At 38.0% G+C, this 288,358-nt stretch overlaps 5 protein-coding genes across 16 annotated transcripts in view; 2 read left to right on the top strand and 3 right to left on the bottom strand.

Moving 5' to 3' along the window:
* The window catches only part of FNIP2 (folliculin interacting protein 2), a 130,871-nt gene extending 42,221 nt beyond the window's left edge, over nt 1-88,650 (bottom strand). Inside the window, exons 1-9 of one of the 8 annotated variants that reach the window (XM_032863378.1) lie at nt 88,433-88,650; nt 22,877-23,003; nt 19,578-19,715; nt 17,209-17,309; nt 17,031-17,102; nt 15,295-15,395; nt 15,008-15,097; nt 13,411-13,482; nt 857-986 (exon numbers count right to left, since the gene is read on the bottom strand). In XM_032863378.1, the coding sequence (XP_032719269.1) occupies nt 857-986; nt 13,411-13,482; nt 15,008-15,097; nt 15,295-15,395; nt 17,031-17,102; nt 17,209-17,309; nt 19,578-19,715; nt 22,877-23,003; nt 88,433-88,545 (944 nt within the window). In that variant the 5' untranslated portion in view covers nt 88,546-88,650. Of the gene's footprint in view, nt 1-856; nt 987-13,410; nt 13,483-15,007; nt 15,098-15,294; nt 15,396-17,030; nt 17,103-17,208; nt 17,310-19,577; nt 19,716-22,876; nt 23,004-47,293; nt 47,447-47,945; nt 48,498-51,484; nt 51,532-88,432 lie in introns of those variants that run through there. The other 7 variants (XM_032863430.1, XM_032863369.1, XM_032863404.1 and 4 more) reach the window with 7 other exon arrangements.
* A 34,590-nt stretch (nt 88,651-123,240) lies between these two features.
* On the top strand, nt 123,241-135,241 carry PPID (peptidylprolyl isomerase D). Of its 2 annotated transcripts, XM_032863196.1 has the most exons (10): nt 123,241-123,435; nt 124,668-124,808; nt 126,493-126,599; nt 128,488-128,676; nt 129,572-129,694; nt 129,838-129,944; nt 131,793-131,934; nt 134,152-134,238; nt 134,331-134,373; nt 135,138-135,241. In XM_032863196.1, the coding sequence occupies exons 1-10, from the start codon at nt 123,351-123,353 to the stop codon at nt 135,224-135,226; spliced, it is 1,113 nt and encodes a 370-aa protein (XP_032719087.1). In that variant the 5' UTR covers nt 123,241-123,350; the 3' UTR covers nt 135,227-135,241. The 2 variants fall into 2 exon arrangements, with proteins under 2 accessions (XP_032719087.1, XP_032719079.1); XM_032863188.1 differs by lacking the exon at nt 135,138-135,241 and having other exon boundaries at nt 134,331-135,131.
* An 832-nt stretch (nt 135,242-136,073) lies between these two features.
* On the bottom strand, nt 136,074-166,087 carry ETFDH (electron transfer flavoprotein dehydrogenase). The gene is made up of 13 exons (XM_032863177.1): nt 165,913-166,087; nt 159,531-159,671; nt 158,892-159,121; nt 157,552-157,633; nt 157,071-157,189; nt 154,398-154,475; nt 146,974-147,120; nt 145,181-145,321; nt 143,806-143,949; nt 140,375-140,543; nt 137,896-138,078; nt 137,271-137,492; nt 136,074-136,248 (listed from the first exon to the last, which is right to left on the bottom strand). Exons 1-13 carry the CDS (start codon nt 165,944-165,946, stop codon nt 136,085-136,087), a joined length of 1,854 nt encoding a protein of 617 aa, XP_032719068.1. The 5' UTR covers nt 165,947-166,087; the 3' UTR covers nt 136,074-136,084.
* A 481-nt stretch (nt 166,088-166,568) lies between these two features.
* Nucleotides 166,569-169,275, top strand: CUNH4orf46 (chromosome unknown C4orf46 homolog). Its single transcript, XM_032863165.1, has 2 exons — nt 166,569-166,843; nt 168,471-169,275. The coding sequence occupies exons 1-2, from the start codon at nt 166,658-166,660 to the stop codon at nt 168,624-168,626; spliced, it is 342 nt and encodes a 113-aa protein (XP_032719056.1). The 5' UTR covers nt 166,569-166,657; the 3' UTR covers nt 168,627-169,275.
* A 7,532-nt stretch (nt 169,276-176,807) lies between these two features.
* On the bottom strand, nt 176,808-280,065 carry RXFP1 (relaxin family peptide receptor 1). 4 transcript variants are annotated; one of them, XM_032863124.1, is made up of 18 exons: nt 279,790-280,065; nt 248,303-248,440; nt 218,973-219,071; nt 215,030-215,135; nt 209,966-210,037; nt 206,522-206,593; nt 202,350-202,421; nt 202,192-202,263; nt 201,527-201,601; nt 194,063-194,134; nt 191,629-191,700; nt 190,477-190,548; nt 186,998-187,069; nt 186,008-186,079; nt 183,966-184,195; nt 181,444-181,854; nt 180,029-180,247; nt 176,808-178,114 (listed from the first exon to the last, which is right to left on the bottom strand). In XM_032863124.1, the coding sequence occupies exons 1-18, from the start codon at nt 279,836-279,838 to the stop codon at nt 177,813-177,815; spliced, it is 2,277 nt and encodes a 758-aa protein (XP_032719015.1). In that variant the 5' UTR covers nt 279,839-280,065; the 3' UTR covers nt 176,808-177,812. The 4 variants fall into 4 exon arrangements, with proteins under 4 accessions (XP_032719015.1, XP_032719023.1, XP_032719033.1 ...); XM_032863132.1 differs by having other exon boundaries at nt 186,008-186,076; XM_032863142.1 differs by lacking the exon at nt 202,192-202,263.
* Between the last annotated feature and the right edge of the window lie 8,293 nt (nt 280,066-288,358).

Here is a 288,358-nt window from a genome sequence, read left to right as displayed (position 1 = left end):
CAAATCAAACAAATGACATGTGAATCTTTATAGGTACAACCTATGTTAATTCTCTTTTTAAGTTTTGGGTTATAGGGAGAAGGAGGTGGAAGCTACTGATGTAATATCATAATAAGCCAAACTGTGTATTTTGCAAAACAACCAAACTTTAGATCTAAAATTCAGCTGCAATGAAGGCAGAATATACCTCGATGCTGTCTTTATAATCAGATTCATGACCATTTCGTTTAAGAATTTAAGTTTTATGAGAAGAGTATGCATGTTACAATCCTTGTGTTCATATGTTTTCAAAGACCATATTGGTGTCACAGTAAGCTGAGGAAGAGATTTATTTCAACCTTCTAACTCATGAGAGCTACATCTGGAAGGGAGCCAATTCAAAGAGAGAGGAAACTCTTTTTTTTTTTTTTAAGATTTTATTTATTTATTTGACAGAGAGATCATAAGTAGGCAGAGAGGCAGGCAGAGAGAGGAGGAAGCAGGCTCCCTGACGAGCAGAAAGCCCGATGCGGGGCTCGATCCCAGGACCCTGAGATCCTGACCTGAGCCGAAGGCAGAGGCTTTAACCCACTGAGCCACCCAGGTGCCCCGAGGAAACTCCTTTTAAATTAACACCAAATCTAGCTCGGACATGGCACAAAGACCCAGATGGTTTCCAGCGTCTTCCAAACCAGACTGGTTTTCAACTTTTATATTTATTGATTTATAAAACTTCTAATTTACCCATTTTCAGCCTAAGCGGAAGCTAATCCAGCAGTCTGGGTTTTTTCCCCACTGAAAACAGGGGAGTCCTGCCAGTTTGTTTAAGCGGTCTACAACCAGCACCTTTCTGAGCAAGAGCAAACTTGTAACTCACCTCCTTGGAATGATGCCATTTTCCAAACTTGTTGTCTGACTTCGAAGCCAGCGGCGCTGGTAACTGCTGGAAGAGGATGTAGAGGAGCTTGGAGATGGAAAAGGTGTAATCAAAAGGCTGCTTAATGAGGCTGTGAGGAAGAAAAGTAGAAAGTTGAAAGTTGAGGTAAATGAAACCTCACGTAGCCACACAAAAACATGCGTGCCAAGTGACCTAAATTTTCCGGTTCTACCAGCCATGTCCAGCAGGGGGAGACTACAACTCCTCTCTTACTACGACTTTTGGACTGCAAAGAAAACATCCTTTAAAAAAGGAAAATAAATTTAAAAAATAGGGATTACGGACATATCAAATGCATCAATTATCAGGCCCTACATTACAAAGGCAGCATAATTATTACTCATCTAACCAGAATGCAGATTTCTGATAAAAATGGTCCACATAGCATAACCGTTTATATTGTTACCTGATAACCAATGTCATACACAGTGTTTATTTACACTATTTTCTCCTCTTAACTACTTCTTCACTCCTATTTTGAAGTGAAATCTAGGCAAGTAAGTAGTTCCTCCACAGAATATCCTCCCTCCTATCCCCTATCTCTAAATACACAATACTGACCTTCCTTCCCTCCAGCAACCAGCTTCCCCACTAACCCATCACCACTCCCTTGGCTGTGAAAAAGCATCCTCTAGCCTTAAATATATTTTCTGCTTGGATTACTTATTTGCCTCAGGGCCTCTCTCTGCTTCTCTCTGCTAAATAGTATTAGATGCCTATGCTTGGGCTCTCAGTGTGAGCTGACCTGCCAGCCCAGACTTCTCTAACAGGCAGGGAGGGATTGGTCCCTTTCATGGTAGGCAAAGGGATTCTTACAAATCAGAGCTGCTTGATTGATGTCTACTAGTTTGGAAGAATAAAAGAAGGTGACAGACGTTTTTCCTTTTACTTTCCTCAGGCTAAGGAATTAGACATTGAAATGTCACTGAGTCCAGTGGAAAAGGAAATGGGGTCCAACTGAATGCTGGTCAACGTTTTCAGAAGCAAACCACAGGACAAAGGAAATTGATTTGAGCACATATAGTATACTATGCTTATGGATATCACTTGATAAGGCATTTCCCCATATGAAGTGTTACATTTTAATTTACACTTTTATAGGCAGATGTAAATAACCTGACTCCCTGACCTGATTTCGTAAATATGATAAGAGTTACTTGGCTGTTACTCAATTCTCAGTAAGCAAATGCTGGAGTGTGTACAATGTGCCAGGTGTTGTGCCAGGCCACTGGGATGCAGTAGTGGACAAGATAGACACACATTTGCCTGCACGGAGCTTCAAGTCTCTGTGAATAGCAGTGAACTTGCCAGGCTACAAAATTAGATGCAAAATGGCTCAAGGTTCTTTCCACACCAGAGGTATATTGAGACACTTTTCTTCTAATCTAGTCAACATCCATAACAAATTTGTTTGGAAGATCTAAATCATCTATGTACTCCTTGTATCCAGGACAGCTCCCTGGATAACTTAATAAAGCAATTAATGAATACTCAGTGAATGTATGGCACTTCTTCACTGAAGTATTGCCCAGATGTGGCTGACCCCAACAGGCTGCCTTTGTTCTGATCTGGTTTCACCCTTTGAAGCTGACTTAAATCTCCAAAAATCAAATCCATATTTGAAATATCGGTGGTGGGTAATTTCACTGAGAATTGTGAAGGGAGACAAAAGAGAGTTTTTCCTCAAAACCACACAAAATTACTTAATAAAAAATGTCAACTAGACATTTGTGCCCCACCTTCAAATTCTAAAAGTCCCCCATGAGGTACACAAGCTCTTCATTCCCTATGCCTAAATCTTCAGGGTCCCCTGTCTCTCTTCCTATCTTACGCTGGTCAAATCAACTTCTTGGCAGGTGGAGGACAGGGCTGAGGGGTAGTAGTACTTGTATGATAAACATCTTTTCTCCTGTCACAGAAGCAAGATGGAAATGACTCTGAGGGCCAAATTTATTCTGGAAATTGTATGTATTGCTGTATAATTCACAGTTTAGTAAACTGAGTAAGAACCCAGGCTCCCGATTCAAATCCTGGCTCTGCCACCCACCAGCTATAATACCTGGGCAGTTTACTTAACCTGTCAGTCTTCTCATCTGTAAAATGAGGACAGTAAAAGCATCACACCTCAGGATTTTCATGAGAACTGCAATCAGCTAGTGGGTTATGAATTATTTAGTGAACCAACACCAACATTTAAAAGAAAAGAAAACAAGAGTATACTGCAATGCTAATATTAATTGATGAAATTTTTGTTATATATAAAGATGTTTGTTACTGGATCATAATATAAAATGCATTAGCATGAATTGCAGTCAAAAGAAAAGTCTGAGAAGCACTGACCTATTTCATAAAGTTCCTGTGAGGATTAAACAAATCAATACACTTAGCCCTGTGCCCTACACAATAAATGTTGGCTTTTGACTCCCTCTGATAATTCTTGGAACAGGAAAACTGAGTAAGACATTTCAGAGTACTAAAACATTATTAGTTCTGATTAGTTAATTATGAAAACAACCTCGGACTTGTAATAGACACATGAAAGGGAAAGGGAAAAAAATTAATAAAAAAAAACAGAGATATTCCTTTTTTCATTGTAAAATCCTGAATAAAAATTTGTAAGGTATATACAAATGAAATACTTAGCTAAAGTGCTGGTTTAGGGCTACCCAGCACTTCCTTATCAAAAGTATTTTAGTATTATTTAATATGATTTTTACATTAACATACTGTGGTATTATCATTGTCAGTCACATACTCTAGGAAGCAAAACAGTCGGTAACTCTCAAGTGGAAGAACAACTCTCAAGCTTAATTTTGGCCTCTAACTCATTGTCACTTTCATGAGAAAGGGGTGGATTCAAGTATCTGTTCCACTAACATTTAGTGCATTTGATGGTTGGCTAGACTCTTCTGTATCTTCTGCAGCTTTGACAGACACCAGTCTATGTGTATTTGGAAACAATCCCATCACAACAAAAAAACATACTAATGTGATGAGGCCCCTTATTTCCTCTCCAAGCTCATCATACACCACTCTTCCTTTACTATATTCCAGCCTTCTCTCTATTCCTTATACACAAAGCTCCGAAACCTGTTTCCACTCTGGGTCTTTGCACTAGCTGTTCCCATGCCTAAAATGCTCTCTGCTCTGATCTTCATGGAGCCTGTTACCACCAGCAATCCAGTCAGCTGAATATTTCTCCTTCTTGAAGAGGCCTTCCATGATCATCTCATATCTTTTATTTTCCTCAGTGATAAGTGCTTACCTACATTTTACTGTATATGATTTGTGTTTCCTTTATTGAATATAAACTCCATGAGATCAGGGATCATGTCCATTTGATCACTGATCTATCCCCATATCCTACAAAAATGCCCAGTACATAAGATGTTCTAGAAATATTGCTGCATGAAGAGTGAGCAACGATTATGTGAAGGACAATGACATCTGTCTCGATCGATAATTATGACAGAAACAAAGCATTAGAAAAACAAATTTCTAGGAATTGCAAGTCTGAATTTGAGGAAAGATTCCAGTGGTCAAAGCTATATACACAGCATTTGGATTTTCTTTTTCCTCTTACCTTCATTTTAAAAAATTCTTTTTTTGTTTTGTTTTATGGTGGTGGTGGACAGCAGTGGTTTAGCTCTGAACCTGAACACTTTCTCTGCATGAAAGAGGGTACTACATCCAAAAGACAGGAATGATCTTTTTTACTGTAATACTGACAGTACTTCCCTTAGAGTTTTTGCTTATTTAAACACTTGAGAAGTATAAGGTTCCTTAAAGTTTAACAGCTATATTCCTCAACAAAAGAATAGAAGCATTTAAAAAGGTCAATTAATAGAGCTGTGATTATTGTCTGATAGGCGAATGCCATTTTTTTTGAGAATGCCATTTTTAACAAACCGAATACATTACTAGGCAAATAAAAGTTAATACATTGTAGTTAGAAATCACAGAGTAATTTTAAGACTATAAAGGGTCCTTAAAAGCATCTCAGGAACTTCAACTTTTAATAAAATTCAAACAAACTCCCCTTAATGAAAAGACAAAGAAAATACCCTCACCGTGATGATTTCCAAACACCTTAATTTTTTTAAAATAGACTTTATTTTTTAGAGTAGTTTTAGGTTGAAAAAAAAAAATGATTGGAAGGTCTGGAGATTTCCCTCTATAGAGCTGCTACTCCCCTGTGATCAGCCTCATTCACCAGAGTGGTATACTTGTTACAACTGATGAATCTACACGGAAACATAATTATCACCCAGAGACCATACCTCACCTTAGGGTTCACTCTTAGTGTTGTACTCTCTATGAGTCTGGACAAATATATAATGATATGCACCCACTACTACAGTATCAATCAAAATAGTTTCAGTTCCCTAAAAATCCTCTGTGTTCCAACTATTCATCCCTCCCTGCCCTGTCCCCAGGGAGACAGGGACCCCTGATTTTTTTACTGTTTCCACAGCGTTACCTTTTCTAGAATGTTGTACAGATGAAATCATGAAGGACTGTAGCCTTCTCAGATTGGCTTCTTTCACTTAGTGATGTGCTTTTAAGTTTCCTCCAAATCTTTTCATGGTTTGGTAATTCATTACTTTTCAGCACTGATTTTATACTTATTGAAAACATCTTACATTTTAATTCCTTAGCTAGACACAAACCCTAGCCCAGCCTTTGTGATAAGCTCACTCTTTACATCTATTTGCCAAATTATTTGATCTTTCTAAGTCTTTTAATCCATAATTTGCAATCTAAGACTGAAGTGTCTGCAAAGACTTTTGGGAAGTCTAAAAAAATGCTCTTGGTTCTTTGCCCTTCCATATAAATAAGAGTTATTTTGTCTGGCTTCATGGGGGGTTTTGGTTGAAATTACACTGAATTTATATTTATTTGTCAAACTTCACCTCTTTCTCTATTCATATTTATTTTCTTTGAGATATAGTTTCTTTACTTTATTGTTTTAAATATTTTCTTAAATTTAACTTCAATTAATTAATTTATAATATATTATTGGTTTCAGGGGTACAGGCCTGTGACTCATCAGTCTTATATAATACTTATATACTTATATAATACTCAGTGCTCATTACATCACATGCCCTCCTTAACGTCCATCACCCATCCCCCACCCTTCTCCCCTCCAGCAATCCTCAGTTTGTTTCCTATGATTAAGAGTCTCTTATGGTTTATCTCCCTCTCTGGTTTCGTCTGTTTTTTTGTTTTTTTTTCTCCTCTATTACTATGATCCTCTGTTTTGTTTCTTAAATTCCACATATGAGTAAAAGCATATGATAATTGTCTTTCTCTGATTGACTTACTTTATCTTTTTTTAATCAATTTTTTATATCTCTCCATAACTGTATCATATATATGTATGTGTGTGTGTATATATATATATTTATATGTATATACATATATATATATTTAGAATTATTCTTAGATCCCTTTACAGTTTGAGTTGTTATTTGCATTACTTTTTTATTCTAATTTTTCTTAAACAGGTAATAAGAATGCAAATGTAGAAAAGAAAAAGCTAAAGCAGAAGTTAGCAAATTTCTGAAACTGAAGAAGATACATATCCATTCCAGGAGAATATCAAAGGTCTGAGTTGAAATATGAGAATTATAATGAAATGAAAAAACTGAGTTCTGTCCAAGCTACATTACAGACTGCCAACTCCATATACAGAAGGCAAGGCAAAGCTCAAAGTAAAGATTTGACAGTAGTGACAGAACAAGACATTTTTAAATTGAAACAGTTTCTTACACAGACTGTGGAAAGAAGAATAAAGCAAAAGTGCTAGTCCCTAGTGATCCTTGCCCCACACACCACAAAGGACAATACTGACACAAAAGGGATCAGATGCCTGCCCCACAATCTTTAGGAGACCCTGGTGCTGGGGAGCCGTTGGAGACTAGACCTTGAGTCTCAGGTGGGCTGGGCAGAAAGCTCCAAATCTTATCTGAACCCTGGAGGTGATGAGAAACGTTTCATGACAACTTCCCAGGGGAGAGAGAGAAGTGAGTGGGGGGTGACCTCCCAGCAGCTCCTTGGAGGCCTCCCATTCTCTTGTGTTCCCTGAGGAGTACAAGTTGTACTGCCAAGACTCAGATAAGCCAAGTTCAAGCCTTCGCCTGTATGTGCACGTGCAAGGTCAAGGATGCCATGGCCCAAGAGCAAACAGAGCAAAACCCTCCTGGACGCTTGCCCCTCTTTACAAAGCACTGCAGCAGTTAAGTCAATAAAGAATTCAGATACAAATGGGATGTCAGTTTGCATCATTCAATGGTGACCTGTGTTGCAATCAACAGTTTGACTCCATTTTTTCACATTTGACTGCTGATACCTTTTCAGGATCTCCCCCTAAGCCCCTTCCCTTTCTGCCTCAAATCTGGGCAAGGTGATGAGAAAGCCCGGGGGCCCTCTCCTTTGGAACCAGTGGGCAGTTCTGCCATGTGTGGAAGCCCTTACCCTGGCCCTACCCCCTAACCACCATTAAAAAACCCCAAGACCATCTCCTTTCCCTGTCTCTCAAGTCATTTGCTGACCAGCTTGGGAAGCCCACCCTGCTTTCACCAGAAAGCATCATTATGTGAATAATAAATATTTTCATATCATCTTGGCATGTGTGTGGTATAATCAGTTTTGATATGGAAACCGTATTTTGGGTGGGGTCCATTCTGTACCTGTATAGTGGCTAAAACATATGTCCTATTTGAATATTATGATTACACTGAAGGTTCATTTTAAAACACCTGAATAAAGGGGCACCTGGGTGGCTCAGTCAGTTAAGCATCTGACTTAGACACAGGTTATGATCCAGAGTCCTGGAATTGAGTTCCACAGTCAGGCTCCCTGCTCAGTGGGGAGTCTGCTTCTCCCTCTCCCTTTGCCCCTCCCCACTGTTTGCATGAGCTCCTGCTCTCTCTTTCAAATAAATAATAACTTAAAATATATTTAAAATTTTTGAAAAAAAAAGTATTTGAAAGTACATTATTATCAAAGTTTTTCTCATATTGACCTTCTGTTTATTCTACTTTTAAGAACAGAGGAAATGCAATTGTTCAGTGAATGAGGAAATTATTTTTCTTGTCAGTTATTTGAACATTCTGATGAAGAAGAGAATTGAAGCCTGAATTAAGGTCATAGATTAACAAGGCTCAGTGGCTCTGGTCTCAATCCTGGCCCTCCAACCCTTACTCTACTCATGTACTCAGACTTTCACATTCTAGCTTCTGCTCCAATCCATCTCTGTAGAGCCAGTTTCCTAGTTCTAAAATACAGATTTCTACTTTCTATTTCTACTCACACACCTAAATTTCTACTCACACACCTAAAGAACTCAGACACTTCTAACTAAAGAATTATCTGCATATCTACCTCCCTGGACTGGCCTCCTGCTTTCCCTGTACTAGTTAATGCCATTATCCTCTGCTTATTTACCTGAGTTAGAAACTGAAGAGTCACCCTTGTTTCCTCCTGCCTCCTCCACATCGTGTGCCCCTTAGTCACCGAGCCTTGCCAATCCCACCTCCTAGCATGGCTGAAACCCACCCTTCCTTTCTCCCAAGACCTTATTCAAAAATTTTTAATGGTAACCACTAAAAGAACAACCTCTCAAAAAATAATCTTCTAGATTAACATATGTGCAAAGCACACATTAAAAAATATCCAAAAGAGGGGCGCCTGGGTGGCTCAGTGGGTTAAAGCCTCTGCCTTCGGCTCAGGTCATGATTCCAGGGTCCTGGGATCGAGCCCCCCGCATCGGGCTCTCTGCTCAGCAGGGAGCCTGCTTCCTCCTCTCTCTCTCTCTGCTTCTCTGCCTACTTGTGATCTCTGTCTGTCAAAATAAATAAATAAAATCTTAAAAAAAATATATCCAAAAGAGAATACAATGAAAATGCATTTTCCCTTCTTATCTGTCCAGGCTTGTATCCCTTCCATAGACAGTCTATGACTTGATCTCACGACCCATGAGATCATGACCTGAGCTGAAATCATGAGTCAGATACCTAACTGACTGAGGCACGTGGGTGCCCCCCCCCCTTTTTTTTTAAAGTTAGATATTCTTGTTATTGCTTTATTTCTTATTCTCTGTGTTATAAGCTTGTAAAAAGGCACTGGAGTACTTAAAATGAAGAGTAACTTAGAAAGAAAAGTTGTATATTTTTCAAAGATGCTATTCCAAAAAAGGGAAGAGGAAAAAAAAAATGGACAGTTTTTCAAAATTTTATGCTAAATCAGATAATCATTTTATACTAGCTACACACACACACACACACACACACACACACACACACACACACACAGTGGTAGGAAGCCCCAGTGTTTGAGAAAACTATATTGAAAAAAAGTTAATGGGAACAAAACCCTAAGCCCCTTCATGCCCTGCTAAATTAGAAAGCATCACCATTCATGTATTTTAGCAATAGATACACTGGTCCAGGTTTTTCTGGAGCACAGTTTTGACGTACCACCTTGACCTCAAAAATAGAGTCAATTATGTTACATCCCTTAGCTGTCCCTGCTTATAAGATTAAATCCAAACTCTTTATCACGGGACTGGTGCCATTCAAAATTAGCCTTTTATAACCAGCCTTACCTGCTAACATTCCCAACCCCACGTTCTTGTCCTGCCATTGTTCAAACATACTAACAGTATACTCTCAAGGATCTACACCCTTGCACAAACTATTTTCAGAAATGCTCTTTTCCTAAACTCTGGTGCAGCTCTTTTCTACCTTCAAGGTGTCACTCAAGTATTACCTCTTATATGAGGCCATCACCCTGAATTCCCAGGCAAAGTGACTTACTGTTCCTCTTTGTTCCCACAATATCTTACGAGGTGGTACTTATCACACTGGATTTTAACTCTTGGTCTACACAAACTCTTCCTGAGGTGACGTGCTATACTCTACTCTTCTTCAAAAACATCCAAATTCTGGTAAAGTCTGACAACAGGGAACTAAAAATTGCTATTCAATAAATAAACAAATATAGCTTAATAACTGGCTAGTTAGGAATCAGTGCTATCCTTTTAACTCTTTCCCTTAATTTCAACTGTATCAAATTGGTCTTACTATGAAAACCAACAAAATAATTGTTTTCTAACAACAGAGTAAACTCCTTTGGGAATTCAAACCCCTATGGCTCTTTGTATTCCCAGAGCATACTCTGCATCGAACAAGTATGCTGCTGAATGTGAAATAAGCTCCTATATCCATTCCCTCCTTTCAGGTTTGCCTGCAGGAGGGGATGCATAAGGAAGGCACTAGTGGAATAGGACAAAGACCCCCAGGTTTCTTTTCGATGGGTAAGTGTAAACTCTCTTTTAAAGTTCCTTTTTATTCTGGAACAAGTTTCTCTGTATAGACAATGATTTAAAAACAAACAAACAAAAAAGCTTTTCTCAAGTTACTTCTCTACAGGACTACTGGGGGAGGGGAAAAAAAGAACCTTAAATTATTCTTCAGACCTGAATTGCAATAATCGGACTTCTGGGCAGAATTCATGAAACCTTTATATGGTGAAATGGTGTGAATGCTAATTTCAGAGATTCTATTGGACTGGCACATATAGCTACAAAAACTCCCCCATCTCAAGAGGTGCTGACCTCAGGGCGCCTGGGTGGCACATTCAGTTAAGCATCTGACTCCTGATTTCAGCTCAGGTCATGATCTCAGGGTGGTGAAATCAATCCCCGCATCAGGCTCCGTGATCAGCCCAGAGTCTGCTTAAGACTCTCTCTCCCTTTCCCTCTGCCCCTCCGCTCCATGCTCTCTCTCGCTAAAATAAATAAATAAATCTTCCCAAAAAAGCTGACCTAAGTAACTTTGGAAATGAATAGACACCTTTAAGACTAAAGGTAAAAGAAACTGAATAAAAGCACTGTATTCTAGTTAATAAAGTTGTTTCCTTCCCAGGTACAGGTTAACAATTCGGACACCACTACACACGTATGCTGAAATGTACACAATTAAGTAAGTGGATGGCAGACAGTGAGACCCAGGTGTCTCACTGCTGGAGTATGGAGTTTCACATAACCAAGGGGAGGAATGATCCATGAATGAATTCCATCATCCATGGAATGACCCATGTGGTAATGGCTTACAGATAATGGAGATATCAGTATAAACTCATGTTTTAACCTAACATACACAAACATAATATTACACCCAGCAATATTATTATTTATGTATAAAGTTAGCATGAACTCTTTATTTTTTGCTTGTCAGCTGACAGGACCTATAAAAAATGACATTCCAGTAGCAACGAGCGTATCTAATGTCTAGATCTTAGAATCTAATATCATTCTCCAATGAAAGAACAGGGTTCCATTCAGCAATGGCTGATTCTATGACTGGTAGGAGATATAAAAGACAATATACAAGTCTGGAGTATCTTATAGTGTCAGAAAGTAAGAAGTATTAAAAACACATATACCCATACCATGCCGAAAGCGGCATATTAGAGAAACACAGAAGCGAGCAAAACGAGCTCCAGGGCTTCCATGACCAAAGCTGGAACAGCTTCAGCACTACTGACTGACTGAATCAAAAAATGAACAGATGAGGGGAAAGAGATGAATCTCTCACACAGAAGAATTCCAAATACTTTATGTAGATACAGATACCATGCTCCAAGGAAGGTAAACAGAACTCTCCACTCCTTAGGTGTGGACTACAGCTAGTGAATTCCTTCCTAAGTTACAGTAATGGGGAAATAAAGAGTAACTTCACGGCGGAGAAACCTGACAAACATATGTACCCTGGTATGATGTGATGGAAACAGCACTTTATCTCTGGGATCTTTCTTCGGAAAACCATAACCCTAGTAATCATGTGAAAAACATCAAACAAATTTGAATAGGGAGCATTCTATAAAATACCTGGACACTATCCCTCAAAACTGTCAAGGTTTTCAAAAATAAAGTCTGAAAAAATTGAGAGGAGCCCTAAGGAGACATGATAACTAGATATAATATCGTCCTCGAATAGAAAAAAGACATTACATAAAAACTAAGGAAATAAATAAGACTATGGACTTTAGGTAATAATAATACATCAATATTGATTTGTGAACTATAACAAATTCACCATACTAATGTAAGATGCTATTAATAGGGCAAAGTGTGTGCAGGTTATATGGGAATTCTCTGTACTCATCCCGGTTTTTCTGTAAATCTAAATCTGTTCTGAAAAATAAAATCGATTTAAAAAAATTTCCCCAACTCTCAACTCTTCAGACACGAAGTTAAAAATTATAGAAAAAAGGAATAAGCATGTTTTTAATTTCTCTACATCTTCTGCTAAGGCAGTTCAAACACATGGAGTCCCTATTCTGTTTCAAGATGAGGACCTTGGTTCCAGCAATGTAAGGAGGGTATAAGAGATCTAAGAGAATTAACTACAGTAAGAACATAAAGAGGATTTTATCAACAAACTGCGGAACACCACCGGGGGTATAAAGCTCACACTGGTCTTTCCTTCCCACATCTGGTCAGTCCCTAGTTCCTCTCATAGGAAAACATTCAGATCTGGCTGCTCACATGAATGGAAGGCCAGGAAGAAAGGCATCTGAGGCCTGGATCCAGTCTGCCACATGTAAGCACTGACCAGCTGGCTTATTTGGTGATGGAGCCACGTATCACGGGTAAAACCAGCAGGGTACCTTGGTCTTTAGTGGAAGGCAGAAGTGGCATGTATGACATGTTCATCAGGCAAAACCCAAACACCTCCAAGTCCTCTGCTTCCAGATCACTGGTTCACTACCCTTCTTCTACAGCACAAAATCTACCTCCGATCTAAACCACAAATCAAAAATCAAAGCAGAATTGTGTACAAAAACAGAAACTAAGAGATCTTAAAAGCAATATTAGAAAAGCTGAAGGGTTGAAGGAATGAGAGCAAGGGGTATCCAAAATAAAATCTAGATCATCGGCCTGACTCTAGGACAGGACAGAGGGTGACTGGCCCCAGTCATGGATAGACTGTCTTTCACAGACACCCTTCATCCTCTGATTTTACATTCAATATCAGCAGGCAAACTCCCAGTAACACTAGCGCAAGGAAGCTTCCCTTTAAAAAGAAATTTCTACATTGGGGAAGGTATGTGCTATGGTGAGTGCTGTGAAGTGTGTAAACCTGCTGATTCACAGACCTGTACCCCTGGGGCTAATAATACATATGTTAATAAAAAAATAAAAAAATTAAAATTAAAAAAAGAAGAAATCTCTCAAAGTACAAGAGTCTCCTATGAGACTCTTAGAAAAAAATGAGTTTAGAAAAAAACAAGTCCATTTTGCACAATCACTCTTAGATGCTGTATATCAAAGTTCTAGATCTTCAGACACGTGAGAGAACCTTAGAATGTGGAGAGGGGAAAAAACCTGGAAGATGAGGCCTGTCTTCTGTTTTCCACCTACCTCCCCATCATGGACAAGAGTTCACCCTACCAGCTAAACCAATGAAAGGAAGTACAAGTACCTGATCTGGCAATGCCACTGTCCCGGTCTTCATTCTGTCCTCTGCTCGGCATGTCAACTGGAGTGCTATGTGCTGAGATAAAGGCAAAAGGTAAACATGTTACTGAAATGCCCAAAGAACGAGTTGTTCAAAAGCGACTGTAGTCCTTTTTACATTTCAAGGTAGGCTACTGCTACTGATGACTGGCCTATGTTTATAGAAAGATTAACCACAAAGCAAAATTAAATATGTAGAAAACAAGTGAAAAGAAGATAGAGTCAAGTAACTACCTGCTTTTATCCTGTTGTTAATACAAACACTTTTTGGAGTGGTGCTTATTTCTAAAACAAACTGCCATAATAAACTATTCGTGCAGTTGACACAATGAATAAACATTCTCAGGCAGATATTTTCAGCCCCTTTCCTCATTATCAGTAATACTTAAATAGCACTGTATTTTCAAAATGCTTTATAGTCAGTTTCATTAGTGCCTGTAGGCAACTTGAGGGAACAGAATTTCTTGAATACCATTTTGTAAATTTAAAAAATGTTTGTCTATAACCCACTCTCCTGGCAGATAAAAAAAAAAAAAACCCCATATATCCATTTTCAAATACTTCTTCCTCCACTTCTTTTCCATATATTCCCAGCATTACTGTAGTTACTGAGAAAAACTCATATCCTGGCATGAATTTTAGAAAACACACTAAAGTACTACAGACTTCAGATTCACCTAAACTGTACACTCACTGAGCTGCGGGGTAGATGGCATGTTGCTATAGCAAGCTTTACAATGTACAAGAAGCCCAGTGCCCTGCCTGATTATTAGACTTGCCAGCTATTTTTGAAGCATGTTTATTTTCACAGTTTTAAAAAGAGTATATAAACATCTTATCCTCACTCTAAGTAGGTGGGACGGTGTCAGTTTCATGGTGCTTAGCATATTTCCCGCTACGAAGAAGAACAGAATGAAGAACACCATTTGCCATAAATGTAACCTTTCATGTTAGTAGTGAAGATTCCCCACACTTGTTAATCATGCCAGACTACAGCAGACATTCCACAGCCTTAGCTAGCAAGGTCAGTTAAATCTCAGAATTTACCTACTCAGAGAGACCGAGATGATTATACCTGTAAAGAACCTAGAAACTGTGTTTAAACTGCTTAAATGCTAGAGAGAGAGAGAGAGAGAGATGAGGAAGAAAAGAGAAAGAGAGGTCTTCCATGCTCTTATTAGGGTGACTTTTGAAGAAACTCTGTGCAGGTAAGGATGCAGGTGAACAAATGGACAAAGGTATACCATGAGAAAGGGAAACAGTTCAGAGCAGCAGAAGAGGCCCAGGAAATCAGAAAATATAATCCTCTTAGAAACACTAAGGGCTCATTTCAGATCAAAATCAGCTTACACCGGGGTATTAGCAAAGACATTTACAAAAGAGGTTTTTTGGTGGAATTTTCAAAACACCATGAACTTGGCTGCATTTGAAACTAATATCTCAAGAGCCCCTTGGATTTCTAGAGAGGCACCAAATAGGATTTTTTTTTTTTCTAAGAACCTGCACAGTATTTATTATTAATGTGTGTGTGGGTCACACTGTACTCAGCATTCCACACAAACCTGCAAAGAAAGAAGCACTCCGGGTGAGCCGGAGCGGTCCTCCTTCAGCTACGCCCTGCAGCAGTTTGCTGCTGCATACCTGCAGCAGACCTGGAGACAGAAACACACACAAGAGGGCAAACAGAGTACACACACAAAAATAAACACAGATTAAAGATAATGCAAAAAAAAAAAAACCCAAAAAACAAAAAACAAAAACCAGCACAACAAACTCAATATAAAGCAAAACACACACCCACAATACTGGTATTCAGAAAGAGAGAGCCCAGTTACGTGGCAGATTTTACCTAGGTTACTCCCAGTACGACAAGGACCCAAATTATTCTGATTTGTGTTCAGTTTTCCCAAATTAGGATCTTGGTGGATATATTCAAAGCTGTCTTGCAAGCTAAATCCGGAGAGGGGAAGGAAGGGAGGGAGAGAGAAAAAAAAAAAATCAAGAGACAAATAAAGCTGTTTTCTAACAAACTTTCAGATATAGACAACTTACCAGCTGCCCAGACTTTTCTTTACAAATGAATAAAGTCTCACATCTAACAAAGGAAACCAAACTTTAGGGGAATTTGCTGGAGGAAAAGACAAGAAAAGCTTTCTGGAGGCAGTCCAAACTATAAAACTAAACAATGCTTTCCTAACTGTTTCACGTGATGTAATGGCGCATGGAACTCTACAAATTTTGCTCTGGTGACTGATAGCTAGGATACTGCTCTTTGCCTCTGAATTGTGCTTTAGTAACTGATACCTAAGATGCTGCCATTCATTTCAAGGATAATTTCACATAAACCTTCAAAATAAAATTCATCTTAACTCTTAGTTCTTGTTAACATTTTGTTAACATTCTTGTTAACATCTACAAGCAATTAGGCAACTTTTTTCAGGAGGACGATAGAACAGAAATTAGGATTCCTTAGGAATTTGACTTCACAACATCTAAAAAGTTAGTTACTCATAAACAGAAATGTAAGAGAAGCAGATTTTAATAATTTACTTATTTATTAACCAGTAAAATAAACATCAAGACTTTGAGGAAAATACAGCATAGTGAGGCCAAAATCATTTTTACTTAAATTTGAGCTCAGTATTCTATTATAGGGAATTAGTGTCGTAACTGAAAGAGTCTAAAGAAGAATATCTCACAAGAAAAAAAAAATCAATTCCCATAACTGGCTTAAGTCATGCCAGTCCAATGTTAAATGCTCAAACAAGTTAAATTCAGGGGCGCCTGGGTGGCTCAGTGGGTTAAGCATCTGCCATCGGCTCAGGTCATGATCCCAAGGTCCTGGGATCGAGTCCAGCATCAGGCTCCTTGCTCAGTGAGAAGCCTGCTTCTTCTTCTGCCTGCTGCTAACCCTGCTTGTGCTCTCTCTCTCTGGCAAATGAATACATAAAAGCTTTAAAAAGAAAACCCTACCCAAGTATAACAAATGTTTTGCTTTATTCAAAAATGAAGCGTATGAACTATTTCTGCTTGAAAATTTTGAAATATATGAACAAATGTACCAGCATGAGAGTTAAGTTAGACACATCAGTATTCTTAGTCTACTCAGAAGTGTAAAATTAGAGGAGGAAAAACTCAGAGGAGTGAAGATCAGAACAGAACATGGCCCAAATAACCACGAATCCCAGAGGCTACACTGATGGCTAAAGAGACGGCGAGCACGTAAGACCCATCCTGTCATACACATGCCTAGGGGCCTGGAAAAACTGATTACGTACTTCATTCCTTTAGAAATAAGTTAACAAACTAAGTAACCAACAAGTTTTTTTTTTTTTTTCCAAGATAAAATAATGTTGGAAAATAAACAGTCATTTGTCTTTAAGACCATCTGATAAAGTCAAAGGCCTTTTCATACTCATTATGTCCAGGAAAAGGGCCACTTTTAAAATCCCTTTGTTAATGTGGACTCTCCCCACTTATCATTTCTAAAGAATTTATGGCCCTGGAAGAAGTACTTTATCCAGAAATAGCCACTTAAAAAAGTGGAGGCAAGGGTGAAAGATAGGTACAAAATCCCACACTTACTTATTTGTACTCCCACAGAAGCTGCCCATTCTAGCAGAGAAAACCTTACTAATCATCAGTTGTGGAGGAGAACTGGAAGAAAACAAAAAAAAGGGGGGAGGGAATGCATTTTTTAATTAAAAAGCCAGTAACACCATTCCATTTCTCACAATTAGTAGAAAAAGACACTTGAACTCACCGGATATAGTGTATCTTTAAAGTGGAGCCTTTGTAACTCATGGCGACTGAGCCAAACATCATTTCCCCCAGCATGTTGACATCAGAAGCTGGTCTGGTGTACTGTCACACATGACAGAGACCAAAATCAAAGTTAGTACGTGGCACAATGTGATGTGTAATGCAACAGAAAATAACGTTTATTGATCTATAGGTCAATCTTTAGTGTAGCAGTAACTAAAACTGTTTCTCAAAGCAGAAACTGACCATTTTAATCCATAATGGCGATTGACTATTTTTCCCCAAATTACTACTTATGTTCATGATTTCATCTTTATGCACAATATCTCCATACAGGATCCCGGTGTCTCAGCAGGGGTCATTTTTAGCCTTGTTATGAAAAACAAAGATTTTGCATTATCTCCATTTATAAAGTATAGAGAGAAAGATTAAGTTCTGGGGAAAAAAAAAAAGAAAAAGAAAACAGGGTAACTCTTATCTTGGTACCAAAATATATCCTGAAAAGAAACACCATTCAATACTCTTCACCTAAATAATTAACAGTGTTGAATGAAAATGCCAGTTGGCACAGGGAGGGTTTTGTGAGGGTCCAAAAGGTAATGGACAGTCTGATACCTTGAAAGTTTTACCAAAAAATATTTCAAAAATATTTGACCCCTCTAGCTTCTGATGAGTCTTTCTTGTCATCCAAAAGGGTGGCCTGAGCTACCTCTAAATTTCCCTCATCTACTCAAATTGTCCTAGGATGGCCTCTGCCTTCCCGTCAAATCCAGTGCATTTTCCAGTTTGCTTTCTTAAACATCTCTCACAGTAGCTGATGATTTTAACTACCCCACATTTTTGAATCTCTTCTTTCTTAGGTCATCCCTTGAGCAGGGTTTTTTCTCAGAGGGCACTCCTACTCACCGTCTGCACTCTCAACCACTCTTGGAATTTTGGTTATTCTTTACATAGAAATACCTCCCACATCTTTATCTGTAGGCCCAGACCTTTCCCTTAACTCTAGAATCCTATATCCAAATGCATTCGTTCACATATCATAACAATACATTATTACATACCATATATAATAAGTCATATGTAACATGTATATTATCATACACATATAATGATAATGTATAACTACGATAAGCCGCAGGCACCCCAGCACAGCCTGACCAAGACAAAACAAGCATCTCTCTCTGACCCAGCCCACACAGCCCTGGATTCTCTGCTAGTACGCTTTCCACCTAAGCAGAAACATAAGAATTGTTCTTAACATTCCCTTCTCAATCTCTTTTTTAAACTACAAATCCACACACACACATATAAACACACAAGTACATGCACACACAAATGCACATATGCACACCTACTTAGACATGTTTGCAGAGAAGGAAAGAAAAACATACATCTATCAGCCTCATTTAACTAGGCTCCTCTCTGTTTGGTTATGGCTCACGCCAACCTCTTCTCACTCCATCCAGACAGAAACCAACTGTCTTTCACATTTTTTATTAATAACTTCCACCCACCACCTCCATTTTATAATCTGCTTTTTCCTGGGGTACAAGGTCTACATGACAATTGTAATTCTCAACGAACTGAAAATTTCACTGTATACTTTTTAAAACACAAACTGCCTTGAGACCCAGGAGCACTGTGAAATAAGGGCAAATGCATGGCCCAAATCCTGAACATGAAATTAACCAAATTCTATAGACCAGTGGCTGCTGGCAATTTACCTGGCTTAGCTTTTCCAGCAACATGGAAAATTCCACGAGTCAAAACCAAATTTGATACATCCTCCATCAGTTTACACCCTCTCGCTCTTCAGTATTCACGAAACATTTATTCCCTTATGTCTAGTACGCCAGTATTTTTCAATAACCCTAATCCCTATCCTCTACTTCCTTACACACACACAACCACACACACACGCGTGCGCGCTACCAGCCCTGTATCTCTCACACTCAAGTTATATCCAAAAACGGTTCTCTTCCTCCTACTGGCAAGTGCTATTTTCTTAGGATGCCCATATACATTCCCAGAATCCTTGAAACTGTCATAACAAAACCGGAAAATCTGTGCTTCTTAATCAGGTTCTAGCAACAAAGGAAGCAAAACAAAAGGGTTTACCTCATTAGCAATATTTCATCCTCACTCGGTATGTATTATACTGGGTCACCTCCACTAAATTATAGTTTTTATCAAGAGACCAAAACCAAAGTGTGAAAACAGCATGGACATGAAACCTCTAAGGGCACGTTTTTGAACACTTATGCTCATGTTCCCGGAGAAGCAACCTCAAGCAGGTATTCTTCCCCGTGGAGAAGTAATAGTAAGTGGCCTCAGCCCCAGGGCTATCAGGCACGGCAGGGACAGTTTTACCTGGTACTTTGGGAGCTGCTCCTTGGCGTGCTGTAGCGATCCCCCGGAAGAACTGTGGAATGAGATGTTGCTACCGCCACTGCTGCCGCTGCCCTGACAGCACTTGGCTGACAGTTTAATAGGGACATCCTCTGTTTTCTGGGGTGACAGACAGGCAAGATAAGGTACTGCTAAGTGTATCGGGCTCCCACAGCCTGCGCTTCACTGGGAATTTCTTTGCTAAATCACTCTGTTATGTTGTGCCTAAGTTGCAATGAAAACCAGAGGCTTTTTTCCCCTTGCTTGCGGAGGACAAAAATGTGGTTCCTGAGAGTCTGTAATGTCTCTGGGAATTTCATTGCTAAATCACTCTGTTATGTCGTGCCTAAGTTGCACTGAAAACCAGAGGCTTTTTTCCCCTTGCTTGTGGAGGACAAAAATGTGGTTCCTGAGAGTCTGTAATGTCTGGGAGGGAGGCATGATGAAGAGAGGAAACTGGACAGAAGACGAGGCTGGTGTACTGTGTAGTGTGACTAGTCTCAAGTAATTCAACTGTTATTTGTTTCAATTCATATCTTGAACCAGTTGTCTCTGTTCGGGATAGTGAGGATCTGTTAGTACTGTGGAGAGTAATAATCTATAAAATTGACGTGAAGAAAGAAAGTGCTTCAAATTTAAAACGTTACCAGGCAAACAGAACTAAGTAAGAAAGCAAAATTGCTAATTTGGAAAGTCTGAGTTTGTATTTTTAATGACACACCTTCTCTAGCACTGCTTTAAAGGTAACAGGAGAGAAAATCATGAGGTCGAATTTGTGAAAGATGAACCAAAACTCTGAAACAGGAGCTTCTGTGAATTATACATCATGTGATGGAAAAGTGGCCTCTAAAGGTAGGGGTAACAGAAGATTATCTACTATATAGTCCCTAAATAGAGTTCACTGCTAATTTTACGACAGTGACATAAGGTATAAAGATACACCTTTATTAATTTCACCCTTCCTCCTACACCAAAATATATTACTCCCTACAGAAGCGTCCTGTGCCATCTATGATAAGTTGTTTCTATTCTGTTGGAGTCTTACTTGCTTTTTTGTGTGCAGCTTTTGCTTGGAAAAACATGAATGCAACTGCAGCTTATCTAATCTCCAATGTGACAGTCACACTGGTGGTCTAATGCAAATGCCTGCAGTCATGTGCTTGATACAAACTCATGATGTTTTGTGCTTGCCAAGGGAGTGGGGGGCTGAAAATGGGAAAAGACTATAAGGAAAACACAAACTGTGCGGGTCCATAATAGCCACTCTAGCAGTGATGGCACTCAAAATCATACTTAGTTATGCTCAGGTATCGGGCACTCCTTCAACACCCTCTTCAGCTCTAGCTGTTACTTAATACCACTTATACCAGAAACACAGCCCCTCAGAGAGCCTAAAGTGACACTAAGTCCACACCTGCCTCACACACTGTTTGACCCCCCTGGCTGGGGTACAACATACTAAGCATCTATAATTGGAGATAATAACTGGTACAGTGAATAGAGCACTTTTCTTTTCTTTCTTTTTTTTTTTTTTGACTCTGTAGCCTTGGGCAAGTTACAAAACCTCTCTGGACCTACATGCCTTTTTGATTAAATGAGTATGTCCAGGCTCCAGTGTTATCACTGCTCCGATATACCAAAATTCCCATTCATTTTGAAAACCCATGAGAACTTTTTCTTTCTATCTGTTACCACCATTAGATGCCCTAGTGATGGCGTGCAGGTGTTCCAACTAAACTACCTGTGCAGGGGCGCCTGGGTGGCTCAGTGGGTTAAAGCCTCTGCCTTTGGCTCAGGTCATGATCCCAGGGTCCTGGAATCGAGCCCCACATCGGGCTCTCTGCTCAGTGGGGAGCCTGCTTCCTCCTCACTCTTTCTCTGCCTACTTGTGATCTCTGCCTGTCAAATAAATAAATAAAATCTTAAAATATATATATATTTTTAAAAATATAAATAAATATAAAATATTTTAAAATATATATTTAAAAAATATATACATAAATGTCTGTGTGTGTGTGTGTGTGTGTGTGTGTGTGTATATATATATATATATATATATATATATATATTTTTTATTTTTTTTTTATTTTTTTAAACAAACTACCTGTGCAGGGCTTCAGGGAAACAGGAAACGATGTGGAAAATCAAGGGGAGACCATGGCCTGTCCACCAAAGGGTCAAGGGCTGGCTCACTATAACTTTGATACAAATCTACCATTAAAGCCTACAGGTGAATCACCTGAGAGATCCCTGCCCCTCCCACACCCCCAACCTAACAAACCCAACAACTACTGTAATGATTAGCTACCTGGCAGACTTCCACTTTAGAGCACTATGGAATCTACCCAGCTTAACTGCCTTTAACCAAATACGTCCTTCCTGCAGAAATGATCTTTATCAAAAACAGGAAAAGAGCCCCTGGGCCCTGATGAAACAAAGACCGTGAAATAAACTATTCATTTACTTAGCTACACATTCTATGAACTGCCAGAATTTGGTCAGTATGGATAGCAAGGTATTGAACATGAAAAGAATGAAAAGTCTAAAGGCAACAACTTAGAGGTACCCTGGGCTGATGTCCAGAAGACTCAGGAGGTCTGGACTCCATGCCTCACCTGGACACATGACCTTACCTTTCCTGTTCTGGCTACAAGGGATCAAGGGCTCTTACGTCCTCACTTTACCCATCCCAGATCTCCCCACACCCCATCCCAGAACACCATCACCCCCACCCTGCTCACCACTAAAAACAGGAAATAAATAAAGCTTCCTTGGTCAGGTGGGTTTGAGAAGCCCTCCCTTTTGAAGATAAAAGTGTATGTTAGCATACTGAAGAGCCCTATGGTAAGGAAAGCTATTTAATTTTGTTTAACCTCATGCAATGTAATACCTCTTATTATCTATGAGAAATACTAGACAGAATGATCTATTAACTTCTCTTAAGGCTAACACTTTATGAATTTCAGAGTTCTCAGTTTTCCTATTACACAGCACATGTTTGGTATCCAAATCCTACTGCATTGCAACTTTACCTCTAGTAACATTTATAGTACACTACTGAGCATCTGTCATGATTCCTTGCTAACAGTCTCACCTGTGTATATTAATAAGAATACAAATGCAGCAGGGTGAGGTGGTGGAGAGCCTTTGTTTATGTTTCTTCTGAACCATTACTGGTACTATACAATACAGCCCAAAGAGAAGATAGTGAATTAATAAATGACTGCTCAGAGAGGTGGTTAACAGCACAAAAAAGATGAAAGCAAATCTGCATTTCATACCTGAGTTGCCACCTCTTCAATCTTGTGAACGGCTTTAGAATCAAACAAGACTTGTCTGCCCCTCCTTTCACAGTCCTGGTAAACTATCAGGCGGATCTCATTCAGGTCAAACTCCGAACATGACCAGCTGTGGATTCAAAAGGGAGAAAGGAGTTATGTAACGTACAACACTTGCAATGATCACGGAGAGTAAGTTTCCCAGTCAATGTGTCTAAGGGCATCAGAGGGCCACAAGGGTGCAGAGATTATAACCCCTTCGCACCTAGGGGGCAGACAGCCTCGCCTGTGGCCTCAAAGGGGCCCTACAAATATTGCCAAATGGACATGACAAAGGTTGGGGAGACTGCTGTAAATAATAAATCACTGGAGAGAAAGCATCTCCTTCCAAAAAATCACAAGGATATGGAGAGAAAGCTAAATTTGGATGCCTGCATTCTGCGGATGGCATACCTGATGTATAGGAGTGTTCAAGCTTCTGTGTTACTAGCCAGGCAGCCATTTGGAGTGAGTGGGGCCTTTTCCCTTCCTCTCCCACACACCCAGGCTCAGGTAAAATTGAGTGGAATTACATATCCTAAAATTTAGGATTTTCCTCTATTATAGCTGGCTCTGATACAGAAGTTTTGATAACCAGGTGCAGGGGCACCTGGGTGGTTCAGTCAATTAAGCATTTGCCTTCAGCTCAGGTCATGATCCTAGGATCGAGTCTGGGATAAAGTCCCATATCAGGCTCCCTGATAACTGGGGAGTCTGCTTCTCTGTCCACCCCTCCCCTGCTTATGTTCTCTCTCTCTCTCAAATAAATAAAATCTTAAAAAAAAAAAAATCAAGTACATCACTGTAGGGAATTTGAATTGCTAACAATAATAATCAGCAATAAAGGAAGCATTTCTTATTCCTCTTAAAAAGAAACCTACAGACCAAAAATGGTGTCATTTAAGCCAAGTCACTAAACCAGGACTTAACACCTAACTTAACTACAGTTTCAACCTCCCCTAGAGGTTAACCTGTCATCACTAAGCCTTTTCCAGGCCTAAAAGAAGATGAGGTTATGTGCCTGATAAGACCCTTGTTCTTCCTCCTCAGGGAAAATGACCTAGCCTGAAACAATCCTTTCTTTTCTTTTGCGGTTAACTCCTTGCTCCATCCTCTTCCTTGTAAAAACCGTCCATTCTGTACAACTCCTCAGAGCACCCCTCTACTTGCTGGAGGGGATGCTGCCCCACTCAGGAACTGCTTAATAGAGCCAATGAGAACTTCAAATTTACTTGGTTTAATTTTGTCCTTTAACATTCCTAAGCAAACCAAAAGTTGCTGGGATAAAACTGCTCTAAACATAAGTCTGTTCTTGAGTAATGAATGAATGAGAATGTGAGACTATAAAAAGGGTAATCATTTAAAATGCACTGCTTTGGGGCTCCTGGCTGGCTCAGGTGGTAGAGTCTGCAACTCCTGATCTCCAGGTTGTGAGTGCAGGCCCCATGCTAGGCACAGAGCTTACTTTTAAAAAATTTAAAAAATGAATAAATACAAAATGCACTGCTTTGGATTATTTTCAGTTATTAGTCTGTTAATCCACTTAACACATACTTGAGTGCCTACTATGATTCAGGCACTGTGGTCCTGATGCTAGATATTCAGCAGTTAACTAAACAGATCTGGTCCCTGCTCTCACATAGAACATGGTTTAGCGGGGAATACCGAGCTAGTAATATATGAATGTGTAATTACAGATTGTCCTAAGTGCATAAAGGGGAAGGAGTCTCATATTTTCAGATCTGAGGAACAGGGAAATCCCTAAGTATTTAAGGAAGTGAAGCAGGGTTCTGGCTGGCTCATTTGGTAGAACATGTGACTCTTGAACTTGGGGTCTTGAGTTTAAGCCACATGTTGGGTGTAGAGCCTAATAAGAAAGCAAAAAAACAAAAAACAAAAAAACAAATCAGACAGAGGATTTAAGGGACTAACATTTAAACAGGGCTTGAAGGAGTAAGAGTTAAAGAAATAAAGCGTGAAGGGCATCTAGGTGGCTCAGTCGGTTAAGCATCTGCTTTTGGCTCAGGTCATGATCCCAGGGTCCTGGGATCGAGCCCCGAGTTGGGCTCCCTGCTCAGCGGGAAGTCTACCTCTCCTTCTGCCCCTCCCTTTGCTTGTGCTCTCTCTTTCTCAAATAAATCAATAAAATCTTTAAAAAAAAAAAAAAAGAAAGAAAGTGTGATAATGAAGAACAGGGTAGGAAGAGGGAAGGACATGGTAAAATATAACACAGATATAGAAGAGACAGGAAAAAAAAAAAAAGCAGAGAAGTAGAGCTCAAGAGGTAGGCTGAGAAGACAGGCAGGAGCCAAGATCATACCCTAAGCGCAATGAGAGGCCAAGATGAACAAACAAAGGCTGATAAGTTTGGGTCTATACTTAAAAAAAAAAAAAAAAAAAAATTCAACCTAGCTCTTCTAAGGAAAACAGAGGTGGGGGAGATCAAGACTGGAAGCAAGAAGACCAGACAGAATTTCTTATGAGATCCCTTGTCAGGAAGGTGAGGACGGCAACTGAGGTGGAGGAAGCAAACACATGCATGGTAAGTGCTCCAAAATGTTACTAATTACTTAAGAGAATTGTTAATGGTACAATTAAAAAAAAAAAAACTGATACTGTGTCTGGTAGCCAACCACAAATTGTACATTATTGGCTCTTTCCTTTTTCAGTGATAGTTAATATTGAGTATATTCTTTCAAGGTAGCAGATTAGTTTTCTTAAATTCCGGCATCAAAAAATATGAAGTTCTTATAACGACCTATGTTCTAAACTACCATGTCCAGCATCCCTTCCTCCTGATTTTGATAACATGGCCAAGTGTATTTTGGAAATCATTTTCTTCTCAGTCCACAAGTTGTCTGTGATCCAGGTCTGGCCAATCAGACCCCCAGCTAGGCTGTGAAAGCCAGTCCCCACACTTCGTTGCTTGGCTGGCGGATGATACCCTAGAGTTGATGGTGCCTGCTTTTTGTTGTTATGTGAGAACCTATCTCTGAAAATGAAGTCAATGTGGAGGAAAGAGAGGTGAGCAATGGGGAGAGACAGATTCTCGTTGGCAATCGAAGCTAGCTGCTTCCGAGTGAGCACTCTTCCTGAAGTTAGTTTTCTATCACTTAAAACCCAAACAGTCCTGGTGACTGTGCCCCAAACCACTAAATTTTAAAATTACACAAAGTCATTAATAATGCCTCTGTGGGGAGCCTGGCTGGCTCAGTCAGTACAGCATGCAACTCTTGATCTTGGTGTTGTAAGTTCAAGCCTTATGCTGAATGTAGGGACTACTTAAAAAAAATTCTTAAAAAAATAGCCTCCAATAGTACACAGGCTAAAGTTATTAAAAGTGGGAAAGCAAGGAGGGTTTAATTGTCTTTTTTCTTGTTCGACCTGTTTTGCCCCAGCAATTACACTTCACCAAAACAGCTTTCTAATTTAAGAAGTTGTTCAATCTTTTTTTTTTTTTTTGAGAGGTAGCCATGACTCAAATATCCAGTAATGATCATAACACCTTATTAAATGTTTCATGCTATTTTTCAAATTTTAAAAGGATGGAAATAAATATATGGAAAGGGGAAAGTAAATATGTTGGATTGTTTAATTTTTTGACCCAAATAACTTAAAAAAGTATGTTTTATAAACTGTAAAGCAAACTACACTCTCCTTCCATATGAATATTTTATTTAATACCTAATTAAATTCTTGTCAGCTGTCATTACTAATATCAGTGGAGACAATTACAGTTGAGAAATTTGACAGAGAAAATACAGGCAGGACAAAGGAGATATACTGAATGCTTCAAAGTAAGACGGGCCTAGGATCAAATCTCAGCTCTGCCTCCCACTGGTGTGACAGCCTTGGGCAAGTCCCCCCAGGCAGCACTAGTGGGGCCTGGTGTAAAGATTAAAGGAGATAATCTATGGAAATCTCCCAGCGCACTGTCAGCTCTTTCCCCTACCATCCTCCATATACAGAGGCTTGGGTTAGTCACCATCACATGCCACATCTATCTTCTGTGTGTCCACATTCCCTTTAATACTCCACCAAAAGTTTTTTGTGGGGCTTCTGTGAGTACCAACCATGGTTTCTAATGTTTCACTGAGGGCAACCCTGCATGACTCCAAGAAGTATGAAAAAATATGCCTTGGGCTTTTGCCTTAAGATATCTATTTGAAAGATGTTTATTCTAATCAGAACTAACTCATTTGTTTGCTTTGGTTGAAAGCAAGGAGAGAACACTGGTCCCTGGTATAATTTGTCTACTCTATGATTGCAGCTGTTGGACTGTAGGCACAACAAAATAAGATGGTTTATCTACCTTTTCTTACTGTAAAACTTAAACAAAAGGACTTAGATGGACCCTTTTCAGTTTTAAGATTCCATGATGCTAAGATCTGCCAGGGAATGAAACCAGATCTTATTTCTGGAACTACTCAAGAGCAGGAAGAAAGTGACCAAAGTCCAAATTACTTAACCTGAAAGGTGACAAGCAACAGTTCAAAGGAGTTAAGTACAGAAAACAGAATTCTCTTCAAAATATACATAAACCCCCCAAATAAATAAATAAAATAAAAAATATATATAACCCATCTGAAACTAATGATGTACTATACGTTGGCTAATTGAATTTAAATTTAAAAAGTAAAAATAAAATGCAATAAAATACATATAACCATGTGTTGTGGGTTGAATCTTGTCCCCTCAATTCCTCATTCTCACAACTGGGACTATGACCTTGTTTGGAAACAGGGTCTTTGAAGATGTAATCAGGTTAAGATGAAATCAAACTAGATTAGGATGGGCTTTAATCCAACAACTGGTGTCCTCATAAGAGGAGGGAAATCTGGACACAGACACGGAGGGAAGGTGACAGATGACAGACACAGAGGGAAGGTGATGGATGACAGACAGATTGTGGAGTTACACTGCTACAATCCAAGGAAAGCCAAAGAAGGCTGGCACTCAGAGGGGATACAGTAAGTAAGAACTGGATAAGTCCTTATTCTCAATGAATTTAAAATCCAGAAGACACAATTATATAGGAAACTACATGAAAATAAAAAGACAAGGCAGAATATAGAAAGCAAGAAGGAAAAAAAAAAAACAGGAAAAAGTTCCCAGAAGCAGCAATATTTGAACCAATGAAGTTAGGAAGGATGGAAAGGATTCCACATAAACAAGGGAGTCAGTCATTGCAGAAAAAGGGCATGGCATAAACACAAAAAATCAAATGATACAAAGTCTTCGTTGGCTGGATTATGTCTTTGGCAGAAGAATCACACAGAAAAAGAGGCTAGAAAGTTTAGGACTACTTGTAGAGAGCCCTGTATATTTCAAGAAAAAATTATGTAAAATGGGTGGCAGTAACAAATATGGAATTCTTTTTTTTTTTTTTTTTTGGTCTGGGTTAGTACTCTCAGGGAAAGAGCAAATAGGAAAAGTAATTTGCAAATTAGTTGACATTCTTATTTTATACTGAAAAAAATCTTTCTGCACAACTTGCCAAATTTAGCTTCAGAGACACTCATAAAAATTTACCATTGAATTGCTGTTCTGTGGTCAAGTATATAATTTAAAAAATACTTAAAGATTCCATTCTTATTAGAAGCTTTAATACTTCAAGCTAGCCTAATTACCCAAGTACCATGGAAGATACTAGGAACAGAAATTAATTGGATGCAGTTCCTCCCTCAGAAGGCTTACAACCTGATATGGGAAGGCCAATATACAAACACTTACTTACAGTGTCATGGATACTGAGATTAATGTCCATATGGCTTATAGAACTTAAGGGATGAAGACGTCAAGTCCACACTGTAGGGGTAAAGGATGGATGAATGTCACAGAGGATGTGATCCTTGGGACATGAATTGGTATTCACCAGGATAAACAACTTTTAACTCTAGCTCTACCACTTTCGACCCAGGTGACTTTAGGAAAGCACTTATCCAGGGGTCACCTTTCCCAAAGTGTATTTATCTGCCTTATCTCTCTCACAAGGTTGTTGAGAAAAACAGATACTAAGTATGAAAGTGCTCTTAGGCCTGCAAAGCGTAAATCAGAGATAAGTTCCGACACACAATCCTTTCACTGAGATCTTTGGGGCCAGGTGTCTAAGTATTCAGAATTTTTTATATTTTAGAAAGAATCTCATACTACATGTTATGTGATACCTCCTCCCAGGTTCCAGGTATAACCAAATCCCAAAATAAAACAAATTAATATTACATCAGGCCAAGTTATGAGTATTTATGCTGAGTGGATTAGACAGAAACTATGCATAACCTCACAATAGTTCAGGTTAATTCCAAAATCTTTTCAGAGATTTTAGGACTTCAGAATTGTAGGATAAGAGGTTGTTGACCAATGTAATGCTTATTTTGTCTTAGGGAAGGTCAACAGGCTGGAAGAAGTAACATTAAGTTCACCAACTTTATCCCAAATATAACCAATCCCTAACAAAGACGACCATCAAAGTTTATGTGCAAGTAAGTTGTAACTCAGGACTCGCTTCTCCCTCTCACTGGAACAGTACTATAAATGGTTGCAAGGGTCACAAGCTAAAACCATATAAGTCTTTATGTGTTCACACAGCAATAACAAAACATTATGAGTTACAAAATAGCCTGAGGTTTGGGTAGGATGTACCATGAACTATGAAGTACAGAGCAGGAAAAGACAGGATTCTTCCTTTTTTTTTTCCCCCCTTAGTTCAGTGGTCATATCAAGTAAAACTGCGAAACAGGTAAAGCTCATGCATGGCCTCATGGCACCATCATACCCACCTCCCAACTGTCCTAGAGCCCCCGTGGCATTGACTAAACACAGAGCACTGTACTGGGTGTCAGAATGCCCGAGTTCTAGGCAGGAGCAACAGCCTATTCCCTTCATCTCGTAATCCAGAGTTCCTTCCTCTAAAAAATGATGGGTTGGGGAAAAATCATCCCTCAAGGTCTTATCCTTCCAAATCTAACACACAAGAATTCCAAATCATCTATAAAACATACACAGTGTGATTTAGAACGGATGACCCCAGCAAGGTAATAAGAGGAAAGCAATCATAATGTTGATCCACTTTACTACACGACAGCCCTCACCTCTTTGAACTGTACTCTATACTTTAACAAACATGCTTCTTAATATAAATACATCTTTAATCGATAGAACTTTCAAAAGATGCTAACAAAATCTGCAGAGGAAAAGTACAAGTTCTTTTGAGGCAAGAGGGACTCTGAGGGGCCAGGTGACTATGCCACTATACCAACTAGGATACCACCCCTGGCCAGATTCTGCTGTTATTATTAATAGGTTTTCCCTTTCTCCCCCTTAAAAATTCACAGAATCTCTAAATATGGTCCATATTTTCCAAAATAGTTCCTGTAATTCATGAAAGAGTACTATGTGTTCTTTTCCGGTATCTTTAAATTAGAAGTTACCTTTACTTAAAAAAAAAAAAAAAAAAAAAGTTAGGGGGTGGGCGTGCCTGGCTGGTTCCGCCACGCCAGAAGAGCAAGTGACTTTTTTTTTTTTTAAAGATTTTATTTATTTATTTGACAGACAGAGATTACAAATAGGCAGAGAGGCAGGCAGAGAGAGAGAGAGGGGAAAGCAGGCTCCCTGCTGAGCAGAGAGCCCGATGTGGGGCTCAATCCCAGAACCCTGAGATCATGACCTGAGCCAAAGGCAGAGGCTTTAACCCACTGAGCCACCCAGGTGCCCCGCAAGTGACTTTTGATCTCAGAATCACGAGTTTGAGTCCCACATTGGGTACAGAGATTAGTTTAAAAAAAAAAATATATATATATATATATATACACACACACACATATATCTTTATCTTTGCTGTTCATCTCCATGCACGCTTTAAGTCAATATCCACTGAGCTAATTCTTTCATACTCTTGTCAGCATAACCAAAACACTCTCAATATTCATTCCTATATTTCAGGATTACTGAAATGCACAAGGGCCCTGATGAAAGCTAACTTGCAAAAACATGATTTCATATCTTTTCCTGAAAGTAAGGTTTCCCCAACTCCCTTACCCACCCACCCAGGGAAATCATATACTAATAACAGATAAATATTTAAGACACTAGTTTGTATATTAATTCCAGACCCATTTAAATTATACACAGATAAGGTAATTCTAATCTCCTAGAGGTTTCCAAAGGTCAAAAGCATGCTTCTCTCCATAAGGCTTTTTGTTTGCAAAATGAGAAAGCCAAAATCAACAGAAACTGTACCTATCTTTGGTTATAAAATACCAGTTCTAAAAGAAACGGGTACAGGAGAGCACATGGAGAGTGGTGAGAGCACAGCACTGTAGGGTCGGGCCATGAGGCAGAGGCAAGAATGAAAATAAGGGGGAAAAAAAGAAAGACATGGGTACAAACACACAAATTTACATATCCTTTGACCCAGCAATTTCATTTGTAGGAATTAATCCTATAGATCAATTTGCATGAGTTCAAAATGATTATGTACAAAAAGGTATTCAGTGCAGCACTGTTAGGAATGGCAAAGGACTTGAAAATGTCAACACAAGATTGTTAAATCATGGTCCATCCATACAGTAGAGTACTATACAGATACAACAACAAAGGAGAATGAAACTTATGTAATTATATCATAAGCCAAGACATCATTCAGGAAGAAGTACAAGATACTGCTCATAGAATGTTACTATATGGGGGCGCCACTATAGGTGGCGCAGTGGGTTAAGCCTCTGCCTCGGGCTCAGGTCATGATCTCAGGGTCCTGGGATTGGGTCCCACATCGGGCTCCCTCCTCGGCGGAGAGCCTGCTTCCCCCTCTCTATCTGTCTGCCTCTCTGCCTACTTGTGATTTCTGTCAAATAAATAAATAAAATCTTAAAAAAAAAAAAAAAAGAATATTACCATATGTATTTTTAAAAAGAAAAATAAAAAATTCTGGATTTTATTATATATGCACAGGCTATCTCTAGAAAGATGAATAACGGATTATAAGACTGGTTGTGTCTAGAACTATTTTTTTTTAAGATTTATTCATTTATTTTTAGAGAGAAAGAGCAACTGCACACACTAGCAGGGGGAGAGGGAGAGGGACAGAGACTCTCCAACAGACTCCCCACTGGGCACAGAGCCCAACGCAGGACTTGATCCCACAACTCTGGGATCATGACCTGAGCTGAAACCAAGAGTCAGACATTCAACCCCCTTAGCCACCCAGGCACCCCCAGGACTATTTAATACACAGCTGTCAAAACAGCATAGAGTGTAGACTTTGAAAGCAGGCAGCCTGAGTTCAAGTCCTCACTCTGCCTGTTTCTAGTTATGTGACTTCAGGAAGTTACCTAACCTCGCTGTTCCTCAGCTGTTCCTCATTGCAAAATGGGGACGGTAATGCCTACTCCGTAAGTGTTTGAGGATTAATGCAGGCCAGCACACAAAAAGTGTGCTGTAAGTACTAAGATGTTGTATCTTTTGAATATTTAACCATATAACTGTATTATCTCTTGAAAAATTAAAAATAAATTACAAAACTGAGGGGTACAATAAGAACATTCTATTTTTTTTAACCCATCAGATAGTCTATTATTGCCTTAAGACAAACAACCTTAATTACTGTTTGCTTTAAAAAGCTTCTTGGTAGCTGAAGCATGAGGCTGTGGGTGAACTCCTACAGGGAAACCACCTTAATGAATTCAAGGCATTTAGAATCAGTTTCAAATATGTAGTTTGGCCTTAGACAATGACATTTATTGAGCTTTCTTGTCAGCATTCATATACCACATTTTCCTGCCCTTCTTCATCCCCTGCCTCTCCTAAGGATAGGATAAGTTTCTCTCTAAAAAGTAACCCCTCTTTCCATTTATTAAACCTATTTATGGCCTTTGAGTTTATTACTGTTCTAGTACTGCATTACATTGTTTCCTACTATATTCAACAACTGCCCTTTTTTTACTGCATAATCTCACAGAGCCTAAAGATACTACTTCAAGAAAGTCTGATGTTGGCTATAGGTGGGGGAGGACCGGTGATCAGAGTTACACAGCACACACACAAATAATTGCCTAACATTTGAGAGGTTGCCAAATACTTTGCAGAATTCACCTGAGCTAACCTTCACAAATGCCCTGTAAAAGCCTGTATTTCATATTTTATACAGAAATCAGGAGACCATTAAAAAGGTATAACCAGTAAGTGGCAAAGACAGGACTCAAACCAACGTTTGCTGAATCCAAATTCTGTGCTCTTCCAACTCTGAGATACCATCATCTTCCTATCAGTAGCAAACAAGTATCAGGGTCACAGCCTCTATGTTCAGGGAAATCCCTCTGCATTTCCTTCTGAGGTATAAAAATCCCATTACACTTGAAAAATAAGAATACTGGAGATATAATCTTAAGACTGAAAAGTAGAGCCCAGAAGTACTGTGAATGACCCCAACTATGTTAAAACAAAAAACAAACAAAAAGAAAACCTGTTATCAAAGCTGTCTTAAAAGCTCACCAAAAATTAGTAGCTCATATCACAGACAAAAGATGAATCTCCCTAATATATAAAGGACCAGAAATCAATGAAGAATAATAATCACAAACCAATGGAAAACAGGGCAATGGATACAGGTAGTTCACAGAAAAAAATATATTAAGATGGTTTTTAAATAGGAAAAGATGTTAAATCTCACTCTTAGAGAAAAGCAAATTAAAGTCATACACTTATCAGATTGGCAAAATTCGAAAAATTAAGACATCTACTCGATTAACACAAGCAGAGGCACAAAATGGTGTGACTACATTGGGGGAGCAATTCATCATAGCTAGAAGAATTACAAGTATTTGTAACCTTGGACCCACCAATCCTTCTTCTGGAACTAAGCAAATATAAACATGTGATTGTGGCATGTTTGCTAAGAGTGGAAGGCTGGAAACAACTGGAGAAGACACTGGTAGGGGCAAGTGGTATCATTTATTTTAAATTTACACAACAAAATACCAAGGAGCTGTGATAGAGAGCGTGCAAGGATGACAGAAAACCTGTTAGATCTCCAGAGGATACTGAAAGTCCAAACAGCAAAGAGTAGATTTGTATGTACAGCATGCTACCTTTTGTGTAAGAGGGAGGAATACATATTTGTATTTGCTTATTTTTATACAAAAGAAATATTAAAAAATTAGTTTATATAAATTGAATTTTTAAAAGTAGAAAAGGAGAGAAAAGTTCTGACTTCTGAAAGCAAAATTCACAAGAATATTCTGTTCTCCCAGGTAAAGAGCTAGATTAGTTTATCAGACGTCACTGTTCCTTCCATTAGTTCTAAAATAAATTTCTAGATCTTATAGTCTACTCCTGACCATGAAGAGGCATGCGGATAAAACAGATAAAATAAGGCCAGGAGCTTGCCCAGCACTTCCTAAGATTGGTTTTTAAATTTATGGCCCAGATAGTTGATAAATTTGCCTGAAAATGCTCTCCCTCGTTGGGTGGAGAAGACAAGCCTTTCAAAAGACAACTGGACTGCTGTCCTAGAGAGAGACACTGGCAGTCTGGGAGTCCATAGTTGAGGTGCTGTTAGAGGCCAGAACATTTGTTAAAGGCAAGTGGGTGGCCACAGGCCCTTATAGGGAGGGGCTGTAGCCAAGGCTAGGAAGTATACTTGCTGTCACACCTTCTACATGATGGTGAGGACTGTGGGGAAGTTCTGAGCAATGGCAGCCAAGAGGGCTAGAGAAAAGACTCCTGCTGCTTCCTTACCCACCTGCACCAGGTAGACACCTGTGACCTCTGCCTATTGCTCCTGGCATCCAAAAAACCGTCCACATAAAAACATGTACAGGAATGTTTATGCAGTATTATTCATTATAGCCAAAAGGTTGGGGGGGGGGAGTCACATGTCCATCACTGGATAAATAAAACACGGCACATCTATACAATAGAGTATTACTTGGTCATAAAAAGGCAATAAAGTATTAACACATGCTAGAACATGGGTAAACCCTGAATGCATGGTAAGTGAAAGAAGTCAGTCACAAAGAATTGTATGTTGTATGAGTCCATTTACAGAAAATGTCCAGAATAGGCAAATGTGCACAAAACAGATAGCAAATTACAGTTAAATCTTGTGTGGGTTATCTTCTGGGGGTAATGAAAATATTCTGAAGTGAACAGCGGTGATGACTGCACCAATCTGTGAATACACATAAATCCACCCAAGCATATACACACTTTAGATGGGTGGATTGCGTGGTATGTGAATTACATCTCGGCAAGCTGTTTCAAAAGAAAACAAGATACATTTTCTGTACACCTCCCCCACCCCACCCAAGGATGATGAGCAGTGGGAACACTCATGCACCACTGTTGGGAAAGGATCTGAGGCAACTTCTTTGGGGGAATATCTAGTAAAGCCCAATATGCAGATATTCTAAAACTTAAACATTCCTCCTAACAATTCCACTCCACCCAGTGGAGTGGAGATATGCAGAAAAAGACAAGTGTAATACTATTCACTGCAACATTGTTTATAATAGTAAAAATCTGTTAAAAAAAAGTTCATCAATAGACTAATGGATAAATTGTAGCATGCTATACTGAATTTAGAAGTACTGAACTACAACTAAATGAATTAATACAAATAAATCTCAAAAACATAGATATAAACACACATATAAGCTTCTGTATGTACAGTATGTACAGTTCTGTATGTACGGTATGTACAGTACAAAATTTGTTCTGTAATGTTAAATATGTGTGACCAAGTATTTTTTTCCAATACATCTGGGCCAGTAAACTAAAAATACGCAGAGGTAAATATTCAGAATGTAGTTACTTCTGGGAGGTAGAGAGGGAAAAGACTGGGCCCAGCAAGGGTTATGTAGGAAGCAACATCTGTTCCTCTAGTGTTTTAAATTTTCTTGTTTTTAATTATATATATGAAGCAAAAGTGACAAAATGTTAAGATTTAAGAAAACTGGGTTGTGGGTACACATATGATTATTGTAACATGTTCTGCATCTTCTGTAGGTTGAAATAGTTCATAAGAAAATGAAAATGCAATCCCTTTGATGTTCTTCAGAAAACTAAAAATAGAACTACCTTATGATCCAGGAATCGCACTACTGGGTATTTACCCCAAAATTACAAAAAAAAAAAAAATGTTAAGGGATACATGCATCCCTATGTTTATTGCAGCATTATTTACAATAGCCAAACTACAGAAGCAGCCAGTGTCCACTGATAGATGAATGAAGATGTGGTATGTACATATTCAACTGAATATTACTTAGCCATAAAAAAGAATGAAATCTTGCCATTTGCAACAACATAGCTAGGGAGTATAAATGCTGACTGAAATAAGTCAGAGAAAGACAAATACCATATGATCTCAGTCATATGTGGAATTTAAGAAATGAAACAAATTAGCAAGGATAAAAAAAGGAGACAGACAAACCAAGAAACAGCCTCTGAACTCTAGAGAACAGACTGATGGTTACCAGAGGGGAAGAGGGAGATGGGAGAAATAGGGGATGGACATTAAAGGGTACGTTTATCATGATGAAAAAATAAAATAAAAGAAACGGTTAAATTGAGGGAAAGAAGAAGAAGAAGAGGAGGAGGAGGAGAGATGATGTTGGCACAGACTAGGCTGTAATAGTGGAGGTGGTAAGAAGTAGCCAGATTCTGGGTAGCATTTGCAGGTAGAGCCATTTGGAGATGCTACGGATTGGATACAGTAGGTAAGGAAGGGGGTGGGGGAAGACAGGTCCCATAATTAGGACCATCAAGATGGAGAAGGCAGCAGGTGAGGCAAATTGTTGGATATACAAATCTGGAGGTCAGGGAAAAAGTCTGGGCTGGCATTACAAGAGTGGGAGTTGTTGGACTACAGATGGTTTTTAAGGCCAAGAGCTGAATGAGATCACTAAGAAAGTTGAGTGTGGGTAGAAAAAAGGTCCAAGGACTGAGCCTTCAAGCACACCAACATTAACAGGTCTAGATAAAAAGAGGACTCAGCAAAGATCAAAATGGAGCAATCAAGAAAGGGGAGAATGCTGGAGTAAAAAAGGAAATGCTAAATGGGTTTCTAATGAGCCAAAACAAAACAAAACAAACAAACAAAAAAAGGATTTGTAAAAAATTAGCAAAACTGACTACCTTAAGGGCATGGGGAAAAATAAAGAGGTGGGAACAATATATTTCAAATACGCATTTTTATTGTTGTACCAAGTGAATGTACTATCTCTGAAGACATATAGACAAATGATTTTTAAAACGTTAAGGAAGAAAAACTGCACTCATACTCTTTAAAAGGTGATTCAACTAAAGATGCTCAGTCTCCTTTGGCTCAGGTTATGGTCCTGGGGTCCTGGGGTCCTGGGATGGATCCCTGTGCCAGGCTGCCCGCTCAGCGGGGAATCTGCTTCCCCCTCTCCCTCTCTCCTGTGTGCTCACTCTCTCTCTCCCTCTCTTTCTTAAGTCAATCAACCAATCAATCAATCTCAAAAACAAACAAAAAAAAGGCGATTCAAACTACAAAAGATACTAGAGCTGGAAGGGTCTCTTTAGCTTTGCTTCAGGTTTCCAAGTAGAGGCACAACAATCCCAATTAGGGTAACACTCCTGACTGTCTTCACGCCATCTGCTCCTTACCAGGGCAAAAAGAATGATTTCTGATTAATAAATTTTCTTTTATTCTTTGGTATGTATCTGCCCGCACAGCACACACATGCCAATCTGATCCTGAACTACTCAACATCAAGTTTTACAGGGGTGAACCCTTTGTGACAATGCTTATATGTGTCCTAGGCTGCTTATGACAAGGTGTGTGAACAAATTTAATTTTGAGGTTATTAGGCAGATCCTTGTTGGTATACACCCTAACCATTTTCCAAATGTAGATATATTTTGGTTTCTATCTATCTGAACAATTTCTATCTTTCAATTCTGAAATTCTATTGAGAACAGAAAAAAGGGTCTCCCTCAAATTTCCTACAAGGAAAATTATCTCCCAAGGAGAATGTCAGAAATGTGAATAAAAATAAGTTTCTTTCTATGCTTTGTTAGCAGTCAAAAATTGGAAACCTAAACATCCACTAGCAGAACATACTCTAAGTTTTTAAGGCCATCTATTTAAGAAAAACTATGCAGTCATTAAAATTTGTTCATGAAAACATTTTAATAACATGGGGGAGGGGTGCCTGGGTGGCTCAGTGGGTTAAGCCTCTGCTTTCAGCTCGGGTCATGATCTCAGGGTCCTGGGCATTGCGCTCTCGGCTCAGCAGGGAGCCTGCTTCCCCCTCTCTCTCTTCCTGCCTTTCTGCCTACTTGTGATCTCTGTCAAATAAATAAATAAAATCTTAAAAAAAAATAACATGGGGGAAATGTTATACTGGGTAAAAAGGCAGATTATATATAATCTGATTGATAGATACAATATGATTCAGTTAATATAATACAGCTTATATCCATGTACCAAAAAAGGACTGCACGAGGGGCTCCTGGGTGGCTCAGTCAGTTAAGCTTCTGACTCTTGATTTCAGCTCAAGTCACGATGTCAGGGTTATGAGTTTGAACCCTAAACTGGGCTCCGTGCTGAGCAGAGAGTCTGCTTGAGATTATCTTCCTGTCCCTTTGCCCCTCCCCTTGCTCACTTGCTCATTCTCTAAAAAAATAAATAAAATCTAAAAAGAAAAAAGGACTGCAAGAAAATAAAAGTGTTAGTAGTAAAATTTGTGTGATAGCATTATGAGTAACTTGAATTTTCATTTTTATATATGCTTATACCTTCCCAACTTCTATAATAAAAATATATTATTTTGATAATCAGAAAAGATATTTAAGAAAAATCTTAAAATAAGTTTAGTAACAATATAAAAGAAAAAGTTGGAGGAATTTAAAAAGAAAAGGGGAGGGGATTCCTGGGCTGGCTCAGTTGGAAGAACATGTGACTCTTGATCTCAGGTTGTTAGTTCAAGCCCTGTGTTGGGTGTAGAGATTACTTAAATAAATAAAACTTTTTAAAAAACCAAATTAAATAAAAAGAAAAGGGGAAAGTAGCTAGCTTAACGTAAATGCAGTCATGCTCCGGAAAATACACCTGTTAAAATATTTTTTACAATATTTCATATACCTGCAATTAACAAGTGGAATTTAAAATTAAAAACACAATATCATTTATATTAGCACACTCCCCCAATATATACAAAATCTGTAAAAGGAAAACTATAAAACTCTGATAAAAGAAATGAAAGAACTAAATAAATGGAAAGATATTCCATTGTCATGGATAGGAGACTCAAGATGCCAGTTCTTCCCAACTTGATCTACAGATTCAATACGATGCCAGTAAAAATTCTAGCAAGTTATTTTGTGGATATAAACAAATTCATTCTAAAGCTTATATGTGGAGCTAAAGTACTCAGAATAGCCAGCACAATATTGAAGGACAAGAGCAAAACTGGAAGACTACAACTACCTAACTTTAAGACCTACTATAAAATTATAGTAACCAATACAGGGTGGTACTGATGAACGAAGAGACAAATAGATCAATAGAAAAGAATAGAGAGCCCAGAAAAAGATTCACACAAATACACTCAACTGATCTTTGACTGAAAAAAGGCACAGGTAATACAATGGAGAAAAGACGGCCTTTCCAAAAATGGTGCTGGAACAAATGGGACATCGACATGCAAAAAAATGAATCTTGACACAGACCTTAAATCCTTCACAAAAATGTAATTCAAAATGAATCTCAGACCTAAATGTAAAATGAAAGACTATAAAACTCTTAGAAGACAACATAGGAGAAAAACCAAGATGACCATGGGCATAGTGATGACCACCAAAGCACACATCATTAAAGGAATCATTGATAACCTGGACTTTATTAAAATGTAAAACTTCTCAACTGTGGAGGACAAAACAAGAAAATGAGAGGATAAGCCACAGATTGGGAGAAAATATTTACAAAAGACATATTTGATAGAGGTCTGTTATGCAAAATATACAAAGAACTCATAAAACTCAACAACAGGAAAATGAACCTCCCAATGAAAAAATGGGCAAAGATCTGAACAAATGCCCTATAAAAAAAGATATATAGATGGCAGATGAACATATCAATGATGCTCCACATCGTATGTCATTAAAGAAATACAAATTAAGACAATAGTGAGATACCACTACACTCCTACTAGGATGGCCAAAACGCAGAACACTGACAAAACCAAATACTGACAAGCATGTGGAATAACATGAACCATCATTCACTGCTGGTGGGAATGCAAAATGGTACAACGACTATGGAAGTATGGTGGTTTCTCACAGAACTAAACAAACTCTTATCTTACAATGCAGCAATGGAACTCCTTGATGTTTACAAAGGAGTAAAACTTAAGTCCATATAAAAACCCACACGGAGACGTTTAGAGCAGCTTTATTCGTAACGGCCGAAACTTGGAAACAACCAAGCTATTCCTCAGTAGGTGAATGGATAAATAAACTGCCACCCCCAGACAACAGAATTCTAGTCAGCAGTAAAGAGAAATGAGCTATCAAGCCATGAAAAGACATGGAGGAAGCTTTAACACATACTGCTGTATGAAAGAAGCCAATCTAAAAAGGCTATACACTGTATGATTCCAAGCAAATGACATTCTAGAAAAGGCAAAAGTATGGAGACAGTGAAAAGATAAGTGGCCGCCGGGGGTTAGGGAGAGATGAATAGGCAGAACACAGAGGATTTTTAGGGCAGTGAATCTAATCAGTATTGATACTACAGTGATGGGCACACTCCATCATACAATTGTTAAAACCCACAGGATGTATAACACCAAGAGTGAACCTTAATCTAAACTGTGGTGTGGAGTGACAACAATGTCTCAGTGGAGGTTCATCAGCTGTTAACAAATGTACCACTCTGATGCAGGATACTGATAGTAGGGGAGGCTGCACATGTGTGATGTGGGGCAGAGAGTACAGAGGAACTCTGTTCTTGCTGCCAATTCTAATGTGAACCTAAAGCTGCTTAAAAAATAAAGTCTACTTAAAAGGAAAAAAACTTTTTCAACTGTCAAGGGAACTTTCAAATATAGGAACTTTCAGTAATGAGCACTAGTTTTTAAAGTTTGGGATAGGATTATTCTCTGAAGGTCATTTTGGTCTGTTACAGTCAGCCACAGAATTTGCCGTGAAGATGAAAACCAAGGACATACTATTTGAGCTTTGGATGTGGCCATCAAAAATCTGTCTCCCTGTTCAGCGGAGTTACAGGCTGTCTCTCCTCAGCTTGTCCACTCAGCTGGAAAGGAGAAGGTCAGCCCTCATACGCGGCTCTACAGAATGTGCCCAATCCTTTCATATGACCTTGTTCTGCGTGACAGAGGAACAAGTTCTCATAATAGTTCACACTAAGGTATCACTTTCTGCTCTGAGAGAATGTTTAAATACAAAGAAATGAGGTTCTAATAATAGTAATTGTTGTTATCAAGCAAGGGTCAATGGGTGAGAAAACAGGGAGCAGACGACCTCCCACCTGCCTCTTAAACGCACCATACAGCCACTAGCCCTATCTAGCAGCCCACCTTGGGCCCATTCACACTCCCTGGAAGGACCATTTACTTACTTTCTTTTTTTAAAATTATTGTTATTTTTTATTAACATATAATGTATAATTTGTTTCAGGGCTACAGGTCTGTGAATCACCAGTCTTACACAATTCACAGCGCTCACCATAGCACATATCCTCCCAATGTTCACAACCCAGTCACCCTATCCCTCCCTCCAGCAGCCCTCAGTTTTGCCCCTATCTTTTTAGGTTGCACAGCAAGCATGATCCTGTCTCAGGATCACTGTCCTTTACTTGTCCCTCTGTTGAGAATATACTTCTTCAAATATCCATATGGTTTGCTCCGTCACATGGAAAAGATGACCACTGAAGATAGTTTTGGCTCCCTTGATTACCCAAGGTCTTCACATTTCTCCAACATCCTTATTACTCAAGGGTCACTGATTATCGCAGATAATCAGAATGTTAGAGCTGAAAGGGACCTCAGACACCACCTGATAGTTCCTAGACTCGACTCATCATTAGAATTACCCCAGAAGTTCTTGGTATTGGTTTGTTTTTTAATCAACAAAAACTTCACCAGTTCCACTTCCACAAATTCAGTCTGAAATGGTGATCAGGAAGCTAACATTTTTAAAAGCAGGTCACATATTTAGTGATCACTGACCCACCACATAATTACAAATAAATAAGATTTTATTTATTTATTTGAGACAGAGAAGCAGAGTGTACAAGCAGGAAGGAGGATCAGTGGGAGAGGGAGAAGAAGACTCCCCTCTGAGCAGGGAGCCCAGTGCAGGGCCCGATGCAGGGCTCGATCCCAGGACCTGAGATCACGACCGGAGGTGAAGGGAGACACTTAACCAAATGAGCCACCCAGGTGCCCCCACTTTTCTTATTTTTTTGTAGAAGAGAAAGTAGAAGCACAGAGGGATGAGGAGATGCTCTGAAAGACACAGTGAACTCAAGGCAGAGATGAACCCTCAGATTGTAAGATCAGAGTAGAGAAAGTCCCTAGATCAAAGATGCTTTCACTATACCTGGTACTACAGTCTAGATTTTCACATTTTAGAACCAGGTTTTTTTTAAAAATTAGTAAGTGAGGGACGCCTGGGTGGCTCAGTTGGTTGGACGACTGCCTTCGGCTCAGGTCATGATCCCGGAGTCCCGGGATCGAGTCCCGCATCGGGCTCCCAGCTCCATGGGGAGTCCGCTTCTCCCTCTGACCTTCTCCTCGCTCATGCTCTCTCTCACTGCCTCTCTCTCAAATAAATAAATAAAATCTTAAAAAAAAAAAAATTAGTAAGTGAAAAAACTAGCTTAGCATTACTAAATGTTTCGTTTTTTTGCCTTTGGGCAGGGTGAGGCATGCAAGTGAAAGGAAAGAGCACATCAAGAAAAAAAAGAGCATCTTAATTCACATCTGTTCTATAAAGACATAAGAGTAGTTTTTTTTTTTTTAACCTTTCTAAACTAGTAAGAGAAGGATAAAACTCTTTGAGATACAAACACTGATGGATGGACATATGTCTAATACCCAATAACCTTATAAACTTGGGATCCCATAAAAGGGGAAGAGAATTGCCCGGAACCTTGGTGTTTCTAGAACCCACAGACTGGATTCCCTTTGTTGAATTTCTTTTTTTTTTTTTTTTAAGATCTTATTTATTTATTTGTCAGATAGAACGAGCAAGCATAAGTAGGGGGAGCGTTAGGAAGAGGGAAAAGCAGGCTCTATGATGAGCAAAGAGCCTGATGCGGGATTCAATCCCAGGACCCTGGGTTCATGACCTGAGCCAAAGGCAGACGCTTAAGCGACTCAGCTACCCAGGCATCCCTGCTTTGGTGAATTGTGATGGGAGTGTAATTATAATCTTAGATGGGTCAAAGGTTACTGCTCTCACCAATTCCCACCAAGGCTTGCTACTTCATTATTCAGCAGTTATTCAGCTTTTGTTACTATAACAATAAAAGGACAGGGCTAAGCCACACCCTGACTCACAACAGGAGTCAAAACAGAAGAACCAGGAATCACGGACATGTGTAGCCAAGTATTCCAGCTCAGCCTATAGCTGAGTGGTATTCGAGGGAAAAGGCTTTGGAAGCTGCCCAATGACTTGGCCTGCAGACCCCAAAGCTGGAGTATCCTTGTCTTCTGTCTGAAACACAGTCATTCTGGACATAATTAGTTATGGAAACTAACAATAAGGACTCTACCCTATTAGGTCATCAACACTTAGCAAAATGAGACCCAGACAAAAGTTTACATGAGTTGTTGGTCTACATTAAGAAAGTTCACACTTCCTTCAAAACCTCTCTACACAGGGGCTTTAGCAAGGGGCAACTGGGTGGCTCAGTCAGTTAAGCATCTGCCTTCAGGTCAAGTTATGATCCCAGTTTCCTGGGGCTGAGCCCCACAACTGGCTTTCTGCTCAGGGGGGAGGCTGCTTCTCCCCCTCCCTCTCCCCCTCCCTCTCCCCCTCCTCCTGGTTGTGCTCTCTCTCGCTATCTCTCCCTCTCTAATAAATAAATAAAATCTTTAACACACCACACACAGACACACACACACACAGACACACACACACACACAATCCTCTATACCAAGACTGCTCTGATTCATTCCCAAGAAGAGATGTGGCCTCAGAGGGAAAAGAAGATGAATGTTTTTTAAAACCTAAATCAGACATAACTTTGCAGCAATACCAAGTTACCACTGCATTCCTTCATTCATTCACTCATTCTCAAATTACAGCTCTGAATCCCAAACATCAGCCAGTGGAAATAAACTCAGCAAGTCAACGAAAATTCCTCCTGGCACATAAAACCAGTGAAAAGGGAAGGAATGCAGAAAGGGCAGAAGAACTTGTGACAGCAATACTCCATGCGTCTGAAAGAGTCACACCCAGCAATTTCAACCTTTCTGTGAAGCTTGACGCAAAGCACAAGACCATCAGCTGACTAGGGTTTGGGGTTTTTTTTTTTTTTTTTTTTCCCCTCTACCCACTTCATTCAATCTAACAGCTACATTTTCTACATAGTATCAAAGAAGAATAGCTTTCACAGTGTTTCTAAGTGAAGAACACAATGAAAAACACTCTCCCCTTCTCTACAACCTGCATTAGACTTCAGCCCTTTTTCATTAAATTCTTCAAAATAGAATGCTTTGGTCTGTTGCCTTAGCATATCTCTCTCTAAATCTGCGACTATCTTTGTATTTCCTACTCGGTTGTTCTAACTGCTATAAATAAACACTGGTAGTAAAATCGTGGTTGGCTTATCTCTGTGAAGCAGTTAACTAGGGAAAAGAAAATAAACCCTAGTTTCTGTACTTCTTTTCTTGTTGAGCAATTACCACAAATAATCTGAGCCTCTTTCTTTTTTGATAAATTGGTTCATCTAAATGGTAGACAAATCAGATATATACACTCATTAATCCTCCAGCCCTTCCTATCCTTGTGATTCTAAAGCAGTACAAAGAGTCTCTGCTGAATCAAAATTCCAAGATATAAAACTTAAAGCACCATTGACTCTGAAGTGCTTTGTTTCAGTTCCTCTTCTGTGTGGGTAACGTACACTTCTTAAGACAAGGTTACATCAAATTTTCTCTTGCCATCAGAGAAACAATGGTTCCCCGATAAACTTGGCAAATAATCCCAGATTTCTCACATAAACAGCCTTATGGTCATCTAATTTGCTGGCAAGGTCAGAAAAACCAAGTCATTAACAGCTTTGCTATGGTTGGCAGCTTAAGGAAGAAGGAACTGATTACAGAAGACTATACCATACACCCAGCATCTTGTCAGTTACTGGATTTGAGGTGAGTTTCAGCGAAGAATTTTAAGTGATAAACCACTTAAAATGTTTCATCAAACTCTGCAGGTTTTGATTGGTTCTGAAATTTTGTGAAATAAATGAAACTCCAGTATTTGTCATTCTAGAGATTAAGGAGAAAAGAAGTGAAGTGAAGAAGGAGACTTAATACCCTGAAATGTTTCATTCCACATGAACTGTGATGGGAAAGATCAAAATGCTTCTTTCTGCACTGGACTGTATCAGTTTTACACTGTGGCCAGTCACTGTTAGGTACCCAACATGACTCCTCTGTGTTTGTGGAATCTTTCTCTTCACCTTTACAGTAACTAGAAAATCATGAGAAAGGATAGAAGAAAAACAAAAACAAAACAAAAACCTACTTAACAGTGTTGTCAGCTAAGACCACCTAAAATTATTGACTTAAGATAACCAAGAGCAAAGAGGGAGTTGGAAGTCATACTTCACTGACCGCCACCTGACTTGGACAAACAGATAACTCGTGAACACTCTGGAGCCAGATCCTTACAGTGTAAACTCCTGTCAATAATTCACTCTACCCTTGAGACTGGCCCAAATCCTAAAGAAATTCAGGAAACCAAATAAAACACTGCAAATAACAAATATGTTTTCAAGATCTTAGGAAGGGGAATAGAAAGTATATAAGATCTACCAAGACAACTGGTCTGACTAGAAATTAATTCCAGTTAATTGATGACAAGTGTATATCATCACCATACAGAATTCAAAAAAAAAAAAAAATCTCAGCACCAAAGAACTAAATCTAAAGGAAGTCAAAATAGGAAAGGGCAATAATGGATGTGAAAATTTTGTGTTAAATTGTTGTTTAATTAAAAATGATTAAAATCCACTGAAGAATATTAAGTTCACTGAAAGTGATAAGCAGAAGCTCATACCAAAATGTTTTGAAGTTTAAAAAAAAAATCTGTGTGGCCCTGCATACCCTGCATAATATTTTCTTACATAGATGCTGTCCCCCTCACCCCAAATACCTATTTTGGACATATAGTACTGTATGAATAACAAAAATCGGGCCTACAAAAGGTCCTGATGCTACATCTTAGAATTTCAGAGGAGGAAAGGATTTTTTTAAACAATCTGAACCAACTTCATAGCCTAGAGTTGAAAGTGAGACCAGAAAAGCCAGGAGACTCTCACATGGTTACAAGGCTCTTGGACAGCAGAGCAGGGGATCAGAATCAGAATCCAGATCCAGATCCAGATCAACTGAGTACCAATCCATTACTCTTTCCTATCACTCAAATGTCCTTTCTTGATAAGAAACAGATAAAAAAAAAAAGGATACTATAAAAGGGAAATTCTTATCTGAACACTTAAATGTATTTTTCTAATGTACCACATCATTCATTACCACTTCCTCTATATATCTCTCTCTTTAATTGAGTGGACGGGCAAGTGACCAAGCACCTATACAATGATTTCTACATTTTTCCCCTAACCCTTCAATCAGCTGGGCTCTTATACTGGAATAGATTATACACCATTTTGTTAAATTTCTACTAAAGAAAGACAATGATTTTTATATAACAAAAACTATATCCTGATTTTTAATCAACTAAGAAATGCATTGATGTATAAAGTTTATGACACGTTAATTGTAACAAAACTTCTATAAAGAAAAAAATAATATTTAAGTGAATTTAGAAATTTACTTTTACACTAACCATGAGAATCAAGTTTATCTTTTAACTTTGGTTCTCCTCTACCTATCTACATTAGATTTTGGAATGAAATGCAATTCTCAAAAGACTTTTCTTTTTCCTTGATATGCAATAAAATTCTTTACAAATACATTTCAGTTAAGAGCTATTCCTAATTAAATTAATAAATTCTTCCATCACCCTTAAACAATACAGCAAATGTAATGTTATTCTCTTTATGTAAGCTCCATTATTAAAATTAGTTCAGCACAGTACCATCCTTCTCATGGAGATAATTTTCCAGAAGACTGGACCCTCTCCCACCACCCTGCCTCCACCTACCCTTCAAACTACGGAGTGAGAACTTCCAGCCCTATGCCCATCTACCAGCTGCGGTGGTACTTCAGGACTGCAACTCTTTTTCCTGCTCATCTCTGTGAATAGTACTGTTCAATATTCAACACAGGACAAGGATATAACCATTTCTTGCAAGCTGGCTCCAGCAGAAGTAATGAAATTTAAGAAAGAAACCCATATGGGTAGTAGAATTGAAACAGTCAAAAAAAAAAAAATAATAACCTTGCTGGGACACCTGGGTGGCTCAGGTGGTTAAGCATCTGCCTTCAGATGACACCAGGGTCCTGGGATCTAATCCCGAATCTGGCTCCCTGCTCAGCGGGTAGACTGCTTCTCCCTCTGACTGCTGCTCCCCCTGCTTGTGCGTTCTCTCTCTCTCTCTCTCTCTCTCACACACACACACACACACACAAACACACAAATAAATAAAATCTTAAAAAAAAAAACAAAACACCATGCCTACAACCTTTTCCACACAGGAAAGGACTCGTTTCTACACACCCACCAACTACCCCATGTCCTACTAAAAGTAGTCTTGAAAAACAACTTGCAGATCAATATAATTTCATCTGTTTGGTACTCAGTGATTTAAATAAAAATTTCTCTGAGACTTTAAAACAGAACTAAAGTTTCAAACCTGTTGCTGAGTTCCGTGTGATCAGCGCCCCTTCCTACCCTGGCACGTTTTCGAGTCTTTGTGCATAAAAGTGCCTTGTAATTCCTCCCAGCACCAGAACCGCCATTACACACACATCTGGTTGACTCCTGCCAGCCCCCTGGCCGATTTGCAGTCTTCGTTGAGCCGCCACACATCTCCTGGGTGGATGAACTTGCTTCTGGTTTATCCTGACTATCAACATGGACCTGGGACACACATGTTGAAGATTCTCTGCTGTCGGAGGGATATTCCACACTGACCAGCCGTCCTAGTTAATCACTGTACTGCGTATACGGTAGGTGAGGCGAGCTACTTGGCAGCAGCCTACTAATTTCCTCTTTCAAAATTAAAAAAAAGAGAGAGAGAAAAAGGAACATTCATTTGTTACGTAAATTAAGCCTGTCAAAGTATTAGGAAGTCAGATGTATCCATCATGTTATAAAACATGCTCTCAGCAGGACCACTATAAACAGACAAATCTAAATCCCACTTCCTACTTTTGTTCCTAAGCTTGTACTCTGGTCAGCAAAAGACAAAATACTCAACAGGTTGAGCAGCTTGGTCTGACTCATTCCATCTGTGCTCCCCTGTTGGAGGTTATATAGTAGTCAATTAATTGGTCATAAGACCTATTCATATGGCTCTGGGCAAATGTGGTGACTTGCCCTCAGCTGCAAGGTTGCTCTGACATTGGCCACACCACCCTCTTTAATGGCTCTCATGTGAGCAAGTGTCAGCTGACAGATCTTACACTGCAACCTTGCAAAACTCTACCCATAGCAAGTGAAGGAGATGGTAGGGCTCAATGTACAGGAGGTGATGTGGGGAAGGGAGAATATGGACACGTCCTTGCTTTACCACCAAATATCCATATGTAGGTATGTAAGAAAAAATTTACATATACACATATGGAAGAAAAATAATAAGTGAGAAGCCATAAACACACACACACACACACACACACATACATACGTAAGAAAAATAATTATAAATGAGAAGCCATAAACTCTCTCACAACTCTTGCACTGAATTCCCAATTCCTGGACATATTCAGGATAAGAAAGCCCTGAACAAGCACGTAAGGACAAAAGTAGTTCAGATTTTAATTCTGACACTAATGTACTTCATCTGTAAAATGAAATACGGCTATAGAATCAGCATGATTCTTCTATAGTACTGAGTTCACGGAAAAAGTAATTTTTCTTTTTCTTTAAGAAGAAATGAAAATCATAGGTCCCTAAAATATAGGCAGATCTTAAAAACTCTAAGGGATTGTCTCAATTCCTATTCCTCTTCCTTACTCTGAATTTGGCTGAAGAAAATATTAATAGATCCCTAAAATCTGACGAACTTTGGCTGGGTCTCTAGTGTCAGGAGGATTTAAATATGTCTTTATACATGGCAGCCAAATATTTCACCCCACAAGTGTGAAAAAAATCTACTGATATTGGGGCAAAGGCCTCAATTACCTTAAGACATTATTCTCTATGTGACCCTAAAGTTCCTTTATAGCAAACCAAAAAAAGATCTTAAATACACCCTCCCCTGAGAAATAGATTGCAACACACCTACAACAAAGACTGCACTTTTCTGTGCACGTAATAAACTGATAGTGCCAAGATAAAACCAGATTAGTAGAAAATGAATTCATTTTTCCAGGAAGGGGAACACATTTTGACCTTAAAGCTTAACTGTATGGCCACCATGTGATCATGGGTTCTTCCTTTTCCCCTGTCTTTAAAATCACTTTCTCTTTTTAATAGAGAATCAGAAGCTCACTTATGCAAGCATAGCAACTCTTCCACATTTTAGGCATAGGGCAGCTGGGTGAGCGAAGGCTGAAAAGAAAACCTCCTTTCACCACCATCATTCCCACTTCATAAATGACCCAAGTGAGACCCCAAATCAGTGTCTCCTATTCACCTAGGGTTTACCTCCTCTAAAATCACAGGAGAAATGAAAGAAATTACAAACTATAGTTTGTCAAAAAGAAAACCACCTGTGTCAAAATGTGTTTCTCCGGCCAGTCCCAGTCATCAAACAGGAGCTTAATAACTAACTTAATTGCAGTTTCAACCTCCCCGAGCATTCTGTCTCAACCTGTCAATCAGGAATTTTCAGGTAAGCACCAATGAGGAAATCTATCACATGGGTCCCCTCCACCACAAAGGAAGTCGATCAAGGTAATATGCTCAGTAAGTCCCTGCCCTTCCTTTTTCTTTTCTTATATCTTTCTTGCTCCTCTCCTTCCTATAAAAACTTTCCATTTTGTACAGCTCCTTGGAATACCCCTCTCCATTTGCAAGGTGGGATACTGCTTGATTCATGAGTCATCAATAAAGCCAATTAGATCTTCAAATTTACTTTGTTGAATTTTACCTTTTAACATGTTCAATGTTGATGGGGTAGGATCTGTAAAAATGCCAAAATAGCTGAATTTTATAAACTATGTAGAAATGCTCAGGGAACATATCCCATTTTTTATATGTAAAAAATAAATAAAGTTTTAAAACTGTAATCTCTAAAAAATATTTATCTAGGAACTAATAAAAGGACATGAAATCCTTTTTATTTTTTTATTTTTTTATTCCTTGGGGTTAGGGGGGTGGAGGCACAGAAAGAGAGGGAGAGAAAGACTCTTAAGCAGGCTCCACGCCCAGTGCAGAGCCCAAGGCAGAGCTTCATCTCACAACTTTGAAGTCATGATCTGAGCCTAAATCAAGAGTTGGACACTTATCAGATTGAGCCACCCAGGTACCCCATGAAACCCTTTTTTAAAATAGGTATTCTGAACAAATATTTAACCTAGTAGTTAGCCACAAAGCTGTTCAATCATCCTGATATTTTACATTTCTGAAGGCTTCAAATACTGTTACAAAATGCAAATGTTACCTCCTATCCAGATGACGTAAACATTTTAAATGATCAGAATAATAAAATATGAAAATGACAACATAGTTACAAAGAATAATTGGATGAAATAAGGGTCAAACTGCATTGGGAAGGAATTCTCTTAAACAGAAGCTAAACCCCTCCTGCATGCTTCTTTCATTCAGCCAGCCATCCTTTTTTTTTTTAATTTATTATTTTTATTACCATATAATGTATAATTTGCCCCAGGGGTACAGGTCTGTGACTCATCAGGCTTACACATTTCACAGTGCTTACCATAGCAGGTACCCTCCCCAATGTCCCAATAACCCAACCACCCTCTCCCTACCCCTCCCTACCCACGCCCACCCCTCCAACCCTCAGTTTGTTTTGTGAGATTAAGAGTCTCTATGGTTTGTCTCCCTCCCGATCCCATCTTATTTCCTTTTTTCCTTACCTACCCCCTAAACCCCCTGCCCTGCTTCTCAAATTCCTCGTTATCAGAGAGATCATATGATAATTATCTTTCTCTGATTGACTTATTTCGCTCAGCATAATACTCTCTAGTTCCATCCATGTTCAGCCAGCCATCCTTAACTAAACACTACACACCAGTCACTGTTTCTCCCTAAAATCAGTCAGCATACCTTTTGTCCACTACTTCCTTGGCTGAGTGATGCTCACATACAGCATGCTTATAAACACAGATTGCCGGACCTAGCCCCCAGGGTTTCTGATTCAGCAGTTCTGAGGTGGAGTCTGAGATACATTTCTAACAATTTCTAAGGATGCTGTTGCTGCTTGTCTGGGAACCACACATTTGAGAAATACTTCCTTGGTAAAAATTTCGTCTTCCCCCTAATGACTTCCTAGGCTGGAAGATCTTTTTCTCCCTTGAATTCCTCTATGAATGTGTGTGGGGGGGAGGGGTGGTCAGAGGGAGAACCCTCAAGCAGACTCCCCGCTGAGCAAGGAGCCCAATAAGGGGTTCAATCCCAGGACCATGAGACCATGACCTGAGCCGAAATCAAGAGTCGCATGTTTAACCAACTGAGCCATGCAGGCTTCCCCCTCTATAATTTGTTTTAAACCAAACTTTTTTAAAACTTAACACATAAGTGCTTTGCAACAGAGTAGTGTGCATATCATATGATCCTAACTAGATCATAAATTTTCTCAGTGTAAAAACTGGATTTTAACATTCATCTTTGCACCTCATACAGGTCTTACATTTGGTACATGCTCAACAGATAACTTTTTGATAGTTTTAATGTATATATTCAGTGGAATGTATACATTATATATATATATAGGAACCTACCTACACCAAGCAGTGAACTCCTTTAACAAACTGATGCTTATTTTCTGCCCAAGAGGGTGCTTGTGCTTAAACACACACACACTCTTCCTCTTATTTATTACGGCAGAAGTTCCTTCAGAACCTTTAACATTTTGTGTTCACTCCAATCAATGGGACTCATGCCATATGGTAACAGAAAGAAATTTAAAACTTTTTAAAAGTGAAAAAGCCATCTCCTCTGTCCCTCCCCTTGATAATCCTTAATTCCACAGCTCAAAGTATGATAAAATGTAATAGAGATGTATATCAAAACCACAACCACTGTACTTAAGAGAGATGCCTCTATATGACTCCAAATTTCCTTACATGTAAAAATGGGAGTTTTAAAACTTCTTCACTAAATGAAAAACAACTACTGATTGTATCATCACAACCATTCTTCTGAGGCATTATGAAACTGCTTAAAAGCATAAAGTTGAACAAAAATCAAAATGGCTGCACTAATGTTTCAGCAAAGCTTGGTTTTGCAGTAATCTTTTCCTTCTCTTCTGCAAACCTCCCCTCCTCCCTTCTTAGCCTTTTGTTTCAGGAACCCAGTCCTACCCTAAAGACATGACAAAGCTCACACAGTTCCTGCCAAAACCAGCTAGAGCCTGTATTTCCTACAAAACCCCTCAGCCCCTTCTTTGGGGCAGGCTTGCATTTTTGGAAGGCCACAGTCTGTAGCAGCCTCTTTAGCCCCGCAAAGCAATAAAGCTATTGTTCCTCTTTATCCCAAACTCTGTCTTCATGTTTTATTTGGCTCCAAAGCATGGAGGTTGGGTTTCAACAATAATCAGAACAGTTTATATAGTGGCTAAGAGAAAGGTATCTTCAGATTTTTGGTGCCTCAAATTCTGTTTGTACCTCAATCTGATCTTCCTTTCTTCTCAATCTTCTGCTTCCTGAAACGGAATCATACTCATGCAGGTATCCGTACTCTGACTCATTATCATGCTGGATATCCTGGTCTTAAGTACTAACTAACATACAAAATTTATCATCATCCCTATTTGCAGTGCTACTCATGGTAGAGTTCTCTATTTCCTTCACACAGTTTAGCCATGTTTCCACATTTAGGAAAGTATCTGCAGTCCCTGCCCAGTCTCCCACACTCCACCTGCAGTTCAGTACACTGACTGGAACTGCTGCTGTCACCACAGATACTTTCACAATACACATGAACCTCATCAGATGTTAGAGGGGAGGATTAGGGAAGTATGTGAGGTCACATGACAGATGTAAGGAAGGAAGACTACTGGTTCAACTTTTTTTTTCCCCCCTCAACTTAGAACTTGGACTCACAACCCGGGGGTGAAGAGTCATGTGCTCTCTTGACAGAGCCAGCAGGTGCCCCTGGTTCAACTTTTTAAACTTTATATGTATTCCTTCCAATCTCATAGTCACTACTAAGTAGTCTGAGAGAAGAGTGCTAAGTTTAGGAGTCCAAAGATGGTATAGTATCATTCAGATCATAAAAGGCCAATACCTGGTAATAAGGATACTAGTCCAATCTTTTTTTTTTTTTTTTTTTTTTTTTGCCATTGGCCAATCTCTAATCAACCAGAATGCTATTTCCTGTAGTGCCCAGACTCCTCTGCAAATCCTTCAATGCAGGGACCCACTGCAACCCAAAAGACCTGGTTATTGAGGAAAAATCCATTCCCCTGCCTGTTTAGTGTTGGGACAATTAAGGTCAGGAAGGTTTCATTAAAGTCAGGAAGGCATTTCTGCATTCCCTTGACTTCACACTCTTCAGGTGATAAAAACGGTGATTACTGTATGTGATGAAAAATTAACTCAAAAGCCACAACTGAGAGAGATGGGTTTAAAGAGAGAAAAGAAGAAAAAATGAAGGCCTGGGGCGCCTGGGTGGCTCAGTGGGTTAAGCCTCTGCATTCGGCTCAAGTCATGATCTCAGGGTCTAGGGACCAAGTCCTGCATCAGGCTCTCTCTGCTCAGCAGGAAGCCTGCTTTCCCCCAACCCCCCACCTCACGCCTGCCTCTCTGCCTACTTGTAATCTCTGTCTGCCAAATAAATAAATAAAATCTTTTAAAAAGAAAAGTGAAGGCCTAACATAGTTCCCAAAAAGTCCAGTCTAATTTTTCTTATCTAATGTATCTTTCTATAAAGAATCTTTTTCCGGGGTGCCTGGGTGGCTCAGTTGAGCATCCCACTGCTGATTTCCTCCCAGGTCATGATCTCAATGTCCAGGGATAGAGGCCTGCAGCCCTGCATCAGGCTCTGAGTTCAGTGTGGAGTTGGCCTGTCCTCCCTCTGCTCCTGTCCTCCCCCCGCCCCACACACTCTCTCGCTCTATATCTCTAAAATAAATAAATAAAATATTTTCTTTTCTTTTCTTTTTTAAGGAAAAAAAAAAGAATCTTTCACTGCCTATTCACATTACCTTAATGAGAAAAAAAGAACAATAAATTGAGGGGAGGGAGTGAGAGAGCTCTTACAACCACAACTATTACAACCAACCCTCCTTTTATTGGGGTAATTCCCTCTCTTCCATTAAACCTTCTCCACATCCAAAACAACTGATCACAAGCCTTTTTACCAGTAGTTTTCAAAGCAGGATCCCCAGAAAGAGACACAAAAAGGTTATGAGATGCTGGCAAATACTGCTTCTTATTTGAGTACTGATGCTGTGAATATGCAGCAAGCAGAATATGTATACTTTTCTATCTGTATATTATAGCTCAATTTGAAGTTTTTTTTTTTTTTTTTTTAAGATTTGTTAATTGAGAGAGAGAGTGCACGCACAAGTTGTTCGGGGTTGGGGGGCAGAGGAAAAGGGAGAAGCAGATTCCCAGCTGAGCAGGGAGCCCAAAGTGGGGATTGACACAGGACCCCGAGACCATGACCTGAGCTCAAAGCGGACGCTCAACCAACTCGGCCACCCAGGTGCCTCAAAGTTTAGTTTTTTTATTAAAAGTCACTCATGCTACGCTAGCACAAAGGGACTAAGGCAAGGAGATGAGATAGCGTTCTTGAAGCAGTGTGCTTTTGGGGAATGGGCTTTAGAAACAGATAAACATATCCAGGATTAAGACCAAGTCTGTCAATATTTGGTTGTTTTCAGATATGTGATCATGAACAGCTCCCAAAACCTAAGCAGCAGCCCATCCTCACAATACCAGTTTGGTATGCAATAAGAAAATACTATACCTGCCCTGATGCCATCTAAACTTAACTGACAAGCTCAGTACCCAGGAAATTTGGGAAAATGCACAAACTCAGTCACGCAAGGTAGATAATAACCAGTTAGGTTTATTAAGTGCTTACTCTACATGCGAGGCATTGTTCTCACAGTGTTTCATCTGATCACAGGAAGCTGGTAGCACTAATATCTTCTTCTAACAGAGGAAGAGAATGGAGCACAGAAAGGTTAAGGAACTGGTCCAAAGTATGCAGCTTGTCAGAGACAGAGCCAGGATGGAAGTCCAGGAATTCCTGCTCACAAGCGAGCCCCACCGCTCCTTCTCCCACTATCCTGGCGGAAGGGAGGGCACAAGTGCCCCTGACCATCTAAGGACTGATTTAGGAAGAGGTGAGGGAGGAAGCAGTTGAATATCACCAACTGACAAATTAAGTCAAATTCTATCTTCTACATCTCGAGTCCCATGCCACTTACAATGTTTAGATTCTTACTAACTCAGTTCTCTGTGAGGACAAGGCTGTCATGTGCACTGTGGGTGACTAAGTCTCTTGTCAGACACCTTGCCATGAACCCTGCCCTGCTCTCTGGTAAACAATCCCTGTCCCAGAGCCAAGCACACCAGCCATCCCACAGGATGCCCACTCTGCCCTCCTCTCTTGACCCTGTCCAGTGCAATACTTTGGCTGAGAGACAGACTCCTAAGCAGAGTGATTTTTTTGATCCACACAAAGTTAGCTCAAATGTACAATAAAATCAAACAGTATTACTTCTTTGACTTAAAATGAGGAACTACCGGGGAGACAATTTAGCTTTCAGATTTAGATAAAAGTTACATGAAAATTCAGGATGATCTTGCAGTACGTAATTATGATCCCAGATTATTTTCCACTCCTATATACCCACACTTTGAAAAACAAAGCATCTGTTACCCAGCACCCAAAAGCAACTGACAGAATGAGTGAATGAGTGGCATGTCTTCAAGAAATCTGTGAAACATAGAAAAATTCTTTTTTTTTTTAAAGACTTTATTTCCTTATTTGAAAGAGAGCAAGAGGAAGAGGGAGCATGAGCAGGGGTAGTAACAGGCAGAGGGAGAAGCAGCTCCCCATTGAGCAGAAAGCCTGATGTGGGACCCTAACCCAGGACCCTGGGATCATGACTTGAGGCGAAGCTAGATGCTTAAGCCACCCAGGGGCACCCAGAAAATTCTATTACAAAGTTAAATAAAAAGAATGAGATACAAAATTATATATGTACTTTTGATAACAAGTGTGCCTTTAAAAAAGCAAACCTAGAAAAAAAGAACAAGAAAGTAATATCAGAAGTCTTTGAATGGCAAGACTAAGAAGGCTTTTCCTTTTATTTTTCTCTACTTTCCATTTTTTTGGGTATTATTTACAAACAATGGGTAAACCTATTTTATTTTTTAAATCCTTGCTGCCAAACCAGTAACCATCAAAACGATTTGATTTCTTTATTCTATAACAATTCTGCAGGCTTTATTGTAAGGAAATTATAGGAGTCAAAACAATTTCAGACAGCTGAAAGGAAAAGCAAAGCAGTCACCCTGTAAGAATGCAATTCTACTCACACTATTTGTCCTTCAACATAATTGCTATCATTAAGATTTATACAAGCCAGCAAAATGTATATAGCTCTAGCTATATGCTCTTTTACAATATCTAACTAAAAACAAAACTCCCCAATTTCCCTTTATTTGGAGACTTAGTTTTAGTACCTAGCAGCAATACAATATACATAACAATGACAGGATTTTTAAGCTACACACATTGCACTTTTTTTTTTTTAAGTGCTATTCAAAAGGATATCTAACCAAGTACCAGCATGCTTACAACATAGATAAGGAAAAGAAAGACGAGACCCCGGGAGATCCTCAACCTAATAAATGAAAGAGAGGCTCTGAGGATGAGAGAATAAACTGCAGCTGTACCAATTTCATATCTAAACTTTAATGTGAAAAAGAGGCGGCCAGGCCTACTAATTCGAGGTTGTAAGGCTCTACAGTGTTAACTCCCCGCCCACGAGAAGGGTCACTGCTTGTCCTTTCGTCTCAGTAAAATGATTCACCCCTTGTGGAATCAGCTAGATAACCAGCAATTTAGATAAAAACTTACAAACTTTCATCACTTCTTTTTTGTAAGGGTCAATATCAGACCTCAATCTACAATCCTTTCTCCTTATGCATGATTCTTGCAACTCCTCCCCATGTTTCACTGAAATTAATAACAACCACACAATTTCTTCTAAGATTTCCTAAAGTTAGAAACATATTAGCAACAAAATATTACACAACTTTTAAAGTTTAACTCTGATGTCCAGCTGGGTTTTCACTAGCATTTGCACCTTAGCATAAGTATCAGCAGTCCAGACCTGCTTAAGATGCTGGAAACCAAGCTACGGGGCTAGGGCCATCATCTCTGAAAACATTCACAGATCTCTGATTCTCTGCAAAGCATGTGAGCAGGGCACTCAGTTACAAAGAAAAGAAGAACAGGAGTCTGACCACAACTGAGGGCAGATGGGTCGGGGGCTTGGGAGGCCCAAGGACACTGGGATGGCCCGGCCAGCCAGCCAGACTGCAGAGGGGGCGGCGGCGGCCGCAGTGGCAGTGGTTGTCTGTAGTGCAATGTATCTGAGCTAATAAAATGGCTGAAGAGGCAAGAAAGCATGGGGCTCCCTGGGCCCCGCCTCCAGGATGCCGCCAGGAGTCCCTCTCCACCCCCTGGGACACAGAGATTGTATATAAAGTCTTTAAATCTAGTGGGTCTTTTGAAGGGGCACCACTGCCTGCCCCTGGGATCCTTTTTGATTTTCTGTTAAATCACTCATGAGACTGCTGTCCTCACTGCTGGGGGCATATGCTCCATCCCTTGTAACACCTCTGCTGAGGCCTGGGCAAGAGGAGGGGTGGGGCATGGAACCTGTAATTATTAAATATGAATTCCTTTTTTTTTTTTTAAGTTACTTTGAAGAGCTGTTACAGAAACTCCAATTCAACACATTGGCTCATGCTACCTATTTGACCAAAAATGGCTGTTATTGTCAGTGTTCAGTGTTCCCACTCTCTCCATCAAAACTGTCACTATTCTTACCAAATTGTATAATTCATGAGAAGCATACTAGGAAAAAACACCTAGTGGAGAAATCTCAGGTATCTCCATCCCTCTTCCGTTTGGATGTATATTTATAACCTAAGGAAATTTTTCTGTTGATGCTTTCAAACAAAATCAGCCTGGATTACTCCAAGTCCAAGTCCTAAAATGCTGTCAATATTGAGATACAGCAGTTCACATGCCCAAGCCACAGCTAAAGGTTCAGCCACTCTGGCTGAGCATTAAGACCCTCTGTGATAAGCCTTCTCATTGTTCTGCATGTACTTTTTAAATTTTTTTAAAGATTTTCTTTTAATTTTTAAGTAATCTCCATGCCCAACATGGGGCCCAAACTCACACCCAGAGATCAAGAGTTGCATGCTCTACCAAATGGGCCAGGCAAGCAACCCAGTTCTGTATCTTCTTCTATGCTTTGTTCCGTTCAGGCAAACTAACCTGTGTCCCACACTAGATGGGTCTCTGAGTCTTCCTGCAGAAGAGTTTTATTGTAAAAAGGCCTTTCTCAGGGCGCCTGGGTGGCTCAGTTGTTAAGTGTCTGCTTTCGGCTCAGGTCATGATCCCAGGGTCCTGGGATCAAGTCCCACATAAGGCTCCCCGCTCACAGGGAAGTCTGCTTCTCCCTCTCCCACTCCCCCTGCTTGTGTTCCCTCTCTCGCTGTGTCTCTCTCTGTCAAATAATAAATAAAATCTTTAAAAAAAGAAAGGCCTTTCTCTCCCTCTCTCTTATAACATTTCAAAAAATATTTTTAAAGCATTTGTAATTTTTCAACAGGAGGATACAACTATCTCATAGAATAATAAATCATTCAATTAAATTACTGTAAATGGCATTACACAAACAATACTATTATTATTGTAACGATCATAGCCACTGGGATAATTCTACAATTACTATGAGTTATTCGTTAATCTGTGCTGTAATTAAATAAAACAGCCAATGGGATTAACCAAGATAAAAAGCATATTACACTCCTACAATTTATAAAGATATCTCATTAGTTTTACAGAATAACTTACCAACTTGCCTTCAGTATATGCTATCTAAAGACTAAGGACTCCATTTATTTATCCTTTCAAATATTGGATGTGCCAGGCCGGCCCTGCTCAAGATGCTGATGATACAAGAAAAATGGTATTGGTGTGCTAACAGTCTCACGGCAAGATGCAATGATGGTGTAACAGGACTACAGTGCTGCGGGCTTGGGGGTACTTATTAGAAATACCCAAAGCACTGAGGCCTGTCTCTCCACTCACCACTGGGGACAGGAAAGCTCGGGAAAGGAGCCCGTTGTGCTTTTGGCTCCGTGGAGACCCCTGCCTATAGAGACGGCAGCCTACACCGCAATCTCCACCACTACCACCCTAGTAGCGACACATACTAAAAAACGGTTGCTTAGGACTGGATCAAAACCAATTTAAGGGAAAAGAAAGCTGGGAAATGAGAGGCTGGGAAAAGATATTCAGCTCTGAATCAGCAGACTCTCATTTCTCTGAGTCAGTTCCTCATGACAAGGCTGAGTACTAGGAACTCAGGAGATGCCAGTAACCAGATGAGCAGTCACTGTCAGATGTGTCTCTGCTGAGAGGGTGTCATACGAGGGAAAAGAATCCTGGACTAGAAGGAGAGAGCTATATCTAGTTCTGGCACAGTCATTCACTAGCCACATGACTCTGAGGAAAGATACCCAGCCTCGCTGAGCCTCAGTTTCCCCAGCTGGAAATAAATGGGTGATGGTGATATGTATTCCATGTATCTTAGAAGGATGTTAAAAATATTAAATATGAGCTTGTGAAAGTCCCTCTGAAAAGCTGTACAGCTTTAAGCAAATGCAATTATTTTTATGCACGTGTCTGAAAGTACTCACTGTCCTATTCGAGTTGCTACACTCATAGATGACTGTGTTTATACAACATGAAGCCAAGATAAATAACTTTGGCCACAGTGACATCTGGCAAATAATAATTTTATCCAAGAAAGTCAGTCACCTCTCCATTCCCCTATCCCAAAACATGGCCAATTTTCTGGAAGCTCCAGGCAATTAAGCCCTCTAAAATAGACTCATTGCAAAGTCCCTTGGGAGAAATAAACTCTAGAACAAATTAATGCAACAGCTAGAAAATTACATCTACAAAATAATTAGCTTTCAAATTAACATAAGGCATTCTTTCTTCCACTGATAAATTTCTTTTACACCCCCTGTGTACTTTCAATCATACCAGTTCCCTCCTAAAATACCTTCCTCGAATTCTGCAAGTCAAATCCTCAAAATTTTTTCAGGACCCAAACCAAGGGCCGTCTATGCCATAAAAACTTCCCACAATGACCCTTTTCTGAAGATGTTTCAACATCTATAAAAGGAAGATAAAATGGACTCTACACACAATGATTCTGAAGGATTCTCTATGTGTTTCTTAGAGTACAGAATCTCCCAACAACCATGGTTCAGCCTTTCTATTGGCTACACCTTAGAATGACAGTCCCTGTCCCTTATACATGCCATGGTTATGGTGTAAAAAAGAACAGCTACAGGCTATGTACAATTCCCACAAAAGAACACATGTGTAAGTGGTGTTTATCCAAAGTAGCCACAAATCTGCATTCTTATAATAAAAAATTTCCAGATTTTAATACTTTGTCACTACTGTAACATATAAATATCTCCTCATACCTCATCACATACAGAATGTTAGAATGTGTGTTAGGAACTTCTAAACCAATTGATGGACTTCTTGAGGACACACACACCACATCCTTACTTTCTTTTGTGTTTGACTTGTGTAGCTCAGCTAACACCAAGCAGAGAGAAGGCAACTAGTAAGTGATGCTTAAGTTAGAACTAATCTCTTTTCAGGGCACCTGGGTGGCTCAGTGTGTTAGGTGCCTGCCTTCGGCTCAGGTTAGGTGCCCGCCTTCGGCTAATTCATGATATCAGGGTTTTGGGATAGAGCCCCGCTTTGGGCTCTCTGCTCAGTGGGGAGCGTGCTTCCCCCTCTCTCTCTGCCTGCCTTTCTGCCTACTTGTGATCTCTCTCTCTCTCAAATAAATAAAATCTTTTAAAATTTTTAAAAAAAAATAAAAAAAGAACTAACCTCTTTTCTGTCATATTTACTAATGCTGCCTCACAAAATAGCTGTTCACCTAAATTATGAAAACAGTGACTCTCTCAGGGAAAACAAAACTCTTACACTACAGCTCAGGGTGACACAGATTCAAATGTTCCTTTGGGAAAAATAGTTACGCATTTAAAAATCCGACTGTATTTAATTAGTCCAAAACATAATCCAATGGTAATCCTGCTATCATTTCTTAAAGAGATTTAGTTATCTTCCATCCAGTAGAACTGTCATGAACACTGACTTTATTTATAACAGGAGAGTTTCCAAAGAAAAAGAAAAAACTTCTTAGGGGGAAGTTTTCTTAGCAGGGAGAATTTCTAGTATTCATGACAGTACTGTTTTGTTTATAAGAGCTACGTTCAGGTACATCAACAACTTCAATAGCATTACAAATACAAGTGGACCCAAAGTTTTGGCCTTTAAAAGTAGTACCATCTAACAGTCATTTTCAAATTATTCCCTGGAAATTTAAAGGGTGCAATGAAACACTGTCCATCAGAAATGTATTGCAAGGGGCGCCTGGGTGGCTCAGTGGTTTGGGCCTCTGCCTTTGGCTCAGGTCATGGTCTCAGGGTCCTGGGATCAAGCCCTGATTCGGGCTCTCTGCTCAGTGGGAGCCTGCTTCCCCCTCTCTCTCTGCCTGCCTCTCTGCCTACTTGTGATCTCTCTGCCAATCAAATAAATAAAAAATGGTAAAAAAAAAAATTTAAAATGTTTTAGTACCCACATTTTTTAAGGTTTTATTCTTTTTTTAAATTCAAATCTGTAGAACTATTTTATTCATTTTTTAAATTAACATATAATGTATTATTTGTTTCAGGGGTACAGGTCTGAGATTCATCAGTTTTACACAATCCACAGCACTCACCATAGCACATACCCTCCCCAATGTCCATCACCCAGCCACCCCAGCCCTCCCACCTCCTACCTCTCCAGCAACCCTCAGTTTGTTTCCTGAGATTGAGTCTCTTATGGTTTGTCTCCCTCTCTGGTTTTGTCTTATTTCATTTTTCCCTTCCTTCCCCTATGATCCTCTGTCCTGTTTCTCAGATTCTAAGGTTTTATTCTTAAGTAATTGCTACACCCAATGTGAGGCTCAAACTCACAACCCTGAGATCAAGAATCACATGCTCTATCAACTGAGCCAGCCAAGCACCCCTCTGGTACCCACATTTTTAAAAGGAAAAAGAAACAGGTGAAGCAAGTTTTAACAATTTATTTTATTTAGCCAACATATACACAATCCTATCTCAACATGTAATCAAGGTAAAAATTAATGAGCTAATTTCCATTTTTTTTTCACACTAAGTCTTTGAAAGCCAATGTGAACTTTATACTTCAAGAACATCTCAATTCAGGGGCGCCTGGGTGGCTCAGTGGGTTAAAGCCTCTGCCCTCGGCTCAGGTCATGATCCCAGGGTCCTGGGATCAAGCCCCACATCGGGCTCTCTGCCCAGCCGGTTTCCTCCTCTCTCTCTCTCTCTGCCTGCCTCTCTGCCTACTTGTGATCTCTGTCAAATAAATAAATGAAATCTTAAAAACAAACAAACAAACAAACAAACATCTCAATTCAGACTAGCCACATTTCAAGTGTCCATGAGCCACATGTGGTTACCGAGATAGCAGCACAGCTCTAGAAAACTCTTGAGAGGAATTATAGTGGTGGTATATGTATATAATTTGCCTCTCCTTCATTTCCAAACCCCATCAAAACGACCAAAGTGAAAAAAGACAAACCTAAGCTAGTGGCTGGTGGGCAAATTTGGAAGACTAGTGTCAGAGTCAGAGTGTCCACAGTTGTCAGTGAAACCTTACAGACAGTCAAGGGGAAGCGGGCTCACTCCCAACCCCCACGCAAACAGAACTGAGAGGAATCATTACCTCTATTTACCAAACAGTAAGTACACGCATTCGCTAATCTCAAACGCCGTAATAATGAAAATCACAGGACAAGGGAAATGAAAATTGAAGAATGTGGGGCACCAAGAGATAACAAAGAACACTCTAGAAGTATAACATCAACCTATCTCCTCTATAGAAGAAAAAGGATCTCATGACAATCAGTCAACGCTTTGGAGCAACTCTTGACCATGCACCCCATCTGTCTCCTCCTCTCCCTGAATCTAATCAACAAACAATCTTGTTGATTTTTTCTCCTGTCCTTCCCATGGTACAAAGAGGGTGGGGCTTGTAAACTAAAGAAATGTATTGTACTCTGTGTAGGAAAAAACCTTGCCACTCATTTGAAACTTTGCATAGGTCTCTTTATATCTGCTTTTATACCTGGCCTTTTAAGATTCCTGGATCATGTCTCAGGGCTCTTGGGACCTCTGGAAACATGCACAGTTACACCCCTGGGCACTGAAATTATCTTTGTTAGCTCTCTGGGCTCTTTGATCACTACATCATTCCTTGGGAACTCAACATTCCTTCCCATGAATGGTCGATCCAACAACTAATGTGCTCTTTTCTGCCTTCTTTAAAAACAGCCTTGGTTTATACCTCTACCCATTTTCTAATATGGACTACAACCTAATATTCTTAAGCTATCTTACTCCCTCTGAGCCTCAACTCTGACTCTACATAATCTTCCAGTTTCTTCCTGTATCAAGCCCATTCTGGCTTACTTCTCGACCATTCAACCCTACAAATCAACACTTTGATGCCCCCCTGCCACCATTCTCTCAGTTAGAACAGCCCCTAAAACTCAGAATCAGTTGTCCATTTACCTTTTCCACTTTAAAGTTGATGAACGCTGTATAGTACTTCCACTGTACGATCGATTCTCACTATTTGCAATACTTACATTCTATGAAGTCTCTGTGACAACTGAATTACTGAATAATGAACCATTGCTCTTGGGGAAATAGAGGGTTAGGTTCCTACAAGCCTTGTAGCCACAATACTTTTAATTAATCAACTGATTAATACTTAATATTGTTTTATGTGGGTTTCTACTTAAAGACACTTTAATAGATATAGTTGCTTCATTAACATTGGAATCATAGTCAACAGCACTATAACTCATCACTGAATGAAGCCTACCTAACGCATAGATGGTCTCCGTAAGCACAATACATCATAGCCTTCTTCCCTTAGGAACACTAGATAGCACTTCCGCCCTATGCTTTGTGGCCCTTTCAAACAGCAAAATCAACAACAAGCACAAAGATGCAAAACAAAAACCAACCAACCAAACAAAAAAACCCCAACCTCAACACTAAATAGACTGAAAACAACAACAATACTTGTTTACAGTATAAGAGCAGATAGAAGACGGCTGTGCTGCCTGACCTCTGCTGGAAACATGCATATTAGGTGACTTCAATATTTTACTGCTCTGTGGATGTCACTGAATGACCATAAAAGCATCACAAGTATTGACTTTGGTGATTATAAATAAATTTTAGTTAATAGGAGAATACACAAACCTGGAATCCACGAATGATGAAGATGGACTGTACTTAGTACCTGATAGGGCTTTTGTGACCATCTCCTCTGCTGAACTGTAACCTTCCTGAAAGCAGATCATGTCTTACTCCTTCATTTCTTCCCAGAAACTAGCACAGTGCTTGGCATACAGAAACCACTTACCCACATTCACTTTTGCTTCCTATGAGAAAAACCTTCATTTTTCTAGTCTAAGAACAAGACTAGACAGACCCTGATCGTGGAGTCTCATTGTCTCTGACCTGCTCAGGGACACTGCTCTATCAGTTCCCCCACCCCACCACCACCATCTCTTGCCTATTTTCAGCCCTTAATAATGCATTCAAAATCATCAATTTATGTAACCTTCATTTCTTATTCTACACGATGCAGAGAACGTGTGGGAAATGAAAGACACAGGGTCATTACTGATGGCGTATGTTGACAGCTGAGGAGGCATTACCCTCTGCGAGCCTGTGGAAAGCAATGACATTCCAAAACAGAATTTCCTGAACTTAAAGTGGCCAGCTGTGACTGGTAAAATTCCTAGTATCACAAACACACCAACATGAAAACTCCTTAAATGTTCACCGTGCAAAAACAAAACAAAACAAAAAAAAACAAACCCATCTAAAGCCTAGAGTATTTATGAAGAGTAAAAGAAAGTGGGCACCTGGGTGGCTCAGTTGGTTGAGCGACTGCCTTCAGCTCAGGTCATGATCCTGGAGTCCTAGGATTGAGTCCCACCCACATAGGGCTCCCTGCTTAACAGGGGCTCTGCTTCTCTCTCTGATCTTTCTTCTCTCATGCTTGCTCTCTCTCATTCTCTCTTTTCCTCAAATAAATAAATAAAATCTTAAAAACAAAGAAATAAAGTCAATTAGTTTTTAAAAAAGAAAGAAAGAAAGAATGAAGATAAACTCCGATCAGAAAAGCCCACCTTCGCGTGCCTGGGTGGCTGGCTCAGTCGGTAAGCATCTGCCTTCAGCTTAGGTCATAATCCCAAGGTCCTGGGATAGAGCCAGGCTCCCAGCTCAGCAAGAAGCCTGCTTTCTCCCTCTCCCCCTCCCGCTGCTTATGTTCCCTCTCTTGCTGTGTATCTCTGTCAAATAAATAAATAAAATATTTAAAAAGAAAAGCCCACCTTCTCATTTATTGCTGCTTCCTCCTGTACACACCCATCACCCTCACCACTCACCATTCCATAGTAAGACTTTCAAAAAACTAATAAACAAATTCTGATCATGATAACCTAGTTTTGATGCTTGGAAAATCATCTGCAGGTAAAATGGAAAGACAACAAGAATAAAGAAAATTCTGAGCTCAAATGAATGAGAATGACTTACACATATTTAGTATTTAATTCTCCATATGGAAGGATAAAACCTAAGAAAGTGCTAAGTGAAAAAAAGAACTGAAAAAGAAATCTACCAAGCTTGGACACTCTAGTCAGCCATCTATTGAGCACTTTTGTAAGCCTCCCTGCCTTGACCTTTTAGTCCTATTACACACATTACAATGGAACAGTATGCAGCAAAGCTTCAGGAACTGAACTGCTCAGGGCAGGGATGTGTCTTATTCATTCTCATAGTCTACCAACTCATTATATCTGAAATACCAAAGATAATCAGTAGGTGGGTTTTTTTTTTTTAAGATTTTATTTATTTATTTGACAGAAAGAGATCACAAGTAGGCAGAGCAACAGGCAGAGAGAGATGGGGAAGCAGGCTCCCCACTGAGCAGAGAGCCTGAATGTGGGACTTGATCCCAGGACCCTGAGATCATGACCTGAGCCGAAGGCAGAGGATTAAACCACTGAGCCACCCAGGCGCCCCATAAGTAGGTGTTTTTGAATGAAGATTTATTGTATAGGGTCTACAAGTTCATTCATAATTTTAGAGTTCAGAGTAAGTATCAGAAACATTAAGATAAAGGGTGGCCAGAATTCCTGGCTATCCTACAAAAACCAAATTAACTACAGCCATTATCCTAATGAATAAGTGAACTAACTGTTCTTCATAACAATAACATCTTTAACAACTTAACTATGGGAAAATGTGGTAATAGCCTACTATTTCACACAGACACATAGATAGACACACATAGACACACACATAGACAAACACACAGCCAAACACACACACACTAATCCTGCTCTTTTACGGGCTCTGAGCATAGAAGAGGATGGCAAGAGACTGCTCAAATGCCAAGAGGTTAAGAAGTAGTTGCTGGACGAGTACAGCTTTAAGAAGAGTAATCAGAAGTGGTTTAGACCCGTGAATACATCATGGTCCCCTCTTGCTCTGGGTGGTTCAGTGAGAGACCATCACTTCCTGGTGTAAAGAAACACACTGCTCAATTTTTTTCTGACTTTACAAAGAAATAAAGAACCAATGACAAGGGATGACTGGAGATTGAGAAAGACCCTTGTCATTGGTTCTTTATTTCTTTGTAAAGTCAGAAAAGCAGAGGTTACAGTGCTCTCATCTCTTATTGGTAGACAATGGTAACACCATCACAAGCACATATAAATGCACCTAATTAACTCCCAAGTCAGAGTCACAGTAGAAATGCTCTGAAATTTTTCATAAATTTCCCTGGACACCAATCAAATCAAAGGTTACTCCCAGTAGAAGACAATATAACAAATGGTTAATTACTTGGCTAACACAACTCAGCTGCTTAATATGAACCTTGTCTAGCACAGAACTTTGCTCTTACTACCTCATCTAATAGGGACTTTGTTTTTAGATCTAAAAAGTGAGATGGAAAGTAATTTGCCCAAAATTGCACAGCTAGTAGGCAGAAGAAGTGGAATTCAAACCTGACACACATACATACACATTCTTAACTGCTGCACATCCTGCTTTGCTTTCTTTGGAAATAATAAAAGGGTATATAATATACTGTGAATACTGACCATATATACATTGGCTATATAGAGAAAGCGTTTAGAACATTGCCTGTACATAAGCTGTGCTCACTAAATTTTATTATTTTCCTTATTCTATTAGGGCAGATTAAATGTAGGAAGGCAGGAACAAGCTCAAGAAACAGAACTTGTTTTTCAAATTATACTGCTGTGAAAGTCCAGTCTGGAGTTACCCTTTGCTTTTTACTACTGCCCCTTGAAAATCCAGTAAAGTTTACAGCAATTAATTGTCTCATTCTTCTAGTACTCCATATCTTTAATGCCTTTAAGCAAAAGAATCCTGGCAGCATAGCAAACCCATTCCTCCTTCTTCCTTTTCCCCAAGTAAGACATTATTTTCACCTGGAACACCCTACCATCAGGGGACCTGCCACAACTACACCAGATGACTACTACCTCTAGAGTAGGAAAAAGTCTGTTACTTTCAGCCGGAAACTATTTTACTCTTACATAAGCTTTTCCTTTTACCTTGTTTTTATTCTTGACTCTAAAGACAGAGCTAGTAGGAGGGAAAAGTCAAGCAGCTTCTACTGCTACGTGATAGCCATAGGCACACCTGATTGCCAACAAAAGCTGAATGCCGGGAAATCCTGTGATTTCCAGGGAGGCTGTGACAATTATTAGATTAAATCCAGACTGGGCTCAACATGAATCAGGTGTTCTCATGAGTCTGGTCTGTTCTATGTGGAACCCACTTTAACTCTTCCTAAAAAACACAGCAACTTTTCAAGAGCCCTACCCTTATGTACAGCCTCTTCTCTAACAGAATGAACCACACTAAGCAATGAAGTGTTAACAACTCCAAAACCCATAAAGAAACTGTGGCTAAACTATCATCTCCCCTGTCCTAAATTACCCCTTATCAAGAACTCCAAATAGGAACGTAAAGCCAGCTCAGTGAGTAGAGCACACAACTCTTCATCTCAGGGTCATGAGTTCAAGCCCCATGTTGGGTATGGAGCCTACTTAAAAAAATCTGAAAATAAATAAAACTGTCAAGCTTCAAATAAAAGCTTAAAGGTCTTCACAAAAGAAAAGGAAAGGAAAACTGAGGTCAAAGACATTAAGCATACCACATAAGTTAACAGAGCCTTGCTTATTCATTTATACAAACATTTCCCAAGTGCCTATATATGTGACGGGGGCTGCATCCCAAAGTGAACAACACAAATATGGCCTTTAGAGTGGGAGAGTCATGCACACGCAATTCCAGTCCAACGGGGTAGAGTACAAAGCACAATACTGAGTATGAGAAAGATCACCGAAGGGTCAGGACACTATCAGTACCGGCTTCCAGCTATCAGCACTTACCAAGTCCCAGGTACTGTTCTAACATCGCAAAAGCCAACCCATTTAAATCTCATAAGCACACCATGAGGTGGTTACTGTTATTCCCAGTGTACCAAGGAGAAAACAGCAGCATAGTACAGAGCTACTTGGTAACCTGTTCAAGATCTTACACTTACTGGGGCACCTGGCTGGCTCAGTTGGTTGTGGAGATTACTTAAAAAACAAACAAACAAACAAACAAACAAAAACTTTTAAAAATAAATAAATAAATAAAATAAAATCTTAAATAATAATAATAATAAAAAAGATCTTGCAGCTATTATGTGATGGTGTCAGGACTGGAAACATGAAGTCTAGTTCCAGAGTCCACACCCAACTCCTAACCACCACAGTAGGTATAGGAGTCAGTAGGTTAAGATGGAAGAGAGGAAGTGAGTTCCAGGCAAAGCAATCCTTATAAAGGGAAAGCTCAAAGTTGTTTGAGGAACTGAGACAAGTTCACTTTGACTGGTGTTAAGTGTGAGGGGAAGAGCAAAGAGAAATGAGACAGGACCAGGCATGTAAAGGAGTTTGGAGTTGATTTTTAAGACTTAACATGTCATAGTTCTGAGCACCTCAATACCAGAAAATGGCACAAATCTAATGAAAACAACACAAAGTTTCAGCACACAGAAAAAGGCAGAATTATGATCATTAAAAATAAAAAAGATGTGGGACGCCTGGGTGGCTCAGTCGGTTAAGCGGATGCCTTCAGCCCAGAGTCCTGGGGCTAAGTCCTGCATCTGGCTCCTTGCTCCAATGGGGAGCCTGCTTCTCCCTCTGCCTTTTGCTCCCCCTGGTTGTGCATGCTCTTTCTCGCTCTCTCTCTGACAAATAAATATATAAAATCTTAAAAAAAAAAAAAAGTAAAAGTAAAAAAAGATATATTTTAGCTACAAATTCGTAGCAGCTTTTATTAAGTCCAAAACAAGGGAACTTGCCATACCTTTAAGACTAAAAATTGGCTAAGGCCAATGCCTCAGGTCTGTGTTCCAGATCTGGTCCTACCCATATGTGCAACTACCTCTGTGGCCTTGGCCAGCAAGCCTGTATTCTATTCTATAAAATAAATACAACTGCTTTGGAAAATAAAACTCACGTAAATGTGAACTAATACAGGTAAGCCCAACAAAGTAATTACCCTTTCTCTGAAATACCGATCTTTAATACATAGCTGCACATTTAACCAATATGCATCTTTCCCCAACAATTTTTAGACAAGAAAATCATAGGAAAAATTGGCTAGGATGCCTAACTTTGGCATCCTAAACCTACAGCGTGGCTTCTTTCTGCTTTGAAACCATCACCACGACATTGCATAGGCTAAACAGATCTTTCTTTGTCTTTGCCTAGGAAAAGAAATGATTCAATTAAGAGGATCTCTGGCTAATCCCACTCACAGGGGGCAGGGAGCATTCCTCACTTTCTCAACATCTAAGTACAAGATCCTCCAAATTCTGATGGCCCCCCTCCCAGACTACTAGGAGATGACAGCCTCCACCTGGAGACAGAGGTGCTTCTATCTCAAGGGTAAAATTCAATTCAAAGACTTGGGGATGGAAAGGAATTTTAAGGCCTTGAAAAGCAACACTCAGAAAATAATCTCTCCCTCTGGTGTTTCCTATCCCTATCCCACAAAGGCATTACCTTATCTAAGTAAATTAAAGTGGCAAATTAAAGGAATAGCATCATGAAGAAGAAATCACAAAGAATCATAAGGAAAAGGAAACCCCAGGAGATCAAAATTGTAATACCTTTGACTCTGGTTAATTTGTCACTACTTTTTTAGGAAACAGGGAGCAAGAGATCTCGCAGAATAAAGGTTGCAGAGGCTAACTATCAGAACCTCTCCTCTTCCCTAAGCTGCATTCTTTGGAATATGATAAAAATCACTGTCAACTCATTACCATTTGAGAACAGCTGCAATTTAGGGATAAAATAAATATTTTCAAGCTCTGGTTCGTCCACTTATTTCAAAACTGATACCTACAAAATTCAAATAGGAGAAATGAACTTCTGATAGCCCACTGAAGTTGTAATAGTAAATGATTTATGTACTAGTAAACTTGGGTTTAGTTTGGTTTTTTTTTTAAACTATGTCCATGAGAAACCAAAATAAGTATTCCTTTATTCACCTAAATCTCATTTGCCATTAACGTTTTCATTACGTGAACTGCATTAGTACACAGGTATTTGGCCACTTGTTTTTACGAGGATAAAATAGTGTGAAGCCAGTAAAATATTTATCTTGGACAGAGAACTGGATTCAGACCAAAAAGCAAAAGTAGGAATAAACAAACATTTCTCTGGAAAAAGAAATATAAACAGTGAACTTTTGGTGATGGTTGTGAAGACTGAACTTAACATTTTTTTAAATACTTTATTTATTTGACAGAGATCACAAGTAGAGAGGCAGGCAGAGAGAGAGGAGGAAGCAGGCTCCCCACTGAGCAGAGAGCCTGATGCAAGGCTCCATCCCAGGACCCTGAGATCATGACCCGAGCTGAAGGCAGAGGCTTTAACCCATTGAGCCACCCAGGCGCCCCTAAACTTAACATTTTTATAACTGATATGAGTAACAGAGTGGCCAGGGATAGGGACATCTTTATAAATGGCACTAAACATTTTCACCAGGAAAATGCCCAACTAAAGGGAACACTCAACAGATCTTTCAGGGTTCTTTGAAAAAAGATAAGTAAGTGCCAAATGAATTTTGGTTTGAGCAAAAGTCTGGTCAGTTGAGGTAAAGATGGTGGTCAAGCTATTCTTATGACAGACCAAAGCTCTAAAAAAAGTATATTCTTACTAGAATATGTCATACATTTCTTGTCAGTAAACCTCAGAAACATAAACTGAAACTGGTATAGAAAAAATAAAATGATCTATTGAGAAGAGTCTCTGGTATTTAAAAAAATTGCATCACCTGGTAACTGAAAACAAATTATAAAAAGGGGGTAAACACAGTGAGAGGTATGGACAGGATAAACATACTTGCTGGTTAAATTCTAAGAAATGTTCCAAAAGTTTCAAACAGGAAAATTTATACAAAAGTTTAAAAAAGAATTCCAGATAACAATAAATTATATTACTCTAAGTATTGGTATTGGCTGAAAATAAACGGGTTTAAATAAATATATTTAAATATTTGCTGAGCTCCTATTAATGGACTCAGTGCTATGCTATGTACTACAGGGACATACATACAATGTTCCTTGCACTTAAGGTATAAGCTGGTAATGCTTGTATAATTTAAAAAAATAAATAAAAACAGCTAATAGACAGCTGTAAGTGCCATAAAAAAAGAAAAGCACTAAATTCAGGAGTTCAGAGGGCATGTACATTTAGGGCAATCTGCAAGGACAATCAGAGGTGGCATCTGGACAGAGTTTGGAAGTACAAACAGAACTGTGACAAAAGTTATTTTGGAGAAGCAAACAGAAAAAGAAAAGTCTTAAGAGCAAAATATGGATCTCCTGAGCCCTCTGGCAAATACCCGCTTACTATCTGCTCTAATAACCACTGCCTCATAAAGAGCACTATTTGTGGAGTATCCAACTGCACTTAAATTCAGTATGTGCAAAACCAAACATATATACTCCCTTTCTTATTACCTGTATTTTTAAGTAGGTTCCACACCCAGCGTGGAGCCCAACTTGGGCCTGAACTCAAGACCCTGAGATCAAGAGTTGGGCTAAGATCAAGAGTCAGATGCTTAACCAACTGAGCCACCCAGGCCCCTCAGGAGAAATTACTTTTGAAAAAGTGAGTATAGGGGCACCTGGGTGGCTAGGTTGGTTAAGCATCCAACTCTTGATCTCAGCCCAGGTCTTGATCTCAGGGTCATGAGTTCGAGCTCAGCATTAGGCTTCATGGTAGGTGTGGAGACTTTTTTTTTTTTTTTTAAAGTAAATTTATTCTTATAGCTGTCCTCGTTCCATTAATTATGCTACTATTCTCCCAGGTTACTCAGGCTCAAAACCTTGAAATTATTTTTTATATTACTACTTTAAGGGTTTTGTTTTGTTTTAAGTAACTTCTACACTCAACGTTGGGCTTGAACTCACAAGCCGGAGATAAAGGGTTGTATGCTCTTGACTGAGACAGCCAGGTACCCCAATTATTATACTTTTATTATACTTTTAAAAAAACTATTATTCTCTTTGTTTACAATTCACCTCTTTCATATCCCACCCAGTTTTTCCTCTAAAATTACCTCACATACCTCCATGCATACCAGTTAGGTCCCCAAGGAAACTACATTCAGAGAAAGCAATGGAAGATCTATAAACACTTAATTACTTGCTAATAAGCTTTGATGCCCAATCTCAGACTCAGATCCCAGTAAGCTGGGGCCAGGCTCTGGAAGTGGATGGGACCAGATGGAGAATTCCAGCAGTGAGGATTTTAGGCCACCCAGAGCCTAAACCAACATAGGTCAGATGACCTCCTCCTCTGCCCCCAAAAGGTCACAGAGGACCTAATCTGATGGTGAGGAAAAACCCTTATTGGGAATCCCAGCCAGCCAAGAAAAAGAAAAGAAGAAAAGAAGAGAAATTTGGGCACTACTTGCCCCAACACATAGGGCAGAGTTGGTCAAGGCCCCATATCCCAAATATTTCTAGGATTGGAAGACAAAGGGAGTCTTCTAAACAGAGGGGTGATAACTGATAGATTAACAATAATTCAGGATTTGTTTGGAAGGAGAGGAGAGACCCTGTTATTTTCTCCTTGAGGATAATTGTCGCTCCCGGACTAAAAATATCTCTGGGGTACTGGAGACCAAGTGCCTTGCACATAAAGGTTTCTAAAATAAAGAGCACAGGTCTCACATTATGGCAATACTTTAACCCAAGGGAAGATACCTACTATGGTCTGCTGATTGGACCACAGCAATTCTGACAATCAAGCGCTAGTTATAACACAGTTCTGAAAAGAAGCTTCCTCTTAAACAGCTACTTAACATGCTAGTGGGTCTAGGCAAGCTCAGGAGAACTCACATTGCTACTGTTGTGTTACACACAATATTGACTCTTAGGGTCCAAGCTATAAAACTCAATACTCACTGGAATAATCTTAAGAGCCGCATAGCGTAGTAATCAGCTGCAAGATCAAAGTCCAACACAACCCTGGACTTGAAGGAAAGAAGACTGAAAGAAGGAAGACACAATGACGAACAAATTATAAAGTGTGAGTTTATACCTAGGGCAACTAGACTGCTTTTTAAGATTTTATTTATTGGGGCGCCTGGGTGGCTCAGTGAGTTAAAGCCTCTGCCTTCGGCTCAGGTCGTGATCCCAGGGTCCTGGGATGGAGCCCTGCATTGGGCTCTCTGCTCAGTGGGAAGTATGCTTCACCCTCTCTCTGCCTGCCTCTCTGCCTACTTGTGATCTCTGTAAAATAAATAAATAAAATCTTTAAAAAAAAAAAAGATTTTATTTATTTATTTGAGAGAGAGACCCACAGCGAGAGAGGCAACACAAGGAGAGGGAGTAGGAGAGGAAGAAGCAGGCTTCCTGCCAGGCAGGGAGCCCAATGCAGGGCTCAATCCCAAGACCCCAAGATCATGACCCGAGCTGAAGGCAGACACTTAACAACTGAGCCACCCAAGCGCCCCTAGACTGCTTTTTAACAGCTTTACTGGGAACACACAGAGGTTGCACACTTCTCATGGCACATTATCTAGACTGATAATCCACATAATTCTTAGGGTCAGTCAGCACTTCAATAAGGTAAGATTACTGGACAATTAAAAGCTTTTCCTTTCTCTAGTTTCTGAGGCAAATGCCCCTCTCTCTCTTCCCCTTTCCCCTGCTTTCCATTTGTTTAAAAAAAAAAACAAAAAACAAAAAACTGACTATCATGAGTAGCTGAGCTAGTCCTCAAACACAAACTCCTCTCTCTGGTGTAAGTCTGGAATTTTAGGACACAGCCAAAACGGGCTCTTCACAAATGTTTGGGAAACTAATCATTACATGAAGCAGAACTATCAGGAGACTACTTAGAGAAAAAAAGATGTCCTGAGATATAGAAAGAGATATCTGGGCATGGGGGGAGAGATGACTAGGCCGAGCACAGAGGATTTTTAGAGCAGTGAAAATACTCTCTGTGATATTATAAGGATGGATATATGCCATTTTACACTTGTCCAAACTCATAGAATATAAAATACAAGAGTGAACCCTAAGGCATACTATAGACTTTGGGTGAATATAATGTGTCAATGTAGGTTCATCCTTGGTAAAAAGGTACCACTCCAGTGAGTGATGATGATAATGAGGGAGGCTCTACATGTGTTGGGGCAGGGCTGTATGAGAAATCCCTGTACCTTCTCCTCAATTTAATTTAAACCTAAAACTGCTCTAAATAACTAAGGTACTTATTGAAAGAAAATTAAAAAGACAAAACAAAACAACAACAACAAAAAACCAGATAACTCTGTTTACCAAGTATGGATTCTACCATAGGCTAGGAAGAAAGCCAAAAAGGTAGGAATATAATGTTATTGGCTTGTGATGATTTGTGGCTTTTCCCCTTAGAGATAGAGGCCTAGGGTTGGGGGAAAGCAGGAAGACTAAGAAATACAGACACATTCTGCTTGTAGATATCATATATAGTAAAACTGTACTATCTCGGATCCCAGCACCAAAATTTAGGTCAAAGCACCCGTGCTGAGCAAGCTGTTTCACCAATCCGTTACCCAAAATTGTGGTGGCTCCCCAATGCCTTCAGAGAAGGAACTCCACTTTTTGATGAAGACAGCTACTTGCCATTTCCCTACCATTTGGAGACGGCCAAGAGATGTGATTAAGACAGGGAAGTAGCTGGAGAAGCTAGGAAGAAAAGAGTATTTCAGTTTCTGAGTGTTACAAGACTTACCATTTTTCAAATGTCTGAGTGCCAAGGGCTGTGTGGCACAAATGACATATATTATCTTTAGTCTTCAGAACAACCTTGCAAGAAAAGAGATTTTACATTCATTTTACAGATGAAAAAAACTCAGGGAGGGTAATGTGGCATACATCGTAAATAGGGGAGCCAGGTTTGAACTCAAGAAATGCAAACCCACAACAAAGTTCCTACTCTTTCTATTAATCCTCAAAGTAGCATAGATTGAAGACCTCTCACTGACTCTTTGGGGTCACCTAAATTTAAACTTAAAATTAGGGGCACCCAGATGGCTCAGTAGGTTAAGTGTCTGGCATTTGGCTCAGGTCATGATTCCAGGGTCCTGAGAGTCTCACATCGAGCTCCCTGCTCAGCGGGAAGCTTGCTTCTTCCTCTGCCTGCTGCCCCCCCTGCTTGTGCTCTCTCACTATCTCTGTCAGATAAATAAAATCTTTAAAACAAACAAACAAAAAAACTTAAAATTAATAATGCTTTCAAGGCCCCGCACAATCTTATCCCAGTGGATCTTGCCTCACTAGAGCATTCTTATTTCCAAAAAACCAGTCCACTCATTACCCCAAGAACACATGTAAGATAAAACATCTTCACCCTCTTCATCTCTTTATAGATATTCTCCAATCAGATCTGACCTGCCCTGTAAAGCCTCCCCTAACCAACTCAGACTAAAGAGCCCTTGCTACTTGCTTTCATCTTAATCTGCCACTGGATCCACCTTGCGTTGGAGTCCACCGCTCTGTATTACCACTTAGCTTTTTACACTTATTATCCATTTCTTGTACAACTAAAATGGGAAGTTCCCTAAAAATAACACTTAAGACTACATGCTTCCTTATAAACCCGACAGAATGTACCAGAATCTTAATCTCTCAGGTATCTCAAATAATAATCTGCAAAGTGGGGATACAGATCATGTATTAGTAAAGAATTCACAGGCATGGGTTTGAATTCCCAGCATCACTAGTTAACCACTCAGCAATCCCAAGCAAGCCTCAACATTTTCATCTATAAAACATTATGACTTTATAACCCAGAAATTAGCTAATAAAAATACCTACCCTCAAAGGAGAACTATGAGACATGGGTGAGAGGATATAAGTAGAAGCAACTCAGCACAGTGCCCAGTACATAGTAAAGTTTTATTTTCAACAAATATTAGAGAATGGGTCTCTTAAAATTCTTGAGAAGGAGATATTTACAGGCATCTTAAAAGATTTCAAATAAGCCATTTACATACATATTCTATGTCTCCACTTATTAATGATGTTCACAATATGAAAATACATCTTTAAAACCATAAATGGCTATTTGCATTATAAAAGAATTTGATGTTTTCCCTAATTTTTATCTTTTGCCCTATTTTATTATTGTGAAGGATAATTTTTTAAATTATCCTTAAAAATTTAAGGGCATCTACCCACAGGCTCATTACCCCATCAGCGTTTTTCCCTTATTATATTACTGTTATATTATAAATTAATGTTAATTATATATTAATAATCGTATATCAATACATTAATATAACATTAATTATATTAAAATATTTGTGACTTGATTACATTAATAAGTCATCCTAATCATTTAACTATCATATAATATCCTATGAAACTAACATCATATTTACCCGCTCTCCTGCTCTTAGACAGCTATTAAGATTCTTTTTAGATTTTATGATTGTAATGATAATGTCTAAAGAGCATCTCCATGCACTAAAGTTACTTTGCTTTTTTAAACATGTTCATACAGAGAATTTTTTTTGTAAATCAGTAGGGTCAAAAAAAGGGCAAGCACTATCATGTCTAGCTAGCACTGCTGAATTGAATTACAAAGGAGCTTAAAACAATATGCAGGACCCTGGACTAGAGAAGCAATCAACAACTACCAGGAGCAAGCTAAGGCTCCAGGTGCACCACCACCCCACCAGTCAGCATTGTTTCTTTAGGGTACGTGAAGCCACTAAGCAGTCACTGTTGTACGTTACTGGTAGGAGTATAAGTAGGTGCAACATCTCTGAAGAGCAACGTAGCAGAAATTCCATTCCAGGTTCTTATCCTAGAAACATACTTCAGCCTATGCATAAGACCTCTGACCAGCAGTTCACTCACTATCTGCAACCAAACAGCCTGGAAAAAATCGAAATATCCATCAACGGGGGACTAGTTGATATTAGTGTGCTTGGCTGCACACTAAAGTTACCTGGGAAGGGTTTCATAAAGACAGACACATAGGGCCCTAACTCAGACCAATCAAATATGGATCTCTGAGAGAGTGAGCAGTTTGGGTATTTAAACCTCTCTACGTGACTTAACGTCCAACCAGATTTAAGAACCACGGGGGTTTAAGTAAAGTATTCATACATGCATTTATTCAACGGAATATTAGGTAACTATAAGCAAAAGTCAGTACACAGGCAACTACCACTCTGCGTGAACGAAAGAATATTTTTTCCTTGTGTTTGCAAAGAATATTTCTGGAAGGATATAAAAGAAACTATTATAATAATGGTAGCCTTTAGGAAGAGAGACTGGCCTGTGAACTGAAGGTTTCTATTTCAATGTATATCATTTTATATTGTTTCATTTTTTAATCAGGTGCATTTAAATTTTCAAAAAAATTCAAATAATTCAAATTCATTCAAAAATTCAAATAATCTTGAACAAAATAAAATCATAATTTATAGAAAAAATTTTCAAGAACATATGCCACTAAAAAATGTACAGTCTCCCACAGCAGGGGCCAGGTAGCAATGTTCATAGGGTCTCTGTAAAGACCCACAATACTTGGAAAGAACCAAGTGGCTACCAGGGGTACTTCTTTGCCCTTTGGGCAGAGACAGTAGTTCCTGCTCTGCTACCTCCTTCTGCCCTAGCAACTAACTTACTCAGTGTACCATTCTAAAGCAAATAGTTATTGCCTATTATGCTTGGTGAAAATGTGTACTCATAGCTCACTTCCTCACACAGTGTAGGTCAACTTTATATGTTAGTCTGGGTTATACACTTCTTAAAGAACATGCCAGATTTGTAACCCACGTTTAAGTTAGTTTCTCAAATGGAAGGCAGAAATGATTCCATCTCTTCTCTGAAATACCTACTTCATGTAACATGCAAACATGGTCTCCGCAGGTTCAGAAGACCAAGACTGTTTTTATACTCAAGTGTGCTATTATCTTAAATTTGAAAAAACCAGTGAGCTAATGTTATTGTATAATGTATTTCAGGTTTACCAAGCCACACAAGAATTAGAACAAATCTAAAAAGTACAGAACAGAGTTTTACATTTATCAACACAGCTAATAATTTGAAAGGTTCACATTGTTTAAATACTTTTCAACAGGTTATTTTCAGCAGCTGTGGGATTTTATAACTGGGTTCAGAAATATTACTTAGGTGTCTTTTTTAGTTTAGTTGTTTGGTTTCTTTTGTTTTGTTTTGTTTTTGAAGAGGAGACAGGTCCCTTTAGACTATTTATCCTATGATTTTGATACCAGAAAATTTTTCATTATAATTAATGGAAAGAAATAAGAAACTGAGTTGTGTAAAATGAGATACCTTTAAGCAATGCCACAATGCATACCAGAAACATCAAGAAAGGAAGTTCCCTACAAAAAAAAAAAAGCATTAATATTTCAAGAGATCAGATTCTGGAATACCAGAGAATCTTTAAGGACTGTCAGTCTTTAAAACTCTAAAATGCATTCATTAATTCATTCATTCACTCATTCAACGGGTATTTATTAAATGCCAACTTCCTGCCAAGCACTGCATTAAGCACTATAGATACAATGACATGGCTAGGATTTAGAAGAACTCCCACATCAACGCTCTAACCACAGCATGTATGTTTCCTTGTTTCATTCAATTATTTTCAAATATATGCTTTAAAGTGGGAAATTTAAAAGACATTCTTATTACTATTTCCCAATCATATTTTATAAAAAGACTTTGAGAAAATGAGGATAATTAAGAGCTAACTGGTAACACACATTTTTTTCTATAACCCTAACCCGTTTCGCATGTAAGAAAAAAGAAAATGTCCAATCTTCTGGATATACCAGGGAGATAGAGTTGGCAGTATGAAGTATTTATAAGGTGTTAAAAGCGGAACAGATTAGATTGGTGATTTTGTTGCTTCTTCCTAACACATCTTAAATCAACACCTGTTTCATCTCTCGAGGAACGTGCAGGTTAACATCTAACTTGTCTTCAACTTGTGAAGAAACAGAGTTGCCATGACAACTGAATGAAAAGTTTAGTTAGCAGAATTTCTCAAATGAAATTCAAAAATCTACTCGGTGCCATTTAACTGATACATTTGTACTTATAAGCAAATTCTACTTTTCTGTTTGTCAAACTATTAAAGTAAATGTTAACCTATTCTCTGGAAAGTTTCATGGATAAAATATTAAACATACACACACATCTTTTTGTTAGAATCGGCCACAAATAAATAAAATTGGACAATAACCGTTTGACTATTAAATCTTGGCAGTGCTGCATTTAGTATTACAGGGTCTCAAGTAGACCTAAATCAAGAAAAAGCAGACACTTATAAGTTTATTTCTTGTTACGTTAAATTATCAGGTAAATTCATGTACATGTTTAATTTCTACTTATAGCTATTACACAAAGCAATCTAGGGGATATTCAAATACATGAACTATCAATTTTTTTTCAGAAAAAAACACTTCCATCAAAAACACACAGAGTTTAGGCTGTTTACATATGCTGCATAATCATTAACTTCCAACATGCAAACTAACCTTACTGGAAACTGAAGTCCCCACCAGATACGTGGTTTCTCAATCTGTCCCCCAACAGTTTGGGGGAATATATTTCTACTGCACCTATGCCTACTCTCACATTGGGACCTTGCATGACTTGGTAGTCATTTTCAATTAGAAAACAGTGGATAATCAAACACCAGTGATCACTTATTAACAAATATAGAAGTGCTCTTATTTATGATTTTTTAAAAGTCAGGTGTAGTGATAAAATCATCTTCATAAAGCAGTATACATATCTATTTATAACACTCTGCTGGGCACAAATTCTAGAGTATAATCTATAAATTAAACAAGAGTACAGGGACAAATAACTAGAAAAATATTCTAAATATATATAAATGAAAGTCATACAGTTAAAAAGAGTAATGTGATAGTCAGGAATCTAGATTATCCATCCTAATACTAAAATCTTATGTAACAGAAGGAACACTCCACTATACAACACTTACCCACAATGTTACAGTATTAATGGCGACATTTATTAGATTTCATATATTGCATTATTTTGGCACAAACAGCGCAATAAGAAAAAAAATATGTAGCATGGTGTGTGAGAAGGCACATTGTCCTTTTCAGAAGTCCATTATAAAGGCAGCTGGACAGATTCTGGCTAAACACAAGTGGGATGCCAGCCCATCTCCTTCCATCCCCATCCCACCCTCCCATTCAAGCACTGGTTACAAAAGTGCCTGTGTGGCCCTGAGAAGTGAGTCATGGATGTTCCATTTACAGATGGGGTGGAGTTGAGGGAAATCACTATTACATGCCCAGTTAGCTGGAAAAGTCCATCCTGTTTTTCCTCTTTTACATAATAATCATTTTTCACAAACCTGAGATAAAGAATACTCAGTAAGTAGGAACTCACCAAATATTTCAGCACTCGGATGCAAAAGGGAAAGACTTAACTTTTACAGCCAAGGACATGACCTCATAGTGCAGGCCTAACAATTCACACTAGGCAAGGGACTTGTACAATCAGGATAAAACATTTGTTCCTTTTCGCCCACACCAAGAAAAACAGTGGCTGGAGAAATAAGCACAGTGCCAGTTCCCAAATCAGATTCACCCACCAGGAGTTCACACAGACAGCCAAGGCATTTCGTGAGTGCAAAGACAATCTTTTACAACTTCCTTTGCCTAGGAAACAAAACAGCAAAGTGGCTTCCTTAAGCTGATCTCACAAGCAAACCATGAGAAACACAACCTACAGCCACAATGACAAAAATCAATGCTCTCTTTAGATCTATAGACTATGCATTAAAACGCCACATGCCTTGGCCCATCTTGTGATACCACCTCCTAAGCCAAATCACAATGTGTTAACATGACCAGTTCGCATTTCAGAACTCAAAATTATCATACATATCTTAGCTTTAAAAATATCTATTTCAAGCCCCTTCATTTCTCCAAGTTCTCCCAAAATCTAAAAGGCTGTGTCACTTTCTAAACGTATTTCAAATAAATCTTAATTTGATCTCTCTCTCTCTGTCACCAGCTGAAGAGCAGCACGTGGCTCCTAACCTGTGCTCTGAGCCATGGTGAGGATTACAGTGGGGTCCGAAGCGTGGGGGAAGCCCTGACCCTACCCAACCAGTAAAAATTGTGCATACGTACATTGCCAACAATTATCAGTATCACCAATTAAATTGGCCTCCTAAGCCTTGTAATGAACTTAGGTGTTAAGCACATTAAAATTCACAGCATATTATTTTTAATAACAGGAGCTACCAGTTATTTTAATGAAGAGGAAAACTTCTATGAAGAGTTTTCATTCAAATCAGGTTTCTCCATAAATATTATCCTTAACCCATCCACCTCCACCTCACAGCATAGAGTAGTCCAAAGATTATTTAAACATTTAAAATAATTTAAGTCACAAAAGCCACACAAATTCATCAGAGCAAAATCCAAAATACTAACAAAAAACAATATACAAAAGAGTAAAATTAAATTTTCAGCCACCCCTTGGCTGCCTCTGGCTGGTGTACAGTGCTGCTATCTCTCTTCCATATATGCATAGTCACATATATTTTGAAACTAATCATGTAAGTTTATATCTTGTTTTTACCTTTTTTTAAAAAAAGATTTTATTTATTAATTTGTCAGAGAGCGGGAGCACAAACAGTGGGGGCAGCAGGCAAGGGAGATGCAAGCTCCCCACTGAGCAGGGAGTCTGACTAAGGACTCGATCTCAGGACCCTGGGTTCATGACCCGAGCCGAAGGCAGACACTTAACTGACTGAGCCACCCCGGCGTCCTTGTTTTTACTTTTTCTATCCAGAATTCCTTTTTGTGTGGGTATATACATACCTCTGTGTATGTATATGCCCATGTGTGCATATATATATGAATATACACATGTATGCACACACACACACACATAAAATACTGATTTGGCTGCTGCAGAGTATCATCTACCCTGTGATGGGTATCATTTTGCTTAACAGTAGTTCTCTCATCAGCTAAATAAGATTTTTTTTTTATAAGAAAAAAATGTAATTCTGAAAAACAAATACACCACACTCCTAAAAATATTCCTGAACTTAAGTTTTTAGAGTGTATTAAGACACCCAACAGGCTGTAACTCAGACCAGAATAGAGGTTACAGCCTGTTGGGTGTCTTAATACACTCTAAAAACTTAAGGTCTTTATTTCACCACTGACAACATCAAAGTAAAAAAAAAAAAAAGGTAAATAAAAACATGTCACTTCAGTTCTGTCTTAAGTCTCTGAAAAATGGTTCAATTATTAATAAAGCCTCAATGTGAATAATACCGAACTCCACGACTTAAGTCTCTGGGTAATACTTAAAATCATGTTGCACTGCATTAGATCCTTTTCAAAAGATTTTCAAACTACTGTATTACCTCCTTGCCACATATGTAACCCTATGACATAGGATGGTGCTGTGACTTTACAAATGACAAAACAGAGAACCAGAAACACTTGTCCAGGCCCATGTTGACACGGGACTGAGGCAAGACTAAATCAGTGGTCTGCTCAATTTGTCTTCTAAGCGCTTTTAACAGAACCCATTGCATTAGCTGGAACAGTCCCTTCTTTACCTCTGCCAAAAAACTCTAATAACCCCCCACAGTGTACGGCATGTTTCAGGACAAGTAGGTATGATGTAATGAGTACACCAATAAATCCAAAACCGCAGGCAAGGAAACCTCCAGGAAGTCTTTTAGAAAGTAGAAAAAAAGAAATCAAAACTACTATTAATGCCACATGTGTCTCAGGTCTGATGATATAGGAATTAAAAATGAGTATAATGAAACTACACTGTTTTTTTCTCTAGAATATTCTACTTCAAAAAAATCTCATCGGAAACGTGTGTCCTGGGAGCTGGCAGTGGGAGGGGAAGAAGCACTTCTGTGTAATTTCCTTCTGTCCAAGAGACTAATTTATATTCCTACCCTCAGTCACACTTAGTTTAAGAACAATGAGATCTTAATGCTGTACTTAATATAAAGATTTACTCTAATTTATCACTGTTTCAGTTATCTTCTTGTTATAGCTTCCAATGAGTACTTTGCTGTTTATTCATCTTGGTAAATAATCTGTTATCCTTTAGATTGCAAACTGCAGTAGGCAGGACCATGAGTGTCCTACCTTGATTTGTACAGGTGGAGTACAAGGCCACAAGTACATGGGCATCAGATGCTATTTGATAACGACGATAAGTAGATTAAATTATACTAACCCTGTAACAGAGTACTTAAATTTGTTCTTACAGAACAATGTGGATTAGTACTAACTAGGCCACTTGGCCTTAGATATTCAGGACTGGAGGGGAGAAGGAATGGAATCTACTTCTAGCCTTTACACAGCTGGCTACCAGGCAGCTAAAATGCTTCTACTTACTCCTCAGGACCCAGGTGATATATCAACTTACTTCATTTAACTAGTCCAAAATAAAACAGCTGATTACCTATGATCCTTTCACCTCCCTGTTCCATATATTTTTTAGAAGAAGACCTGTCTGCTAATTTAACAGAGACATTAAAAAAAAAAAAAAAACCACCGTAAGATAAAAACTCAAACTTGAACCAGACATGCGAGTCAATGGGCATACCTTGGCTTTTAAAAATTCCTATGTGAACACGCTGACCTCAAATCCAAGGTAACGAGGAACCCAATTTTACTTCTGACTTGAGCCACTAGACAAAGTACCTCTTTTTGTTCTACTTTACCCCTCTAGAACAAAGGGTTGTTCAAATACATATTTATGTATCAATTAATTAAAAGTGAAAGTATTCTGAAAACAAGCAAATAAAGATTACTCTCAAATTTCAAGGCCATGATTTTTATAACTTCACCATGAATTTTATAACTTTAAATAGAGCTTACATTTCACAATACCATAATCATATCTTCTCCTAAACATATAAAATCAATCTCTTTTGATTTCTTTTGTTTTCCTAGAAGTCTCTTTCCTCAAAGCAATAAAAGGGCTTTTGCTGAGATCCCAAACAAAACACACTTAAAAAGAAATCTTGACTGTGATGTTCCTCTTTTTAGATGGAACGCCAGAAAGCATGAAGATGACCTATGAGATAAGCTACTTATACTGGACAAAAAATGTCCTCTCTAATCAATTATAGTATATGAAAACCAGAGGAGTGAGAGGGAACAGTAAGAAACCGAGGGAAGTGCCCAGGAAGTGCACAAGAGTACACAGAGTAAAACAGAGGGCAAAACTTGCGGAAAGGCTAAACTTCAGAGAATTGGAGAAAAGTTTAAAATAACTAGTGAAAGCCCATCGCGGGAACAGAACAGATATAAAAAGGTTTTCAAAAACTCTAGAACAAATATACATATGTGTGTGTGTATATGCATGCCTTTATATATACTATATATATATATATATAATGTATATATTTATAAAAATATATAAAGTTGGATCTTATTTTTACTTAGGCTTTTCTCCAAAATATATGTTAATATATGCTACAAAACTGCCCAAAAAGTCTATCTGATTCCTCAGGAGACTTTCATTCCCAAGATCCACAAGTTACATGCTATATTTAAATGCACTGAAAAATAAAAATTCACGTTAGGAATACTAGATTTTTAACCTAAGGGTTTTTACTTTAACTTCTGAAAATCTATTCAACTATGAAGTGGGTTCCTAAGGGCAGCTTATCCCCTGTATAAGGCACCCACTTCCCCAAAAAGCACATGCCAGCTTCTGTCTGGTAATATGGATAAAATGGATAAATTGAAGCACAAGGGTAAGAAAAGGAAATTTGCTAAGAGACTTTTCCCAGGAGGCCTACACATAATTATTTATACATAATATATCATATATATCTAAGAGTGAGACAAGGTGCAGAGAGAGCAGGAGGAAAGACTTGCTTGGGTATCCTTAGTTGATCTGGTGTGCACTGGTTGCTTTATCCTTCCTGCGTCTTCCCAGACATGTGTTAGTTCACTTCTTTTTCCATGGTGACCCCGAGCAGGGACACAGCTAAAGGGCCTCAGGAGTGAAATGTTCAACTGACTGCTCCAATTCTCCCAATCTACCTCAAAAATCTACCTCAAAAAACTTGTAGAAAATCTTAAGGAGGTCAAGGAAAAAAAAAAAAAAAGAAACAGTCCTTGGCATACTTTTGTGTTCTTCATTATACACCAATGGGACGTCAGAACATTATACTGAAAATGTTCCCACAAAGTGGGAATCAATTGCCCTAATATGGCCAAGCCCTAAATATAGCCAAAAATTTTTTGTTCAAATACACTCCATTAAACTTGTGGATGGAGGAAATGGTGGTGGGCAACTGGGCAGAGAGCACAGGAAACAATGACAGTGTAACTCCACTATCTCCACCAGCATTAAAATGGCTTTAAATGTCCTTGACAAGGGCTGCCAAAGTAAAGACACCAGTAACACACATGCCCTTTTTCCTCTAGGCTTTGTTCCCTTGATCAAGTCTGAGTTACTGGGAGGGAAGAAAAGAAATTCCATACCCTGGGTCTGAAGTAATTCTACCATTCTGAGAAGGGACACAAACATCACTAGTACTCAAAGCAGTGAAAGGAACAGGATTCCCTACTCGAATTATAAGAACCCACTTAGTCTAAAGGAAACATGAGAATTTAACTAGGGTAGTTTAAAGTCCTCACAATGTACCTTCCAAACAAAATCACACCCACAAGCACCCACACACAACAAAATACGGATATTTAATATTCACATAACTGCAATGAGGGGCTATGTTCTAAATGAATGGGATTCAAGATAAGCAAAATCTAGAATATAAAACTTAACCCAAAATGTATTCAAAGTTTCACTTCAAACTTTTAAAAGGTTTATTCTACCGGTTCTGGACTTGTTCCATAAACTAATTTTGCAAGACATTTTGGTCAAAAAACGTGTAGCACTGTGTCACAGCTGGAAGCAGATAATTTAAAAATTCACTGAATAAAACTGTTAAAAGTACATAAACAAAACCTATTACATATGTGGGCTGAAAGGCAACACAGGACATTTTAAGTCACCTTCTAAAAGTTTGCTCTTGAAAGCAGAATAACGTTGGGATTTTAAAGACTGGATTCCGTGGTCAAGCTGCCTGGGTCAAAGGCAGTCTCTGCCACTACAGCGGTGGATCTTAGGCATGCTGTTTAAGTTCCTTGTGACTTTAAGTTTCCTCATCTGTAAAATGGGAGTTGTAATAGCACCTACCTCACAGGGTTGTTAAAGAAATAAATGAAAGAAATCAGCATAAACCATTTAAGTTGGTAAACGCTCAATAAATACTAGAAATTATTATCCAAAGGTGTGTGTTCACAAGGTCGGATCTATTAAATATATGCATCACCGCTGTTAAATTAAACACTCAACCATTTCATAAAAGCAGCTTACTCCCCTTTTCCATACATCAGGCGGCATCAACCTTCAAAATGATGTGGAAATTACATACTTTCACTCATCCGTCTGAAAGCCTGTCATATACAGCAAGAAAGAAGGAAGATGCCTTTTTCTTGACTGTTGTTCCTTCCTAACTTCAAAATACTGTCACGTACACAATAGGTTGAAGCTGCCCTCAAAATGACAGCTCACAGCTTTGCAGCGCCCGCAGAGACGCCCAGGCGGCTCTGCCGGGAAGGGGTTCACCCCATTTCACCGCCAATCTCCCACCTCCACAGCGAAGGAAGCGCACGCCTGGGAATCCCAAGGAACACAAGAGAACTCTCTGCAAGGAGGAAGGGACCCTGAGTAGTGGGGAAAGAGAGGGAGGGAAGAAGGGGAATGAGAGACGAAAGAACCCTCCCGGTCAAAGAGGCTTCGGGGCCACCCTCGGATCAAGCGCGTCCACGATGACAAGCCCGGGACCCGTTGCCGGCGATGGGCTGCGACGTCCCGAGCGGCCCACTCCCTGCTCCTTCCCTCTCCCGGCGGGCACCAAAGCCAACTCCGTTCCCGCTCCAGTCTCGCCTCCCGGCGCCCCCTCACCTAAACGCGGGTCCTTCCTTGGAAGCCCTGCCCTGGGCAGACGCCGACGCGGTGCTACCGCCGCTGCCGCTGCCCTTTTTGTTAAAGAGCTTCTGGAGCAGGGTCGGGGCCATGATGCTGCCGCCGCCGCTGCAGCTCCGGCCGTGGCGCTCGGGGGGCCGGCAGCTCAGCGCGCGGCCGGGGGCGGCGGCCGCGGCGGCTGGGCCATCGCGGCGGCGGCGGCGCGGCCGCCCAGCCTTGTGGGAGCGCGGGGCCGCTGCGGCTGAGTAACTCTGCTCCGCTTCGGGGCCGCCGGAGGCCGGTCATATGACTGAGCCGGCCCGCCGCCGCCGCCTCGCGCGCTGACAGTTATCTCCTGCGGGAGGAGCCCGCAGCCCCACGGCGGCGGCGGTGGCGGCGGCGCGGGAGGAGCGCGGCCTCCCGGGCGGCGGCCATTGGCCCGGCAGCCGCCCGCCCCGGGCTCACGTAACCCCGGCGGGAGGCGAGGCCCGGATCGGGCGGTCCTGTGCTCCCGGCACGCGGGGAGCGGAGGCGGGGCGGGCGCGGGGCTTAAAGAGGCCCGAGAGGCGGGGGCGGGCGCCGCGCGGCGGTGGTGGGCTGCGGGAGTGGCTCAGCTCAGCTAGAGGCGAGGGGTACCGGAGGTGGCTGCGTTCTTTCGAAAGCAAGGGCGCAGCGGGGCCGATCTTTGTTCTTTTGAGACAAAGCCCTGAACTTGGGTCCTCGCTTTGTGCAGGTGCAAGTGCTCATGTATAGTAAGCCCATGGCGGGGGGGTGTGGGGGGTGTTATAATACATGAGGTTGCTGTTTCACAGGACTGATTCGAATCTCACGACACCCAAGGTTTTGGCATGTTTCTACCATATCCAGATTAGAGCTCTCCGTTTTTTGTTTTTGTTTTTGAATTTAAACTGTTTAGTCGAATTATTTGCTCTTTAGCATCTTGGGTCACTATACTATAGTTATATAAAAAGTTGCTTGTGAAATTAAACACATGGAATTTACTACATTGATTTAGAAAACTGAGAAGCTATGTCCTAAAAAGAGAATGCTTTCCTAATACGTATTTAACAATCAAGGCACATAATAATCTGATGGCAAGAGCAGATAGATATTATTTGATTTGGGGAAGGGAGGAGTTAATCGTATTTGAGTCGGCTTTCCTACCCAGTCCCACCCAGCCTCCATGAGAACTTCAGCCTCTGGTGTAGAACTCTCGAAACAGCCTGTGGTGGTGAAGGAACGTGCCAGACTCAAAGCAGCTTCTTAATCTGCCTTATAGCGTTAGCTCTTCAGTTTTTCTCCTAAAGAGTATTAGAGATAAAGATAAAGCCTCTCCTAGCTTTCCTTCATGAGCAGTGAACAGTGACTCGCCTGGATTCTCTTAGACTTGTTCAGAGGAGGACCCGTGGAAACTCAAAAAGGCAAATGTATTTCCATGAACATAGTAATTAAAAATACCTCTTTCTGGCTTTGGTAGGAAACTAACTGTGAATAATGATGTGCTGAAATTTCACAAAGGTAAGGGAAAGGTGGTAGAAATTGAAACTCAGTCGTTTTTTCCTTTCAGATTTCTACTATTAAAATGGTTGGATTAAGTGTTCACGCCAATAAGCAATCCTTGTTTTGCACAATGGAGTATACACAGAATCCTGATTTGCAGCTTCTATATCTCTATTTACTGGAAGTATCTACCTCATGGAACTGGCAGTATTGGTCAGTATCCTATCTAACAGGTAGCGGCTTCATCTGCTGTGAGTGTATTAAGACATGGTCCCAGGTCATGTTTTGGCTGGCATTTGCCCACCCTCCCTTCCCCCATACTTGCTCAGAAAATGTCCTTTATTCCCCCAACTCAAGTATATTCTCTTATGCCTACAGCTTTTGTAACTGGACACTGAAGAGGAATTTGGCATCGTGTACTTTGTGCCCCCCCCACCTGCAAGGACTATTTCAGTTCCAGCCCCAGTCCAAGTGTGCAGAATTACCCAAAAGAGGCAATTCAAAGATCAGCCTGCCCCAGACATCACCCTCAATTTTGATCTTCACTGGGCAACTCTAAAGGGGGTGTGTGCATCTCAAACTATTAAGAACAGACTTCAGTTAGGTGAGGAAAAAAGGAACTGAAATGGTTCCCTTTCCCTTCCCTCCCTTTTTCTCCCTTTGCTTCCTCTCAACACCACATTCTTCCTCATTCTGGTTCTGGCCACACCTCTCGCTCTTAATTTTAAAAGCATGCAAAAATCCTGACCAGCAAAATGTGGGGAGATTGCTCTAACCAGCTTTCCTATCCCGGTTTCATTATTTCTCTTTTTGTCTGTTGAAGGCCTCTTCAAAAACCCCGTCTTTTGCCTGTCATCCATTGGTCACTGCCTCATCCCATAAGTCTGTCATACTCCCAGTCTCCAGCTCGGTCATGTGGCTTATCTCCCAATTCCATACATCTCATTTGCCTCATCCCACTCACTCCATCTTAGAAAATCTATTGGTTGGCTGTTCCTGTATGCAGCTATCAAGAGAAGGGAGTAAAGCAATATCCAGAATTCTTGGGAGATGACAGAATAACATTTAATACAGGAAAGGAGGAATTGTAAAAGGGCTTACGTACTTACCCTGCTCTGTTCTGAGTCCTGGTGACAGTTCTCTCCAGTTCGTGAAAGTATGTTCTGGAAGTTGGTTTAGGAGTTTCGCTTGTACGATTAGACTGCCTCTGTAGCTTACCTAATAATATCTATTACCCCTTCTTCCTAACAGAACTCCAGTTTTGTTCAGGTGTCTATCCCTTCCCTAGGCCAGCAGGCCTCAGGTAAACTGACATTATCCCCAAAGCAGCTGAATGATCTGAGGGTAATTCCAATGCATTTGCAAGGTACTGGTTCAGGAATAAGCCCGTGAGGCAAATCTAGCTAAGGAGGCAAGAAGGAAAGGAGCCAGAGAAGGAGTGATTTCTCACTCTTAATCGAGAACTATAAGGACAGATGTGGTTTGTTGTTGTTTCTTCCTTTGAATGTTGTTTGTCTACATGTAATTCTACAGCTATCTTACTAGCAGCTTGGGCGTGAAACCAGTTAGTTCTGGAGATGGCAGGGCAGAGAGGCGGAACAAGCTGTGTCTTAATAATACTGTTGAGCCATAATACCTCTACCCTAAGCTGACATTCCGCATTTGATGAGATAATATTTCTGTTATCTGAAGCCAAAAGCAGTCTATAAGAAGGTCCTGTTTTGTGTTCTCTATTGCTTTTTATGTGAAATAAATAAACTCTTGCTCGTTGAACCCTCAGTACACCAATAATCACCAATGGACCTGCTTTATCTTTTCATATATTTTTAAAATTGTCTTTGGATTTTATTTATTTGAGAAAGAATGAGTGGGAGGGGGCAGAGGGAGAAGCAGACTCCTTGCGGAGTAGGGAGTCCAATGTGGGACTCGGTCCTAGGTCCCTAGGATCATGACCTGAGCCAAAGGCAGACGCTTAACCAACTGAGCCACTCAGGCACCCTATTTTTTCATATTTTTAAGTCATTTTGCAAATCATTTATAAGAAGCAAAAATAAAGGATGGTAGTGAAACAATTTTAAAATAAATTTTAATAATTTAAACAGTGTGGGGTGCTTGAGTGGCTCAGTTGGTTAAGTGTCTGCCTTCAGCTCAGGTCATGATCCTAGGGTCCCAATCTCATTGCTCAGCTGGGAGCTGCTTCTCCCTCTCTCTCTGCGTGCTGCTTCCCCTGCTTGTGTTCTCTCTCTCTCTTTGTCAAATAAATAAATAAATAATTAAAAAAAAAGAATTTAAACATAGCAAAATCAAGTTTTTATCTTATGTTTTCCTGTAATTATAGAAACATTACCCTAAATGGGCCATTTTTTTTTTTTTAAGTAATCCCTATGCCCATCATGGGGCTCAACCCTGAGATCAAGAGTCTCATGCTCTACCAACTGAGGCTAGGTACCCCAAACCATATCCTTTACATACAACTACTGATCAATGTGTATGAACCAGGAGTAAAATCATCTCATAAATACTTACTCCAAATTAAAAATACATCTCTATTGTTCTAGTTTATTCTTACTTTTGCTGCTTCTTGCCCTTGAATCAGCAAAAATACTTTTGAAAATATAGGTGGCTTGAAATCTTGTTGAAAAGAAGGTAACCATCTTCTTAGCTGTAAAATATTTTCATATTTAGATTTATAAACAACAATTAGAACTAGCAGTTTAAACACATTGGACTTCCTAAACTTATATAATGTATGTCAATTATATTTCAGTAAAGCTAGAGGAAAAAAGATCTAGCAATTCAATCAGTTTTTCCTCCTATACCATGATTTCCTTCCAGTCATCTTTGCATATACATTGCCTTTAGCATTTGTTGACTTCAAACTATATCAACTATAAATGATGCAAAACATCAAAAAAGATGACAAAATACATGACATGTGTTTTGGATGGCTTGGGTTCTTGTAAAATATTGAATAATGGAGTCATTCCTGTTGAATATATAGGAATACCATATTTCCTTTTTGTCTTTGAATATATATTGTTGAATTGTCAATTCTTGAGTGTGAGAAAAGTTAGGATATCATCATCTAAAGACTCATCTGGGGCTGCCTCGCTGGCTCAGTTGGTAGAGCATGCGACTCTTGATCTCGTAGTTTTGAGTTCAAGCTCCACGTTGGGTGTACAGATTACTTAACAAACAACAAATAAAAACTCTAAAAAATAAATAAATAAAGGTTCATCATCTGGTATTCCACTTGTGTGATAAATTTCACCATTATCATTAAAGTCTAGTGTCTTTTTGCATTTATTTTTTGATTTTTCTAATACTTTTGAAGTGTTTTCTTCTATCAGTTTTCTTTTCTTTGCCATTATGGAACAAAATATGAAATTTCTGAATTTTCACCAGTGTTTAATAAAAGGTTCAATAAAAAAAACTATGAAAATCATATCTCCAGATTTTTTTATACCTTCTTACAAGATGATGCAGTGCTTTGAACAATACAATAAAAGAGTAGAAGAATGATGTAATTATGATGATTTATTTTACTATCGAATCAACCTTCTAGGCAATTCCAAATTGTTTTATTATTATTTTGTCTTCTCTAGCATAGTTGGGAATAGCTGTTGAGTAATGTTGAAATAGTTCCTAGAATGATAATATAGCAAAATGGATAAAGCTAAGGGAAATTAAGATCACTAAGATCCCGCTAATTACAAAAGACTTCAATGTACCCATATGGTAATTGCAAAACAGAATGAGTTATTACATTTTTAAAGTACATTTACTTCTTGGTTTTTTTTGGAAAAAATAGGAGTTTAAGTAAACTCATGAAATATCCATCCTTATAAATAGTTAGAACCTCTCAGAAAAGAAACTCAAACTCTAAAATTGGATCCAATGGACTCTGATGTGCAAAGGTTAATTCACAGTAAACTGATTCTCTGATATTTGCAGCAGAACTCAATACACTTGATAATCTCACTGTAGCAATCTGTCACCTCCATGGTGTCAAAATCAGAGGACATTTCCCTGTCTTCTTTGCAATCAATATAATTGACCACTTCCTCCTTTTTGAAACCCTCATTTTGAGTACTATCGACCTCTACTAGTTAGAAACAACCTGACCAGCTCCTCCCTCATGTTCTTCTGGAGGGTCCTCCTCTCCCCACCCTTTAAAATATGAAACTTCTCAGGGCTTCTCTTCTCCTCCTCTCATTCATACTCTCCCTCTCCTAGATAAACTAATCCATTCCTGTGACTTTAAATGCCATCTCTATATTGATGATACTTAACCTTTTACCTCCAACCCTAACCTCCATTCTAGATCTTTATAACCAGCTATCTAATTGATATGTCCGGTTGGATAACTGACAGGCATCCCACATTGAACACTCAATCATTTCTTGTTCCAAAGCCTACTTCTCTGCCTTTTCCCTCTTTCACATTTATAATACCTGCCTTTACACATTTGTTTACAACAAGCCTAGGAAGCATCCTTAACCTTTTGCTCTCTCCTCATCCAAAATATTTCTCACTTCCATTTTTCTCCCTGTTCATTGTTACAACCCTAGTCCAAGTCAGCATTATCTCCTGCCTACAATTGTTGTAACTGGTTACTTTCTTGCCCCATCTCAAATATATTCAACGTGCAGCTGCCATAGGGATCATTAAAAAATATAAATTGTTGTCACTTCTTTGATTAGAACTTTTTAGTAGCTTCCCATTGTACTTAGTAAAATCCAAAATTCTTCACATAAACTTCCGTATAATTAGGTCCTTCCCTCTCTCTCCAAACTTACTTCACATTCCCCTCCACCCCCACTCATTTGCTAACTTCTTGTCACACTGGTGTATTTTCATTTCTTATACCTGGTCTCCTCTGCCAGGAATGCCTCCACCCCTAGCTCACAATTCCCTCTGAATAATTATCTTTCAGTTCTCAATTTAATGTCACTTACTCATGTTGACTGTCTGACTCTCTCAGTCTCCATTCTCAGTTAAGGATACTTTTTCCCTCCTATGTTTGTTATAGCACGCTTTTCTGTTCCTTTAAAGCACTTCTCAGGGGCACCTGACTGGCTCAGTCAGTTAAGCATCTGCCTTCAGCTCAGGTAATGATCCTGGGGTCCTGGGATGAAGCCCCACATTGGGCTTCCTGCTCAGCGGGGTGCCTGCTTCTCACTCCCCCTCTGCCTGCCTCTGCCTCATCCCTCTACTCCCCCTCTCTGCTTATGCTCTCTCTGTCTCTCTCTGTCAAATAAATAAAAACTTAAAGCATTTATCACAATTTATAATTAACCAATAAATAAATATATAACACCTTTGTTTCCCACTAGACAAATAAATTCCTTAGGTCAGAGGACTATGTCTTGTTGACTAATATGCCTGGCACTTGGTGTCTTCTCAAAAGTACATTTGTTGACTAAATGAATGAATGTGCGAGCTAGTGAATGAATGAAGTTCACAGTCTCTACTGCATGTAAGCTCTAGACCCTCACAAAAGAATTCTCTGTAATAACCACTAGATGAGGAAAACTTCCTGAACTTTTTCCACTTACTTGCTTTGGTTGGAAAAAAGATCAGTGCTGGCCACTTTTAAGTCCCCATTAGGAAACTGATCATTTATGGGGCTCACACTTTTGTTCCTAATTTCCTGGTTTAACAAAGCCTTTTTGCTTGAGCATCAGCAAAGAATCCTGCCTCAGGTGTGAGTTTTGTGTGTCTAATTTGCCTAACATTTAATAGTACCAACTGCTTTTTCTCTCATCAGCCCCTTGCACCAAAGCCCCTTCCTGAGACAAAGCATATTGTATCAGTTAGGATGCCTTTTGCTGCAAGTAACAGAAGCTCCAACCCAAATTGGAATAAACAATAAAGGGATTTTTTTTTTCTCAGAAAACAAAAGATCCAAAGGTAGGTCAGGGTCCAAGCATGGTACATCAGAGTTCTGAATCTGCTTCTCTAGGATTCTTTTGGCTCTGTTTTCCTCTGTGTATTGGATTCTTTTTCAGGCTGAGCAGTATGGTCCCCAAAGCTCCTGGGATTATGTGCAGATGCAACAAAGTCCAACAGAAGATGGGGGTGGTTTCTTTCCATGTGTCTTAGTTTCTCAAAAGCCCTACAGATTTTAATCATTGGCAAGAGAAATATGGCGTTACCATGATTAGCTTTGACTAATGGGGAGATTTCCTAAGTCACATATGGGGAGGGTTAAGTCACTGGAACAAAATCAAGGCTCTAACAAAGAGAAATGCAGAGTGGGGAAAGTGACTGTTGGGTAGAAAACCAAAAGAATCAGCCACATATGCATTCATTTATACATCATAAAATGCAGGCAGCTGTATTTTCCCTGAGTGTTTTTCAAGAACCCACCACACCATCACTATGGATTCTTAGTCTCGCCCATGGATTCTTTTTTTTTTTTTTCTTTCTTTCTTTTTAAGATTTTACTTATTTATTTGTCAGGGAGAGAGAGAAACAGGCAGGCAGAGAGAAAAGCAGGCTCCCTGCTGAGCAAGGAGCCCAAAGCAGAGCTCAATCCCAGGACCTTGGGATCATGACCTGAGCCAAAAGCAGATGCTTAACTGACTGAGCCACCCAGACATCACTAGATTATGAATTCTTTTTTTTTAAGATTTTATTTATTTATTTGACAGAGAGAGATCACAAGTAGGCAGAGAGGCAGGCAGAGAGAGAGGAGGAAGCAGGCTCCCTGCCAAGCAGAGAGCCCGATGCAGGACTCGATCCCAGGACCCTGAGATCATGACCTGAGCCGAAGGCAGAGGCCTAACCCACTGAGCCATCCAGGCACCCAGATTATGAATTCTTGATCTCCAACTCCATGCATGGAATCTGTGAGATGATAGGTACCAGATACATGTTTTATGTTTTTAAACAAATTAAATGTAAAAATGTGGAAGACACTATTGCTTTTCAGTTTAAAAAATTGCCCACAAGATACTTCCTTCTTCTAAACTTTTTGAAAACAGTTTCTTTTCAGATCATGATTCAGAAAATACTTACTTATTTATTACTGCCTCTGAGGTATGTAACTTTGGTCTAAGCACTCAGTAAAAGCTTGTTCAGTTAATCTGTGGACTTTATTTCACCTGCATAGTTGAGGTATTGGGAAAGGTACAGAAATTTACTCCCATACACTCATTTACACTCTAAAAGTAATGATCTACAGTGCATAAAATTTAGAAAACATAGAAAAGTACGAAGATGAATATAATAATGTGTCCATAGATAGACAGAAATAGCTATGGTTAGGGATGCTTAACTGGCTCAGTCGGTGGAGCATGAGAGGCTTTGTCTCAGAGTTGTGAGTTTGAGCCTCATGTTGGGAGTAGAGATTACTTAAAAAAAATAATAATGTAAGATCTTTTTTTTAAAAAAATAACTACAGTTAACATGTTTGTGATTTTTCTTCCTTCCTTCCTTCTTTTTTGTCTTTCTTATTCATTTGTTTGACAAGAATTTTTGTTTCAGGATCTATTGATTCCCCCAGGTTGATAATTCAACATACATCATTGTTTTTCATAAATCATTAATTTCGCATAAATTCATCAGTTCATGTATTTAGTCCACAGTCATCCAGTATTCCAATCAGGTTCTAGCCAGTGGTCCTCAAGTGTGTGTTGCCCAAGATATACTTTAGAACTCTGCTTAAAACAGTGATTTGTCTGTATTTGGCTTCTCGCTGTCTCCCCCCGCCCCCACTGCTTCAAATCTCTCTAAAATGAGAGCAAAGGAATTAAAAAAGGCATTAGCTTACAAGGAACAATGGTAAGTGGAGGGTGAGATAATGATTACAGATTTTAATAAGCGTTTGGCCAAAGAAAAGTGTTTGGTAGATGGAAAGTGGATGGAGTAGTAGTAATTAATTGAACAGGGAGGAGGAATTCAAAACCTAAGAATGAAGATGGGGGCCAGTTTCCTTCAGAAGATCTGTAAAGCCTCAGCATTTGGGACCTGCAAGGTCCCTGAAGGGGAGGTCAGGTACAGGCTGAAAATAGGAGGGATAGGTTAAAGTCTACATATGAAATAGACCCCCAGGTTCCTTTCTATACTTACCCTGCCCAGGCAGACAACTTTTGGTCAGTGGCTCAGAAAAGGGGCATTAAGTGAATGCTCAGTTCCTAGAGAAAAAGAATGATGATAGAGAACAGAAAAAAACTCTCCAGACATTTACAATTGGGGAGCCCAATAAAAAGCTGGTTCATTACTAGAGCAAATACTTGTGAATTTCCCAGATCAGTACTCTACACAGGGAATTCTCATAAAATGTTGAGTCTCATTCTTAAATATGAATGGCAACTGAAGAATCACTAGAAATTTGATGAATACTTCCAACATAGTAAGAAAAGTACACAGGAAAGTGAAAGGGATCTGGAGAGAATAGAAACAATGCAAGGAGAAAAGGACTTAAAAAAAAACTGTACTTGATTTTTATCACCAAAGAGACAAAGGTATATTTCTAAAACAAAAATAAAAAATGATTTAAAAAAAGAAAGGAAAACACATACAGAGCTCTTAAAAATAAAATCTATGGCAGTGTAAATTAAATATTAAATACACTGGAGGATAGATTTGGGAAAGATGGAAAACAGAAGAGGAGAGATGAGAACATTATAGAATCTATTTAGTGACTTACTAATAAGAGTTTCAAAAAGAGAAATCAGGGGTGCCTGGGTGGTTCAGTTGGTTAAGCATCTGCCTTCAGCTCAGGTCATGAACCCAGGATCCTGGGATCCAGGCCTGCATTGGGCTTTTTGCTCTGCAGGGAGTCTGCTTCTCCCTCTGCCTGCCACTCCCGCCCCACCCCACCCCCAACTTGTGCTCTCTCTTCCCATCTCTCTCTCTCTTTTTCTCTGTCAAAGAAGTAAATAAAATCTTGGGGGGAAAAAAAAAGAAGGATCAGAGAAAACAGAGGAGAACAAATCAGAAATAATAGAAGGAAATTTCCCAGATAGGACTCATCCAGAACAATGAATTTTTTTAAAGATACGAGGCGTATCATCATTACATTTCAGACACCTTGGATAAGGAAAAGAATTCTAGAACCTTTCAGAGAAAAAAAAGATGATCACAAAAAATGGAATGGTTCAGAGTAACATTGGAATTTCTACTAACCACTCTTGATGGTAGAAGACAATAAAGCACTACCTTAAAAATTCAGAGGAAAACCTATTTTTAGCCTAGAATCCTTTACAAAACTAAACTGTAACTCAAGTAACATAGAATACACACAATTTTCATATATACAAGGTCTCAAACATTATCTCCTTTCTTGGGAAGCTGGAAGATGTATTTTAGCAAAATAGGGGATTAAAATATGAAAACAGAAGATAGAGGAGAAGATCCTAGAAGGAAAAGCAGCAGGGAAAGTTGTAAGGTGGCAGGAAGGAATGTCACAGGACTTCTAGAAAACAGCCAGGCCAGAGAGGAGGAGGAGGGAAGGCTCCCATAACAACTCAGAAAAATGGAACAGAAGTTTTTGAGCATGAAGAATATATTATTAATAAGTATATGGCAGAAATGCCAGAACATTGGGGGAAAATTAACAATAGGTAAATGGAAAACCAAACAAATGAAAAAATGAGGCAATTATTAACTTCAGAAAAATGGAAAGCTCATACAGGAAAAGAGGTGTGATTGCAATGCATTACTTGGCTCAGTGAACAATATTTATATAGTTTCAATGAGGTAATGCTGACTATTGATTTCACAAAAAATTGTATGTAATTACATTTGGGGATAGAAGAAGAAAAATGGAGTTGGGAAGCAATATTCCAGTATTTATTCACAATAGCAGGAAGTCATCAGGCAAATCAAGGAACAGTGACATAAGCATATAAAGATATGGAGGAAAATTATCAGTGGCACTAGCTAGAAAAGTTGAGGGTGTTAACCTGTCATGTTGGGAGTGGGCATGGGGAAGGGTGGGGTAAGAGACTGCTGGTTTTTATCATAAGCCTTTCAATATTATTTGACTTTTAAAACAATACACACGTATGTGCTTGTGTGTGTGTGTGTTTCCTTTGACAAAAAATAGTTTATTTTATGTTGTGCCTGGCTGGCTCAGTTGGTAGAACATGTTACTCTTGATCTTGGCATTATGAGTTTGAGTCCCACATCGGGTGCGATTACTTAAAAATAAAGTCTTTTAAAAAAAACAGTTTAAAAACCTCCGAGTGGCACAGTTGGTTGAGTGTCAATTCTTGGTTTCCGCTCAGGTCAAGATCTCAGGGTCTTGAGATCAAGTCCTGCATGGGGGCTCTGAGCTTAGTGATGAGTCTGCTAAAGTTTCTCTCTTCCTCTCCCTCCAACCCTCCTCTCTCTTTCAAATAAATAAATCTTTTAAAAAGAGTTTATTTTTAAAAAGTCTCACCTGTGGACATTGTTAAAAGTCTTATTTCTGGGCTTGATCTTATGAGATTCCAATCCAATGAGTCTGCACTGGGACTCAGGAATCTGAACTTTTAACTAGAACTTCAAGAAATTTGGATGCAGATCATTCATGTGATTCTTTGAGAAATCTCACCCAGATCCCCTGAAATTATATATAAAGTTTCATAATCTCAGAAAACAAACTGAGGGTTGCTGGAGGGGAGAAGGGTGGGAGGGATGGGGTGACTGGATGATGGACACTGGGAAGGGTATGTGCTTGGTAAATGCTGTGAATTGTGTAAGACTAATGATTCATAGACCTGTACCCCTGAAACAAAGAATAAAGTATATGTTAAAAAAAAAAAAAAGAAGGTGCAGTGTTTTGGAAGGAGTCCATAATTTTTAGATTCTCTTTGATTCCTCAAACCAAAAAAGTTTGAAAATTGCTATTCTATGTCTGCCTTCCAAGAATAATTGAGATTCCATTAATTACTTAAGGTCAAAGCATAGCTAATTATTGTTAAAGTGAATTAAACACTTCATAAAACTCATTACATAAGCATATGTATTGAAAGAATTGGCAAAATTCTTAGTTAATTGCTTAGTATACTACCAAAGTAAATATCAGTGCATTACTGCTGCAGTGAATTGAATATAAATCTAGTAGCTTGAAAAAGTTAATACAAATCCATTAGTACCTACCAATGGTGTTGACCAAATCTATAGTTAAATTTATTCAGCTGAAAAAAATGTTTGTATATGGTCATTTAATGTTACCTATAACATAGCTATAATAACTATAGTTATTATAATAATATAATTATATTATATATTAAGAATGTTATATATTATATAGTAATTATATAATTATAATAACTATAACAGTGCTATAATAGTGCCATATCAATGGTACCAGAGTCCCAACTAGAAAATTTAATGCAGGTATTTTGACAATCTTGTATTTTTAACAAATTTAGTAATTTTATGGTTCAATCTTCCTCAAACTTAGGCTTTCAGCCTTTTAAAAATGGATTTTTCTCTATAAAATATTACAAGAATTCATGAGATATGATTTGGATTAAACTAGACAAAAAATATGATTTCAGATTAATTGCTGGAAGGAATTAAATTTTATTTTATGTTTTTCTTTAAAGTTAATACAATAAGAGAAATGAATTTTTTAACTTTACTGACTATAAAAGGTATAAAATATTGTAAAAGATAAATCACAAAACCATCACAAACCAGTAGCTAACAAGTTAATATTTGTTATATGAACAATAACATACAGGATGACCATTATTAGTTATTTGAGGTGATTATGCACCAATTTGCATATCAAATGTCCTTCTCCATATATCTAGTCATCTCTGATATTCTTAGAGGTGGCACACCATTCTTAAAAATAATAGCAGGGTCATCCACAGCATTTACTGTGATCCAGACCTTGTTTTAAGCATTTTTGTTGCAGTTTTTCATTTAACTCCGACATTAGCACTATGAGGGAAGTATTATTATTATTCCCATTTTCAGACAAGAAAACTGATACTTGGGGAAGCTGGGTGGCTCAGTCATTTAGGCATCTGACTTCAGCTTCCCTCATGATCCCAGCGCCCTGGGCCTTCATCCAGCCCCCTGCTCCGAGGGGAATCTGTTCCCTCTCCCTCTGCCTGCCACTACCCCTGCTTGTGATCTCCCTCTCCGTCTCTCTTTCTCTGACAAATAAATAAATAAAATCTTAAAAAAATAAAATCCAAGTGTACAAAAAAGAGAAAATTAATTCACAAAGTTATGCAGCTGTACGGAGTCAGTAAACAGATGAGATGTGATCTGAACTCAACAACCTGGCAGTGGATCTGCTATACTCCCCCAAGGCATATTAATGTAAAACAATCACGTAAACAATTACACCAATATATATGGTAACTTCTCATATATAGATTTTTTTTTTAAGATGCATCTTAAAAGAAAAATATCACCATGAAAAAAAATGTTTTTTTCATTGTTTTCACCAAACAACTAGCAACTGACATCTTGAAACCTCATGTTTCAGGGAACACATTTTCTGAAATGATGACTTAAGAAATGGTTTGAAATTTTCATTTCCGTCGTTCCTTTTCGGCTGGGTCCTTCTCTCAGCACCTTCTGAATTTACTTGCCTTCCCTGAGCTGCTTTTTCAGGATGTGGTAGGAAGACACCTTCAGGCAACTCTTGGTCTACCAAATGCTTACTTAACAAGCCTGCACTTCCCATTTCACCCCCCACCCCCCACTCTCACCCCTCCCCATCCCCATTAAATGCTTATTCTTTGAGCTACATTTCTCAATTGTTTTCCAGTCAAGGTATAAATGAGAGCTAAATATCACTACATTCATTTTTTTGGGAAAAAAAATGTTAAACCATATTACATCAGTGCAAAGAACTTACCTCATATGAAACCTAAGTGTCCTAAGAAAGTGGTAGTTTTCTTTAATAGCCAGAAATTTTGGCATCATTGTTTGATATCCTTGATCTAATATTTCTACTTCAGTTCTTCCATGTGATTTTATTTATTTATTTTTTAAGGACTTATTTATTTTAGAGAGAGAGCGAGCGAGCTGGGGGAGAGACAGAAGGAGAGAAAGAATCTCTAGCAGACTCCCTGTGCTCGATCACAGGACCCTGAGATCAGGAGCTGAGCCACCAAGAGTTGGTGGCTCACCTGACCTAGCCACCTGGGTGCCCCATCCCATGTGATTTTATCTTAAATTAAAACAACATTTCTGTTTGAAAATCGTTGATTATTTGATTGCTATACTGTATAAAAATATTAATTGATTTTCTGGATTAATTAAAGCTCTAAATATTAAAATGCTCTATCAGTTTAATTATTAGTAGTACAGAATTTATCAATATAGCAAATTTATAATTCTTTTTTTTAAGATTTTATTTATTTATTTGAGAGAGAGAGAGAGCACGAATGGGGGAAGGGTCAGAGAGAGAAGCAGACTCCCCCCCACCGCTTCCCCCACAACAAGTGCTGAGCCTGACTCAGGGCTGGATCCCAGGACCCTGAGACCATGACCTGAGCCACAGTCAGATGTTCAATCAACTAAGCCACCCAGGTGCCCCAACAAATTTGCAATTCTTAAACAAGAAATTAAACTGTGCTATAAATGCATTTTCTCAATGATAGATGGAGCTAAATTCAATTTTATGGATAAAGATTACTCATCATGAGAATGAGACAGGTTCAACACTAATTTATGCTTTTTTGTTTGTTTTTATAGTTACAAATGCTGAGAAACTTTATTTACATAAATAAGGAGATGAGAATACAAGGAGCTTTGTTACAGCATTATCATCTTTTCCATCCAAGTCTTATTTTTAAAAATCATTGTGTGCTCTCATCATAAATTAGACTGGTGTCCAGCATGTGAAAAACCCTCTGTTGGAGGTTAGCATTAAGTCTCAACTGTTTTTAATGAACTTTTTATTCTCTTCAACTTATCTTTTCTTTCCAGTTAATTATCATACTCTGTAATTATTACTGTATTTAGAGAATATTTTGGTATTTGTCAAGGGCCAGTCCCTCACTTCTTAAAATTATTTTGGCTCATATTTACTGTTCCCAAAGGTTTTTATGATCAGCTTGTCAAGTTTTAAAATTTGGGGTTAGTGTATTTATTGAAGTGCACTGAATTTTAGATTAACTTGGACATATTTGATATTGTTCCAATACCCAGTTTTCCCATCTAGGACCTCAACAAATCTCTCCATTTATGCAAGCCTTGTTTCACATCCCACAGTAAGGTTTTATAGTAAGTTTTCTTTTCATGGGTTTCATATATTTCTTCCTGAATTTAGGATAACACAAACATTTTGACTTCTTTAAATGCATTTCTTCTTTCTTTGTCCTCCCTTTCTTTTTTCTTTCCTTGTCTTTTTCTCTTGCTATTCTGAATAAATTGGAAACTCGAACAGGATTGGAAATGGATTGCCCTTCTAACCTCCTAAGTGGTTAAAGCTTCGCTAGGATGGTTGCTAAGGAGAGAAATACTTGTTGAATAAATAAATGAATGAAAGGCTTGATTCATAAACTAGAAATGCAACAGGAAGAATCTGGGGGATATTCCAGGAAAGACCTCAATAGAATTATTCTTTAAAATAGATGACAAATTATGGCTTGGCTATATCATAGGACAGATTTGACAAGCTATTTTATATATATATTTATATATATAATATATTATATAAATTATATGAATGAATCCACAATAGCAGAATTTATCTACTATCTAGGTCATTTTGTCTTTTAATTAAAATAAATAAATATATATAATAAATATTTATCATATATTATATATAAATAATATATAATATAAATATATAAATAACATAAATATATAATAAATATTTATTGTATGTAATATATACAATTAATATATAATATAAATACATAAATAACAAATATTTATAATAAGCATTTATTATATATTTATTTATTTTAATTAAAGAGACAAAATGACCTAGATAGTAGATAAATTTTGCTATTGTGGATTCATTCAGAGATCCAGAGGAGATAAATGCTTCTGACTTTCTCAGACTTTAAGAAAAATGCTAAAGTTTTTCTAGCTGTGAGGTTTTCTGAAACAGTATTGAATATCAAGGATAATTTAAATTTTTTTTTAAGAAGGATGTCTGCTGCCTAAATGTCACAGACTTAACTAGTCTTTTAAATAAGGCACATTTTAAACCCAAAGACTAAGAGGCATCAGGGCGGAGAAGGGATTTTTGAGGGGAGCCCTTCTGTACATTTTGTCTGTCACTTCTACCACTCACATTCAGTCTGTTGCCTGAAAAATATCATCACTGCAAACTGCTCCCATCGTCCTTTGCCTACCTGTTTCCTTGTAGACAGAGCCATGGAACTCAGTTAGACACTGCCGTGGGTTAGGAAAAGAAAAAGGGCTCAGGGCAACTGCACTTCGGGCTCAGGGCAACTGCACTTCGGGCTCAGGGCAACTGCACTTCGGGCAACTGCACAGGCAGCGTGGCGGGGGCGCGGCGAGGCATACATTTTTGAGGCGCTAGAGAGGTTGCACCAGCAGAGACCCTCTGTGTTCCGGAGTTGGAAATTGAAAGTGAATAAAATTTCTTAGGCAGCAGAAATTCATTCTGACGGAAAAGTTCCCCTGACCCCAAGACTTCAGCCACAGCTTCATGAACAGAGCCTGGGGAGTGTGGGGATAGAACTGATCTTGTTGCTGCTGCTTCTGCAGGCTCCCCTGGTGCTGTGTGGTCCCAAAGTGAAGCTGAGGAGCCACCAGAAAACCTCAGAAGCTTTCATCCAGAAGCCTGAGGAAAGCCCTGCCCTTCCTCCAGAGAGGGGGAGGAGGTCCTTTAACATGACAGTTATTTTTCTTAGTCTTTGAAGGAATTCACTCCGCTCCTTTCCCCTTCTTTGTGTGCAGTGGCGTGGTGGGAGCAAAGAGGTGGTCTCAGAATTTCTAGAAAGACCTCAGTCCTCCCTACCCAAAAACAGGCAGAGCCTTGCTAACATTATCTACCCTGAAACCATCAGGATTAGTCACATTATCCCTTTATCCCCATTGACATCATTACTGCAAGAAGCCAGTGGACACCCAGGTCACCCTCCACCTCCTTTACTCCAATCCCCATGCAGCTCTTTCTCATTCTCCTCCCTTCTCCCACTCTCCCCTACTCTCAAAATGCATTCCCTGTGCTCACTGTGATGCTCAGTCTGTCAGCAGGAAATTTCCTAAAGCTCTCAAACTGCTCTGCGAAGGTCCCCCTTTCACTGTCCTGCTCTAGCTGAAATGTGAAGCTCCCCAGGAGATTACTCCCTCCCCTGTAGCCCTCTCTAGTGGTAGACTTTATCTCTATTCTCTCTACTACATCCTACCCAACCACAGAGTGAGGGTACTCCTTGCTCCTCATTGCCATTTTCAAACTCTTCCTCCCCCCAAACCCCAGCTTTGAACCTCATGTCATCAGATATACCACCTCCTGTCCCTTATTGTCACTTGCCCTTATTTCTCAAAGAGTTTAGCAGCTGACACATGGTCTCTTTCTCCAGCGGTATTCCTAACTTAATCTAGGGAATTTCAATATCCATTTGGCCAGCTTTTTACTGGCGTTCCTTGACCTCTTCTTCCTATAAATTTGCCTTTCCCCGTCTATCAGTCACTCACTGTGAAATCATACTGTAGACCTTGGCATTATCTGTAACAGTAATTCCTTCAGAGTCTCAATGTTGGGCATCCCTCTTGTGCCACCACTATTCTTCTTCAGAGCCCCGACTCCAACAGACCTCTCATCTGCAGTCCCTTGACTCTACCACCTTTCAGTTATGGGTTATACCTCATTCTTCTCAGATCCTCTCATAGACTCATTCCCTAGCATTAAATCCCTCGGTCAGTTATTAGAATCACTCCCTTGCAGGGAGTTCTAATTATTTGCTAAAATCTAGCCTTGTTCCAAAATCAGAGCACTGTAGCTAAGCAGAGAGCTGACCATACACACCACATTTCTCAGGCTTCCTTGCATTTAACTGTAGCCATAGGACAAAAATTTTGCTAATAGAATATGAGCCTAAGTAATGTGTGGTACCTGCAGGCTGGACCCTTAAAACAAGGGCAATGCTTTTTCCTTACACTCTCTTTCCCCCTCTGGATAACTGGTAAAAAGTGTGCCTGCTACCCAGTTTCTAGGATTTAGCTGAGGAAAAAAAAGCCCTAGGTCATGAAAGAGAAAAAAGGTAGAAGGCCCCTCAGACCCTAAATGATCATTTGAAGCTGAGACTCAATGGCCTGGAATGGTCATTTCTGCTTAAAATTGAAATAAAATCTGCTTTAAGTCACAGAATTAATGTTGGTTTGCTTTGTTACAGTAACCTGGCTCTATTCTGAACAACACAACTCGCCACTCCCTTGGTGATCTATCATTTGCTCATACTCACCTGGCAAAACCATTCATGGACGCTGCGCAGAGAAAACCCTGCTGCTTAGTCGTACTTACTTTCAAACCTTGAACACTGAATTGCATTCAACTTTTAATGCTGCCTGGCAATCATATCATATCTCCTAGGTACACTCAGTCTCCCACTCTTCTAGATAAAGGATTCTCCTTTCTCAAATATCCAACACTTTCCTCCCATCCTCACTCTCATCTAATAACCCTGCATTCTGTTTGAAGCTTCAGAAGAGAGTTTCAACAACCTCCTATCTCTTCTTCCTATCCTCTCACATCTGTGCCCACCTGCTCTGTCTTGCTCTGCCTTCTGTTACTATGGGTAAATTATCCATACTCCTTTAATTAATTTTTTGTTGTGTTATGTTGGTCACCATAAAGTACATCATTAGTTTTTGATGTGGTGTTCCATGATTCATTATTTGCATATAACACCCAGTGCTCCATGCAATCCATGCCCTCCTTAATACCCATCACCAGGCTTACCCATTCCCCCACCCCCCTCCCTCCTAAAACCCTCTATTTGTTTCCCAGAGTCCATAGTCTCTCAGGATTCACCTTCCACTCCTATTCCCCCCCTTCATTTTTCTCTTCTCCTAATGTTCTCCATGCTATTCCTTATGTTCCACAAATAAGTGAAACCATATGATAATTGACTTTTACTTCTTGACTTATTTTACTCAGCATAATCTCCTCCAGTCCCATCCATGTTGATGCAAAAGATGAGTATTCATCCTTTCTGATGGCTGAGTAATATTCCATTATGTATATGGACCACATCCTTATCCATTCGTCTTTTAAAGGGCATCTTGGCTCTTTCCATAGTTTGGCTATTGTGGACATTGCTGCTATGAACATTGGGGTGCATACGGCCCTTCTTTTTACCACATCTGTATCTTTGGGGTAAATGCCTAGTAGTGCAATTGCTGGGTCATAGGGCAGCTCTATTTTTAATTTTTTGAGGAACATCCACACTCTTTTCCATAATGGCTGCACCAATTTGCATTCCCACCAACAGTGTAAGAAGGTTCCTCTTTCTCCACAACTCCAACATTTGTTGTTTCTTACGTTGTCGATTTTCACTATTCTAACTGGTGTAAGGTGGTATCTCAATGTGGTTTTGATTTGAATTTCCCTGATGGCTAATGATGATGAACACTTTTTCATGTGTCTGTTAGCCATTTGTATGTCTTCTTTGGAGAAGTGTCTGTTCATGTCTTCTGTCCATTTTTTGACTTGATTATCTATTTTTTGGGTGTTTAGTTAGAGTTCTTTATAGATCTTGGATAATAGCCCTTATTCTCTTACGCCATACACAAAGATAAACTCGGAATGGATGAAAGACCTCAATGTGAGACAGGAATCCATCAAAATCCTAGAGGAGAACATAAGCAGTAACCTGTTTGACATTGGCCACAGCAACTTCTTTCAAGACGCATCTCCAAACGGAAGGGAAACAAAAGTGAAAATGAACTTTTGTGACTTCATCAAGATAAAAAGATAAAAAGGAAAAAGTCAACAAAACAAAGAGGCAACCCACAGAATGGGAGAAGGTATTTGCAAACGACACTACTATCCATACTTCTATTTAAGACCAATGCTTCTGCGTTTGCACCACATCCCATTCCTCCTCCCTGTTCAAAGATTTTGACCCAGTGGTTCTCCTTTCTCTCCTGCATTATCCAATGTTCTCTCTCTGTTCCATCTGTACCACAGCATACAAATATACGTGTATTTCTTCCACCTTGAAATTTTTTTTTTTTTTAAAGATTTTATTTATTTATTTATTTGTCAGACAGATCACAAGCAGGCAGAGAGGCAGGCAGAGAGAGAGGAGGAAGCAGGCTCCCCGCTGAGCAGAGAGCCCGATGCGGGGCTCAATCCCAGGACACTGGGATCATGACCTGAGCCGAAGGCAGAGGCTTTAACCCACTGAGCCACCCAGGTGCCCCCCCACCTTGAAATTTTTAAAAAAGATTTTCATTTATTTATTTGTCAGAGAGAGAGAGATGGGAGGGAGCGAGAGAGAGTGAGAGAGAGAGAGAGAGAACAACCGGGGGAGTGGCAGGCAGAGGGCAGAGGGAGAAGAAGGCTCCCTGCTGAGCAAGGAGCCTGATGCAGGGCTCCATCCCAGGACCCTGGGATCATGACCTGAGCAAAAGGCTGATGCTTAACTGACTGAGCCACCCAAGTGGCCCTCCATCTTGAAATTAAAAAAAAAAGACAAACACAACTTTTCAAGCTTCCTTCTCTTCCAGCTATCACTTCATTTCTGTTCCTGTTTAAAGCAAGAAAGCCCAAAAGAGATATCTATATTTCTTGAATTTAACTTTCATCTTACTTTCTTTTTAAAAAAATTATTTTGAAAAATTTCAGCATATTCAAAGGCAGAAGCACAGTAGAATGAGACCTCCATATATTATCACTCAGTTTCAACAGTATAAACATTTTGTCAATCTTATGTCATCCAGCCTCATTCCCTAAATTATCTGTACTGTTTTTTCTTCTTTTTTAAAATTTGAGTATTGTTGACACATAATGTTCCATTAGTTTCAGGTGTACAACATAGTGATACACCCTCCCTTTTGGCCCATTTTAGAGAAAGTTCCAGACATCATTTCATCTGTAAATACTCTAGCATATATTTTTAACAGATAATGACTGTAAAAAAAATTACAGTCACAACACCAACTTAATATCCAACAAATCTAAATGAATGATCAGAGTTTAAATTTCCTATATTGTCTCAGAAACATCTTTTTATAATAGATTTTCTCAAATCAGGCTCTAAACACATTGTATTTGGCTGGTATGTCTTTTAAGTCTTTCTTCTTTTCTAACAGTTTCCTCTCTACCCTTTTCTCCTGCCATAAGTTTCCACATTCTGTTGTTGGCTCTTTGCATCCTCATGATGTCATCTAGCATGTTCTCTCCCGTATTTCCTGGAAACTAGTAGTCATATCTTGAGGCTTGATTCTCTCCTTTTTTCAATCCATTCCAGTCACACATTCCTCCTACTACTACTATGTGTGTGTTGTCAAGTTCATTGATAACCCATATCGCTAAATCTAATGGCCCATTCTCAACCCTCTTCTTCCTTGATCCATTGGCAGTATTTGAATTGATCACTTCATCCTCCCTGATGCTTTTCCTTTATTTGGCTTATAGGACACCACACTGTCATGGTATTACCTTGATTTACTTGTTGCTCCTTTTCAGTTTCTTTTGCTGGGTCCTATTTGCCATTGTTACCTCTAAAAGTTAGAATGCTATAGGATTATATTTTGGTTCTCTATCTGCACAAAGTTCATTGGTGATCTCATCCAATTCTCAGGCTTTAAGTACCATTTTATATGTGCTAACTTTCTAATTTATAGCTTTAGCCTGAATCTCTTCCAAGAAATCCAAATACATATAGCCAACTGTTTATTTGACATAACCATTTGAGTGTCTAACAAGCACCTCAACTTGATTATGTCCATAATTTGACACCTGACCTTCCTCTAAATCTGTTCCTCTCTTAGACTTCTCTATCCCATTTGATAGGAACTCCAACTTTCCAGTAGTTCAGGTCAAAAATCTTAGAATCATTTTAGACACTTTCTTTCTCTCCACCCCAGATAGACTCTGTCAGCAAATCCCACCTATACGGTTGTCATCTTGATTCAGTCCATTGTTATCTCTTGCCTCTTACCATAGCCTCCTAACTGATCTCTGACCTACCCTTTTGTTCTTACCACAACAGTGAGAATAATCTTTTTTTTTTTTTAAATGTGGGTCACATCAGGTCACTCCTCTGCTCAAAATTTTCCATTGATTTCCCTATTTCCTTACAGTAAAAGTTGAAGCTCTTAGAATGACCCACAAGACCCTATGTATCTTGTTCTAATATTTCTCTGACATTTCTCCCAATATTCTAACCTCCTACTCAGGCCATGCTGGCCTTCTTATTATTTCTGTCACATACCTTCTCTCAACTTACCTTAGCATTTGGTGTTTTGCTTGGTATGTTCTTCTCACAATATCAGCGTGGCTCAAACCTTCAAAAGGTAAAATGTTTTACCTTTTCAATGAGCCCTTTCCTGACCTCCCTCTTTAAAATTACATTTCTCTAGAGGTAAAATTGAGGAGTCAAAGAGCATAAGCATTTGTGTTTTGATAAATATTAAAATATTACCACATTACTTTCACCAATTATGTATGAGTATACAAGTTTCCCCCATAACCTGGCCAACTGAGGCCATTAGCAACTTTTGAATTTTTGACAATCACAGTGTAGTTTTAATTTTCGTTTCTTCTTTTACGAGAGAGTTTAAGTATCAATTTAAGAGCAATATGTATTTCCACTTCTGAAAATTGGAACTTTATATCCTTTTTCCACTTTTCTAAGAATGTTGGTCTCTTATTTATTTGTAGAAGCTTTTTATATGCTATGGAAGTGAATATCTAGTCTGTCATATGAGTTAGAATAAAATTTTCCCAGTTTGTCATTTGTCTTTGACTTTATTTATGGTGGGTTCTTCTATGCAGAATTTTTAAAAATTGCAGTCTAATTCATCAGTATTTTCTTGTATGGATTCTGAGTATAGTATCATACCACGAAAGGCTCTACCTACCCTATCTCCCACCTGAGAGAATTTTTTTTGTCATACTTTTTTTCTTAATGTTTAAATCTTTTATCCATCTGGAATTCATTTTAGTACAGGATGTGAGATATACTTCCAATTTTATTGTTTTTCCAGATGGCCAACCATTTGTCCCAGCACGATTTACTGAATGCTCTGTTTTCTCCATTGACAAGAAATGCCACTCAGGAGATTCTTAGGCACACTTTACTGGCCATGAGCTTAGGTTGATGTAACACTGTGATCTCTTTGTGAAACCTCCGCTGGTAGGCAGAGACCTCAGACCTGCCACTGAGCTCTGCAAACAGGTCGAACCTGTAGCATGCTGAAAGCCCACACCCAGTAAACGCATACATAATATCTTCAGATTGTAGCTTGAAATGTTGTGAGCACATGATTCTCATATAGTTAGTTCCTCCACCCCACCCACATTCTTTCCAATAATGCCAAAAGGTGCAGGAAATAATCACATGGTTTTTGGTTGTTTGTTCAGTATGTGAGGAAAACCGGAACTTAATATTTGCGAGTCACTTTGAACTGTGGAGAAGAAAACTGCTACTGTAATCCTAATCCTTATGCTACCTTTTTATACATCAAGTATGTTGTTGTAACACAGCATTCTGGGCTTAATGAAGTTTTATTCTAATGAGTATAAGGTTGTCTCTCTTTGTTGAACTAGCTGTGAAACCAGGTTACCAGGTATGGACTATGAGGGCCAAAATCTGGGGGGATGGAATGAAAATTTTCAGAATTGATGATGTCATATGAGACCATTAAAGCCGGTTTACCTGGCATCTGCCTATTAGGATGTTTTTTAAACTATGACACATATTTATTGTTGAGTAATAATTATACTGATAATGCGGACACTAAGATACTGCAAAATACTGCTATCGCTTTTGAATTAAGACTCATCCAAAATAATTATGAGGAATATAATTTAAGTTTCAAGGCTATTTGGCTGTGTTCCTTAGTGGAAATACTGTAAGATGTTGAAGATGCAGACAGGATGAGCTTTTTTTTTAATTTTAATTTTTTAAATATTTTATTCCTTCATTTGACACAGAAAGAGAGCAGAAGTAAGGGGAGCAGCAGGCAGAGGGAGAGGAAGAAGCAGGCTTCCCTCTGATCAGGGAGCCCGATGTGGGGCTCCATTGCAGCCTCCTGGGATCATGACCTGAGATGAAGGCAGACACTTAACTGACTGAGCCACCCAGGTGCCCCAGACAGACAGGATGAGTTTAATTTTGATTCTTCCACCTTTTATCCAAGTAATTGAGCAAGTAACCTAACTTCAGTAAGCCTCAATTTCCTCATATATAAAATAATAATGATACTACTACTTACCGCTTTAGGGATTAATAAGAAAATCCACTTAAGGAAGGCATTTCCTCCCTATCTGATTGGCAAAGACAAAAAAAATGTAATGATATATTGGGTGGTGAGAGTGTGGTAGAGACAGGTACTCTCATACATTGCTTGAGGGAGTATAAATTGGTACAGCCACCATATAAAACAATTTGGCAATATCTATCAAAATTACAAATACACATACATACTTTGGCCAGAAATTCCTCTAGCTGGAATTTATCAAGCAGATATACTTTTTTTTTAAGATTTATTTTTTTTATTTGAGAGAATGAGAGCATGCACGTGTGTGTGTGTGTGTGTGTGCGCGCGCGCACAAACAGCAGCGCACAAACAGCAGGAGGGGCAGAGGGAGAAGGAGAGAGAGAGAATCCTCCAACAGACTTGCAGCTGAGTACCGAGATCCAGGTAGGGATCTATCCTAGGACCCTGAGATCACGGCCTGAGCCACAACCAAGGGTTAGACACACAACCAACTGTAGGGGCCCACAAGGGTACTTTTAAATGAATAAAATTGATAACCATATGCTGATATTTATTGCAGTACTTTTATAGTAAGAAAAGAGTGGAAACAACCTAGATTTGCATCTAAGAAGAGCTGTTTTGGACTTAACGCAATCAAATACCATGTTGTAATAAAGAATAAGGAACAATTTCATTAAGTAATGAGATACTACCAAAATATATTGTTGGTAATCAGAAGAAGCAAAATGTAGAACAGTGTGTAAAAACAGGATGGAAAGTATATAACATATATACATATTTGCTTGTATAATCACAGAAATGCTCAAGAAAAACACTCAAGAAGTGGCAGCACTGATTTCCTCAAAAGCTGGAATTTCCTGATGGAAATTTTCTAAGAATTTCCTGAGTGTCCAGGAAACTCTTCCTATGTATATCCTTTTCATTCCTTGATTATATCCTGTGAATGTGTAACTTATTTAAAAATATATATGTATCGATAGGGGAATGCCTGGTTGGCTCAGTTGGTAGAGCATGTGACTTTTGATCTCGGGGTTGTAATTTTGAGACCCATGTTTGGTGTAGAGATTACTTAAGTATAAGATCTTCAAAAAAACCCCATAAAAAACAAATAAACAGGGGTACCTGTGTGGCTTAGTTGGTTAAGCGTCTGCCTTCGGCTAAGGGATTGAGCCCCATGTGGGGCTCCCTGCTCAGTGGGGAGTCTGGTTTTCCCTCTTTCCCTGTCCCTCACCCTGCCCACCCCCCACAACTGGTGCTTGCTCGCTCTCTTTCTCTCTCTCAAATAAAGTAAAATCTTGGATGCCTGGGTGGCTCAGTTAGTTAAGCATCTGCCTTTGGCAGCTCAGGTCTTAATGCCTGAGTCCTGAATCAAGCCTTGCATTGGGCCGCCTGCTCAGCTGGGAGTCTGCTTCTCCCTCTCCCTCTGCTCCCCCTCCTCCCATTAGTTCTTTCTCTCTTTCACTCACTCTCTCTCTCTCTCTCTCAAATAAATAAATAAACAAATAAATAAAACCTTTTAAAAAGAAATAAAAACTTTTAAAAAAATTAAAAAGAAATAAATCAACATAAGGTATATAGAAAACTCCTGACATATAGTAAACACGCAATACATATTAGCACTTAATATAAAATTTCAACTTAATCGTAACTATCTTGCTGTAAAATAAGATACTAAGAAAATTTTAAAAATCAGCTGCTTAAAAATCTAAATACTATGAGTTTAAAAATATATGAGTAGATTTAAACAAGAAAATTTGTCTTACTATAAATTGTAAAGGCATTTCTTTTAGTCCATGAAGTCTTACAATCTGGGTGTTATCATTTAGATTTCTCATAAAGGTATTAAAATATCTAGTAATTTTTTTCAAAGATTTTATTTATTTATTTGGAAGAGAGAGAGAGAATGAGCGGTAGTGGCGGGGAGAAGCAGGCTCTCCAAGGAGCAAGGAGCCCAATTTGGGACTCAATCCCAGGACCCCAGGATCATGACAAGAGCTAAAGGCAGATGCTTAAATGACTGAGCTGCCCAGGTGTCCAAAACATCTAGTAATTTAAAAAATCTTACCTATGCAAAAAACATGATTAGAAGGAAAGCTTTTCCTTATATAAATGCAAATGTCTCCTGTTAGTCATTGAGCAATTAGAATTTTGATAGGTAAGAGGTGTCATTTAAACTTTCAAACATTACTGGGTTTTGAAGAAGAAATGAAAATACTTAGAATCATTTATTTATTCACAGTTGAGTTTGTTTATAGTTCTGGGTTTTGAGCAAATTTGGATAAACTGAAAATAAATGGAGAATTTTCTATTTTACTTATATATACTCAGACTATCAGGTTGCCGTAGTTGCTTTCTCAATAAACTGTGCATCTAGATTTGTCACACTTATCAGATATTCTATATTAATATCTTGTTCTCACCCATACTTTGGTAATAATACTGTCTATGGTTTTTAATTTCTGAGACATAAATAGTTTTTAGGCTATGCTATGTATATAATATTAACATGTGTCCCTCTAGACTCTAATCTCCCAGTCTGGTAAAGTATTTTCCAGAATGTAAGACGACTTAGATCACATGGCATCTTGCCTATGAAATTGTTAGAGATCTCTAATTTTTTTCCCAGTGTCTCAAATCTCCCTCTATATACTATATTACGTACACATATACTGTAATGATCTGTCTCTTTTAGCAAACAGGGAATTCCTTAAAAACATCAGCTCTATTTTTTATCCTTAAAACTATGTGCCAGGCCTGGCAAGTATTAGGTACTCAATAATGTTTGCTGAATAGACCAGTTTTTCCTAGTAGATGTTATACTTCTAATGAAAGATTTCAGCAAAAGTTATTACATTATTACATTTGAGTATTTTATTAACTATGAAAGTAAACCAAATATATAGAGATTTTATCTAATATGTCTCAAAAATCTGAATACAGAGGAATTCTGTTTTTCTCAATCAAATTCCAATTTAATAAATAATTGTGTAATAAATAATTGTGATTGAAATTCCCCATTTTAAGCTTAAAAGATTCGTGGTTTTTGTTTTGTTTTGTTTTGTTTTATAACTGAGTGCACAGCCTTCTTCCAACAGCTTGGCCCAATGATCACTTTTTGGGGTATATTCAAGAAGCAACTGAATTTGTTGGCTATTTTTTTCTCAAAAGCAACAAGTCATCTCATTAGTGATAAAAACAAAATTGTTATTGGTAGATGTTCCCACACATCTAGATAGACAAATAGGGAAATGCTTTTTCTGATCTAGGGGGTATGTTTTGTGGTCTGAGATAGAAGCAAGCGGGACTCTGACAGTCTGGCCTGGAGGTATAATCTTTAGCCTCTCCCAGCCAGTTTCTTCCTCTGGGAAATGGGATCCAAACACCAGCCTCACTGTTTTTATAGCCAAGGTTGTCTGTTTTGGGATGATGCTCTGTAGTGAAGATTTCTGGGGCTCCTAATGGACTTCCAGAATCTAAATAGATCCACTGTTGCAAACTGAGAAAAGTCCTAACCCCTCTCTGAGAGGTTCCTCCTTAAGGTGAGCTATTATTTCTGTGGGCAAAAATACAAACTCATTTCTTTGGTGCCCACTGGTCTGGTAGCCAGGGCGCTTAAATTTTATTCTTCAGTCAACAGCACAGAAATCCTTCATTTCACATTGTTGGCAGTGATCTCAATGATGCAGCTATAAGGCAGAGACTGTTAAAATCTTAGCCGGTAACAAGTGAAAGTCAGCAGGAATTGCATTAGGAACATAACTGTTAAGTCCTATGGCCTCACTAAATATATCCATCCTTCAAATTTGAATCCAGAAATCTGTACACCTAGGTAGACAGCACCATTCTGGTCACCTGTAAAAATGACTTAACAATATGTTCTTTGGCATGTTTGTTTTGAGGGTCAATATGAGAAAAGATGTGGGGATACTACATTCTGTGTACATTCTGTGTTTTTGGTATTATCAGGAACACCATCCATCAGGTTATTTAATATTCCTCTTATAAATTAGGGGACAACCCAGAGATGGCAGACCCATTTATAACTATTTCATTTACATTTTGAAAGCTCCTAAACAGGAAGGAGGTGGGTTTGAGAGACATCATTTGAAACAGAAGGGAGAATAGACAAATTGTGACAATGAATGCTACTGAGTACCTACTGCCTGTCAAATGGCTTAAATATTTCTAGCCTATGGCACTTTGGAAAAGAAAAATAAAGGGCATGTAATTTGAGTGTGGGGATTTGTAGATAAGAGTTCAAGTTTGAACGGAGCCGCTTTGGTGGGACAGGATATAAGAAAGAGGATTCAACAACTTCCATGTGTCAACTCATCTTTTTAAAGAACTTCAAACTATTACCACCAGTAATCAATACTTAATCTAGAATGGTTGACATTGACATTAGGATACAGAAGATACGTTATAAGATATGTAAAAGCATCTGGCATACAGTACATATTCAGTAATGTTACTTTTACTTTTAATTCTCACAAATCATTCTGCCAAAGGTACTGGATCTCACCATGGAAAATTTTTTTTTCCAAAGACATTTATGTGTCTACCAGAATTCTGTATTATACTTCCTATTTTCAGTAAGTTTAAGGATATTAAAAATAATATTGATTATTGGGAATAAATGTCAATATTATAAATTTAAGACAGTAATGAACCACAATTATCCCATTAGAGAGATTACATTGATTATTAATGTGTCAGCAATGTCTCCAAAGACCTCCATGTCACTAAATTCAGTGGGTGTTTATCAGTCCTCTTTCTACATAAACTCCCAAGTTTACCAGTCAACCTACTTTTCACTCCACCCTTCTATGTTACATCCCATGTCCAATCTATTACTTAGGACTGTTGATTTTATGCCCCCTTCCCATATGCCTTTCTCATCCATCAACTTTTATCCATCTTTATTATCATCACTTTAGTATAAGCTAGATTCACGTCTCATCACTAGCAACTGGCTCACTGCCCTCCTGACTTCCATTATGGCTCCTTTTGATTTTATTCTCTGTGCTAGAGCTGAAGTAGTCTTTTAAAAATGCAAATTTTAAAGTTAAGTTAACCCTATGAAAATCCCTACATTGGCTTACTTAATAGGTCACAAAAGTCTTTGTCAATCAACAGGACCTAATGGACAGACCCTCACTATATTAACTCTTCTACTTCATAACTCTTCAGTCAGTCACCAGGATTTATACCGGCATATCTTCTATTAGCTTTTTTTGCCTTCAATTTCTGTCTCAAATTAGGGAAATTCTTGGAGATGCCAGTAGGTTGGCTCCAACTCTCTAACTTCTATGCAAAATGATTAGAGGAAGTTTTATTATTGCTTTCATTTTCTGTGGAAAAATGTTTTTTTCTCACTTCACAGTCTGTAGTTATAGAATATCTTTCAGAAGGCACAGAAGCCTAATCCATTTTAGGATGCCAGATGAAAGCCAAGTTATGTAAGGATAAAACAAGTCCAGTATTAATGCCATGAAGAGCTCAATGATCCTTTATATGTCATGGTGTTTCTGACGTGATATCTAAACTTTGTATGTTTAAAGACAGATTGTCAGGTTCTATCTTTCTAGTACATAGGGAAGTGGCTTTGGAACCAGATCAGGCAACCTTCTTAACCTCTCCAGCACTTACCTGTCTGATAAAGTAAATAGGATAGTAAGGTTACCGCTGACACAGAGTCATTTTGAGGGTTAACTAACGTAAATAAGTAAAGCACTTAGCAGAGTCTGGCACATTTCAATAACCAATATGTTCTAGTTATTATTATTTTTACTTGTGATAGTCATAAAATCCATTTTAAGGAAGTCCTTTTAGATTAATGTAAATTTTTTCTTTGGAGGAAGGGAATACTAAGGATTTGAACAACAGTTTTGTTAGTTCAAATCACTGTATCATTTGATTTTGTTCTATCAGATCAATACATTTTCACAACTGAAAACAGTTAAAATTAATCTATTACTACTCTTCAGGAAAGGAATACACACAAACTCTCTCCTTCCTGGGTTATTGTAAACTAATAATCAATATCCTTTTTTGATCACATCACTTCCAGGTCCTAGAAGAAGATTCTTACCATTTGGGGAGCTCTCGAGCACAGAGTTCACAGCACTATTTCTGTGGGATGATTTCTGTTGGTGGCAGAGACTCTGCTGTCCCCTGGTGGCAGCTGCTGTCTTCCATTGGTTCAATGTCCTGGCTCAGAAAAATTATAATTATGCTTAGTCATAAATTTTAGCAGGCAGGCAGAACTCGAGAGTTGCTTTTCCATTCTGACCTGGAAGAGTAGGGATTCATAGTTAGGCCTCTCTCCTGCACATTAGTATCTCAACACCAGTGCTTCCTCTAGAAGCAGAATCATTTTGTCTCCCTAAAGAGTTAGACAATAGCCTGTTGGAGTTCCAATTTTGCCTTCAGAGCCTGACTCAAGAGACATTGTCCTGAAACATTCTCCCCAAATTCTGGTGTCCTTTCTGATTTCTTACCTGTGATGAAGGGGTTGGGTGTTATTTCAGATTTGTCTGGGTCCTAGTTAGGATCTCAATAATCTACAATCTATGACCGTATAAAGGTATGAACTCAGATATGTGAAACTCAGATGTGTGAGTTTTTTTCTATGAGTCACCTTAAGTTCAATTTTGAATCACCTATTCTGAAGGGTTGGAAATGCCATAATTTTTATCAGTTTCTGGTGTCTCATGTTTTTCCTCTTGGGATTGGATTTAAACTTGATAATGTTTAGTATGGCACCAAGTTTTGGTGTTGGGAACCTCTGGTTCTCAAAGTCATCTGTCTACATAGGCAGCCAATGAGAAAGTAGACATCCTACCTCAGTTTTCAGTACTCCCAAGCCTTGTTAGCTCAGAGTTCTCCTCTGCAAGGTCTCTTAAATTATGGAGGCCATTTTTCCTCTTCTATGGGAATACGGGGATATTGTTTTGCTCCCACTTCAAGTTAGGGTATAGGAAATATTTGGTAGTCAGTCTAGTTCCCATCTACCTACTCACACCATTAATTCGTATTCTTTCTAGGGCCTGCTGCCTTCCTGAGGCTGTATTTGGGAATCCAGGCACACTGTTCCCTCTGCTCTCAGATCTCATAAACCCATCTATGGAAGGTTGCTGACTTCCCAGGGAATGTGACTGGAGAACATGGTTCCAAGACTTCTCATCTCTGGGATAGTGGAAATATGCCCTGCCATTTCTTCCGCTCCTACTTCCTCTCTCTACCATCTGTAACCTCCTCATTTTTCAGCATGGGAGATGGGTTTGTTTATTTCAATTTTACTATTATTATTTTTTGCCAGTGGAAAGTCCTGCTCTTACATGCTCTTACAGACATTTTGTCCAAATCTCTTGCTGTGCCAGGAGTCTTTCTTATTCCTGTAAAGCCAAGCCTTTTGCAACTCCAAAACCAGGAATAGACTGTTTCCCCCTCTGTTTTCTTCACTATCACATGTTTCTCTTTAAAGCAATGAGCACAGAATGCCCAGTTGCTTGTTTGGGTGGAGTAATGAGTAAAGAGATTGAGAGGGAATATATTGGGTGAGGGATGCAATCTGTTAATATTATCCTTCCAAACTTATGGGGAAAAAACAGAAATAACAATAATGATAATGATAATAATAGAGCTCTTAGAGCAAACATTAATCCCTCTATCCAGATGAAATTGTGTCCTTAGCCCTAAGAAATAGTGCATGCTCCTTAGTCTTTCTTTCTACACACAGTCAAGAAGACTTCAGAACTCAGAAGACCTGTTTTAAGCAAACAGACTGACAATGGGACAGGTTGTCTTCTAGAAGGATTTATCTTTTCACTAGAGATCAGTACTAGAGTGGCTTTGAAAGGTATGATTGTGTTATTCAAGTTTGTTTTAGGAATAGGACAGTTTACATAAAACTGTTACTGTGAGAAATCTAGACACAGTGAGAGTAACATTTAGTCTTTTACACCCAGAAACCTGTGTAACAGGAAGAATCACATTGTATTTTCTGAGAATGCAGAGGCATCCTTAAAGTACCTTTGCAGTTTTAACTTGTGTTGAAATATGTTGAGACTATTAATTATTTTAATAAAGAATTAGCTACTTATGATGAATAATTGCTTATTCTTATTGAGTATTTACTAATTCTGATACTAAAACATCTAAATAATTCTTCACCTAATCCTCATAAGGCGCCTGGCTGTGTCAGTCAGTGCAGCATGTGACACTTGATCTTGGGGCTGAGAGTTTAAGCCCCACACTGAACATAGAGCTTACTTAAAAAAAAAAATTAAACAGACAAAAAATTTTAAGAGATACATATCATTATTCTTGTTTACAGATGAGGAAACTGAGGCACAAAAAGGCTAAGTAACTTGTCCAAAGTCACAAGTTAGTATCTATTAGTGATTGAATTTGAGCCCCGGAAGCGTGATGGCACAGAAGAGCTTAACCATGTTACCTAGTTAATAACAATGATATTCCTAATAATAATGGTTAGGAGGTTATGGTGTAAAAGTGACAATTCTTGGACTTAATATGCTAGAGGCTAATTTTAAGCTAGTAGAGCAGAAAAAAACTTTTAATGTGAATTTATCATTTGATATTTGTGAGACAAAGTGTAAATTACCAGTTTGCAGCCCAGAAATGAGACTGGATTAGTGAGCGATTTATTTTGACTCCTATTCATCAAAGGACACAGAGGTGATATGCTGGGCTGACCTAGATCCTCAGGGAACCATAATGAATAAACACTATGGAATTCAAGGACATCAACTCATAAGGAATTAACATTTTACATTAATTTTAATGTGCTGGAATTTGAAAGGATCAGCATGAAGTGCTGATGATCTTCTCAAATTATACATAAACACACATGGAAATGAAATTTCTTATTAACATTCTTATAAAAATTCTCAAGGCCATTAACATTCTGTGTAACTCCTCACTCATTCAAAAACATTTATTGAGCACCTATGGGGCGCCTGGGTGGTGCAGTTGGTTATGTTGGACTCGGTTTTGTCTCAGGTCATGATCTCAGGGTCCTGAGATCCAGCAAACTGACTCCCCCTGCTCAGCAAGGGGTCTGCTCAAGACTGCCTCCCTCATCCATCCCCGCTCCTCCACCCCATACTCTTTCTCTAAAATAAATAAATAAATCTAAAAAACCCCAAACAAACCCTCATTTATTAAGCACCCACTATGTGCTGGTCACTATTATTAGTGCACTGAATAAAGCAATGAAGAAAACCAAATTCTTGTCCTCGTGGAGTTTAATCCTAATGGGAGGAGATGGACGAAATGAATGAATAAACAATCAGAATATTACCAAGTGCTAAAGAACATACCACTTCTTTCCAAAATTAGGCTTTATCCAGAGGTGAGTCTATGTTCACATAAATAGGGAAGATGTTTACACAAATTCCCAGAAGGGAAAAGTGGACTATAATACAGTTTTATCAGGAAACAAAACTCTCCCTTCTGGATGTTTGGCTTAGGGCCTTTGCCTAACCTCTATCACTTATACTCTTTTTTTTTTTTTTCAACTTGTAACAAAATGGCAGCAATAACACGGTCACTATGTATTAGCTAACACCCGGTTGTGTTAAGCATTGTGCTAGCAATTTGCATCTTTAATTCCCAAAACCACCCACCAAGGTAAGCATTTTTATTCCTATTTTCCAGACAAATTGTGTGTCAGAGAAGCAGTCACACACCCGTTAGTGGCAGACCTGAAGCTGGAATGGAGAAGACAGTCTCCAAAGCCCTTCTACACTATCACAGCAAAATGAAGAAGCACATGCAAAAAGACTAAAAAGGACTGGGGCTGCAACTTCAGTACGCAGCAACAGAGGAAGCGCGGGATAGAAAACTGCGGAGAACGCTCGCGGGGCTCGAGCTCGAAGAGATACCGTCTGGAGGCGGGGCCGGAAGTCGGGGCGCGGGTTCCGGACCTCACGCCGGAAGTGGCTCGTCAGCGCCGCCGACAGATCCTCATCTAGAAAGGCGCTTTCGGGTTGAGGGGCCGGTGGTCCACGAGGTTCTCTGAGTTCGCTCCCAAGCGCATCTGCAATTCAAAATGTCCCACCCATCCCCGAAAACTAAGCCTTCCAACCCCTGTAACCCCAGAGTCTTCTTTGACGTGGACATCGGAGGGGAGCGAGGTGAGCGGAAACGGATACTTGCGGAATGGCCCCGAGGAAGCTTCCCGGGATTCGGGGATTCCGACGGTCGTGTGCGGTTCGGGTCAGGGCTGCTCTGTGGTGCAGAGGGGATCGCTGCACAGACGACTACCGGAACAAATCAGGCTTCCGAGGCTGGGTCGAGCTAGCGCCCTTGTACCAATGCCATCGGTCCTACGGAAGTTTCTGGAAGTTTCTGGTTTCGGGATTGTGGTGGCCTTTATGTTTGTCTCTCCTGATTGGGTTGTATCTCCTCGCCACCTTGCACGATCAGGCAGGCATAAAATAAGATTATTTTATGTTTGCAGTGGGACATTAAGAAAACTGATACGCGTTTGTTAGGTTCTAGTCACGCCGTGCTCTATGCCACGCGAGATAGGTCAGAAGTTGCCAGAGTGTTCGTAAATTAAAGCGACTTTTGCGCGTTGAGTTTTCTTATCACCAATTTTTAACTCAGATTAGCGTTTTCTGTGTTTTGGCATTGGGGAAAATGAGCTCTGGGTAGTGGTGGTTGCGTAGACTATGTCAGCACTTCGGGAGCTCCAGAGGTCTTGTGAATTAGCATATTGCTTTGTAACTGAAATACTAATTCTAGAACAGCTTAGAATTGTTAGCTGGGCTGTGTGAACGCATGCAGACGGACACAGCAGGGTTCAAAGACCCTGTGGCTGATTATGGACACACACATGCATTTATATACACATTTATTTTGTTTTGAAATTAGTGCGAGGTTTATTTTTAACCTGCCTTAGGAGTTGTCCGAAATGGGAACTTTTTCGTCTTTTGCTTCAGCCTCTACGTTAGGGAGGTTGCAAAGAACACAAAAGCTACAGCTATACTCAAAACTCAGTCAAACCGAGCACTCAAAGGATATTTGATTTTCTCCTATTGGTTACTTGGTGGTTGGAATTTCTGAGTACAAGGAGAAGAAATTACTCAGAATTAAAAACCATTTGCATTTCATGGTGTCCCTTATATGGTGCTAATCTCCTGGCTTTGCATTTATGATCTTTTGTTAAGATGTAGAAAAATAATTGTTTCAAATTCATCTAGTTACATGACACTCAACGTTAGACTAATTTTGAATATTAGAAAAATGACCAAACAGGGGAACTTGGTATCTCAGTCACTATACTTTTACCAATTGTCCTTTTGTCATTTGCTTATTTGGTTGCTTGTTTTACATACTGATATGTTTTCATTTCTTCTTTTAGTTGGTCGAATTGTCTTAGAATTGTTTGCAGATATTGTACCCAAAACTGCAGAAAATTTTCGTGCGTTGTGTACAGGAGAAAAAGGCATTGGACCCACCACTGGGAAACCTCTCCATTTCAAAGGATGCCCTTTCCATCGAAGTATGTGTAAATTTTTAAATCTGATTCTTATAAATCTGTAGCAATTAGGGAAGAAAATACTAAGTAAAGAGAAGTAAAGAGTGAAAGTTAAAAATGACTCTTAGTTTCAGGAGAATGCTCTGACATCTGAGACAACAGCTCAATTTTCATAAAGGTTGGACTGTGAACAGTGCAATTATGAGAGGGTACTAAGGCTTACTTAAAGAGAAATGGACTACCTAGCTTTACCAGTGCCCTAGCTCTTCACTCCATTGGGTTTAGATTGAGGAAAAAAGGGTGTGCCATGATAAAAAAGCAGACTTTAGATAGTTTGACTGCCTGGTGGCAAAAAAGTTATAACTACCACTTTTGCAGGATGGCTTGGGAATGTTTGTAGCTGATAAAGATTCAGTGTCTTGGTGTGATATTTAATTAAAAGATGACGTTTCATAATGCTTATCACACCTTGTAATCATACCTTTGTTTAGTGATTATTTGATGCTTCCCCTCATAGACTGTAGGTTCTGAATTCAGGAACTGTATCTTTTCATCATCTTGTCTTCAGCATGTAGTATAGTTACTGAGTGGCTACTCAGTAAATATTTGTTTAATGAATGAATAAGTTAAAGTATAATCATGAGTAGATCATTTATTAAAAGAAACTTAAGAAAAAACTAATATTGATTTTAAAATGTTTAAACTGTTGATTTATATTCATGTTTAATGAAGTACTAAAATATACTAGTATAGTATTTAGAAGAGTTGACACAGCAGGCCTGAGACTGCTGTCCTTGCAAAGGTTTGCTTGCAGCATGGCCATTAGCTGGAGTTAGGAACTTGGCCCTGGAACCATTCCCTGAATCATAAAGATTCCCTGAATCATTCCGTTCCCTGGAATTTTGGTACATGCTAGGTGGAGAGTAACTGGATGATCCACCCTGAAAAACCTTGGGTTTACCTGGGCAACAACATTGTGCATATGTTGTAGCATTTTTTGTGCTGGGGAAAGAATGTACTCTCTGACCTTTCATGGGAGGGAGAGAGTACAACGAAGCACATGGATTTCTCCAGACTCTTGTATCTTTTCCTTTTATCAGCTAGCTGTGTATCCTTACTTTATTGCTGTAATACAACCAAATGCTGTCTCATGAATCCTAGGAAATTTCTGAACATTAGGGTTGTCTTGGGAACCTTTGACACCAAGTGATAATACTTGCTGAAGTACTCCCATTATGGTATAACAATCTACTGGGAAAAATTGGTCTTATTTAATAGACATCAATGAGTCATATATGTCTAGCCATATGCACAATGGAAAACAGTTGCTGTACTTGAGGAATCAATGTTGCCTAGAAGAGACAGATCATTATGATATATGTTACAAAGTGGAGGTAGAGTCAAGATACTGTGGGAGAAAAATTACGAGATCCAACTTCAGAGTCTCAGTGACAGTTATATAGGGGAGGTACCATTTGAACTAATTCTTGGAGTATTAGTGAGTGATTAGTCAGTAAAAGTAATTTGGATCCAGGCTATGAAAAGCCTTTTAAGAGTTTGGAGTTATGGGGGTAGGTGGGGAAAGAGAGGAGAGTTATAGGACTAGAGTCATGTTTTAGGAAGTTTTTTTCTTACCACATGTTCATTAGTTAACATTGCTATAGTCATCTATATTTTAGTTGCTAATAGTTATTTTCCTTTTTTATAGTTATTAAGAAATTTATGATTCAAGGTGGAGATTTCTCAAATCAAAACGGGACAGGTGGAGAAAGTATTTATGGTGAAAAATTTGAAGATGAAAATTTCTATTATAAGGTAAAGTAGACAAAAGTGAATGTTTATTGCTCATAACAAAGGTTGTTATATGTCTGGGATACTGGTTGGATTAAGATACCAATAAATGTCTCAGGTGTGCTTAGATTCTTCTTTTCTTGTAAAAGGTATCGTATTTGTGAATTTGCTCTTTAACATACAAAAATTTCATCCACTAATTTTATTTGGCAAAAATACGGCGGTCATGTCAGTGTGATCCAGGTTTACATACTGCATTAAAGCCAATGAGTGGCCACCATATGGCAAAATTGTTTCTAGGAAAAATGTTCTCATAGTCAGAAGGATGGTAACTTGTGCATTTTTATGCTTGAATTTGAAGAGCAACAAAATCATCGCTAATATCCAGGATGTCAGGGGATTTGCAAAATAGCGGATATGGTTAATGTCTAAGCTCCTAAAGGACATTAATGGAGCCTGTGCCTTCTTATCTTTATTGTCTCAAGATGTAATTGGGCATATTGCATCATTCAAGTTATAAAAATGGACAGGTAAGTACAAAAGTGAAGTAATATCTTTGGAAATGAGGAATATGTGCAAGGTAATTGGGATAATTTGAAATGAAAATGTTTCAGTCTTTTCAACAGTATTTATTGACTGCAGCTATTATGTATTTAGTACTGTCACTGGCACTAAGGAGCTTACAGAAATGAACAGCTTGAAAACAAGGAATTTATGATATTACAGGGAAGGCAAGATTAAAACACATGGGATAACTGGAGAATGCTAATGTGTAAATAAATGCTAAATTGAGACTCTGTATATACCATAGGAGAAAGATATGATTTATATATTCCAGATTATCAGGGAACATACTGAAGAGGAATGAGTACTGAAATTGGGCCTTGCAGGGTGGCCAAGACTTGGTTAGACAGGAACTAAAACATAGATTCCAGTTTGAATGAGGGACATAGGTAATAAAGACAAAGGCAATAGGAGGCTGAGGAAATGAAGTTAATATTCTCTTTGATAGTGTGGGGAAAGCACCAAACTTTTGGAAAGGAAAAAGGGAAGCTGCCTCTGAAGGGGGAAAACTAAGATTATGTGATTAGCTTTGATCAAAAGAAAGGGGGTTCTATTGAAAAGACACATAGTTTTTGCCTTCTGCAAACTTGGTAGCCCTGAAAACTGAATTTTTTAGGTTGTAAGGGTATAAGGCATTTTCAGTGGGAAGATTAACATGAGAGTACAATGCATGACCCAACAAAGAATAATTTAGAAAGCCTAAGGATAAAAGTGGAAAGACGAAGAGATCTAGTTTCACAGCACCTATGAACAGATTGATGCCAAGTAGAAATTTGATATCAAGATGTATATAGCAGTTTCTTTAGGTCATTCTCTGAAGAATGGTTCTCTGAAGATTCACCTGGGATGAAAGCCATAATGTTTGGATTCCTTTGAGATTAGGAAAGTACCTAATGAATGTCCTGCCTAAATTGACTATCCCCCATTAGTGCTCCCAGTTTATTATGTGTAAAGGAAGAATCATAACGTAGGCCCATAAAAATGGGAAGACTATTGAGTTCCTTTCAGAAAAGAGAACATTCATCATAAAGGGCAAAGTATAATCATTACAATTCCTTAATGCAGCATCTTAAAGTTGAGATATAAGTATGTTCTCAAAATGGCCAATTTAGAAATCTAAATTGTTTCTGTTTCTTTATTTGGTTTCATGGTTTTTTTAAGTCTAAAAAATGATTAAGTACCCCATGTTTGTGAATTAAAGGTTGCAGTTTATATAAAAACCACTACATTGTTTGCTCTAAATGGTATTATAGCTTGTCATAGTTTTATGTGAATGGTCAGTAACAGAACAGTTTATAGACTAGGACCTCTAACCTTGGTTTTCTTGCACTGATTTGTATTTCTACAGCATGATCAGGAAGGTTTATTGAGCATGGCAAATGCAGGCTGCAATACAAATGGTTCTCAGTTCTTTATCACAACAGTCCCAACTCCTCACTTGGATGGGAAACATGTGGTATTTGGTCAAGTAATTAAAGGAATGGGTGTGGCAAGGATACTGGAAAATGTAGAAGTGAAAGGTGAAAAACCTGCCAAAGTAAGTAAAAAGTTTCAGTGAAATACACTTATTACCTAATTACTGTCTTAAAGAGATGTAAGTAGAGGGATCAGATGATGATTAGCTGGGAAGGTGTTAGGATGACTTTTGGCACAGAAGCCTGGACCTGCAACTTTATCTTGGAACTTTTCTACAGTGAGAAAGATAAGATTAGGGTAGTTTAAAAGGACATTTTTATTATTCCCACTTCAATTTTGGTGATTTTTTTTTTGTAGGTTTCTTAACTCTTCTATACCTGCAAAACTTTGAATCAGTATGTACAAATACGTAGAAGGTAGAGGACAGGAAACCAAGAGTCCTTTTCAGACTCTGCTGTTTAATTGATGGTTTGGCCTTGATCTTGTTATTTAAATTTTCTGGGCATGTTTCCTCACCTTGTCTAAATTACTTAGGGTTTAGACGAGATTATGTAACTCTAAAGAACCTTGTGTTCTAAATGTGAAATCACAGTGGCCACAATACTACCTAACCTAATTAGCAGGGCTGTGAGTGGGAATTGGAAATTGAAATACCTGCAGGAGGTAGCCTGTCACCAATGTGTGAAAGGAATAGTGGAATTGAAAGGACATGCCTCACCTAAAGAAAATTACATAGAGAATGATAATGTTTTCAACTTCTTTGAAAACTGAACTGCTGAATAGCTATAAAACACTTTCCTAAAATAGTGTCAATATTACTTGGAATGTACATAAAGGGCAATATAAAGGGCATTTTTGTAATTTGAGCAGATAGATGAGACTTCTGTCTCATTTGAGAAGTGATTTGGACAGTGTTGTGCATGACTTAAAGCTGTATAGATTTTAAGCCCAGATTGCTTGTTTTTAATATCATTAATATGGTAGTACATCTCTACAATTTAGGATTATTTTTACAGTTGTGCGTTATTGCAGAATGCGGAGAATTGAAGGAAGGGGATGATTGGGGGATATACCCAAAAGATGGCTCTGGTGACAGTCATCCAGACTTCCCTGAGGATGCAGATATAGATTTAAAAGATGTGAGTACTTTCAGATTAGTCTTATTTTAATTATTAAAATTAGTACTAAAAATTTGAACTACTCATATCAATCTAAATGATAGAACCTAGCATTAAACCATATTAGTTACTAAAATGCAACATACTTGTATTTTTTTATACAGGTAAATAAAATTTTACTAATAGCTGAAGATGTAAAAAATATTGGAAATACTTTTTTCAAATCTCAGAACTGGGAAATGGCCATTAAAAAATATACAAAAGTTTTAAGGTAATAAAATATTTTTAATAAATTAATTCTAAGAGCTTGTAAATTTAATTATAAACTGAAATTCAGAGTTGTTTATTGTCTTTTTGGCAAAATTGCTTTGCAAAATAATAACCAGGTGTGTTGAAATAGTTTCATTTCTTTTGTTTTCTCCAGCTTCTTATTTTGAAAAATTTGAAGATACAGGAAAGTTGAAAGAATCGTATATGAATACATCCATACCTTTACCTCTTTTCACCAATTTTTAATTCTTGCTATATTTGTTTTTGTAGAATCATTTTGAAAGGTTACTTTATCCCCAAGTAGTTGAGCAGGTAATTCCTAAGAAACTAAAACAGTGCTTTTACATAACCTTGATATAATTGAAACACCCTGAAAATAACATTGATACAATAATATATCATCTAATATGTAATCCATATTCAAATGGCCCCAATTATTTAAATTTTTTTTTTTTTTTTTTTTTTTAGTCCAGAGTCCATTATATCATTTGGTTTTATGTCTCTAGTCTTTTATCTTTAGTAGTCTCTACATCAGGTTTTTTTATTCATAGGTATCTGTGGAGTCTTAAGTCAGTTGTCTTATTGAATACCATCTGTGTTTATTTGATTACTTCCTCAAGATTAGTTTGTTAAATATTTTGGCAAGAGGACTTAAATCTGTGGTAAATATTTCCTGTGATACCACATCCTGAAGGCACACGTCAGTTTGGCCTATTTTGAGTTTTGGCACTTGGTTAAAGAGGTGTCAGCCAGACACTTTTGTCATAAAGTTACCTTTTCCCTTTTGTAAATAATAAGTACTTTGTGAGATGAGACTGTGAATATCCAGTTCCTAACCTTTCATTCAGTGGATTTTAGCATCATTGAAGATCCTTCCCTAAATCAATTACTATACTGGTCACAGAACTGATTTTCTAATTTTATCATTCATTCTACAGTTCTTATCTTGCATTCTAATGTTTAAAAGCGCCTCCTCCCTCTCCTTATGCCTTTTTATTTTTATTTATTTATTTATTTATTTATTTGACAGAGATCTCAAGTAGGCAGAGAGGCAGGCAGAGAGAGAGAGGGGGGAAGCAGGCTCCCTGATGAACAGAGAACCCAATGCGGGGCTCGATCCCAGTACCCTGAGATCATGACCTGAGCAGAAGGCAGAGGCTTTAACCCACTGAGCCACCCAGGCGCCCTCCTTATTCCTTTTTAGTATTATTATATACCTGTGGATTTTTTTTAGTTCACCCTGTTATATCATTCTCTTTGATGTTCAAAGGGTTCCAAATTTGTCCAGTGGAAGCCTCCTTTCCTATATCCTTTGGACATGTTCCTTTTAGTCTGTGAGCACTTGCTTGCTTTCTGGCACAAGGTGTTTCAGTTTCATCTTTTACTTAACTTTGTTTCCAGATCTGGTATTAGCAGTTTCTCCAAGGAGCCCCCGTTCTGTTTATAGGGGGATGGATTTTAGAAACCAGATTCTGAGGGCCAGGTGTGCCCATCGTTTCTGGGCCCATTTCTGTGGGTAGAGCCAGTTGCCTCATTCAATTCCCTCTCCTAAGGTGAGAGCCTTGGCCCAAACATACTTAGGTTAGAAAGTACATAATGGAGACCTGAGCTTTAAAAATTGGAAAGTGTTAGTAGTGCATAATTATCTTTAGATTTGGAGAATGCTGTTAAATTGGTTTCTTTGAACACTTTGTGAAAAAACTGAAATATTTATCTTCTTAAGAAAATTAATATTAACATTTGATGAGTTTTTTATATCAGAAATGACATAACACTTTTTGACATAGTTGAAGGAGCAGAGTATGTTGTATGTGGCATTATATACTACTTTTATTAATGTATTCTCCAGGTATGTGGAAGGTTCAAAGGCTGTTATTGAGCAAGTAGATAGATTGAAGCTACAACCTATAGCTTTAAGCTGCGTACTGAATATTGGTGCTTGTAAACTGAAGATGTCAAATTGGCAGGGAGCAATCGACAGTTGTTTGGAGGTAAGTCTCTTTTGAAGTCACTTTCTGGAGGAGTGGAATTATGATACATCAACTTGAACAAAAGCAAGTTTATGTATCTTAATATATTTTATTACAGAGGACCAAATGAGACTTGAAGCATAATTTAAAAATTATATTATCTCTATTTTGGACCTTCAGTTCTTCCTGTTAATTCATTTATTTAGCTGATAACATTATGTAACTTAATAATCTATGAAGATACTTTTCCTCAGAGCACACGTATCAGCTCCTTTGTTCATTGAACATACTGAGCACCTGTTGCGTGTAAGACATTGGAATATGGTTGCAGAGCCAGTCAGACTTGGTGTTTTTGTTTGACTTCTATCACTAACTTTGTGATCTTGGTTAAGTCCTAATTTTAGAGTCTTAACATCTTTATTTTAAATGAAAATAACCCTTGCCTCACAGGATTGTTACAGAGATTATATAACATATGTAAACCATTTAGCACAGGTGTTGGGTACATGTTAAGCACCTAATAGAGATTAGGTGCTTTAATTAAAAGACTCATACTCTTAAGGAACTTTTTATTTGGCTGATGAAGGAGTATGTTTTAATTTAGGGTCATCAGGACTTGTATAGGAGAATGGATACTGCTGGAACTCACCAAGGTCATCTGTCTTTATGGGGACATCCAGGAATACTAACTGATGAAACTACATAGGTGGCCCCATTACCTCCTTAAATAGAACAATTATGACACTCTCCCTATTGTACAGCTGAAAAATTTTCCAAACTAAACTATGTATTTAGAAAGATCATCTCCAGTAATTTTATGTATATTGCTCATTAAGCTATGCCCAGAGCAAGTAGAAATAAAATAAGATCTGGGGCATTTAGCTGGTTCAGTTGGTAGACCATGCGACTCTTCCATCTTGAGGTTGTAAGTTCTAGCCCCTTGTTGGGTGTCAAGATTACTTAAAATTAAAAAAAAAAAAAAAAAGATCCTAATTTGGTTGGATAGGTAGAATAAGGGATAAAAATACATTTAGAAGAGAGCATATAACAGAGGAAAAAACTTATCCAAGGAAAAGATGGGTCTTCACTCTGGATTTCTTTCATTTTTTTTAAGTAGGCTCCACACCCAGCGTGGGGCTCGAACTCATGATCCAGAGATCAAGAATAGCATGGTCTCCTGACCGAATCAGCCATGTGGCCCAACTCTGGATTTCTTTTTGACCTTTGTGAACCAGATAATACACCTTTTTCAGTAAAATCTTAGTATTGTCCTTTAGAAGATGAGAAGTAAAATTATTTCTAAAATGTTTATTTCAAAGGAGAGACCTATTCAACTTTGCTCACACTCCTAAAAAAACCCTGTAGATTTCAAGTAAAAGAGTGTAACAAATTTTTTATTCATAATAGTATTCTCTTAGGGGCGCCTGGGTGGCTCAGTGGGTTAAAGCCTCTGCCTTCAGCTCAGGTCATGATCCCAGGGTCCTGGGATCGAGACCCGCATCGGGCTCTCTGCTCAGCGGGGAGCCTGCTTCCCTTCCTCTCTCTGCCTGCCTCTCTGCCTACGTGTGATATCTGTCAAATAAATAAATAAATCTTTAAAAAAAATATTATTCTCTTAGCATTTAGGGCCTAATCAGGAGATAGAAACTATAGAATAATTTGAAAAGAGAAACTTTAATATAAAATAAGAGGGGATTAGAATAATGAAAGGAATGGCTAATGAAGAAAATTCTAAAGAATATGGGAAAGCAGATACATACATCTCCTATATATGGAGCAGTCACTTCCCCTAGGTTAGGAGGAACCCACAGAAAGAGGCTCCTCTCGATGGCCCCTAGGCTGAGAACCAGAAGTCACTGGGGAGGCAGCGGCTCTGATTTACTAGGTGGCAGAGAAGTTCATTGGCTGCCATGCTTATGGGACTCCGTTGTAGTGCTTGGGTAAGTTCCCTGTCGTGAGCTGCTGTGTGCTGTTGACCAAGCTCAATGCTGGAGCCCTTGAGAAGTGCACTGCAACGTGGAAGAGAAATAGCTTTTCTTGTCTGTGTCCCTTTAGCGCCCTCTACCAACAAAATGTAACGTGCCTTGCTGGCAGAGAGAAGAAATTTACAGGGTTCATCTAGCTCCATTATCACAGAGAGTGAAGGGTTGATTTGGAGTTGACCAGCAATAAATTGAAATTTAGTACATATATTTAATGATATTTAGGTAAAGATACCAATTTTACAATTTTTTGTAGGCTCTTGAAATAGACCCATCCAGTACCAAAGCATTGTACCGTAGAGCTCAAGGATGGCAAGGATTAAAAGACTACGATCAAGCACTGGTAAAATTTTGTTCTACATTTTAATATTTTTAGATGACCACCTTCATAAATCATATATCTAATATTTCTTTAAATGTTTTTTTCAATTAAAGGCTGATCTTAAGAAAGCTCAGGAGATAGCACCAGAAGATAAAGGTAAGTTGGCAGTGTTTACAGTAAAAGTTCATTTTGTCTTGTTAAGAATTTATCTTTATGAACCACTGTATTCTATGCCACTTAGATATTTGTTCAACAGATACTACATAGTGACTCTTACTGGCACTGATCATACTGCAGTGAACAAATCTGGTTCCCTGCCCTCAAAAGAGCTTACATTCTAGTTTTTCTTCAGAATACTGATTTTCACATACCCAAATACTTTTCTGCCAGTTCCTATTACTATAATGCCACCTGAAAGTACAGTGCTAAAAGCTACAGTATTTATCATGAATTTAATGTCTGGGACCATTCCGTAAGCTGAATGAAGCCATAGTACAAGTTTTCTAGTTACTGGATGTATATTTTAGGAAAGCGTTGCAAAGTTAGGACACAGATTAGTTTTTCAAATACGCCTGCTACAAATAGTGATACGAGCTCTAGATATTAAAATATATCTTCAGTCTCTCACTGCTGAAGTGAAAGAAGCGAGGCACTTAATTGCCTTCTCTCATGGGGAGAGAGAAGGCAAATCTACATATAACTTAGACTTCTCTCAAATTGACAATCTTCTAAAATTGTTTCATGGTTTTTGTTTATGTGATTGTTTTGTCAGGAAAATATTCTGTTGATTGAGCTCAGTTACTGTACAGAGAAGAGTTGCATCAGTGGGGAGAATTATCATATTTAAGACATTAGTTGTTGAGCATCCTAGTGTTTTGGATGTTTTGAGAAATAACGCCTATTATGTATTTATTTTACAGCTATCCAGGCAGAGTTGCTGAAAGTCAAACAAAAGATAAAGGCACAGAAAGATAAAGAGAAGGCAGCATATGCAAAAATGTTTGCCTAATAAGAAATTATATTAAATATGCATTGATTATTGTATAAAGGCAATAAGAAAATTTAAAGGTTTTTGTCAGTTATGTATGATCCCTGATGTGTTTCCTTTGATACTTCAGTTTTCCATTGTTTACAGTTTAGGAATACTGAAAAAAGCTCACTCTTAATAAAACAGTGTTACAAAATACAATGAGGTTTGATTTTTTTTTTTAAATGGCTGTCTGCATTAATCACAAAGAATAATGGTGTCCAGCTCTAAACTCCTAAAAACACATCTTGCTGAGTAAACAGATTAAAGCTTGTTTATATACTGTTTCCCTCAATTCTTTGGTGTATTTCTATGTAGTTGGTTTTGCTGGTGTTTTGTACCTACGTACAGTAGATACTTAGGGGTCGGTAAACTTTCTCCAGAAGGCCAGATATTTTAGGCTTTGCGAACCATTATCATCTGTCACAACTACTCATTTCTGCAGTTGTAGCCACAGACCATGTAAACCATTGGGCATCCGTGTGTTCCAGTAAAACTATTCATGAGAAAAGTGGTGGGCTGGATGCTAACCTCTGGTCTAGACTCTATATTTGATAAGTCAAATCTACATTAAAGGGTAGTAGTGTATTTGCTATTGGTACTGAATCTTTGAGTAACTGTAGAGGTAAAGCTATCTCATTTGTAAAGTTTTATGTAGGAGGAATATTCATAATTTTTTATGGGACAATTTTAGGTATAAGTATAAAATTTTTATTTCATTGGTAATTTTATGAACATTCCGATCAGTAATACGCAGTAAAATATTTTGACAGCTGTTGACTTTTAAACTTTAAAGTTAGCTTGTCATACATTTTAAAGAAACTATCAATCAGTTGCAGTTCACATTCCATTGTAAGCAGGTCCTCCACCACCTTCGGGTACCACCCAGTTAATATTTTGACTTGGGTCTTTAATATCACATGTTTTACAGTGCACGCAGTTCTGAGCATTTATCTGTAACCGAAATCCATCACCTTGTTCCAAAGGTACAAATTCATAAACTCCTGCAAGGAAAAATAAATAATATTGTGAAGTACCTAACTATTTTAACTTTTAAAGTTCAAAAGTAGAAACTGAAGTCCTGGAAATAGTAGCTACAGAAACCTTGAAGGTTTGTTTTCTGAATGTCTACCCACAAAGAATATTATGAAGATCTTGGTGTGTGCTATTGCTATTAGTGTAAATTAAATATGGATAAAAGCAGAAGGTACATCAGTATTTGGCTGAGTTAGTCTTATTAAACAAGGGAACAACATTTAGCAATTTTTGAGTTCCAATTTTATATGTGTGTTACAACTGAAAAGACAAATTAGATCCAATCCTTACCCCTCAAAGACTTTACAAACCAGTGTAAGTTCAGATGATTTTAAGATGTCAAAAGTCAAGGTCCCTGCCCTCAGAGTTTACATTCTAAATCTAGTCCCTGCAGAATATACTGATTTTCATATATCTGCATACTATTCTACCATATCATTTGAGATCTAGTTCCTGTTAAAATTCTAGTTGAAAGTTCACCTTAAAGGATACAGTATTCATGATGAATTTAATGTCTGGGACCATTTTTTGAGCTGAATGTGGCTATACCCTAATATTTTAGTATTTGTGTAAGAGCAGACATGAGAAATGATTTAAGTCATGTAAACATGGAAAGAGGTATTTGGTGTCCCATAATCCTGAGTCTGAAGTAGGATAGGGAAAGGCTTTTTTTTTAAACTTATGACCCAGAGATCAAGACCTGAACTGAGATCAAGAATCAGCCACTTACCTGACTGAGCTACTCAGGCACCCCAAGAAATGCTTTGAGAAAGGTCAACTGAACTAGGCTTACCAAAAATTCCCTATTATTTTAGTATTGCCAGAGTAAAAACCATAAAAATGAGTTTTCTAATGGAAGCTGGATGTAGGGGGTCATTTACAATTTTCATACGATGGAAGGAGAAATTTCTTAAAATAATGGAAGCATATTTCCAACATGGTTTAAACAAATACGTGTTTTTTAGGAATGGATGGAAATCACAATACTGACCTGCAGGGCAGAATCGCTGCTCTGGTCCATCATATATTGACAGATTTCTATTTACAGGAACACTGTCGTCCTTTAAGGTTAAATGTGCTGGCTGGTCATGTTCATGATTAGTACCACTTAGAGCCACAGATGACAAAAGGTCAAAACTGATCTGTCCATCGGGTTTTGGATACTCGATAGGTGTGCAGTCCTTGGCTGGCTTGAGCTGATCAGAGTCTGAACCTTGAACAGTTTTGAGTAAGATTTTGAATAAAAATATGATCCTAATGTAAAAGTACTTTCTTAAACATTTTTATGAAAACATGAAAATACTATACCAAAGAAGTAGGACTTTAGTCTCGTATAGTAATGATACATGATTAAAGATATTGAATTTATTATTTCTCTAATAAAACAAGTTTGAAACATTAAATTCACTTTATTAATTAGTGGATCCTATTCATGAGATTTAAAAAGAAAAACAATTTTTTTAAGTAAACTCTACCCTCAACATGAGGCTAGAACTCACGACCCCAAGATAAAGAGCTGCATGCTGTACCGAATGAGTCAGCCAGGCACCCCCCATTCATGAGTAGCATGAGTAGTTAATGATTATAATATTCATACTCAAATATGTTGGAATTACCTTTATGTTTTAGAGTCCATGGCTCCATTCCTCTAAATATCCAGTAAAAGACTCCAGTGTAAATCATCCCACCATATACGCCCAGTACTCCATGGCAGGATGGTCTTATATTTCTAACTGTATATAGCTCTTTCCACATCCATGATTTCTTTATATTGTCTTCATACTCAGTTACATGAAGTCCTTTTATTAAAAACATGAAATGTATCAAATTACCTTAAGGAGTATAAAATACTTTATTATCAAGGTATTTTACTACTGAAATATCTGATGAGTGAATCTTAAATAAATTTAAACAAGTGGTCGTATAAGACCCCACGCTTGAAGAATCTTCCATGTACAAATGCTGGCATCTTCCAAAAAGACAGCCATTTGATATATGTTAATAGATGGTAAGGTATTTGATTTCTTAAATTCAGTATTAAAATTCAGCAAACCTGAAAAGGTTACTTAGAGTTCATTCTACCCATAAAAGTGAGAAGTTTTTATAATTGATTAAATGAAACACTTCTGCCTGTTACAGGTTGAACTATGTCCTGCAAAGAGATTATCTTCAAGTCCTAACCCCCAGTTATCTCAAGATGGGTCAGAAGAGGGTCACTGTCGTGGTAATTAGATGAGGTCATACTAGATTACGGTGGGTCCTTCCTTAATCCACCAACTGGTGTCTTTATGAGATACACAGAGGAGAGAGGAGAAGACAGAAGCAAGAGATCAGAGTTACTCTGCCACAGGCCAAGGAATGTCTGGGGCTATCAGAAAGCTGGGAGGGCAAGAAGACTAAAGACAGAAGAGAGTAACGTCCTATCAACACCTTAATTTTGAACTGTTAGTCTACAGAATTCAGGATAAATTTCTGTTGTTTTATGCTGCCCAGTTTGTGGTACTTTGTCGTGGCAGCCCTAGGAAATTTATAATAATACCGAAACAGTGCATGCATTTAATATTTAATGGGGCAAACTGGTTCTTACTTCTCACAAACTAAACTCTGTGGTGGCTACACACTTACCAGTCTTTGTTTCCTGTTCCATTCCCTTTCCCTCAAGGCTTTAATCCTCTGGTCTTTGGTGACCTACTTACTCCAGTACTTGTCTATGTGCTGCTATTCTGTGTACATGAGGTGCAAGTACAGCTTGTGGTCTCAACAAGGAAAGCTACTTGGCAAGAAAATGAGAAAATAAAGTTCCACGACTCAACAAGTACATTCCGTCTTACCTATTCTGTTCTCCATGAAGTGGCCTCCTGCCTTTTCCATGCTCTACCTATCGCCCTCCTCTCCCACACCCTATGCCTCCATTTCTACAAAGAAATTTGAAGGCGGCATAATCAAGTTTCATACTTCTACCTGGAAGAACATTTGTTATTTGGAATTCTAGGTAATTAGGTTTATTTATCAAATATCTACTGAGTTGCTACTGTGTGCCAGGGACTTGGGATTCATGGTGAACAAAGTCTCTGCTCTCTCGGGAGTTTATCCAAGAGGCAGGAGACAAAGTTGATAAGTAAATTATATGCCAACAGGGGGAAAATACTCTAGAAAAATGAAACAAAACAAAACTGGGGGACGGGAAGGGGTGGGAGTAATCTGTGTGCGTTGCAGATTAACTGGTATGGTCCATATAAGGCCACCATGAGAGAGTGGTATTTGAGCAAAGGTGAAGGGAATGAGGGAGTCATCCGTGATTAAAGACCAGGAAATGGTCTTTGTAGTAAAGAAGCCAGTGTGGCTGGAATGGAGAGTAAAAAGAGGTGAAAGCAGAGTACTGAGAAAACTTAGGCTTTTATTTATAGATTATTCATAGATTAAGGGTTTATGGAGTCATAGGTGTTAGCTCTTACTCTCCACCAGAGCAGAAGGATCACATCTTTCCCTGTGCTTGCAAAGTCTGCAAAGGAAAAGGTACTGCTGGATCCTGCAGTCTGCAAAGCTGCTCTGTTTTCAGACTGAAGATACATCAGTACGTATGAGTATCTTAGTGAGTATATGAGACATACAAAATGTAACAAAGTACTGTCAAACTTGAAATGATTTCTTTTTAAAAACTTTTTAAAAAAATTTCTTTATTTAAGCAATCTCTACACCCAACATGGGGACCCAAACTCATGACTCCGAGATCAAGAGCCACATGCCCTACCAACTGAGCCCGTCAGGTGCCCCAAACTTGAAATCATTTCTAAGTAGGTGGGACATCACTGGTACTATTCTATTTTTGATGGTGAAGAAAACAGAACATTGCTATAAAAATCTATTTACTGACATTAGGTCCTATAGTTTTCTTTGCACAGCACACACCTGAGTGCTTTGTGAAAAGGGAAAGATCTTTTAATATCAACTGAACTATGCATAAAGAAGACCTCAAGATTTTCATTGTATTTATTTTCATCCTCTATATACTAAGTGTATGTTTAAATAGCTTCTTTTTAAGTATTTCAATGAAGAACCTGACAATTTTCAATGCTTTAAATAGGAAGTTCTTACCTATTGTCTTCGACTGGAGACTTTCATTAGTTAGTTGATTAAAAATAGATTCTGCTGCCAAAATTCCACTTTTCATTGCTGTATGGGTACCTTTGATCTTGGGAACATTCATGAAACCAGGACTACAACCAATTAGTAAGCCACCGGGAAAGGTGAGTTTTGGTATAGACTGAGGAAAGAAACATTCCAAGTGCATTTTTAGCTTAAACAAACAAACGGAATACTACTACAAATTACAGTCTCTTAAAGTCTTCTAAGGTTGTAGGGAAAAATGTGAAGGAAAAAATCAGAGCAAAGGCAGTGTCTTCCTCCTTTCCTAAGAATGAGGATTAGAACTATTACTATTTTTCTAAGACTTTTTCCTCTTCTCTTCTTCCCCCCTTCTTACCTACATGAGACAGATTTAGGACCAGGGCATTAACATATCAAAATGTTATTATTTAAATATCCATGTCTAAAAATACTCCCTAAACCTAAACAAATTTAAAATTAAAATGTTATTATTCAAATATCCATGTCTAAAAATACTCCCTAAACCTAAACACCTATTATCTAAATTGTAATCTGCTTTTACATGCATTCTCAGTAACACAAGATTTACAGAAGGTTCTCACCATGGCATCATTACAATTAGCTACTTCCTTAAAGAATATATTTTAATTAACTTAAGAATAAGCTGAATTTCCAAAATAAATTTTAAGACCATTGTTTGGTCCTCAGTATATATTTCTCATGAAAAACAATGTAATAAGAGGTGGTGGTATTTTTTTGGGTTAGCCAGTAAAAGCTTATATATACCCTACAATGTAGTGACTAAATTAGATTGTTTGCCTGGGAAAAGATACTCTAATATATAATTTGAAAAGCAAAAGAAGAGAAAGCCAATGCAGTTTTCTTTCTTCCTTCTGTAGTTTTTCTTCTTTACGTGCTTCCTAAAGTAAGCCACAGTCTTTGCTGAGAAAGTGGTGGGTGGTAAGAATTTGGCTGATGGTGCTGAAAGGGGCTCAGAGGGAAGGAGGATAAACAGGGAAACCAGTGCCTCAGCTGCATGAGCAGTGAGGGATCTGTGGTCATAGCTCCCATTAATGACAAAATTCTAACCCTGAGGGAGAAGCGGTGAGAAGCAAAGCTGGAGGGCAGAAAGAACGCTGGTATAAGATGGGTCAGAGTTCAAGTCCTTTCACGGTATATGTTGGGAATGAATTTATGATTATGGTTCTCAGACTGAATTCAATATCAGAACTACCTAGATAAAAGTGTGTGAAATCAGGATCACAGAATAGATAAGAGGGGGGAGGGCTTTCTGGAATATTACTAACCGAAAAGAAATAATAGGAATTTGGATAACGACAACACTTTCCTTAAATAGGGCTGTGTGGCCTTGCTAACACTAGGTTTGACTCAAGAACCAGAAGACTGTGAAGTTTAATAAAAGGGCATGGATTGTTAGTACAAGTTCTTCCAAACTGGTGCATAAATCCTATGCATAAAAATCTTACGGACCAAGCAAAATGCATTTTGCATTATTTTTACATCCTGGGAGTATCCTACCCTATATCCTGCCCTATCCTATAGGGGCAGTGTTACTGGCAGCTGGGTATCTTGTTAAGGAACTATGGACTTAGGAAAAGTTGCACTGAGAAATGCACAAATAATTGGAAACCACATTAAACCACAAATAACTAGAAACCCTCTAGAAAAGGTAAGTTTTGGTACAGACTGAAAAAAAGAAAGAAAAAAAGAAAGAAAAAGTCACATATATAGCAACCACCTCATTTATAGAGAATTGATGGTTGCCAGAGGGGAGGGGGGGATTGTAAAATATGTAAAGTGGATTAAGAGGTATAAACTTCCAATTATAAAGTAAGTATAATTTTAAAAATTAAAGGGAAAAAAGTCATATTTGTTAGCTAAAAATAAACAAAACCAAATGTTCCAAATTCTTGCTTATGGTTCTTTAAAAACTTACTAGAAATAAATTTCTGAATCTGACTAATTGAAGCAGAAAATTTAAGTAAAATATGAGTGTGTGTATATGTATATGTGTGTGGTCAACTCTTCCCACCATTCTAAAAAATCATCTGACATGTTGAAACACACAAGGCAGATGTTTTTAAATACAAATCTGTATATCCTATTGAATAAACTGGAAACTGCACACTATACATTAAAAAGAGCAGAATTAGACTGACAGGTATTATAGAGACTGTGAAAAAGAGCTGAATGGGCTTGAACACAGTTATGCAATTTAATAAATATTTGTTGCAAATGAATTACTACTCTAGAAACAAAACAACCTCCTGAGAAGTAATCTGATAGCAACAGAATTTAGGGATATTGTTATTTTAAGTTTCTAATGATTACATTTATAATTTTAGCTATGATTTTACCTGACTTTATAAATTATTGTTATAGTAATAATAAAGTATTTGGAACTTCACTTTAAAGGTTAACTTCCCTCCTCTATATTCTATATATTCTATAATCTGTTACTTTTACAACAGGATTGCCAAAAAAAAAAAAAAAATCCAATCCAATCTAGAAAATGGTTCAATTTTCCTAGGTTACTAGAGACAGAAAGGATCATCTATAAAATAAAGACCAGGGAAGATAAGTAAGTTCCTTTAAGTAACTTTGTATAAATTTTAGAGCTAATTTTTTAGATCATCTTACCTAATATTTTTATAATAGTACTAACAGCTTTTATCATAGCTACGTAGGTTTTTATCTCATTGTCTATATATACTTAATACATTAACATTTTTTTATAACCATGCTGTTTTATAGCCTGCTTTTCTTTTTATTTAATGTCATAGCTTTGACATCTTTTCCATGTCAAAATCTGTAGATGTACCCATATTTTTAATGGCTATAAAGTTCTTTGTAGACTTGAGTTACCAGTTTCTTCTTCTTTTTTCTGTATGTTGAATTATATACTGGATTCTTTTTTAAAATTTAAATTCAATTAATTAACATATAATGCTACATTAACATTTCATAAGATCTACTAAGAACATACACTAAAATAGACAATCAAGGGCAAAAGCTTGACAGAGGCCACCCAAAAGGCATGGATGTTAATTGGTTGTTGGGATAAATTAATTACCTTTGTGGAAAACTAAATCTTTGTTTCCTGGCAGCTAAGGAATAAAGGAAAATATCTTTGGATCATATAGTTTTAATTTTCTGGATAAAAGCCAACCAACCAACAAAAAGTCTATAAATTTATCTCAAGAAATCAATATATTCTTAAAACTAAATTTGTAGTGTAATTTAACTATGGTATGACACAGTCTTATAAACACTAGATGTCTTGCTTAAAGTTTCTTCCTGTGACATAATTTTCTATTCTTTATCTAAATTTATTACATTATATTTTCAATGTTTACTTTGTAAGGCAGAAATAAGAAATAAAAAGTTGGACGAGTTACCTGAAAGCCACCTTCATTCAGGGCTCTGGCTCCATATGCAATCCTTTTTCCACCCTCCAATGTTGGCTGAATGCTGGGATGGTGTTTCCACCTTTGGAACTCTCTAAATGGACTCAAATATGGATTCTGGTAGTCTAGACCAACCTTAAAATTTTTATATTTAAATTTGGTAAATTTATACAATTAGGTATTTTTATTTCAAATTATATCAAGCTAAAATGTGATCAATATTTATGAGAAAACATGTACATTAAATTTGTTGTATTCAAAGTACTTGGAGAAACAGATGCAGTAACCCAAACTTAAATAAATAACTGAATAAAATCTGTTTGGAAAAGAAAGCGTAAACAAAAGGATACCATGTTTATAATTGGTCAAACTTTAAAAATTTAGAGCATATTAATAAATCATTGTGCTCTGTAAATAAAAGCCCAAATTAGAAAAATATCTGCAGGTAAGTGTCTAACATTATGTTCCTACAAAAGGAGTTGTAATTATTTTTCATTAATCAGTACTCACTCTAGTAATCAACTAATAAGCTATATGTGGTACTACTGAGGCAAAAGTGAAGAAAGAGAATGCAATCATACTTAGAAAAAAGAGGACAAGAAATAGAAGTTACATTTTATGAGGCATTATCAAAATGCTGAAATTGATAACCAAACTTTTTGGCTTTGAAAAAATTAAGTCACTGGAATAATTATACAAAGATGAGAAACTGAACACTTGGCTGGGTGTCAAAAAACACCAATAATGCAAAAATTTAATAATGTGTCATACACAAGTCTAATTATGACATTAAATTATAAAGCTGCCCCCAACTGTAAGGTGCAGAAACCCTTATTTTTCCATTCCTTGCAAGGTTCAAAACATAATTTACTGCAAAGATACAAATGGTTAAAAAGGGAGAAAATGCTTACATTTTTTAACAAGTTATAGATTCAAACCCAGTGCTGATTTCATTTTTTGTGACTGCATGCCATAGTAGAAATTGGGCTTGGAAGTCACACAAACTCAGATGTGAATCCTGCTTCTGTCATTTAATGGGTGTAATTGGGGAAGCTGTATAACTTGTTTGGACTTCAGTGTCCTGTCCGTAAAATAAGGATATACATACTTCAAAGGAATCTTACAAAACTTAGACCTCTCCATGAAGCATAGGGCATAGTGTCTGGCATTTAGTAGCTACTATCACAAAAGCTATGTGTGTTTAAAGCTATAGACCAATGCCTGTGATAACCACAAGCACTTTACCTACTGACAAAATGAGAAAGTGACCTTTAAGTGAAAAGCATTTTACATGCTCCAGATTTTATAACACTGATGATCCAAGGACTCCAACAGTAGAGTTTTCCATAATGGATGTGTAACTTACCACAAAACCAAGGGCTACCAGGGGTTCACCTTCATTTAAATGGTAGAGGAAGGAGCCTCCATAAGTATGTCTGTCCAAGGGCCAGCCAACAGTGTGATCCACTCTCCCTGGTTTCCACTTCTTTTCATCAATAATCCATAACTTAAAAAAAGAAGACCTAGAGTATTATTTAAATTTTTTCTACCACCACAATATATCAAATTTGCCAGGTTTTTATGTCTTAGCTATGAAAATTTCAAGGGAAAAACTGAAATAAGAGAAACACAAAAAATGTAATTCACATATCAAAGAAAATGTATCGAACAGCAGCATCATGAATTGGACTAAAAAATCGGTCAGAAAAGCTATGAACTCTTTAAGAAATTTCTTCTAGAAAATGATTAGATTTTCAAAGTGGTTAAGACTTTCGTGTGATTATAGGGAACACCACTGAAGAGATGAGGAAAACTTCTGGGGTGCTGGTAATGTTCTAGATCTTGATGTAGCTGGAGGTTCCATGGATATGTTCACCTTGTAAAAATTAATTAAGCTGTACCCTTAAGATCTGCTGCTTTCAAGTATATATGTCATTCTTCAGTAAGACAGCTTATGCTCCCCTGCACTCCCCTTTTCCCAGCTGAAAAAAATTGTTCATCTATTTTTGGAATGGTAAGGTTTTTTTTTCTTTTTCTTTTTTTTTTTTTTTTTTAAGATTTTATTTATTTGGTGGAGAGAGAGAGCACAAGCAGGCGGAACAGCAGGCAGAGGCAGAAGGAGAAACAGGCTCCCCACTGAGCAGAGAGCCTGATGTGGGACTCGATCCCAGGACTCTGGGATCATGACCTGAGCCTAAGGCAAATGCTTTACCAACTGAGCCACCCAGGCACCCCTGGAATGGTTAAGTTTCAAACTTTTAACAATTCCCAAGTGAAACATCTAAAAATCAGATAATATTATGTGTGATACACAACCTACCAAAACAAGCTTTTACTCACAATAAATCTAGCTATTACAGAACTGGAAATGTTCTGAGCTTTAACCCCCCAAAAATTTAAACAGAAGGGTTATAATGCATCTTTACACTCTAATAAGCCAAAGGTTTGGGAAAACAGAGATTGGATAAATTGAGAAAAATATGTAATAATTAATCTAACTAAATTTTAGGTTTCAGATCAATATACTATGGCTGAGTGTATATTTCATAAACTAAATTATCTTCTCAGTGCAATTCTGAAGAAACCATTCTTGTATGATCTGGTCACCCTACAAACAGCACGGGGGTATCATGTCAAATCTTACTAGGACAGATGGCATTACAATGAAAAGAAATTCATATCACAAATATTTTCAATTTCCAGTCTTTGATTTTAAGCAACGATTGATAAAACAATTACAACACGTAGAACCAATTTAGATAATAATGGAATTTGATCAGCAGTATTTTCTAGCCCCTTAAAAATAGCCCAAATATTTTCAGTTATGATGAACATTTCAAGTCAATGAAAAACATAGCAACTATAAAATTACATCAATGTAGGGGCGCCTGGGTGGCTCAGTGGGTTAAAAACTCTGCCTTCAGCTCGGGTCATGATCCCAGAGTCCTGGGATCAAGCCCCGCATCGGGCTCTCCGCTCAGCAGGGAGCCTGCTTCCCCGCCCCCCGCCTCCCTCTCTGCCTACTTCTGATCTCTGCCTTTCAAATAAATAAATAAAATCTTAAAAAAAAATTACATCAATGTTACAGCCTACATTATAATACAAATGAGTTTAAACTCCATAGTTAAAAATTAAAATCACAAAAACCAATCAGGATACCTCCTTCAGTCCAATTCCATAGGTTTGGGGTTCACAATTGGCTCTCAAATCAAACTTCTTATATAGTTGTTTGGCTAGATGTCCGTGGCAACCCTCTGCAAAAACTGTGACTTTTGCATGTAGTTCTAGTCCTCTCTCAAATGTTGTCTAAAAAATAAAAACATGTTAAATTGCAACATTTGACAATTTAAAAAATATTCACATTTTGGTCAGTTTTGAATTGAATAATGATACAGGTATAGAAGAAACAATACAAATACAAAATACTAGAAATAAAACTACTGTTGTAAGAAGAATCTAATTTAAATTTTATAATATATCCTGTGTCTTTGTTGTATTTTTCTTTTTTTTACTTCCAAAGTACCCAAATGGTTAAGTGTGATAAGAATTAAAAAAAGCAAAAAAGCACACTCATGCTAAAAATATTCTCTACAAATGAAAATAAAGTGAAAAGTGAAAATCCATTTCCTCCCTGCTCCTAGTTTTCTAGTTCTGAAGCAGAAAACATTATTAATAGCTTTCTTGTGAATCATGCCAGAAAATTTCCATGAATAAAAAACTATACAGAGCCTATTCATATCCTTCTAACACAAGTAGAATCATACTAAGTATACTCTTTAGCTACTTGCTTTTTTCACTTTAATTTTCCTTGTTCTCTATTGCTGAATGTATATTCTAAAACTGAATTTTCCAAGTGGAAAAAAAGCGACAAATGAAGTCTTTACCTCTCTTTTGCTCTCTGTATTTTGCACTTACACATACTACAAGGCACTCAATAAAGTTACTTAATAAAGGAATGCAGAATAACCAGAAAAGTCTCTTACAAAATATATCTTTTCTGATACTTCTCTATTCATTTTATTTGCATGTCTGTGTGTATGCAAAGACAAAAAGTAGTTTAATTCTGACAGTTTTATAACCATTTTTGCATTAGTTGAATGTAAAAGCAAGATACTCGAAGAAAAGAATCCTCCCCCCGCAAGAGAGCTCATGATGGGGTGAGGGTAGGGGCAGAGGGACAATCTGGAGAGAAGGATTCCTAAGCAGGCTCCACACCCAGCACAGAGCCAACTGTTGGGCTCAATTTCAGGACCCTGAGATCATGACATAAGCCAAAATTGAAAGTCAGACACTCAACTGACTGGGCCACCCAGGTGCCCTTCCTTAAAGCATTCATTTTTTATGTTTGAATAGATTCCCCTAATTTTTCAATTATCAATAGTGGACACTTAGGCTGTTCCAGTGTGTTTCACTATTATAAAGCATTGCTTAGATGAACATACTTGGTGCTAAATATTTTCAATCTGAATGGTAAGAATTATCTCATGATTAATTTAATAAATTAATTACTTTGATTACTACAGATTACTAAAAGATTACTCATCTTTTACACATTTATTAGTAACTGCTATTTTTCTTGTACAATGCTTATTAGTGTCATATATATGTATACATGTATATTACACTTTCATACACATCCTATAATTTCACTCAGTATCTTTTTATTTTGTTCTCGTCTGCTCACTTCACTCATCCATAAACCATGTTAACAATCTAGTATGTACAATTTATCCAAATATTTAAACACACATACATACTGAGGTACATACACACTTAAACGTTTTTGGTTCCTGATTTGTTTTACAAAAAATAGGATCATTTAATACAATGTACCTTACTTTTCTCACTGAATAATACTTCTCTTTTATTCATTTCTATATTCTCATTGCCTAGCATAAAACTGGCACACTGTAGGTATTTATTAATATTTCTTGACTCAAAAAGGTAAAAAGTACTTAAAACAGTCAGGAAAATGCAAATTAAAATTACAGTGACTCAGCACTGTACGTAGCAAAAATGTAAAATAAAGTTATATCTTTCAGTAACTGGACTGTGGGGGAAAAAGCTTTTTTTTCAATTCAATTTCAGTTAGTCAACATATAGTACATCATTAGTTTTTGAATAGTGTTCAGTTCTTCATTAGTTCCATATAACGCCCAGTGCTCATCACATCACGTGCCCTCCTTAATGTTCATCACTGAGTTACCCCATCCCAAACCTACCTCACTTTCCACAACCCTCAGGTTTTTTCCCCTGGAGTTAAGAGTCTCAGTTTGGCTCCTTCTTTGATTGCTTCCCATTCCATTCTCCCTCCCTTCCCCTCTGACCCTCTGTGTGGTTTCTTATATTTCACACATGGGTGAAACCGTATAATAATTTTCTTTTTTTGATTGAAAAAATAAAAGATACGTCCCTTTCCTTCAGTCTAATCATAGAGGCAGACATTAAGGAAATACATGACTATATAAATACAAATAAATACAAATTATGACTAAGTGCTAATGAAAGAAAACAGGATACTACGAGAGGGAATAAAAGGAAATTTATGGATTGGGTGAACAGGAAAGGCTCCTTTGAAGAAATGACATTTAAGCTACGGACTCTGAAGAAAAGGTACTTAAGCATCTTTCCTTATAAGTAGTAGTGCTCTGGACTTTGCTCTTCTGTGAATTGTCGGTTTTTTAGATTTTGCTCATTTTTCTAAAATGCTGCCTTTTTTCTTGCTAATGTATATGTGGTATTTGATATTATAGGTAATCAAAAAATTTTCTCCCAATCTACAGTTTATCTACAGACTTTATAGTAACTTTAGCATACATAACAGTTTAATTTTTATACAGTTTAAAAAGGTCTGTCTCTTAAGGGTTCATTATTTCTTGCCTCTACAGGATGGCTTATCCTACTTTTAAGTTGCAATTGTAATCTAGATTTCCTTCTAATTTTTCAATTTTTTAAGATTTTATTTTTTCCAGAGAGTGTGAGAGACAGCAAGAATACAAGCAGGGGGAATGGTAGGCAGAAGGACAAGCAGGTTCCCCGCTGAGTGAGGAGCCTGGTGCAGGACTCGATTCCAGGACCCTGGAATCACAACCAGAGCCAAAGACAGATGCCTAACTGACTGAGCTACCCTGGAGTCCCTATTTTTTGTTTTAAGAAATCCTCAGAATTTTTAAAAAATAAAAGGACCAAACTCTATTTGTTTTCAGATGGACATGCAGTTTCCCTGACACCAATTATAAAACAATTCAATCTTATTGAACTAAAATATTACTTAATATACTTCAGCTTCCTCTTAGAGGCAGTATGTCCCATAGTGTTCAAGGGGCAGGCCCCAGAGCCAGCCACACTGTTAATATTCAAACCCCAGCTCCACTACTTACAGCTGTCTAACCTTGGGCAAATCACTTAACTTCTGAAACTTAAAAACTGTCCAAATCAGAATTCTTATAATCAGACAGCTATTAGATGTGGCACAGAGCTATTGAATAAGCAGTAGGATATAAGATTCCGGGCTTGGGTATTTAGAACCATGTGACCAGATGACGTCACTACGGAGAAAATGTAGATAGAGAAGGACTCAACACTGAGCCCGAGAGCCTCACTATTTACAGGATAGGAAGAGGACGAGCAAGCAAAGGTGACAGTAGGGAGTAAAACAAAAGGAAAACCAAGAGTAGGTGTCACCAGCTAGACTGCAAGACCTGACCTTTACTGCCCACCAACTTGTATTCACTAAACTCTCTTTCATTTTCTCTTAAGCTCTTCTTTCTGGCTTACCTTTTAAGTCTGGCAAATGAAACTCAGAGCCACCGCTCAGGTGATGGTGACTGCCCTGACAAGACCTCTCACTGGCCTAGGCCACCCAGACCTTTTGAGCTAAAGACCCCAACGCACACCTGCACAGATGGACCATGGAGTGACCTCTGGAATGACCAGCAATTACCTCTACCTCATTATAATACTAACATCTCCACCCAAGGAGGAGCCTCAGCCTTATTTACATAATATTACTACATGTGTTTTACATAATTTATAAAAAATTACATAAATTATAAATTATGTAAAACATATGTAGTAATATTATGTAAATAAGGCTGAGGCTTATTTACATAAAATTAATTTACATAAAATTACTACAATGTGTAATTAGGCATGTTTCCTTAAGGCGCATACATGGCACCTTATGCCCGTCTCTACATACAATGACAAGGCATCCCTATCTAAATATTCATCCTTACCCTAAACAAAAGGTACCCGTTCACCCTCTCTCAGGAGTAATGACCTTGGAAGCTATTCCCCATGATCTTATTTGCTGCAAATAAAGTTGACTTTGTGTGACAACTCCACCTGGTCTATCTGTGCCTCACCAAGGAGCAAACTCACATTGGTTTGGTGTAGAGAGCAAAATGCAGTCTCTCATGTCAAGCATGGCACGGCATCAAGCAATGAGGCAAGCAGTTACGGTACTGCAGCCAGAAGATATCGAGATATCAGAGATAACGCCAGGACCAACGTCAACTGACACTCCTGAACTGATAACCAGCAGAACCAGAGGAGGTCTGCGGGGACGCAACACTAATGAAATCCCTTTAAAAAGAGAAGGATTTGGGCAGCAAGCTGTCAGACTCTTCAGACGTGACCCCTCTATGTTTGACCACTTAAAAAAGGCAAATGCCTTGGGGGAAATTGGAAGGGGAAGTGAACCATGAGAGACTATGGACTCTGAAAAACAATCTGAGGGTTTTGAAGGGGCGGGGGGTGGGAGGTTGGGGGAACCAGGTGGAGGGTATTAAGAGGGCACGGACTGCATGGAGCACTGGGTGTGGTACAAAAACAATGAATACTGTTACACTGAAAAAAAAAAAAAAAAGGCAACTGCCGCTGAAGGTTCTGCCCGATGGGTCTCCGCTGACCAGAACCAAGAGCCTTCCCTGCTTCAACATCAGAAGCAGCAAGTGCCGAGAACTGACCCGGACCAGACCGAGGCTTTGTCTCAACTGTACCTCCACAGACTGACTTCCCCGTTGGCTCTTAACTTCCTGCACCCTCTGTTATCTTGTTTGTTGTGTGTTCTGTCCTGCTCTGTGTGCTGGACAATTCAGTTACAAGGTGGTGTGAGAAGCCAACTGTCAGTGCTGCCTACTGGGATATCAAGTAAGAGAAGACCGAGAAGTGATTACTGGATTGACAAGGTGGGGGTATTTGTGACTCTGATAAGCCTTTTCGGTGAAATGGCAGGGAACAAAGCCTAACGAGGTGTGTTTATTTAACAACAGAGAGTGGAACAACAGAATAAACACAGTCCTTGTCCCCCCACTCCAAACCTGTGGTAGTAAAACAGTTATTTAAAAACCAAAAGTCTGGAGCTCACGTCACTAAGACTCCACTGTACTTTTCAATATTTTTCTATCTATATAAATACAATAAAGGAAAGATTTTTTTTAAAGATTTTATTTATTTGTCAGAGAGAGAGAGAGAACACAAGCAGTGAGGGATGCAGGCAGAGGGAGAAGCAGGCTCCCCTCTAGGCAAGGAGCCTGATGCAGGACTTCATCCCAGGAACCTAGGATCACGACCTGAGCCGAAGGCAGACACTTAACTGGCTCAACCACCCAGGTATCCCAGGAAAGATAAAGTTTTTATAACTACAAAGCCCCAAACACAAAAATTTACTTTTGAACAAATTTGAGAACATACAAAAAATGAAATATCAGAATAGTAGAACTTGTGTGCCTCAGTTGTGTTGTGATATTAAATATAAAAATCTTAAAAGAATAAGATACACTTTAAAATTAAATGATCATAATACAAGAAAGAATAACTATAACACAGGAAAGAATACAAGTAAAACAATATTCTTTTATTGAATATTGTTTTACTACTATGAAAAGCAGTAGTTGTTTGCAAACCTAGCTACGCACCAGAATTCTTTGGGGGCTTGTTAAAAAATAGCTTTTTGGGACTTCTCTAAGACACAGAGTCTCAAACCTCACAGAATTCTGAGGAAACCAGTCAAAACTTTAGAATAACAATGAAGGAGGTCAGACTCAAGAGCTCTGCCACTTGCTTATCTCTAAGCAGGAAGTAGTGGGAAGCAGGAAAATCTGCTGGAGGAGACTCTACACTGGATTCCCCATTCTATTCAAGATGGCAGAGAAAACGATAAATTCTAAGTTAATAAATAATTTATTGGGCACCAGACATGACTTGGCACTATGATAGGTACTGGAATATAACGCTTTATGATCTCTGCCCTCATGGAGCTTATGATACAGTTGAGAAATTAAGACGATAAGCAAATAAATATGAAGTGACAAATTAATTTACTGAGATGCTAATTTATGTTTTCTTCTGTTATTATGGGAAAGCAAGGTGTTTTTTTCCTTGCTCTTTCCAAGGAATCTTACACAGTTAGGGATTCAAATCCTAAGGGCTCCTCTTTTGCAAATTCAAAAATAAAAGCTGTAAAAACCCAAAGACCATCCAGGATTATATTTGTGTGAGAGGAAATCCATCAGTTTCATATTTGCCAAAAACATATTAAAATCACGTCAAAGACTCTATCAGCATTACTGACAGTAATCCAAATGATTCTTGTCCATAGAAATGAAAATTATGGAAGTGACTATGCAGCTGACTGATGACCTACATATATGTATGTTTTTTGAATTCTCCTTGAACCAACTGTAACATCTTACTGATTCTATCATTTATTAGTGAGTGAAACAAAATCTTTGTCACATGTTTGTTTTATCTTTGTATGACTCATGTTTTTATCTTTAAAAAATTATTCTTTTTTTTTTTTTTTAAAGATTTTATTTATTTATTTGACAGACAGAGATCACAAGTAGGCAGAGAAGCAGGCAGAGAGAGAGAGAGAGGGAATCAGGCTCCCTGCCAAGCGGAGAGCCCGATGAGGGACTCGATCCCAGGACCCTGAGATCAGGACCTGAGCCGAAGGCAGTGGCTTAACCCACTGAGCCACCCAGGTGCCCCTAAAAATTATTCTTAAACATGTTTTATTTACTTGTCTAAATCCTTTTTAGCTCTCTATTCTTTTTTTTAAAGATTTTATTTATTTATTTGACAGACAGAGATCACAGGAGGCAGAGAGGCAGGCAGGGGTAGGGGGGAAGCAGGCTCCCTGCTGAGCAGACTGCCCAATGTGGGACTCGATCCCAGGACCCTGAGATCGTGACCTGAGCTGAAGGCAGAGACTCAACGCATGGAGCCATCCAGGTGCCCCAGCTCTTTATTTTTTAAGAGAAGAATTCCAGGGGCACCTTGGTGGCTCAGTAGGTTAAAGCCTCTGCCTTCGGCTCAGGTTGTGATCCCAGGGTCCTGGGATCGAGCCCCACATCAGGCTCTCTGCTCAGCAGGGAGCCTGCTTCTCTGCCTGCCTCTCTGTCTATCTGTGATCTCTGTCAAATAAATAAATAAAATCTTTAAGAGAAGAATTCCACATTAATAATTATATTCTAACATACACTTTATTAATGTGCAGTTTGTAGCAAAACGAAATCATTGCATTTAGGTTGTTTTTTTCCTCAGTTTGTTAAGCACATAACTGTTAAAACATTTACCTTGGGTGCACCATCCTTTTGTATCCCTACATCATTAGTGGCAATTCCTTTTACACTGCTGTCTTCATGAAAAAGAACCTGAAATGAAAACATATTTGGTTATCACCTTAGGATTCATAACCACCCTAAAAAGAAGCAATGAACAGCCTTCGATATTTAAGAAACCGAGTATGTTCTCTGGGTTACAGAAATAATAGGCTTTAAAGTGTTTAGGCAAGAAAAGAGACATGTTTTAAAGATACTCCTTTCTAGAGTATAAAAGAACACAGCTCAAACAGCTGGAAATAAAAGAAATGCCACAACCTTGATGAAGAAGGAAAGGGGGGAGCGCCTGGGTGGCTCAGTGGGTTAAAGCCTCTGCCTTCGGCTCAAGTCATGATCCCAGCATCCTGGGATTGAGCCCCACATCGGGCTCTCTGCTCAGCGGGGAGTCCGCTTCCTCCTCTCTCTCTGCCTGCCTCTCTGCCTACTTGTGATCTCTGTCAAATAAATAAATAAAATCTTTAAAAAAAAAAAAAAAGGAAAGGGTGAAGCTACCATGAAGTCACTACTAAAGAAACCAGTCAGAATAAACAAAGAGCTCTGAAGAGATCAGGTATCAAAGACAAGTATACAAACCCTTGAATCAGGGCCTCTAACAAGTGAAGACCATTAGTGTTGGGTGGGAAGACAATAATGTCAGGAAAGCTTCTGTTCAAAATGAGCTAAGACCCCAAAAAACAAAAACCAAAGAAAATGACATAACGAAACAAAACAGAAAGAGGTTCAAGACACTCTAAATGTGATTAAAGTTTATTTCTGGAGCAAGTTAGATTGGCGAAACTGGTCAAAATTGTAATTTGGAGGATGAGAAACAGCGATGATCTATAATTCTTACTGAGTTTCTGTCTCCTCTCTGGAAGACAATGTCCTTTAGATAGGAAGTATAAAATATACACTAGCATCACACAGACAGCATAGGAGTGGAAAGGTAAAGTAAGGATCAGCAGCAATGGATATGAAAAGAAAAACATAAACCTCTTACTTCATATTCTGAAAATGAATCAAGAGTAGAATATGGCTTTGAACTAAAACTGAAGTCTGGCTCAGAGTACAAAAACACCTGACAAACCTGACATTAATCTATTGATGATGATCTTTAAGGTACTGAGGAAAAGAAGAGAGGTATAAGAGACTGTGTGTGTATGTGTGTGTATACACAAAAACTGAAAATCATAGATTCTACAAACCACCTACTTGTGATTTGATACTAATCCCAGGACTAATGTTAGGAACATTTTAACCAGGAGAAATAAAAAACCCCACACTTGGGTCCAAAAACCCAAATGCGTGTGTGTGTGTGTGTGTGTGTGTGTGTGTGTGTAAAAACAAAAATTAGTACAGCAGCAAGTATAATACAGGAACCTATGTGTTTTATTTGACTTACATACTTTAAGCATAAAAACAAATAAAAAAATTTTTTTGAATTTTCCCTGGGGCCAAAACCAAAGAAAACTACCCCTCCTGTCAATTCTTTCAATCATTTCCTTTAGAAAAGTTAACTACAAACTTCTTTTCTGTCTCTCTCAGATATAGGAATGTTTTTAAAAGTCTTATTTAAGACTCTTGCCAGATCTGCATCTCAGAAATGTGTTTCCCAGAGGCCTTGTAGACATATTTGAAATCTGAACACCAAAAAGAATAGTGTCCCATTTTCCTGTCACTACAAGAGTCTGGGCTAGGTGCTTGGCTCCAAGCTGTAACTTCTTGTCAAAAAGATACGAGAAATTTTATTTTTCCTCTGGATAAAGACAAGTAACATGTATGTGATGGATTATATCTGTGTGGCTATGTAAGAGGGCAAGATGTCTTTCCGTCTTGGCAATCTCCCAGCAGACTGCCTGCGACATGCACTGCAGTCTTGGTTCAATGCTTATTAAATAATAAAAATTTTAAATAATTTATATAGGTGATTTTTCTGGGTTGGCAGGAGATTTTATTTTTAATCATTTCTCCAATAAAACTAAGTGAGAGTCAACAGTATGATATGTTTGCCAAAAGCATTATTTGGAAAGAATTAATAGAAGAATGGTTTCTAGAATGAAGAAAGCAAGAGCCCGGCTCTATACTAGGCTTGAAGCAATTTTTTCATTCTGGATGCTACTTTATAAAGGGGATAAAAAGGGAATGCATTCAAAGGGCACTGAGAATACTGAAGGAACTCAAAATATATGTAACATCATGGCTGAAAGAACTGAGAATATTTAACCTAGGAAAGATAAAAACACCAGAGTGAAAGGGAGAAGAAGAGAGCGGGGCATAATTATAATTGGAAAAGTGTCCTTGGAAGAGGGCATTGATTTGTTCTATGTAGTGTAAAACAGAATATATATTTCAGCAGAAGAAAGAGAGTGTTATCAACAATCCAAACATCAGATAGAGATGATCTCATCCCCGATGCTGTGCAGTCGTAAATTACACAACCACGTGATAATGTCAGGAACATTATTCAAGATGAGGAATTCAAGTACTCTTTGGATTAGATCTTTCCAAGATTCCTTCTAACCTTACAATTCTAAAACCTTATAGCTTTTCTAAAATATTTATTTCTTTACCTCTGTACCATTCTTGGTTTACATTCAAAAGAAAAAGAGATTACTTCTTAGGAACATTAAAAAATACAACTGTACAAACCTCAGCAGCAGCATAGCCAGGGTATACTTCAACACCGAGGGCTTCCGCTTGTTCTCCCATCCAGCTCACTAAATGTCCCAAGCGTACAATGTAATTGCCATGATTATTCATTGGAAGACCTACAAATATATGCTTAATTTATCAATCTGACATTTTATCGATAAAACATTTCAAAACCATAAATACTTAATTTAAGAATTCTAAACAATGTATAACTTCTGTGTAAATATACACATCATCCTATGGTCAAAATTTCATTTAAATTCTACAACTTTGGCACACAGTTCTAATTATTGAATTAAAAAGCCATTATAATACTAAACTAAAATTCTGGGTTGCCTTATAAGGCTATCTCAATTCTTCTAGACTGGAAGACAAAAGAACTAGGTTCTAGTCCTGTTTTGCTACAAGCTACAAGATGAAATGTGGTTCCTTCCAGGTACAGAATTCTATGATCCTACAAATACTTATCATACCTTACCTGGAAGAATTGGCACAGGAATTCTGTATTTCTCTGTTAAAATTCCAAATCTGTCTTCTGTTACAGGAGTGTTAAGTGGAGCCTAAAAACAAAAGAAGGAAAGAGAAGGAAGCTTTTAGTTCATATCTGTAATGCTAAATACAAATAATGAAAAAACTATGTCAAAAGGGAAAGTGAACTACTCTCCTCACTTTTCTTTCATTTCCTTTAGAAACTTGGAACTGCAAATCCTCTTTGTCTCTTTGAGATGTATGGGAATCTTTTTAGAACCTAAATAAGCCAGTTTTACATCCCAGAAATCTTTTTGGGGGGCCTTGGAGACATCTTGGACCTGGCCTCCTGTCTCCCTGTCTCTGTGGGAGTTTAGCCTAGGTGCTTGCTCCAAGCTGTAACTTCCTGCCTGATGAAAACATAAGAGAAGTTTTATTTTTCATTTGGATGCAATTAACAGGTATGTCATGGATTCTATCTGTTCAGTTATATAGGGCTCTGAAAACCTTTTTCTATCACAACTGTATTATGTCAATAACAATTCAATAATAACTACTTTTGGTATAATAGTGAAAAGAGAAAGTTAATTAGATGTAAGTATTTCTAGTTTAAAGGAGCTTGGTATTTTAGAAAGAAGAGCATAGATGAAATTTTTGGAATTCAATTTACTCCATATAGAAATAATATAGAAATCATATAATTGTTGACATTTACAAAGTATATTCACGGGTAGTGAATATTCAAGACTTGGCAGACGTAACATAACCCATCTTACAGAAGAAAAAGCTAGGATATGTAAAGTGTAAGATCTTAATCAAAGCCATACAAATGATGGAAGCAGTAAAATTAACATTCAGTTCTCTGCATATCATACCAGTGCCTTTTCTTCTTAGGTTATGAGAGGCCATATTCATTTATTCTTTGCAACACTTGATTAGATTATCCTCTTTGGTTTTAGATATTACAATGCCCGAGGAAATTTACATAAAACTCTATTAAGAACAATGATATCAACACCTACGGAACAACTTAGGAAATATGCTCAAAATCAACATGCTGTATTTTATTTAGTACAAATATTCTAACATCTTCTCAAGATAAGGCCTTCTTATAAATCCAGTACATAAATAAAATGTGTAGAAGGTATTATATGAGTACATGAGTTAATATCTTAAAATTGTAAATATAGTTGATATAATTCAATTTTTGGCCCTTTTTAAGTTAAAAAATACTTATCTATAAAAATCCTCTAAGAGACAGAATTACATAAAAAGGGTTTTCTATATTCTAGTAGTTTGGAAATAGATACGATAAAGATTACATTTTGTATAAAAACCAATTTTTCATACTCCCTTCTCCTTCCAGTCTGGGAATAATTCTTCAAAAGCACGTGGATCAAGGCAAGCCCCTGAGAGAGTATGCGCTCCTATTTGAGCAGCTTTCTCTACTAGACACACACGGATGTCCTTTTCATGTTTAGTAGCCAACTGCTTTAGACGAACAGCTGCAGAGAGTCCTGCAGGGCCTGCACCAACTATAACTACATCTGCTTCTTCTGCAAACCTCTCCATGTTCACTCCTGGGAGAAAAAATGATTTAAAAAATACATGAAAATTCTGGGATAAATATGATCTGATAAAAATCACAAACTAGGTCACAAACACTCACTATGCTTTAGAGCATTTACAGAAATTGCCCCTCTGATTTGCATGAGAATTATACTAAATATATTATTGTATTAATTGGATGTTCTCTTAGGTTCCGTTCCAGTGTCTATCTTATTTTTGCTCCCATAAACCACTTTTGACTTTGAGATTTACTACTAAAAACTTTGCAGATATTTTCTTATCTCAATATCAATATGTAATAGATTTGGTAAAGCTATGAAATATTATTAGATGATCTTATGCTATCATGAAAAATATTTCCACAAAATGATATAAAGTATCTAAAAAAGCTTCAACACTTCTACAGAAATTATTACTTACCTTCCCATCGCTTGTCCTTATCACGGGGATAAATAGTATAGTGGGTAGTAATTCGAGGTACAACAGAAGTTGAAGACCATCTTGTATGACACACAGGTAGATGATTTTTCTTAATTTTTAAGGCATGAAAGCACTGATATGCTGCACAAAAATTGGTATTTTTTCAATTAGCTTTTCTCGGAGTAGACTAAAAAAAACATTTTTTTAAAAGGAAAAAACTCTAGGATTAGGAATCAGATCTGGTTTCTCTTTAATTTTCTATTAATTAGCCCTAAGACCTTCATTAACCTCTTTAGATTTCAGTTTCCTCATCCAAAAAAGGAAAGGGTCACTAGATGATCTCCTAGGTACCTAACTGATTTAAAATTGTATGACCCACATGATGTCTTATAGTTGAAAATTTTTTATATTCTCACCGTATCAACACTGCAGACAGTGAATGGTTAGATCTAGGCTGTTGAGCCATTATTTGTGATATGACCTTATCAGACTATACTATTTCCTAGATGAACAACTTAGCTTCTTCTCATAAACCAATGTTTTCAAACTATATTTAAAAAGTATCTAATAAATTAATTTATTCAATTTAGCTCATATCAAGCTTAACCTATGAACAGGATAACCATAAAATTTATCAACCAACTATACGTTTTTTAAAAAAATTTATTTGCCAGAGAGACAGAGGATGCATGTGTGCACAAACGGGGGGAAGAGCAGGCAGAGGGAGAAGCAGGCTCTCTGCTGAGTAAGGAGCCTAATGGGGGACTCAATCCCAGGTCATGACTTGGGACTCAAACCCTGGTCATGACCTGAGTCAAGGGCAGACACTTAACTGAGGCACCCAGGCGTCCCCAAACTAGATACTTTCGAGAGTAATAAGGGACAGTATTAGTGATTATGCTGAGACAACATGGGCAAACTAGGTTTTATGATCAGCTTTTTAAAAACTGACTCTCCGATACGGCAATATCTTCTGAGAGCCTTAAAAATGTACATATTCATTAAATAAGCAAATAGAAATAAACAGAAGCGTGGAAGGCTTTATCTGCAATAATGTTCATTAAAGCTCTTGTCCTTGAACCTTCAATTCTACCTCTTCCTTCCCCTATCTGAAGCAGAGACCATAACACACCAAACGTCATAGAAAGAAGTAATTAAGTGGGAACTTTCCTATTTCCTTGGCAACAACCTCTAATGTAATCTGTATTTGTGTCCACTTTTCATTAATTTTCTAGGTTACAACAGATATCTTTTCACTTAGAATGATGATGATAAGGCTTAGCCCTCCCAATTTTGGGGGGACATCAATCCATCTGAAGCCTTCCCTTTCACCTGCATCTTCAGTTTCTGTCTTCCTTCTCTGGTACTCTTCTCCTTGATACTTTTTCCCATTACATACACACACACACACACACACACACACATATAATGACAGAGAATACTCCCTTGGGAATAGCCCAGATACAAAAACTTGTATTGGAGTTATAGTAATTATAAGTCTGTTTTAGGAGAAGGAATAGAATAATCAAAGGAAACGAAAGAAATAAAGATTCCAGAAATAGAATATACATAAGGACTTTCCATATGCTAAAGATGCCATTTCTAATCAGAGAAAAGAAATGGTTACTTATTAAACGGTCAAAGATAGGGAGAAATTCATTTGGAAAAAATTATACCTTTCTCTTCCTATCAAAATGAATTCCATATGGCTTATGATTTTTTTTTTAAAGATTTTATTTACTTATTTGACAGACAGAGATCACAAGTAGGCAGAGAGGCAGGCAGAGAGAGAGGAGGAAGCAGGCTCCCTTCTGAGCCGAGAGCCCGATGCGGGGCTCGATCCCAGGACCCTGAGATCATGACCTGAGCCGAAGGCAGAGGCTTTAACACACTGAGCCACCCAGGTGCCCCGTCCATATGGCCTATGATTTTAATAGAAAAAGTCAAAGTATAAAAGATTATGTTGATACATCCACAGATTATTCGTTTCTCCACTTTTGAGTGTGGACTGCAATTAGTGACTAGCTTCCAATGAGTACAAAAGGGAAAAATATTAATTTTACAGTGGAGAAATACAGAGACCCTTTAACCAATTGATTAAGTTTAACATTATTGGCAACAAGACATTTTGGTATCACACACTCACAGATGTAATAAGAAGGGCTCTTTACCTCTGTGGCATACTTCTCCAAAAGCTGTAACCTTGGTCTAAACATGAGAAATCATTAGACAAATTCAGATAAGGGACATTCTACAAAATGCCTAGCTAGTATATATTGAAAGTAGCAAAGTCGTAGAGACAAGAAAAGAGAGAGGAACCATCATACACAGTTGGTGGAAATGTAAAATGGTGCAGCCCTTTGGAAAAACGGTACAGCCAGTTCCACAAAACCTTAAACATAGTTTCCACAGAACTCTCTCCCAGGTATATACCTAAGATAAATGAAAACACACAAAAGCTTATATATGTATCTTCATAGATGTGTTATTCATAACAGCCAAAATATAGAAAAAGCCCAAATATCCGTTAGTGAATGGATAAAAAGTGATATACTCATACAATGTAATATTATTCAGCAACAAAAAAATTCAGTAGTAATAAATGCTACATTATGGATGAACTTTGAAAACACTATGCTAAATGAAAGAAGCCAGCCATGAAAGACCACATATTATGATTCCATGGGTATGAACTACCCAGAATTAACTATAGAGAAAATAGTTTAGTTGTTGCCCTAGGGCTAGAGAGGTTGAAGAGTGATTGCTAATGGGTGTGAGGTTTCTTTTGAGGGTAATGAAAATGTTCTGAAATAGATTGTTGTGATGGTTGCACAACTGTGTGTTTATAGTAAAAACCACTGATTTTATATCTTAAAGGGTATGATTGTAGAGTATGTGACATATCTCAATAAAACGATTATTAAAAATAGAAGATTTACAATCATACACAAAAAAAGATTATGAGAAAACAAGAATGTGGAGCAACTGGCTCTCTCATTCATTACTGGTGGGAATGCAAAATGGTACAGGCACTTTGTATGACAATTTGGCATTTCTTACAAAGCTAACCATATCTTAACAGATGATCCAGCAGTTGTACCCCTTGGCATTTACCCAAATGAGTTGAAAATTAATGCTCAGACCAAAACCTTCAGTCAAGCAAGATGAATAAGCTCTAGAGATCTGATGTTTAACACTGTACCTATAGTCAATAATAAAATAATAATTTGCCAAGAGGGTCTATCTCATGTTAAGAGTTCTTATCACAGTAAAACAAAAGAAAGAAAATGTCCAGGTTAAAAAAAAAAAAGCCCTTCAAATGAATGTATATAGCAGCTTTATTCATAATTGTCAAAACTTAGATGTCCTTTAATACGGGACTAGATAAACAGACACGCTGAGGTGCATACATACAATGGAATACTATTTAGCGCTAAAAAGAAATGAACTATTAGACATGAAAAAACATGGAGGGAACTTAAATGCATATTGAAAGAAGCCAATCTGAAAATGCCAATCTATATACTGCATGATTTCAACTATATGAGATTCAGGAAGAGGTAAAACTATAGAGACATTAAAAACATCAGTGGTTGCCATGGGTTTAGGAAGAGGGAAGAAGGGATGAATATGTGAATTTGAATATGAATATTATATATAAATATAAGCATTATATCTGCAAATGAATAAGTTTCTAAACATGGACTGTAACGAATAGTAAAGATCAACAAAGACTTTTGCATGGATTTGAAATGTAAAATGTAATAAAATTTACATTTTAATGGAAATAATGAAGAGTTAAGATTTTTAATTATGATAGCATGCCTTACCTTTCATGACTTTATGAAAATTGTGGGGCAGCTACAATCCCCATTTACAGTAAATACATAGGAATTCAGATGATCCCACCACCCAAGCTCTCAATCCTTCCAACATCAGTCAAGCTCTGAGACTACAATTGGATTTGAAATGATTTGTGAAGTAATGGAAACCGAGCTGTGATGAAAAAAGAATTTTCTTTCTTTCTTTTTTCTGATTAAATGGGAACATACAGCCTTGCATGGGCTATTCTTTAGCACTCAACTGCAGAATGAACATATTTTTATATTTTACTCTTTCCAATAAAATAATTTTTTTAAAGCAAAAATCTGGCATCAGACATCAGTAATTAAAGATTGTGATGAATACAGGAAGGGAAGAGATTCAGAGTGGCTGAACTCTAAAGGCTTTTAAACACTAAAAAAAAAATCATCTCCTTTTGATAATCTTACAGTGGCAAGGAAATTAATTTTCTCTACTTGCAAAGGCACACTAAAAATTATAGTATTGGGAATAATTTTTAAATTATTATTTCATATATCCTAAGTCTTGAAAAAATGTACATTAAGACACATAAAGGTATTATAGGAGAATTTAGTTCTAGAGTTCAAATATAGCATTACCATCATTCAAGAGAATATTAAATAATTAATCATTTGTATTTTTATTATTAAGAGATATTAAAATCTTTGTCTTATGATGAATTGTAGTTTAGTGTGTAGAAGTTATCATTTGCTGCTGAAAACTGATGATTTGGTATCAGATAAAAGTAATTCTATTGTTTATACAGCTAGTTATTTTCTTGAGAATATCTGGAACTGGGTAGTTCGATTTCCACCACGCGATAAAAAGTCACAACCTGGGGCACCTGGGTGGCTCAGTGTGTTAAAGCCTCTGCCTTCAGCTCAGGTCATGATCTCAGGGTCCTGGAATCGAGTCCCGCATCCGGCTTTCAGCTCAGCAGGGAGACTGCTTCCTTCTCTCTCTCTGCCTGCCTCTCTGCTTACTTGTGATCTCTGTCTGTCAAATAAATAAATAAATAAAATCTTAAAAAAAAAAAAAGTCACAACCTTTACTCCCTTTCTGAAAACAAATCTGACATTCCACTTTAGATATTTGAACAATTAGGCATGTTGGCTGAATTTTGGTAGAGAAGTAAGGTCAAAAAGTCCATTGAACTCATAAGATCACCATATCAAAGTCACACTGCCAACACATTTGTGTCCATCTCCTTGTTGCCAGTAGTGTTAACACTGAGCTATGAAAATGACAACGATTTAAGTATCCATGGAAAATGGAAATGCTGGGGTGCCTGGGTGGCTTAGGCGGTTGGGTGGCTGCCTTCAGCTCAGGTCATGATCCCGGGATTCTGGGATCCAGCCCCACGTTGGGCTCCCTGCTCAGCGGAAAGCCTGCTTCTCTCTCTCCCTCTGCCTACTGCTCTGCCTACTTGTATTCTCTATCTCTGGCAAATAAATAAAAAACTTAAAAAAAAATCTTCTAAAAAAAGAAAAAAAAATGGAAATGCTAATTTTGGTGGAATGTAATTAACGCTTGGCCCAAGAATGATTTCAGCTAAATTAGGCAGTAGGGCAGATACCATCTTACTACTTTGATATTTCACAAAACATAAAGTGTATCTACACATTAGGTGTAGTAATACATGCCCAAGTATCAGGAACTTTAAATAAAATTCGAATTTAACATATGGTGGCCAAATCTGACAATTTCTATGTGCATGAAATGTACATAATAAGAACATCCTTGGATGGATACTTGTTTATTCTGTAACCAAAAATTAAAGAAACTAAACCAAAAAACTAAACCAAATGTGACAAAATGCAAGATCCTGTAGTGAATCTTTTTGAATGTTTAAAGACTTTTTAAAAAGTAAAGCAAAACAAAGACCACCCAACTGCATTATTTTTACTTAGGAGGAAGAAAAGGTAATGAGGTATTTTCACAAGTCATTGTGATGGTTCTAGGAGCACCCACAACATGATAAGCCTCTAAAGTTAATTTTAGACAATGTAGAAAAGCTCCTGGCTCCAGATACAAACTGGTGACTTGGGCCACGCATATGGATGTTAATCATGATGTGACAGATCAGACTTCAAATTCTTAATGGAGTGGGATGAATGGCTGCAAAGACGAAAGTCAGGACACGACCAAGAAGAAAAACTGTGCAAATATTATTTTATCCATTTCCAACAATGCAACAGAAAACACCTAAGCTTTGGGATAAGAATTAGGACCAGATTTAGAAGGTTCAGTTCGGGAGTCCACGGGAGGGCCGTGTTGGTAAGTTTCCTCCGCCCGTAACCTTTAGCCTAGTTGTCAGTTCTTCCAATTGGGACAGCTCTATGGGGAGGAATCTAGGGTCCACTGCCAGGTATGGACGGCGTGACCTTGGCCCGAGTTTAACCTGAGGACTCCAGGAGAGCAGGTGAAGAGAGGTAGGTGTCTAGAGCCCCCCACCCCCCCGCCCCAGCTGTAGCCCTGTCCGTTTTGCCCTAACTCCTCGACCTTCCTCTAATTATCCCCGACCGGAGTTCCCTCTCACCCGGGCAGGACAGCTTGGCTAGCCGCACCAACATATTCTCTGGTCCCAGGACTGTCGGGGGGAGACAACGCAAGGGCTGTCAGTAGTTCACCGCGGGTGCTGGACCTCTAGACCGCGGGGGGCGCCATCACCTGCCGAGAATGACCAACACCTCCGCCGAAGTTTGTTTGCTTCTCAGTTCTGCCCAATGCTTGGGCTTCGCGGTGTTCCCGCCTCTTTCTTGCTCTGCGCCGGCGCCGCACAAGACGCTACGGCCGGCAGAGACATCCGGGTCACGTACCGAAAGAGGAAAAGGAAAGGGACGCCAAGTCTCTGCACGATCCCGGCTTCAGGCTGAGGATTGGTTCTCCGTTTGCGTCTCACCAAGGCGTGGTGAGGACGCGGGAGTGCAGGTGAGAGAAACCCACAGATCCTGTGGTATACGCGTGCGCATCAAAAGTAGTGGGCGGTGTGGCGACGCATACAGCATTCTGGGAGTTGTAGTCCTCTATTCAAGCGCCTTCTGAGCCTGACCGGAGATTTGCGCCGGAGCGATGTACCGCCCAAGGTGATTGGCTGTCCCGAAAACACGACCTAGTATTCGCGGACTTGGGCAAAGACCCGCAAGGAGACCCGGCGGGACTTCAGAAGTAAGGGGGGTGGGGCGGGGGGGCGGGGCTTCTGGGTGTTGGGCGCGAGCAGTTTGAAAAACAGTTGGTGTCGGTTCGGCTGCTAAGGTCGGATTTTGCAGCCCCAGCCCTGCTCAATGGCAGACCCTAAAGAGCTGCGGATTTCTTCGCCGCCCCCGCCGCCCCCCTCCTCTCCCTCGTCTTCAGACGCCTCGTCAGCGTCTTCCCCCGGCGTTCCAGTGAGTTTGGGCTGGCCAGTTCCGAGCAGGAGCAGCGGCCGAACGGTGGACCCGCTGGAGGAAGTGGAGCTACAGATTGGAGACGTGAGTGTCGCTCGACAGGTCCCGGGGCCGCGCCCCCACTCGGCCCTTGTTGGGAGACCGTTGCTGTGCAAGGGAGGGAAGGACCAGGAATCCGCATCTCGCCCTTCTGCCCCCAAGGCTGTAGGCTGGGGGGTGGGTTAAGTAAACCGGAGACCCGAGGCCCCGTGTCCACCATCCCCGAGGACCGCCCCCGCCCCACCGCCTTCCCCACCTTCCCCACCCCTCGCTGTTTTCTTTTCGTCTCGCCTTCTGGTTTCAATCATTCTCCGTAACCTGAAACCACAGAGCTCTGCTGCGCGGACGTGTGCTGGCGATGTCTGCCCTCTATTCCTTCTCCTCGTCTGCTGGTGCTTAGGATCAGGCTGTGATTTCTTTCCTTGGGTCTTAAGATCCCGCTGCTCTAGTTGGGCACCTTCCAAAGCCAGCTGGCAATGCTATTATTGCGTGTCTCAGGCTTGCCTTGCGCTGGGCCCAGTTTGGAGGGGTTACTTAACCGCGCCTGTAGTCCAGATTGGTTTCCTCACCCGCCAGGTCCGAGACCTCCCTCTGATTGCTAGAGGGCACACTGTGGTTTCTGTTGAGTCTCGAATTCCACTGACACACATACACCCACCCCCAGAGGAGTTTCAGTAAATAAGGACTCTTGGCTGAGTCGAGTGAATGAGGTATGTAGGATGTAATACTCCTGGGAGAACTTTGTGGAATAGACCCTCCTCCTGTGCAGATTGGAAACTGCGGAATGACCTCGATTATCTCTCGTGGCTTAATAAGTATTTTTTTTTTTTAAAGATGTCTAAAGTTCTGGTACAGCTTCAGTATTTGCTGAAGGAGACTGGTATCAAGAGAATATGTTGAGTAGACTGCTGATAGGTTATCTAGGAAGAGTGTAATTTTATATTCTAGGTGAAGAAATCATTTGAATAAGAAGTGAATTCCACCAAGAGATGGATATTTTTTGTATGCTGCTTTGGTTTGTTTTGATTTTGTTGATGTTATTTGGCCTTTTAGAGTATCTGTTCTTTGGTCTGTACATTTTCATGGTCTAAATAGTGTTCACAAGTAAAATTAGCAGGACAATGCCCTTGTTACCTAAATATCAGTGAGCTGTTTGTCAAGAATAAGTCCCTCAGATGCTTCTGGTACTTAGTGTCAAGGGCTCCAAGTCCTCTTTTTGAGCTAAATGAGTCTAGTGAATTTTCTCCCTTTTTTTTTTCTTTTAAAGATTAATTTTTTTTTTTTTAAAGCAATTCTACACCCAGCGTGGGGCTTGAACTCAACAACTCTGAGATCAAAAGTCACTTGCTTTCTATGATTGACCCAGCCAGGTTCCCCTGGTGTATTTTCAATTAAGAAAAAAAAAAAAGAAAAAAGTACTGACTTGTTAGGTCTGGTGCATAATGGGTATCTCTCCAGCAGACATATTTCTTCAAAACTTACTTTAAGGAATTTCTTAGGTTCCCTGAAGAAGCTAGTGTTTAGTTTGAAGATTTTTTTACATTTATGGAAAATAAGTTGGGCATAGGAGTCAGGGTTTTAAGCTATTTTTAGACTATAAAATGAGATGAAAATCTGAAAGATAAACATATTATTTGACTTTCTCTCTCTCTGTCTTTTTTTAAAATTTCAGGCAGCATTTTCATTAACCAAACTTCTTGAAGCCACATCTGCAGTATCAGCTCAAGTGGAAGAGCTTGCCTTCAAATGTACAGAAAATGCACGTTTCCTTAAAACATGGCGGGACCTCTTGAAAGAAGGCTATGATTCTTTGAAGCCTGACAACTGATTTGGCTGTGTAATAATTCATACTTACTCATTTTTGGTATTTGTACATGTACCATAAGTATATGGTTGTCTCCAGCAGTTCTGTATATTCAGAATGAAATCTTCTTGGTTTTCTCACTTTTGTGAAAGCAGAATACTGATTCTGTTTTTCATGCTGGATGATATTTATCTTTAAATACTTCCTGTCCTCTAAACTTTAAAAGTCTATTTTATGAAAGTTAATTTCATCAGTAGATAACGTTAATAATGCTACAGTGTTACCAGTAGAAAAAAAACATGTAGATCATTATTCTGTTTGATTTCTAAGAAGATGTCAGAAATGCCAGCGTTTGAAGTTGAGCTTCATTTTATGGACCAAGGGAAGTAACTTTAAGGTTACCAGTGTTGGCCCAGCTCCACCACGCCAAGTTCCCTGGAACTAATGATTGTGTCTTACTTCTTTATCCCCAGCACCTAGAACAATGACAGTGTCACACAACAACTAGTAAATGTTTGTTGAATAAAAGAGTTGACAATACAGTTGAAAGCTGTTTTTTTTTCACATGAAACTTAGAATTGTTTTTCTAAAAAATATTTGAATTAGAACCTCACAGACTTTTTAGGAAGACATTCTTTTCTTTATAGGAATTTGCAATTTAACTGATAACTTTTTAAAGTATATGATAAATATTTTTTATTCCTTATGATGCTTTATAAAAAGATTTTACTTCAGAAAATGAAAGCCTGTCTGGAAAGAATATATATATATAAATTTTTTTTCCCTTTTTATTTCTCAGGTTAATTGCTATGTGATGTTGTATGTTTGATTGTTCTCTTTAAAGTGCCTTATCAAAATTATGACTGTATTACAGCTTTTTGAACTTTGCACATAATAATTCTAAATTCTAAATACAATCATTCTAAAGATACTTTGTTTTTAATGCATCAAATATAAATGATGTGATTGGTTTCATATTATTTGACTTTAATGACAATGTTCTAATTTACTTGTCCCATATCTTAGATTGTTCTATCTCTTTTTGCTGGTTTATGTCATATATGTCAGGGATTAAGCCAACTAATTCTCCATAATGGGTAGGCATCTTTGATATGGTATCTTAATTCTTTTGTAGATATGGAGATGTGTATAGAACTATATTCTAAAGCTCTACAGTGGGGACAAATGGATGGACAAAGAATAGTATTGTGTAGTATATTAGGGCATAGTTCTTGATTAATTTTTTCAAGTTAAAGATAGCATATGAGGTGTGTTTCTACCAAAGAGATACTTATTTTGATATTAGAAAAATATTTTTCTTATGTGTCATCAAAATTGCAATTTTCAGAATATACAGAAATAAACATGTTCAAAGCAGATTTTATTTCATTTCTTTGGGTTCATTATTTTAAAGCTTTTACTGAAATATTTAAAACATAAGAGTAAATCATTAGAGGACATATTCCCACCGTGCAGATTTAATAAACGTTAGCATTTGGTTATACTTTCTTCAAATCTATGTATATTTGTAAATGTTAGTTACATTAGAAAGTTTTGTTACCTCTTTGATCCCATCCCTTCTTCTCTCCCCAGAGGTAACTGTTGTTCTAGAAGTGATATGTATCCTAGTTTGTGTTCTTATATTTTTAATGCATATGTATCAAAGTACAAAATACTATTTCATGTATGTGGCAGCTAGCCTCCAGATGGCCACAACAGTCCGCCTCCTGGTGTTTATGCCCATGTATAGTCTCACACATTAAGTAGTGCTGACTTGTGTAACTACTGGGAGATTCAGGAAATGCAGTGTGTGATTTCTGAGGCCATAGCTTTGTCCATTTTTCTATTTTTTTTTCCCGTATCAATTTGTAGGTATTACATATTTTGAATACTAATGATCTGTTTTCTGTGTTTTAACTATCTTCTGTAGTTTGTGATTCATCTTCATATTTAATTGTGGAATTTTCGTAAATAAAGGTTTTTAATGAAATCTTACCAGTTTTTCCTAATAGTGCTTTCTGGGTCCTGTTTTGAAAGGATACTCTCCTTTACATCTTTCCAAAAGTTAAAACATTTTTGTTTTTAATGTTTAGGTGCCTAATCTATCTGAATTTTGCTTATGGTGTTATTTTGGGATCTTATTTATTTTTGCATGTATCTTGGTGTTCCCCCCAAATATCAGTATTTTCAAATGCTATCTCTGTCATTCAAATACCATATAAATGCTTGGTTCTGAGATCATTCTAATCTGATCTATTTGTTAACCCTATGCTAAGATTCCCTGTAACCTCTGTTATAGCTTTATCATAAAGTATGATCTGTACTACTTTGATTTTGGTGTATGTGACTTCCTCCTCCAACCATGTATATATTTTTTTATGTTGGAAAGAAAAATCGTGTTAGTTCATTTCTAATTTTGTTGAATTGTGGTCACCTGAGGTTAACCCCTGATTTTAAGCAGTGAGCTTTCTGTGGACACTTACTTTTTTCCTCAGCACTAAAACTCAGCTGCTAGTCTGAGTGAAGAGTCTGGTAGGCCCAGAGCTCAGCTTTGTTTACAGTTTCTGTTGCAATGTGTGGCCCGCAGAGAAGTTCATCTTATTTTTAAGAGTTGCTTTTTGGAAAAGTATCCTTTTTTTAGGGGTGCCTGGGTGGCTCAGTGGGTTAAGCCTCTGCTTTCAGCTAAGGTCATGATCTCAAGGTCCTGGGATGGAGCCCCACATAGGGCTCTCTGCTCAGCAGGGAGCCTGCCCCCCCACACCTCTCTGCCTGCTTGTGATCTCCCTGTCTAATAAATAAAATCTTAAAAACAAACCCCTCCCCCCCTTTTTTTTAAAGCATCCCCCCCTTTCTTTTTGCTCTGCTTCATGGGAGGGGTTGGGGAAGGCTTCAGAACAAACATTTTTGGGGGGCCTGGGGGGGTTCAGTCTGTTAAGTGTCTTGCCTTCGGCTCAGGTCATGATCCCAGAGTCCTGGGTTAGAGCTCCACATAAGGCTCCCTGCTCAGCAGGGAGTCTGCTTCTCCCTCTATCTTTCCCCCTCTTCTTGTGCTTGCTCCCTCTCTGTCAAATAAAATTTTTTAAAAAACCCCCATGTTTTCTTAGAGACTCAAATTTTTTCTTAGTAGCTCATTACCAGCTCTATATAAACCTCAGAGGAAAACAGTATTTTGACTAATATAATTAAAAGACTTAAGAGGCCAAAGTCAATATGATAAAAAAATTTTTAAAAGATTTTATTTATTTATTTATTTGACAGAACCAGAGAGAGAGAGAGCAAGAGCACAGGCAGGGGGAGCAGCAAATTCCGCTGAGCAGAGAGCCCAACAAGGAACTTGATCCCAGAATCCTTGGATCATGACCTAAGCCAAAGGCAGAAGCTGAACCAATTGAGCCACCCAAGCGCCCAGTATGATGAAATTTTTAATATTAAAGACAATGTGTTTCAAAACTTCTGAGTATGAAATATCTGTCAGGTACTATGTTAGGAGCTTTGTAAGCATTATTTCATATTAGCTTTTTGAGAAAAGTGATACTATTCCTGTCTACAGAAACAGAATAGGAAACAGGCTGAGATGAAATGATTTTTCTATGGGTCTCTTAAACCAAAATTAATATGCCTATCTTTACCATACCTAGCCACCTAACTCTTGGTTAGACCCTTTAATATTCAAGCTCACTTTGTTTGCTTTCCCCAATGATGATGGTTTATTTTATGTGTCGACTGGGTCACAGGATATCCAGATTTTTGGTCAAACCTGGGTGTTCCTTTGAGGGTATTCTCAGATGAGATTAACATTGGTAGATTGGGTAAAGCAGATAGCCCTTGGTAAAGTGGGTTAAGCATTCAACCAGTTGGAGGCCTGAGTAGAACAAAAGGCTGCTCCTCCCCTGAGTAATACCATTCTACCTTGAAAAAGTGGTTTGTCTTGCTTGATGACCTTTGAACGAGGACACTGTCTTTTCTTAGTTCTACAATATCTTCTGGCCTTTGGATTTGAATTGGGACATCAGTTCTACAGATTTTGGATTTGCCAGACTCCATAATCATGCGGGACAATTTCTTACAACAAATCTCTTTATATAGATTCTGTTTTTCTGGAGAATTCCAACTAACACACCATTTAAAAATGGAACTGAACACATTTGGCCATTCAGTCACCCATCATAGAATACTGGTGGTAGTAACTATAATATTCAATTTTTTCCCTTAGATTAATTTGGGAGCTCTAAATACCTATACAAATCACTTGAGCAAATTACAACTGGAGGTATAGAAACTTGTTAGAAGGTTATTGCAAATATAGTTGAGACATGATGTTGGCCCAAGCTTAGGTATTAGGAAATGGGATAAAGAGAAGTAGACAGATTTAAGAGCTGTTTATTACATAGAATAAAGGTAGTGCTAGGCGATTTTGAGATAGTGGATAAAGGAGAAGGAAGAGCCAAAGGATGACTCAAAGATTTCTAGGTTAGGTTGTTGGTACCATTCACCCAGATAGGGTCTGGAAGAGATGCAGATGTCAGAGTCAGGGTCCATATTAATGACATTAAAAAACCAGTGAGATATCCAAGTGGTAATGTCTAGGGACATTTGTACGTATAAGTGACTAATTTAGGAAAGAAAATAAGCTAAAGGCAAAAATGTGGGAATCATCAGTATATACATAGTAATTGAAACCACAGATTTTAAAGTAGGTAAGACTGCCAGGCTGTAGGTTAAGAAAAGGATTTAAAACAGAGTAAATGAGGTTTCTCCTGAAGGGTTTTCTCTTTAAAAGAGGAGTACATTAGTAAAAAATAGATTTTTGAAGTGTCTTACCTAGAGTGCTTCACTCCATCACACTGGATTATCAATTCATTTACTACTTAGTTTATTAAGCAATGAAATCATGGACCTCACCATTCTGGCTGCATATATCCCTTTCCCATTTGTTGTTTTCTTTCAATTTTATCAGTGTCTAAATTGCTAAAAGGCAGTAAATAAGTAATTTCCTTGTGAGAGATTATGTATTAGCTGGATGTAATAGGAGCTCTTAAACTAAAAATAGAAAAAAAAGGGTTGAGGTCTTTCTGATATTTATTTTACATTTTAAAACACTTTAGTTTAACTTAGAGGATTGATTTGACCTAGAGCATAGTCCATGAGTTTTGGACCAAAGTTATTTTTGTAAAAGAGAAAACCATGACTTGTATCTGCATTAATTTAGTGCTTTTACTATAACTTCCATTGAAGTTAGTAGGAAATAGTTACACAGTATGCTAGTAATTACTTACCAAATTAAATTAAGTGGAAGTTACTCTATTTGGGGAGGCAGAAAAATGGAAGAAGTTAAGTAGACTGAATAGACAAACCAAGTTGTCTATAGAAAATTATTTGAGGGGCGCCTGGGTGGTTCAGGAAGTTAAGCCTCTGCCTTCAGCTGAGGTCATGATCTCAGGGTCCTGGGATCGAGCTCCGCGTCAGGTTCTCTGCTCAGTGGGGAGCCTGCTTCCCCCTTCTCTGCCTGCCTCTCTGCCTACTTGTGATCTGTCAAATAAATAAATAAAATATTTTAAAAAAAATTATTTGAAAATATTTTAAATGCTAAAAAGTAGTTTGAGGTGTATATTTTGTAAATTCACTGCATTTCTAAGACCTATAAACATAGGTTAGAATTATAATTTTTGTAGGATTACATTTTATGTAGTCTTCATGATTATCATTTTTTTTCTTTTCTTTCTTTTTTTGGGGTGGGGGGAGAGAGCATGTGGAGGTAGAGAGAGGGGCGGAGCGAGAGGGAGAGAGAAAGTCTTAAGCTGACTCCATGCCCAGCATGGAGTTCCATATAGGCTTGACCTGGGGCTGGATCTCACAACCCTGAGATCACAACCCTGAGATCATGACCTGAGCTGAAATCAAGAGTCAGACACTTAACTGACTGAGCCACCCAGGTGCCACTGCTTTTTTCTTTTGCAGAAATTCTTTTTTAGAAAAATATTTTTTGGGGTGGCTCAGTCAGTTGAGTGTCTGACTCTTGGTTTCAGCTCAGGTCATGATCTCTGGGTTGAACCCCATGTAGGGTTCCCCCCACTCAGCAGGGAGTCTGCTTGTTCCTATCCCTTGCCCTCCTCTTCTGCCGTGCCGTGCTCCCTAACCCAATTTGTGAGCAAGCATGCATGTTTGCACTCTCTCTCTCAAATAAATAAAATCTTAAAAAAAAAAAAAAGAAAAATATTTTCCTATTCTATTATTTACTAGTAATAAGACTTCTTAAGAATAATAAATAGGGGCTCCTGGGTGGCTCAGTGGGTTAAGCCTCTGCCTTTGGCTCAGGTCATGATCTCAGGGTCCTGAGATGGAGCCTTGCATTGGGCTCTCTGCTCAGCCCTGCCTCTCTGCCTACTTGTGATCTTTCTTTCTGTCATAAATAAATAAATTCTTTAAAAAAAAAAAGGAATAATAATCCTAAAATAATCTCATAAGAGAATTCCAATGTATTTTCATTTTTGTAGGCTTTAAAAAATTGTATAGTCTGAGTAGTTAGAGAATTGAATATATTTTTTAAAAGATTTATTTATTTACTTAAGAGAGAGAGAGAGACCATGTGGAGGGGGCAGTGAGGAGAAGGAGAGAAAGTCCCAAGCAGACTCTGAGCTGAGTGCAGAGCCTGAGGTGGGTCTCGATCTCATAACGCTGAGAACACAACCTGAACTAAAACCCAAGAGTCAGATGCCCAACTGACTGCACCACCCAGGTCCTTGAGAATTGAATATCATAAGCAGAACTATAGCTTTCTATTATTCTCTGACTTTTTTTGCTGAAACAATAACCATATCCCTCATGTAGAAAATTTATTGGCATTGTTACAAGTAAGAACAGAAAGGACTCAAAAGTAACCCACATTTTTAATAGAATTAAACTGTAGGCAATTTACTTTCAAAAGAAATATATACAATTTTTTATTCAATAAATATATTTTTGATTCCAGTATTTTCATGTTTCAAACATTTTTGGTATATTTAAAAGTACCTGAAAACATTTTATTCCTATTTAAAGATTTCAAATTATGAGAGCAAAAAATTCCAATAGCTCAGTCAGAGACCAGAACAGTAAGTAGCTAAAAAGTTAATATCTCATGAACTGGCTGGCCATGCAAAAGGAAGGTAAGTCCATCTCTCGGTAACAACTACTTCCTCTTTGAAGTAAAAATGTACGTGCAGACTTGACTTCCTTAACTTTCTGATTCGGTGCATTCTAGCTCTTCTTCCTTTCTTTTCCCTCTTAACTGCTTTATTGAGATCTAATTCACACACCATAAAATTCATCCATTGAAAGTGTACAATTCAATGGCTTGGCATATTCACGCAGTTGTTTACTGGAAGTGGAAACATACAGTATTTGTCCTTTCGTGTCTGGCTTCTTTCATACTCAGCACGTTGTAGATAATGTGTCAGAACTTCTTTCTTATAAATGGCTGAAGAATACTCCATTGTACGCATATGCAACACTTTGTTATTATTTGTTATTAGTTGATGTGCACTTGGGTTGTTTCCATCTTTCAGCTACTGTAAATAACTGACACAATGAGCATTTGCATACAAGTACCTGTTTGAGTTTTGTTTTCTATTCTTTTGGGTTTAACCCAGGGTGAAACTGCTGGATCACATGGTAATTCTATGATCAGCTTTTGAAGAACAACCGAATTGTTTTCTATAGCAGCCTCATCATTTTACATTCCAATGAGCAATGCAGAAGAGTTTCAATTTCCACATCCTGGTCAATACTTTTTTTGTTGTTGTTAGTTAATTACAGCCTTTCTAGTATGTATAAAGTGTAATCTACCTCATTGCAGTTTTAGTTTTCATTTTTCTAATGATTACTGATGTTGAGCAACTTTTCAAATGTTTATCGGCCACTTGTGTACCTTGTTGGTAGAAATGTCTGTCTAAGTCCTTTGCCCACTTAAATTGGATTATCTTGTTGAGTTGTAGGAGTTCTTTATATATTCTGGGTATTAACTCTTTCTCAGATATATGATTTGCAAATATTTCCTTCCATTATGTAGATTGTCTTTTTACCTCTTTTTTAAGAAAGATTTTATTTTTAAGTAATTCTCTGTACCCACCATGGGGCTTGGACTTATAACCCCAAGATCAAGAGTCACATGGTCCACCTACTGAGCCAGTCAGGTGTCCTGTCTTTTTACTTTCTTGATAACATTCTCTGGTGCACAAAGTTTTTAATTTAGATGAAGTCCAATTTATTGATTTTTTCCTTTTGTTACTTATGCTTTTGTTGTCACATCTTAGGATCCATTGCTAAATCCAAGATTTTGAAGATTAACCCAAATGTTTTCTTCTAAGAGGTTTATGCCTTATATTTAGGTTGTTGATTAATTTTGAGTTAATTTTTGTATATGGTGTAAGGTAGGAGTCCAACTTCAATCTTTTGTATGTGAATATCCAGTTGTCCCAGCATCATTTGTTGAAGAGACACTTCTTTCTTCATTTGATTGTTTGGTATCTTTGCTGAAAATCAGTTGACAGTAAATGTGAGGATGTATAGAGAAGTGCTATTTTGAGTTTATATCCGAACATCTTTTTTCAGAGTAATTTTGTGTATTACCTCTCAAGTAGGCAGGGACTTCAAGAAAGGTAAGAGGAATTCTTAAAACAAGTATCTATTTTGCAAACAATCAGACATTTTTTCATTCCTCCTTTTTCATTATATTAGTATTCCAAAACCTTAAACCTTTATTTACAAGTGTTCATGATTTTTATGTTTGCTGATGTGCATGACAGACAAAGCTCTATCTTAAACTAAGTACTGCAGATGGACTTTGTATATTCTGTTGTAGCTACACATAATTTAACATTGCAAATTGAAAAGGTTCTATACTGTGCACTTCCAGAAATTTACTGCAGTGTTACGTGCATAATGGGTCCTCAATAAATGCATGGTAAAAGAATGAATAAATCTTTCTGAAGTAGATTTCCCTTAATTTCCTATGCAAAATGTGTACTAGTATATACATATTATTGACACAATTTATTTCCTTTTATACAGGCCCCCATCACTTTGATTTTTTCCCAAACAACCTTATGTCCTTGTAATGGCTTTATCTTAGCCATTATAAATTATTAATTTTGTGGCATTCACTTTATACTAATGAATCCATCGTGAAACATCCCACAATATTCCCTATGTAGCAATGGTTTTCAGAGTCAGTTATGAATAGGAATTGAGTCTAGTTGATTGAGAAATTAGTGACAGTTCACAGGGGTCTGTGAAAAGAGCTGGCTTTATTAACTCAGGTGGCATCTCCTGCAGTGGCCACATTTCTACCCATATGAATGATGGAGCATATGTTTTCTGACTTCCTTTGCTGTCAACAGATTTTCTTTGTCTGTAGTTATACCAAAACTGATGGATCATTTCTTTGAATGGTCTTGTGGTCAGAGTATACAGAATTGGGTTCAAAGCACTGTTGATAGGCAGAATAAAGATCACTACCCAAGAAGTTATGGTACCTAGAAGAGAAAAATGCAGTAGTTTTAGTGTTCATGGATGTTTACAAGGTATAGAAATCCCTTTTCCTTGTTTCCCCCCCAACCCCTTTTTGAGTCTTAATTTCTTCCCTTTGATGTCACACAATTAAATACCAAGTCTAATGTGTTTCCAGGATGTCTTTCCAGGGTGCCAGTGTTTGAGGGGAGTGCTGGTGCTGCAAAAAAATAGGGTTCTTCACTAAGTAGCTTTTCTTGAATAATCAATAAATGTATTCCATTAGGTAGAAACATTTTCCACCAAGTGATTACATATTATTGTGATATGATTTCATTTTAGGAAAAACAGTATCATTTAGCATTCAAATCACACCTTTTACAATATTTTAATTGCTGGGTAGTACATACAGTATTTATCAAAATATATAGATTTCTTTTCTGCTATCTCTTTGGTTTTAAAAATAGGTATGCATTTTTAGGCTTTTGACTAGATGTTTATTTTGGTAAAAACATTGCTGGCTAAACTTATCTTAAAAATTACTGTAGTACAGAGGTAACTACCAATAACTCAGATTTGTTCTTATAATTTAATTGATGCTCTTTTCTCTCTTTGTTGCTTATAAAATGTAAGATACTATTATCACCAACCATGGGATAAAACAAAATTAAAATTGTATATTTATAATTTTAAAAAATGTGACTATATGCTGCACTCACAATTAATAGCATTTTGCACATTTTTTTTATTGTGGTAAAATATACATAACATAAAATTTACCATTTTCATCATTTTTAAGTGTGCTGTTCAGTGGCAGTAAGTACACTCATAGTGTTGTGCAATCATCACCACCATCCACCGCCAGATCATTTTCATTCTGCCCGGCGGAAACTACATACCTTTTAAACAATAACTCTTTACCCCCTTCTCCTCCCAACCCCTGGTGACACACTCACAAACTTTCTGTCTCTATGAATTTGACTGCTAGAGTAGTCGAATACAGTGGAATCATACAATATTTTCCTTTGATGATTAGCTTATTGCACTTAGCATGAAGTCTTCAAGGTCCATTCATGTTGTACGATGCTTCAGAATTTCTTCCCTTTATAAGGCTGAGTAATAATCCATTGTGTGTGTACAACACACTTTATTTATCCATGCGTCCATTGATGGACACTTGTATTACTTCCAGCTTTTGGCTATCATGAATAATGCAGCTATGAACATGAGTGTACCAATGTCTGTTTGAGTTCTCGCTTTTAATTACTTTAATTCCCAGAATTGGAATTGCCGGGTCATATGGTTATTTCTATGTTTAATTTTTTGAGGAACCACCATGCTGTTCTCTATAGCAGCTGTGCTATTTTACACTCCTACTAGTAATGCATAAGAGCTCCAATTTCTCCAGATCCTCACCAATTTGTGGTATTTTCCGTTTTTTTGATAGTAGCTATCCTAATGAGCATGATGTACAATATTTTTAAATACTAGGAATGCACCTTCAATCATATCTTACACTCTGGGATAATGTTCTCTAAATTGCTCTGTTCTCTGGGAAGAAAAATGTCTTATGTTCCCCCCCAAAAAAATGAAGTTAAAAAAAAAGAAAAAAATGAAGTAAATATTTCATAATCATTTTTACCTGTTTGGTTTTCTTAAGCATGGCATTATCAGAATTACAAAACATAGAGTGTTATTTATTTGAGTCATTACTTTGTTCCAATGGTAATTGGAAAAATTGTGTTTTAGGCATTTACAGAAATAACTGAATAGCTGCCTCCCAGTAAACTTTCGATTGATGAACAGAGCCTGAAGTGCATACAACTCTGACTTAAAATTCTTAAAATGAGTTGGTGTTAAGAATCTTAATTTTCCTTCTTAGAGGAACACTGCAGAGACAGATTTATTAATTTTTTACAAAAAGAAAAAAAAAGTTGTACCTGGTATTTCTACCTGAAGTAATGAAAGAAATTTCAGTACAAAAATGGGTATCCAGCATAATGCATCAGTAAATACAATAAAGAAAAAACGTTTGGCAAGGATCATCTCTTTTTTAACTTGATTCCGTATTTCGGTTGCTGTTATGGCACTTTGATGCACGCTGTAAAACATGCTTCCGTAGGAAAAAACTATGATGATAAACGCCGCCAGGTTAACACCTGTTTTAGAACACAAAGATGATTACTGACGTGTATGAGCAGACTTTCAAAACAAACATACATACTTTTAGCTGTTTCAACATGAACATGTTTTTTTTTATATACCAATCACTAAATTACACAAAAATGAATTTTTCAAAAAATGGAAGTAATGTTGAACTGATGAGGAATGAGGGAATTTTAATTTAAAAATGGCATATTAAAATGAGATTATAGTGATTCAGTGAATATCCTGGGTCTTTTAAATTAATCATTATAGTTTTTAAAAATAATTCATTTTTTTTTAAAGATTTGTTTATTTATTTGACAGACAGATTACAACCAGACAGAGAGGCAGGCAGAGAGAGAGAGAGAGGGAAGCAGGCTCCCCGCCGAGCAGAGAGCCCGATGCGGGACTCGATCCCAGGAACCTGAGATCACGACCTGAGCCGAAGGCAGCGGCTTAACCCACTGAGCCACCCAGGCGCCCCTTAAAAATAATTCAATTAGTTTAAGCTATACTTTGAGACTATGTATATAGTTATATATAAAATATATATTTTATAATATATATATATTTTCTTTAACCTCCCTCTGAGAATATTCTTTACAAGAGAAAAACTCTTGTATGTCTATTTTCAAGGCAAAGACCTATGTGGCTATTTTCAGTTTGTTCATATTATAAGTGCAAAGAGTTAAAATATGTTTTATTTAGTATTATTAGGGTGACTGTATGAAATACAACTATTTATCGTTTTGTCATTAAGGAACATATTGGAACTTATATGATAAAGTGGTAATTCATGGGGAAAAAAAAACCCTTTAGGGTTTTTCTGACAGAATCCATCCCTGATGTCGATGTGAAAAACTGGTTAGAAGATATGAAATAAAAATCTTTAACAACAACAAAAAAAGGAGCCTGGGTGCCTCAGTCAGTTAAGCGTCTGCCTTCAGCTCAGGTCATGATCCCAGGATCCTAGGATTGAGTCCCACATCTGGCTCCTTGCTCGGCAGGGAGCCTGCTTCTCTCCCTCTGCCTGCTCTGCCTGCCACTTCCCCTGCTTTGCACGCACTCTCTCTGGCAAATAAATAAATAAAATCTTAAAAAAAAAAAGACCTGAAATAAAAATTTATAAACATTAGAAGAAATAATGAGATTGACATTTTGATTTATTCTAGTAATTGAATAAAAGGGCTTATAATACAGAGTTTCTCACCAAGAAAAATTGTCACTGAATAAATCTGGGCTCCAGTACTTCCAGTATCTTCTGAATGAAGAGGGAAGCACACTCCATTGGTACCATAGTAGTTTTTGAAAAATTCCTTATTGGTCAGTGGAATGAGAGCCACTATAAACCCAGTAATCCAAATGAGAATCAGAACTGTAATTGTTCTGCATTTTCTAGGTCTTAAACACCTAAAAGGATAGACAATGCAGATATATTTTTCCAGTGTCAGAAATGTTAGAAGTAACACTGATACTTCAGTGGACAGAATGGCCAAAGATCCCACAAGCTGACAGTGAATACTCTCCATCCACAGCTGTGCGTGCTTGTTGTATTCTCCACGAAACTTGAGGTCAAAGGCTCCAATCAGAAACAGATATATTCCCATGAGGCAGTCAGCACCTATAGGATCAGGAGATGTTGCAAATTTAGAGAAATAAATAGGTATAATGGAATTAACAATAAGTGGTAGTATTTTCAGTATGAGCAAAAAATATCTAATTTACTTCCACTTAGGAGGAGGTACTTTTTATTCTAGCAGTTCGTTTATGGGTAAGGACCTCTTCAGCAGCTCTCTTCAATAACCACTCTTATAGCACCCTCTTATAGTTAATTACGTAATCATGTCCTCTGTTTTTTTTTTTTTTTTTAAATTTTCAGGTCTGTATGAGTAGGGATTTGTCTATTTTGTTTTCCTTTCTGGTCTCGTTACCTAGAGGCGTTGAGTAAATGGATAAAATGTAATTATGTTGAGGGGCACCTGGGTACTCAGTCAGTTAGGCATCTGCCTTTGGCTCAGGTCATGATCCCGGGATCCTGGGATTGAGCCTGGAGTTGGGCTCTTTGCTCAGCGAGGAGGCTGCTTCTCCCTCTGCTTGCCACTCTGCCTGCCACTCCCCCTGCCTGTGCTCACTCTCTCTGAAATAAATAAAATCTAAAAAAATGCAATTATGTTGAGCCTTTGATTAGGGACTAATATGGGGATGTTATTTTTAGGGTCATATCTTCTGTTTAAATATGGTCCTAGCTTAACAAGCTAAGAATATCATCCAAAATTCTAGGGAAAATAATTCAGAAGTTGTTGTGGTAGACTAATGACTGTGAATTTTGGGGTCTACAATTTAGAAGATATGAACAATTAAGAAGTGCTCCATAGGCGCACTTGGGGTGGCTCAGTCAGTCAAGCCTCTGCCTTCAGCTCAGGTCATGATCCCTGGGTCATAAGATGGAGCACCACATGGGGCTCCTTGCTCACTGGGGAGCCTACTTCTCCCTCTCCCCCATTGCTCCCCCTGCTTGTGCTCTCTCTCTCTTTCTCTCATATAAATAAATGAAATCTTAACAAAAAAATAAGTGCTCTATAGTCAGTATAATTTTGAAGGGCTTGAGTTATTTACCCAGAACTGGTCTAAGCAAATCTGTTCTCTCTGATTCTCTCTTCCCATTTTTACATCTTTCACTGTCTCATTCTAGGCTCTCCCATCCCCAGAATCAGTTGTCAGTGTGATGCCCTATTTGGTGATTTTGCTTTTTAAGCACATATTTCATATCCGAGAGTAGATGAGGTTTTTTTTTTTTTTTTTTTTTTTTTTTACTACACAGGGATTCTACACAAGGTTTCTGAAATCACATCACTGTATAAATGATGAGGCTGGTCCTAATTCTTGAACACTGAAGTTATACTCTAGCCTTCCCCAGAGCAATTGAGCATACTCAAAATTTTGTAATTAACAGTATGAAGTAGTAACCAGTTTCCCACTTCTATTTCCTAGGTAGCTTGCAATGAATAAAATAATAAGACAATAGACTTTGAATGAGCCTGGACACGTAAACATAAAGCAAAACATCGTGTAGATTGATACTCGCTGGAGAAAGTATGGCTACATTACAGGCCATGTGACCCACACTATAAATAGCCTGACCACTGGTTTCTTACTTTTTTTTCTTTGTAGTCCTCATTTAACACAGTACTCTGCAATCACATTTCAAAAACTTAAAAATTTTAATACTACCTAAAAACATTTTTTTTATTCAAATATCTCAAATTACGAACGGAAGAGATTTTCATAGCTCAGAGACCAGGAACCCAGCTATCAGGTAAGTCAATATCTAGGACCCAGAGATGCAAACAAAAAAGTAAATACAGCCCTGGATATAAAAATGTGACTGTGAAAGGTTGTCATTTTATTCATAGTAAAAGAGTTTACATGCTTTAACAAAACATGCCTTCAGAGAAGAAAACTAATGAACGAGAGCTTCTTTACAAGACAAAACTAATAAACAAGAGCTTCATTAATCTGTGTAAGGTAACTGAATTTTCCCATTTTAAAAACTTATTTTCTTCTCACCAGAGTCATTTTATTTTCATTACAGTGAATATGAAAACAACATAGAAGCAGAAAAGAGGAAAATGTAAAATCTCATATTTCTACCACTCTGTTTCCTTATTTTCTCATAGCAGTGCTCTTCTGTATTTCAAAACTATAATTCCTCTTCAATCAGGAAATACTCACAGCAGAGAGAAATGATTGACATGGCATGTAGCTTGTTCTCAGACCTGATATAAGGTCTCATACAGATGACAAAGATGTTTCCAAAGCATGTAACTGCAGATACAACCCAGACAAACACTCTCTGAATAATGTTTGCCAAGAGGTTTTCTAGAGATGAGATCCCATCAGTGTTTGGTTTGCAGCTGCGAACATGGGGTGCAAACCCACAGTACTGGAATTTCTTAAAATATCTGATGCACAAAGAGAAAGTAAAATAAGATTTCAAATTTAATTCAGTGTCACAATACATTCGTATTTCTTTTCTACATCTTATCAGGAGGAAGAAAACATCTTAATATGAGGCTCACAGGAAGGTAAAACACTAAGGATACTAAAGGTTGAAATTTTAATTCTTGTGAACTTGATTTCACTGCAAAAGAATGCGTGGGTCAGAGCAGCAAATAGGCACCACGAATATACAAGTGTTAGACATGTCTTGAAACATAAATAAACCATCAGCATGGGATTGAGAGAATTAATCCATCTAAGGAAACTTTTATTGGATTTTTAGTGTTTATGTGCTCCTCTTGTTGCTCCAACTAATCCTGCTTCTCAGCCCTCAGGGAAGGAGAGAACAAAATGTTTTCTCCTCTGGCTTCCATGGCTTTTCTACTACAGAAGTCATTATGTGAGCTATAACTGCCTGTTCACATGCTTATCTCTCGACCAGATTTTGGTACGTAATAAGGTGTTCAATAAATATTTGTTGAGTTAATTTTTTCATCAATAGAGAGACCTGTTTTATTGATATAGGCACTACCCAAATAATCAGTAATTGCTACTATATTACCAGCAACACCTACACCATTGACTGAGCATCTCCTCGGTATTGGGAATCAATTCTCAAGTCAACTCCATGCATTACGTAAGAGTACCACCATAGGAAGAGATGAATCTTCAGCGGAGGCAAATTATTTACTACGAAATTTTCTAATAAATGTAGAAATTGAAGTTCAAATTAGATGTATTTTCCTCTAAAGCCACGTATTCTGGCAAAAAATATAAATGATCTTTATAGTATAGAGAGCTGTAGTAATAACACAAGATAAAAGCTTGACAATTATAGTATATCGTCCTGTTGTTTAACTCTTGCTGCCTGAATCCCTTAGATCTGATATGGTTTCTGCCCAATTCAAGTCTGTTCCTTGAGTTGTTTCTTGGGTTTTATGAGCTAACCATTTTCTCCCAATAAACTGTATTTGGCTTACATTCGTCCGAGTGCTTTATGTTGTGTGCAATCAACGAAACTTTTATAAGCATCCTCTCTGAAGAGTTATGGAAAACAAAAAGAATGTCCTGCATTAGACTTAAAATATAAGCAAAATTATAGAGGGGTGTTGCTGGACATGACACTTTCTAAATTGTTGGGACTTAATTACCCTGGCATTGAGATCAATCTAACATCTGCTGTAAGACTGCCCTCAATTAAAGAAAGATGTTCCCATCATAAAGAATCAATGACACCATAATACAAACTGTTTGAATAAAAGATTTTTCAAGATTTTTCAAAGTTTGCCATTTTATCCATACCGATTTGCTTCAATCATGTCCTGCCATTGGTGGCATTTTTTACTGAGGAGTATTTCTCCATGCTTTCCTCCATTTACAGCAATTAATTATTTACAATTATTTTGTGTTGTTTATATAAGTTCCTATTTCTTCATCTGGTAGCACTTACACCATGTGTGCAAATTGCTAGCTCATCAGCCAAACATCCCTATGTATGAATGGTATCAGTGCTAAGGAGAGCTTATAAGACTGAGTACCTTCCCTCCACCCTCATGTTCTCTGACATTTAAAAAATCACCTTTGATTCTACTAAACCTTGGAGTGCTAAAAATCATCCCACCCAATAGCAACACTTTAGGAATAATAAATTAGACAAATGAGTCAGGAGAAAATTTGATAGATTGGATGCTTTGGGTATGGATGTATTAGCACAGTGCACGAGGAAACATAAAAGATGGAAATCAGGGTGAAAAACAAGAAAAACATCTGCTTACATGTGAGAGAGATTCAGTAGAGGTCTAAACATCCTTTGTTGGATATTTGAAATTTCAATTCCTTCTAGGCTGCTAAAAACATCAAATTAATCATCAAAATAACATATATTACAAGAGTGTAATAAAATGAGTTTTTGTGAGGGGCAGTTTAACAAAATGCTGTCCGTTAACACTGATTGTGAACCAAACATTCATACTCAGCCTGCCCTATGCACTTACTTCCTAACTCCTTTTTGATTCTGGCATTTATACACAAATATCTCCTTTATTTGAAATTTTTTGATACTTATAGATCATAACCTATGCTTTGTGCATAGTAACTTCTCAATAAGGGTTTGTGGAATAAATGAACACACATTATCTTTCAGACAATATTACAAAAACAGAGAGAGTTGAAATTTTTCTAATAATTTTTAAATAATATATTTTTTCTAATAAGATGTCATTTTACTGAGGGTACATTTAAAATATTTTTTTTTTTTTTTTTTTTTTTTTTTTTTTTTGAGGGTACATTTAAATTAAATGAACTGAACTTATCTTTTTAAGGCAATTCTTAGACCATAACAGATTTGTGTGTGTGTGTGTGTGTGTGTGTGTGTGTGTGGTGTGAGTACTGATTTACATAATCCAGAATATTGCATCTTTGGGATAAAAGTGGCTATAATAAATTTTTGGATACCAGTACTAATGGAGAAATGAATATGCAGAGTTGCCTTCAGAGAATCAAAGCAAACAATCCAATATAAGCTCCTGGTGATTATAGAAAAATATAAAATCATTATCTGATTTTTAGTTTATAAATATGTAAGGTAAAACTATCTGTTTATAGCCTAGTGAGTACCCATACGGTTCTGCAGTGTTTAACTCCTATCCTGGGAATAAAGCTTCTGAGTTGAAAGATTCTACAAATCTAGTTTTATAGACTTTATTAGTAATTAGTGTATAAATAACAATTTCATCATAAAATTATTCCCATAGGTATATACTTACAGAGACTTGAGTTTGACAAGATAATCAAATTGATCTGCTTGAATTTTCTGGATTGGGTTGTAGGAAAGATTCCTGTTTTTTTTTTAAAAAAAAGGCAGCAATAGGTCATTTCTAGAGACTTCTTAAGAGAAAGTGTATCTGTTGACTGGATTACTTTTAAACATTAACAAAAAAGTGTAGGAACAGCACTTGCCTTACAGAGTTCATTAAATATTTAAATGAATTAATGGAGATAAAACACTAGAATTGTGCCTGGCTTTTAATTAGCACTATGATTTTGTTAGTGATGGGGAACTGAGACAATATAAGAACAAAAGTGGACTTGTCAAGAAATGGCTCTACCACGGAAGCAGTAGAGGTCTCGGCAAGAAACCACACATACCTCACCTTTTGCCTAGGATCTCATTTAGTTGAATGAAAAACCATCTCATTTTGTCAAATTTGAATTAATGGAATCACCCTGAATGGTTTTTACAATAAATCTTATGCCAAAGAGTGACATTTGTGTTAATGATTTGTGAGGCGTGAAATGGAAAGCAAAAGGCTATAGCTGGGAACAAAGAGAGAGAGAGATCAGAGAGACAGTGCAGCTCAATTTTGATGGAAATTTTTTCCTGAGTCTTTGTTAACAAACAAACAAACAAACAACACCTTGAGACAAGAATCATTGATTAAAGGGAGCTTCTCAGGGCATATTCTCTTTGAGAAATTTATTCTAGGTTAGATTCTTAGTTAAGTGGGGGATCTTCTGGGAGGCAGTGATTGTAGAAGGAAAGAGAGGAAGAATGAAAAGGAAAGTTCAGTTGTATTAAAGAAACAAAGTGGACTTAACAGTCTAAGGCTAGAAGGAAACTATCTGAACACAACACAAACCATATATGGAAAGCACACAACTACCATCAGCCTCAATGGTGAAAGACTAAAAGCTTTCCCTCCCAAATCAGTAACAAGACCAGGAGGACCACTTTTGCTTCTATTCAACGTAGTACTGGAAGTCTAGCCAGAGTAATTAGGCCAGGAAAAAAAAGTCATTCAAATTCGAAAGGAAGAAGTAAAATTATCTCTGTTCACATATGACATGATACTATGTGTAGAAAACCCTAAAGATTTCTCTCTCTCTCTCTCTCTCTCTCTCACACACACACACACACACACACACACAGCTGTTAGAACTTATAACTAAATGCAGCAAAGTTGCCAAATATAAAACCACTACACAAAAACTGAATGCGTTTTTATACACTAACAATGAACAAGCCAAAAAGAAAATTCAAAACATAATTCCATTTACAATTGCATCAACAGAATCAAATATTAAGAAATAAACTTAACCAAGGAAGTGAAAGACTTGTGTTTGAAAAGAAAATGTTGCCAAAAGAAATTTAAAAAGGCACCATTAAATGGAAAGACGTTGTATGTTTATGGATTAGAAGACTTAGTGTTGTCAAGATGTCAAACTCCCCCGGGCCACCTGGGTGGCACAGTTGGTTTGTTGATTAAGCATCCGACTCTTGGTTTTGGCTCAGGTCTTGATCTCAGGGTGTGATCTTGGCCTTATGGGATCGAGCCCCGTGTCTGGCTCCATACTAAGTTCAGAGTCTGCTTAAGATTCTCTCCTTCTCCCTCTGCCCTCCCCTCCACTCCTGTGCTCTCTCTCTAAAATAAATAAACACATATTTTTTAAAAAGTCAATACTCCCCAAAGTGACCCACTGATTCTGTGCAATCTTTATCATAATCCTAATATTTTTTGGCATAGAGAGAAAAATCCATTCTGAAATTTGCTTGGAATCTTAAGGGAGCTTGAATAGCTAAAAGAATTTTGAAAAAGAAGAACAAAGTTGGAGGCTTCACACTTTCCAATTTCAAAACTTATTACAAAGCCACGGTGATCAAAACAGGGTGGTACTGTTATAAAGAGGAGTATAGAGACCAGTAGAATAGGATAGACAGCACAGGAATAAACCTTTGTATATGTGGTGCCACGACAATTCAATGGGGAAAAGGACAGTCTTTTCAACAAATGGAGCTGGGAAAATCAGATTGCTCCCACATGCAAAAGAATGAACTTAGAACTTATCTTACCTCATGTATAAAATCAACTCAAAATGGATCAAAGACCTAAATATAGAAGTTAGGACTAGAAAACTCTTAGAAGAAAAAAAAAAACACATAAAGGAAAAATTTCAGGGCACTGGATTAACCAATGATTTCTTGTATACCACACCAAAAGCATAGGCAATGACAACAACAAAATAGAAAAATTTGACTACATGTAAATTAAAAACTTTCGTATGTCAAAGGAGACTATCAACACAGTGTAAGGGCAATTTACAGAATAGAAGAAAATATTTGCAAATCATATAACTGAAAAGGATTTACTATCTAAAATATATAAAGAATTCCTACCATTCAACAACAAAAACAAACCCAATTTAAAAAAAAAAGGCAAAAGACTTGAATAGACACTTCCCCAAAGAAGATACATGGCCAATAAGCCCATGAAAAGATGTTCAACATCACTAACCATTAGGGAAATGCAAATCAAAACCACAATGACATTTCACATCTGTTAGGATAAATACTACCCAAAAAAGAGAAAAGAACAAGTGTTGTTGAAGATGTAGAGAAATTGGAATACTTGTGCACTGCTAATGGGAATGAAAATGGTGTAGGTGCTTGGGAATCAGCGTGCAGCTTCCTAAAAAAATTAAAATGGAATTATTGTATGATCCAGCCATTTTATTTCTGGGCTATATACTGAAAAGATTTGAAAGAATGGTCTCAAACAGATATTTATACACCCATATTCATAGCAGCATATATATGTATATGTATATATATGTGTATGTATATATATGTGCATATTATATTTTCAAAGAAATTTTACAAAGAAATTACAAAGAATTTGTAAAATAGCAAATTCCAGAAATAGATTTTTCTCTATACATATTCTCTATACATATGCATACATATGTATATGTCATATATATGTATATATATACATATGTATCTATATATATACATATACAATAAATTACTATTTAGAACAATATTGTTATGAATTAATGCTATTATTCAGAATAATATCCAGAAATTCTGACACATGCTACAAAACGTATGCACCTTGAGGACATTATGCTAAGTGAAATAAGCCAGTCACAAAAGGTCAACTATTAAATGATTCCATCTATATGGGGTACCTAGAATAGTCACATTAATAGATACAGAACAGAGATGTTGGTCAGGGGAGGTGATGGGGAGATATTGTTTAATAGGTATGGAGTTTCAGTTTGGGAGGATGAAAAAGTTCTGGAGATGGAAGGTGGTGATGGTAGTACAGCAAGATTGTACTTAATGTCACTGAACTGCACGTTTAAAAATGGTTAAAATGTTAAATTTTGAGTTATATATATATTAAAATTAAAAAAATAAAAGACATTAAAACAAGTGAAATGACAAAATTAGTATCAGTCTTACAGTTGTGAGAGCTCCTTCAGATCTTTAAATAGTTGCGGTGGAAGGTTTTCAATCTTATTACTTCCTAAATCCCTAGGGAAACAATTGCAACCATGTCATATTAGTTTCTTAAGACTTTATTCATTGTTCTGTAATTTGTTAGGAAATGATTATACAACTTTTTAACAGTGCTATTAGTGAGGTACATTAATTACCAGAAGTCTCAAAGTTTTAGAGAAGCAAGTGTAGTGGGAAAATATAAAAATAATTTATCCCATTTCATCACTTCTTCAGAGGCAAATGCTTGATGGTATTTGATCTTGTTTCAATTTTCTAATTTAATTTAATTGATATAAGTGTTGTGCCTCTTTTCCTCTTCCCTTCATTCCCTTCTTCCTTTTGCATTAGAGTAGGAATATGATTTGGAGACTTAATTTTTGCACAGTTCTACCCCAAGTTATTCAAGGGTTGACTGTAGTTTGCAAACTTTAGCAAAATCCAATAGAGGAAATTAATAGTAAAATATAAAATAATTGTCTGAAGGACATGTACTTCATCCATCCCTCAACATATATTTTATTCTGACAATCAGCTACTATGTGCTTAGGCCACAAAGCTTTGGTTTATAAGAGAGTTGTTTTAATGCCCTTTGGAACTGGGTCATTGATTTAAAAAAGAAGGACAGTGTAAACAGTTGATTTAACTTATGTCTCTCTTCCATTATTATAGGTCAGGATGTTATCCAAGGACATCTAATATCTTTGTGGATCCAACATTATCTTTTAATTCTGGAATTAGCAAAGTATGTCTTTTATCTTATGTTCTCTGAATCCTAACTGTCTAAGGAACATAAAAACAATGTGCTGTTCCTCTCTAGCAGTGGGACAGAGTGATGTAGGATATATTTTATTTATTAATTTTACCCTGACTTTATTATTTCCTTGTAGCTATGTTTCCTTTATCTCATTTTCTTCAAATAGTTATTTTATATATATATACATATATACATATATATTTATGTATATTTTTGTAAGCTATCTGAGGTCATTTATGGCTCAAAGTATATATAAATAATGGTTAGAAAAGAGATAAATATTTCTCAAATGTACAGAAGCATATATGTGTAACAAGTATGAACTAAAACAGTAGAAGGAAAAGTCTTATCAAACTTACAACTCATCTAGCTTCTGGAGAGGTGCAAAAGTATTTTCATTTAGGTGATTAATTTTGTTTTTCCTCATTACCCTGAAAGTAAAAAGAAAAAAAAATATGTTGTGGCTCCTTGAGGTAAGTGATAAATGAGTTTTTGGAAAGAAGATTAATAGCCTGAAAAAAATATATAATTATATATAGTGCATTTTCACATCAAGTATTTTGTAGTACAGTAACTTATCCAGTCTGATTTTAGTTTTAAATTTCTCAAATCTTTAATGATGATAAAAATAAAATATTATTCAAAATTTTAAGTAAAGTAGGGAAGAACTCTGTGAGGGAAATAGTGAAAAGTGAACTCTTGAGACTACAGACTGATTTCTTGCAACAGAGAGCACATTTAATCTGCCTAGCTCCTCTCGCTAACAGAACACCCTGAGCGCAGGTGCACAGTAGCACTCATGCATCTGGTAGGCGATGCAACTGGGGGCGGAGTTTTCTAATGATGTCTAATCTAAACTGGACCAATTCAGAAGATCTCTAGTTTTAGATGTTGAACTAGGATGTACGTAATTCTTTTTTTTTTTTTTTTTTTTTTAAGATTCATTTATTTATTTGACACAGAGAGAGACAGCCCAAGCAGGAGGAGTGGGAGAGGGAGAAGCAGGCTCCCAACTCAGCAGCGACCCTAATCTGGGCTCAGTCCCAGGAACCTGAGATCATGACCTGAGCCAAAGGCAGATGCTTAACTGACTGAGCCACCCAGGAGCCCCACAGACTGTATGTAATCCTTGACGAGTTCATTTCTGCACTGATCTCATGTATTATGAGCCAGCATAAAGGAGTAACTCATGGAAAAGTTTTAAAAGCCTGATGCTTGGGTGGCTCAGTTGGTAAGCCTCTGCGTTCTGTTCAGGTCATGATCCCGGGGTCCTGGAATCCAGTCCTATATGGAATCTTTGCCCAGTGGGGAGCATTCTTCTCTCTCTGCCTGCTACCCGCTACCCCCCCCGCCCCCGCTTGTGCTCTCTCTCTCTGACAAATAAGATCTTTAAAAATGTCTCAAAATGTTTTCAATTCTTTAAATGTGTGATGTGCTCAGAGGTTGGCCTTGTTCCATCCTGAAGCATTTATTTTCTCTCAGCTCTCCAAACATTACCACCTCCAGCCAGTATCTCTAGACCAGGAAAGCACAAGCAACTGCCAAGAGGAAACTCACAAATGATTTCCTTACACAGAGGCTTCTTTAAAAACGTATAAAAGTAGAACAGCAAAGAAGTTGCAAGTTTTGGTCTATGTCCTTCAGGTGCCACTTGGTTTCTTTCCAGCAGTTAGTAAGAACTATTTTGCGTGACTGACATGAGGCATCCTGCACCTGAAGACCGCTGAGCTCATCGTGCAAGAATTCAGACATCTCAGGGGCCTGAACCCATTGGAATGCGGGATGATACTGGAATAAAATTTTTTTTGTATCAGGGATAGCTATTGCATTGCCTGTACACAGAGGTCCTAGTATTATGGTTTCTAGCATGGATTTCAAGATGGATTCTGGGGTGCTTTCTAGACAGATTCTACTTTGGTGGATTTCAAACTTTGCCCATGGTAACTGCTCTTAAAAACATTGGGCTTAACATACATCCACAGAACCCAAGATTTAAGAAACAGTACATTTAACCATCTGAATTGCATTCTGATATTTCAATTCAATTCAATTCAATTCAATTCAATTCAGCTTTGTTTCATTAGATAAGCTAGTCAGAAGATACCGTATTGCTTTCATCACCCACTTGTGAGTTTCAACCCACAGTTGGAAAAACACTATCCTGAAAAAATAACCCGTAAATGAGGCAATTGTGTTTTTATACTGAAAGAAGCTCCATCATCCTTCCATCATGCTTTTCCATGGAAAAAGCAGTGTGTCTTTAAAATAGACCAGAAATACATAGGAGAAATTATTCTCAATAACATTCTAAAATTTATTCTGGTGTCTTCAATTATATCTTCAGGGGTGTAGACATTCTGCCACATTTTAAAAAAATTTTGGTTGTAATTAAATTTTTTCCACCATCTTTACAGTTGTAATTTGCAAAGGGCAAACATTCTTACAGATTAAGACTAATTTAGTGTTTCTCAAACTGAGAAAGATCCAAGGAGAGATTTTAGGTGGTCAATGAAAATTTTTCCTTTAAAATGGGTATTACTTAAGTTTGAGAAAGACAGGTCTCATATAATACAGAATGGTTGTGATGATCCATGCATGTTGTGAATCTTGATAAAGACTGGTGTGAACTTCAATAATTTTGCCAATGCACTTTGGTTTCAGAAAACTTTAAGTCATAAGTGAACATTTGTCATAATTACTGTGCATGTTTATGCTAACTTATGTTCACATAAATGATTAAATTTGTTTGTAAAAAGATATAATATCACTTCAAAAGGGTAAAACTCTACTTACAAAACAGTTAAATTACTGCAGGAAATAAAAGTCAAATTTCTTAAATTATGGATATGGTTGCCTTCAAAGTCCCTGAAACATAAAAACAAAAACAATAAAGCTAAATTTTAATCATAGAAATAAATTGGTCAAGAACTATTCGCTTTCTAATAAAATATCTTTTTTCACATACTGTTTATTTCATATAGAGTCCCACAAATAGCCACTTACATGAGAGCTAAAATAATACATATATGTAATGCTTCTTTTTTTGTGTTCATAGTAAAAATGTTTTGAGTTATATCTGTATCATATGTTCATATGAGTACATATGTTACCTTGAGAAATGTGAAGCGAATGAGAAGTCAAATTAAAAAATTTGTTATGATAGGGGCACCTGGGTGGCTTAGTGGGTTAAAGCCTCTGTCTTCAGCTCAGGTCATGATCTCAGGGTCATGGGATCAAGCCCCGCATTGGGCTCTCTGCTTGGCAGGGAGCCTGCTTCCTCCTCTCTCTCTGCCTGCCTCTCTGCCTACTTGTGATCTCTGTCTGTCAAATAAATAAATAAAATCTTTAAGAAAAATTAAAAAAAATTTTTTATGATAAATATCCACTTCCTTACCAGATATTTAGTAGTGATATGTGTTAAACATCTGTCTACAGCACCCCCTTGTGATATATTTAAAAAACTCCCATCTCCTTAAAAAACAACAAGGGGGCACCTGAGTGGCTCAGTGGGTTAATCCTCTGCCTTCGCTTCAGGTCATGATCTCAGGGTCCTGGGATCGAGCCCTTCGTTGGGCTCTCTGATCATCAGGGAGCCCAGTTCCCCTCCCCCCACCCCTTGCCTGTCTCTTTGCCTACTTGTGATCTCTGTATGTCAAATAAATAAATAAAATCTTTAAAAACAACAACAACAACAACCAAAAACCATCTGTCTAGAGTTACCAATGGCATTTCTCTAAGTGTTGTGACCCTATTTGCTATGTCTGCAGAGGATTCTATTATTGCTGCAGAAGCTTCTGCTGCCCAAACAGAATTTCACCTCTACCTCCCTTGCCTAAACACACCCTAGGAAAATTCTCAATAACCTTTTACCGCCAAGAACACCACTGTTTGCTTTATTATATTGCCACGCAGGCTATGCTGTCTTTGGCTTTCCAACTTCCAGTTCAGAGAGATGCACACAGACCCTGCTTATGCTCTCTTGCTGTGTGATGCTGTCACCAGCAGGAGTCTGGTCTGAGAAGTAAAACATGCCAAAAATGTATGTTTGAGTGTCTCTTCTTTATGGTGATCATGAAGGCATTCTTTTATTGTATCTCTTTTATCTTATCGTTAGGTTTATGGTGGAGGTTTGTAGATCAGAGCGTTAGCGGAGCTTAGGGATATACTTTCAGGAGTAGGTCTTTAAATCTGTTCGGTCTACCCCAATACTTAGTTTCCTGGTAACCAATAATATGGAGCCATTCAAGAACAATTGCAACTAAAGTATACGAACTAAAGTGTGACACAGGTATTAAAATCTGCCAGGCAAACATGGGTAACACTAAAAGAAGTACCTATATTCTGCTGGCTAGGCTGTATCTGGGATACTTCTATTTTGGGCATTGCAATAAAAATAGACTTGGACAAATCAAGACATATTGAACAACCTGGAAGACCAGGGTGTAAGGGGCCTAGAAATCAAGTCAATTGAGTAAAAGTGCAAAATAAGAGAGCTATATTTGAAGTCAGGCTGTAGAAGATATCCTAAGGTTTTTCTACGTTGTATCAGGTTGCAACATTAGATTTACTGGATGAAGGTCACAAAATATTTCAAATTTCAGCTCAAAATCTAGTGTCCAGAGAATAGCTTATTATTGCTGCAGATATCTACAGAAGCAATACATCATAACTGAAGAATTTTTGTAGACAGTATTTCTGTACCATATGGAATATTGTATTAAGTCTTAAATCTTGATTCTAGATCATCCTTTGAAAGAAAAAATTCTACTACCCTATTAAACTGGAAACTAAGTAATTATAGTACTTCTTTTTTTGGTCATTAGTTTTGGTCAAAGCTTCTGGTCTCTCAATATATACTGTCAGTAACAGAGACAGTCCACTTCTTTCCTTTTTAATTGCTGTTACCATGAAACTACCACCAGGTGGTGATACTTCCTTAAGCCTCACAAAGTATCCTTTGGTGAGTCGATATATTTTTCTTGTTACCTACTATTATGGCATCTTTTTTTTTATTATGCTGACAAAAATATTTGTTAGTATTAGTTTACTAATTTGTAAAAAGCAGTAAGAGGCACACCTCGAGACATCGGTTAGAGACTTTTGATTAAATTGTCAGTTTAGTTTAATTTTGAGTTCATTTTTAACCTTTATTTGGGAATTTGTTTTGGCTTTCTTCCTAAAATGAGAGGTTTTAGTCCTTGATACACAGGAACCCGGTTTGAGGCATAAACTTGAAAATCTGGTTCTTTGAGCTGAAGAACAACAATAACAATACAATACAATAATAACAATACAATAATCTTGCCTGTTTCTTCTCAGCTTCCTCTCCTACCCCAAGTGGCTTTCTAAACATGCAAATCTGCTTAACCTCTGCTTCCTCCCCATACTTCTGAAAGATTTCTGGCTCCTATTTCAAGGAGAAAATTGAGGGGATGAGGCAGGGAAAAGCCCCTGACCTTCTACTCAACATCTACACACTTACCTGTACATACACCTGGTCTTCTAGTCTCAAGAAGAGGATGACCCTTGTCCTGTTTCAAGCTAGTTCCTTCGTCTATTTTCTTAAGTTTGACTTAAGTATGTATATGTCCTAACACACATGGTCAGTTTTGGTGAATGTTCTTTGGCTCTTGTTTGCTTTCAGGTTTATATTCGTTAGAATTAGGTGCAGGTACGTCTAGCACGCACCCAACCATAAGAGCATAAATACATAACTACAGTTCGGTAGTCCGGGGACAGCATGGTATTTTTATGAAGTTGTTTCATGTTCACTTTTTACATGCCCTTGTCTTCATGGTCCAGGATGATGCTAAAGCTTGAGCCATTGTATCCATGTTTTCTGGATAAAGAAAGAGAGGAAGAGCCTGCCTATTTCACCTCCGGGAGGTTTCCCAGAAGTTCCACACTATACTTCTTCCACCTTCTTTAGTGGAGCTTGGTCATGTGGTTATATGAAGATGCAGGAAAGTCTGGGAATATTGTATTTTTGCTGGGCACACTGCTGTCCCAAATAGATCAGTTCTGTTATTGAAAAGGGACACTGCAGTTTGATATACATAAATTGGAGTTGGGTCATTAGTTATGCTACTTACTTCTTCATATCCCTTTTGGTTACTACATGAATTATTTGGTGCATATATATTTATAATGTAATATCTTTTGTGAGGAATTTCACACTATAGCATTTGAATGTTCTTCTTAGTGTTGTTTATTGCAAATTGGCTAGAATTTTACCTACTTAGATAAAAAAATATGATGTCTGCTTTTTGTTTTGTTTTATTTTGCATCTACATGGAATACTGTAGACCAGCCTTTTGTTTTTTATCTTTCTTAATCACTTAGTTATAAGTTTTTTTTTTTTTTTCTGTGTAAATAGCGCTGAATTAGGCTTTGGTTTGTGTGCCAACTTGATGATCTCTTTTCTTTTAAAATTTTTTTTTTTTTTAAGATTTTATTTATTTATTTGCCAGAGAGAGAGAGAGAGCGAGCACAGGCAGACAGAATGGCAGGCAGAGGCAGAGGGAGAAGCAGGCTCCCTGATGAACAAGGAGCCGGATGTGGGACTCGATCCCAGGACGCTGGGATCATGACCTGAGCCGAAGGCAGCTGCTTAACCAACTGAGCCACCCAGGCGTCCCTCTCTTTTCTTTTTAAAAAGTAAGTTAAGCCTGCTTAAGTGTACTGATATGACTAACATATCTGACTTTAATCTGCTATTTAAAAATATTACTATATGTTTTTTATAGGTTAAAAAACTCTCAATAAATTAAAAAAACTTTCTTTTAATCTTTAGAAAGGTTATCTTTGGAATTGGTTATCTTTGTAATTATAACATACCCAATACACCATATCTTCTCTTTTTTAGAGAATAACAATACTTATTAATTTCCTGTTAATTTATCTTATAAGCAATGATAAAATGAGTATATATTGTATTTCTTTATGCTCCTCTACTTTTCTCCCACCATATGATTTTGATCAGTTGTAAGTTTTTTATAATGTTCATCTTAGGAATATCAGGTACCTACATACGGTGGATTTGTTGGTTTTAAGTGATGTCTTTTGACTCCAAGTTATTTTTCTTTATAGTTCTATGGTTATCACTTTATTTATTTTGAAACTGTTTATTCATCTAAGATTAGTATGTCTTCTTGATGAACATACCCCCTTTATCATTGTGTGATATCCTCTTTATCCCTGGTTATAGTCTCCTTTCTAAAGTCTATTTTTTCAATATTATTTTGTAGATGATAAAGTTCCTTCTCATCCATACAAAGGAATCAATGTTGTTTTGTGGCTTTCCATATCCTAAGCATCTTGTTGGAATAGAATCATGATATATGTACTCTTTGGTGACTTTTTCTTTAGAATTCATATTATGTTCTTAAAACTGAGCTGTGTTGATTGAAGTAGGGTTAGTCCATTCATTCTAATATTTTTCCATCTGGGCCCACGTCTTCCAGCACCTTGCTCCATAATGTATCTTCATCATTTTCCATAGTTTCAAATTCTTCGTATTAGCTTCTCCCGCCTATAATTATAAACCTACTTCATCTCCATTCAAAATAAGTTTAATTTACTGTCTTGATTTTTGGTTCACCTTTGGCTATTGCCCCATCTGTTCATGTGGTTTATTTATTAATTATATTTCCAACTTTTTGAATTTCCAAACTTCTATTGTGGTGTTTACAGTTTTTATTTTTTGCTTTGAAACAATGATAGTAAATATTTTAATTTGCTGTCTGTCGCATATCTGGTAAGCATATTATCCGGGGCTGTCATACGTCTTTTATTTTATGCATATTTTCCCAGTAAATCAGTTAAATAATTTTTTCTTTACCAACACATGAAACAGATTTTTCAGTTTATACTTTGCTAAATAAAAGTTCATGTGCAAGATAAAAGTATTGTGATTAGTTTTAGCAGAAATGAATATTTATAAAGCAAAAATTATTATTATTAGCATTAACATTGGGATAATACTATCAGGAATGCATATGAAATGACTTGTTTGGATAGCTAAAATTTAAAGATAGTAACTTTAGTGATGAAATTGTAAATGTCCACTTTTTTACTAATAAATCTTTTTTTATATTAAATTTATTTATTTATTGTATTCTGAGACAGAGAGAGAGAGAGAGTGCACTGGCATGCGGGAGCAGGGGGAGCAGTAGAGGGAGTGGGAAGGGAAAAGTAGAGAGAATCTTGAGCAGAGCCCACACTGAGAACAGATCCCAATCTGGGGTTCGATCTCAAGACCCTGAGATCATGACCTGAGCTGAAACCAAGAGTTGGATGCTTAACCTAGGGTGCCTGAGTGGCTCAACTGATTAAGATTCTGACTCTTGATTTCGGTTCAGGTGGTGATCTCATGGTGGTGGGATCGAGCCACATATGGGGCAGCCAATTCAGTGGATAGTCTGCTTGGGATTCTCTCTCCCTCTCTCACTGCCCCTCCCTCCATTTGCACACATGCTTTCTCTCTCTGAATAAATAAATCTTAAAAAAAAAAAAAAAGTTGGATGTTTACCAGACTGAGCCACACAGGTGCCCCTTTAGTAATAAATCTTAATCATTTAAAGATTTATCTGAGGGGTGCCTGGGTGGCTCAGTCAGTTAAGCATCTGGCTTTGCCTCAGGTCATGATCCTGAGGTCCTGGGATCTGGCACTATATGGGGCTCCCTGCTCTGCTTCTCTCTGTGAGCGCCCTCCCCTACACTGCCCACCCCCTCACCATCCCATTCCTCCCACCCCACATGCTCTATCTCTCTCAAATACCTAAAAATCTTTTAAAAAATAAAGTTTTATCTGAGATGTATATTAGGCTGCCTTTTTAAAAGCACAAGAAATGCTTATTAATGTATTGCATAATATCTCCTACATTTGCTTCTGGTCTCAGCACATGAGTTTTTAATTGCTAATTTACTTATGTAAATATTAATCAATTTTGCTTTATTACTAAGCTTGGATTACTGAGCATGTAATAACTGTTTAATGTCTTCATTTGAAATAAAATTTAATTACAACAAATGATATTGAACTTAAATTACCCTTTTTTTGAATACTTTACCTTGTCAACAAGGGAGGGTACTATGCTGTCATACCAAAATGCCCTTTGGACTCAGTAATGATTCTGGGGATGTTTGTCTTCTTCTAAATGGTTCCAAACTAGTGTGTTTTGAGTTATTGTGTCTGCTTTTTATAGCACTTCCCACTCCTGCTTTATTATCAGGTCGATTGTTGTCACTTCACACTAATGTTCGGAACTTATCTTTTCACTCTAATTTTTAAAAATTAATTTTTAATTTTTTTATTTTTGTAAAGATTTTACTTATTTGTTTGACAGACAGAGATCACACGTAGAGGCTCAATCCCAGGACCCTAAGATCATGACCTGAGCCGAGGGCAGAGGGAGAGAGTACAAGCAGGGGGAGCAGCAGACAGAGGGAGAAGCAGGATCCCCACTGAGGAAGGAGCCCAATGTGGAACTCTACCCCAGGACTCTGGGATCAGGACCTGAGCCAAAGGCAGATGCTTAACTGAGCCACCCAGGTGTCCTTTTCCCCTCAACTTTTAATCTGGCTCTTCTACTCTGCTGTGAGTTTAGAAATCAAGCAACAAAAAAAGCTTCTGAGAATTTCCTACAAAATGAAAGAGAAAGTTTTCATATAATACTGTACATGTGGTTTACTGAACTTTTAAATAGTTATTTTGGTTACTTGTTTCTTCATTTTTTACCTGCATGTTAAGTAGGCAAATTTACTGGGTAACTGAGTTCTGAACAGGTAGAATGATACTTATTACCATAAGCAAAGTTACTGTGTAAACATTTCCATGAGACATATTCTATTGTGATTAGACTTCAAAAATAAATTCTAAGTATCATATTCTCATTAGGCAGAATTTAGAAATGAGACTAAAGTGACTTAGTCTTTCTGTACCAAATCAATAGGTGAAAATAGATGACAGAAGGAAGGAAGAGATGTTCTACAGCTACTGTGACATCCCTTCTGTCTTTCTTCTTCCTGCCTCCAATTTTTGTGTGTGTGCGTGTGAGGTGTTTCATCTTGGCAAGAGTCTAGAAGAGTTAATTTGGATAATGGGCATGTTTAATAACAAAATCATACTAACGTTATTTGAGGAAATGTGATATGACATTAACAACATATCATTTTTTAAAAACCTAATATCCAAAGTGTACTAGGCAAAACCAGGAAAGTTAGATAACTTATTTAAGGAAAGGTTCATCAGCTTACAGCCAATGCAGTCTTGGCATGTACTGACAAAGAGGTTTGTCTGGCAAATGGGTGAGGACATTATTCATCAATGCTCTGAAAAAGAAAAGGAAGAAAAGAAGTCACATTTTTCTGGTTCTTCTCTCATCTTAAGTCAAACATGGTATTATCATTATTCTTTATAAAACCACAAAAATCTATTACGTTAGTTGTCTTCTTTCTTTTTTTCCTCTGTCAGTCTTGTTTTATTTAAGTGATTGCTTGTTAGTAATAAAATTCGACAAATGATAGTTGTCATATGGAAGAAGCAGCAAAGTTAGTAACTGAAGGAAAGCCTGTTCCCATCAAAAGTGGGTAGTGAGAAGAAATTGATTTTCGATTAATGTTATTTTTCTTTATCAAGATTAATATGGGCAGTAATGGTGTACTTGAGAATATTTCAATAAAGTATGGAAATAAGGCTATATTTAGTTTTGATGGGCTGATATCCTAGAAGACAGAAGACCTTATAAGATTATTAAAACTATAAAATAGCCATTAGAATACGATTAAGAGATGGTTTGTAGTTGTAAAGGCCTTTTTGGGGCTTTAACAATTCCATATTTAATGCTGTTAAACTTAAAGCAGAATTTTTATTCATGTCTTTTCCTTCAATTGAAATATTTGCTTTAATTTTTAGTACTTACAAGAGAATAAGAGAATTTAGTCCATAAAATGTTAGTGGGGAAATTCGACTGAGGTGATTATCTTCAATTATCCTGCCAGCCAGAAGAAAAAATTGATTCATTTATATATTTAGAATATAAAAACTAATACTATAAAATGTCATGTAAATTAAACATACAGCCATTCTAGTCTGTGGAGATCTTCAAAAACACCCGGCTTCAAGAAAGTTATTCTGTTATGGCTGAGATACCTGAGAAAAGAGAAATGACCACAAGAAATGTGTTACCTTCTTTTTTCTTGATTTTTTTTTTAAGATTTTATTTTTCAGTAACATCTACACCCAATGTGGGACTCGAACTTACAATCCTGAGATCAAGAGTTGCATGATTTACTGACTGAGCCATCCAGGTGCCCCAAATGTGTTACTTTCTTGATATCTTATAATAAGGAAAGGAAAAACAATAGTCATCCATCTTAGATTTTCTTATATGCTATTCTTATCACACCTTTTTCCTTCTTTGGGGTCTCTAAAAGGACTTGGTCACTTACCTTTTCATGTGTAGCTTTTAGTTCCCCTATAATCAATCAATCAATCAATCAATCACACTCTATTCATTCACCTATGCCTTTACTAATCAAATTGTTTTGCACACCTACTCTGTGGCACTGTGCTAGGTGTATCATCCCTTTCTTTGAGGGGCTTTGAATCTAGAGGGAAGGCAGAATACAAACAGGTTATTATAGCAATGTGGGAAAAGAGAGACGTGCACAAGGTATGGTTGTTCTGACATTGCGTGGACAGCACTTAGCTTTGTTGGGGGTGGGGACTGCAGGGCACAGAGGAGTCAGGACACAGAAGCCTTTACTAAAAGTGGCACAACTGGATGGACAGAGATTTGGATGAAGATGTCATTTGCAAAGCAAAGAATGAGTAGGAGTTCATATAGGCAGAGGAGATCGCTTATGCAAAAGCAAGAAGTCTGAAGGAGAGAGTAACAAGGGAAGGGATCACCAGGTATCTCAGTGCAGTCTCACCATGAAGGGGCTGGGAAGAGAGACAGGGAGTGAACCTGGGAGGCAGGCGGGGGTCTGTTCTAGGAAAAAAGGACATTGCATGCCTTACCAAAGAGTTTGACCCCACTTTACCTACCCAACTTTACTTCTAACCCTATTGCAGAGTGAATCAACTCTGTTCTGTTATGTTGCTCCTGCCCTCTTGCCATGTTTATTTCTACCTCAGTCTCTTTAGCACAGCAATGTGCTGCTCTCTCTGCTGTCAGTTCAAGTCCTGGCTTTGCTACTTATTAATAGTGTGACCTTAAGGAAGCAGTTAACTTCTGAAAGTCTCAGTTTTCCCAACTCTAACATGGAGATAATATTAGTGTCTACTTTATTAGGTTGTGGTAACGTTTGAGGTAACGTTTGAGGCAACGCATGTCATAAGCACTCAGCGCATATTGTTTATGACAGCAGCACCTCTGTTCATGCCTACCATTCTGACTTCTCTTCTTTTCCCTCTCTGCCTATGATTCATATGCAAGTTTTAGTTGAAATTTTACTTCCAGCGGATACATGGACCACACTGATTTCTCTCTTTTCTGACAATTTTTAGAGTTGACACGTTATAAAATTTCTCCTGCCGGTAGTCTCCCCTGTCCCTAACAGGTTTGACTTTTGCTTAGGGATAACAAGAGATGATGTCCTGTATTAGAGCCACTTCTTTCCCTCCCTTGTAAACCTGGAGCCCCATTTAGTCACAGGAAGGGTAAAGAATAGCTACAACACTTCCTCATGACCACCTCAGGGCTATCTATCTATCTATCTATTTATATTTATTCATTATTTATTTACTTTTTTTTTTCCTTTCAAGATTTTATTTTAATTCAAGTTAGTCAACATAGAGTGTAATATTAGTTTCAGGGGGTAGAATTTAATGATTCATTACTTGCATATAACACCCAGTGTTCATCCCAACCATTGCCCTCCTTAACACCCATCACCCACTCACCCCCTCCCCTCCAGCTACTCTCAGTTCCCTATGGTTAAGAGTGTCTTGTGGTTTGCCTCCCTCTCTGGTTTTATCTTATTTTATTTTCCCTGCCCTTTTCCTCTGTTCATGTTTTGTTTTGTAAATTCCATGTATGAGTGAAATCATATGGCACTTTTCTTTCTCTGACTGACTTATTTCCCTCAGCATAATACTCTCTAGTTTCATGCATGTCATTGCAAATGGCAAGATTTCATTCTTTCTGATGGATCAGTAATAATCCATTGTGTGTGTGTGTGTGTGTGTGTGTGTGTGTGTATTAACACTTTCTTTATCCACGCATCCTTTGATAGACATTTGGGCTCTTTCCGTATTTTGACTATTGTGAATAGTGATGATATAAACATTGGGGTGCATGTGCCTCAGGGGTCTCCTTTAAAAGCCAATAGCAATCCCCTAGATACAAGGCATTTGACTCCCTCCCACATCTTATACTCATCTGTTTAGCCCAGTCCTGTCTGTTTTCCCGAGTCATCCCTCACTACTCTAGATCCCAAATGGTCACTCATTTCAGTGAAATTTTTTTTTAAGATTTATTTTATTTTTTTATTTTAGAGAAAGAGAGAGCAAGTGCATGCACAATCAGGCGGAGGGGCATAGGGAAAGGGAGAGAATCTCGAGCAGACTCTGCTCTGAGTGCAGAGCCCGATGATGCCCGGATCAATCCCATGACCTGAGATCATGACCTTTGCCAAAGCGAAGAATCAGATGCTTAACTGACTGAGCTGCCCAGACACCCCTTTTGTGAATCTTAATAGCAGTTTTGGTCTGAACAACACAGGTTTAGGATTTAATTAAGTAACCTCTTTCATCATTTTCTAATTATTTTGCATATAACTGATTTATCACAAAACTGCTTTTGTTTCCCCACCCTAGATTATAAGCTTCCAGAGTGCAAGAGGCATGCCTCTCTCTAGCGGTAGCATAGCCCTTTGCCTGAAACTTTAGGGTGTAAGCTGCTGGAATTCCTAAGCCTGTCCGACTTATCTTCCTATGCCACCTCCCCATGGTGTCTAGCTGAAAAATTTACACACTGCAATGGCTAATGAATATTTATGGATGAACGAAAAGCAGGAATTTAATGATTATCGCTGATAATCTAGAAGTGTGTGACATCTTTAATATCCAAACAATATTCCAGTGCTATGAATAACTATGGAAGGAGATGGCGGACCCTTTAAAATTTGTGGTACTATTCTTCACATCCGTGGAACTCTAAACCAAGCCTGGACTATTGTTCAGATCCACTGAACATTAAACCAAGCAGATGTGGTTTACTAAATTTTAAACAGATTCATGGGGGATTAGAGAGAAAGATAGTCAGGAGTCTACTGGGAATTAATCCAGTATTGACTTTGGGTGATTTGCCAAGACAGTAAAGAACAGGGATGGGATAGAAGGGAAAGAGGATTTGTCAAAAATGGTTACTTTTAAGACTTTGAGTCTCCAGGGCCCTTCTTTCATTTTGCTAGTAAAATCATTAGACAGCCTTTCCTCAATCCCAAACCCTCATGCCACAAACTAGGAATCTGGCTGGAATGAGTTTCTTGGACTAGGATTTTAAAAAGGTGGTGTAAGACAGAAAGCAAGGGGGCAGAAATAGAAATATAGGAAGTTGTTTCATTTGAAACCCAAGAGGGAAATAAACCATAAGAGCATCTTAATCTCAGGAAACAAACTGAGGGTTGCTGGAAGGGAGGGGAGGTAGGAGGGATGGGATGGCTGGCTGATGAACACTGGGGAGGTTATGTGCTATGTTGAGGGCTGTGAATTGTGTAAGACATGAATCACAGACCTGTACCCTGAAACAAATTATTATATGTTAATAAAAAAAGAATTAAAAGAAAAAAAAAGGAAAAAATACAGGAAGTTGTTGATTTAAGCGATTTTTGGTTATATTTCCATGCTATTAATTCTTACAGGAGGTTAGGTTCAGCTACTTAGTGAAATGAACTTTGAGAAAGCCAATTTTAAAAAGCTTTGCTTTTTTTTTTTTTTTAACTTCCATCAGGTCTTTAAAAAGCTTTGCTTTTAACTATAATGAAATACCATTTCATTCCCATTAAGATGGCTGTTAAAAAAAAAAAAAAATCCCCAAGCAACAAACTCCCAGACAATAAGTATTGATGAAGATGTGAAGAAATAAGGACTACTGGAGTCAGGACTCAAGCATGGGCCTGTCTGAGCTGGAACCCCCCAGGGACAGGGCTGCGCCTGTGGGCAGGAGAGCTTGCTGTGGGCAGGAGAGCTGCTGCGCAATGGACAAACTGCAGGACTGGTGAACTGATTGCGCAAGTACTTACAGTTTAGTAAGACTGTAGAGTCCTCGGAATGCATAGATGGGTATGGATCTAATCTTGTTGTTTTGCAGACACCTGTGAAGATAATTATAAAAAAAAATGACACAGTTTCAGTTTTGCAAGTCGTAAAGAGCTCTTTGGGTGGGTGGTGGTTCTCCTAGCACAATGGGAATGCACTTAATGGATCACTGAATACACTCTTGTAATTGGTTAAGATGGTGCATTTTACATACTACTTGTTTTACCATAATAAACATTTTTTATTTATTTTAATTATTTTTTATTTTTTATGAATTTATTTTTTAAAAGATCTTATTTATTTATTAGACAGAGAGAGAGCACAAGCAGAGGGAGCGGCAGGCAGAGGGAGAAGCAGACTCCCCGCTGAGCAGGGAGCCCCACACAGACTAGATCCCAGGACCCAGGTATCACAACCTAAGTGAAGGCAGCCACTTAACTGACTGAGCCACTCAGTTACCCCTAAGCCTCCTTTTTTTAATTAAAAAAAGGTAGACCTAACGATAATTGAGTGAAACTAGATATCATGTCATTTTGTTTTGCTGTTAACTTCACTTATGATTAGGCAAATTTTACTTCGAAATTCTAGTTATAAAGATGAATATGTAATAGTTAAAAATTTAATATTTGAATCTTCCTTAAGTAAAACTTTAAGGCATAGTCAGGCACTCAGTAATCCAACAGGCCCAGAAATCAGACTTTTTAACATTTCCTGCTATAATAGAAAGATCGGCGTTTAGCATAACGCTGGCAAAAGTACAAGTATGTGACATCTTTAAGGTCCTGGATCATATTCCATGTTAATCACAAATCTGCCCAACAAGTTAGCTTTAATTTTATTAATTTGACACCCCAAGCCTTGCTCCAAAAGTGTTTGATGAAGCTTAGAAGGAGTATTTATGGCAAAAGAAAAAAAAGAAGTAAAAGGACTCAGGACTAGAAGAATACAAATTAGACTGGCAGGTCAAGACAAGAATGCAATCTTAAATAGTTAACAAGTCATCCAGGATGATTGACCTCGGGTTAACTGGAGGTCAAAGGAAACAGATACCAGAACCCAAGCAATTGCATCAAATGCACCCTTGCAAAGCTTTGTCCCTCTGCATGTACTGGCCCCAGGTTGTAGGAAATGACAAATAAGGGCTTCAAGCCTGACTTCTTGTACTGAATACAGGTCACCATTGTCCTTTAGGGAGTTTTGAAGTTTATATATATATTTTTATAAATACAAGGAGGAATAAGGTAGAAACCAATATGAACACATTTTTTTTTTAAAGATTTTATTTATTTATTTGAGAGAGAGAGAGAGAGAGAGAGAGAGTGAGAGTGAGAGAGAGCACTAGCGAAGAGAAGGTCAGAGAGAGAAGCAGACTCCCCGTGGAGCTGGGAGCCGGATGCGGGACTCGATCCGAACACTCCAGGATCATGACCTGAGCTGAAGGCAGTCGTCCAACCAACTGAACCACCCAGGCGTCCCTGAACACATTTTTTAAGAGATTTATTTGTTTATTTTAGAGAGAAAGACAGACAGAGAGCACAGGGTAGGGGGCAGAGGGAAGGCGAGAGAATCTCCAGCAGAGTCCTGGATGAGCGCAGAGCCCACCTTGGGCTTGAGCTTACAACCTTGAGATCGTGACGAACCAAACTCAAGAGTCGGACACGGGGCACTTGAGTGGCTCAGTCAGTTAAGTGTCTGCTCTGCCTTCAACTCAGGTCATGATCCTGGAGTCCCAGAATCAAACCCCGCATCAAGCTCCTTGCTCAGTGGGGAGTCTGCTTCTCCCTCTGACCCTTCCCCCTCTCATGCCCTCTCTCTCAAATAAATAAATAAAATCTTAAAAAAAAAAAAAAAAGAGACACTTAACCAGGCACTCTCAGTATGAACAAATTCTTAGTTAATTAGAAATTTGACTAATGGGGATTCCCTATTTCTCCAACATGTAAGAAAACCTAAATTTGATTATAAAAATGTTATTAAATTTACTATGCACTTAACAATTTCACAGAACATTTTGTGATTTCAGTTACAAAATAGGGAATGCTAATACGTGAGAAGCTTACGCATGTATTTATTTGTTTCTAAGTATTTTCATGATTAATGATTAATAGACTGTATTGCATGAAGGTTGAGCAAAGCTATATCTCTAATAATCAAGTAGACTTTTTTTTTGCAATTAAGCTATTTTGATCTATTAGTTAAAACAAATTGGCTATTCAAGAAGTAATTTGGGACGCCTGGCTGGCTTAGTCAGTAGATCACATGACTCTTGATCTTGGGGTTGTGGGTGTGAGCCCCACGTTGTGTAGAGATTACTTCAAAATAAAATCTTAAAAAATTAGTTCAATGTTTATTATGTAAAAATGATAAACTACTGTGTTATATAAACCTAAATTTTGATGTTTAAAATTGGAGTACTAACTCCTTTTAAACATGTGGACATAAGGTGGTGCTACAGATCAGAAAAATTCTTCAGCCTCCAAAAATCAGAAAATAGAATACAGAAGCATTCTCTTGAAATATTTACGTAAGGCCTAATTTTGAAAAGCTCTTCTCTTGATTGTTAAACATCCAGTACTTTTGAATGTCATTTTTAGTGACATTTTTATTTTTAAATATGAAACATACTTTTTTGCAGATTATCTGGGTTTTGAGTACATTTCATCGAATGGAATAGATAAATTTTTATTCTGATTTTGTTCTATTTCTGTACAGATACATACGTAGAAGATACATAAGATACATATAAAAAGAAGAAGAACGTACAGATACATATACAACTATGTGTGAGGTTTCTTCAGTGTAAGACCAGAACTAAAACCGACATAGGTATGAAAATGAATCTAGGAATTCTCAGATGTTTTCTAGAGACCATGATTCAGGCTGAGGATATTTAAACCCAACAGTTCAAGTATGATAAGATTTAGTCACAGAGTTGGACTGAATCACAGGTAAGCACAAACTGCGCCATTATGGATTTTTGGAATATACATGAAAGTGCTGAACTGATGTGAATCTAGCATGTCAGATACTACATGAATCGAAAATAAAAAACTGCATGGCAGATATGAAAATGGAAGTAAGTTCTCCAAACAAGATGCTCTGGGGTTTCCAACCACCACGACTTGCTCTCTTAGGTGGAGAACGAATTTGCAAACATATGGAAGAATATTCTTCACAGGCTAGTGTGTGCCAGGAGAACTCATATCTCGCATGCTCCAGTTTCTTTGGGAGCAAGTGTGATTTTTCTAGAACGACTTCTAGAACTCCTCAAAAAAAAGTTACCTGGTAGTCTCTAGCTACCAGCTAAATAATTTTCCGAGGACGGATTGGACTTAAGCGGTGATATAGTGTTGTTCTGCGCAGAGGTGGGAAAAGACAGGCCAAAATGATGTGTTAATTTTAACACGGGGAATTAAATTTTTTCTTACAGTTTTTGAAGATTATGGTACTTCTTGAAGCCATCAGGAGGAAGCTTTCGTATTAAGTTCCACTGAAGTGACCTGAAATAAATGTAAATTTTGGTTCTTAAAGTGTTTCTTTCTTTACTTTTAAACTACAGCAGTTTACAGAACACTGTAAATAATTACAAGCTTGATTTAGTGTAGTACCAACTTTCAGGAAACATTTTATTTCATGGTGTTACTCTCACATCCATAGTACTATTTGAACTAAGTCTAACTGTTCGTTTTGTATTATTAAAAATATTTGTCTTAAATTTAGGCTACAACATTGTAATTCTAACAAAACACAAAATAATGTAACTGGTAAAATAATTATCAGTTCATTTTCCTTTTTTCTTTTTATTTAACAGACACTAGAAACCATCTTGATTTTGAAGTGACAATAAAAATACTGTTCTCTGTGTAAAGAACATATAAAGCTTAAGTAATTTTATATTCTTCAATATTTCATTGCTCACATTCCACTACTTTTACTTCCTTTTAAAATTAATTTGAAGGCAACTGTCATTTGGTAAGTACAACTGAACCTTCTTTATTCAATAAATGATTTCATTTCAATTTCTAGGAAATTGTATAGAAAGATTTCCCCTTGAATCACAATTTAATATGTAGTTTGGCACAAACTAGGTGCACATAATTGTGGTTGTACTGGAAATGACCTAAACCTTTAATGTCTTAAAAGCAGTGTAAGGCAGTAGGAACAAACTTAAAGAAGCAAAAAACCAAGCCAAATGGACAAACACCCAAACTCTTGCTGCTGGAGTCCCTTGCAAGAACCATACACAATATTTCCTTGTCAATCTCTTTAACTGTGAAAGCATCGATTTCTACTGGATGACCTTTAATAATATGATGCAATTGTTACTGTCTTTATATAATACGATGGAGCAGATGTTTCTTGTTAAGTGAGCAATAGATTACATTGTCTCTAGGTTGACCACTGTGGGATAAACACTTGGAGATGCCTGACGGGCAAAAAGGACTTGGTTACAACAGCATCATACAGTAGGCACTACCAGTGTTAGTTGTTATATTGGTTTGGACCAGTGTTGCTTAAATTTGATAGTGAAGACTTCTTAAAGCAAAATAGTTTCTCAGACTCCCTCAGGACACATCTTTGGAATCTAATTTGAGAAATGTTATTCTAGAGTCTAGGAGACCATGTATTATCGATGGGGATGTTATTGCTCTGAGGTGTGAAAACTGGTTCTTAAGGAGGGAGAAAAAAATCTTATTTTACCTTTTTAAATGGATGAAGAACAGGTATACATAAACAGATATAGAAGAGTATATGTATAATATTAAAATTTCACAGGAGGGGACAAATAGAAAAAAAATGTCTAAAAGAGCTTGGAGGGTAGTAATGAAAAGAAAAAGGAAAACTTAAGTTCTGGACTGTACATGACAGTCATTAGTGGTTTTTTAATGAATGAATGCCAAAGGCTGATTAACTACGAACTCTCTCTTGAAATCTTTCGTAGCTGCCGGGCTTTCTCTAAACATTCTTTCATTTCTTATGTTAGCTAATTGAGAATTCCTGTCCTTCTAATCCTTCTCACTTGGCTTGGATCTTCAATTCTGCTTTACATTGTGTAGTACATGTTTCTGTTGTATAAAAACAAACGGTTGAATATTTGAGTTTGATTTAAAAATATTGATAAAAGCTTAGTGTGTTTTCAAAAATATGTTCATTCATTCAGGCATTCATTCATTTTCTCAATGTATGTTGAATGCCTTCCATTTGTACTTTGGGAAAGAAAGATAATGTCACTGCTCTTAAGAAGCTTGTACTCTATTTGGGTGACAAAGAATCTATTTTGTCTATAAACAGAGGGTTTCTTTGGATGATAACTTTAGTTTTATAGCCTAGGGCTAAAAAGGCTATCATCTTGTTTTATTTTTTATTTATTTTCATGTGACTTCATTTCAAAAACAGTGTTCAGGGTTTATGGTATCTGTTAGGAACTTTGGAGGATATATAGAAAAACTCCATTGAGCTTCTGGCACTTCCCTTTTTCTGGTAGAGAAGATTAAGACTCCAATCACTATAGAACAAGGAAGAATGATGTGCTTCAAAGAGACACGAGTGGGATTCTATGAGAGAATCCAGGAAGAAGAGTCTAATTGCACATGAGTGGAAAGGTTACACTGGAGGGAAGGAAGGCTCATTTAAGGATTCCTAAATTATGTTTCTTAGAAAGTTGGTTTTTTATTGATCGTGCCTAGGATTTATAGGTGACTTCTTTCTAAATGATGTCAAATATTTTAACAAATAGCATTCTCCATATTTTCATAATACCCTGTTGAAATGGAAGTGTTATTCTTACTGAACAGGACAAGCCAAAAAAACTTTTTAATATGATAAATTTTTGTGTTTTAAAATGTAATATTCCAAGTCCGACTCTTTACAAAGTGGTGTGTGTGTGCAAAAGAGAGAAACTACCTAGTTTAATTATTATTGCCAAAGTTAGCTATAGTTTTGATAAAGTTCTTAAAATTAGATTGTGTAGTTTAGTGATTAAATTCCAGGATCTTTCAGTCAACACTCACACAGTTAAAACTAATGTTTAGGAAGCCCAAACAAGACATAAATCATCATATTTATCTGTCTCTTTTGTTCAATTGCATTTATATGAAAGGTCTTAAAAATTCCCACTTCAATAAATATTACTGGGATTATTGGTTTCTTTGATACTTATATATGATTTAGTCTATTTCCAACATTTCCCTATGAGAGTTCCAATTCAAAATATGGAATGAGCTCTGTAATAAAATTTGATATTTACTCTTTTAATGTATTTGCTGTAAAGCCTACAGTTCCTTTCTCTGTGGAATTGAATGAAGACTGGGGGGAGTTGTGATGCTGAGTTGGAGTTAACGTTTACTGCAGAGTAAAGTAGAAATGGACAGCCTGAATCAAACTGCTCAAACCAAAGCACAAGAAATTGCTATTTTTTAACAAAAAATAAAGTGTTACAGACATAGACTCCTGAGCTTTATTTCTACATCTCCGAATGCCTGTTGAGAATTTCTATTGACTGATCTGTTAACCCAAAGTTGGAAAAGGCATCGAAGATTGGAGTCCTAATCTTTCCCACTTCCTGTCACCAAGTCCCCTCTTACTCCCCCCCTTACTCGGAAAGCCTGAAAATAATTTCCTTCTCCCTTGCTTTCCTGTAGCCCATCGTCATGAGGAGCTATCCCATCCCAGTTTTTTTCTCTATACCAAGGACTGAAAGCGGGTGGCCCACAGGACTGCACACACCTCTTTATGAATGTATGTATGAATGTTCCGAAGCCAGTACATTTTAATTCGAATCAGAATGCCTTTGGGTATTCTTTAAAGACTTGTGCTCTCTGGTTAGTCATTTCCTATCTTCTTTCATTCCTCCAGTTCTTTCCCTCTCTTCCTTTCTTATGCAAAGGTTAGTTAATTTGTGGAAGAACAGATTCAGTTCTTACTTGTAGGAAAGGGAAAAATGAGACTGGCAGTCTAAGGGTATTCTTTGACTTTCTGGTAATATGATACAAACAGTGGGGGTGATAAATGTTTCTCTTTGAAAATAGAATGAAATCTGGGGCACCTTGATGGCTCAGAGGGCTAAGCCTCTGCCTTCGGCTCAGGTGATGATCCCAGAGACCTGGGATCGAGCTCCTCATCGGGCTCTCTGCTCAGCAGGGAGCCTGCTTCCCCCTTTCTTTCTCTGCCTGCCTCTCTGCCTACTTGTGATCTCTGTCAAATAAATAAATAAAATCTTTAAAAGAAAATAGAATGAAATCATCTCAATTTTTACACCAAGCAGGTCCAGTCATGATTTAAATCATGGAAACTCTCCACAGAACCTCAGATTATTATTTTATTCTAGTAAAATATTATTATTGTTTTCTATTAAGACTAATTAATATGAAAAAGAGCTATGGTGACTTGAGGATAGGCTAGAATGCCAACCTTAGTTCAGGCGGGACTGTCAGCTCCCTTGGGGAAAACAAGTCTTTGTGGTCTAACCTGTTTGATGTTTTTAGCTCATTACCAATTTGGATAAATTCTGCAGGTCACCATTGATTGAGTAAACCCTCCCATATTTTGTTAATTTAATGGCATCCTGGCTGACAGAAACTGAGCTCTAGCTCTCTCTGCTCCTTATACGTCAAGCATATGAGTTGCCATGTTATGTGGTTTGGGTTGGCAAAGGCAGGACTTGCCCATATTTGTAAACTTAAGAATTACTCCTATTCTGTCTTCATGTACTCAAAAGTCAGAGCCATATGGCACTAAAACATCTGGATGAAACAAAAAACTCAGCAGAAACATCAGATTAAAATATCTTCCCTCCACTGATTTCTTTTGAAAAGTTTCAGTCAAATGTATGTGACTGTGCTGCTAAAGTTTGCTGAATTCAAATTAGTACTGGATCAACAAACCACTTATTAGGAGGATAAGTTTCTTTTACATACAGAAGTTTGAGTTATTTGGGCTGGGGGAGACATCAACATCTCTGAGCCAAATGTGATTCAGAAGAGTTAGATTTTAAATGTGAAGTAAGTTCTGGGAATATTTTATCCCATTTATTTCACTTGTCTTCTTTTTTTATTTAGAGATAAGAGTGTTTCCAACAAAGTCTAAAAGAGCTCTTTCAATAAATGTCAGTTCTTATAATAAGAAAGCTCTATATAATAGTTTAACTGGCAGCCTTTCTTTAGTAGCACACAAATGATGACATCTTCTGTTTAGATAAAATATGATAATACTTAATATTAAATGGGATTATTATGACGGTTTACATAAGTCAATATATCTAAATACGCCATAGGATTTTATGAGGGACTAAGTAAATTAATATGTAGAATCATTTAAAGTGGAACCTAGCATTTAATAAATGTAAAATAAATAGCAGCAATCATTATAATTGACCGAGAACAATGACATCATCTTTGAATAAAAATGCATTAATAATGACAAGGCCTTAATTATGATACAGTTTTACAGGTGCTATTCTGGCTGTCAGGATGAAGCCATTCTTTTCTACTTACATTACAGTCACATTTGAAGAAACTGATGGAACAGCTCGTAAATTGGTCTCATCACAGTCAACCTCTAAACCTCGGCAAAGACATTGCATGGGCACAGAACCGACCACTGAATAAGAAGGAAGTTGTAAGGAATGGGGATAGTGAGGGACCAGGAAGAGGAAGGTAATGAAAAGAAAGAAATGAAAAGCTATGAGAAAATTATTTAGTACAAAAGTATGTTTTACCCAAGCAATATGGGCAATGCTTTAAATTAAGGTTACAAAGTTTGCTTTTAATTTAATGTTAAAATGATGCTACAACATTAAGATAAAACAGACACATTTACCAGCCCATGCATTTCTGTAAATAGCAGACTGCTCTTTTCCATTTGTTGCAAAATGAGTGACGTCATCTGCTTTTACTCACCCAAGGTGAGTGGTTATGTTCAGAGGTGACATGATAGTGTGTGATGGGCTTTAATGTCTATATTAAAGTTGCTATTTAAGACTAAAGTATTAATAGCATAATCAAAATCTTAATGGAAGACTAAGTTATTTTTAGCTAGTGAGAAAGAGAACTAAACATGAACCATAGTGTTGGTAGAATTCTTTTTTTGTTTTTTTTTTCCTGGAAAATTCAGGAGTTCTTTAAAGGATTTTTTTTTTTTTTAATGATCTTCTTTTGACTTATGTAGGGATGTAAGGATGTCTAAAAATTCATTTATAGGCGTGAACTTTTTTTAATGCATAGCCAACCATTCTATTCTCACTGCTAATGTTGGGGAGAGGGAGAATTGGATATTTGCCTTTGGCCATCTTGTGGGGCTGCAGTCATAGTCTTAAAGATGTGATCCCATAGTTCTAAAGTCTACTAGAGACTTGCAGTGATGTGTTCATATAGCTCAATAGTAGAATAAGATTGTTATTCAGTATAATAAAGTGTGATTCCTGCCTCTGTGGGGAATGGTTGATGAACGAGAGTTACAAGAAGTGCTTTCCCTCTACATTTACTTTGAAACCCTGACCTGAATAGCAGAGGTTACAGACTCATGTCTACAGGGCACTGGCAAAATAGGTGTTGGCCTTATCCAGATGTCCCAGTGGACCTGCTTCTCCTGTTGCCATATTAGGATAGGAACATGTGTAGCCAAGTCAACCAACTTTCTCAAAGAAGCCAGAAATACAATGTTGTGTTGATAATTACCTATTTGAAAAATGAGAATTGCCAACTCAAAATATTTTAAAACATCACAGAACAAACAAAACTTTCTATGAGAATTTTCTGCTGGTAGGCTTCCAGTATATGATCTTTACAGTCAAGCTTCCACAGAGCAGAAAATTGTCTAATGGCAAAGAAGAGATTTCTATGACAAAGCTGGTGGATGACTGTTAATGAGCACAGTTGGGTAGTAAATGGAAGACTTTGACCTAGTAAATATCCCTTTGCTCAGCTATGGGGTGACAGGTGTTCTTCCTCTCCTCCCAAATAACTCTCCTATTTTTCAGGGTTATAAGAGATCAAAATCATAACTTAGGATTTGTGTTTTTTGTAAACAGAGTCTCCGCCAAGAACTTTTAAACAGTTTTATGGTTGTAAGTAACCATTTTGGCTATGGATCTCTGAAGCTGAAAACTGATTCTGTCTCCAAGTTATAAGCCACGTCTAACATGAGTGTTGTGGGGAAGGAAGGGTGTGGATTGGGAGAGAGGATGAAGGGTTTGAGAGTAAGACTAGGAAGGGTAAAAATGGAGGGAGTGAAATTAACATTACTTCCAATGTGTTTTTTTCTGTTTATATTGACGGAGTTAAGATAATTCATGTATGTGGATTAACAGGGTTACCTGTAATAAGGAAAAATGAAAAAATAACACCTAAATATCCAACATCAAAAGAATGATTAAGCACATTATTTCACTTAAAAATATATTCTATAGTATTTTCAAAAACAGCTTGTAACAGCATGGATACCTGATTGGGCTAAAATGCTAAGTGAAAATATGATTAAAATGGTTTGTACAGGAAATTTCAACAATGTTAAAATAAAAAAGATGAATAATGCACCACCAAGTTAATGCTGGTAGCCTCTGAGTGGTGAAATTATGATTGAGTAAACAAATAATTCTAAATCTTTGTACTTTCCATATCCCTCAAGTTTAAACTTTAATAATACACTGGTTAATGATAGATATATTTTCCAAGATATTGTTCTTGAGAGGTGACTTTATAAAAGCCAATTCCTCACACTCTTTCACCCAGCCAAAAATTATTATAAGCCATTCTCAGTTTAATTTCCAACAAATCCTTATAATAATCATTTACATAAGGTAGTACAAAAGGAACTTAAAGTTTCACCCCCAAATTTAAACTACTCTTTCCCTTCTGTTTCATACTGTTTTTATGCTTGCAAAAGACATTTATTTATTTATTACCACCACATCCTGAACTATCTTTATAAGAACTCTAATTGAAAATTATATATTTGTTTTTTACTAAAAACTGATAAAAAATTTTTTTTGGTTTATCATTTACTGTGTAGGTCCATTCTTCCTATGTAGTTATACTTAAGGACACACTTCTCCCAGAGTTCAGAATTAGGCAAAAAGTTATCTCTCTTGCTGACTTGATCTGTTTTTTCCCTCATTTGTTTGTCTTTGCTTTACAAGCCAGGCTATAAAAGTTATGTAACCCATTATCTTCCTTCTTTAGCCTGATGACTACAAAATTCAGAACTAAGCTTTGGACACAGATATTGAACTTTTCTCAGTGAGGATTTCCTTACATAATTTTTCTTCCCATTCTCTTTCCCATTCATTGTTGAATTTTTGTCTTATATGTTATATTAATGACTTAAGTCTGTTAGCAGCCAGGTTTTTATTGTAAACTGCATAAAATCCATTTAAGAATAAGGAGATATAGAAAGATTCAACTAAAATTTAAGAAATGAAAATTTCTTAATTTTTAAATTTAAGATATGAAAAGAAAAGGCAATACAATAAAACAAGAAAAAAACCATGTGTTTTGAGATAACATGGCATAATCCTTTAATTTTTTTGCATTGTATTAGCAGGTAAATTACACCTGTTACATTTTTTCTTTCCCAGAAGGTTTTAGGGATCAAATAATTTGGTCTCTGTGAGAAAATGTGAGGCTGAGACAGATTGCTGAGTAGCCTGTGTGTTTACAGGATGGATGTACACTTCTTTAAATTGGGGACTGTTAGTATTTTTTATTAATCTCATTTGAATACTGAAGACAAAAAAAATTAAACCTTTTTTAAAAAGCTTGATTTTACAATTTGTGATAGAACATAAAGGAAAAATTTAGTAAAGGCCCCCTTCTCCTTCACTATTTAACCAAAGTTTTGTAAAACTAGGACCAAAATTATAGCTCCAAGACACAAAATTACATTTCCATAATTTATTAGAATAAACAAAATTTATTAAAAGGAGTTGTTTACAAGGTCTTCCTGTTCTAAAGTATCACAGTCAGTCCTGAGGTTGTACCCTCCTACCACCCCTTCAGTGTTTTTGGAGGTTTTCAGTATGTGACTAAGCATAGCAGGTTATAATTAATGAGGATTTTTTGTAGTTCTAAAGTAGTTTAGACTCCAGAAGCTTTTCCACTTGCAGACATTAAAATGCAAACAGCTCCTCTGCTCTTCCTTTTCTATAATTTCCTTTGTATCAGAGCCTATGATTGTGAAAAAGGGACATAAAGTAGTAATCCTGGCTGATGGACATTAATTTTGTTCACAGTATCTAGTGTGATATGTTGCTTTTATACTTAAGATCCTTGAGTCACTTTTAAATAAAATCCCCAAATTAAGGCTGCATCTCTAATAGAGTTTGCTGTTAGAAGACTATAGCTAACCTTTTCAAACAAATATGTTGGATCCAACTTTTAAAAACATGGTATCTTTTTATGAACTCATGGAAAAGGAGACTCAATCCTTTTGATTACTTACAGCATTCCGATGTTTGTGTCTCAAAGGGATATGGGGAAGTCATTCTGTAGTAACTGGCGAAATACTTGTCAAATTGCAAAGACCATCCATTGTTGTCTCCTAAAATAAAAATCAGAGAGCAGGAAAGTTTAAGAAAACAGAAAAAAATCTGGTGTGTTGGGAAAAATAGTTCTTCTCTTTAAAAGAAACAAGAGATTCTCAGACTTAGTAAGATAAACATCATCTGGGAGCTTGTTGACAAATATAAATTTCTGGCTCCCCCACCTAGAGGTCCTGATTTTATAGGTCTGAGATGGGTCCCCAAGTCTCCACTATGGGCACTGTAGGTGCCTCTTCTGTAGGTGAGTCTTCTGCAAGTAGTATTTGAACCACATTTAAAGAAACAGTACTTTCTTAAGTATTGAAATACAGCACACTGTTCCTAGAATATTAGTTATGATTCCTTCAATCTTCTTCTGTCATTTAAATTGATGTTGGAGGTGTGTTGACATGGATAGACAGTCATGACTGTTAAAGAAAAGAAGAAAAAAAATAACATGCTCAGCATGATTGCACCCCCCCCCCTTTTTTAAAGGGCACTATGGTGTCAGGGATGGTTTTAAGAGGAATTCTCCTCTGGGGGAGGAGGGGAGAAAGGAGCAAGATGGTGGAGGAGTACGAGACCTAAATATCATCAAGTCCCAGGAGTTCAGATAGATAGTTATCAAACCATTCTGAACACCTACAAACTCAATAGGAGATCGAAGAGAAGAAGAGCGGCAATTCTAGGAACAGAAAAGCAACCACTTTCTGGAAGGTAGGACATGGGGAGAGGAGATATACAGAAAGATAAACTGCAGAGGGAGGGGCTGGCTCCCGGGAAGCGGTGGAGCAGCGGAGCACAAAATCAGAACTTTTAGAAGTCTACTCCACGGAGGGACGTCACTCCAGAGGCTAAGCAAGGGGTGCAGCCCTTGTGGGGACAGTGTGGTCTCATGACGAGTGGGGTCATAAAAACACCAGGGGTGTCTGAGTGTGGCAGAGCTCCCAGGTATCAAAGCAGGGAATCCAGCTGCAGAGACAGATCTGAGGAGTGGGCTCTCAGCTCGGGGTTACCTTAAATCCTGATCTGAGGCAAAGTCAGGCCACTGCTCTTCAAGCAGAGACCATACAAGTGGCAGATCCAGGGAGACCACTTCCTTCCTCCTGTGGGAGGAGTGGCATGGGAGCACGCTGCAGGAATCTGCTGGGTTTGAAAACTCCAAATGGGGCTGTATGCCAGAGATAGAAACGCTCGGTCACAGGCTGGGTGAGCACCGAGTGCTGCTGGAGACCTGGGAGACAGGAGGGATTGACTGCTTTTCTCTGAGGATGCACTGAGGAGTGGGACTCCAAGCTATGGGATCCTCTGGGTCAGAGATTGAGAGGCCACCATTTTCATTATTCTCCTCCAAAGCTGTATGGAAAGCATTCAGGGAATAAAAGCTACCAAGAGCAAAATCTGAGCATATTACTTAGCCTGGCCCCTGGCAAGGGCAGTGCAATTCCTCCTTGGGCAAAGAAATTTGAGAATAACTGCAACAGGCCCCTCCCTGAGAAGATCAATAAGAACATCCAGCCAAGACCAAGTTCACCAATCAATGAGAACTGCAAAACTTCAGAGTTACGGGAATACAGCACATAGAATTCAGGGCCTTTTCCCCATGATTCTTTAGTCTTTCAAAGTTGAATTTTTAAAATTTTTTATTTTTTTCTTATTCTATTTAAAAATTTTCCCCACTTTCCTATTTTAATGTTTTAACTATTTTATCTTATCAATTCCTTAAAAAAAAATCTTTTACCTCTTTGGTTAGGTTTATTCCCAGGTAGCTTATGGTTCTTCGTGCTATAGTAAATGGAATCGATTCTCTAATTTCCCTTTCTGTATTTTCATTGTTAGTATATAAGAAAGCCACTGATTTCTGTACGTTGACTTTGTATCCTGCCACATTACTGAATTGCTGTATGAGTTCTAGTAGTTTGGAGGTGGAGTCTTTTGGGTTTTCCATATAAAGAATCATATCATCTGCGAAGAGAGGGAGTTTGACTTCTTCATTGCCAATTTGGATACATTTTATTTCTCTTTGTTGTCTGATAGCTGTTGCTAGGACTTATAATACTATGTTGAACAAGAGTGGTGAGAGTGGGCATCCTTGTCGTGTTCCTGATCTCAACGGGAAGTCTGCAAGCTTTTTCCCATTGAGGATGATATTTGCTGTGGGTCTTTCATAGCTTGATTTTATGAAGTTCAGGAATATTCCCTTTATCCTTATACTTTGAAGCGTTTTAATCAGGAACGGATGCTGGATTTTGTCAAATGTTTTTTCTGCATCAATTGAGAGGACAATGTGGTTCTTTTCTCTTCTCTTAGTGATTTGTTCTATCACATTGATTGATTTGCGAATGTTGAACCATCCTTATAACCCAGGGATGAATCCCACCTGGTCATGGTGGATAATCTTTTTAATGTGCTGTTGGATCCTGTTTGCTAGGATCTTGTTGAGAGTCTTAGCATCCATATTCATCAGTGATATTGGTCTGAAATTCTCCTTTTTGGTAGGGTCTTTGCCTGGTTTGGGTATCAGAGTAATGCTGGCTTCATAGAAAGAGTCTGGAAGTTTTCCTTCTGCTTCAATTTTTTGAAACAGCTTCAGGAGAATAGGTGTTATTTCTTCTTTGAAAGTTTGGTAGAATTCCCCAGGGAATCTGTCAGGTCCTGGGCTCTTGTTTTTTGGGAGGTTTTTGATCACTGCTTCAATCTCGTTACTAGATATCGGTCTATTCAGGTTGTCAATTTCTTCCTGGTTCAATTTGGGGAGTTTATAGTTTTCCAGGAATGCATCCATTTCATCTAGGTTGCTTAACTTATTTGCATATAACTGTTGATAATAACTTCTGATGATTGTTTCTGCTTCCTTGGTGTTAGTTGTGATCTCTCCCTTTTCATTCATAATTTTATTAATTTGAGCTTTCTCTCTTTTCTTTTGGATTAGTGTGGCCAATGGTTTATCGATCTTATTGATTCTTTCAAAAAACCAGCTTCTAGTTTCATTGATACGTTCTACTGTATTTCTGGTTTCTACCTCATTGATCTTTGCTCTAATCTTGATTATTCCCTTCTTATGTGTGGAGTTGGTTTGATTTGTTGTTGATTCTCCAGTTCTTTAAGGTGTAGAGACCAAAGAGGTAAAGGATCTGTACTCAAGGAACTACAGAACACTCATGAAAGAAACTGAAGAAAACACAAAAAGATGGTAGACCATTCCATGCTCTTGGATCGGAAGAATAAACATTGTTAAAATGTCTATACTGCCTAGAGCAATCTATACTTTTAATGACATTCCGATAAAAATTCCACTGGTATTTTTCAAAGAGCTGGAGCAAATAGTCCTAAAATTTGTATGGAATCAGAAGAGACCCCAAATTGCTAAGGAAATGTTGAAAAACAAAAATAAAACTGGCGGCATCACGTTACCTGATTTCAAGCTTTACTACAAAGCTGTGATCACCAAGACAGCATGGTACTGGCATAAAAACAGACATAGGCCAGTGGAACAGAGTAGGGAGCCCAGATATGGGCCCTCAACTCTATGGTCAAATCATCTTCGACAAAGCAGGAGAAAATAGTGGAAAAAAGATAGTCTCTTCAATAAATGGTGCTGGGAAAATTGGACAGCTATATGTAGAAGAATGAAATTCAACCATTCTCTTACACCTAACACAAAGATAAACTCAAAATGGATAAAAGACCTCAACGTGAGACAGGAATCCATCAGAATCCTAGAGGAGAACATAAGCAATAACCTCTTTGATATCAGCCACAGCAACTTCTTTCAAGACATGTCTCCAAAGGCAAAGGAAACAAAAGCAAAAATGAACTTTTGGGACTTCATCAAGATCAAAAGCTTCTTCACAGCAAAGGAAACAGTCAACAAAACAAAGAGGCAACCCAAGGAATGGGAGAAGATATTTGCAAATGACAGTACAGACAAAAAGTTGATATCCAGGATCTATAAAGATTTTCTCAAACTCAACACACACAAAACAGATAATCATATAAAAAAATGGGCAGAAGATATGAACAGACACTTCTCCAATGAAGACATACAAATGGCTCTCAGACACATGAAAAAATGTTCATCATCACTAGCCATCAGGGAGATTCAAATCAAAACCACATTGAGATACCACCTTACACCAGTTAGAATGGCCAAAATTAGCAAGACAGGAAACAATGTGTGTTGGAGAGGATGTGAAGAAAGGGGAACCCTCTTACACTGCTGGTGGGAATGCAAGTTGGTGCAGCCACTTTGGAGAACAGTGTGGAGATTCCTCAAGAAATTAAAAATAGAGCTTCCCTATGACCCTGCAATTGCACTACTGAGTATTTACCCCAAAGATACAGATGTAGTGAAAAGAAGGGCCATCTGTACCCCAATGTTTATAGCAGCAATGGCCACGGTCACCAAACTGTGGAAAGAACCAAGATGCCGTTCAACGGATGAATGGATAAGGAAGATGTGGTCCATATACACTATGGAGTATTACACCTCCATCAGAAAGGATGAATACCCAACTTTTGTAGCAACATGGAGGGGACTGGAAGAGATCATGCTTAGTGAAATAAGTCAAGAAGAGAGAGTCAATTATCATATGGTTTCACTTATTTGTGGAGCATAACAAATAGCATGGAGGACAAGGGGAGTTAGAGAGGAGAAGGGAGTTGAGGGAAATTGGAAGGGGAGGAGAACCATGAGAGACTATGGACTCTGAAAAACAACCTGAAGGTTTTGAAGGGGCGGGGGAGGTTGGGGGAGCCAGGTGGTGGGTATTAAGGAGGGCACGTATTGCATGGAGCACTGGGTAGGGTGGAAAAACAATGAATACTGTTACACTGAAAAGATATAAAATAAATAAATAAAAAAAATCTTCTAAAATTTTCATTGTTATAGTCATAGTCTATCCCTTCATTGTATTTAACCTTATTTTTTGTATACATATAGTTTTTTTTTTCTGTAAAATGTTGGAATACAGTTTCTTCTAATAGATCAAAATATACCCTAAATCAAGCACATGGCTTTGTTTTAGTCTCCAGCCTATCACATTCTTCCCTCCTTTTTTTTTTACTTTTTTTCAACCAACTTCTTATCAACTCCTTATATAGAATTAAAAAAAAAATTTCATCTTTGGTAAGGGAATAGGCATCAAAATCTAGGAGACAGAGAATCCCCCTCAAAATCAAGAAAAATGGGTCAAGACCCCATCATCTAATAGTAAAACTTAAAAGTCTCAGTGACAAAGAGAAAATCCTGAAAATAGTTTGGGATAAGAGCTCTGTAACATAAAACTGTAGAACTATTATATTAGGAGCAGACCTATGCACAGAGACCTGGCAGGCCAGAAAGGACTGGCATGATATATTCAGAGCACTAAATGAGAAAAATATGCAGTCAGGAATACTATATTCAGGTAGAATATCATTGAAAATGAAAGGAGAGATAAAAAGCTTCCAGGACAAACAAAAATTAAAAGAATTCTTAATTCTTTTACAGACCTACAGGAAATATTGAAAGGGGTCCTTTAAGCAAAGAGAGAGCCTAAAAGTAACAGACCAGAAAGGACCAGAGGCTATATACAGTAACAGTCTCCTTACAGGCAATAGAATAGCACTAAATTTATCTCTCTCAATAGTTACCCTGAATGTAAATGGTCTAAATGCCCCAATCAAAAAAACAAAACAAAACAAAACAAAACAAAAACAAACAAACAAAAAACAAAAAACAAAAAAACAGGGTATCAGAATGGATAGAAAAAATAAGACCCATCGATATGCTGTCTGCAAGAAACTCATTTTAGACCCAAAGATACCTCCAGATTTAAAGTGAGGGGGTGGAAAACAATTTACCACACTCATGGACATCAAAAGAAAGCTGGCGTGGCAATCCTTATAACAGGTAAAGTAGATTTTAGGCCAAAGACTATAATAAGAGGTGAGGAAAGATACTATATCATACCTAAAGGGTCTGTCCAACAAGAAGGTCTAATAATTTTTAATATCTATGCCCCTAACACGGGAGCAACCAATTACATAAATCAATTAATAACAAAATCAAAGAAACGCATTGACAATAAAACAATAATGGTAGGGGACTTTAACACCCTCTTACTGAAATGAACAGATCATCTAAAAGATCAACAAGGAAATAAAGGCTTTAAATGACACACTGGACCAGGTGGACATCACAGATATATTCAGAACATTCCATCCCAAAGCAACAGAATACACATTCTTCTCTAGTCCACATGGAACATTCTCCAGAATAGATCACATCCTGGGACACAAATCAGGTCTCAACCAGTACCAAAAGATTAGAATCATTCCCTGCATATCCTCAGACCACAAGGCTCTGAAGCTAGAATCCAATCACAAGAGGAAATTTGGAAAGAACTCAAATACATGGAGGCTAAAGAGCATCCTACTAAAGAATGAATGGGTCAACCAGGAAATTAAGGAAGAATTGAAAAAAATCATGGAAACAGATGATAATGAAAACACAACTGTTCAAAATGTTTGGGACACAGCAAAGGTGGTCCTGAGAGGAAAGTATACAGCAATACAAACATTTCTCAAGAAATAAGAAAGGTCTTAAGTACACAGTATAACCCTACACCTAAAGGAGTTGGAGAAAGAACAGCAAAGAAAGCCTAAACCCAGCAGGAGAAGAGAAATCATAAAGATCAGAGCAGAAATCAATGAAATCAAAACCAAAAGGAGAGTAGAACAAATCAATGAAACTAGGAGCTGGTTCTTTGAAAGAATTAATAAGATTGATAAACTCCTGGCCAGACTTATCAAAAAGAAAAGAGAAAGGATCCAAATTAATAAAATCATGAATGAAAGAGAAGAGATCATAACCAACACCAGAGAAATACAAACAATTATAAGTACATATTATGAGCAACTATACACCAGAAAATTTGATAATCTAGGAAAAATGGATGCATCCCTAGAGACGTATAAACTACCACAACTGAACCAGGAAGACATAGAAAACCTGAATAGACCCATAACCAGTAAGGAGATTGAAGCAGTCATAAAAAATCTCCCAACAAACAAGAGCCCAGGGCCAGAGGGCATCCCAGGGGAAGTCTACCAAACATTTAAAGAAAAACTAATACCTGTTCTCCTGAAACTGTTCCAAAAAATAGAAATGGAAGGAAAACTTCCTAACTCATTGTATGAGCCAGCATTACCTTGATCCCTAAACCAAAGATCCCATCAAAAAGGAGAATTACAGACCAATATCCTTGATGAACACAGATGCAAAAATTCTCACCAAAATACTAGCCAATTGGATCCAATAGTACAATAAAAGGATTATTTACCACCACCAAGTGGGATTTATTCCAGGGCTGCAACGTTGGTTCAACATCCACAAATCAATCAATGTGATACAATACATTAATAAAAGAAAGAACAAGAACCATATGATCCTCTCAATAGAAGCTGAAAAATCATTTGACAAAGTACAGCATCCTTTCTTGATCAAAACTCTTCAAAGTGTAGGAATAGAGGGTACATACCTCAATATCATCAAAGCCATCTATGAAAAAACCCACAGTGAATATCATCCTCAATGGGGAAAAACTGAGAGTTTTTTCCCTAAGGTCAGGAACATGGCACGGATGTCCACGATCATCAATGGTATTCAACGTAGTACTAGAAGTCCTAGCCTCAGCAATCAGACAACAAAAAGAAATAAAAGGCATCTGACTCAGCAAAGAAGAAGTAAAACTCTCACTCTCTGCAGATGATATGATACTTTATTTTGAAAACCCAAAAGACTGCACTCCAAAACTGCTAGAACTCATACAGGAATTCAGTAAAGTGTCAGGATATAAAATCAGTGCACAGAAATCAATTGCATTTCTATACACCACAGCAAGACAGAAGAAAGAGAAATTAAGGAGTTGACCCCATTTACAATTGTACCCAAATACATAAGATACTTAGGAATAAACCTAACCAAAGATGCAAAGAATCTGTACTCAGAAAACTATAAAATACTCATGAAAGAAATTGAAGAAGACACAAAGAAATGGAAAAAATGTTCCATGCTCATGGATTGGAAGAACAAATACTGTGAAAATGTCTATGCTACCTAGAACAATCTACACATTTAGTGCAATCCTTATCAAAATATCAATTTTTTTTTCAAAGAAATGGAACAAATAATCCTAAAATTTATACAGAACCAGAAAAGACCCTGAATAGCCAGAGGAATGTTGAAAAAGAAAACCAAAGTTGACGGCATCACAATTCCAGACTTCAAACTCTATTACAAAGCTGTCATCATCAAGACTGTATGGTACTGGCACAAAAACAGACAAATAGATCAGTGGAACAAAATAGAGAGTGCAAAAATAGACCCTCAACTCTATGGTCCACTAATCTTTGACAAAGCAGGAAAGAATGTCCAATGGGAAAAAAGAGTCTCTTTAACAAATGGTGTTGGGAAAATTTGACAGCCACATCCAGAAGAATGAAACTGGACCATTTCCTTATATCACACACAAAAATAGACTCAAAATGGATGAAAGACCTCAATGTGAGACTGGAATCCATCAAATTCCTTGAGGAGGACACAGGTAGCAACCTCTTCGACCTGAGCCACAGCAACTTCTTCCTAGAAACATTGTCAAAGGCAAGGCAAGCAAGGGCAAAAATGAACTATGGGGACTTCATCAAGATCAAAAGCTTTTGCTCAGCAAAGGAAATGGTCAACAAAACCAAAAGACAACCAACAGAATGGGAGAAGATATTTGCAAATGACATATCAGATAAAGGGCTAGTGTCCAAAATCTATAAAGAACTTATCAAACTCAACATCCAAAGAACAAATAATCAAATCAAGAAATGGGCAGAAGACAAGAACAGACATTTCTGCAAAGAAGACATCCCAATGACCAACAGACACATGAAAAAGTGCTCCACATCACTCGGCATCAGGGAAATACAAATCAAAATCACAGTGAAGTACTACCTCACACCAGTCAAATGGTTAAAATTAACAAGTCAGGACATGAAAAATATTGGTGAGGATGCAAGCTGGTGCAGCCACTCAGGAAAACAGCATGGAATCTCCTCAAAATGTTGAAAATAGAGCAACTGTATGACCCAGCAATCGCACTACTAGGTATTTACCCTAAAGATACAAATGTAGTGATCCAAAGGTGCACATGCACTCGAATGTTTATAGCAGCAATGTCCACAGTAGCCAAACTATGGAAAGAACCTAGATGTCCATCAACAGATAACTGGATAAAGAAGAAGTGGTAAAATGAAATCTTGCCATTTGCAATGACTTGGATGGAACTAGAGAGTATTATGCTAAGTGAAATTAGTCAATCAGAGAAAGACAATTATCATATGGTCTCTCTGATTTGAGGAATTTGAGAGGCAGGGTGGGGGGTCGTGGAGGTTAGGGGAGGAAAAAAATGAAACATGATGGGCCAGGGAGGGAGAAAAACCCTAAGAGATTCTTAATCTCAGGAAACAAACTGAGGGTTGCTGGGGGTTGGGTGGGAGGGATAGGAAGGCTGGGTTATGGACATTGGGGAGGGTATATGCTATGGTGAGTGCTGTGAATTTTGTAAGACTGATGATTCACAGATCTGTACCCCTGAAGCAAATAATATATTATATGTCAATAAAAATAAATAAATGAATAAATAAATTTAAAAAATTAAAAATTAAAAAAAATTAAAAAAAGACAAATTCTCCTCTGAATACTTACATATTTTCTCATCTAGATTTTCTGATTTTGATATTAAACTCCTGTATCATTTAAAAACCCTCAAAATAGTAAAAGTCTTTCTCTTGAGAGAAAGAAAATAATTTTTGTTCACAGAATTCCTTATGACCTTTTAGTTATTTTTATACATAAGGGAAAATGAAACCAATCACATGATAAAATAGACTACGAATGGGGGTGTAGGGACAGCTTCTCTGGAGGTCTTTGCAGATGGCACAAGCCTTCACCTTACTGGGAGAGTTCAAATATGATCCTTTCCAGAGGTTCTAAAATTTTTTGGTAATGTTGTCAGGACTCTTTAAGGATGCATAAACATATGAGAGGATGATTAAAAACTATAAAGTTTATCCTGTTTTTATAAACTAGTGTTAAATCTAGCTTTGATTTTTTTTTTTTTAAGATTTCACTTATTCATTTGAGAGAGAGAGAGAGAGAGACAGAGATAGCGACAAAGATAGAGAGAACAGGAGTGGGGAGGAAAGGGAGAAGCAGGCTCCCTGCTGAGCAAAGAGTCCAATTCTGGGTTTGGTCCCAAGATCCTGGAATTATGACCTGAGGGGAAGGCAGATGCTTAACTGACTTGAGCCACACAGGTTTCCCAAATCTAGCACTGATTTTATAAATTATTTCTACCATAGATGTGTAATTCAAATCTGAGACTTGAATGCAGATATTAGAACTTTGTACAGTTGCATGGATTTGATGACATTGTCTAGATCATATCCATGGTTCCAGCTCTGATCAGAGGACTTTCAAATTATAGCTCCAGCCTGCACTTTTTCTACTGTGATCATATGTGCTTGGTTTACTACAGGCATCTCAAATTCAACATTTCTAAAATGCAATTCATTATATTTTTCTATATAATCTTGTTACTCCTCCTAAATTATCTGGATTGGCGAATGGTCTCCACAATCTATCACACTGCCTGAAACTGAAAGGTTAAATTTCTGGGAATTTGCTCATATCTGACGAAATATAATTCGTATGATTTCCCCTCTTCTCCCAGTAATTTTCTTATTTTTTCACACTCATTAACGCCTCCATGAAGATCATCTTTGGAAAAGGAAATGCATAGTACCATAAATGCTATTTATACTTGTAAAATTAGACTTCCTTTTATAAAGAAATCCCAGGAAAAGTGAAAAATTGGAGAGATTATTTAAACATTGTTTTTAAAATATTCTCCTTCCTTTAGTATGCTTCATTAGCTTTAAAACTCTTTTGTCTAAAAACTCTTTATTTTGTCTGACTTTATTTATTAATTTTATTTATTAATATATAGTTGTAATATATAATTATATTATATATTATATATAGTTAATATATAATATAATATATATTTAATAATATATAATTATTATAAAAAATAATTTGTTAAGTATATAATTATTTATTTATTTAAAACTCTTTATTTTGTCTGATTTTTTTTGTCTGATTTGTCTGACTTCAAAATAAAGGTAGCAAAGTAATAGAATGGTATCTCAATTCAGAGGGACATAAGTGATGGCCCTTAAGTTTGTCAACCACAGACTTCAGCATGAGATCCCAGCTTGGTATCAGTAACTAGGTGGCCAGGAACAACCTCTTACAAACAGCAAATACCAGCCATCAAATACCAAGGAACCAGTTCAAGGCACCTCCCCAGCCTCTCACATCATGAGGATGACATTTCAGGTAGAGAAATGGGAAGAAGGTAGGAAATTGGAAAGATTGAGCTTGTATAGACAAAGACAAGTTATTGAGACCAGGGTGGATTTTGTGCAGTTTGCTCCTCCTCTTTCTATAGTGGGTTTAGAATGCTTTCATGTTCTTTAGAAGTTGGTAACTCAAATCTATGTTTTCCAGAACTCGAGCAGCTAGGGTTCTTGTTACAGATAAGTTTCTACCATTTGGATGCATGCAAGTGAGACTGGAAGTTTGAGATACCAGTCCTGTGGGTATGTAGCATGATTTGGTGCGGTTACTGAAGCCAGGCTCAGTGTTCATTTTTCACAGATAAAGAGATGACTAGCACTAGTGACACACTAGTGACTAGTGGCAACAGCAGCAGATGCTTCCTGATCTTGAACTTGCAATTATCGTGTTTTTTCCCCCATTCCTGACTCCTGCTTCTATAGCCTTTACAACAACTCTATGAACACCTTCTTCCTTGTATGAGATCTCTTTTTCTTAAGGGCTCCCCCCTGCAAACCCCAATCTAGAGTGGTTTCTGTTTCCTTCTCCCAGAGGGGAATGTGGGTAACAGACTCTCAAGGATGGAAACATTGAATTGATGATCTGACCTGGTTGGTTTTGAAGATAAAGGCAATACTGTTACTATCAGAAAATAGGACTCTGAAAGGTTATGGCACACTGTGACAAAGAAGTTACTTAAATGATCACTTATGGCTTCTTCATGACATGCTTCTTAGAAGGCTACACTCTGGCACAGTGGTTGTTATGATAAATCATTAGAATGAAACTGGGGAGTTTCAAGGGTTTTGTAATAAGACAGCTATGGAAATGTCCTGGAGAGATTAATGCAAGGAAATGAGAAGCCCAGAGTTTAACACTATTAGTTCAAAAAAGTTCAAAGAATCAGGGATCTTCCATGACCACTCTAAGATAATCTTATCTCTTGTGATCTCAGAGTTGATGTAACCTCAAATCAGATAGAATCTGATGCAATGGATTACCAAGGTTACAGTAGAAGCCCAATTCATGTGTTGTTATCTCCTTTAAGTGAACATCAGGATGCTGATTTGGAAGGAGAGAGACCCTGTGAACTGTAAAGGGACATTTAAATGTGTTGAGCTGAATTTGAATACTCTAAATCCCAACCCCATGCAACCTCTCCCGTCAGCATAAGCAGCTCCCATCCTCTGTCCCCTGAGTTTGACTGTAGTTGGAGATACGTTAGTTACTTTACTTGAGGTAAACAACTTGTGTTGTCTCTCCAGGTCCCACAATTTGAGCATTCTTCTTTGATTCCCAGCCTATTATAAACACACCACAGAAGCCAAGCACAAGTTGGACTTAGAAAATGAAGATTGGCATACCAAAAGATTTTGCTTGGGAGCAAATGGGAGACTCGCTGACGCCCACTCTTATAGCCTTACTGGGAATTTTCTAAGTATACAATTTCTGTTTAACATACCTATAATGGGAACTGTTTTATGCGTTAAACCCTGATAGATATAGAGACTGTTTGAATTATTGGATTAAAATATGGTTTAAGTGTGACTGGACATTTACAGCATTTGGGGAGTTTAAGTGGAACCTCATGAATGACGCCAAAGTAGTGCATTTTTTCTGAAACTATGAGCTTCAGTGTAGTTGACTTTTGTGGTTTTGCTACAGAAATGATGACACTTTTCAACATTTTTCTGCATCTCCCATGTGGGTTCTGGGGACAGGGTCAGGAGCCTTACCAAACATACTACTCTTCTGGGCTTCAGAGCTATTTATATTGCTTCTCAGCCTTTTGGCTAAGATTAAGTGCAGAATTTTCTATTTGTTTCCTTGGCTGTCAGGTTTTGGTTTGTGACATTGTCTTATCCCCTTTTCCTGGTCTGGCTTGTTTGTTGGCTTTTTGGCAAGTTTTTACTTTTAAAAATTTGGTTCATATCTTTGGGTATAAGAAAGGAAAATTCTGTGAGAGAGTTGATTCCCCCATTTTATTTATTTATTTATTTTTAATTTAAAAAGGATTTTACTTATTTATTTGTCAGAGAGAGAGACAGAGAGTGCAAACAGGGGGAACAGCAGGCAGAAGGAGAAGCAGGCTCCTAGCTAAGCAAGGAGCCCGTTGCAGAAGTTGATTCCAGGATCCTGGGATCATGACCTGAGCTGAAGGGAGAAACTTAATTGACTGAGCCACTCGGGTATCCCTTGATTCCCCCATTTTAACAGAGAAATTGAGTATTAGCACTTAGCACTGAGAAAACTTGTACTTAGCAATTACCTTAGGTACTTTATTTCGTCCACATAACTCTCTTTGATCATTATTGTCATCTCCATTTACAGATGGAAAACCGCTTCTAAGAAGTTGAAGGGTATCAGATTATTAAAAATTACTAAGGAGTTAAAATAATAAAATTATTTTCATTCTCTTTTCTAGGCCAAATACATGATTTATTAGTTGATAGTCTGCCTATAGAATTCCAACTTTTGTGTGATGTCGGCTTTAAATACCTAGTTATTACTGTTTATTATCTATTTTTCTGTTTTCTATTTCATTTCCTTCATCGAGGCTCTTACATCAGAATTGTACGAACTATACAAAAATTCATTAAAATAACAACTAGAAATAGTTATCAACTGGAATCTACGTCCATTGCTATTGTTACTTACGGAATCAGTGAAAGCATTGTAAATCATTAAAATATTACTAAAAATTAATTTAAAAACAAGTTAATTTTCACATGATTTTTTTTTACACATTTATAAATGTTATGGATAAAGCAAGTAAGATAAATCATTTGGTTCTGGATATGTTGAGGCAGTAATTATTTTTATAAGCAAGTTTGTTGTGTATCTACAGAGCAAGGGACACAGTGGTTTGCAAAGGTCTGAAGACTTTCTCCTTGCAGCCTGCCAGCGCCTTATTGGCTTTGTAGGAGGAGGATGTACACATCCCATGTTCATGTTCATGTTCCTGATACGTGACCCAGACCTCAGAAAACAGCCATGGAAATCAGGTGAGGTGGTAGCATTCCAGAACACAGGGCTGTTTCTGTGGTTAGTGTTTCACTGCTCTGAGGAAATTTATGAGATTAGGGGGTTGGGCCAGTGCCAGTAGATGTTGATTTTCGTTTCCTCTGGTTCTTTTTTTTTTTTTTTTTTTAAAGATTTTATTTATTTACTTGACAGAGATCACAAGTAAGCAGAGAGAGAGGAGGAAGCAGGCTCCCTGCTGAGCAGGGAGCCAGATTCGGGGCTCGATCCCAGGACCCTGAGATCAGGACCTGAGCCTAAGGCAGAGGCTTTAACCCACTGAGCCACCCACGCGCCCCTCATTCCCTCTGGTTCTTAGCAAGCCCTGTATTGAACTGAACTTTAACAAATGAACTATTTCAGTGTGCTGCCTTTTTTTTTTTTTTTTTAAACCATTAACTGATAGTGCAGTGCTTAAAATCCCGGGCTTGGGGCCCTGGGCTAATCCTTTGTTCCTCACCACTACTCTCTATTTTAAGAGGTTCACTGTATCTGGCCTTGGTTGCAACATTTTGGTCAAACAAATTCACACTATGTAGTTATTTATGCTGTTTCTCTTTTCCCGTTTCCTTCCTTTCTTTCTTCCTTCGTTCCTTTCTTTCTTTTTAGATTTATTTATTTGGGGTGCCTGGGTGGCTCAGTTAGTTAACATCTGCCTTCAGCCCAGGTCATGATCCTGTTGGGATGGGATCAAGCCCCACATTGGGCTCACTGTTTAGTGGGGAACCTGTTCCTCCCTCTGCCCCTGCTGCTCCCCTTGCTTTTGCTCTCTCACTCTCTCTCTGACAAATAAATAAATAAAATCTTGAAAAAAAGATTTATTTATTTATTCTAGAGAGAGAAGAGGGAGAGAGAGAGAGAGGTGGGAGTGGGGGCAGGGAAGGGTAGGGATAGGGATAGAGAGAATCTCAAACAGACTGCCCTCTGAGTGCGGAGCCCTAGGCAGGCCTCAATCCCATTACCCTGAGATCATGACCTGAGCAGAAACCAAGAGCTGGACATTTAACTGACTGAGCAACCCAGGAGCCCCTCTTTTCTTTTTCTTAATCCTATTCCTCTTCTCTCCCTTTCTACCTTATTGTACCTCAACACAACACAAACACATATATGTACACACAGAGTGAAAAAAAAAAAAAAAGAAAAAAGAGGAGAAGAGAGATGATATCAGGATAGATGTTGGGAATTTTAGAATGCAGAAAGAAACAGGACAAAACTGCTTATACTTCCCCAAGATAGAACATATCTTTTCCGGGGAGATCTCTTTTTCAACAGCAACATCTTCAAACACACAAGCTTTTTAGTAATTAGCTTTTACCTTCCTTTCTGCCTTCCTAAAGCATTTGCTTCTTCCCACCCATTACTTCCTCCCACCAGAAGGCAGGAACATAGAACATAGGAATTGTAGCCAAAATTGCAAAGTTGGAAATTTAACATTTTTAAGAAAACAGCTTTTGGTATATGTGTTTCTATATTTTAATTCTTTCATTTTTAAGGATGTCTGGGGCAGTGAGCAGAATGGTTTTTCATACTTGAGTAATGATCCCACTGAAGTTTGATTCTCTGATTTCTCTTGAGGTATTGCAGGGTAGTGTAATGAACACTGTCCCCAAAGAACACTGTGGTAGGCGTTATGGGTCCCTATGTGTTGGTATTGCTGCATGAGTAGCATTGATGACAGATATATATGTTTACAAAAAAGTGATTTTTCTACTAAAAAAATGATGTAATGGTGCTAGTGTTAAAAAGGAGACACCAGGTCCCAAATGGTATCACTGGTGCTAATCCCCCCATCATCAAATGGAAGACTTAATGCTTAACCTAAATGCAGTCCTAACTCCCCAGGAATGTGACCTTGAACCAGCCAACCTGAAATTTCCGGGTCAGCACTAGGAGGTAATCTGCTGATAAACCCCTTCTGTTTCTCTTAGGAGGGCACCCTTGCCTAAAACAATGCATTCTTTGTTAATAATTTCCTTTTTTTGGTTCCCTCTATGCCTTTAGAAACATTTTCTTTTCTTTTCTTTTTTTTTCTTCTTTAAGATTTAAGATTTTATTTATTTAGTTGAGAAAGAGAGAAAACAGGAGCAGAGGAGAGCGGCAGAGGGAGAGGGTCAGAGGAAGAGGGAGAGAGGCATGGGGGAGAGGGAGAGGGACATGGGGTGGGGGGACAGGGAGAAATGGACTCCCCACTGAGCAGGCAGCCTGATGTGGGGCTGGATGTGGGTCTGGATATGGGGCTGGACACAGGGCTGGATACAGGGCTGGTTATGGGGCTCGATCCCAAGACCCAGGGATCATGATCTGAGCCAAAGGCAGATGCTTAACAACGGAGCCACCCAGGCGCCCCTAGAAACATTTCCTTTTCTACAGCTCAACAGAGCTTCTTTCTACCTACAAGTTTGGGTGCTGCTTGATTCATGAATCGTTAAATAAAGCCAATTTGATCCATTTATTCCGTTGAATATTTGTTATTTAACATAGTGTGGATAAAAATTAAAGACACAGACCAAGAAAAATCTGGTGGCACATGCTGCCTGGACTCAGTAGATATTTGCTGAGTGAATGAATGAATGAATGAATGAGGTTCTATCCTCAAACACACTTCAGAGAAAACCCAGTCTCTTCTTCTACAATAAAACTTGGGAACTGGGGCATTTACTGAAAACACAGTTTTCCAGGCTCTTCTACTGGACATTCTGATTTATCTGGTCAATATGGGGTCTAGGGATCTGTATTTTCCATAGGTGTTCCAGGTGAGTCTTAGAGCAAGTTTTGGGAGAACTGCATTAGGAAATTCACCCCAGTCAGCTAGAATCCTTCCCATATGCAGTGGAGCACTGCTAGGTTTAATATCAGAAAAATCCTGTCCATCAGAGGAAGCATACTTCTTTTCTTTTAGCAAAGTTGCTGACTGTTAATACTGAGATTAATGCAAATGGTCCCTCATTTAAGGGCACTTTGCTTCTATCTGTCTTATTACACTAACTGTAATCTGCTTCATACTATGCTTATTTATATGTGTATTTGATCTCCTTATGAGAGTATAGTAGGAAATAATCTTATAAACTTCACACATTTTTAAATATACTTCAGTGACTATAGAGGTACTTTTAACATATTTAAAATGTGGTATAGGAAAGAGTAAAACATTATTTCACTTGCACCAAGTATTTGTTATAATTTAGTTTTATGGAAAAGTAGATTACACATTAGTTAGAATTCCCAACAAAGGCACCTCCCCTGCCCATGCTTTCAGATTCTCCTGGCACTGGCATGGGGTGCAGGACAGGGGTGAGGGTTCAGGGGATGAAGTCTGGATGCTAATCAAAAGGTCCAAGTTTCTTTTCTTTCTTCTTTCTTTTTGAAAATATGTTTTTATTTATTTTAAGTAGGCTCCATCCCCAACGTGGGGCTTGAACTCATGACCCCGAGATCAAGAGTCACATACCAGCTGGACAACCCCAGGTCCAAGTTTCTTGAATGCATTAATTTGCTATGGTGTTGTGTTAGGCTTCCCTTAAATAATTCCCTGGGATTCTCCATGAGAAGAGAGTTCTGTGGTGAAATATGTTTGGAAATGCTGTGTCCTATATCTGCATTTAGGATTAATAGTGTGTGTTGGCATGAGGAAAGGAGAAGGCAGGCATTAAAGAAATATCTTGAATTTTGTTGAATTCTTGTTATAAGATGCCATACATTTTGGAAAGTGTTTGCTTTTGCATTTGCACAAGAAACAGTATGCATAGATCACTGGTTTTCAAAATGTAGTTCTAGGACCAGCAGCATCAGCATCACTTAGGGACTTGGAAGAAAGGGAAATTCTTGAGCCTCATTCCGGAGGCATTGAATCCAAAACTGGAGATGGGGCCGAGCCCTTTAGGTTTTAACAAGCCTGATCTGCTGAAGTTTGAAAACCACTGCTCTGCACTCATTAATCACTTTCTAGGTGTTCCAAATACGGCAATAAAATTGTCTGTACATCGGGAAGTGAATCATTTCAAAATGTTAATGAGTGTGATGTTCATCTACTGTGTTTGTTAACAATGCAGATTTCTGGACTCACTTACAAGGTCAGCATGTCAGGGGGTGGAGCTCAGAACTCTCACGCCTCTCACCAGCCCCCGGGGAAGTGCTGCAGTTAGTTCTGAGAGCTGGCTTCCCAGAGTTCCCACAGATTTGCAGGAGCCACTCCTGGGTACCTTTGATATTTGGATTTTGAATAATCAAAAGTTAAGGGACTTGAGTCTGAGAGGAGGCCAGCAAAAGGAGGATATAAGGATGCTGCTCTGAACAGTCTTCCTCTTTTATTAAAATGAAGGCATGGGGGACCTGGGTGGCTCAGTGGGTTAAAGCCTCTGCCTTTGGCTCAGGTCATGATCCCAGGGTCCTGGAATGGAGCCCAGCATTAGGCTCTCTGCTTGGTGGGGATCCTGCTTCCTCCTCTCTCTCTCTCTCTGCCTGCCTCTCTGCCTACTTGTGATCTCTGTCTGTCAAATAAATAAATAAAATCTTAAAAAAAAAATGAAGGCATAAGTACTATGGGTTACAGAGCATACCTGCTGATTGATGAATGAATGAATAATTTTAAAGTCTGGATTTACATAAAGTAGAGCATTCTGGATTCTTAGACATTTACTCAATTCTCAGCATCCACTCTTGGGACATAAGGAGAATCTTTTTCTCAGAAAGTAATGATCCCCAGTATAAATGTGCCCTGGGCCATTAGAATAAACCTTTGGATGCTGGCTGGCTGGCTGGCTGGCTCCCAGCTAACTATGTGACAATAGTAGTTTGCTGGACAGAATGCATTAACCTCTTTGTAGGGCCTTAATATCTTTGGAGGCAACTCTGAAGAAATTAAGGGGTGTGACGTTATCCTCGGTCTATTTTAAAGGAAATTAATGCCCTTGAAGAAACTGTCCTTTGTGGCCTATCTACCAGGAAGTGTCCTGAGATGGAAGTCTTGATGAAGCTAACCCAAACAGTGCTAAGCATTGTTGGATAAACAAACTTGAAGTTAAATTGAGGTTTGTCAGGACACCTGGGTGGTTCAGTCAGTTAAGTGTCTGCCTTCACCTCAGGTCATCATTCCAGGGCCCTGGGTGTAAGGGCCTACTTAGCCAGAGCGAGCCATTTTGTTGTTTATGCAGTAAACTTAGATTGAACCTGCCCCTTCCCCACAAGAGGAAAGCGCTTAGAAGCAGAACTGGTGAAATACGGCCAAATAGCACCAATAACGGAGCACAGATACCAGGACATGTCAGGCTGAGCAAAAAGAATGGAGCCCAGATACAAGGACGTGACCGGCAAGGTGGAGACGTCCAATCAGTAAAAGCGCACGTATTACCTTCCTACCCGCCAAAGACATGTTCAGCCAGGTGGAGACGTCCAATCTCGTAAAAGCGCATGTATTACCCGCCAGGGAGTATGAGCCCCTGCCTTTTGGGCACCAGACAAAGGCACCAATTCTAGCCAAGGTCATAGGCTGAATTAAATGACTATCATGGGGTAGAATGTAATTTAATTGGCCACCTGTGTGTGCCCAGCCTCAACCACATGGCCTTTACTCTATAAAAGTTAGTCTGTGAGGCTGGGAGGGGTTGCCTCTTTGCAAGAGATGGCCCTGGCTGGTCAGTTTGATTCTCGATGCTTGGCGCGAAATAAAGCCCTGCTTAACTTTCGCTTTGTATCAATCTCGTCCTTTTGTCTACGGACCCTTTCACTGGGATCAGGTCCTGCATTGGGCTTCTTGCTCAGCAGGGAACCTGCTTCCTCTTTTGCCTGCCGCTCCCCGTGCTTGTGCTCTTTCTGTTCTCTTTCTCTGACAAATAAATAAAATCTTAAAAAAAAAAAAAAATTGAGGTTTGTTGAGCAAAGGGGAAAAAAAAAAAGAGAGGGGCAAACCAAGAAATAGACTCGACTCTAGAGAACAAATTGATGGTTCCCAGAGGGGAGGTGGGTGGGGGGGATGGGTGAAATAGGTGACAGGGATTCAGGAGGGCACTTGCTGTGATGGGCACTGGGTATTGTATGGAAGTGTTGAATCGCAGGTGTTGTATACCTGAAACTATTACCACACTGTGTGCTAACTAACTAGAATTTAAATAAAAGCTTAAAAAAATAAGTCAAAGTTTCAGCTACTTAGGTGTTTCCAATGTTATTTTGAGAATGAGAAATGAAAACCAGGTATTCTTGAACATACAATGCATGGTTATGTATTAACACATACTCATGACGCATGTCACTTTTTCTCTTGCGTTTTTAACCTTAAAAAAGGCTAGCCACCAACTTTAAATGGAATATTCTAAAATGAGCTAAGTTCTACATGCCTGGCATTGCCATCATTTTGACAACTGGATGAAGAGCTGTATTTAGGAAATGAAGGAATATTTGATGTTCCAGAATTTTCAATTCAGGCCCAATTAAAAATTAAAGGAGTCCTTGAATACACTTTAAACATTCTTACAACCTTTTTAAAATTTTAAAATATATGTCATCTCCATCACACTCATAAATAAATTACTGTATATCTAATTCTCATAGGTTAGGAAGCACCAAGCCAGTGACAGGAAAATATTTTGGGGTATTAACAAAGTTTTCCTCCCCTTGGATTTTTTGCATTCTCTGTCCTTTTTCCTACGGCAGGCAGCTAAATTTTTCCACTTTCATTACCTTGGGGAAAGGACAAGCAGAAGTTTTCAGATAACAAAAGGAGTCAAATTCTAAGCATTCAATTTTCAAAGGCCTATATTTGAGGGTTGAGATTTAGAAAAACAAAAAGAAGGGCGGGATTTGCTGTTCCTCATCTGCACAAGCTACCTGGACCAGAGAGGGAGAGAATGGAAGGGTCTTCTTGCCCTTACTTTTCCCTAGGCAGCAGAAGCTGGGGGAAACCAGAAACTCTTTACCTTCATTATGTCTGCAAAGACCTTATTTCCAAATAGGGTCACATTCTGAGGTTGTAGGTGGACGTAAATTTTTAGTAGTTACTAGCCTACTATAACACTCAAAATGTATTAGAAGAAATTTCTATTTCCCCTGTGGATTATAGAAATACTAACATGGAAACAGAATAGCAAATGTCTTCATCCTTTTTCCTGTAGACATCCTTGTCCTCTGCTAAAGTGAGGAATGGTCAAAGAAGGAGTCTACAGAGGGGCGGCATCAGACCTCGGGTCTTCATGGTAGAGTAATTCAACTGGGCTCCAACAGGGGGATGAGGTGGGTGGACATAACTTCAGTGGGGAGTCCTCTTTGTATGACCATCTGCTTATAATACAAAAGAAGGAAAGCAAGCAACTTTCTAATCTGGAAATGCAGAGTGCTTTTTAAATAAGAATGTAGAGGTAGTGAATAAATGCTATAGTATCTGAGAATTTTATTCTACTTTAATATTTAATTTTTACTACTGAGTTAGCACTCCACTTAAAATGGACATAAATGATTTCTCAGTGAGTGTCCTCACCTTTTTGTAATCCAATTCCCTCAGTATTTACCCAGATGTATTCTCCCAAGTATCAGAGTTTTAGCTGAAAAAGTGAAAGGTCCCTCTTTTTTTGGTTTATCATTCTTGCAACAAATACTGCTCTAATGATTCCTTAAGACTTTTTTTTTTTTTTTTTTGGTCTCTAGCCTGTTTGATTGCATCTGTGACAGTTCTAAGAAGAAAAATGGGTTAGTGATACATGGCAAAAGCATATGAAAATTGTTTGAGAATTATATCAAATGGTATAACTCAGGGGAAAAATTATTCATTTCCATGTTGAAGCTTATCAGTCAGGCTCAAAGTTATTATAAAAATGGTGCAATTGATTTTTACAAATGTATGACAAATGTTTTGTTCCCTGTGTCCAGGAGCTCTAAAAAAAAGTAAATATTTCCTTAAAAGACATATCAAACAAGAGACAGAGGAAAAAGGGGGGGTGCTGGTGCTTGGTTGGCTCGGTTATTAAGCAGCTGCCTTTGGCTCAGGTCACGATCTCGGGGTCCTGGGATCTATCTCCACATATCTCCCTGCTCGGTGGGGAGCCTGCTTTTCCCTCTCCAGCTCCCCCGTGCTTGTGTTTTTTCCCTTGCTATCTCTCTCTGTTATAAATAAAAATAAAATATTAAAAAAAAATTTTGTATTGCCCAAATATTTTAGGAAGAAAGGGATTTTTGTGAATGCAATGGAAAATTTTAAATCTATTGCTTTTGTTCACATTGCGTCCATGAAAAATGTTCAGTGAGTAGATATGTTATACTTTTTATACTGAGACATTTAATTTTATTTTTCTATTCAGTAAACTATTCCATTATTGAGAAATTATTTTTTAAAAGAAAACTGGGAATTCAATAGTCAAATCAGAGTGCTTCTTTAAAATGCCTGTGATAATACAAATGTTATATTTTTTCCCCTAAATATATTTAGTTCATATTCCAGCTCAATATGTGGGGAATCACATATTAATTTATTTAGTGGGTTTTTTTTTTTTTTTTTTTGTGACTGCTAGATTTTATTACTACTATTTTGATGGGACTTGCTTTTCCTCTTTAATAATTATCATTGGTGTCAATGTTAAATAGTTTAGAGGCATATTTTTGGATACATTTTAAAAGATCTAATTAAGGAAAAGTCACCCCCTTCCATTACAAGAAGATTTTTTATTTGACAATATACTGTTAACTCGTAAATGATCCCCCTGAAAATAATTTTTAGCTGTGGATTTTTCTTTTACTTATATGTTAAGATACTATATTTTATGTGATCATAAATATACTTAATGCTGTTTATTCAAATATGCATGAGTTTTACATATTCTGAAAACCAACTTTCTGACTTAATTTAATTAGCATTAAACAGAATATAAACATGAATATCTTAAAAACTAATAGCCAGGGGAACACAAATACTATTAAATGAGGAGAAAAAAAAAAAACCCACAGGTGGTGAAAGGAATTCAGTAATAAGATGCAAAAGAAATAACTGCATTTCATCATTTTTATCACCAGAGTCCTAAAGGTGGTAGTAAAATTCTGTTACCTTTTGTGGGATGTTTCAGCCTACTCACTCATGGTTAGCCACAGCATGTCTGCTGACTGTTGTTGAGATTTTGACCAGAGTTCAATTTTTTTTTTTTTTTTTGGTATTTCTTTTTTTTTTTTTTTAATATTTTTATTTATTTATTTGACAGAGAGAGAGATCACAAGCAGGCAGAGCATCAGGCAGAGAGAGAGGGGGAAACAGGTTCCCTGCTGAGCAGAGAGCCTGATGCAGTGCTCGATCCCAAGACCTTGAGATCATGACCTGGGCTGAAGGCAGAGGCTTAACCCATTGAATCACCCAGATGCCCCTTTTTTTGGTATTTCTAGATGACTGCAACCATAACAGTGTTAGAGTTCCTTATGGAAATGAACACATTTGGTAATGATGATATTGGAGTTTGTTAGCAAGTGAGCACGCTGGCATAGTGTATGGAAACCTTGATTCTAGTTTATTTCTACTGATGCTACTATTTCATATGCATTCCTTATTTTCTGCTCACTTGGGTGTAGGTAAGTGGTTCTCAAAATGTGGTTAGTGTGCATCGGAATGACTTGAAGAACTTGCAGAAACATCGTTGAGCCACTGGCAGAGTTTCTAATTCAATCAGGCTGCGCTGGGGTCTGAGAACTTACATTCCTAACAACTTCATGGCTAATGCTGAGGGGTTTGGTCCAGAACAACACTGGGAGATCTGCTGGTCTAGATGAATTTCCGGAGAGATATATTTCTGACATAATATCGGGAATAGTTTAACATAGCATTTGTTACATAGATATGTTTTCATAAGAAAAGATTATGATTTCACCCATATTTCCAAAACTGGACTTAAGGGTTTTCAAATGTTGCCAATGGCGAATAAAGGAGGTTTTAAAATAACATACTTTTTTTGGTCTAATAAAAACATTTTAATATTAATTTCTTTTCAAATGTCACTTGTATTTTTGATAATTAGTATTTTTGATTAAACAAAATGCTGTTCATTTTCATAGGCCAAGATTAAGGTCTTTATATACACCTATAGCTAGAACTTGAGTTATTTCATCTGTGACCTGAATATTTTATTTTTATGAATGAATTCCCTGGTCATGTCAGAGGTCCTTAAGACAACAAATTAGCAAAACTTTCAGAACAGATTGTTTATACTATTTTGACTTAACTTGCTTTACACTTCCCTTCATACACACAGACCAGGATTTCCCTGTTTTCAAGTCTAATCAAATATAAACAATTCCTGGGATTGAATTAAAAAGATGTAAACTCCAGAGTAACTACTAAATATAGGGATCAATAATCTGATTCGCAGGAAATTGGTCTGTAAATTCATTTACATTATATATATATATATATATAATGTAAATGAATTGCATATGCAATTCACTTACTTTTCACAACAAATTTATATTATTCCAATTTCACAAATAAGGAAAATGGGAATGAGCCAAAAAATGATATGCCCAGGTAACAACAGATAGAAAGAGGCACTTCTAGGATCTGAGCATGAAATTTCTGATGCCTGGTTGAGAATCTTTCAGCAATTCTGTTTCTATTTATTTATTTATTTTATTTTTTATTTGTTTATTTTTTAAAGATTTTATTTATTTATTTGACAGACAGAGATCACAAGTAGGCAGAGAGGCAGGCAGAGAGAGAGGGGGAAGCAGGCTCCCTGCGGAGCAGAGAGCCTGATGAGGGGCTTGATCCCAGGACCCTGAGATCATGACCTGAGCAGAAGGTAGAGGCTCTAACCCACTGAGCCACCCAGGCGCCCTTCTATTTCTATTTAAAGAGAAATCAAAGATGGTAAAGAATATTCGTTATTGTTGTTGTGATTATTTTTGTAAACTACTGACAATACAATAATTTTACATGAGTGAATTTGGAGTGCTAATTGGGGGAAATTGAATCCAACTCAGGATTAAATAGTTTTTGGGGAGAATCTGTTTTAGCCAATGGCAGGGATTAGGAAGATTTTTGGTTTTTAAAAACTAAAACCTTTTGCAAAGCTGATGTTATGGACACTGTTTTCATTGAAAGTCTACATGTGCACAAATATACAGCATTTTATAGTTTCCAGGGAATTCACAAAACTGTCTGAAGATTTTCTTGAACCTCAGAGTCTACTGACCATAAAATATAAGCCACTATTCTGGGATACACAGCCCAAAGTTGCAGTAGGGGTAGCAGGTAACTAATTGAGTACTATATAGAAATTAAAAGCAGAGCATCTGGGTGGCTCGTTGATTAAGCAGCAGCCTTCAGCTCAGGTTATGATCCTAGGGTCCTGGGATCAAGTCCCATATCAGGCTCCTTGCTCAGTGGGGAGCCTGCTTCTCCCCTGCCTTCCCCTACTTGCTCTCTCTGTCTCTTTCTCTCTCTGTGTCAAATAAATAAATAAAATCTTAAATAAAAGCATCTGCTTGAGGTTTTTTCTTTGGAGGTAAAGATATTAAAATCTTTTTAACAACCAGTTTATAAACTCAATGAAGTGAGCTAAATGATAATTAAAGCCTAATTTACGAATATTGTGATGAACTTGGTTTGAGATAGAAAAGAATAGAGGAAAAGAGGAGCATGAAATAGAAGGGGAAGTTGAGAGAGAGTGAAAAAAGGGATGGGGACAGTTCGGGGGACAGAATAGAAGTGGGGAGACACATGGAAATGATGAGATGGAAGGAGAGAGCATGGCCCTCCAATCTTCAGAGAGTTAAAAAATCACTGGGAGGAAGAAAAAGTCAAAGAAGTGGAAAAAGAAGAAATCATGATGAATAGATACGTCTCCAACCCGATTTTTATTCTGATTGATATTGTTTTCATAAGCGTTAAGCCCAAGCTTGTCATCAGAATTCAAATTGTATGTATAAAGAAATAGGCCTTAATATTTTCCCTGTTATATTCTCTCTATTAAAAATTCGCTAGGATTGGGATGCCGGGGTGGCTCAGTGGGTTAAGCCACTGCCTTCGGCTCAGGTCATGATCTCAGGGTCCTGGGATAGAGTCCCGCATCTGGCTCTCTGCTCAGCAGGGAGCCTGCTTCCCTCTCTCTCTCTTTCTGCCTGCCTCTCCATTTACTTGTGATCTCTCTCTGTCAAATAAATAAATAAAAAATCTTAAAAAAAAATTTGCCAGGATAATTATTCAGGATAACTAACATAATTAAGATGCAAATATACAAATCCCCCCCATGCAAATAAACTATAATTACATTTTCAGGAGATGTGGGAAATCTCATCCACCTCCTGACTATCCCATAATCAATAGGATGTATGCGCATCCCCCCACCCACACATGCACACACACACATCTACTTATATAAACATATAACTACAAAAGCAAATATCATTCCTTCAAATATGAGCTGCTGTTTTAATAAGTAATTAGACAAACTATGGTTATTCCTAGAAATACTTAAATCGTTTAACTAACAGGACTTCCTAAAGTCATCAGGTGGGGCTTCTGAGTCGCTGAGAGTTAGTACCAGTGCTTGCAGTGTGGGGGATTGGGGGTAATGATAATAACACGTGTAGTAGAATTTGCAGAATTTGCTGCCCTCCTTCTGCCCAAGACCCTGGCAGTGTGACTTTGCAGCTCTTCTCAGCAGGGGGAGGCATCCATTTCACCCCTTGAAACGCCGCCGACCTTGTGACTGGCTTTGGCAAGGACGTGGGGGCGAGTGTGCCATTTTTGAAACTAGGTTGTCAGGAGTGCTTGTATGCTTCCAGTTCACTGCTGGGTGCCATGTCTCTATCGCGAGAACAAGCTTGGCTTAGCCTGCGGGAGTGACTCTGGAGCTGAGTCACTTTGGTTATCTCAGCCGAGGTCCCAGGCATGACGACAAAGCTGATCCACAGATAACGGAAGATGTATGAGAAAGTCCAACTGAGCTGAGAACTGTGGGGCTAATCGCCTCTGCGCACAGCTTGGGTTGTTGACCCACAGAATGGCCAGCTAAATAAATGATTACTTCTTATGTCACTAAGTATGTAATAATAACAGCTCGTTGATACACAACTTAACATTTACTGAATGCTGATTATGTGTAAAGGCCTGGGCTGAGCATCGTATATACAAGATCTCACTGAATCTTTCCAAGACTGGGTGGACACAGATACTTTTATCGTTCTCATTTCACAGAGACGAAAACAGCCCTTTTCACCCTCTTCCTATGGAGAAATGAAATCCAGATCTCCTGAACCTGATCTCCACACTCCAGTGTCATAGTGCCTCTATCTGAATTTGTTGGATGGTAAATCCTGAAAAACTTGAGTAACTAAGTATTATTACTCTGAGGATTGTTACTTTTGTTACTTGGTTTCTTAAAATTTGACACTAAAGCAAGAGCTCCAAAGCTTTATTTCACTGAGAAACTACTTTTGGTGGCAAATTTCCTGTCCCTCCAAGTTCTTTCCAACATTTCCACTGGTGGCAAGCTCTTAATCCAGTCTCTCTATCTGAACTGCTCCAAGCTTGAGAGGAAAGTGTCTGGCAATGGGCAGAACACTCCTTTTTTATTTTTCTTAAATTTGTTCAGTATTCAGGTATTTTAACAAGATAGGATATGTATTTTATATTATATATTAAAATATATACTTACATATATTCTATATTAATATTCTTATCTATAATATATATTTATATATATTTTATATTTATGTGTTTAAAAAAATATATATTTTTTCAAAAAAGAAAACACATATGTATAGCCACCCAAATCAAAGGCAATTTTAGCTTAAGCTCACCAGTTCAGAAAGTGTGTTTTGAGTTAACCTCCACCACCCAGAGACAATGTTCCAAAGTGAGAAGTTTAACTCCTTCAAAGTGGTGCCTTAAAAAGTCTCTACTACTTGTGGGAATGAAAACATCGAGTCCTCTTCAGTGTATTATTTATGCAGCACTTTAAATTATTATGCATGTCTTTATCCTCCAAAACCAGCACCTTATTTCTCCATGAGTGAGAAATCTCATTATTTTACATTATTAACCAAAGCTCATTTTCCTGGTGAGTCAAATCCAGCCAACAGAAGTTCTTTTATTAATTTGTGTTTTTGAGGGTTCAGAAATTTGAACAAAATTCTTACCGAAAGCCAAGTTTTCCAGATATTCTAGCTGGCCTCAAGCCCTACTTGTTGGTCTTATGAGATTATAAATATGATTGTTGGTTAAGTAATAAGTAAACTGGACTTATGGTTTGTTCTTTTCTAGGAGGTCTCGGTTGTCCTTCAGAACTGTGGTAAACAAAAGATAACAAAGGGCAATAGCTGTGAACACTTAATTAGCACCTGCTGTATGCCTGCTTTCTTCTAATCCCTTATATATAATCTTCCCAAATTCTCTTGGTGTAGGATCAGTTTCCAAACCCTTTTCTAACCCGAGGAAACGGAGGCAAACAGAGGCTAAAAAACATTCTCAAGACTGTATCATTGGTTCTTGTTGTACCCGGGTTCAAACCCGGAAGTCTGGCTCCAGAGCCCGTGTTCTCAGTTTCTACACCCTTCTGCCGGTAAGACGCTAACTGGACCAGTTTGCGGGTTAAAAACCCTAACCGTTGTGCACAGTCACCACTTTCCTGAAATTCTGGCCGTGAGACTACTGCATGGAAAAGAATGGATATTTTAAGCTAATGAAAGAAAGGGATGATTTCATTAAGTGACACCTATTTTGTAATTCGATTTAGTTTTCTCTTTCCCCTTCTCTCTTCTCGTTAGGAGAGGTCTCAGCGACTTCACCTTCGGTGCTTCCGCCCAGGGTCCTGCGGTGACTATGGGTGCTTTACTCACCGCAGTTGTCCTCATCCGCCTGGTTGCCACAGTCGTCCACACCGTTGCAATGAAGCAGCTGAGGCAGGCACTTGGTGATATTCCCACAGGGGAAATAGCCGAGGGAGCACCTGACATCCTGCCCACTCCCGGGAACCACTGAGGAGGAACGAGGAGAGAAGGTTAATACAAAACCATGTAAAAGAGAGGTTTCCTCCGGTATCCTAAAACTTGTAGTCTCATTCTGGCAGGTACAGCCCTCTATATGGGAGCCCCACATTGCTTACTAGCCTGACGCCAACTATTTTCCAAGAACCTCCATGCTATTGGGACGTTCTTTCCCATGTCCGCAGAAGATGCCAGGATTCTCCTTTCTTTGCCTTTTCTCATTTCTCCTGCTGTTTCCCAAGTGGAATGTCCACCCCCAGCCCCACCCTCCTCTTCTTCCTTCTCCCACCTCAATCCTTTTCCCATGAAATGTCTGCCATATTTTACAGTTTTATTCAATTCCTTTCTTCTTTTTCAAAAATCTCTCAGCCAGTCATTTAAAAAATTAGGAATTTATTGAGTTCTTACCCAGAATCAAGATTGGTCTGGTACTAGAGGAAGAAGACGTAGAGAACATCAGGAAAGTACATGACCCTGCTCACTCACGGATTAGATAATTCCTATGTGTGAGGCTCTGTGCAAGATTTTGCGCAAACCTCATTGAATGAAATGAATTTCCTGCCCTTTCCGTATGAGCTTTTTTCACTTAGTAACATGCACTTAAGGGTTCTCTATTATGACTTTTTATGTCTTTCAATGTCTTTCATGACTTTAGTAACTTGCATTTAAGGTCCTCTATGTCTCTTTAGTACTGAATAATATTCCTTTGTCTGAATGTACCCACGGAAGGACGTCTTGCTTGCTTCCAAATTTTGACAATTATGAATGAAGTTGCTATAAATATCCACATGTGGGTTTTCTGTGGATATAAGTTAACTATACCACTTTAAAACCTCTGATTTATATAAACTTTAAAGATTATTGGAGACTCCAAATGTAATTCTATTGCTTATTATTCTTATCAGGTTTGTACATGCTTGGAACTTTCTAGAATACTGTCAATTATGAGAAATAAGAACAGAATAGTTTGAACTGTCAATAACATTTACTTTTTTAAAAAAGTATTTGTAATCTGTCATCAAGACATGAAAAGAATAAAGGTGTGTATTTTCTTTGTAAGATGCAGCAGAACATTTTAATAATGACAAGTGACATTTTTTATAGAGAAGAAATCTAGGTATGTCAGGTTTTGACTGTACTTAGTTGTTTCAGAGCATATCATTTGAAGGAGGAAATATTTAAATCTATGTAATAATGAGTTATGTTGTAAATAGTTTTCTCACTTGTGAAATTATTTTAAAATTATCAATATTTTTTCAACATATTTAAATGAAGTCAAAGGATTTGTAAACCACGGGATGTCACTGGTAGAACACCACACACTTCAGAGAATTCAAGTATATATAAAATAAGGTTAATCTGTGTTGATACTGACTTTTGATATCTCTATTAATTTCTTAAGAACAAAATTTAAAATTCAAGGGTTTCAGGGACACCTGGCTGCATCAGTTGGTAGAGCATGAGACTTTTGATCTAGGGTTCATGGGTTCGAGCCCCACATTGGATATATAGCTTGCTTAAAAAAAATAAAAATCGAGGGTTTCAGAAAAATTCTTTGATGAATTGTCAGCCTTGAGCCACAGTTACTGTTTGAAGATGTTTTAACTAGACTACCTGCCTATGATTTCATTCTGCTATTTTGGACCCTGAGATCATGACCTGAGCTGAAAGCAGGTGCTTAACTGACAGAGCCACCCAGATGCCCCCAGTCCATTTATTTTAAAAAATAATTTCTATCTTGGGGCACCTGGGTGGCTCAGTGGGTTAGGCCTCTGCCTTCGGCTCGGGTCATGATCCCAGGGTCCTGGGATCGAGCCCCATGTCGGGCTCCCTGCTCCATGAGGAGCCTGCTTCTCCCTCTCCCTCTGCCTCTTGCTCTGCCTACTTGTGGTCTCTGTCAAATAAATAAATAAAATCTTAAAAAAAAATTTCTATCTTAAATGATGACTGCCAACAACTATTTAAGATATTTGAAGACAAAACAAAAATATAAGTCATAGCAGAGAATTGTTAAATACATGGGGCAATTTCAGAACTATATTCACATATGTATGTTGAACAATAGTCTGTATAGTTTGATCTTATTTATATAAAATAAAGGCTATATAATATTTGTGTTTATTAAATGTTGATGTATTCACAGCAAACTGTCAACAGTGGTCATCTTTGGGAAATGGGACCAATAATTGCAGGACAAACAGGAGATTTTACTTTGCAGTTTACATCTTCAAGAAAATTTGGACTTGTTTTTTTAAAGTGAGTACTCCTTTTTTAAATATCTTTTTTTTTTAAGATTTTATTTATTTATTTGACAGACAGAGATCACAAGTAGGCAGAGAGGCAGGCAGAGAGAGAGGGGGAAGCAGGCTCCCTGCGGAGCAGAGAGCCTGATGCAGGGCTCAATCCCAGGACCCTGGGATCATGACCTGAGCAGAAGGCAGAGGCTTTAACCCACTGAGCCACCCAGGTGCCCCATAAAGTAAGTACTCCTTTAATAATAAAAATATTCACAGTCAATTCAAATGTGTGAAAATTTGGTTTCTTAGCCATAGATCAAACATCTCATTTGTAATAGTAGTTAGCTCTCTTTAGACCTTTTGAAACAAAGTAGCATGGGGTCAGTGGTTCTCAATCAAGAATGATTTGTTCACTGTACCCCAGGGATCAAATGAATCAAATTTCTATTTTTTATCATCATGACTTGGGGGAGGCTGCTGTTGGCATCTAATAAAGTCCAGGGATGCTGGTAAATATCTCACAATGCTCAGGAAGTCTCCCCCAAACAAAGATTTATCTGTCCTAATGTCAGTAGTGCCCAGGTTGAGAAACCCAGGACTCAGCATTGTTGAAGAATCAATGGGAAAGCACTCCATGCTTGCAGACTACTAATACATGAGCTCACTTGCAGAACAGGCAATCGATTACTTGATTAATACTCAGTGGCTGTTCATCTTCTAGTGGAGGCTTTCCAGTTGATTTTAAGAGATTTTAGAAGTAGATGGACATTGCCAGAGGGACCAGTGTAGCTGTTGTATCTTTGGATTGATGTTGTTTTGACAATTGGGAAAGCGGCTGCACCTTATTATGTTCACTAATGCCAGGGAGGACTTTCATAGTAGTTAGAAGGACTAATTTCTTAACTACAAGGATTATTAAACAATGGATTGGGTTACTAAGACAGTCTCCGAAGGTTCTGAAAAACTGGATAGATGATTTAAGTATATTCTGCCAAAAGTAAAAAAAAAATCAGCCACAAAACATTTTCAGGCCTCTTGAACTAGTTCCATGAATCTATGAATAACGAAACAGATGTTTAAAAGAAGGTATTATTTAAAAGGACATTTTGGACATCAAATTTGAGAGTTTGAAATGTGTGCATTCTGTATACACAGAAAAAAATTCTTGAAAAAAATTTTAATCTATACCTCAATACAGTTGAAAAAAATAGCCCCCCCCCCCCCAAATCATTTGTCCTGACAAAATCCAGGTGCTGAACAGCTCTCAAAGATATTGCCTCTGCCCAGTTTCTCATTTTATTTTATTTTATTTTATTATTAAAGATTTTTTATTTTATTTATTTGAGAGAGAGAGAGAGAGAGCATGAGAGGGGAGAAGGTCAGAGGGAGAAGAAGACTCCCTGCGGAGCTGGGAGCCGGATGCTGAACTCGATCCGGGGACTCCAGGATCATGACCTGAGCCGAAGGCAATCGCCTAACCAACTAAGCCACCCAGGCACCCCTGCCCAGTTTCTCATTTTAAACATTTTATTATGACTTTCTCATAACTTACACTGCTCCAGATAAATTAAATTTTGTTTCCCAAGAATTATGCCTTTCTCTAGGTGGCAGGGATTAAGAACACAATTTCGTGGGGCGCCTGGGTGGCTCAGTCAGTTTAGTGTCTGACTTTTGATTTCGGCTCAGGTCATGATCTCTGGGTCGTGAGATTGTGCCCTGCGCCAAGGTTCTGTGCTGGGGTGCTGGGTGTGGACCCTGCTTGGGATTCTCTTTGTCCCTCTCCTTCTGCTCTTTCTTCCCACTCTCCCCCGCCACTCCGCCATGAATGTGTGCTCTCTCTCTTAAAAAAAAAAAAAAAAGATTATCCTTGTCATGACGAGCACTGAGTAACACGTAGAATTGTTGAATCATTATTTTGAACACCTGACAGTAATATAACACTGTATGTTAATCATACTTGAATAAAAAATAAAAAACCATTCTCCCAACTAAAACAAACACACCCTTCTTCCAACAACAACAACAAAGAATTATGATTTATCGCTGCCTATCCTGATTCCAGTCTGACTTAAAGCCTCACACAAAACTGACCCAAGGACAGACTGTTTGCAGTCCCCAAATGTGTCATGCACATTGCTGTTTCCTACCAAGAAAATGGCAGTAAATAGGCAGTGTGTTGGAGCGCCGGTGGCTCAGTCGTTAAGTGTCTGCCTTCAGCTCAGGTCATGATCCCAGAGTACTGGGATTGAGCCCCACGCTAGGCTCCCTGCCCAGTGAGAAACCTGCTTCTCCTTCTCCCACTCCCTTTGCTTGTGTTCCCTCTCTTGCTGTGTCTCTCTCTGTCAAATAAATAAATAAAATCTTAAAAAAAAGTAGGCAGTGTGTTTTCCTTATTTACTTGCCAATACCCTATATTTTCTTTAGGATTCATGTATCACCTTCCTCTGAAAGCTTCTATTTGTTCTCCAGGCTGTATTGTATACTTCTCTGTTTTCTCAGCATCCTGTACATATCCCATTTCAACAGCCCCCTGTTGCACTATATTGTAATCCTTGTCCATGTATGTCTCTTCTGTCAGCATTCTGGGGGCGGAGAGACTGTGTTTTAAATTGTCGTCATATTTCTTGTGCTGAGCATGGTAGTATAAGATGGCAACCAATATTTTGAATGAATGAATGAATGAATAAATGAATGAGACCTGAATGATATGTAGTGAATTGAATTAACTGGAGATGGACAGAATTTTCATTAGCATTATCTATTCATTCTTACCAGCTTAATAGTTTATGCTCTATTTCACTCATATCCTCTCTATATCATTAGCCTAGGAGAAACTAAGAACATACTGTTAAAGATAACTTCCCATAAAAACCAAGATAAAAGAACCTAGAAAAACCAAGCAAAATATATTATATTTTTATTAAGCTCATGTCTTTAATATCTTTCCAATAAATTTCATCTTATTTTCAAAAATGTTGGTTTACATAGCAACTTCTTACTAGATATGTCTCCTGAGGCAAGAGAAACAAAAGCAAATGTGAACCATTGGAACTTTACCAAGATAAAAACTTCAGCATAGCAAATAAAAAAATCAAAAAATGTAATGGTGACCTATAGAATGGGAGAAGGTTATGCAAATGACATATCTGATAAAGGTTTAGTATCCAAAATATATAAAGAACTTCTCAAACTCAACACCCAAAAAACAAATAAACCAATTAAAAAATGGCAGAAGACATGAATAGACATTTTTCCAAAGAGGACATTAAGATGGCCAGCAGATACATGAAAAGATGCTGAACATCACTAATCATCAGAGAAATACAACTCAGAACTACAATGAGATATCACCTCACACCTGCCAGAACAGCTAAAATTAGCAACACAGGAAATGATGGGGGTTGGTGAGCATGCAGAGAAAGGGGAACCTTCTCATGCTGCTGGTGGGAATGCAAACTGCTGCAGCCACTCTGGAAAACAGTATGAAGTTTCCTCAAAAAGTTAAAAACAGAAGTAACCTACGATCTAGCAATTGCACCACTAGGTATTTACCCAAAGGATACAAAAATATTGATTCAAAGAGGTACATGCTCCCTGATGTTTATAGTAGCATTATCAACAATAGCCAAATTATGGAAAGAGCCCAAATGTCCATTGACTGATGAATGGATAAAGAAGAAGTGGTATATATACACAATGGACTATTAGCCATATAAAAGAGTGAAATCTTGCCGTTTACAACAATGTGGATGGAGCTAGGGAGTATTATTATGTTCAGCAAAATAAGTCAGAGAAAGAAAAATACCATATGATTTCACTCATGTAGAATTTAAGAAACAGAAAAAAATGTATGTAGGGAAAAAAAAAGAGAGGCAAACCAAGGAACAGACTCCTAACTGTAGAGAACAAACTAATGGTTGCCAAGGAAAGGTGGGGGGACTTGGAGGAGGATGCGCCAAATGGGTGATGGCGACTAAGGAGGGCTTGTTATGATGAGCACCGGGCATTGTATGTAAGTGATGAATCTCTAAATTCTATACCTGAAACTAATATTTCACTATATGTTAACTAAGTAGAATTTAAATAAAAATTTGGAGAAAGAAAAGAGAGTCTTAGCTTATTTGTGGGGGTCTTAGAGCTTGGTGGGATAAAGTCTGAAAAAAATGGTTGAGGTTTTTTCCTTTCCTGAAATTTTTTGTTGCATGGGCTCTTCACTTATTTCAGCGATATTCATTGCTGAGAACCAAGAAATACATTCCTACTGGAATTAACTTATAAAGTTTTAGTTGAAACATTACTGTTGAAAGCCTGGATTTCCATTGCAAGAGGCAATGGAAATTTTTTTTTTTAACATTTATTTAATTATTTGCGAGAGAGAGAGATCATGGCAAGAGGGACAGAAGAAAAGGGACAAAAGAAATAATCTCAGGCAGACTCAGTGGTAAGTGCGGAGCTGGTCTTGGGGCTTCCCATGACCCTGAGATCGTGACCTAGCCAAAACCAAGATTGGGGTGCTCAATTGACAGAGCCACACAGGCACCCCTGCAAGAGCCAGAATTTTGAGGAGAGACACTTCTTTTTCTTTACGCTCCAAAGGCTGATTTGTGTGGAGAATTTAGAACATCAAATTTATACATAAACCACAGATTGAGAATGCATATGTGATGGTTAGTTTTATGTGTTAACTTGGCTAGGCTGTAATACCCAGTTTTTCATTCCAGTACTAATCTAGGTATTACTGCGAAGGCATTTTGTAAATGGAATTAACATCCACTATTACTTTAAGTAAAGGAAATTATCCTTGATAATGTGGGTGGGCCTCATCCAATCAGTTGAAGACTTTAAGAGCAGAAATTGAGTTTCTCTGAGGAAGAAGAAATTCCACCTGTGGACCACAGTGTCAGCTCCTTCCCAGAAGTTTCTAGCCTGGTGAATTTCAGACTTGACCAGACAGAGCCCACAACTGAGTAAGCCAATTTATTGCCATAAATCACTCTATATCTATCAATCTATACATGTATATGCATACACACATACATATATATGAGCATATATGCAATAATTTGAACATAAAAATCACCTTATGTATGTATGTGTGTATGTATATGTGTATACACACACACACACATATATATGTATATATATATATAGAGAGAGAGAGAGAGAGAGAAATATATAAAAATAAAAAAGTATATATCCTATTTCTTCTTTTTCTCTGGTAGAACCTTGACAGACTTAGCATATGATGAGGTAATTTTCTTGCCTCCCAAAGATATAAGGATTCATCAGAAGACAGGAGGGAATGGATTGGATGGAACCTCCATTCCCTTGGGCTGGGACTAAATAATCTGGAGGGAAGATAAAAAAAATAGTAGGAAATTATGCCCTGGGTGAGTAAAGAGATCACAAACTTCTATGAAACTTTTCCACCCCCCCACCACATGGGTTAGCCTCAGTAAAATAAAACGGAGATGTGTTTCAGGATAGAGACCCGAGGGCTCCTTTTTACACTGTCTTACTTTATGAAATCCTGAACTGGACTGGAAGGGCATCCTGAAATTTACTGCACTCCCCAGAGCAGACAGAAGTTGCCAGGAATGAGCCAGTCGACTGGGAGAGGTCTCTTGAGGGAAAGGAGAAAGATGCAGACTGACCCATGTGAAGCAGATTACAGGATACCGTGGGGGAGCAGCTGCCTCCATAACAGATACGATGGAGATGGAGAACCAGGAATAAAGCATGCGTGGTGTGGTTTCCTGTGTGAAGGATCCGGCAGTGGACCGAAGCCCCTCCCACCAGAGGCTACAGAACACTTATGAAGGAAATTGAAGAAGTCGCAAAAAGATGGAACAAGGGCCTAAAGAGGACAAGATTTCCTTCCTCTTCTTTTGTTTTTTAAATGGTTTTTAAGAATGAAAATTTTTGAGGTTCCAGCATAAGTGATTTTCAGCTGGGTGAGATGTCATTATAAACATTTCTTAGGGCTTAGTACTCTGCCATAATAAGTATTCAGTAAGAATTTATTGAATGGATGCACATATTTCCCAACACATATTTCCCAAGGTTTCTGAGTTCTCTATTTAAGCATTTCTAGCATATTTCTCAAATCATGACAAAACTGTTGTCTTGACTATCCAACCAGCACATTTTATTCCTACTCACTGGTAGGACAGCAGTCAGTTTTATTGATTACTCTAGTGGAGCAGCCAAGAAGCAGAGACCCTAAATCAAGGGCAGTTGTATTTCTTAATAGCTCTTCCATTCAGCACCATATTTCCATTCCTACTGTCTCAACAGATTCCAGTCTGTATTATATCATGTCCAGGTAATATATTTTTAGTGGTTTCCTTTTGATTACACTTTTAGCCTTATAGTCAAAGAGGTCGCAACTTGTCATAATTTAGTTTTTTAAACCTAAGAATCCATTACTTTAATCTTTCTCTCCGATCTGCAGTTCTTTCTTTCATGCTTCTGAGTACTTACACTGTGTGAGGCACAAGGCTAAGCACTTCATATGCCTTGCTTCATTTTATCCTCATGACAATCCCATGAAGTAATTACTAATATTACCATGACCTTGAAGTTTAGAAGGTAAGGCATAGAGGAGTAAGTTGTGTGGGATCGAAGAAGGGGTAAGTGGCAGAACAGATGCAGACTCAGATTTGACTCCCTTCAGAGCATGTATTCTTAACACAGTGCCTCAACGCATCCCCCATATTGACCTGCTTGTGAGCCCCTAGAAAAGTCACTCATATTTCAGCCTTCCTTTTTGTGGCTTATGAAAGCATCCCTATATATCTTATTTTTCTAAATCTTACCCTTCATGATCAAGGTCAATTATCCCTTCTGACTGACTTCCTCTTTAACTTCTATTCTGGGAGATCTGTCTCTTTTTGAAATCTTTCCAGTACAAGGAAGAGAGACTACTTCATCAGGGTGTTTTATGTTTTCGTTACCCTGGATATTTCCCCACAAGGTCAAAGTTGAACATAATGCATCGAAGTAGACATTTTCCTATTGTTTCTTGGCAGGTGTGTTGGAGATGGCAGTTTTATAAATTCATACTCATGGTTCATATGGCACAATCATTACCAATGAAGACAATGACTTCTTACCCTGGTTTCTCCTTTCTTCATATTTAGGAGTAAATAAAAAATTAAAAAGAAAAAGGGAAACACAATTCTCATGATCTTTCCTCTTAGAGAAATTTCCAGAAATAAACAACTGAATTGATGAATCCTTGTGGAGAACTTTATATTTAAGTGGCCAAGATATAGGCAAGAAGAACAGAACAGAACCAAGTGAACAAATATGCACCGTTTATTCTGATACTTAATATCAGTTCTGATGTTCAGTGGAGTTATGTTTTATTCTTGAGTATGTCTCCTAATTGATGGGCAAATGTGGACAAATCACTTTCGCTTGTTGGATTTCAGGTTTCCCCACATGTTGAGAGAGAAGACAGTACCAGCTGTTGTAATGTTATTTGATTCTGGGTGGAAGATAAAATGTTAACAAAAATGTTTGAAAATTCATTTTTCAAGGGGAAGTACTAGGAAGAGAAGATAAATGAAGAAAAATTAAGAAGAAATATAGAATGAAATTGAGAAGTAAAGAATGGATCCAGTTAAATGGTGATTGGGAGGAGATAGAGGAATTTCTAGTTGTCTACTCATTATCTATTTTCCCCTTCCCTTTCCTATTGGAATCCCCCCTCCCCATTTTTTTTTTTTTTTTTTCCAGTGGTGACAATGTATTCAGTACTGGAAAATTAGATGGCAGGACTCAACAATAATGCTACTCCTATTTCCTGCATTCCGTGCTGCCTTGGCTGTTAGGCAGGCTATGTGACCAAATTCCTACCAATGAGATCTAAGAAGTAGAAGTTTTCTTGGCAGAATTTCTGGAAAATCTATTGCCTTCCTGATTAAAGGGGAAAGATGGAGTTTCATGTCATCTTTGAACATGGACTTAATGTCTCGTGCTACAGTAGCCATCTTGGCATGCCTTAGGAAATAATCATTTAACACAATAACCAATGCACAAAAGATGGTGGAGTGAAACAAAGAGCTTGGGATTTTAATGGTATGGCCGAACAGCTGATCCAGTGTCAGCAGGCACTTACTTCTAGATGGTGTTCATGTGAGAAAAATAAACCCTTATTTGTTTAAGCCATTGTTGCTTGATCTTTCTCTTTGGGGCACCTCAAATGCATTTCTGATGCAGAGGGGATTGATGAAAATAGCGATGTAGACTCCCTACCCTACGAGTGCATCTCTAGGTAAAGGAACCTAGGAAAATGAAAATCATTGCCAACAGATGAAGGCAAAGTGTAGGCTTAGATTAAGGCTCCAGAAGTAACTTTGAGCTGGGGTGGCTCAGTCAGTTAAGCATCTGCCTTTGGCTCAGGTCATGATCCCAGGGGTCCTGGGATCAATATCCTGGGTTCCTGGGATACAGCCCTGCCTTGGGCTCCCTGTTCAGCAGGGAGCCTGCTTCTCCCTATACCCTGCTCATGCTCTTTCTCTATCTCTGTCGCATAAATAAAATCTTAAAATAAAAAAAAAAGAAATGACTTTGAAAGTCAGTCAGGATAGATAAGTGTGATGTTTTTGTTTGAAAATTGGTGGAGAACAACGAAAAGAACAAGTGAGATATGGAAACGGAGTTCTGCAAGCCCTATTTTAAAGACAAAATGATGCAATATGAGGAGACATTTTAACAGGAGATGACCCCCCAAGCATAGCACGTAGCTTTCCTCTGGTATATTTCTATGACAGATTCTTTAACAGTCTTGTGTTTGAAAAAAAAAAAAAAGGTATTATTTTAGGTATTTATAAAAGCACACCCTTGAGTCAGACAAGCCCAAACTAAGGAATGTTCTACAGAACAACGTTCTTCAAAACTCACGTCATTGTCTTCAGATTAAAGACAGAGCTGTGGCTGTTGAATGCAAGGTGTGATCCTGGATTGGATCCTGGATTAGGAAAAAAACAATTTTCTTCTATAAAGGTCATAAGATTATCGTTGAAATATGAATATGGGCTTTATGTTAGATAGTCTGATTTTATCAGTGTTAGATTTTTCTGAATGTAATCATTACTTGGGGGATAAGAGAACATAATTCTTAGGAGATACAGCCTAAAGTATTTAGTAGAAGAGAAGGATCATGATGTCTGCAAATTACTCTCAAATCATTCAGCAAGAAAAACATGTGTAAGTTTGTATGTTTGATGAGAGATAGAAAGCAAGTGTGAGACAGTGTTAACAATGGGTGAATCCAGGTGAAAGGTATAGGGGTGTTCATTTACTGCTTTTGTCATCTTTATATAGGTTTAAAATTTTTCCAAAATTTGAAATAGTTTGGTAAATATCTTAATCTTTTAAACTTACTATAGCTGAAAAGCTTGGTCAAGTTCCCAGACTTAAAAATGTTTGTTATTTGAAGAATTTCTAACCTCCCTTCTGGCTGGTATTTGAGCACATACACACACAATTATATGAAATTACCTGGACACCATATGTGTGTGTGAGAGAGAGAGAGAGAGAGAGAGAGAGAGTTGTATGTATGCTTTAGGTTTTCTGAGAATTATGGCTGTGAGACATAAACAACTTTAAATGCCAGACATATTGTTTATAAGATTTGTCATCCCATATCATCTGTGTGTTTATGACTCCGAGTCTGTAGTTTCTTTCCCATCTTTAACCCAAAGGACAATTTCAAAGGCATATGTATATACCATGGGAGTTGGACAGGGTTTAATTGGGTATGACATGGGTGTCTCAACATATGCAGTGGGGCTATTAACCCCCGAGGGAGAGCTATAAAAGGCAAGACTCTGAATATCATTGCAGGACTACTCCAGGCACCACTGACGGTTGACTAACTGCATGTCTGCAGGCTGGGTCGAGTAACCACTGCTTCCTTTTTAGAATTCCCATGGTGGCTATTTTGTTAAAACATCCGTCATGGACTTAATTTTAATGCTTTTCCATATACCTACTTATTATTTAGCAAAATCAAAGAGGCTTATTTAAATCTGACTATTTTCCTGCTTGTGCCCTTCCTTAGAATTACCACAACCTCAGACAACGGCAGTCCTCAAGGCTTGCTCCCCTCACGGGCACTGCGTGTTCTCAGCCCAGGCTAAGTATGACTGCTGCTGGGTGGGGGGAGTTATTCTTGGAAGTTCCTAGTTGTGCCATTGTGAATTTGGTGCAGGTTTTGTAACTTCTCAGTTTCCTCTTCTAGAACACGGGTATAAGTAATGTCTCCCTTCCAGCTTTTTTGGCATGATTAGATGAAGCTAATGGATGTGAAATTGTTCTTCACTGCCTTTCACAGAAGTCATGTGTACTATGTGCAAATTTCCCTTCTTTCTAAGTCCATTGTTTTTAGTTTCCAGATTATTTCTATTGTAACTAACAACTGTGCTGAGAATATATTTAATAGAATCCCTTCCATCCAATCAATCATGGATCCATGAAATTGTAAGCATTATGGGCTTACAATATTGGTCGAGATGCTAAGAGTCACATGTACCCCTCTTTGACGCTAAGACCTCCTGATAACCAGTAGACATTTTTACACCTTTATTTTCTTATTGATGTCTATCAGGAATTAGTTAATACTCTCCTTAATCTTTTGTAGGGCACCCCACCCTCAAACCTTTCACAACTGGTTTCTAACGAGGTGGCTCTCTGTGGGTATCTGTTTGTGTTGTTGACTACCTGACTTCCTATTTCTGTCCATGCTGCCATCTCAAATTAAGCTGAAGCCTATACTGGGAGCTGGTTACTAATTCAGGTCACCATGTTAGGTAGTGAGAAAGGGTTCATCTTCTCTTCTTTGGTCATACTCTAGTATGGCTGTTGCCAGCTGGGCTCCCTCTGAGTGGCTGCCTGCTGACCTTCCCATCTGTACCAGATCATTAGACCAATAAATGGGTTGGATGCTCATCTGTGGCAGGTAAGAGAAAGCATCATGCCTCCAGAATTGAATGAGTAAGCAGAGAATCTGTACTTTACATGGCAATTTTCCTACATATTCTTCTTTCCTTTAAAAGAAAATTCCCTCAGCATATCTTTGACTCTTTTAATTCCTTTTGCCTTCTCTCATATTTTAGGGATAAAGGATTCTCCTTCTCTGTGTCCCTCACCTTCCTTTACTGATCCTTTAGCAAGGGCTGGCGACTTTCTCTTCAAAGCTATCCTGAATGTGCCAATGTCTCCTCATCTCAGCTTCTTTTTTCCCCTCATAGGGTCTGCCACTGTCTTTCCTTAGCTGCAGTTGTCTCTCACCTGGACTTCCTGCTTCTCTTTAACCTGTTCTCCATATATTACCCAGAGGGATCTTTCAAAAAGAAATCATATCACAAAAATACCCTTTTTCAAAACTGATAATGTTACCCCATTATTCTTAGGATAAAAATCCAAATTCTTTACCCTCCTCTTTTGACCTTACATGAGTGAGCCACTCCTATTTACTGATTTGGTTTCTTTACACTTTTCCTGCTTCAATTAATTTCAGCCATATTGACTGTCCTCTGGATGGGCTGTTTGTTCCTACTTTAGAGTCTTTGAGTTAGCTGTTCTATCCACCTGGATGCCTGGATTGTTCTTCCCCAGGTCTTTCCTGACTATTGCTCATAGCTCAGGTTTCAGCATAAATATCCCTGCCTTGCAGGAACTAGGATCACTCTAACTCAAGTCTCTTCACCTTCTTTGCTAGTTACTACCTTATTATACTGGTTTTTCCCCCTTCCTCTTCTTCACAACACTTATACTATCAGGGACATTTTATTTATTGTTTATCTTTTAAAAAAATATTTATTTATTTATTTCTGCACATGCACAGAGCAAAGGAGATAGAGAGAGAGAGAGGGAGGGCATGAGCAAGGGGGCGGAGCAGAGGGAGAAGCAGACTCCCCGCTAAGCAGGAAGCCCAATGTGGGGACATGTTCCCAGGACCCTGGGATCATGACCTGAGCCAAAAGCAGATGCTTAGCCCACTGAGCCACCCAAAGGCCCTCTTTTTACTATTTGAATATCATCCCTAGAATGTAAATTCCCATAGGCAAGGCATCTTTTTTGTTTTGTACGCCATTGATTTCTGATGCTTGTATTGGTTATTGTAGGAACTAAAAAAAAATTAGTCAAAGGAAAGGGAGAATGAATAATTGTCCATGTATTTGAAACATTTAGACTAGTATTTTAAAATTGTGGTACTATAAAAATGTCTGTGGCTCTTTTTCTAGACTCTGGCTTTAGCTAGTTAGGACCCAATTTTTGTAAATGTCCCAAACACATCCTGGGCCTGATCCTTGTGTAGCCACCAAATCTTTGTTTCTTCAAAGGACATTACCTCTTTTACCAGACTCATAGCAACTGTAGGGACCACAATTTCTATCTATGGAATGACTAGACTGATGTGTGTGTGTGTGTGTGTGTATAGGCAAGGGGAAGAAGCGATGAAAGGAACAGAAAATTAAGGGAAGAAAGAGCTGCAAGGAGAAATATTTGAAATTCGACTAGCTCTTTGGTATAGCTAGTGGTGGAATAATACTGTATTTATCACAGCTGTAGTCTGTCACCAAATGATGGTAAAAATCCCAAAGAGAGGTTGGATTTTAAATTTTGAATCTAGAATATACATCTGTATTAATCAAGTGAACCAAAATCCAAAAACTAAGTGTTCCTAGATTGACAAATTGGCATGGAACTTACTCTTAGGAAAACCGTAAAGAAAACTTTGTGCGTTCTCGATGTGTGGCATTCCTTCAGCTCAGCACTGTAAACCCTGTGTAGTACACAGATATTCCAACTCCAGCATGTATGCGGTTTTCTGACTATGTCATTTTCAAGAGTTAATGTAGTTTCCAAATATGTATTTAATTTATAACAGAGAGTAATTTATCCGGTGGAAAGGTTTGTCCAGCTGAAAGTGAATCTCTTGTTTTTTCATAAATATATAGAAACTATTTTTTAGTTTTCTGTGACTAGTGATTATAACATTTCTAGTCACAGAAGCTGTTAGCAATGGTTTTTATATAATGTTTACAATATCTGCAAAAGAAGCTCATTTTCAGCTGTGTATCCTTTTAGCACCATGATCTAACCAACTGAGCTAACTGGCCAATTCACTCTATCTCCTTTAGCTCAAGGCTTGCAGGAATAATAAAATATACTCTTATTTTGAAAAGGTCCTGGACAAGCTACTTTTCTAAATAGCATGACCATGGATATGCAGTTTTTAGGGAGACTAGAAATGTGCTGAGGGTTGAGGGCCTCTCTGATGCCTAATCAGTAACGTGCCCTAAACTTTCAGCACGATTTCACCCCATTCTTACTGTGACCTTCATCAAGGAAACTCTAAGAAATAAAATAATGAACTGTACCCTTGTGCTTCAAACTTATCATGTGTAGTGTTACTCATTAAAACACAAATATATTAAAACAAAGAATAAAATTATATCTTACAGATATGCCTTGGCCCTATGAATGTTATTTTACATTATTTAAATCGATACTGTTTTCCCACTACTGTGAGGTTACTGTGTATTGTGAGTTCTGAGTAAAATCCCTTAAGTTTGTTTACTGACACTTTCTTAGTAACAGCTTTGTGTGGCAAAGTTACTTATTCATTAAGGAGTAGAGATTGTACTTCTAGATAGTACCTTCCATTGGATTCAAATAAACACATTGTCCATTATTGCATGTACGTTTCTTACAATGTTTTCTATTGTGTTTTGTCTTTTGCCTTATTTTTAATTTGGATCCAAAAGCTTTATGCTATTAAAGAAAACAGTGAGAAAATAACACAAGAAAAATAGGAAACATGTAAATACAGGCACAAAGTGGATCAAAAGACTTTTTTGGGAGCTAGAAGTAGGGATAATTATTGGATATTTGTGGAGTACAATGTCAAAAAAGCCAGTCATATCATAATCAAGGTAGTAGACAAAAACTTTGTCTTGTATTCCACACGTATTTTGTATATTTTATAGGTACAAGTCAGGGAGAAAATATATTAAAAATATATTAAGGTTCTATGAAAACAATGTAAACACCAGCAGCAGACTTGACTTGGTCATAGCCTCTGCCTCTCTAGTGACTCGAGTGCAGTGGACACCTCTTTTAGGGATTGTTTTCAGTGTTTCACATTCTAGATCATTTTTGGTAAGTTGCCAGAGTAACTTCCAAAACAATCCATCTCATTATAGCATTCTGTGCATAACTTCTGCTACAATCTCTTATGTTCTATAGTCCAGAGTCCATTCTTGAGAGCAGCTTACAAAGACTTTATAATCTGGTTCTAATGATCGTCTGTAACTTTATCTGCAAGTGTTTGCTTCCACACTATTCTTAAACCATACCAGCTTCTCATCATTTCCTGCACATACCATACCCTTTCCTGCCTCTGTGGCCTTGCCCACACTCTATCTGTGCCTGCCAGTGACTTCTCCTTTTCCCCAGGAGACAGTCAGTGGTGGATCTGAACTGAGTTCAACTTGCTTGATCAGTTTGCTCACCTATAATTGGGAATAAAAATGTTTGTTTTATAAAATGAGAGACAATATGCAATAATTATGTCTCATGATTTGGGTGTTTATATGAGGAGTGGAAAGAACTCAGACTTGGGTGTCAGATATACCTGAGTTCAAATTCTAAATTAAGTACTTAGAAGCCAGTGATCTTAGCAAATTCTTCAATCTGTGTCAGTCCCACGTGTGGACACACATGTCCCTCATGTGGAGAGATGAGCACACATTTACCCTCCAGGATTCATGTGAGGATTTAATTAGACAATACCTTCAAGTGTTTATCTTCAACCAGAACTTCAGTAATGTAACTGATTCTAGTTACAACTTAAGTAATATAAATAATTTATGTTAATAATCAGAAGATGGTAACTTTGGTCTGGCACATTTTATGTATCTAAGTACATAGAATATGGCACATTATAATATATATTAAACGTTTGCAGCAACTTCCCCAGAATACGTTTAAAAGTAGTGTAGGTTCCTGGGGACCGACCAGAGAAGAGCGTTTGTGATAGTGTAGCTTCTGGTGTTGAGAGAACCATGCAAACTCCTCTTGGTTCCTTCCTACTGTTGAGCACAAACTTTGTTGTTCCACACACTCTATTAGAAGAAAGTTAACAGGTAAACACAATGATTTGGGATTTTTCACAATTCAAATAATACTTTTATATTTTGGTGTTTTCATCTATAATATTATGATCAGTGTTGGTTAGAAAAACAGGAAAAGAAAACATATAGTAAAATGTAGGGCAAAGGGATTAAAAATAAAAATTATGCAAAAGATAGGTCTAAGTATAATAAGAGGAACTGGCTTGGACAACAGAATGAAAAGGTGGGAAGAAATGGTACCAGCAAGAATATAGGATGTAGTCATAATATTTGGGTTAGAATCCAGGTAGAATAGGTACATTTTAATGTGACTTAAAAAAAAAAAACAAACACCAAGTGAAGATATTCCTCTGATAAAGTGAATAACACTATTTGCCATTATTTAAATTGTGAATAATCTGATTTTCCTTTAGAATTTGCTCAAAAGTGAGAATAAACATGTATATTCACTTTATCCACTTACCATTATTGGGAAATCTAGGTAAATATTTGACATTAAATATTTTGCAAATTCTCAAAGATTTCCTATTTTACTAAAATATGGCATTGTAATTAGTTTTTCAAATTACTATGGTTTTGTGTATATAATTCCTGCTTATCAAATGCTGCATGCTTTTATCACATATCCAAATATTCTTCTTTCTTAGTTATTCATTTTTTACCTTCTGCCACTAATACAAGGCAATTGGACTGTCCTTTATTGCTCAAAGAAGGTAGAGCCCAGAAGCCTTTCTGGAATAGTCAAATTCTTGCCTGAATTCCAAAACTTAAAAGTCATGCCTTTGAACTGCAAAAGCCAGATACTTGAGAGAGCATATTTTTCCTTTTTATTCATTTCTTTGAATGCTACCATCTTGGTTTTGACAGTCAAGTCCAAATACTGAAGGACTCAGAGAACTGAATGTTTCCCCAACCTATAGAGGTGGGTAAGCATGTGTGATACTCTTAAAACTGTTTTCTTGAACTTGGTGGGAACAAGATATGAGCATGAAACACCTTGTCAGTGTGGAATCTAAAATTCCTTTGGGGAAGAGGGGAGGTAGAAATCACCGAGAGAGTTTGGGGGTTGCCCAAACAGAGGTGATTCTTGCCCCAAATCCTAATGTGCAGCACAAGGAAAGGGCACGTCTCTAGCAGAAGCCATGGGTCCTATGTGATGCGAGGGGGGTGGGGAGCTGTGGTGGCGAGGTAAGCTAAAACAGGGGCTGAGTCAGCCCCGAATCTCTCTGGGCTTCTGACAGGTGAAGGCCATTTGAGGGTTTCCTATGCTCTCCGGAGAAGGTTGGCTATGAGCAGACGGTCAATGGAGAGAGGCGTTATTGCCGGGAGAGAAGCATGCGGATTATCCGGCCCTGCCAGCTGGAGAATAAGGAAGTGTTTGAACGCTTTGGCGAGTGCTGGTGCCAACACCGGACAGAGGAGCTAAACCTCACATGGAGCTGGCAAAGTTGCTGCAGATGTTCATCCTTCCACCTGCCCTCCACTTCCATGTTTCAGAAGCTTCCTCTGAACCCACCTGCTACTGGGCAGAGGGGGAAATGCGTGGGTGGACTGGGTAACAATTCTTAAGGGATTAAGATTGAACTTAAAAGATAAAGTTGCCAATTCTTAAACGAAGCTGCTTTGAATTAGCAAATTTAAATATCTATCTTTTTTTTTTTTTGTGAGAGTCATGAGCTCTGAGTTTCGTCACGGAAACAAAATTTCAACTTTGCACATCTGAACTTTGTGCCTTAAAAATGAAAATTTGTATATTATACCCCCATCTGGTTTTGATATACTTAATATTAATGGTGGGGCAAAGCTATTACTCTGTGTGTTTGTGTGTGTGTCTATATGTGTGTAATAGTTTACACCTTCTCCTGAATCCTTAAATTTCATGACCAATAATGTTGGCATTGTCTTTTAACCTTCTTCTCTGAACTCCTCCCCTACCCTCTACTTCCTGAGGGTGAAAAAAAGCCCCCAATACTAAGAGATGAATCTTCCTGAAAAAAGTGGTCAGAATAGAAAGTGGATTTTGTGTGCAAAGAGACCGTGTGGCAGAGGAGTGTGTTGTATCAGGAGTGAGGGCTGAGTGATGGGGGAAAGGAGGCAGGAGGGGTATACATGGTCTTGCATCAATCATCCAAATCTGAAGGAAGAGAAATCTAGAGAAGAGATTACATTCTACTTCAATAAGACTCGTGTAGACCATATACAGTGGATGATTCTTTAAATCTTTTCAGAGGCATGAGTAAAGGTGAATGCCCTTGTTCTATATGAGCTTCATTAAATGTGAACCCATTCCGAGACTGGATCACATATAACAGCTTTATAAAGGTTACACTAACACCATCACCAACACATCCTGCCTCAGCTTGTTCCTTCTGCTGCCTCTCCTTCATGGGCTGCTGGGAGATTTCACTGAATTCTCTTCTCTCTCAACACTTACTCTCGGTCTGCAAACACCCCTTATTTTTATTCCATGCGATGTAGCATCATTCTTCCTTGGACTCCTTCATGACACACTGCTTTGTTAAGTTCCATTTTTCTTTCTTTTTTTTTTTTTTTTAATTTATTTGACAGACCGAGGTCACAAGTAGTCAGAGAGGCAGGCAGAGAGAGAGAGGAGGAAGCAGGCTCCCCGCTGAGCAGAGAGTCCTACGTGGGGCTCGATCCCAGGACCCTGGGATCATGACCTGAGCCGAAGGCAGAGGCTTTAACCCACTGAGCCACCCAGGCGCCCCAGTTCCATTTTTCTTGATCAGTACCACATTCATTCCTTAGTTATCTATTCAGTTATTCATTAGAGCTGTACCAAAGGCAAAATGTCAAGGGAATTTAATAATGACAAAATGTTTGGTCTTGACCTATCTCTTCACATCTTTAAGTTAATAATTCTAGCCTGTGCCTATTCGGATCTATCTTATAAGACAGACATTAAAGTTGTCATAGATTGTGAACTCCTAGAGGGAAGGGAATAAGTCTATTTAATTTCTTTGTGCAGCTCCTCCCAGGTAATGACTATAATGGACCATGAGAATAATATTGAACCCGCTATATATTACCAACATAGAAACTTTGAAAGAGATGCCAAGAGCCAGCAGCACTACAAAAAGATTTGTATAGATTTTTTTTCCCCATTAAAATGGATTTTATGGACAAATGATTTGCTATATTATTTCAGGTCAACTCTGGGGATGAATGCTCAGTTGCTGAGAAAAGTTATTGAATTTCAACAAACAAAAACAATCCTTCTTTCCAGGGAGCTTTCAAGATCAAGGGCGAGGGTTACAGGCAGAAGGGGAGAAATAAAAATCTAAATTTAACTTAGCTAAACTAGTCACCTCTCTTGATTTTAACACAAAGAGGGAGGTTAAGTGGAGGTTAAGAGAATCTAACAGAAAGCATGAATGATGACGTCTTCTTGTCTAAGCTGGAAATGGGTGAGAAAGGAGAAACATTTATAAACCACGAAGCAGTTTTGCAGTTTCCAACAAATCAGCCACAACTAGGAAAGTAAAAATGGCATATCTTGAAAGAGTCAAATATTTCTAGCCTGCTCTGGGAAAAGCCTATTAAAATATCAGAAGGCCGAGGGTGAGTTGGAGGAGAGAAGAGGCTGGAAAGGAAAGACAAGGACCAGAGGTTCTCTGGGTGTACGTCATGGCAGCACCAATTGTGGTCTCAGAAGCTGGTGCCTAATGCACCTGAGAATGTAATCAGTTATTTTCATTAATTTATATCTGCGTCATGAAACCTGGATACAAGCTTTCAAAACAGCTTTGTGCGGTAGCTTATGGGATGTCTCTCAGGAGATCCAGGCATGTACATTTATACATTTTGTTCAAAATTTGTCACTTTGTGTCCAACAGCATGTTTTGCCAACATTTCATTTCAAATCTATAAAGTAAGATTTATTTGTTTGAATGGCTACACCTAGAGGAACCTGCAGGGTGATAGCTCCCTTACACTGTGAGGATTAGATGTTGGAACCGCCTTACTGAATGCGGCAAATATTAGCCATAAAGTCCCTGAGAGCAGGTAACTGCAAAATGGGGGCATATGTTACCTGCAGAAAGTGTGTTTAATAGGAAACTATCCTCTATGAACCTCCTAACTCATGAAGAGGGGATCTCAAGGATGAGAGGTAGGTAGAAATAAGAATTCTGGTTGCAAGATTGGGGACCGAGAGGCTGGAGTTTCTCTTGGTGTGTGTTAGTCAAGAGGTGTGGTGCGGCTGAGGAATAGAGATGAAAAAGGAGAAATCAGGTGGTGGTGAGGGGGGAAGAAGAAGTGGTAGATTAGAATAGGAAAGCAATATCTGGGCATCTTGGAGGCCAGGCAAGGAAATGCTGCTGATTCCAGTTGGCACTAAGCAGACTGTAGGTGAAAGAGATGAAAAGGAGGAGAAAGTAAACACACGGCAGGATCAAAGCCTGAGGGAAGTAGGAAAGGCCAGGGAGACACATTCAATTTTCACACACCTGCTTCATCTCAATGCAAAGACCATCTCACCCCACAGGATAAAGAGGAAATCAGACTGGCATGGTAGCAGGTAGCTTACTACCAGTGTGAGACTTATTTGCTACTAAATCATAAATTGCTAATGCCTTTGGGTAGCTTCGCACAACAGCAAAGATGCCTCGCATTGCTTCTCTAAGTGTCCTTTCAATCTCTGTGAAGTCGGAAAACATGTTATTCCATCTCAGGAAATTGTGTGTGCTGAGGTGGGGTGAGCGATGAAAAAAGCAATTTAGGGTGACTCTATTCAACATGAACACTGTCTTGACTGTATCTGCCCTCTCTGGCACCTCAGCACAGGCAGAAAGAAGTCAGAAGTCACAGTATTCTTTTTTATGGGGGGAGAGGGGATGGAAGAGGTTAAGTTTATAGGTATTATAGGTATTTGATGTCTAAGTTATTTGGGTGTACCTAGAGAAAAGAAAGCATCTGTCTGGAAACTAGAAATGTCTGGAAGATTCTAATAGTTTATAAATTACTCCTGAGGAGTTGACAAAGTTTCTCCCACCACAGCTTCAGTGGACACCTGCATAGCAATCCTCTGATTCCCGCATCTTAGAGGGATGGCTCCAAGGGTCAGATTCAGTATCTACAGGGCATACAATGGAAAGGGCTATATCTTTTTTCTTTTTTCTTAAGATTTTATTTATTTATTTGACAGACAGAGATCACAAGTAGGCAGAGAGGCAGGCAGAGAGAGGGTGAAGCAGGCTTCCTGCTGAGCAGAGAGTCTGATGCGGGACTTGATCCCAGGACCCGGAGACCATGACCTGAGCTGAAGGCAGAGGTTAATCCACTGAGCTACCCAGGTGCCCTGGGGCTGTATCTTTGAAGACAATTTAGTTGTGGGGTGCTAGGTGACTCAGTCGGTTAAATGTCTGACTCATGGTTTCAGGTCATGATCTCAGGTTGGAGATCAAACCCTGAGTTGGGATCCACTCTCAGTGGGGAGTCTGCTTCTCTTCCTCTCCCTCTGCCCTTCCCCATGCTTCTGCTTTCTTGCTCTCTCCAAAATAAGTAAATAAATCTTTAAAAACAATTTAGTTGTCTGAGGAAGAACATGGGAGCATGGACTGGAGAGGGAATACAGATAATGAAAGTGTCCGCTGGATCTTAATCTACTCCGAGATTGATAAAAGCCGCTGTCATTGAAGTTCCTTAGGGTCTGACTGCAGGCATGGACTTGGAGAGATGTGATCAGACCCTTCTCTCCCTGCCCATTCTCTACCTGGTTGTGAGAATGATTTAAGAGGTTTGTCTCTAGGCAGCTAAGTGAATAATGATTATACTAAGCTCAGTGTATTGGCAAAGTCTTAATCTTGGAGGCCAGGATTTTGGTGGATAAGTAATTTATTTTAATAACCTCAGCGTAGTTTCTCTCTACTTTAAGGTGATATTCTATGCCTCTCATATTTCCTGCCCTTCTTGTCCTACATATGAAATTTGGAGGCCCATTTTTAAAAAATTTACTTTTTATTTTAAAATTTTTCATTTCATTTCTTTTCATTTTTATGAAATTCATTGTTTATGCACCACACCGAGTGCTCCATGCAATATGTGCCCTCCTTAATACCCACCACCAGGTTCACCCAACCCCCCACCCCTCTCACCTCCAAAACCCTCAGTTTATTTCTCAGAGTCCACAGTCTCTCATGGTTTGTCTCCCCGTCTGATTTCCCCCATCTCACTTTTACTCTCCATCTCCCCATGTCCTCCATGTTATTCCTTATGCTCCACAAGTAAGTGAAACCATATGGTAAGAGTGAGTAAAGAATAATACACTGGGTAACAAAAGGGAACACAGCTATATGACCTCAGTGTCTTTTTATGTAAAGAATGAGTACTTGCGGGGGAACCTGGGTGGCTCAGTGGGTTAAGCCTCTGCCTTCCGCTCAGGTTATGATCTCAGGGTCCTGGGATCGAGCCCCGCATCAGGCTCTCTGCTTAGCGGGGAGCCTGCTTCCCTCCCTCTTGCTGCCTGCCTCTCTGCCTACTTATGATCTCTGTGTGTCAGATAAATAAATAAAGTCTTAAAAAAAAAAGAATGAGAACTTGCTACTCTAGAAACTTTGACTTTCTCTTGAACTCGAAAGCCTAATTTTATGAAACGTCAATTAAAAAAGTATTTGAGAGACATAAGATGAAACTAACTAGATAGCGATTCACTGGAGACTCAGATGCTGGAAACAGAAAAGAGTATTTTTCTCTAAGTATATTAATTAGGAGAAATGATGGTTAAGGGACAGCAATATAATTAGATGTTATAATGAATTAGCTCATGCAATTGTACAACCTCTCAGTTCAAATGCATATTCATTTCTCCAATAAAAACAAAATAAATATTTTAACTCTTAGCTGCCTTTTAAAAAGGGTGAATCTTACTGCTAAAGAACTTATAAGATTATCTGCTGTCCTTTTTTGTAGCTGATCATATGGGTGGCGTTTGGTTCAACTGAGCGCCTTTACTAGAGATGGACCTGGAGTTGAGTTTGAAGACAGGAGCTGAGGCCAGAGAACTGTGTTGTTCTCCACTACGGAAGGAGAACTTGAGTTCCAGGGACAATATTGAGGGGAAATTGAGGAGGAATGATGGAGACAGAGAGTGGAGAGAGGAGCCGGGACAATTGCCAGAAGCAAGGACTCCACATGTTGTACAGCAGCAGGTGCAAAATCCCCAAGAGTCCTCACAAAGACTAATTCTCAGAGGGTTTTTTTTTTTTTTTTGAGAGTACTGATTACTTAAAAAAAGATATATTTATTATTATAGAAGATTTAAGAAATAAGGTGACTCTAGTTAATTTAGGTAATACTGAAATAATTATAAAATGAATCAACTTAGCAAAAAAAAATCAAACAGCCAAATTATTGTATTTTATAATACAATGTATTTGTTTCTTTCTTCTTTTGAGAGAATGTGTGCACCAGGGAGGGGAGTCTTGGGGAGGTGGAAAAAAGAGCAGGAGAGAGAATCTTAAATAAGCAGGCTGAACCACCAGCATGGAGCCCCACATGAGGCTTGATCTCACAACCCTGAGATCATGACCTGAGCTGAAATCAAGAGTCAGATGCTTAACTCAATGAGCCAGCCAGGCGCCCCCCTGAAAATACCAATTTCTAACACGAGTAACAGGAGATCTCACTTGATACTATTTTTTTTTTTTCTTCTTAGCTTGGCTTTTGGCATTACTGTGATAGACAATAAAAGCCAAATTTAAAATATCAATGACTTGTTGATTCCTGTTTATCTCCAAAGAAGGAAAAAGCTTTTGGTTGTTCTGATCAGAGTAATGGGTGAAAATATAAAATTGAAGAGGATAAGAAAGTACCTGATCCCCTACATGCAGGACAAGAAATAGAGTTGCTGGAGTTGTGGGGATAAGGAGGGGAGAATATATCCAGGAGGACGGAAAGGTAGGCTAACTTAGGAATTGAGTAAATATTTATTGGTACTTTTTTTTTTTAAGATTTTATTTATCTATTTGACAGACAGAGATCACAAGCAGGCAGAGAGTCAGGCAGAGAGAGAGGAGGAAGCAGGCTTCCTGCTGAGCAGAGAGCCTGATGCGGGGCTCCATCCCGGGGCTCTATCCCAGGACCCTGAGATCATGACTTGAGCCGAAGGCAGAGGATTTAACCCACTGAGCCACCCAGGCGCCCCTTTATTGGTACTTTTATGTGTATAGTTCTGTGTCAAGTTCTGAAAATAAAAGTGCTTTCTAAGCAAAATCCTGGGGTCAATACAGGTTGAATTTAATTTTCTATACATTCAAATTACTTACATATGTATCCTAGTTCTTCTGTTGGTGTACACTGGCAGATAATCTGTAGAGCAGATGGAACCAGCTCATAGAAGGAGACCCATATATACCAGGCACGGGTTTCTTGAGCTTCCCTGGGATGGGGAGGACCTTACCCCAGGTTGTACAGGTTGTACAAGCAGGCTCCCTGTGGAGCAGAGAGCCCCATGCGGGGCTCGATCCCAGGACCCTGAGATCATGACCCGAGCCGAAGGCAGAGGCTTAACCCATTGAGCCACCCAGGCACCCCAAAAAGTTTTTAATTTTTTATTAACATAGAATGTATTATTAGCCCCAGGGATACAGGTCTGTGAATCGCCAGGTTAACACACTTCCCAGCACTCACCATAGCACATACCCTCCCCAATAGATCAATCTTTTAAGGACTATTTTAATTCTAAGATATCATAGTATTAGAAAATAGTAGAACCGAATCATGTTTTACTAACATAGGCTTTTCAAGGAGATAGGCTTGGAATGAAATCTCTCTTGCAACAATTACTAGGGAATGATCCCAGACGTGCTACTCAGTATTTCTCATTTTCTGTTTCCTCTTTTGCAAAATGAGAATATCTCTTTGGGCTTTTATGGGCATAAAATCAGATAATGTTTATAAAGCACTTAGTACATAGTTCATGGTCCATGGAAAGCTCTCATTAAATGGTAAATATAACAACTACAATTATAACCACAATCATAGTGCTTGAAATCAAAATGGTATAAATGTTTATAATTTTTCAGACAAAACAAAAAGTTAAAAAAAAAAAAAACAACCTAAGTAGAACACCCAATTCCAAGTACATTTCAGTTTAACAAGTTTGTCCTAAAGTGTGAAATTATGTTCGGAAAACTATTTGTTCACAAATGCAGTACTTTGTTTCCCTTTATGCAGATGATGATGATGTATTTGCACACTTATTAATTTTCTATTTAAAATTTAAAAATATGATTCCAAACTCAAAGAAAGAACAATACAAAAGTATTAGTAACCTTCAAAAATATTGAGTGGAATAATAGATAATTCTGTAATCTGCATATTGGAGAGTTTATTCTCTCATCTTTTGGAGGTGGGTAAATAGGTCAGTATTCTCTTTCTTTCATATCCTGATGGTCTGTTCTGGGGAAACCTCTTCCTTTCTCTTTAATGGTTAGAGAAAAATTGCTAGAAGATATACCTGTTGTAAGACCTAAGAAGAAGCCCAGATGGTCTTGTGAATATCCATTTGGAATCTAAAAGTGAGGACTTTCCCAGCTGGATCAGTTCTTGGCAAACACTGCAGTGGATCAAGTTTATGTTTGGGCTTCTTCTGTTTCTTATTTCCTCACTGGTTCCCTGTCTCTCTGAAGTATTAAGTAAAATGATTGTTTTTGTTTAATGATACTATTTAGGTAATAAGTAAAGCATTTGCTGACAAGGATTTCAGATACAATTCTTCTTGGGGATTGTTTTCTAACTCTTAATTTTGAAATATTATAGACTCCCAAGAAGTTGCAAAAATAGTACAGAGAGGTCCTATGTACTCTTTACCCAACTTCCCCTAATGGTAAAATATTACATAACCACAGTACATTATCAAAACTAATAAATCAACACTGGCACAATATAGCTAACTAGACTACAGACAGAGGAATTTTTGGAGAATTAGAAAGTCTCAAGGGTGAAAGAAAACCTTTTCTAAATCTTAATGTTGCCCCAACCTGTGTACACCTAGGTTTTTGCCCTTGTCTCACTGGTAATCCTAGATTAACTTTCTGTCTTCTCCATTCTCCCTTTCAGAGCAGGGATCATGCTGTAGTCACCCTTAAGTCTCATGCTTATTAAGGTAACTGGCATTCATTAAGTATTTTTGGTTGAAAAGATAACTAATAATTGCTATTGTCTTTACACACACGATCTCTCAGAGTTTTCATGGTCTAGTGGAAAGAGTATAGGCTTTAAAAGCATTCAAATCTCAAGTCTTGTTATTATTTATGAGCCTGAATCTTGTGACAAGGTACTGAATGTCCTTGGGTCATGCCTTCGTTGTGTGTTTCATTCTACATAATAGAGTTGTTCTAAGGATTCAAGGAGGTAATTTATGTATTAGAAAAGCAAACATAAGGGCTCTGGGGTGTGGGTAGGGTGAAAAATTTTATTGCAATTTTACAAACTAAAGCTGGCGAGGGTAAGTCATTGCTGCAAATCTTAGGACCAATACGTGGGGGTGCTCTGAAGCACCCTGAGCCAGCAGTCTTCTAGGAGATCCCATAGCCTTTCTCAGGCAGTAGGAGAGTGGATTAAAAAACAAACAAACAAACACAAACAAACAATAACCAACATACGGTAGTTACAGAGATTTAAGATTTGTCCCTACATAGTTGTTGACTTCTTTTGCTTTGGGCATAGAAAGTCCTCTTGGTGGAGCTGAATGGTGAGATAAAGTAGGAAGTGAATTATGGGTGTGGGCTGTTAATTGGAGGTTCCTGCCAAATGCCCTTCTACCCTCCCCACTCCTTTGACACCCTATAGCCAGGAATCCTGCTTGCCAAACTCTGCATCAGATGTTTGTACCTTTATCTTTTGCAGATGGTGTGGAAGGATGAGAAATTGGACCCTTTAAGTACTTACTCACACTACAATGTCAAAAAAATTTTTTTTTAAATCACAAGATAACCTAAATTTTAAAAAGTTGGAAGGTTTTGACATCATCATCATTATCATTTACTTTTTATTTTCTATTCATGAAAGTAATTTTTTTTAACAAAAGAGAATATGTAAACAGGGAACTTTCTTTTACTCAGCTGAATTGGCTAGTAACACATTAGCTAAAGTTGCTTTTCAACCTGCCATGAGCACTTTTTACATATCCTTGAATTCCTCATATTAGAATTCCATTTTCCATATTAGAATGCTTAACTTGGAAGTATTCCTTTAGTTTATTTAACCTATTCATTTCACTGAAATGGAATAGGAAACAGTAAAATGTTATTGATTTATGAGTGTTTTGGCTACAAATATTAAAAACTCTACTAGCTTAAATGCTTGGATTGTAATGAGAAACATTCAATTTTTAGTGATGGTTTGCAATTTGGCTTTTGGTCCTCTACTTAAGAAAATGGGTAATGGGTCTTAAATGTAGGACTGAAACCATGAAACTTCTAGGAGAAAACATAGAAACAAAGCTCTTGGGTATGGATTTTGGTAATGATTTTTTGAGTATGGCACCTGAAGCACAAACAACACAATAAAAGAGAAACAAGTGGAACTACACCAAACTAACAAGCTTCTGCACAGCAAAGAGAACCATCAACAAAATGAGAAGAAAACATCCAGAATGGGAAAAAGATTGGCAAATTATATATCTGACCTGGGCTTAATATCCAAAACATAACAAGAACTCACATAGCTCAATAACAAAAAGCCAAATAACCCAATTAAAAAATGGGCAAAGGACCTGAATAGATATTTCTCCAAAGAAGACATATGTAGGGCCAATAGGTACATGAAAAGATGCTCAACATCACTAGTCCTATGTGAGGAAAATGTGAATCAAAACCACAACGAGATACCACCTCATACCTTTTGGAATGGCTGTCATTAAAAGGACAAGAGATAAGAAAGCTGGCATGGATGTGGAGAAAAGGGAATCCCTGAATGCTGTTGGTGGAATTGCAAACTGGCATAGCCACTATGGAAGTATCCTCAAAAAATTAAGAATAGAACTATTACATGATCCAGCAACTGCGCTTCTGGAAATATATCTAAAGGTAATGAAAACCCTAACTCGTTAATATGATGTACTTGTTAATATGCACCATGGTATTCATAGCAGCATTATTTACAATATGGCTACAATCTTGGCTAAGACATGGAAACAACCTACATGTCCATCCATGGTTGAGGGAATAAAGAAGTGGGGGCATATATATAAGCATATATACATATACATATGTGTGTGTGTATACACAAACACTATGGGATATTATTCAGTGATAAAAACAAGAAAATTCTAGTATTTATGACACATGGAGGGAACTTGAAGGCATTATGCTTAGTGAAATAAGGCAGACAGTGAAAGACAAATACTGTATGATCTCACTTATATGTGGAACCTTAAAAAAAAAAGAAAGTCTCAAAATAAATTCATGGAAAAAAAAGATAACACTTGTGGTTACCAGAAATAATGGGGGAGGGGTGGAGGCTGGCAGAAGTGAAGGAAGGTGGTCAAAAGATATAAGCTTCCAGCTACAAGAGAAGTAAGTGCTAAGGATGTCATGTCCAACAAGATGATGACAGTCACCACTTCAGTGTGATTGATGTACAGGACAGGTGTCAAGAGAGTAAATCCTGAGTTCTGATCACAAGGAAACAATTTGTTCCCCTTTATTCTTTTCTCTTTTCCTTTATATTGTATCTATATAAGAAGACAGATGTTAGCTGAGCCTGTTGTATAATCATTTCACAATATATATAAATCAAACCATCATTCTTTTTGACTTAAACTTCTCCAATGACATATGTCAATTATTTCTAAATAAAACTGGAATGAAAAATGAAATCATAGTTACCAAGATTAGAGGCAGAGAAAGCTAGGAGCTAGAATGTTTCTTCAGGATTCTGAATTGTTGCCTTGGTTTTGAAGCTGTCTCTCCCATATGACCATTAAAGTAAAGCATACTGGAGGTTAAGGGAGGAGAGGAAAAAAGAAAAATCACTTTGATGCAGGACATGGCATCAGAACTGGGAGAAATTGGAGGGAAATTTACTTGGAGGCATTGTCAATAGACTATCTTAGTGAAAACCGACTTCTGCAAACTTTTAAGAGATAAAGGGATGTAAATATGCATGTGAATTCTAAATTTGTTAAAGCTTAATCCCTCCCAGCATCCGAAGGTATTACAGATCCACAGAAAGTTTTCCTTCTTAATATGTTTTGGCTTTCTCATCAGTTATTATCTAGGAAATATAAACATTTTATTCTACTTACATAATACCATTTAAGTAAGGTTGAATGCAAAATGACTCTCTTGATTTACATTTTTTTTTCCTGAAAAGTAAACCATAGCACACAAAGAGAGAGCAAGAATCATCATTATAACAAAAAATGCCCATTTGGGCTCCTGGTCTGTGCTTTTCATTGCTTTGTGCTTTTCTCTGCTCTTCTTTCAAGGAAAAGTGAGAGATTTTTTTAAATAAAAAAGGAGTTTTATGAATGCATTTCTCAGTGAGAAGGCACACCTATGATATCAAATCACAAAGACTGGGGCCACGAAGCATTAAAACTACACATAAACCAGAATAAATGTAGACTTTACCAGATATTTCACATGGGGATCTTACTTGAACACAATCTCTTTAAAGACTACTTCTCTTGAAATAGTATCAAATTATTTATAAAATAATTGTTGCTTAAACAAATTGGTTGTTATGAAGCATAGGTTTGTATGTCATGTTAATCTTGCTTAATTACTGCCTCTGCCAATATATTCCAGTTTCCAATATAAATACCAGAAATGACTTAAGAATAATTCTGAAGTAAGATTACAATTTTATCAGAAAAAAACAGTTTTATATTAAAAGCATAAATGTAAGTAATAAACATTTGTAATTGTGATTATTTCATACAATATTATTAAGGTATATAAAATTAAGTAGTGAGCATACTTACAGTATTTACCCAAAATTAAGATGTAGAAGAAGACAGGACCAGATGTCATTTCCTTCTTTGTGAGCAACTGATTAATAAAAGTGAGTACAATTTGGTCTTGGTTTCTGAGTCGCACACAGCTCACGGTGGTTGTGTGCTATTTCTGTCTGCAATCTTAGCAGCTACAAAGCAGTCCTCCCTCCTTCCTCTCTCATTTCCTCTCCCTCTCTTTCCATTCCCTTTTCTTTTCTTTCTTCCTTTCTGTTTCTCAGAATCTCTCCTCCCACCCTCCTTCTCTAAAAGTCTTAGTATCCTCCTTTACACACCCCCTATTACCCCACTCTGCCCTGCCACAGCAGACACACACACCCCAGCGTGAACACAGACAAAGCTGAGCAGTGAGCAAAAGTTTCAGACAGAGAACATACAAGCTCTTGTTGACTCTAAACATCTTTTTTTCTATGTCCGGCAACAGTCTACAAATGACGGTGTGTGTGAACTGACAAATGTCTGAGCTGATCAGTCACACTACTAGAAAGAAACCAGGAGATATATTACAAACGAAAAAAAAATTTTTTTTTCCCCTCAGTGACTTGGGACTGAGAAAAGAACAGAAGTACACGGGGCAAAATGCCATTGTGGAATTAACTATAAGGCAAGAATTAAAAAAATGTAGCTATAGCAATCTTTTGTGATCTGAGTTTAGGCACTGGAATGATAGGATATTGTGCAAAGAATAAATACAAAGGAATAAAAAACAAATCTTAAATTTTCTTGAGCTTGTGAGTTTTACTACAGGAGGAGACCACAATAGGTCATTGGTTGTGGAGTAAAGCCTTCCTGGGTTTGAATCATAATCTGATTCAAATTGTTAGTTGTGTAGGTGCCTGCTCTTGGCTGAGCTTTGGTTTTCTGGGGGAAAATATCTATTCAGCAAGGTAGCAGTGATGTCCAGCCCTGTGCAATCTGAATGTCTGGTTCTAGTACATAATAAGTGATTACTGAATGGCAGCCATTCATATGATGATGACTTTAATCAGCAGAGAAAAAAAAAGCTTGCAAATGTAAGGAACATTTCCATGCAATGCTTTCTCTTTTAACCAGGCTATGTCATTCTTATTTTGCAGTGTGTAATAATTTATTTTTAAAACAATTGTACAGCACATTGCCGGGAGAAATTGTCTTGTGAGGTTAATGCCTCCTAATCACTCTACATGTAGAATCTATTTAAATTACATATCTCTATATCATTGACTTCAACATAAGAAGCCTATTTCTACGGGCACCTGAGTGGCTCAGTGGGTTAAAGCCTCTGCTTTCAGCTCAGGTCATGATCTCAGGGTCCTGGGATTGAGTTCCACGAGCCCCGCATCAGGCTCTCTGCTCTGCAAGGAGCCTGCTTCCCCCTCTCTCTCTGCCTGCTTCTCTGCCTACTTGTGATCTCTGTCAAATAAATAAATAAAAAATCTTAAAAAAAAAAGAAAAAAAGAAGCCAATTTCTAAATTGTGGCTCAAGATTTATATTAACACTACTTTTCTTTTTTCCTGTAGAGGTAATTAATACCACGAAAGGAAAAAAAAAAGGTATTGGACTTTACAAGTCCTTTGTATGTCAGTAGATTTATTTAATGAAGACATTGTTATTTTAGTAGAAATGTTTATGGTTAACTGAATTTGAACACTCATTTAATTCTCATTAAGTGTTTATTAAGTGCTTATTCTTTGTAATAATACTCGAAATGTTTTAAGTGGTTAATGATTAGTTATTTATTTTATTTTATTTTATTTTATTTTATTTTATTTTATTTTGTTTTATTTGACAGACAGAGATCATAAGTAGGCAGAGAGGCAGGCAGAGAGAGAGAGGAGGGGAAGCAGGTTCCCTGCTGAGCAGAGAGCCCATTGTGGGGCTTGATCCCAGGACTCTGGGATCATGACCGGAGCCGCTGGCAGAGGCTTTAATCCACTGAGCCACCCAGGCGCCCCTTTTATTTATTTTAGAAATAGTGTTTCCTAAAAGGATTCTGAGGGACATATCAAGGGCAATATCCGAAGGGGGAACCCATAGGCAACTTCTGAACTGTAAAGCTGAGGAACTTGCTTTGAGAATTGTCCAGCATAAAGTTTAGCTCTTAACACTGAGTTTTCAAAGTTATCCTGAGGTTATTTTGTTAGCTTTGAGCATTTTGCCTGAGCTGATTATTGCAGATATATATAATCAGTAGGCCAATTGCCAGGAAGTAGTCTTTAACAAAATATACATGTATTGTATCTTTAATCTCAAATTATCCATGTAAAACTTCAAAATAACTTCTCATTTCACTGAGACTATGTTACCTTTTACTAAAATAGTTATTTTTCTGAAGGAACAATTTTAGACTTTTTCTTTTTTTTTTTTCTTTAAAGAATATATCACTTCTTTCTTATTTTAAGCCAAGACAGTGAATCTGGAATAAGAATCTCATATAGGTATATTGATGGAAAACCCAGGAGTGAACATAGAGTGCCTCTACCACACACTGGAGCAGGCAGTATTGGTATTTTGGGCCAGAAAATTCTTCATTGTGAGGTGTTGTCTTTTGCATTGGTAGAATACTTAGCAGCATCCCTGGCCTCTACCCACTAGATGTCAATAGCACTCCCTAGTTGGGACAATTAAAAATGTCACTAAACATAGTTAAATGTCCCCTGGGGGGCAAACTTGCTCCTGGTGGACACCAGTTGCATTGTAGCAAAAGACTTGGCCTGGACAATATTTGAGTATTGATTTTTACTAAATAATCAAAATAGAATTCTTCTCATTTAAAATTTAATGAAAATGTGTTTCCTCATTTTGTTGTTCTGCAGGTTGAGGACATACATTACAGTGTTTTAAATGCACACAGAGGGTGTATGTTTCTAGCCTTCTCTTCCTGTTTATATTGTTCAGTTATAAACGTATACTAGGGGCCTGGTGGACTCTGTGATGTCATTGCCTCTCTTTGGCTGAGTACTTCATGGTTTTCCACATTAGATTTGGTGCTGACTCAGGCAATAGTTAACACCCTTTCTTACCTTGGAATCTCTTCGAAAAATCTTACTTAGGCTCTCTGAATAATAACAAAACTCCATTTGAAAATTACTTCTTAGGACAACCTAATGAGTCGAGCCAGACAAGCATCATCAATCTGTGTGCACTATATAGGTTCAAGTTTCTAATCTGTGGTGTTTCCATTCACTGAAATACACTAGTACATTCTTCAGCATCATATTTTAAAATTAGATCATGACACTTAAGGGATTTTTGTCTACACGTCTCAGCCTATTTGCTACCATCATTTCCAATCCTGGAAACAGCCTTTGAATGTTTGATTGCAGACCTGGGAAAGTCTAACTGAAAGAGGTTGGTAAAATCTCAGTCAGAGACTCACGATGTAGAGCTATTCAGGCAATAGTAAACAACTCATGAATTAAGAATAAGTACAATCCCAGGGCTAAAATGCATACCCTCAAATTGTTCATCCTATGGATCCATTCCTAACTGACAGCTGTCAGTCAGGCAACACTCTTGAGATATTCATCATCTCTAAGTCATACCAAGACAATTTTAGCCATCTCAATTTAGCATTAATTGCACAATTCTGAAATGAAATGACTTCTGGAGAATGATATCAAGCAAAATATGCACTGGGACAGAACCATGAATAGCTACAGGTATTTCAAAAGACATTTTATACAGAATCTAAACCATTTCACCCTAGATGGAAGTGATCAGAAGCTATTCTGTCAGTTAGCAGATAATCAACCAAGTCCCATTTGGATTCATGTGTTGCCTTTGAGAGATATAATAGGTATGCAACAGACTTGAACAATCCTCTGTAAAGTTGATAATGTGAGGAAGGTGAGGACAGGGTTATCTGTATCTGTCTTTTTATCTATCTATTGATCATGATCTTATGCAGAATATCAGTTGCTGGCTTTTGTTAGGTGAAAACTATGTACAGAACCTACTACTATTAACCTTGCCTTACTTAGTTCCCCCAAACTATTGTAATCAACTACATTCAAGTTTCAGGCTCATTCTATCTGGAATGAGCCTATGTGGTTCAATACCAACAGTATTAAAGGGAAAACGTCCTCTGTTGATTGAGCCGGTGGATGGGATCTCGAAACTGAAATTGCTGTTTCATTTACAACAGACTGTGGGCTCCCTGCGCCTGCGGTTTCCTGCCTTCTTCCGCACATGCGCATTGCTCTTGTTCTGCTGTGATCTCCTTCAGTTGCTTTAGGATACCAGCTTGAACATCAGCTCTTCTACTGCCAGAGCAGCCTTGCCTCTAACCCTGACTCACTCTAACCCTTGACTCCATGGGGGTCGACCCTGCAGGAGATTTAATGCTCTTAGCCCTAACTTCACAATCCCAGTGTTCTCTCTTGAACACACTATCCTACTGGTCTGCCGCTGATGCCTCTACATGGCCCACCTGAGACCACCTCGTTTATGCGAGGGGCATCTCCGACATGCTGGAAGGAAAAGTAGATTAGAAAAGTAAAGGTGGCTTGTTCCAGTAGTACCAGTAGAAGATGGGCAGGCAGTTCCAGTCCCAATTTTGCCACCGATTACACATGTAACCTCTGATAAGTCACTTAAATGCCTCTGGTCCTCAGTTGTTTCACTTGTGAAATAAATAGTTGATCTTTCATTTATTTGTTTAATTTTACTTTTTTTAATTTTTAAGTAATCTCTGCACCCAAAGCGGGGCTTGAACTCACAACCCCGAGATCAAGAGTCACATGTTCTATTGACAGCCAGTCGCTTACCCCAATAGTTGATCTTTTAGATTAATTATAGCGCTGTTTTATGAAACACAATACTCTGCTTCAAAAAAACTTATAATTTAGCATGCAATGCATATATATATGATTTACCTAAAATTTAATTTTACCAAATTTCTCAGTGAATGTAAATTGGTACCATTGAACATAAGGTAGTAAAGAAGGTATAAGAGGGCATCAAGGAAGATAGAACTAGGTGGAGTCAACTAGGGAAGCTTCTTTAGGGAAGAAAATTTGGGTAGTGAGTGTAGAAGGCAAAGAAGGTCATGGGCTGACAGAGTAATAGAGGCAACATTTCACTTTGAAGACAACTGTGTGTAAACATGTGCAAATGGTGGTTCTGGATGTATCTAGCCCAAAATATAAGAAGAAATGGTATCATAAAGTTATGGAGTAATCAGCTGCTGAGTGTCAGACATTAGGTTGACTAGGTAACTAAAGTAGGATTAAAAGTTGATATCAACTTCGGGGCACCTGGGTGGCTCATCGGATTAAAGCCTCTGCCTTCAGCTCGGGTCATGGTCCCAGGGTCCTGGGATCGAGCCCTGCATCGGGCTCTCTGCTCAGTGGGGAACCTGCTTCCTCCTCTCTCTCTACCTGCCTCTCTGCCTACTTGTGATCTCTGTCTGTCAAATAAATAAATAAATAAAATCTTAAAAAAAAGTTGATATCAATTTCTGAGCAATTGATAAAATCAAAAGAAGACAAATAAAGAAGACTGGTCTCATGACCATGTGATGCAGAAGATGAGAAAGGACAGACTTTAGCCAGGCAGATACAGCTGTTGTGTAACAGATGTAAGTCAGCCACTAGGGTTTGGTGTGACTGCAAAGGCTGCTAACACCAGCCACTGCCAGAAAGATAACAGTTTTAATCATGGTTGATTCTGAACAGACTTTGACTTTATTTTATTTTTTTCAGACTTTGACTTTAAAACAGGAATGTCTAATAGGAGTACAAAATAAGCCACGCATGAAATTGAACATTTTCTAGTAGCCACATTAAAAGAAGTAAAAAGAAACAGGTAAAGTTAATTTTGAGAATACATTTTATTTAACTCAATATATTCTATATATTACCATTTCAACATGTAATCAGTACAAAAATTATTAATAGATATTTTGTTCCTTTGTTTTTATTGTCTTTGAAATCTGGGATATGTATCTTACACATGCAGCACATCTCAATTTGGACTAGCCACCTTTCAAGTGCTCAGTAGCCACATGTAGCCTCATGTAGCTAGTGGCTACATGTGCAGCTCTACTGGACAGTGCAGCTCTAGAGGATGGTGCAAGAGGTTTCTTTATGATTCCATCAGAAGTTCTTAGATCTGAAGGTCAAAGAAAAATGATCATTTTATAATTAAATAGAATTTTAATAACAACAAAAGGAACAACATAAGGTTACCAAACAGTTTGGTCAAGTACAAAAATGAAGAAAAACAAAAGTTTTACTTACCACTTTTTGGGCCACCATTTTATAAATGTAAGGACATTTGACTACCACAAAATTGGAGAAGATAGAATGTTCAAACATAAAACAATCTTTTAAACTAAATATATTTAGTTTCATAAAAATGATGACATTTGTCTTTGCAAATAAAAGGAAAGACTTCTCCAAGACCCTATCTGTTGACTGTAATTTAGGAACTACTGATTTGGTCTAGGCTCAGAGTCTCTCTGGCAGCTCAGGTACTTTACAACCCTGGTGGACTGCTAGTGCCTTTGACTTTGAGGCACTCAGCTATTAATCAAAAATTAATTTAGAGTCTTGGTCAATGACTCTAGGCACTGCCTTTGTAAGTCTCCCTTTTAGCATGTGCTGGAGTCCCCAACTTTATTTTAAAGGCTGCTACTTTGGCTTCTCCTTCAAGGCAAGTAGAATAACTTGTGCGTTCGTGTGGCAGAGCTAATCTGCCATTCATGCCAGGATGCATTCCAGGGATTGGCTCTTGACAAAGGGGGCCATTGTTACCTCTGTAATTCAGATGTTGTCCTGTGGGGCATCTTGGAGAAAGGTTGAGAAGTCAGGGTTTCCTTACTTCTTTAGCTCTTTCTAGGTATTCTTCTTCCTAGTCAGGGCCCTAACTTTTGGTTTGAGTATGTAATTAGATTTTACAATGCTGTGAAAAAAAAAAAAATCATCATATGACCTACAGAGATCTTTATAGAAAAGGTCTTTCTTAACACAGGTTTTTTTTCTTTTTTCTTTTAGAAGTTCTCTCAGTCAATATGCACTAGACTATATACTGTGATAAAACGTAACTGCAAAAATCTCAGTTGCTCAAATCAACAGAAATTTGTTTTTCACTCTTCATGACCATCATGGGTCAGTAGGGGGCTCTAATCACTACAGACTTTCAGGCTTCAGGCTGATGGAGGTTCCTTATTGACACATGAATCCATGATCATTAGGGTAGGAAAAAGGTAACATGGTAAATTGCACACTGGCTTTTAACGATTCTACCTGAAAGTGATACACATCATATCTGCTCACATTCTATTGGCCTTATTTCAAAATTGGTATGGGAAGAACCATTCAACCGTGTGCCTGGAAGGAGGAGAGCAGCAATATTTTCATGAACAGCACTGATGACAACTTCGATCTGCCTTTCCGATTACCTGTAAGTATAATGTACTAATCTTTTTTCTAAGGCAGACGTTCCAGCAGTTGAATCCAGTCACAATATCAAGCCCTCAGGTCAGAGTCTCTGAGGGATATATTGTGGGTACTTCTCACATGATGTCTAGCAGTGGCTTCTCTTGACTAAACATCCATGAACTAAAAAGACAAGCTGTATTTCCCCAATATGTGATGGTGGAATAGGGACAAGATAATTGCAATAAACATTCTTACTGGAAAGCAGAAGGTGAAGAGAAACCCTGAAGATAGTTTTGTGTAGCAATTCTGAAATCCTGGTGGGCAGATGGGATGGGGCTTCTTACCCTGAGGATGGGGAACGTTCCTTAATTAGGCTGAGTCTGCTCCCTGGGAGGGGCTCCCCTGTCCATTGCTCACGTGGCCCTTGGTCTGCACTCTGGAGCGTCCTTCCTTTGCATTATCTGATTTTCCACATATACTGACATTGAAAAACATGCCCTTCAGTGTCTAAAGGTGGGGGCTGAGAGGAGTTCACAGCTTCCTTTTTGCATTCAGATTTTTTATTTACTTATTTTTATTTTTTTAAGCTCAGGTTGATAGTCCTTGTAGCACTACATCTCTCTCAAGGACTTAGCTGTGTTATTTATTTGATACCAATCAGTTTCATGTGTTGATGGCCACCTCTATAGTTCTCTTCTCAGAAAAGTTTTGTGGACATAATTCCCTGATATATCATGTTACTTTTTTTTGTCCCTATGCCTCTGTATCTCTCTGTATTTAATGACTTAACTCCAACTAACTTGAGTCTATTAAGTTTGTTGGGACAGCCACTTTTCCCTGAGCCATTTGGTCCAATTGAAAGGATTTACAGAACCACAATCTTAGTTAGGTCCTTACTCTTAGAAATTTCAGTGCCTTTAAGGGCACTTGGGTGGCTTAGTCTGTTAAGCATCTGACTTCAGCTGAGGTCATGATCTTGGGGTCCTGGGGTGGAGCCCCTGTGCTGAGCCCCCTGCCGAGCCCTTGCCAAGCAGTGAGTCTGCTTCTCTCTCTCCCCTCTGGCCTTCCTTCTTACCCCTCCCCCTTCTCCCTTTCCCTCCCCCAGCTTATGCTCTCTCTCTCAAATAAATGAACAAAATCCTAAAAAAAAAAAAAAAAAAAAAAGGAAGTTTCC

This window comes from Lontra canadensis, unplaced genomic scaffold (assembly GCF_010015895.1).
Source record: "Lontra canadensis isolate GAN:19392208 unplaced genomic scaffold, GSC_riverotter_1.0 scaffold1, whole genome shotgun sequence".
NCBI lineage: Eukaryota > Metazoa > Chordata > Mammalia > Carnivora > Mustelidae > Lontra > Lontra canadensis.
Note: the sequence above shows the minus strand (reverse complement) of the source record. Positions and strands in the feature narration are given on the sequence as shown.

Bases quoted from the DNA above. Each gene is read 5' to 3' on its own strand.
- PPID (XM_032863188.1), top strand. From the start codon at position 123,351: ATGTCCCACCCATCCCCGAAAACTAAGCCTTCCAACCCCTGTAACCCC. The intron at 126,600-128,487 runs GTAAAGTAGACA...GTATTTCTACAG, and splicing joins ATGAAAATTTCTATTATAAG to CATGATCAGGAAGGTTTATT. The intron at 128,677-129,571 runs GTAAGTAAAAAG...TTATTTTTACAG, and splicing joins AAGGTGAAAAACCTGCCAAA to TTGTGCGTTATTGCAGAATG.
- RXFP1 (XM_032863124.1), bottom strand. From the start codon at position 279,838: ATGACATCTGGTCCTGTCTTCTTCTACATCTTAATTTTGGGTAAATAC. The intron at 206,594-209,965 runs GTAAGAAAAAAT...TTATCTTCACAG, and splicing joins TACCATAATCTTCAAAAACT to GTGTCTGCAAAACAACAAGA. The intron at 202,264-202,349 runs GTATGTTTAATT...TCTGGCTGGCAG, and splicing joins CTCCACAGACTAGAATGGCT to GATAATTGAAGATAATCACC.
- CUNH4orf46 (XM_032863165.1), top strand. From the start codon at position 166,658: ATGGCAGACCCTAAAGAGCTGCGGATTTCTTCGCCGCCCCCGCCGCCC. The intron at 166,844-168,470 runs GTGAGTGTCGCT...TTAAAATTTCAG, and splicing joins TGGAGCTACAGATTGGAGAC to GCAGCATTTTCATTAACCAA.
- ETFDH (XM_032863177.1), bottom strand. From the start codon at position 165,946: ATGTTGGTGCGGCTAGCCAAGCTGTCCTGCCCGG. The intron at 157,634-158,891 runs GTATGAAAAATT...TTTTGTTTTTAG, and splicing joins CAGACTGGAAGGAGAAGGGA to GCTCCACTTAACACTCCTGT. The intron at 138,079-140,374 runs GTAAGAACTTCC...TTTTAATAAAAG, and splicing joins TCTCCAGTCGAAGACAATAG to GACTTCATGTAACTGAGTAT.